This window comes from Gopherus evgoodei, chromosome 3 (genome assembly GCF_007399415.2).
Source record: "Gopherus evgoodei ecotype Sinaloan lineage chromosome 3, rGopEvg1_v1.p, whole genome shotgun sequence".
Taxonomy (NCBI): domain Eukaryota; kingdom Metazoa; phylum Chordata; order Testudines; family Testudinidae; genus Gopherus; species Gopherus evgoodei.
Window position 1 is genome coordinate 164755047 of NC_044324.1, and position 288358 is coordinate 165043404.

Consider the following 288358-nt stretch of genomic DNA (forward strand, 5'->3'; position numbering starts at 1 on the left):
TCTTTTAAAAGGCATCTAAGGCCTTGTCTACACTAAGAGGGTTTTGCTGGTATAGCAGCAAAGAATCCTGTGGCACCTTATAGACTAACAGATGTTTTGGAGCATGAGCTTTCGTGGGTGAATACCCACTTCGTCAGATGCATGTGAGGAAGTGGGTATTCACCCACGAAAGCTCATGCTCCAAAACGTCTGTTAGTCTATAAGGTGCCACAGGATTCTTTGCTGCTTTTACAGATCCAGACTAACACGGCTACCCCTCTGATACTTTGCTGGTACAGTTATACTGGTAATAACTGGCAAAAACCTCCAAGGGTGGATGAAGTTATACCAGTATAACTGTGTTGATATTGGTATAGCTTATGGGGAATGGTATAAGCTATACTGCTCTAAGTACAGTTATACCAGCATAACTGTGTATGAGTCTGTCTACACTGCAATCAGAAGGTGTGATTGCAGCATGTGTAGCTATACCTGAGCTAGCTAAATCAAAGCTAGTTCGAGCCACAATAGGAGGGAGCAGAGGTAGCAGCATGCCCAGGACCTGAGTACACACTCAAGAAGCTAACCTATACCACCCTTGGTGCTATTGCAGCTTCATGCCTATTGTTACTCAAGCTAGCTAGATCAAGGCGAGCTTGGGTACATCTAACCATGAAACCACACTTCCCACATGCAGTGTAGATACATCACACTTCTAACAGATATAGCCAAGTTTAGATCAGGTTCTGAGAGCATGATATTCATCCTTATGCAAAGGGCCTGTTCACCACTGAATACCTCTGATTTGAGATGAATTTCACCCAAAGAAAAATATCTTTCAGCACACGAAACAACAAAGAGAGAAAATGTCTCAAGGGTCTTTTTCTTTCTTTAAAAATATTAATGCTTCTTATTTAGGTTTCAAAGCAAAACACAAGACATTAAAACAAATGAAAGTGTTTTTTTCCCCCGGGAATGTTTTGTTTTTACTGTACATTTTGTAGCCAAAAAAAAAATTAAAAGGAAAATAATATTCTGATCACAGGGATGTCATTGTCTAAAACTCCAAGTAAGAAACATGATGAATACAAGATCAAGTACATAGCCATGTCACAATATATCTCTGAATCTTTTAAAAAAATACATAGAGGTTTTTTTGTGGTTTTCCTCTGTGCCTTACAACATTTCTCCATATGTCTGTTATAAAATAATGATGATGATGATGAGCAATTTCAAAATGCTTCCCAGCTGACAGATCACTGGGAACAAGGAAATTAAATAAAGACAGTTGCTGTAGCCACCAAAATATTGGAAATCACATTAAAGTCACTATGGACAATGGAGCCAGGTGGATGGACCATGTGCACCCACAGCATTCCCAGAACCACAGCAATACTTCCCCAAAAGGAACTTGAAAATCAGTTTACAAGTCATAAAGAACCATCACTGGTCTCAGGTAGCAAGTACCTTTGCAAGGGATGGGACAGAGGTCTGGGAATAGGTGAAGGGGCATGATGCAGGTGACACTTGGGAGACCATCTATTCTGAGACATCCAATTGAAACTTGTTTTCCATGGCTAAATAGGAACATCCCCATTACACTTATAATCCCCTTAAATGCTCAGAGACCTGCACTTCCTGCAATGCTACTGATGCCCTGTTGTGGCGACTGACTGGACAAAGAGCTTTCTGTTGCAAACAAGCTAAAGTCTGCATTTTCTTTATCAGTCGAACATAGTGACAGAATAACCTTGACCAGCAGCAATTTGTATTAATAATGTGTAGAGTTCACCGGAGCAGCTTTTGTTTTCGCCTCTCTCTTGCCTTTTATATGAAATCTTGAATTTTTCCCCCCTCCGGGATAGTAAACACCCCCCCCCCACTGATATGAATAGCTGTTGCAATCTGCCTTGACAAGCAGCGACCATGAAGGAGATGGAAGAAAGATGATTATTTTTAAAATTTATTAGCCCCCTAGATTTCATTTTCCTAGGACATAAAGGGTGGTGTTGAAGGCGGGTTATACAGTACACATCAAGAGTTTAATCTTTGTACAGATTCTTGGTTTCATCACAGGGATTTGATGAGAGAGTAAAAACAAAAAGGAAAAAAGAAACATCCCTTTTTCCTGCAAAAAAACACTCCAACCAAATAACCCTCAGCCCAACAACAGGGGGTGAGGGAGAAATCTCCATATGCTTTTGATAACATGAAGAGATTCAGCTGAAAAATTGATCTGTTCTGTCCCCACAGATGCCCTCAGTGTAGTTCTGTGATGACATGCGCAATTACAGCCAGTGACATACCTGCATCAGTCTTCTATCCATGGGAGTGTACTTCACAGGTTACCAAAAAGGGAAGGAAACCCCCCACAAACCCTTTGAATGAAATATGTGCTGCTAAACCCACTTTAATCCTTGTTTAAGCTTGTTTGTCGGGTCACCAGGCAGCCAGGAGACTTTTGAAAAGCAGTGTTAAATATGACTGGTAAATTCCTTGAAATGGTCACACTCAGTTTTGTTGGGACCGGACATTAATGGGGCCACACTTGCTTATTAGCATTTCATTACCTTTTTTCTCTTTTGTTATCTTACTTTTTATTTACCTCTCTCTCTCTCTTTTCTTTTCTCCAGCGTGGTTGAGCATGTTTCCTCCCCCCTTTTCATTTCCATGGCTTTTCAACAAAACCAAATTTTATTACATTTGATGTAATTAGGGAGAAGCGAGGAGGGAGAAGCTGTTATTTACACTGTGCTTTCCATTACCCATTCTGAACTCCCATACGTCCCTTTCGCCCCTGCAAAGTCATTGTCATCATACTGCAAGAGCATGCCGTTCACCGAGAGGCTGCGCTTTGTCCAAATGTTTGTTATCTTTTTTGGGTAGGTGCAACATTGAGATGTGGCAAAGTCCCCCATGTCAAAAGAATGGCTACGTTTAGTTTTCCCCTCCAGTGGTAACATGAGGAGACTACGGAATTTCGACTCCTGTTGGCCCAGAAGTGGCTCTTTGTCCGAGTGGCGGGCCACTGTGGAAGTTCTGGAGTCTACCGTGTCCTCCTTTTTCTGACATTTCAGTTCCAGGGAGGCAAAAGCTCCCATTAGCCGATCAATGTTATGTTTTGACCTAGAAGGAGGCCTACACTTACTGGACAATGTGCCTTGTTCGCTTTGGAGGCTATAATCATCACCGTCGCGGCTATTCACTGAACTAGAAGAGGAGGAGATGCTGCTCTGTACAGATTCACAGTTAAACTCCATGAGTTCATTTCTTACCACCACTTTGGGGTTGACTTGGGGCAGGACCCCGTTTTGAACGGGTTGAGCTCCATTAGTCTGTGAGTAGACATTGCTGACATTGGCCATCTTCCCCTGGGAATTGTTACAAACTTTATACCGGACCATGAGTATGACGATGAACACCAGTAGAGTCGCCACAATGATGCCTCCAATGACTAAGATCATCGTTCCACCCAGGAAGTGGCTGTGCATGGATTGGCACTGAGGATAGTCCTCTTTGGTGAAGAACTGGGCACACCCTACAACATTGGTGGCTGTGAGTGTCGTGGCAGTGTCATCCCACATGGCCAACACACAAAGGTCATAGCCCGTTCCAGCTACAAGGTTGTTCACCACAAAGGCTTTGTTTGTAGCAGGGATCATCCTTTAAGAAAAAGAGAAAATTAGGTTAGGGTTTAATGGGAAACAGATACACCATTTGTTAATTACCAGTGGAGATGGGCCTGATCTGTAAAGTTCAGACCTAGATCCAAACTTCCTCAAAGGTCAGGGGTGCTCAGACATAAGGTTTTTCTTCAGGTCCATCTCTCATGTAGTTACAGAAGGGAACAAGAGTAAATAAAACCAGTCTGGCCTGTTCTTCCCAAAGTATTTGTATCCAAACTCAGAGTGTACATGGTGTAACCAAGGCTGGGTGAACAGCTCCAGGAACATAAAGCTCAGCCTATATGAACCAACCCTGACTGAGTCTGCCAAATGATCCTCAACTTTGCTCTGCTCAGGATCAGCAGCTTTGACATTGTTTCATGAGGGTCAGGAAATTTGCATTGTGATATGATGATGATGATGATGTTGTTTACATTTCAATACCAACCTATAACAGACTGCTTTTGGTGCATACAGGTGGCAGACAGCCATCTTTCTCCTTCTCCCTACACTATGAAGGATGGATCCTTGAAGTGCAGAGAACTTATCTGCTGGAAATTTCTGCATGTGACCACCTTTCTCAGATAGGGTGGAAAAGAAGTATCTGCAATAAATGCAGAGGCAGGGTGGGAAGGTGTGAGATTGGATTAGAAGAGCAACTTTTTTTTGGTAAATCCAACCAAAACCAAACAGTTCCAACCTTGCAACAAATGAATAGGATATAAAAACCAAAAGATATGCCTGAGTTATGTTTGCAAAATATGGAGTTGTGAATGGAAAAAGACAATGGGCTTTGCAATATGGGTGGTTGCTAATGGGTCTAATCCTCTGTTGTCGTGCATCTTGGGCAGTAATTTACACTAATGACCCTGCAGCAAAGTAGATGTAAAAGCACCATTAAATCAGGATGGTAGTGTTCTAACTACAGCCACTCCGCATTCACCGTTACACTGGTGTACATGATGGCACAAAGTGCAGGTTAGTGGAGAACCAGGCTCATGCCCGGTTTACGTGTTCTACATGTAACTGAGAAGCAGCCTTTACATTTTTTATCACTGTCTTCAGACAGCATCCTGATGGTTTCGAATAGTGGGGGAAAAGGCAAATTAAATATAATAAGCTTGAGTCTCATTTATATCTCAGGCAACTTATTGTCATTCTAGCTTACTCCCACTCTAAGACCCATTTCCACTGCTAGAGTGTTTCTAAAGTGGCTTTAGACTTAAAGAGAATCAGATCCAGCCATTCAAATCTTACAGTCTTTGTACAAGCAAAATCCCTATTGACTTTTGCCTGAATAAGGCCTGAGTGGAAGTCTTTGCATACTGCATCCCTCTTCCCTTTGTTCTGCAGCTTCAGCAGATTTCCCATACTGGCAAACAACAGGAGCAATTATATGTAAGGTATTTACTTTGTAGCTGATATTCAACAGAGACAGCTGATGGCAGCAAGACACCTCATTACCTGCAGTAATAACTTTTGTGTGACCCTCCTCCCCCCAAATCTCTAGCATTTGGTCACAGAAGACAAGGTTAAAATACAAAACGACTGAGAAATTCACACACAGCTTTTTCCCTGGTGGCATTCCTTCACATGTGCTGTGCTGTCATACCTCACTAGCATTCTATGGATGACAATGGTATCTGTAGAGTATTCCTGGAACATTAAGTAATAATAGATTTGTTCAACCAGACATACATGTAATAATCACCAGGATGGCATGTGGATAATGCCTAAGCCTGGCTGTTTACATAGCAGTTCAAAAAGGTGTGTTCTTTCTGGACATGCTAGATCAGAATCTCAGGAGCAGTATGGCTGCTTTGCACTACACTGCCACTGTAACCTGTCTCTAAAGCCAGTGTAACCATCTCAGGGAGGATCATTTCCATGTACAAGTGATCTTCCAGCAGTAGAGCAGACACACAGACACTCAATCATCTGTTGCCAGGGTAGCAGGGAAAACAGCATGGCCAGAAGAAAGGTGGTGTAGTTGTCATGTGCCTAAACCATGCCAATCATTCAGGTGTATTTTGGGCTTGGGTAGCCATTGCAGTGAGCACAAAGTAGAGCCACCCACAGGCTGTTCTATCACAATGCAGGGGCACCAGCCTGCACAGAGATGGAGCAATAGCAGAGCAGTGTAAAGGTGAACATTAAGCCACCTTTGCATGCGTGTGCACGTGCATGCGCACGCACACACACATCACAACTTGGGTCTCTGCAGTTTGGCCACAGCTGAGGATCTGGCTCATTGCTTTTAGAACACTGTAGGCAAAGTAAGTATTGCCCAGAGATGCCTGGAAAATTGGGCCACCCAGCAGGTGCATTCTAATTTCTACCTAGACATACCTGATACATTTAGTATCAGAGCAGATGTGTTCTGCACAGACTCAGGCAGGATACTCAGGAGCACCTCAGGTACATTCAGTAGTACGTCAGGAGTGCTGTACCTGCCATCTCTAGAATGTTCAACCTAGAGCAGCTTCTGACTGCGCTTCCCCCCAATGGTTCTAGAGGCATTATACCTCCAGCCACCACAACTTGGGCAATGTTCCTCTTCAATGCATGTTCCACACCACTGCCTGGGATATCCATACTTTAGTCCTTAGAATACAATGCCACTGGGGCAGAGATCATAGCATCTTCTGTGTTTTGCAGATTAACAACCACCTATAAACAATAATAGTAAAAAAAACCCAGCAAGAAATGAGAGATCGCATTTGTTCAGATTTTACCACTGGAGCCCTCTGCTAAGTAACCCAGTTTGTACATTCATGTTGGCCAGCTACTCTTGCTGGCTAATACTGTATCTGTCCTTCTGGGGAGTCTGTATCAGTGATTAATGTGCTTCTCTAAAACATTCACACCCCTCACTCCCACACTTTCTGGTCTATGTGGAAGCAGGGACATAGTACAGGTCTCATAGACAAGCCTGGTCTCATGAGATTTCCTCCTGAGCTTGCAAAGACATTATGATAAGTCTAATTTCTGAATGCTGAGGGGGTGAGGCACAGAAATCAGTTAATGTTTGCAAAGTGCCTTCAGCTTCTCCAGTGATATCGACTATTGCTATTGCTGTCTGAACCAAACTGTAGCCCATTAGTAGCCTGAACATAGCCCTAGGGATTCTGCCCAGCTGTGGTTTTAAAGAGCCCTTTTGGGTCTGAGCTAACTCCCTACCATTGAGTGCTGTGTTCCCTGATTAACAGTGCTCAAAGTGCAGAGCAGCTGTGAAAGACTCCTCCATGTGATGGAGCAAAGTAAAGATTGAAGTGGCATCTCACAGCTACCCGTGTTGTGGATAATCAAAGAGTCATCAATATCCCAGAGTGAAAATGTGTCTACATTGATTTTAGGTATGGGGACTCTTAAGAGCTGCCATCAATCACAGCAGACTAGTAATAAGTTTGAGGGAGGGAGGATTATTTCAAACAGAGTATCATGAAATACTTTAAAGATTAGGTAACTTCATGAAAACAAGATCATCCTCTTCAGATGCAAGAGAACTGGTTCAGAGTTTAGTTGCTTAACCCCTACAGTGCTTGAACCTACTATTTATTTCCACGCTGAGCTCTTCTATTACAGGAATATTCATCTGACTGTCATGCAGAGTGGGGCATCTGAAGTACATTTATAGAACCTTACGTAATCCTTGGCTTTAGATGTATTATGGAAAGATGATCACCTTTCCTAAGTAAGGTTGCAACCAGATTCCATTATAAGCCTATTATTAGCCTTGATGCAGTTACAGCTGTGCCTGGCAAAATTGACTGAGCTTAAAAAATACTAAATTTCCCCTGAAGGCTATGATTTTTTTTCTGGAAAGTTTGAAGAAACTTAACCAAACTGCATTTGAGTTCCAGGTCATTAACAAATCGCCCTGCATTGACATTCTCATGTTTCTTTGTGCCCCTCTTGGTTAAATAGCTAATTGCGGCCTCTTCAAACATTCCGCACGGTTAAATCTCCAGGAAAATTCTTATCTGGTCCATATTTGAATAACATAGGTAATAAATGAGTAAAGCTGTTAATGTTTGTTATAGGTAACTATAATGATTATGGTCCCTTTAGATGAAATTCACCGATGTATGCACCTGACAAATACAAGACTTATATACCATTTAAATACCATTTTGCAGGTTTAAGTGGGACTTAAATGGTGGATAGGCCTTGGGATGACCCTGTTGATCAGCTACTCTCTGATGGTTTAGAGATAATTTAAATATCCACTTTGGCTATGAGTACTCTCACGACAGAGTTTAGAGTACAGATGCTGCATGCTCAGCTAGCATGGGTACAAGCAGCAACATAGATGGTGAGATATGGCTTACGCAAGTGTTCTTCATGCCCACGGTGTTTATCTTGGCCAAGGCAGCAAAGAGTCCTGTGGCACCTTATAGACTAAGGGATGTTTTGGAGCATGAGCTTTCGTGTCACCCAAAATGTCTGTTAGTCTATAAGGTGCCACAGGACTCTTAGCTGCTTTTACAGATCCAGACTAACACGGCTATCCCTCTGATACTATCCTGGCCAAGCAACTGCTGGAAATTTCCCCCCTGCCAGAGCCTTTCACTAGGACGTGTAAGTACACACATAGGGTGGCATGTAGCGAATAGCTACTAATGCAGACATCACTCTGCTTGGTAAGGAATAGTAGAGGGAGTCAGTGGAATTCTTCAGTACCACATGCAGTGGGGTCTGGGGATCGGGGGAAAAGCTGGGCATCTTTAAGTGCTCCTCAACTCTGCAGGACTGGGGGAGCTAGGAGGAGTTACGGATCTGGCAGAGCTCCTGAGATCCACTTCACAGAAGAGGAATGGAGGACCCTGTAGAGCTCCTGAACTCTGCATTGGCCCCGTTTCAGAAAAAGCCAACAACCGTACAAGGAAATAAACTGGCAAACAACTATTAATTTTAAGCTAAGGTTGCTACTATGCATTTCCTTTTACAGTTAAAGGAGTCGAAGTTTTTAAAAATCTGAAAATAAAAATTCTGGGAAAGGCAATAAATACTCAACTACACTAACAGTTCAAACAGTCTCTTTCACACTGAATAATCCAAAACCAACCTTATCTCATCCCTGGCTAAACAATCCATCTTATAGGGATCCACTGGCAACCTAGGTATAACAAGAACAGGTTTGGAAATAATTGCCATTAACCCATTCCCTGCCAACTCTTGGCTATGAGCCAGACACCACAAAACACCTCCTCTGACCAAAGCATTTCTATATTTCTTCCCTTGCCCTTTTCCCTCTGGATAGGAAGAGCAGACAAATAACTCCATCGCGTTAATGCAAGGATTCAGATAACTACTAAAGTCTCTCACTAGAGATTAAAAATGTCCCAGGAAATTAGGAGATTCTCCAACATAGGAGTCTGCGTGCTACACATTTGCAAATGTTGTCTTTCCAAAATGAAATGAGTTTGCAAGTCTCAACTTTGGGATTGTAAAAGACTGGAATCGCAGGAGGTTTTACAGGTCAAGACTGAGGCACATTGGAAGAGCTTTATGGGAGCCAGAAATGGAATAGCAGAGGTGCTATAGGAGAAGACTGAAGTGCATTGGTAGATCTTTGAGGGCAAGAGGAAAGTATGCATGGCTCCCGTATGGATTATGCCTGCCTTGGTCCAATGCTTTTAATCTCTTATTTTGCACGAGCACTAAAATGAATGGATCACAACAAAACAAAACTGCATCTCACTTCCCAGTGGTCTCAGCTCCCCTTTTCAAGTTCAGCCCTGACTTGCCCCCAGCACTCTTTCCCCGCTGAGTACATACCAGGCAATCTTGTAGCCACAGCATAGTGCAAACTGCTTTTGTGATATCCCGTGGCTTCATTTAAACAAATTAAGAAATAAAAGACTTTGAAAAGCCAGCAGCAACAGTTAATTCCCAGGGCTTCTGTGGACCTCACTTTCATTCCTGGCTAGCAGGGCCATGTGTGGAGGGGCATGTGGCCTTTTGGATGGAGCACTGAACTGGGACTCAGAAGACCTGTGTTCCAGGTCCTACTCTGTCAGTGACCTACTGGGTGACCTTGTTCAAATCTCTTCAGTTATATGTGCCTCATTTTTCCCATCTGTAAAATGGGGACAATGATACTGACCTTTGTAAAGTACTTTGAGATCTACTGATAAAAAACACTATATAGAATAGCTATGTATTATTATTATAACGTAATATACAAATGTGCCCATCCCTTCTTTTCAAGCATTAGGGAGTACCTGTGGGGAACTTACGGGTTAACATTACAGCTGATGTGTATGTGGAGCAGATGGATTAGGGGGAAGATAGATCAGACTTGTTGAGTAGGTTATTTCATTCCAACTTTCCGTCTTTCTAGGGACAAGATACCGACTATTCTTAGTCTGAAGTTGGCTGCAGTAATCAGAGATCTTGAGCTCCAACATCCAGCCCCTGAGTATGACTGAATGTTAAGAGGGAGAAGCATTTAATGACTAATCGGATCTTTGTCAAATGGAGGTGCAACATTTCCCAGGGCAAATGCTGAAGGAATGCAAGCTAACTTGTGTCAGGGCAAAAGACTAATGAATGCAAGAAGGCTAAAAGTTTGGCCAAACATACATTTGTCTTGAAGCTTTACCAGTTCTTGTTGTAAAGACATCTCTTTTTGAATAGCCCACCCCTTGAGTTTAGTGCCCTGTTGAGATCTCCCACGTGACTTTTGTGTGTGTTAGCCATAGAGGTACACTCCCTGCACTTCAGTAAGATTCCCTTTAAGATCTTATATTCTATCATTGAAACTGGAGAAGAAATGACACATTAGATCATTTAGTGTAATAGCACTAATAGCACCACACCTTCACCTTCCCCATCTTCACTGTTCTTACACACACACACACTCTCCCTATTCTTTCCCTCCACTTTTCCTTCTCCCCTTCCTAAGTGTGTGGAGGAGGTGGGTGAGAAAGAGAAAGGGAAGTTGGAGGAGAGAGATAAGGGAGAGAAAGGAGTGAGGGAGCCCAAAATGAAAAGTAGATTTTTTTCTGTTTTTGAGAAATGAAACAAAAATATATTTGAACTGAAATAACCATTTTCAGAAAGAAAGAAAGAAAGAAAAGCTTTGTTAAATGACAGTTTCACATAAAAAAATTCAGTTAGGAAAAACCCTATTTTTGGAAAAACAATTCAACAAACTCTACTTGGGAGCATTGATGAGGGTATAAGCAGGGTGGGGTGCTGCACTATAGATGGAGTTCCCAGGACGAATCTGGACAGCATTAAAGTTGGAATGAGCTAAAAGGGGAACGGTTCAAGAAGAAGATACGAGAGGAATAAAGTATTTGGGGTGGAAAAAGACTGGATTAATAGAAATTAGGCTGAGGTAGTGAGAGAGCAGAGAATGAAATTCACGCTTGCACAGAGGGCCAGTACAAGGCCTCTAAGCCCTATAGAACTTCAGTGGTGGACAGACCTCACGGTGGCAGACAGAGATAGGAAAAGGGTGAGAAAATGAGAACCGGTAGAGTAAGAAGAACCTGAAGAGGAATGGGTGAGGTGAGTGAAGATGAAAGAGGGGGAAGCAAAGAAGGTGATTAGAGTGGAGAACATAGTAGAGTCAATGCAGTGGGAAGCTGCAGAAAGACAAACAGACATAATATAGCAATCAGCGGGGTAAAAGCATGTAAACATGCACGTGAATAGCAGCACTCAAAATGATGGAAACAGATCAACGGGCAGCTGAATTATGATCAAGGTCACAGAACCTGATCAATACACAGGTGAACCAGCTTTGTGTACAAATATGAGACAATTAGGAAGGCAGAGGACTGAAACAATGCAGTGGAAAGGGCCTAGCTCAGAGCATGCCAGATATTATAAGGAGCATGGGGATAATGAAGATCAGAGGGGGACTGGAGAGATCTGGGCCCCAGTAGTAGCGGGTGAGTCAACTTTTCGCTGCACCTCCGGTGGGATGGTATTCCTCATTGTTGCCAGCTCTTGTGATTTTATTGAAAGTCTCATGATATTTGGGGTTGTTCTTCAAGCCTCAGCTCCTGGAGTCACGTGATAAGGTGAGAATTTCAGCTAGCCTTTAAACAAAAACTAAAGTGTGTTTCTAATTTTTGTGGATACACAGAAAACATGACCTGAGTTTATCCTAAAGGATCAAAGCCCAGCAGAAAAATAAAGAAAATACCAACTTTTTTTTCCCAGTTGCATTATTTTGGGGCCTGACTCATGATTTTTCAGTACTAGCAGTTGACAGTATTGATGAAGTGAGAGAGAAAGTTGCTTATAGGAAGATGCTAGGTCTTGGAGCTTCAGTAGTGAGTGGTACAAGAGGCACTGTACATAAGGGACGGGACAAAGGGGGAGCTGGGTCCATTTCCCTCTGGAACCCTGGGGAAGAGGTAGTTGATATTATTCATAGATTCATATTTATTGATGATGGACCCAATTCTTCTGCCATCTACAGCAATGTAAGGAAATATCTAGCTGAATGTTGTGTGGTGTACAGTGTTCCTAAACTGAACCCTGCGCCCAGAACCTCTCAGCAAACATTTGCCCAGCCACTCACCAATACACTCGTGAATTTTCTCCTTTTAATATTTTTCCTTATTTTACAGCAGCCTTAATTTTGCCTTGTGATGGAACAATCATCACAAGAGCCAAAACTCTCCCCACCTTTCTGAATCCTGTCTCCTCATCACTCACACATCCAGCCACTCTTCAGAGAATTCATCTTGTCAGATTAGCCCCACGGTACATGTCATCTCATTATTATTTCCTAATTTGATTATGCTCTCTTTTGCTCACTTGGTAGAAGGCGGGAGGAGGGGGTGATGGAAGGAAAAAGTCAAAGGCAAGTTATAAGCCTGGTGTGACATAATGAACCAGAATTATACACCCCCTGAGCTACAGGGAGGAAGAAAGGCACATCTGATACTGTATTTTAGGGAACATTAATTAATGGTTAAATCTATTAGGCGGTTGGATAGTGTTCTAACAGAAGGAGATAGAACAAACCACAGGAAGAACATAACCTAGGCCTGTAGGGAACAATCCTGCACTGGCTGGGAAAGAGTATATATAACCTGGTGAGTTCCTTCCATCTCCAGGTTCCTTTGTTCTATGATACATTTCTTCCACTAGAATTTTCTTCAGACTCTTGCCTAGAGCAAGGAGCCACAAGCCAGCTGTGCTGGAGAGCCACTTCTGACTGAATGGAGAGTCACAAAACTCACTGTGTAACAGCCTGAGTAAACGTAAGTCTGGGGAATGGTGTTCAGCTCCTTGATGTGACTCGTCCCCAAGTTTGGGTGTTTGGGTTCTGGGTTTTGGTTCAGGCCCATTATAGAAATGGGTCCAAGCTTCTACCACACAACCTAGTCATTCCGAGCTTCTCCAAACGTCCTGGTTTTGAATGAAAATCGAGCTTCTTGCCCTTTCCCCTGACACGCTTGGCGCTGGCAACTGTTAGAGACAGAATGCTAAGTTAGATGCAGCCCTGATCTTATCCAGTATAGCAATTCCAGTGTTCCTATGTGGAAGTATGAAAATACCAGAGCAGCCGCCCTTAGGGTCTGCCCTGTCCAACTGGAAGCAGAATTGCCAGAAGTATCACAGAACAGACTGACCTCAAGATCTCCTCCAGCCTCACTTAGCAAACCAAATTGCCTCAGAGACGCTTGAATAAATAGCTGACTATTTGTATACCTGTGTGAATTAACCTGTAATTCTGACCTTGTTAAGGTTCTCCTGTAATGCTCCCATGAAAAAATAAGCTTTCTGGAACAAGAAATGTAGCAAACTCATCCCTGCCTAGGAACTTCATGGCTGTTACTGTACTACAAACCTTACACACACACAGAACTTCAAAGCAGCATGAGGAAGACACCTTGGGCTCTCCCATTTTAATAGCACCATTTCATGCCACTTGAACTAAAGGAGAATCTCCATTAACTGTGAGCAGCATAGGTGCTGGGACACGGAATTGAGCAGTTCTGATTCCATCCACTAGAGGACAGTAGAGTACATACACACCAACCAGTTTATCTGAGAATGTTCCACTCAGGTAGGGAGGCTAGCTGAGTGGCTTGTAATGACCCAAAGTGTTTACATTAAAAATACTGGCAAAGCATTTAGGTTTTGTTGTCAGACGCAGGTAAGCTACAGGTATGAGAATGATTTCTGCATGAGTGCCCAAAACATGGTCTGGAAGATAAATTAGCCTGCAGAGTCCTAAAAGGAGGCCAGTAGCTGCTCCTTTTCCTGTAGCCACAGGGTGCGGATAAAACTGACCTGCTGCAGGTTTTTATTCATTGCTATTGAACTCAACAAATAGTTTTAATTGATCTTCTAAGTAAGATTTAAGGCTAGACAAATATTAAGGCTGTGCATGTTTTACTTCATATACAGCTGTATATACTGTCATATACACACATGGGGGACTTGTGCTGAAGCCCTCAACTCCCACTGTAGTCTATGAGTCATAGTCCATGGGCTAAACATGCATCCTGTGACATTAGGGAGTTTTTCCTGAGGCCAGCTGAATTCATTTTGGAAAGGATTCCTCTTGCACACTCAGACTAGCTGTCTCCCTTTAACTCATGAGTGAAATGGTTATTCATCAAAAAGGCAAGAGTAGACCACTGGAAGGAAGAGACCTGTAGGTATATAACCAATCGTTCAAATCAGCCACTGTGCCAGATGACTGGCAGATAGCTAATGTAACACCAATTTTTTTTAAAAAAAAGTTTCAAGTGGCAAACTAGGCAATTACAGGCCAGTATGCCTAACTCCACGACCTGGCAAATTGGTTGAAATGATCATAAAGTACAAAATTCTCAGGCACATAGATGAACATGATGTTTTGGGGAAGAGTCAAGAGGGCTTTAGTAAAGGGAAATCATCACTGACAAAGCTATTAGAATTCTTTGAGGATGTCAACGAACATGTGGCCATGGGTGATGTAGCTGATATAAATGTACATGGACTTTCAGAAATTCTTTGACAAGGCTCACCAAAGGCGCATAAGAAAAATAAGCAGTTATTGGTTAAGAGGGAAGCTCCTCTCATGGATCAGTAACTGGTTAAAAGAGATGAAACAAAGGATGGAAAGAAGTCAGAAGCAGGGCCCCCGAAGGATCTTTCTGGAGACCTGTGCTGCTCAGCATATTCATAAATGATCTGGAAAGTGGGTAAACAGTGAGGTGACAAAGTTTGCAGATGATACAAAATTACTCATATTAGCTAAGTCCAAGGCTGACTGCGTAGAGTTACGAAAGGATCTCACAAAACTGAGTGACAGGGCAACAAAATGGCAGATGAAAGTCAGTGTTGCCCATTGGAAAAAATAAGCCCAACTACAAAACGATGGAGTCTAAACTAGCTGTTACTGCACAAGGAAGAGATTTTTGAGCAATCCTGGATATTTCTCTGAAAACATGTGCTCAGTGGCAGTCAAAAAAGCTAAAAGAATGTTAGGAACCATTAGTTGAACACCATGTGCAATTTTAGTCACCCCATCTCAAAAATTGTATTAGAACTGGAAAGTGTACAGAGCAGGCAACAAAAATATTTGGAGTATGGAACATATGAAGAGAGATTAAAAAAAACCTGGGACTTTTCATCTTAAAAAAGAGATGACTAAGCGGGGACATGATAGAGATCTATAGTTATGAATGAGGCAGAAAAAGTGAAGAGGGAAGGTATTATTTATCCCTTCACACAGCACAAGAAATTAACAGGCAGCAGGTTTAAAACAAACATAAGGAAGTACTTCACACAACTCAGTCAACCTGTGGAACTTGTTGCCAGGGGATGCTGTGAAAGCCAAAAGTATAACTGGGTTAAAAAAATTAGATACATTTATGGCGGATAGGTCCATCAATGGCAACCAGCGAAGACGGTCAGGGACAACACCCCATTCTCCATGTGTCCCCATCTGACTGCCAGAAGCTGGGACTGTACAACTGGGGAATGGGTCACTTGACAATTGCCCTGTTCTATTCATTCCTTTTGAAGCATCTAGTACTGATCACTGCTGGAAGACAGAATACTTGGCTAGATCTGGGTTGGTCTGACCCAGTAGGGCTGTTCTTATATAGACATATCAAATTTGGGTATTCTCTGAGTAAGTGCCTGAATACAGTTTCATCTTTTTACTCTGAGGTCTAATAGTTAAATAAAGCATTTCACTGAAATCTGAGACGCTGTCCTTCTTTGAGAATATATTTTAAAGCACAGACTAGTTGGAAAACATAGCATGGGGGTGGGGACAGGTAATATATATTATTGAAGGGAAAACTGAAGCCCTGCTAGGTCAGAAAAGCAGCTTTGATTTACACATACTGTAGGGGGGAGATAAGGTGGATTAAACACCTAAGGCTAGTTTAATGGTCTTGTCCAGGAGTATGTTCTTTTATTCAAAAGTCTCAGACAGATTAACAGCTATTCTCACAAGGTTACAGTAAATTGACAAAGTCACACCAGTAGCCCAAAGACTGACATATTCCTTACCGCTGGCACTGGGACAGATATGGAGGCTAATGGGAGAGACAGGAATATAGCCCCCCTGAACCTCAGTTTGGTGTTTTATCACTAGGCCACAATACTGAATGCATTGCAGGAAAAAATAACATAGCCAGTGCTTGTCAAGTCCTCTACTTCCAGATACCGACTATATATATCTATACCTAAGTACTTACATGGTCCTCCTCTGACCCAACAGCAGAAGACAATGTGCAAAAGATAGTCTTGATGTGTACAGCAGATTTCTCAGCATTAATTGTGGACTGACTCTTGGCAGGATGAGCTCAAGTGAGCTTTGTCAAATTGTACAGATGGGAAAATGGCCAAATCAACAATGGACAAAAACTCATTCTATTTCAGAGTTTCCAATCAACTGGCTAGCCTGGATGACATTATATTAAGAGGAGACTGAATCATGGTTCCAATCTCTATGATGGAAGAGTACTGCTTCGTGAGATTCACCTTGGTGTTGTTCAATCTAAACACATTTTGCATAGTTAGTTTTGAGGCCTAATATGGATACAGGTATTGAACAGCTGATCAGAAATTATAAAGAATCACCCTGCACGTGATGAACAACCACTGCAAAATTTAGATATGCCTTGTAATCTGTGGATAAAATTAGACCCGACTCTGGTTGGTCTCTTGATTGACTTCTACTCTCAATACCTCGAGGCATTCAAAGTCACATCTATATCCTCATCCAACATTAGAAGGAAAGTCGAGGAAGTCATTTTGCACATTATGGATATCCTTTTGAAGTCCTTACAGATAATGGAGAAGTTTGTGAGTAATTTCATTGAAAGATTCTTTACAGACTGTGGAAGCAAACACATAAGAGCTTCCCCAAACTCTCCAAAGAGTATGTAAAGAGAGAGAGTTTTCACGGTACTTTAAACAAGCTTTCAAAGCCACTAATAGTGAGGGAAGGGACTGGAAAACAGTTGCCAAAGATACCAACGTGGGTGAGGTAATATCTTTCATTGGACCAACTTCTGTTGATGACGGAGACAAGCCTTTCGAACTACATGGAGTTCTTCAACCTGAAGAAGAGCTCTGCATAGCTCGAAAGCTTCTCTCTCTCACCAACAGAAGATGGTTCAATAAAGGTACTACCTCACCCACCTTGTCTCTCTAATATCCTGGGACTGATATGGCAACAACAACACTGCCTACAAATAGGGTTGCCAACTTTCTATTTGGAGAAAACCAAATCCCTTGCCCCACTCTGTGCCTACTCAGAGGCCCTGCTCCTGGTCACTCCATCCCCCCTCCCTCCATCGCTCGCTCTCCCCCACCGTCACTCCTCGCTCATTTTCACCGGGGTGGGCCAGGGGATTGGGGTGCAAGAGGAGGTGAGGGCTCTGGAGTGGGGCTGGAAATGAGGAGCTTGGAGTGCTGGGCTGAGGGTTTGTGCTAAGGGGTTTGGAGTGTGGGAGGGAGCTCCAAGATGGAGCAGAGGATTGGGGTATGGGAGAGGGTAAGGACTCCTCCTGGGGGTGCAGGCTCTGAGGTGGGGCTGGGAATGAGGGGTTTGGAGTGCAGGAGGAAGCTCCAGGCTGGGGCAGGGGGTTGGGGCATGGGAGGGAGTGTGGGGTGCAGGGTCTGGGTGGCACTTACATCAGGTGGCTCCCAGGAAGCTGCTGGTATCTCCCTTTGTCTCCTAGGCAGAGATGTGGCCTGGTGCCTCTGTGCTCTGTCCCTTCCTGCAGGTGTTGCCCCACAGCTCCCATTGGCTAAGCTTCCCAGCAAATGGGAGCTGCGGAGCCAGCGCTGGATAGCGGAGCAGTATGCAGAGCCCCCATGACCATTCCTAAGCCTAGGAGCCAGAGGAAGATGCCGGCAGTTTTTTGGGTGCCGTGCGGAGCCAGATAGGCACTCTGCCTGCTCCGCTGTGGGTGGCCAACTGGACATTTAACAGCCTGGTCAGCAGTGCTGACTGGAACTACCAGGGTCCCTTTTCAACTGGCCTTTTCCATATATACAAAGTTACTAAGGGTGTACTGCTCAACTATACATAGAGCTTCTGGTGAAATGCCTACAAAACTAATTCTCTTAAAGGAAATCTGCTGTAAGGTTCCCTTCCCTAGCTCCAGATTGCATAACTGAAACAAGGTGCAAAAACACCACAAAGAGTATAAACAGAAAATGAAACAAAATGCAGATCAAGTACACGATGATAGAAAGACCACATTTTTCCAAGTTGGAGGATCTTGGCTACGTTGCCAGCCCTAGAACCAGGGTTGGGACAGCTGGATGCATTCTATAAAAATGAGCACTATGTCATCCTTAGAAACTTGTCAAAAACCTCATTTATGCTGAGGAGCAAAGAGGGTGGGTTGTTCCTTGATTCGCAATACTAAGCAGCTAAGATACATACTGTCAGAACCTAGTTACGATGCCTCAGAAATTGCTTTGGACTTTAAGCTAGACTCTCCCATTTCTAAGGAGGAGAAAAGAATACCCAATCAGACTGAAATTCATTCTAGCTCTAGTTTGGATGCTAATTTGGAATTTTGAATAAAGAAGATGATCTTCATATTCATACTAATACTAAAAGTGGAAGAGTTGTGAAAGCTTGTTAGAGTTGACACGTTTTATGTTAAAAAAATAAAGTGAAGAATGGCGAAGAGTGTCATCTTGTTGGCATTGCATGGATCTGTCAGGAAAGGCAGAGGCAGGAGGATGAAAGCTAAAGAGGCACAGAGTTTAGGGAGTTTCTCAATAAGACACTGAATATGATTGTTGGTTATATCCATTTACATGCTGGTGTAATTGCTAAACAAAAGCATTTAATTGAAACCCAAGCCTCCCTGCTTCTTCATGAATACATCAAGCAGTGCACTTTAAGGTTCTGATGGTTTAATTCATGGTCTAGCTCTATGATCCAGGTTGCCATTGGGTCTTTTGCCAATAGGGGCATGTGATCCATATTAGGCCTTTGCTTCATCAGATCCAATAGCCAGTAACAATCCTTTAGGTGAAAGTGAAGAACATCCCTCCCTGCACATTGATGGGGGCTGAGGTGGAGCCTGTGTCTTGTAGTTGATGAAGCAAGAGTTTCTGCTACCTTTGCCAATGGTGAGAATGAGTTGGGAGGAGTGAAGCCCCATACCCCCAACCCAGCCTCCACACCAACTGGTGTTGGACAGGAACAGAGGGTTGCAGATGATGCATCTTCTTTAATGGTCACTCAGAAACCGTGCTCCCCCTGTAGTTCATGGCACTCTTGTGTCTGAGACATGATCAAAGTTAAGTGTCAAAGGTGACCACCTCTGCTCCCTGTATTGGGGGCCGTACAGGGCCTGCCCAGTTCCTGATGTAAATGAGAGCAGCCTGCTCTGATTTGCATTCTGCTTTCCATGGCATCTTATGAGCCCTGGGAAACAAATAGCTGCAGCTCCGTGCACTCTGGCTTTGCCCTCTCTTCACCCTTGGCCCCCTATGCCAGGCCAAGGAGGCCCTGGTGCAAGCAAGTATTTTCAGAGAGCCATTTTCACTCTTATTAAGGCCCATTTATGCTGCTGCAGTGGCACAGAGAGGCCTTAGGATAACCGAGAATCAGACCTACTATGTCTGCACCAGGGATCTCAGAGCTCCTGCTGGGGTGATATCGCCTTCATGCTACCCTTAAGACAGGACTGTCTTATAAAGGTACCATACAGCCCTCTGTGTTTAAAGAGAAAATGAGCGTTAGAGAGTTAAAATTTAGACAGAGCCTTTCATTCTACTTGATGGAGTAACCTTTCCCACTTCCTTACCAGGGATTTCCTTCAGGGTTTGGGGGTTTTTGTTTCTAAAAGTTTAATTAATCCTTTTCTGCTCTCATGCTTCATCAGTGTTACAAGGGAAGGCAGACAAACAATCAGCAGAAATGGAACCTGCAAAACTGCTGAATAGCAACATTTGCTGAACGGGGAGAGGAGAGTGGGGGCTGGGTCCAGGCCTCTAGGAATGGAACACCCGTGTTGTTGTATGGAGAGCACAGAAAGGGAGCAAAAGTGGGAATGGTTAAGTACAAGACTCCTGTTCTAATCACAAGTAGACCTGCTGCCTCCATGTAGAATCGACTGCTTGGTACCAGTCAGGAACTTCCCAGTCAGGAAGTGATTGGGCAACAAAATGGCAAATGAAATTTAATGTGGATAAATGTAAAGTAATGCACACTGGAAAAAATAACCCCAACTATACACACAATATGATAGGGGCTAATTAAGCTACAATGAGTCAGGAAAAAGATCTTGGCATCATCGTGGATAGTTCTCTGAAGATGTCCACGCAGTGCGCAGAGGCGGTCAAAAAAGCGAACAGGATGTTAGGAATCATTATGATAGAGATATATAAAATCATGAGTGATGTAGAGAAAGTGGATAAGGAAAAGTTATTGACTTATTCTCATAATACAAGAACTAGAGGTCACCAAGTGAAATTAATAGGTAGCAGGTTTAAAACAAATAAAAGGAAGTTCTTCTTCACACAGCGCACGGTCAACTTGTGGAACTCCTTACCTGAGGAGGTTGTGAAGGCTGGGACTATAACAATGTTTAAAAGGGAACTGGATAAATTCATGGTGGCTAAGTGCATAAATGGCTATTAGCCAGGAAGGGTAAAGAATGGTGTCCTTAGCCTCTGTTCATCAGAGGATGGAGATGGATGGCAGGAGAGAGATTGCTGGATCATTGTCTGTTAGCTTCACTCCCTCTGGGGCACCTGGTATTGGCCACTGTCGGTAGACAGATACTGGGCTAGATGGACCTTTGGTCTGACCCGGTACGGCCGTTCTTATGTTCTTATGTACCAGCCTTTGAAAGTGGCTGTATCTGTTTCGAGGTTAATTGGTGACACCATAAGCAAAATACGTTTTATACATGATGCCTTCACAAGCAGAATATATATGTGGATAAATCTGGTGTCCAAGCAGAGTGACGTCTGCTTCTTTAACAAACTGCGTACAACAGAGCATAAGTGTGTGTGTGGTCACACACACTGTATGTATGCATGTGTATTTGCACACTTTTGTGTGTATGTACAGTGATAATACTTTTCTCTACATAGCACCTTCTGTGACATTGCTACTTACCGTTACGCTGTACGCCTACAGCCACCATGTAACAGGCATAAAACAACCAGTTCAGGTATTGTGTAAGCCTATTATGGCTGCTGCCTTTCCCACAGATGTTACAGTTCAATGTACTTTGTGTGTTCATTGCAATTAATTAGTGTCAGGCAGAAGAAACTACACTTAATACAGACAAAGCCAGGCCCTGCCCAGAATGCCTCTATTCCTCTTTTATCAGTGCCAATAAACCACAAGCAAGTATCCAAGGACAGAATTTGGGCCTTAGTTTCACTTAGCTACACACTGAATGAAGGTATAATTCTGATTCACGGTGATTAAATACCAATGAAATATTAAAAGGATATGTAATTAGTGTTAGCACCTCCACAAGAGAAAAGGACTTGTTCTGTAATGGCTAAACTTCACAAGTATCTTTCAGAAATAGCAATTGCTTTTTAAGGAGCATGCTGGTAATTTTTTTGTGTGGTAACACTGAAGAAGGGAATGGACAGAAACACTCTTACCACCACAACTGCCAGTTTCCCAGACATGTGAAGATGTGCACAAATATTCAGAAATACGCTTAAACGTTCAGGGCTCCCCCACAAGACTTGCTGGTGAGTTGCTCAGTGAAACTATTGCCTATAAATTCTTCAGTCCTTATCCGTGGCACTTCCCTTTTATGTGCTCTTATGGTGTTGCAGACTGGGATTGTGGGCCTGATCCTGTCAGCTCCCGTGTGCCTCGAACAATGGGGTGAGTGCCCTGAATAGCATTGATTTCAATGGGAATGATTATGTCCAGAATGGCACTGCATTAATTAATTAATATTAGTCCCTTAATATTCTATTCTGTTTTTTAATACTTTGCCCATCACTGTGGTATGTGAACACCTTCTAAAAGTGCATTAAGTGACATGACTAGCATCTGTCACATAACCACATTAAAGACCACAGGATGCTCTGACACTATGCAAATAGACTGGAAGGATGTTCCAGTGGTTAGTGCACTAGCCAAAAAACTTGGGAGACCCGAGTTCCAGTGCCTGCTCTGCCACAGACTTCCTGAGGAAAGGAGTTGTTCTGTATGTAAATCATGACTGGAGGATGTCAGTAACTCAGCCAGAGGTGAGGGGTCTATTACTGGAGTGGTGGGTGAGGATCTGCAGCCTGCATTGTGCAGGAGGTCAGACTAGATGATCATGATGGTCTTCTGATCTTGAAGTCTATGAGTCTATGTCTGCTCCTGCTCTCTCTGAAGTTAGCGGGAGGTTTGCCATTTTCTCCAGTGGTAGAAGGATCAGCTCCCTAAATTTTTGGATGCAGTTCAGATTAGAACCTTTCAGGGTTTACGCAGTACTATTCAGCCTGCAGGGTAAACCTGAAAGCTCTATGAGCAAATCCTCTAAGTAGTGCCCAGCCCAAGAAGCCAGGCTGAGCAAATACACAGAGGCTGGATTGAGTAACTCTCTCCCACAGTTTGTGGAGCCGCTCTTTGGAGGCCATTACAGCCCAATAGCTGGTGTAGGAGCCCTTATGTGCCATTCCCCCCTCAACTCCCAGGGGGTGGAGGACATGAAAGCTTTGTAGCAAGCAGGGATTCTTCCCCTTGTCCAGCCTGCCAGCACTGGGCACCTTCCTGTCCCCTGCATTCCAACATGCATGTGATTTGTACAGAGCTCTCCCCCAACATGCAGCCTTTTAACCCTTGCTCAGCAGAACGACACTGATTCAATACCTTTGCAGCCACAGTGGAGGGGATGGACTCACAAGTAGCAAGAAAACAAGCAGTCTCTTTTTCCTGCCCATCATCCTGGATTTGTTCAGTCCCATCTCACATCAGAATTAGACTTAGAGAGATGGGTGCTGAAAATGCTTGTTTCTGAAGAGCTTTTGTTTTCGAAGTTAGGAAGTTCTGCGTGGCTGCTGGCTTGAGACATGACATGGACACTGGACCAGCTCCAGCTTTTTTGCTGCCCCAAGCGGCAAAGGAAAAAAAAAAGACAAACCTGATCGAGCTGCCGCCGAAGTGCCACCGAAGTGGAAAAGAGGGTTTGAAGGACCTGCCATCGAAGTACTGCCGCCAACTGAAGCACATCAGTTGAGTTGCTGCCAAAGTGCCACTGAAGAGGATGAGAGGGACTGAAAGATCAGCCGTAGATCTGGACGTGCTGCCCCACTAACAGACAGAATGCCGCCCCTTTCTACTGGCTGCCCGAGGCACCTGCTTCCTTCGCTGGTGCCTGGAGCCAGCCCTGAATGGACACAAACTATTTGATCCCCGAGCACATTTCTCAAACTGTAAGACTGGTCTCTCCAAAGAAGCTCCAATCTCTTTCTGGGAGTGCCTAAGTGGTCATAACTTCAGAAGAATTAGGAACAATCTTATAAGGTATTTTAGGAGGTCAAGTTGCTGTGCCCAACGAGTAGTGATCAAAAAATCAAAAGACTGTTAGCCCAATTCTGGGCTGTCCTCTGGCCACTCTGTTCCATTCCAGCGGTGCAAAGAAAGTCCTAAACCTGGTGGATTTGGCTCACAAAAGTTCTCCTCTGTGTAGGAGAATCATTGGCTGGCACAGTGTCCATGCTGCAGCTCTTACTCCAATATCCGTGTTACTGCTTGCATAAAGGGCATGGCTGGAGGAAAGGGTATAGCCAATGTTTCCTTGCACCCCACTGATCCCCAACTGCCATTGACTGGATAGCACAGAGAATCTCCAGGAGTGGGGGGGAGAATAAAGAGCACATTTATAACCCCTCCCCCTTAGCTGCACCAAAGACTCCTTGGCCTCAGCAAAGAATCTTGCCCTGTGTCTAAATTGCAAACACAACAAGAAATATTCTGTGCAAGTTGGGTCTTAGTTTGCTAGGATCCACTTAATGGGCCTCCTGAAAAAAAGCCTAAGGCCTGGCTTAATAGATTGCTACATGAATAGCTCTACCCAATTGATAAATGATCTTGCAAGGTGCTCTCTCCTCCCCATGGTATTTGGTACCCTGCTTGGTATTTTGCAGGAACTAACCCCCAGTCCTTGTAAATGCCAATGCCTGTTGTTGTCATCAGTCCCACTCAAAGCAGTTTTTGCCGTGGGTTGGGACATGAGGGTATAAGCTTATTGGCAATTTTCTATTATAATTGTGTCAGCTGTGATGATTTTGCTGTATCATCAAGTAAGGAAAGGTCACATGATACTGGTATTTGATCAGGACTAATACGACACATTAGCTGTACAATTGCTGTGGCATAAATGTCATTTAAACTAAGGCTACGTGTACACTATGAGTAGGGGTGTGATACCCAGCTTGTGTGCACACACTTGTGCTAGCTGGATGAGAGCTAGCACAAGTGTAAATAGTAGTGTAATCACAGTAGCATGGGCAGGGGCAGGGGCAGCAGCAGCATGGTTTAGCTGTACTGAGTACAAACCTGCCTGAACCTCATAGGTACCCCTAGTCAATCGTGTGGACATAGTAGCCTAATAGTCACTCCTATTCACACAAGATTAGGAAGGTGAAGTTTCAATACATAAGATTGTTCCATAAAAGTGCAACCTTGTATGAGATGTTCAGTTTCACTGAATCTGTTGACTTCAGGACATGTCATAGATTGACAAGCTGACTAATACTACGTTTTCACATTTCTGAATGGCTGATTCATAGATTTTAAAGCCAGAAGGGACCATTATGGTCATCCAGTCTGATCACCTGTATCTAAACACAGGCCAGAGTATTTCACCCAGTGATTCCTGCATTAAGCCTGTAACTTCTGGTTGAGGTACAGCACATACTTTAGAAAGACATCCAGCCTTGGTTTCAAGACATCAAGGAATGAAGAAACCACCACATCCCTTGGATATTTGTTCTAACAGTTACCCTCAATGTAAAAACAGTGGCATCTTATTCCAATCCTCATTGAATTTAAGTAGCTTATGTTATTGCCACTAGATCATTATGTTTATATCAATAAAAGTATTTTGAGAATAGGAATGGAACAAAATGGAGTTTAAATAAGGGGAGGGAAAAACTAGAGACAGTGAATTGAGCTAAACAACAGTAGTTCAGCTGATTTTTTAAAATTATTATTATTTTTTCTTCTGATTACTATAGCAATGGAGACCCCAGAAACACCTATCATGAATGGATAGCTAGATAGAGGGAGTTTAGCAGAGACCATGGAGACTCTCAAACTGCTGAGAGATAGCACTTAACATAGCTTGAGGAGGTCTTAGGCAGTCTGGAGGCAGACAAGAGGTACAGAAAAATGGGTGACCAGGCATAAGTGCCGTTAATTTGCAGATAGCACTCTTAAACCCAGGGATGGCTCTGTCTTCGGAGCTTATGCACTTAACTATTATATTATTAGTATATTTATTATTTGTTGTGTAATGCCTAGAACTCCAGTCATGGACCAGGACCCCAGTGGGTGAGGCATTGTACAAACACAGAACAAAAAGATAGTCTTTGGTGTTTTAACATATTCATTAAAATTAAGTAGATTGTGGGGCTAAGTTCTAAGGTGCTGTACCACAGTTCTGCATGCTGGGAAAGTCAGTATCACTCAGCACAAGAGTCAGTGCAGTAGACTCAAACGCCTTCAAAATAAGAAATGACATTTCAAAGATCTTGTTGCTTTGATGAAATAAAAGATGACCTTATTCTTCACTTTCCTTGAACCAAGGTCAGCAGCATAACTGTGATCTATTGACAATGGCCTAGGTTGCCCATTGAGCAAGGGATACCTCATAGTTGTCGATGATTAATATCTGTATTTCACTCACCTCAGAGCCATAACTCACTAATACTTCAGTGTTTGAGAATGATGGAGCATCACTGGAACAGATAAATCCATAAATAATCCCCAGCCACCAAAATACTGCTAGTTCTCTAGGGGGTTCTTTAAGATTCAGACAATAGCTTTCTGTTTAACATGTGCACATAGTGGGATAGGAGGATGGACACAAATCTCACACAGAAAATTAATAAGGGTGCATTAGCAGAAATGACTGATTAGTGTCACACACTTTCATTATTAGTCACTTTTAAGGAGAAGAAATGCTAGACAGAAGGACATCACATATATTCAGGTGCATCTGTGACTGGCAAGATACATTCTTTTGCAATTTTGCTGGAAATCATACTTTGAAGTGTGGTACTTCTCTGAAAAAAAAAATCTTTATAAAAAATATCACCTTCTTAGGCAATAGAACTGATTCCTGGGAGGCCTACTATCAATCACATCATTTAGAATCATATCTGCTGACTGTAGTGACTAAAATAAGTTTTCAGCTATTAGAGAGTGTTCTGGATTCTTGTTTGACTCAGGTGTCATCAAACAAATTGTTAACTATGTTGCAACTTCAGAATATTTATTGCAGTTGATGCATGAGCCAGGAAGAACCCAGCTTGACTCTCAGATTCCGGGCAATAAATTAGTAAGGCTGGCAGCTAGAAAAATAAATAACAAACAGAGCAGCTTTAATCTGGACTCAGAGAGATGATAACATGGAATCTTAACATTATATATTTAAAGTCCCTTTTCAGAGTAGAACTGCTTTTACTAGAAGATTCTCTTTTGGTTCTAGGTTCACTAGACACATCCCAATAATACTTATACATAGAGCTGACTGGGAAAAGTATTTCATTTTCCACAAAAAAATTTGAGGAAAACTTTTTTCTTTCCATTTAATTTTTGTGGTATTTTTCATGTTTTCTTTAAGAAACTCAAACCTGAAATATTTTCAGTTTTCAAAAACCAAAAATTAAAAAAAAAAGTGGTTTTCAAATTTTCTATTTTTAATGAAAATCTGAAAAACATTAATGAAAATTTAATCAAAAAGACTTTTTTCATTTAAATATTGTGATTTTTTTTTAACAAACTCTATCTAAATATTTTTAAAAATTAGTGGCGGATCAACCATGAAAAGTTTGATGATTTCAGCTGGGTAATTTCTCCAGAGTTTGGGTGCTTATCCAAATATCATTCTAGCTGCTCTCCAGATTTTCTGGGTCCGAAAAATAGGACAAGACATTCATAGATTCTATAGCCACAATGGACCATGATGATAACCTAGTCTGACCTCCTGTACATCATAGGCTATAGAACTTCCCCAAAATAATTTCTAGGGGAGATCTTCTAGGAAAAAACCCTCCAATCTTGATTTTAAAATTGTCAGTGATGGTGAATCCATTGTTCCAATGGTTAATTACTCTCTCTCTCAAAAATTTACTTTTTACTTCCAGTCTGAGTTTGTCTCATCTTAACAGGTTGTTTTGTGAGATTTCTAGTAATTCTTACTTCCAGAGTTGGCCAATTATACCAAAAGAAAAAAGTTGCTCTTATACTATTTCTGTACAGGAAAAGAGCAAATACTGACTTGTTAGAGAGCCATGTATATTGAAATTGCCCTTGGAGGCAGTAGGTGTTATTATTTATAGTACCATAGTGCCTAAGAGCCCTAGCCATGGGCCTGGATCCCACTATGCTAGGTGCTGTACGAAACCCTCCTGAGAGCTGGAGGCACTACACTGAGACCAGTATTGGGTACCTCAGTTGTAGTTGCCATTCAACAGGCAACAAATACATAGATAAAGTCACCATCATCCTGTGCAATGAACCCAGATCCCATATGCACATTCAGCTAGTACTGCCTAATGGAGACAGGGTGAGCATAAAACAGCATTCATAACATCCATAACTATTTGTCCCACAAGAATTTGGGTGCTCATTCAATCAGGTAAAAAATGACAGCTAGAGCCCTGCGCAGATACAAAAATATGTATCCGCATCCGATCCACAAACATTGTCTGTGGATGATATAGTGATACAGGGGTGTGCCAAGCCCCCGCACCCCATTTCTCCTCAGAGACCTCCTGCCCTGCCCCCATTGTACCACTTCGTGCCCCGCTCCAGGTAGGAAGCCTACAATCCTGGGTCCTTGTGTGCAGCGCTGCCCTTCCAGTGTCGGGAGGGAGGCTCAGACACCTCTATGCAGCAGCAGCGGCTGTAATACATGCAGACATAGCCTGGACAGAGAGCAGTAACAACTACTCTCTTCATAGAATGCACCCTTGCTGCCCACTAGTTTAAATTACAGCCACACCTCTTTCAAAGTGGCACTTGGTCAATCCCTTCTGGGCACTGAAGTTTACCTCCTCCATCCAAGCAATCGGGGGACTACAACTCTCAGAATACCCAGAGAGCTATCCACACTGATCCATGATTCAGTTGAGCTGGAGTCTGCATGTTGGGTGAGTGTGTGCTGCAGAGCCCTGCGCGGATACAAAATTTGTATCCGCATCCGAGCTGCGATCCACAAAAATAGTCCACGGGTATAAAGCGGATACTCGCAGATTTGCAGGGTTCTAATGATAGCACGTGATAGATCGAGCCAAATACAGCTAACACATCTTGAATAAAGACGATCTGTGCAGAACTGTCAACAGTCAATCCATAATTAAAATAATTAGCCAAAAAAAATCAGTCAGATAATTTTGAACAAATAATAAATCTGGCAAAATCAAAATCTGGCCATGGATATAAACACAAACAGAAAAAGAGGCTCAGTTTCAGATACATGATTTGCTGTGACTGATTAGTTCAGCTGTATCAGCATCTCTGCTGATAGCCAAAACCCAAAGGGGAATGAGATAAAAATAATAGGAAGAAAGTTAATCAAACTTAATTAGATTGGTTCACATTTTGTGAGAGAAATGTTTGTTTTTTTGTAATGCTCAAACCAGTGCTCCTACTTGTATGCATCCCTTTGTGTGTCCATATAAGCATCCTTTTTCTGAGCTTTCAATCTTTATTCCTCTTTCTTTAGGTACGTGCTGTGTAGTTGTGTTATCTTTTTTTTTAAATTAGCATTAGGACAACACAGAGCATACCGGATAAACAGCATGTGTGCCCGTCACTGCACTAGCTATATGGGATGGACACTGCAAGGAAAAAGGAGAGAACATTGGGCACTGAAAATAAAAAGACAGTCAAAGTACAAAGAGGCACTTCATGTTCTGCTCATATGCAACCCTCAATGGGAGGGGAGCAGCTGGGATGGAAGAGGCTGAAGATGTGTAACACCATCCTTCCCTGAGTTACTGCTGCAAATGGATAGTGCTGAGAATTGTGATGGCTCCCTGAATGTAAATCCTAGCAGGAGATCCTGGCAGCCAGGATTATAGCACTTCACCATATAGCTGAGCAGCTCTGATCATCTCCAGTAGAGGGTAATGTTACTCATTTCAGTTCATGGCTTAATTTTTGTATACTTGTGTAATACAGTATAAGAAAAGTATTTCACATTTATATAATGATCTTTTTCAGGGATTTCAAAGCACTTTGCAAGCATTAATACCAGACAGAGCCTCAGAATACCTATGTGTGATAGAGAAGTATACAGAGAATAGGGTTGCTGAAAATTTTGAATGAAATATTTTCTTAGCGGAAAATGGGGATTTTCTAAATCAAAATATTCTAAGGGAAAAGATCAATCTTAGTTTGATTTTCCTAACAGAAAATTCCATCACAACATTTAATTTTGGGTCAGCTTTAATTTCTGAACTCCATCAGAGACATCCTTTGGGGCCATCTGCCTATCCCAAGTCAGGATAAAGGAGGAAGGTTGGGCATGGGGCTAGCAACTCCACCCCGTAAAAAAATCAACCTGCTACAGAAACGCCAACAATAGAGGCAACAGAGACTTTTACCCTGCAAAAATAAAGGAGCTTCAATTCGAAGATGCATGACGCTGGATGGTAAAAGCCGTGAGGAAGCCACTAAGCCGATTACCCTTCTTGCAACCAGGAGGATTACCATAGGCACATGGAACGTGAAGACCATGTACGAGTCAGGAAAGATGGCGCAGGTTGCAGCAGAGATGAGGAGCAACAACCTGACTCTATTAGGCATTAGCGAGACAAGATGGACGCAAGCGGGGCCGAGACGACTGTTGACAGGAGAGTTGTTGCTATATTCAGGACATGAAGAGAGTGACGCACCCCACACACAGGGAGTAGGCTTCATGTTGTCCAAGCAGGCACAGAGAGCACTGATTGGTTGGGAGGCACATGGTCCCACGATCATTACAGCATCCTTCAGAACTAAAATGAAGAGGATTAAGATGAATGTTGTTCAGTGCTATGCTTCAATTAATGACAGTGATGAGGAGGACAAAGATTATTTTTACAAAAGACTCCAGAAAATGTTAGAGATTCTCCCAGACAAAGACATCATCATCCTTATGGGAGACTTTAATGCCAAAATTGGACCTGACAACACAGGATATGAACAAATCATGGGGACCCACGCTCTGGGAGAGATGAGTGAGAATGGAGAGAGATTTGTGGATTTGTGTGCTCTTAACAACCTGGTCATAGGAGGTAGCATCTTTCCTCACAAGCGGATCCACAAGAGTACCTGGGTATCACCAGCAAGCATGACAGAAAATCAGATCGATCATGTCTGCATTAGCAAGAAGTTTAGAAGATCTTTGCAGGACGTTAGAATTAGAAGAGGAGCAGACGCGGCGTCCAACCATCACTTTGTGGTGGCCAGATTGAAGCTGAAGCTGAAAAAGAACTGGATAGACACGTCAGACAGAAGAGTGAAGTACAACGTCAGCCTTCTGAAGGACCATAAGACCAAAGAAGATTTTGGACTGAGGCTGAAGAATAAGTTTTCAGTATTACAGGATCGGTCTGAGGAAGAGGAAGACAGTGTACTAAACAGATGGCAAAAAGTGAGAGAGACACTTAGGTCAGTATGCCAGGAAGTGCTTGGAATTAAGAAACACCAGCAGAAAGAGTGGATCACAGCAGAGACCTTGATCAAGATAGAAGATAGAAAGAAGAAGGCGGCAGCAGTCAACAACAGCAGGACTAGAGCAGCAAAGGCCAAAGCTCAAAAAGAGTATGCTGAAGCCCACAGAGCAGTGAAGAGGAATATCAGGAAGGACAAGAGAGAGTATGAGGATGAACTGGCAGCAGAAGCAGAGCAGGCAGCATACAGCGGTAATATGAAACAGCTGTATGATACTACTAAGCGACTGTCTGGAAAGTTCAGCAAGCCAGAATGTCCCGTTAAAGACAAGCAGGGAAAGTCTATAACAGGAATAGAACAACAGATGAACAGATGGGCGGAGCACTTTGAGGAACTCCTGAACAGACCAGCACCACCAAATCCACCAGATATCAACTCAGCTAATGAGGACCTCCCAATTAATTGCGATAAACCAACCAGAGACGAGATCAGAAAAGCCATCACCATGATGAAGAATAGGAAGGCGCTGGACCTGATGACATCCCAGCAGAGGCCTTGAAAGAAGACCTGGATGCTTCAGTGGAAATGCTGTACCCCCTCTTTGAGAAGATATGGGAAGAAGAAGTGATTCTGGTAGACTGGAAAGAGGGATATCTCATCAAAATCCCCAAGAAAGGAGACATTAGCAACTGTGCCAATTATAGAGGAATCACACTCCTGTCGGTGCCAGGGAAGGTCTTCACCGAGTTCTCTTAGAGAGAATGAAGGATGCCGTCGATCCACAGCTACGAGATGAACAGGCAGGTTTCCGGCAGAACAGATCATGCACGGACCAGATAGCAACGCTTCGCATCATAGTCAAGCAGTCTATAGAGTGGAACTCCTCGTTGTACATCAATTTTGTTGACTGTGAGAAAGTGTTCGACAGCGTGGATCGAGAGACCCTTTGGAAGCTCCTTTGGCACTACGGCATCCCAGCAAAGGTGGTCAACCTGATCAAGAACTCATATGATGGTATACACTGTAGAGTGATCCATGGAGGGCAGCTTACTAACAGCTTCCAGGTGCATACTGGAGTCAGGCAAGGATGCTTGTTGTCACCACTTCTCTTTCTCCTCATCATCGATTGGATTATGAAGACATCCACTTACGAGCGTAGGAATGGAATCCAGTGGACGTTGTGGACCCAGCTCGATGACCTGGACTTTGCTGACGACCTTGCACTCCTTTCACACAGTAAACAGCAGATGCAAGAGAAGATCAACGTAGTGGCAGCCACGTCATCACAGGTTGGCCTCAACATTCACAAGGACAAGACCAAGATCCTTAGGATTAACTCCACTAGCAATGACCCAGTCACACTGAATGGAAGCCCCCTGGAAGAAGTGCAGTCCTTCACCTACCTAGGTAGCATCATCGACCAGCAGGGTGGCACAGACGCAGACATCAAAGTAAGGATTGGTAAGGCAAGAGCAGCCTTCTTACAGCTCAAGAACATCTGGAGCTCTAGAGAGCTGTCTTTGGCAATAAAAATTCGACTGTTCAACTCCAATGTGAAATCAGTCCTACTGTATGGAGCTGAAACCTGGAGGACAACCAAAACAACCATCAGGAAGATCCAGACCTTCATAAATAGCTGCCTGAGAAGGATTCTTCAGATCCGCTGGCCAGACACCATCAGTAACATCCACCTCTTGGAGAGGACCTGTCAACTCCCAGCAGAGGAATAAATCAGAAGGAGAAGGTGGGGTTGGATAGGACATACACTATGCAAGCAGCCAACTAACATCACCAGACAGGCACTGTGGTGGAACCCTCAAGGCAAGCGGAAAAGAGGCCGTCCAAGAAACACCTGGTGACGTGACCTTCAGGCTGATAGCAAAAAAATGGGCTATACCTAGAACCAGTTAGAGTGAATGGCCCAGGATAGAGGACTCTGGAGATCTGTTGTTGGTGGTCCATACCCCGATTGGGGTGACGGGCATGAGTGAGTGAGTTTAATTTCTGTGTCCACCTGAATCTTCACAGGGGTAGTTGTATTTGCATGTCCCTCATGCCCCGATTCTGCACTATGATCCTTTCTCCATAGCTAGACAATATTTCTCATTACGTACTGTAGTCTCTTCCTCTCCCATAATGCACTATAACAGCTCAACCATGGCATGAGAGACACCCCCCCCACACACCCACACACCATGGTGCATTATGGGAGATGTAGTCCAGCTGGACAGAATGACCCATATGGGAGAATAGAGGCATGAAGAACGTGGTACTACAGCTCCCATGAGGCCCTGTACTGGCTCAGGGGCAAAGATTAATTCTAACCCAAAAGGACATTTTCAAAAAAACATAAAGTTTTGACATTTTCGTTACATGAAATGAAATGATATTTCAACTTTTTACCCTCATTCTGGACAAAAACAAATGTTGCAACATTGGAATTTCCCCTGGGACAAAAATTCCAATTTTTATCAATTCAAAAGAATTCTGAAACAAAAAGATTGTGATATATGTACTGTTTCTTTATAGTTATTACAGGAAGCCAGACAAGAGGTATCTGGCCGATGGTTCTTGGCAAATGCTCTATAATGAAGCTGAGGAAGCAAGACAGTAGCTTTAGGAATAAGACTATATTTTGTTTTGTTCCTTGTTCAGTGTTAGAAGAAACCAACTCCTGTGATTATTTACCATCACATGACAAATACCTCTTCTTTTGGTGGCTAAACTGAGGCTCCAAAGCCAGAATTTTCATATGGGCTCAGCACCTCCAGTCAGGACCAAATTTTCAAAAGAGGTGTTTAAGAACCAGAACAGGAGGCCTGATTTTTAAAAGGTCTCAAAATTTTGGGTGTGTGATGGGTGCTGTGGTATTTGAAAAACTAGCTCCACAGATCAACAGACTTACCCAACATCACACAGGAGTGAGTTTGTGGCCAAAATCAGGAAAAGAGGCTGGGGGGTTGATTTTAAGTCTCTTGCATTTGATGTCCCTCAGCCATGTCTTTAAATAGAAAAATAATATTGTCTTCTTTTGCTACCTTCAGATTCTCTTTCTTCCCTGAACATATTTAATCCTGAATTAGAGTAGTACAAGTAATAGTGAAAATTGGGCATGGTGCAGGCAGGTCCTGTGTAAGCTCTGTATCCCAGCTAGTCCAATCCTGACCAGAGAGTGTCAAAGAACTTCCACAAGAATGGCTCAGAATAAGATTCTCAGATGCAGAGGACAGAGCATCTTCAGTGGCAGGATGTGAAACATTACCAGAAGTGATCAGATGGAATTTGATACTGAACATGTTCAGGTCTAAATCCAATCCCAACTCCTCTCTGATAACTCCTTGGCATCTTGCCAGCACCAAGCCACAACTGATGAGATTGGGGGCAGGAAACAGAAGGAATAAGAAAAAAACAAAAAACAAAATCCCTCCTAAACATGCATACTGGGAACAAGGGAGACAGGAAGAATGCTACCATTAAGGTCATGCTCATTGTTGTCTTTAGTAGTAGCGTAGTGCTAAAATAGCATTTTGACAGGCACTTTAGAAAAAGCTAAGATAAACTGCTACATGGGCAGTAATGTACATGAATGGGGATCGTGATATACTAATAGAATTAATTTAATTTAGAGCTGGTCAGGAATGGTTTTCTGATGTAAAATTCACTTTCTGCAAAATTGAGATTTTCTGCAAAATTTTGGATTTTTCCATTGGAAGATCATTCCCAGTGTCACAGCTCCCCCACTCCTTGGCAGGTGCAGCTGACCTGACAGGCTGCTGGGGAGTCCCAGCTTCCAGGTTCCCTCGTTCTGGGGCAGCCCCCCAGGTGGACTGCCTCAGGGCTGGAACTATCAGAAGTTCCCCAATTTCCCCAGTGCTCTATCTGGAGGACTGCCAGGACTCTGGGAAGCACAAGGAGCCTGGGAAACATTTTGAAAAGTTTGAAGCAAAATGCCATTTTGACTTTTTCAAAGTGAAGTTTTGAAATTCCCATTTTATGGAAAACTTTTGATTTCTTTGTTCTATTTTTTTTTTAAATTTTGGACTTTCTCATGCAATGGGAATTCCAGTTTTTGGCCAGCTCTACCTGAATTATAACCTGATCTGGAATCTGAACTCAGGTTGCCAGAAATTAAGTGATGTAGCTACCACTTGAGACAGCTTATGTTGTGCCGCCATCTGCTACTGTGATGGGTAATTTAGAAATGCATGTAACAATCAGCCCAAAATAATTATGTTGAATGCATGGCTAATTCTCCATAGCTAGTTTCATGTGTTCTTTTCCTCTCACTCCTCTTATTCTTCAGGCTTTTGAAAGAAGACCAGGCAATAATGATGATACAGCTGTGATAACGTTTGCCTATAACCTCTAGTTCAGGTGCCTCAGTATTTGTCTGAATCTGTCTATGGTAGTAGTAGCAGGATTTATATAGTGATGGCCTAATGCACGTAAGGAAAATGTTAGCTCTTTTCATTTGAGAATACAGTGGAAAAGCTCTTATTTATTTAAATAAAACGTGTCCCTTAAAGTCATAAAAAGGTTAAAATCAAAATTATTTTTATTTTATTTATTAGAAGGAAAGCTGTATTGTTCTGCCTTGTAGCAAAAATATCTATCAGCTTTTGCACAGTGCCTCTTGTCACTTTTTCTTCAAAAATTACCCATACTTCTGACCTTTTAGGTGTTCTTCTATATGCACCACCCAGCTAATGAACACATTAATAAACACCAATTAAACTTGCTACAAATACCAGTAGCAGCTGTGACACAGAGATCCCTCAGCAAAAGTTCTCTTGTTCTTTACAAACTCTTGTCTCAGACTTGACAAACTCATTACACAAAACACATATCTTGCAGGGTATTAATCCATAAAAGGTAACATGCAAGGTGCATACAGGAAGTTTGTAACTTGTCACGGCTCATAAGCATTGCAAAATGTATGTAACAGTAATATTTAAGGAACAATGTAACTATACTGAAAGTTTTCCTTATGGTCTTGGAGTAAAAGTCACCAGGGATAATATGTCTTGGGATGGCCCATTCACGCGGAAAGAAGTTCTCTCTCTTCCCTGGTGAGCTGGTGATGTAATGAAAGGCTCAGTTGTCTAGCCTTGCTCCATCCCAAGATCATCAATGGAAAACTATCAGAAACAATCAAAACTACTTGGAGGTGAAACAAACAAACCAACCAACCCCACAACGAACATTACAACAGTCAGAGGATCTCCCTGACTATGAATAGAGACAAAAAAAACCCTATTTCGGTATAACGCAGAATGGGGAGAGGCACCGTGGATCCATTCAGTAAGGAAACATCTTGTGGAGCGGGGTGTTTTCATGAAAGTTTGCATCCTGGTTCCTTGGAAGCCAGTCAGCTCTGCAGCAGACTGAACTTTGCGAGGAGGAGTCTACTTTATTAGCTAGGGAAATTAATTATTAATATGTATAGATCTTAGTTCGCATTTTGCAATTTATTTTATACTGAAATCATTTGTGTCCATCACACTTTCTTGTTTCTAGTCTCTCTCTATTCTTTCTTAAATAAACCTAATTTTGTTTTATTATAAGGGCTCATACGTGCTACATGTCATACAGGAGCGGTGGTTTAATGTAAAACTAGTAAGCTGGGGTACACTACTATTTTGAGGGCAGCAAATCTTTGAGTAGACAGTGTCAGGGGCTGGATATCACAGGAGAACATTTCAAAGGGATTGAGATGCACCTGTTGCTAACCCATAAGGCAAAGGCAGGTCTGGCTTGGCCTGGAGGAGAGCGCTTGAGTGGCTGACAGGCTGGTAGTGGTAGGGAGCTAACACCCAGCCACCACAGGCAAGGCTACCTCTCACTAGAGGCAAGAGGTCACAAGAGAATTCGCAGTCCTGGGCACCCAAGAAGTCTCCCAGCACCACGCAATGCAGAAACCTCCAAGAGAAAATCCCAACAGAAAGCACTTAATGACGACTAAATAGAATGATTTACAGTCTGATAATACTCCAGAACTGGCCTAACTAGCTGATTAAACTACAGCCAATATAACTATACCAATACAAGAGGGACTGGATGGAGAAACAAAGCAAAAAGGTATGAACAAGGTGATTCCTCTTTGATCACTATAGCTTTGACTGGCCAGCGTCCATCTTGCCACATTCTCACCAAATCTTTGTTTTTTAATTGTGGAAGCAGTTGTGATACTGTATGATTTAAATATGGCCATTTATATAAATTATATTGCCACTGTTTGACAATTGCAACAAATCTTGTACAAAGTGTGTCAGGTAAGGTGTCAATGGAAAAGTTATGATTTGCTATGTATGATTATCCTGTTTATATGCATGTATCTTTTTTGTATCTGAAGTTATGAATATTGGCTATATACCTGTATCACCATTGTGTTTGTTCCTGGGGTAACACCGTCAAGGCAGTTTACATCCAGCCTAGCTAACACAAGCTGCAGGAACTTTTCAAGCTTCATTTTCCCATTAAGGACACTTAACTCTCACAATGGGCCACAGGAGAAACTCATCCCACTCAGCAAGTCTTCTTGTGGATGCCTGAGAACAGATATGGCCAATGGCTACGCCCCGTGAGTCAGCAAGACATGTAAGGATATGTGCTATGCTCATGTGACCCTGGACTCCATCTTGTGCCGGTACGTTTCCACAGACAGGGGCTGTAGGCTTTGTTGAGGACAGTAAAATTCCAAGCACATGGCAGAGGATATAGAAGACCCCTGAAGCATCTCCATGTTGCCTCTTTCCTGCTCTCATTCTCTGGATTATGGATTTACAACTAAAAGAAGAATTCTGAACTATGGACTGAGGCCCTTCCAATCTTTTGGAAATTACCAGAGAGACTTCACAAGCCAACAGTCTATAATATCACTGCTACAAACCTGATACAAGGACATTGCCAGTACTGTGTGTATATAATCTATTAACCATTTCTAACTCTCTTCTTCTTGTCTCTTATAAATCAACCTGTAGATTGTAGTTACTAAAGGAGCGGCAGCAGCATGATTATTGGCTAAGATCTGAGTTACATATTGACCTGACTATGTGGCTGATCTCTTGAGATCAGAAGAACCCTTCGTTTGATGAAACTGGTTTTCAGCTCATCATAAAGTCTAGTGTCTGGGTGGCGAAATAAGTGCTGGAATGCCATTTTTGACTTCTTGATAACCAATGTGGTGAGACAGAAGTTTACTTTTGTTACTGGCTGGTATATCAAATGGTAGAATAACCACCACTTTGGGGCGAGTCTGACTTATTTCTCAGCAGTTTGTCTTGAATCTGGTATTCTCAGCTGTGACACAGTGAGGCACAATGACAGAGCTCTTAGTGCTTTATTATAATATTCTGTCTGACTGCACATTCACATTCTTTTCTTCCCTATCCCAGACTCCTTTGTCATCCTATGATTTTGTCCCATACCTGGTAATTGAGTATTTATGTGTGTGTGTTAAAGCAGCAAAGAATCCTGTGGCACCTTATAGACTAACAGATGTTTTGGAGCATGAGCTTTCGTGGGTGAATACCCACTTCCTCAGATGCATGTAGTGGAAATTTCCAGGGGCAGGTATATATATGCTAGCAAGCAAGCTAGAGATAACGAGGTCAGTTCAATCAGGGAGGATGAGGCCCTGTTCTAGCAGTTGAGGTGTGAAAACCAAGAGAGGAGAAACTGGTTCTGTAGTTGGCAAGCCATTCACAGCCTTTGTTCAATCCTGAGCTGATGGTGTCAAATTTGCAGATGAACTGAAGCTCAGCAGTTTCTCTTTGAAGTCTGGTCCTGAAGTTTTTTTGCTGCAGGATGGCCACCTTAAGGTCTGCTATAGTGTGGCCAGGGAGGTTGAAGTGCTCTCCTACAGGTTTTTGTATATTGCCATTCCTAATGTCTGATTTGTGTCCATTTATCCTTTTCCGTAGAGACTGTCCAGTTTGGCCAATGTACATAGCAGAGGGGCATTGCTGGCATATGATGGCGTATATTACATTGGTGGATGTGCAGGTAAATGAACAGTGATGGTGTGGATGATCTGGTTAGGTCCTGTGATGGTGTCGCTGGTGTAGATATGTGGGCAGAGCTGGCATCGAGGTTTGTTGCATGGATTGGTTCCTGAGCTAGAGTTATTATGGTGCAGTGTGCAGTTACTGGTGAGAATATGTTTCAGGTTGGCAGGTTGTCTGTGGGCGAGGACTGGCCTGCCACCCAAGGCCTGTGAAAGTGTGGGATCATTGTCCAGGATGGGTTGTAGATCCTTGATGATGTGTTGGAGGGGTTTTAGCTGGGGGCTGTATGTGATGGCCAGTGGAGTCCTGTTGGTTTCTTTCTTGGGTTTGTCTTGCAGTAGGAGGCTTCTGGGTACACGTCTGGCCCTGTTGATCTGTTTCCTTATTTCCTCATGCGGGTATTGTAGTTTTGAGAATGCTTGGTGGAGATTTTGTAGGTGTTGGTCTCTGTCTGAGGGGTTAGAGCAGATGCGGTTGTGCCTCAGTGCTTGGCTGTAGACAATGGATCGTGTGATGTGTCCGGGATGGAAGCTGGAGGCATGAAGGTAGGCATAGCGGTTGGTAGGTTTTCGATATAGGGTGGTGTTAATGTGACCATCACTTATTTGCACCGTGGTGTCTAGAAAGTGGACCTCCCGTGTAGATTGGTCCAGGCTGAGGTTGATGGTGGGGTGGAAGCTGTTGAAATCATGGTGGAATTTTTCCAGAGTCTCCTTCCCATGGGTCCAGATGATGAAGATGTCATCAATGTGTGTGTTGTATAGGAGTTCAGTGGGTGACTTTCTGCAGCTGAATAGTGCTAAATACAGATCTTCTCTTGCATCCATTGCTTTTTTGAGTAAGTTCTTCTCTATACATACTCCATATTCAGCTAATCCATTACCTAGATGATATTTAGGACTTGATGTCTCATGATGAAAGTCAGACATTTTAGCAAAATCCAGGAACTCCCTATTTTTGAACTGTGGTCCCTTGCCAGCTATTACTGTCCGTGGAATTCCATGATGTGCACATACAGATTTAATGTGCCTGACAACTGCTGCTGCTGTGGTATCTTCAAGGGTAATTACTTCTAGGAAACTGGAAAAGCAGGTCCATTATAACCAGGTGGTAATGTCTTCTGAGGTTGAACACGTCAGTTCCAACATTGTCCCATGGAGCGGCAAGTTGTTTGTGCCGTATCATTGGTTCTTTCTGCTAGGAATCTTTCTACTTCTGATACATTCCACACCTGCTCAAAGACATTTCTTTGATGTCATTATTTATCTTTGGCCAAACCACAACTTCTCTAATTCTCCCATTTTATTTGGTCATTCCTAGGTGCCTTTGTGTATGCATTCCATTCTTTCCCTTCCAGTCACTGTGGGAACCACAATCTGTGTCCCCTTCAAGATCACTCCTGAGATCCCTGAAAGCTATTTTTATAGTGGGAATAGGCAGGTGGGAAATGTTATTTTTCCCTCCTTTACTTACCACTTGTACCACAGCTTGCATTTCATCTTTAGCTGTTTCTGTCTCCACTTCATCCCATATGCCTAGAAATACCACACATGGCACTTTTATCATGTTCACATGGATGTTTACTGCTTTTTCCAGATCATCAGGCTGCGTATTATCAGATGGAGGATATGCTTTTGAGCTTGTCTACCATTACTAAGTGGCATCCTCGTTGGAACTCCAGGGTCACATCATGCTTCTGCATTATCAGTAGTAGTCACTGTATCACGGGTGGTGCTTCTCCAAGTCCCATTTTGTTTATTTCAGTCAGTGGTTTGTGATCAGTTTCTGCTTTGAAGCTACGACCAGAGACAAAATTGTGAAATCTTGTACATCTGCAAGCCAGATCCCTTGTCTCTTTTTCAATTTGTGCATACATCATCTCTGCAGCTGTCATAGTCCTGGATGCATACAAGCCTGGCAGCCAATCAGTTCCATGATACCGTAATAGTACAGCTCCGAGCCATCCTTTTGAGGCTTTGTGGAGAGTTTGATGTCCTTCAATGGGTCAAAAACAGTGCAGCACTCGAGGTGACATCAGAATGTGCTTTAAATCACTGAACTTTCTTTCATGGTTTGGCATCCATGCCCATTCGGTGACTTTGTGGAGGAGATGTCTTAGTGAGCTGTGCAAGCTGTATAGTTAGGTATGAACTTGTTGATAAAAGGCAAGTAGGCATGTTGAATTACAATTGCCTTTTTATGTTCAATATTGTCTGAATCTTTGATTCATTGGGCAAGGTTCCCCTTGAGCTCAGTCTCTTTCCTAAATATGTTATTTCTGTTGTTTGAAATTGACATTTGGCCTTATTCAGTTTAAGGTTATTAGCTCATACACATTTCCAGTACTCTCTTTATGGTTCCTGATATTCAGTGACAGTGCTTCCCCAAATTATTATATCATCAGTGAACACTTTCATGCCTGCTAGACCCTTTAGCATCTGATTAAATACTTCTGAAATGGAATATATTTCAAAAAGCAATCTTAGAAAGCAGCATCTGCCAAATGGTGTGTTGAAGTGCAGATCTTGGAGCTTTCATTGTCCAAAGGGATCTGCCAAAATCCTGCTGATGCATCTAATTTGTTGAAGATTTTGGCTCCTGCCATCTCAGACAATAGTTCACTGCTTGTGGGCAAGTGGAACTTTTCCTTTTTATGTTGCTATTCAGCTCCTCAGCATCCACATACAGCCGTAAGTCCTCTCCTTTTTCTCTGTGATTACTAAGGTGTGAACCTAATCTGTTGGTTCTTCTAGTCTAAGTGCCATTTGTGCACATTTTATAATTTCCAATTTTTTGAGTTTTCAGTCCCCTCCATTATTGTACTTAAGAACAAAGACAAGGAATCCAATTTTGCCCTTCATATATACATTTTCCTGCTTTCTCTGCACATTTTACTATAATGGCTAGGCTTATTCCAATTTCTATATATTTGCCTGAATGCTGAGAATTTCCTATATTCATTCAGGTGACCACATCACTGGCATTATTTCCTGCTTTCTGTTTTAGTGTCACTAGACAATTTCCTTTCTGTGAACTTTTCCCATGCTGGTTTAGTTATGGTCCTCACAATCATACGCTCCGTGCCTTTTTCTAGGCTTTTTATTTATGTTTCTGTTCTGCTGTTTTGCATGTACATCTTGCCCTTTCTAGCATCACATCCATCTCTCTTAGTAACCACTCACAGACTCTTTTTTATTGTTACACCACAAGGACAATCTCGTTTTTAATGAGAGTCTTTTAATATACCATATTCACAGGATGGACTTTTTAGTTTTAAGTCTATGACAAACTCCTCTATACTCTCCCCTTCATTCTGCAGTCTCATCCTGAACATCTCTCACTCATAAGTAACATTTTTTCTCTGTTTCTATTTTTTCTGGGAAGGGGGGTTCTTTACTTTTTTGCACTGATCCACAAACATTTTCATTATTCCTGCAATTTTTTTCTCTATCTCCCCACCAACCTCACTATGGAATGCATAGTAGAGTGGAGTCACATCTTACGCAGGGGTTAGTTTTTAAGTCAGCACATAAGGCTAAAATCTCATATAGTCAAAATTACCCTTGAAAATCTCTTAAATCGCCCATAGAGTACAGTATACTGTACATGGTTTGGGTATACAACCCTGTACAGTAATATGTATAAATGTATAATTTATACGGTAATGTACAGTATATAATAAAGAATACGTATGCAAAATATAATTTTACAGTACTGTAATTTTAATTACAGTGGGTCATCAGGGTTTGATGCTGATCCAGGAAACGGAGGTGACGGAGAGCTTGGGTGACGGAGAGCGAGTCGTAGATGTAGTGGTTGGCTCTGGTTCAGCTCAAGAAGTTGATTGCGTAGGCTCATCTGCTGCTGGCTGTTTTTCCTTGAAAAACGTGGCGATCGGCAACTGTTGCTGTTGTCTCTTGAGTTGCTCAAACATTTCTTGATACGGTCTCAAAACGTCCATAATATGATGTGTGATTTTGAGGCTTCGTTCCATACAGGGATAGTATTCAGAAATTAAATCATTCAAGTGTTTCGCTGCTTGGAACACTTCAGCAAATTTATGAAGATTCCAACTTGCTGGCTCTTCCCGTTCGTCATGATCATCTTCATCTTCTGTAGATGATTTTATCAGTTCCTTTAACTCTTTGTTAGTCAATGTTTCTCTATGGCTCTCAATTAATTCTTCAATTTCTTCCTCAAGAATGTCAACGAAGCCATCATCACTCACTTGCCTGGCCACTTGAACAATGCATTTCACTTCTTTGTCAATGGTCGGGAAACCCTTAAAATCATTCACACATTGTTTCCATAGGTTTCGCCAACATGCATTGACTGTTTCAGGCTTGATTGCATCCATTGCCTGTTTAATATAAGTGATGCAATCGGCAATGTTTAAGGACTTCCGACAATCCATCACATTAAGACTGGGATCAGCATCCACAGCGCTACGTATCTGTGAGAACGTAAGTCTTTTGTATGTGGCCTTTAAACAGCGAATCATGCCTTGGTCAAGAGATTGGAAGATGGAGGTGGTATTCGGGGGGGAAGAAAGACGACTTTAACGTAGTTATGTGCAAACCAGAGTGCCGCAGGGTGGCCAGGAGCATTGTCTACAATCAGCAACATTTTAAAGTCAAGTCCTTTCTCTTAGAGGTACCGCTTGACCTCCGGAATGAAACACTTGTGGAACCAATCCAGAAATAATGCTACTGTCACCCAAGCCTTTTTATTTGATTGCCAGAACACAGGCAGGAGATTTTTGTTCTTGCCTTTTAGGGCATGGAGATTTGCAGCCCTGTAGAGCAAGCCCGGCTTTATTAAATGCCCAGCCGCATTGCCACAAAGCAACACAGTCACACGGTCTTTAGCTGCTTTGAAGCAAGGGGCTTGTCTTTCTGATTTCGAAATACAAGTGCGGTTGGGCATTTTTTTCCAGAAGAGCCCAGTCTTGTCTGCATTGAAAACTTGTTCCGGAAGATAGCCCTTTTCTTCTATGATTTTCTTTAATTGTTCAGGGTAGGCTTTTGCTGCCTCTTCATTGGCAGATGCAGCTTTACCAGTAGTCTGCACGTTTCTGAGGTTGAAGTGGTTCCTAAAACTATTAAGCCAACCATGGCTGGCTTTGAATTCCTTCTCATCAGAAGGCTGTCCCTCTTCGGCAGGAGGTTTGAACAGCACGTAGAGGCTAAGAGCCTTTTCTCACAACATGTTGCCATCGATAGGCACACCTTTACGATTCATGTCTTCCAGCCATACGTTTAATGCCTTTTCAATCTTCACTAAAGTCTTAACATGCACCTGGCTCATCACCTTAGCAGTTATTGGAACACTTGATGCCACAGCTTGACGAATTTCTCTCTCTCAAATCCTGATAGCATAGCTGCTAAATTCATTGCAACCATATTTATGCACCATGTTGGAGACCAACATACCATCTCTCAATAAGTCCAACACAGCCAGTTTTTCCTCCAGCGTTGGAACAGATCGCTGTTTCTTCGGTTGAGCACCAAATGAAGTAGTTGGCTTGTATTTAGGGACCATGTTTAATGAAAAATATGTATCTTTAAACACTAGAATCACACTCAGCACAGCAAGATGCTCACACTATGAAAGACACATGGGAACTGAGACCGACTGAGGGAGCAACAGATTCATGTCTCCCATCTCACACTCACTCTGGGGCATATGCTTATTGGGTGGAATTGCCCGCACTATTTACAGGTATCTTTTTTTTTTTTTTTTTTTGCTGAGTGCTTATCGTTGAATTTGCATAAGCTACATGCGCGTATGATGCAACTCACCTGTAGACACCTATCTGTGCCTATCACTGTTAAGAGAAGAGGAATCTTATGCTCGTTCTCAGTTTATTTGCCCCAGTAGGTTTCATATACTGCTAAAATCGCTGTATGAATCATTTCCAGGCACATTCAACATTTCCAGGGAGTCTCAGGTCTGGTGGGGGAGTTGCTTACAATTGCATGGGCTCTAGAGTAGCCATTGCAATGTTATCTGTCATGGATCTACCAGCACGCTGTGTTTTCCACTCCTGGAACCATGTAGTATCTTACTGATGAGTGAACCAGTGTCAAGATAAATCCTTTATTGGGAATGGAAAGCATGTGCCGAATAAGGTAATAAAACTCCCTACTGTTCTGTGTAGCTGTAGACTGTGACTGCCCCATCAAGAACTTCTTTGTTTCTGCACCAGCAGCAAGCATGTGACAGGAAACCAAGGACTGCATGAAGAGTGTACAAGAAGCTTGACATCACTACATGTTCTGGAGGACTTTTCTAGAGCACAGGCTCCTTTCCACTTGCGGAGCTCAGTGAATGATGCCACACAGATCCCTCTCCTTGGGTTAAACCATAGTATACTTTCCCCTATTAATACTGTGTACATTCTGCAAAGCACTTGTTCTAGCCAATGAAACTACCTCCATTTTCATTTTTAGTCACTGTCACTTTCTGAGGCTCTTACTCTAGCAGTGTGCTATGGGGCCACATCAATCCCTGCTGCAACTCTGCAATGTCAGTGGAGCCATTATACCAGGGCTGAATTTGAGCCATTTTATTTGGCTTTCCAAATATGCCAGAGAATGTTTCATTCCCTTCCCCCACACTTGCATGAAAATGGATTCATTTTATTGTAAATATGAAAATGTTTCTATAGTATTATTATTGTTCATTATTTGGATTACAGTAGCACCTAAATGCCCACAAATCAGGGACTGGGGTCCCTTTGTGCATTGTGCTTCCACGCTCACTAGGCTTACTAGGTTATTAGTAGATTGTAAGACAAGAGACGACAGAAGGATACAACAACTACATGAGAACAGGAATAATCTATATTGAGCTTTAGAACCTTCCAGCACCCTCACCTATTTTTTTCTTCACCATCTAAACTTTGGGCCACCTTTTGACTTTAGTACAATATAGAACAAATGTCGTCTTTGTCATAAAACCATTCACTGGACATTGAAGCATGCCCCCTATAACAGTATGTTTAGCATGAATCTTTACTGCTTCAAGATTTAAGCTTCTCATACTGGGTGAAATTCTCCCCTGTGCAGAGCATTAACACAAAGCCTATGCACCAGTAAAATCTCATTACACCCTCAAAATAGGGCTTAAGGCATACGTGGTGCACAGGCCTTATACTGGCCCCTCAGCAGAGGGGTAATTTTCACCCACTCTGAGCAAGCACACTTTGCCCTTGAAATCGGCATTCCCAATCTCAGCTTGATGTTTTTTTCTAGGGCTTTGCCCAGTCTAATTTTAAACCTTTCAAGTGATGAGGTTTCAACCATTTCACTTGGGAAATGAATTGCACTGTTGTTGTTATTTGTTAAGCTCCAGCAATGTGCTCAAGGCACAAAATAAAAACAGGTTCTGTGTCCAAGAACTTAGAAGTCTGACACACAGGATACACCAGGGAAGCCAGAATGGGGAGTTAAGGGCTGTGTGTTCTGATAGATGGGGCACTGGACTCAGAGTTAAGGTCTGGGTTAAGGTCTGGGTTCCGCTCCCAACTCTACCACTCAGCTGTTGTGTGACCTCTGGCTAATCACTTCCCCTCTGTTTCCCCGACTAGCCTTTATCTGTTTTGTCTATTTAAATTGTAAGCTCTTTGGGGAAGGGACTGCCTCTTAATATAGAATTGTCCAATGCCCAGAGTCACAGAGCTCTGATCATGGTAGGGGCCTGTAGGCATTACTATAGTACAAATGATTAATAATAACTTAAAGCCACTAATGCAGTATATGTAGCTTTTTTGCTACAAGGCAACCTGTCTGCATTTTGTGTTTTGTTTCAGAAGCAGAATGTTAGAGCTATTTGCTGTGCTCTCTCTCTAATGTTTGTTTTATGTGGAGACTTTATATTTGTTCATTCCTTATTTTCCTTCATCTGAAATAAAAGATATCTAGACTGAAAATGGTATTTTCTATTAATTATCCTATTCTTTTAAACATTCTATTTGTATCTCAAATATCACTACATTTTTTCTACATATGCAGACAAAATTTCCATTTGCCCCTCTATTTTAGACATAGGTTGCACCTCAACATAAATTGAAAGAAACATCCCTTTCCTTTACTTTGGAAACTTTTGTCACACTGTGGTTTAAGATTCTTCTCCCAAGGACAGTACCAAAGATGGCATCCCAAGATAAGGAATGTAAATTACAGATTTGCATGATCCCAGCTAATTCTCAGTTATTCTTTGGGGGGGGAGGGGGAACATATTTGTCATAATTCTGCCTCTTGGAGTCTGTTCTGATAAATATTTGGTCACAGATGTTCGACAAGTCTCTTAGAGACAAGTATTTCTTATTATCCCTCAAAATTATAATAAGGACATTCAGGCTACTTAACTTTCTCACTCTCCCAATGGCAGTGGAAGAAGTTTCTGATCTCATTTGTTTTCACTCTCTGATTTGACTCCTGCCCTTGTGTCATTCCTCCCCGTTTCAGGCAGACCGATATGACACTAGGCACCCTGTATTCACACCCTACACACTACTGTGGTAAATATTTGTGCACAGTCTGCCTCGTGAGGTCTTAGATGAAAGTTAATAACACACTGTTTATTAATATCATTGTAAAATGCATATGTTAATGTTATATGTGAAGTTATGAATTCCCTCTGTCTGATGTTACTAGAACATGTTTAAAACAAGATAGGGTAGCCTAGTTAAAGGCAAAAAAGAGATCTGTCCCAGACAAAAGACTGTGGGTTTACCTCAATTTACACATTAGCTATAAACAAAGCTATCAGGCTAAGTCAGTGGGTGTTATCCTGATCCTGAACTCAAGAGACAGAGAATTAACATGCTTCTGTACCCCAGAGAGACACAGAAAGCCTTCCTGACTTGACAAACAATAACTTTGGAGATATAAGGAACAGAGAGAGACCCCATCTTTATCCTTCACCTTAGGAGACAAACAGACCAAGCAATTTGACCTCTATGATGGGTCCAGGCCAGGCTAGCCAGTAAAAGGCTGGAAAGGAGACTGTGGGTGAGAGAAACCATCTTGAACAGAGACTGTAATTTGCTAGGTTAAGTTTAACACTTTTAGATATGTGTTTTCACTTTTACTTGCTTGTAACCATTGCTACCTCTCTCTCTTATTTGGTATCACTTAACACATGCTATGTTGTTAATAAACTTGCCTTAGTTTTACTGTAAACGAATTCAGTGCTGTATTTGAAGGGAAGAGTGTATTTACCCTAGTTAAATTAATAAACTGTGAGGTACAGGGCAATTTAATAGCTTCAGTGACTGCACAGTGATAGGGGCTGCGCATTTCAGAGAATCATCTCATAGGAGTTTGGGGACTGGAGTTCACAAATTGTTACCTCCTAGGCGAGGTTTGGGCCAGGAGGGCCTTGAGGAGTGTTCTAGTGAGGAAGACAGACTGGTGTGGCAGGGAGCTGACACTTAGCTTACTCACCAGCAAAACTTATGCTTGCTGAGGCAGAGAGGTAACACAGCGTGCTCAAGCTCTGCGTACCCTCAGCAGCATGTTACAATTGACTATGTGCACTTCGGCCTTCCCCGCAGCAGCGTAATTTTTTAAAATATTCTTTGTGCACCACCTAAAAACCCCAAGGGTGATGGGCTTATTGTTTTGAATTCGTCTGTTGCATCCCTGAGATAGAAGCTGTTTAGAACATGGAAATTATCTGTATTACTTTTTTATAAATGTTATATTATCTATAGCTCTATCTCAGTGGGTTTGGTGGCTAAGGTATTGCTGGTTAAAAGGTAGCTAAACCCTGCAGGAGTCTACTAATAATGGTTGTATACAGAATTCAATTCCCTGGCTCTCCAAGGATCAATACTAGGAATCCACTGTGTGAAGAGGAGAAACTCTCTGGAGAAACGCATAAACTAGTTTGGTTGCCCTGCTCAGAACACTAGAGGATCTTCTGGCATGAACTCTGAACAAAGGGATATTAGAATGGATAAAAAGACTATCTTAAGGTGGCTTCAGGGAAGAGAAATGCTGGCTGGGGACTGCTGAAACATGTTGCTGCAGTCAAAATGTGAGGTGAGCCACAGAGTCTCACTCTGAGAGGTGTATTTCAGTGTCATATAGGAGAGTTATAAAAGAATCACCCACTTACTGGGGACTCAGTTTACAGATACCTATAGTTCAACCTCAGAGATGGAATTACAATGATGGATCACTGCAGAAGGCAAAACTCAGACTTAGTCAGACATCTAGCAGAGCTCCTTGCATGTTTAAATATAAAATGTGAAAATCAAACACCTTGACTTTCATGGTAAGCTCTTTGGAGCAGTAGCCATTTTTTGTTATGTGTATGGACACAGTGCTTGGCACAATGGGGTCCCAATCCCTGACTAGGGCTGATAGGTGCTATCACAATTCAAATATAATAATTGTTTAGCACAGCATGCTGAATTACTCTCAAGCAGTCAAAAGTATGAGGAGAAATCGGTGTATTTGGAATTCATTGACAGCTATAAACTGGTACGCCTGGGTTCGCCTCCAAGCTCTGATTCTCCGGGTTCTGTTCCCAGCTTTGTGCCACTGACTCACTGAGTTACCTTGGGCAAATCACTTAACCACCCTGTGCCTCAGTTTCCTATCTGTAAAATAAGAATACCCACATCACGAAAGTTTAAGGCTGATTGAAAACCCATTAATTTCAATAGGCTTGGGATCAGGCCATTAGTAAGTAGTTAACATTTGTAAAGTATCAGAGGGGTAGCCATGTTAGTCTGGATCTGTAAAAGCAGCAAAGAATCCTGTGGCACCTTATAGACTAACAGATGTTTTGGAGCATGAGCTTTTGTGGGTGAATACCCGCTTCCTCAGATGCATGTAGTGGAAATTTCCAGGGGCAGGTATATATATGCTAGCAAGCAAGCTAGAGATAACGAGGTCAGTTCAATCAGGGAGCATGAGGCCCTGTTCTAGCAGTTGAGGTGTGAAAACCAAGAGAGGAGAAACTGGTTCTGTAGTTGGCAAGCCATTCACAGTCTTTGTTCAATCCTGAGCTGATGGTGTCAAATTTGCAGATGAACTGAAGCTCAGCAGTTTCTCTTTGAAGTCTGGTTCTGAAGTTTTTTTGCTGCAGGATGGCCACCTTAAGGTCTGCTATAGTGTGTCCAGGGAGGTTGAAGTGTTCTCCTACAGGTTTTTGTATATTTCCATTCCTAATGTCTGATTTGTGTCCATTTATCCTTTTCCGTAGAAACTGTCCAGTTTGGCCGATGTACATAGCAGAGGGGCATTGCTGGCTTATGATGGCGTATATTACATTGGTGGATGTGCAGGTGAATGAACCGGTGATGGTGTGGGTGATCTGGTTAGGTCCTGTGATGGTGTCGCTGGTGACATAATAATGCAGCATTTGCCATCTCTGAGGTATTTCCCCATCTTTTTTTCTCTTCCTTTCATATTTCTTTTTAGTACTGCAGAACAAGCCAGTCTACGTCCTTTTCTAGGCATGAGACAAAACTTGTGTGGAGAGGGGAAAAAAAATAACCCTAAGATCTAACAGATATGTCACTGTGAAGCACCATAATATGGCATTTAATACCCCAGAAGACCTTCAGCAAACCCTCAGCACACTAAAGCGCCACTGGAAATTAGCCCAAATCACTTTTTGAGTTGTTTTGAAGCAACCTCCAGAGGTCCCCGGCAGGCTTCCTCCTGGCCTGATTTATGGGGATCTCGTTTCACCTCAAGGATGAGATTCCAGGAGAGGCACATTATTATTATTTTATAAACTTACTACCTCCGCCTGTCAAGGTGAAATGATGAATACTGTGTCTTCATCTTGTTGGCTCTAGATTTTTAGACTATTTGTCCCTCACCAACTACTTTTGCCAGCAGTTCCTTTGCCTGATGCTTAGATGTTGGAAGCTGAATGGTTAAGGGGAAAATCTTCCGATGCAAATGAGGGCCACACAGTGCAATGGGATTGGTGCACATCAACTCTGGATGGAGGGGAAAAGTGAAAAGGTCCCTCCACACTAGCTATGGGTGCTAGAGGATAGCTTGGTGGCTAGGCACCATGGCAGGTCCTGGGGACCATGGGGACACACACTCAGGTGGGCTAGAAAAGGGAAGAGACACAGCCAATTGGTCCACAACTATACAGAGCCACTGTCCACGTCCGCCATGTATAGAGTGGTCTGGCCTTAAAGAAGGATTCCATCTCTCTATCACCTGTGGAACTCCTCTGTGCAAAGCCATTTGCTCATGATTTGCTTAGAAGAGAAAATAACATAGCTTGACTAACTATAGCCAGTGCACCTCGCCTGTGATCTTAGGTAAACAGAGTCAGGCATGCTCAGGCCTTGGATGAGAGCCCTCCATGGAGTAAGCATGTGTCACACAAAATGGTGTTAGTAATTTGGGTGCTGGCACTCTTTTCTGGGGCATTGCCACTCCCTGGTCCTGAGGATGCTATGCTGTTGGATGGTTGAAATGCACCATCAAGTTCCTACATATTTTCAGTATTCTAAAGCACCCATCATCCTAGTCTCTAAGTGCTTGTTATTAACAATCCATTAAATGCAAATATAGATGTATTAGTCTCATTGTGCTGTGGAAATTCTAACTCAGTTAATTACTTCCTGCCTAGCTACAAGTTTCCATAATTGCAATTGCTGAAGTTATTCTTTGCTTTTGAATTTTAAAACATTGGTGCATTGGGTTTCTGGTGCAGAGTTGCTGCGATGACCTAACAGAGATGTGGCTGGGTGTCAGTGATTGGTTTAGTGAGCTCTCTTCTCCTAGCCTGTAAAATGTTTGCAATGAAAGGAGCTGTTATAAAGCATTACCACATTGTTAAAGTAATCCAATCCACTCCACTATTGTTTAAACGGGAGAGAGATGTGGAGCCATTTATTCATATTTTACAGCTTAAACTGCCAGGTAGATAGGTAGGTAGGTAGCTAGCTAACTAGATAGATAGATAGAAAGAAAAAGTGTTCAGGACTGTATACAATAAATTTTTCAGTCCTGAATGTATAGGTTAGAGTGCAATGCTACAGAAATCCATAATTTGTATTGTTGTTTATATCACCCTTTATATTAAATACTGCAAAGTAAAACAGGCCTAAAATCTATCATAATTGTAATGGTTGTGGAGTGTTTTTAAAACGCATGTATTTTAAGCAGAAGTACTGTGTCAGTTTCAGGATAACTGCACCTTTATTCCCCTCCCGCAGTCCACCAAGGTCACCCACTATAACTACAGACTTCTGGCTTCCAGTCATCGCCTCCCTTAGATAGAGACCTGCATCTCTCTTCCTCCTGACTTGGGTTTTTCCAGGCTGCACTATACTGACTACACTGTGATATCCCCAGTAAACCAGACTGCCTAAACAGGCCAGTGTCTGTGCTTTGCTTTCTCCCCAGAGGCTAGGAACGGCGTAATAGCCCCCAATTATAAGTTACCACACAGCTCTTTCTAAGCACATTTATTCTTCAGGTGAAAGCATTACAGAGAAAACAAATTAAAACAACAAGTGCTCCTAAACCCATGCTAACAGATTACCAGAGATAACCCATCAGTCTTATGGGGCCCTGGTAGGTCAGGTTCTTTTAACCCTTCCGCAAGAGTTCCCTTCCCCCACCCCACCCCACCCACTTGGACAGAAGGTCCTGTATGTTTGCTGGATCAGAAGGAAGGCCCTGAGTCAGTTTAAACTCAGACTATTTATCCAGAAGTCCTTACTTTGTCAGCTGGTCTCTAGAGAATCTAATCTGAACTAGTATATGCAAGCCTCCCCAAGCAGTGATGCCTCTGTAGGGACACGGTTACAACCTGACTGATTTGCCTTAATACTCACCCACTGTTTTTGGTTCCTGGAGGAGCAGGCAGCCTTCCCCCCATGGAGTGGAACACAATCATACATAAATCATGGAACAGTGGACCACAAAGATACTGCAGGAGGATGCAATATCTGTCACCTCTCCCCACTCTAGAGGTTACATTACAATCCATAAATTATATGTAACTTAGTACATTAAGGGTTTTCAGGGATATTGCAGGAAGTTGCCATATCTGTCACATCATCATTGCTTTAATCCAAAATACATCCAACAAGCTAAATGAGGCCTGAGAAGTTCTACAGCAATACTTGCAAATATTTTCCTCTTTTGTAGTAGTGGTAATAGTTAATATATTACATTATGATGGTGCCCAAAGTCTCAAATCGGAATTGCGGTTCCCATTGTGCAGGGTGCTGCACTAACATAGAAAAGAACCTAGGTCTCCCAAGGTCTAGGCTAGTGCTTTAACTGCTGTGTCTGGGTAGGGCACTGCTCTGGAAACCTGGGTTCTAGTTCCAGCTCTGTCACTGCGCTGGGTAAATACTTTCCTTCTCTGTACTTTTATTTGCCCTCTCTCTCTCTGTTGGCTGATTGTAAGCTCTTCAGGACAGGGCCTTGTGCCTGATCTCGGCTCAGTGCACTAGATTCTACTGTAATACAAAACTGCATAATGGTTCCTCCGATCTAAGTTTGCTTTAGTAATGGAGCACATTTAATTGTGCTTCATGTTGTGTGCATGCATGTGGGGAAAGACCAGACTGCTGAACACAGAATCACATAGATTTTGAAATGTCCCCACATTCACCTGGCTTCTGCCCTTGTAATTCCCACTGGCTTTCTCTGATATGACAATTAGGAAAATTCCTGCCCACTTTTCAAATAATTAGCTGTCAGAACAGAAGCAAGCAGCGGTGCTAGCTGCTGCTACCTTAGCTCACCCCTGGCTGCTGCATGGAACACCGTCATGGGCACTGAAGCCCCAAAGCAATGATTATTTCCATCCCACTTTCAGCCAGCAGGTGCCATTCTGCTTGTTTATGGGGATATAGAGGAATTCCAGCAGAAGGGGATGCCAGTTTCACAGGAGGGAAGGAAGGAGGGGAAGTATAGAAAGCAAAGAGAACTAGAGCAATAATTACTCTTACAGTTAAAAACGTTAATTTGGGAGGAATTGGAAAAGGAATTGTGAGCAACCAATGTGGCTCTCCTAATCTATACAGCCTGTGTTCTTGGATGCTGTATGTGTCAAAGAGGTCTTTGCTAGTTTACATGCTATTGGGATACTTAGGTAGCACAGCTTCTCACAGCATTCCCTACTTTACTATTCTTAAGTATATAATGCAATAGGGGAGTGTTGCGCTTTGTGGACGTCAAGAAGAGCTCTGTATAAACACAAAAGCTCTGTATAAGCACTTCTCTCTCAAACACACAGCAATAGAAGTTGACCCAATAAAAGTATTACCTCACCCACCTTGTCTCTCTAACATCATGGGACTAACACGGCCACTGCATACAACACTTGGCAGATGTGAGACAAGGGGCCAGATCCTCAGCTGGGATAAATCAGTGCAGCTCCATTGGCTTCAGTGGAGTAACACCGATTTACACCAGCTGAGGATTGGGCCCAAAGTCTCTGCCCTTTTAAGATGTTGAGCAGCTTCAGAGGTGGGGGACAGAGGAAAGAAAAAAAGATAGAAAAGATGTGTCCTGAGACCATTTTATTTAATTTCTCTGGCATCCCGTATTTCTCTCCTCATTTGCTCTGCTTGGTAAAGACATTCAGGTGAAAACTTAGGTCTTTTCTTCTTAAGACTTCTGCCATTTCTACTGGCATATTCCCCACCTGACATCACAATTCCCCCTGCCCCCGGACAGGGCCGGCTCTACTGTTTTCGCCGCCCCAAGCAGCGCGCTCAAATGCCGCCACGGACGGCGGGGGCAGTCCGTATGCCGTTAGGGCGGCACATGCGTTTCCGCGGGGGCAGCAATTCAGCAGCAGCTTCTGTCTTCAGCCAGAAGACAGAAGCTGCCCCGGCACGGACACCTGAACATAGAAGCTGCCGCCTAATTGCCGCCGCCACAGAAATGCGAGTGTCGCCCTAATGGCACACAGATTGCCTCTGCTGTCCACAGTGGCAATTTGGCGCGCTGCTTGGGGGTAAAAACACACGGACTGCTGCCCCTTGCAGATTGCCATCCCAAGCATCTGCTTGGAGTGCTGGTGCCTGGAGCCAGCCCTGCCAAAGGAGTCTATCCCAAAGGGGAGACGCCTGAATAGTCCAGAGACAGAAGAAGGGAACCATGAGATAGCTATGTGATTATAGATCCATCCAGCCCCCAAACATCCCACTGCAAATGTGTCCTGCGACTGTGCATAAAGCAGCAAAGAACTCCTTGAAACCCCCCACCCCATCTTCCCTCCTTGTTTCTGTGCTGCTCCCTACAGTATCCAAGTGTGGGAAAACCCCAAGTGTATATGGGCTGCAGGCACAGGCAGCAACCTGCCAGGCCAAGCTTTGTTTCCCTGCTCCTGTGGCACCAGTTGCCCATGACAACACATGGCAGCCTCTTGGCTCCAACAATTAATGGCCTCCAAACAGCATGTATCTGAGTGTGGAAATGGAGAATTGGGGGGAGGGGGGTCTATAAGAGAAAGGGAACCAAAAAAGGAAAAACATTAAATGGAAAAAGAAAGCAGAAAGCGAGAGGAAGACAAAACAAAAACCAAGAACAGTGAGGCAGAAGCAGAAGAGGCCATGCAAGAGAGACAGAAAGCTTTTGTTCTAATCAAAATATATCAGAGTAACTCCACCAATTGACACCAACAGAACTAAGAGCAGTCAAGGTAAAAGGGGAAGACAGTGGTCACTGCACCCAGGCATGGAGTAATAAGCTAATGGTGCCCATCTGCCAATCTATCACAAAGCAGGGGCTACGACATACAACCCGTGGGTCACGGTCTCTTTAAATACTACCGCACTTGCAAGGTGGTAGGTAGCTGAGTGCAGAGCCAAAAAAGAGACTTTTTAGTTATTTACAAATGCCATTGACACAAAGGAGATTTGGCACAATGATCACACTGATGCAGAAAGGGTGGCATGTGATATCTTACATCAGGGAAAGCAGGTTGCTCTTTAAATGCCAGAGGTAATGCCCAGGATCATCACTGCAAATTAAGACTGATCAAGTCACTGTGTCTGTAAACACAAGCACTGTGCAATACCCTTACCTAGGTGCCAGTCCATTCTTTCAACCTTGTCCTTATCACTCCAAGGCAGTAGAACACAGTAATGTACTGTTGACCTAGACCTAAGTTGACTGCAGCTGTGCATCAGAATTTCGTTCATTGAAATCTATAGGATTTTTGCTGTTGATTTCAATGGGAGCAGAAATTACAGGAGCACGTACAGATTACTGGGCTGCCACTTCCATTAGTCCTAATAACGCCAGCACTAATGAATCAAGAGCTGAGATTCGGATTTTGATAACCTTTTGCTCCATTCAGTCAGGAGAGTTAATGGGAAACATTTCTCATTATTTCCCAGGTCATTTAATTTTTATGAGGTCATTGGAGCCCTGCTATCCCATTTGCACAGCCTGCAACATGTGCAGAGTGACCCTGAGAAGACAGCGGAGACCTACAGGCCAGAAGAAAGGCATATCGTAATCAGTGTTGTATGCAATTGTCATTGAGATCAATCAATAGTTTTAACTTACAATAAAAGGGTGGAGTCCTTCACTCTTTCTGTTTGAAAATGAATTTAATGTTAATGAAAAGGGCTGAGCGAACAACACAGCAAACTTGTCCTCAATGCATATAGCATTCACAGCAGCAGGGCAAGCTTCCTCCTTTCAGAGCCCTGCCAATGCGCGTCAACCCTGTCTATATCTCTTAGATGATTACAAAATGCCTATCGCTGTGTTATTTAAACACTGAAATATTGTTTAGCATTTACACAACACTTTATATAGTCCAAAAACTGTACAAAAATTATATTTTCTAGGCTTTACTACCATGCTCATGGCTATGACATGTGAGTACCTATTAAAGAACAGCTAACTAATATTAGCAAATTAACTATGAGAAGCAGAACGGGCCAAAAGACAGGTTACTGAACTGGAGTGCAGGAGGCCTGGGTTTGGTTCCTATCTCTTGCACTGACGTGTTGTATGACCTCAAGCAAGTCACTTCACCTTGCCATGCTTCAGTTCTCCTCTCTGTAAAGTGTGGATAATGACACTTACCTTCCTTTATTAAAGGCTTTGAAATCTATGGACAAAAAGTGCTAGGTACAATTAATTGCTCCTCACAGTGTCTTTGTCAGATAGAAAGCAAAGATCATTGTCTCCATTTTACAGATAGGGAAACTGAGGCACAGAGCAGCAAAGTGACTTGTCTAAAGCCACTCACCAGGTTGGCAGCAGAGCCATTATTAGAATTCAGGACTCTGACTTTTAGGCCTCTGATCATTCCTTCAGGCCATGCTGAAGGGACCATTTCTGACATCTTCCACTCCTTCTATTCTTACCACATCACCCAGTCCCCTCCAGTCTAACCATTAGATGGTATTTCTTGCACCATTTTTATTTTTTCTGGACAGTCTTTTCTTCATAATCATCATCAGACAGTTTACATAGCTAGCTCTTGCATTAAAAGACAATTTTCAGGCCCACCTGTTTTCACAGCTGCTGCCTCGGACCTCCAGGGAAATCAAGAACTCAAACACCACTAGGCCTTACCTCTAGAGTTGGTCCTCAGGGGAAATTGGGACTATCATATGCTGATCCCTTCTCTTCCTAATATTCTACCACTACTTAGTTTATTATTCCCCTTCCACTCTACCCAGCTTCACCTGGTAGTGAAACCCAAGGTGAACACTAGTTCTACAGTACGTTAGCCAGAGCAAAGCAAATAATGTCCATCTAGTAACTGATCTGATTAATTTAATATATTTTTGTTTGGATAAAATATATGATCAGATTGTGATTTCCTCAGATTTATTCAGTATTTGAATTTTTCCACATTTTTTACTCTATGGATTTGATTTCCAGTATTCAAATTCTGAGCTGTGTCACTGAGTTGTGAGCAGCCTGATACATCACATGGTAATGTTTCTGTTTCTTGATTGGCTGAGCACATAAGAACTTCTGGCTCAAGTACTTGCATGTGTTAATTTAAAATTCGGTTTCTACAAACATTGGCATTTGCCATTTGAAATCAAAGATGAATGCAAGAGGGACGTGAGCATGAACAGAGTGAAAAGGCCAAGTGAGCACTCACCAGATATTATAGTAGCTATCAGCAGGCAGGTGAGGATTCAGCTTAAAAGCAAACACCCTTTGCTTTTGGGGAGTGCCTCCTGTGACTCTATGGGTGCCCCAACTCCCACTGAAGTCAGGCCCAAAGATAATATTCACAACCATCATCACAGACAAAAAATGCATAGCCCCTGTGTTTTGACAAGGGATTTCCCATTAGGTACAATTTAGCCCACTACACCTGCTATTGCGGTCTTTGTAGCACAAGGCAGAAAGGAGTGGTTTCTGAAGATTATTTGTTTTCATCACTAGCGTAAACACACTACATCAATCTTACATTCTTTCTTCCCAGAGAAGAGAAAAGCAGTAACACACAGCTATTTTTCCTATTTTGTTAAGGCATTTCCTACTACTTTTTTAACACCTCAAATTTACAGCATCTTTCCTTTTCATGTGCTTGCTTCCCCCCTGATTTATTCCTGTTTTATAGTGATGGAATGCCACTGAAATCAAAACTGGTGTAAAGCTTGAGTAGCACTGTTGGTTTATCAGGCCTTACATTTTTGGTGTGACGTTATGAGTCTGGTTCTTCTTTCCATGAACATTGGTGTAAATTATAAAAAGCTCTAGTAACAACATCAGTGACAGAACTCTAAAACTGGTGTAAGTGAGAGGAGAATAAAGCCCCAATATGGTTAAAGGTGCCAGATTGAAGAACTCAACGGATATCACTTATTCCTTGGAATAAGTAGAACATGGGCTGCAGACAGACAGGACAAGCTTTAATCCACACCACTTCCCTCCATACCAGAATGCTTCAAACCTGATCCTGGTTGAAGGTGGCGGAGTGGCAGGTGGGCACCTCTACATGTGGGAAAGGAATTTAATTTTCAAGCAAAGTAATTTTTGCCTTCTTTTCCAAGAGTACCAACAAGGGTGTCAACTGCAATGGTGATTTTTTCCCCCAACAAGGATGCCAATTAACTATTAAATGGTCCAGCCAGAACCTAGATACAGTAGTGATCAGTACTGTATACAGGTCGATAGATTAGATAGACAGACTTACCAAATAGTAAGGAATTTTTGTCACCAGCATATTGGGTCAGATTCAAAGCAGTGACATAACAATGACAGGCTACATCATCCATTATTAACTCAATCTCCTTCCCCCCACATGCCCATCATCTCAAGTTTCAAAGGAAAAACTGGCAGTCACATTTACCTGTAAATTAGAACTTCATCATCTGAGCAGTTATATTGCAGCTGATACATTTTAACCCTGGGGGCTGACTTGCTCACCGTCCACTTGACCAAAGCTGAGGTAGTTGTCACCTCTGACACCAAGACAGTCCTTTCTGGTGGACCTTTCGTCTCCCCTCGATTGGACTTGCTGGAGCTCGTGATGTCAGAAAGCCTGGATTTGGGTGGGGCAGCTCGGCCCGTACCGTTGCTGAGGTGCGGAAGCTGCACGATCGAGAGCTCAATGGTCGCGGTCGATTCTCCAGCAGCATTGGCTGCGATGCATGTAAAAGTTCCATAATCCTTGGATGTCGTGACAACGATATCTAAAGTACCATTATCGTAGACTGCTGTCCTCGAAGAATTCCCAATGAGTCGGTCATCTGGAGCCACCCAGTGAATGACTGGGGATGGGTCCCCGATGGCTTTACATTTTAATGTGGCAGTTTGCCCTTCTAAAACCAGCAACTTGTGAGTATGCTGGGTAATGAGAGGTGGCTCACAAACAAATTCCTCTTCCCGTACGTACCAAAAGTATCTTCCCTTTAGATTTGGAGGGGAAGCACAAGTTTCCATATCATCATCTCTTTCAAGCCGCCTTAACCAGAGCAGCTCACAGTTACAATGTAGCGGGTTGCCTCCAAAGCTAAGAGACAGAGGTGGAGAAAATGGAGTTGCTTCTAATGGAGATATTTGGGACCTGGCAAATATGGGATCTGGGGGGAGCTTTTGAAGTCTGTTAGAGGTTAGATCCAGTCTGGCCAATTTCTGAAGATCTGCAAACGTCCCCTCTGTAATATAATCTATCAGGTTATGATCCAAGCTAATCTGGTGCAGGTTTACCATCTTCCTTATAGATTCCCAGGGGATGCCTTGGAGGTTATTGTAGGAAAGATCCAAGTCTTCCAGCGTCACCAGAAAATCCTCAAAGGCTTCATCTGAGATGCTGCTCAGCTGGTTGTTATTTATTATCAAGTGCTGAAGGTTAATTAAGCCTCTCAAAATATCCTCTCCAATGTTGGGCAGCCTATTGCTGTCCAAATGCAAAGACCGAAGGCTTTCTAGATCAGCAAAGGAGTAGGGCTGAATGTAACTAATCGTATTCCTGGACAAAGTGAGGTCAACAAGGCCAGACATGTTGGCAAAGTCCTGTCGGCTGATGTTAATAATGAAGTTACCCCCGAGTCGGAGTTCAACAGTCCTTCGGTCTATGTCTAATGGCACAAAAAGGAGGCCCTTGGAGGGACACAGAGTCCCCAGCGACTCTGAGAGGTTCTGACACACACAGTATTTGGGACAAGCATTGACCGCAACTGCCATTCCAAACACCAGGATGCTGCAGAGCAATTTTTCCATGGTAAATCACGCAGCAGTACCTGCAAGAAAGGAAGAATTACAACTGAGTCAGCAGCTTTTCCAGTCATGCTTTTTAGCTAATATCTTCTCGAAAGAACCAGCTCAAATGCAGCTTCTCCCAGTGATGTGGGAGAAGCTGGGATTGGACAATAGGGGATGGATCACTCGAAACTGCCCTGTTCTGTTCATTCCCTCTTAATCATCTGACAATGGTAACTGTCAGAAGACAGAATACTGGGCTAGATGGACTCTTAATTTGACCCAGTATGGGTCAATTTCTCCCCCATAAAACACTTTTTTTTCTTTTTCTTCCAGATTCTGATGGTGACGTTTCAAACTGGAGTGGAATAGAAGTTATCCAAAATGACCATTCATATTTATAGACATAATGGTTTATGTCTGCTCATGAGTTTTGATGACTAACTGCTCTTTAGCTATACGGTAACATAATAGGCTTTACAGTTAAATATTAGGTAGCTGGATGAGGACATAACCTATCGCTGGGCAGTGCTCTCACTTAAAATCAGCGTGACTTCAGTGGGAATTATGCATACTTCTCTGAGGGCAGAAGGTGCCCACTAGTAATTACACGTCCCTGTATAATAATGTGGAGTTAAACTTAGGGTCAAAAGTTACAATTTAGAGGATAAAAATAGCCACATATTTTCCCTTCAGTTATATAATAATTATAGTGTAATTATCTGGCCAGTCCATGGGGGAGGCTAGTTCATCCCCTTCCATGGCTAAACCCATTGGACGCAGCTCAGGGAGAGGAAGTCTCCTTTAAAACTCATTGCATGGAGATTCCCTTCAACCTCACCATGCCATCTCACCCAGACATCACCCCCATGGAAAAGGCTGCAGAGCCCAGTGTAGCAGATCTCCAGGGATCTGTAGGACATCTGTGCTGGCTCTGGCCTGTGGCAAACCTCCCATTACCCTGATTTCCTTGCAGTTCAGACCCTCTGGGGTTGGGATTGCCCACAGGGTCTGAATGGAATGATGTGCATCCTCCCTGACCTGCCCAGACCCCCTTGGCCAGCCAGTCTCTACTCTCTTCCCCTGTGCAGATTCTAGACCCACAGAATGGTCTTTGTGGGGACTTAAAGAAGGGGAGCGGTGCTGTGGAGACAGTTAAGTGCCCTTCCATGCAGGAAAGGAGAGAACCACATGCATAGATTCCCCTCTACATGCAGAACTTGTTGGGGGGGAAACTATCTGGATCTTGGTAATTAACATGGGCAAAGTTTATCATATAAGTAAAAACGGGATCTGAGACATCGGTGCCTTGAATTTAAAATGCTTCTAGAGTATCTAAATTATACAGTAGCTAGAACTTGATTTCTATTCTAAAACACTTCATAGACTCATTCCGACTTTCTACATAGACCTAATCTCTTTCTCTCTTCTCATGTCCCCTGCCCTCTTTTCACATTCATAGTCTAGAACCATCTTCCTCTCTATCCCTTTGGTCTGTTGATGTCAGTGCCTTCTCCCCTTCATCTTCTGTTTTCCCTAACATCTTTCTGGTCTCTCCTTGCCTCATTGCTTCCGTCTGTTTCTCAAATCTCATGTGCAAACATATCTGGCCATCTTGATCTGCTAGAAGCATTAATTCAAAGAACAAACAAAACACACTTAGAGGAGATTGATTCAGAGGGCTAGATCATGCCTGGAACCACACACCTCTGCAGGGGAGTAAAAACACGCCCAGATCCCTGAATGGACTATCTAATCCCTGGGTCTGGATGCGCAGGCTATATGCCTGCCTACTCCCTTCATTCCCCTCACCCCATAGCTAGGGAGGGATAAAGAATGGGCAATTCTCCCTCTACCCCAGGCCCAGAGGCAAGGGGGAAGATGGGAGGGAACTGTTTCTCTGAGAGGTGTCCATGAACTGTGAAGTCACCCAGGGTTAACTCCCAGGGAGGTGAAGTTTACACACTTGTCCCTTGCTCAGGGCTATGCCTTAAAGCACAAGCCAGCCCTAAATCACTGATGAGAGGAGTTCACCTCCATTTGACCTTCATCACCTCTACTACATAACCTCACACCACTATTTGTGACCGTAGGGGCATGTAGCACCCCTTCCTGATCACAAAGATGCCTCATGCTTTCAGTACTCTTTAGTAGCATCCTTTGATAAGGAAACCTTATAAAATAAGAAAGAAGACATACTCATGCTATATTGGTTCCTTTTACAGGCCCACGTTTCCAAGCTGGCTTCATCTCATTTAATGAGACATCTCAGAGGTTTGCTTTTGGTAAGTGATTGAAATATTTATCTCCACCGCTGCATCTCATCATCTTTTATACTGAGTAACATCAAGCCCTGTGTTACATTGTCTGCTCTGTACACAGTAGGGAATTTTGAGGGAGGTGTGAGGGGGAGGGGGCATTGGGATTTTTTTCTTTAATGACGGGGTTGATCAGCGATGTTAGGATACTAGCATTTATATAATATTATTTTATGGGGGGAAGGATTGAAGCATCAGTAATTGCTGAGCTTTACAAACAAACATGACTAAGGGTTTTTTAAAAAGGACTGAATTAGTGTCTTTTTGCCTTATATATTAAATAAGGAACTAATAGTTAAAAGAGGTTTGTTAAGACTTAGCAACTATGTTATTGATGCAAATCTATGGCATAGTTAGCAAAGCTCTATAAATATCCTTTATATTATCATCAATTGCTAGTTTTCTACAAACAATAGGCTTTTTGAACCTTAATTATAACTGTGCTGTGAGGTCTTAATTTTGTATATTGCCCTACCAGCTGAAACAATAAACAAAAAGCAGCTTACAAAACAATTTTGGGGAAAGATCAATACAATTAATTAATAATAAGCCCTTCCCCAGCTTTTCTCTTGCCCCACATCTCCAATCCCCAAACATATATTTGAAAATATAAACGCACACTTAGGAGCAAAGTTTCCTTTAAGTATCCCAATTACCTAACTGCCTTTTTTCCTTTCTGTTTTGGATGCTGCTAAATATCATAGCAATTTTGGGAGACAGTCGACTGAGAGCATCAGAGTGAAAAAGGTTTGCAAAAACAGGGGTAGGAACAAAACTTAATTATGGAAAACAGGCATTGATACACAGAGAGGAGGCTGTGAAACAGGAGCTTCTAAATGGCAATGCAAACCCCAATGGGGAAACCATCTGTGGAAGATTTGACAGCTCATCTGCTATGTGTCTATGTGTTTGAGAGAGAGACAGAGAGAGAGAACGCAAATGCTTTTACCAGCAGAAGGATCAATAGCATCTTTAGGAGTGGCATATCATGACAGCTGTCATTCTGACTGTAGTATGCTATTTGGAAGTATGACTGTATTAGTTATTTTCAGTAGAAAGCCCCAGCCATTGTGACATATCACAAGCACTGGTATTTTGGTACCATAGACTTCCTTGTGATGCTCTACCTTAGGGCCTATTTATGTAATTTTTACCAAATGGTACCTTACCCATATGAATAGCCTCAAAGACTTCAGTGGAGCTGCTTGTGAGAGAACAGTGAGTACTCATCAATGATAGTGGCAGATTGGGCTCTTAATGATAAGCCACTAAGCTGGAGCCCAGTGCATTAGCGTTCATTCAGTTGTGTGCTGGCTAATGGAGCTTAGACTGCTCTTGCAACAGCAAGGCCCAGCAACAAGCTTGTAGGGTTCCAGGACATGTGCATTTGCTCTCTGCTAAGCCCTAGGAATCCATGGTACATGCAAGCTTTTTTTTTCAGGTTCTGTATGAGGCTAGAAAGTTAGTCAGTTAAGGTATGGATGAGGCTTCTCAAGGACAGAACGTTGTGGTGTTTCCAGTGCAGTTTCTTCCACCATGCCTTAGATTTTTCCCGCAGGAGGAATGGAGACTTCCAACCCAATGTTTTGATAAAAATTCAAAATTATGAACAGTATCCAAAGCTTATTGAAGATCTCCCAAGATCTAGGCTCTCTCATGATGCCCTTGGTACTTCTTGATTTCAGATGGAATGAGTATAACAATGAGAACTCCCTTCTTCATGAGATATGGTGATTCCACTTCTGGTAAGAAATGGGCTTGGGTAAACTAATAACCACCCCAAATCAGGAGCAGCAGAAGGCCCCTAAAAGTGGGAGGCCACAGGTGCCCAAACCATGGCCCCGCCCCCCACGCTGCCCCTTCCCCTCAAGACCATGCCACCCCACCCGCTCCTCTCAGCCCCACTGCTCGCTCGCCCTTATGGACACTAAAAAGGGGAGGCATGGCCCCCTGGTTGCACATTCTGGCGCCCATGCCCCAAACTTTAAAACCTAGATTGACCTTCCCACACTATAAATAGATTTTGGGATTCCACTTCCAGTAACATTAGATTGATTGAATCTATCTAATCTTACTGGAAGTGGAATCCCAAAATCTATATATATTGGAGGTGTCAGTTTAGGCTTTGGGCAAAATTTGGCCTGGCTCTTATTTTACTCAAGCCTGTTTGCTTATCCAAAAGGTACAGACTCCAAATATCCTATAACCTCCAGCTCCACTCAAATCCAGCAGCAACCATTTCACAGAATGTTGATGGGATCCTGGTGATATCTCCCTCCACTGATTTACATGTAATAGATATCTGTCAGCCAGCCAAAAGGGCAGCCTCAACTGCAAGTCTGTAAATCTGGCAAAGTTCCTGTCTCAGCACAGGATGAAAAATAACCTCTTTAGTACTCTTATGACATGTCTCAGTATGAATTAATGTGAGCACAAGGCATATAAACCTTAGTGTTCTGTATTCAGAATTCCTTATAAAGACAACTCGAGATTGGGCATCTCATTTTAGGACTGTCTCCAAGGCACTTGTTAATTCTATATTCATTGAGTTTTGCATAGAAATTCCAATCACCTTTGCATACAGTGGCACCAATTCATTACAAGGTAACTGCCTATTCATAGCTGTGGCTATTGAATATATGTAAAAAGAGAGATGGAGGGAGAGCAAGTTCTAGCCTGCTACTTGCTAGTACTGTGGGACCCAAGGGTTAAGGAGTCTAAGGGCAAGATTGGGCCTACCTCTATGCAGTGACAGGGCTAGGGGGATGGGGAGGATGCAAGGAACCATCCCTTCACCATCTTTCAGCTCTGCACATGGGCAGGTGTAATCTCTGTCTTTGTGATGTGGGGATGTGATTTTCAATATAGCTTGGTATTGGCTCAGCTCAGTGTGATCAAAAGTACCCCTGTATTCACACCCTATGCACCATGGGCATTATCTTTGTACAAAATATGCCATGTGAGGCATCATTTGAAAACTAATAACTAGCTGGCCAATAATATGATGAAATGTATGTAGCACCATTTAGTTTTAAACACCCCCCCCATGTGATGTTATTAGTACATGTTCAAAACCACACAGCCTTGCCTAGGGAAAAGTTGATAAAACAGGTTTGTCCTAAACAAAGGAATGTGTGTTTACCTCAGTTTAAATATAAGTTGTAAACAGAGTCCTCAGACAGCGAGAGGGGAAGACAGGAGACAAGGAAAATCTGCATTTCAGAAAACAGAGGCGAGAAGAAAAAAACTCTTTCACCACCAGACACCAGGTTGCCTTCTCTACTATTTGAATGAATTTTAACTAGGGGTAACCCTCAGGAAAATGCATTTCAAATGGTGACAACTATAATAGTGAAGGGAAAAAACAGCAAGTTATGTCTCCCTGTGCATCTCTTTCTTTTCCACCTAAGATGACAAGTAAAACAGCCTATGGACTTTGGGAGCAGATCCTGATCTGAAATTTGGTCAGCAATGTTACTGGGAATTTGTGGTAAGAATTTCACCTTGAAACAAGTCTAGTTTTTTTTAAAGTTTAGAAAGTGTTTTCTTTTTATTTCTCTTGTAACCATTTCTGACTTTAAAGCCTTATACCTGTACGCACCTAAAATCTCCCTCTTTGTAATCAGATAAACTTGTTTTATTCTTTAATTTAAACTAATCCAGTATTGTGAACCATTTGAGTACCTATATTTAAGGTAGCTTACTGTTGTATATTGATCCCCTTAGAGGAGCAACAGACCTAATAGGTATGTACTGTCCAGGAGGGGTCTGGATAGTGCAGAACATGTTTTTTGGGGGGAAAATCTGGGTCTGGGAGTGTGTTGGGGAAGTGTGCAGGTAGTAACCAAGGCTGTGGGAAGCCAGAGTGTGACCGGTGTTTGATGACAGGCTGCTGGGGTCAGAGTTGCTGGACCAAAGCTGTGGCTATACACAGATGCTTAGGGTGCGACCTGCATGCTGTTTGCAAGGAGCCTAGAATACAGCAGCAAAGCAAGGTGAGGCACTCCAGGTTGCAGGGCAGGAGTGACACAGTTCCTCACTGGTCTGGATTGAACTTTGGAATGTCATACTCTGCTCCCAGTGACTTCAAGGAAGCATAGTTAGGCCAATGCTGAACCCTTTAGAAAATTCCACCCCACAATGCAAGGCCTGAGGGAATCTGGCACTGGAAGTGGTGTGAGGCACACCATATGATGCAGGATGGGTGGGACCCTGTTTAAAGGTGTAGAGCAGTGGTTCTCAAACTTTTGTACTGATGACCCCTTCCACACAGCAAACCGATGAGTGTGAAACCCCCTTTAATAAATTAAAAGCACTTTTTTATATTTAACACTATTATAAATGCTGGAGGCAAAGAGGGGTTTGGGGGTGGAGGCTGACAACTCATGACCCCCCAGCTCATAACTTTGCAACTGCCTGAGGGGTTATGACCCCCAGTTTGAGAACCTGTGGTGTAGAGGATGCTGCCACTTGCTGGATTCCCCTAGTGCTCAAAGAAGCATTTGCATGCTTCAGACACAATGGGCCAGATCCTTGGCTGCTTTACACCACTCTAGAATGGTTCATCTATGAGGAGATAAATCCTATTGCAAATTACTTCAAATAATGAATAAATATGAGAATTACATGAGCCACTCCAGAATGCTTTCAGAAAAGAAAAAAAGGGATAAAATCTGGCAGACGAGTTATTCATTATGTAATGACTGAGTGCCAGATGTCTGCAGCTTGTGTGGGTGCACAAAGGTGGGAAGGGGGCTGACAGGAGCCCCAGATACCTGTGCAGGCACCAGACTCAGTCCTAACTATTGTGTTCAAAGAGCACAAGGACTTCTGGAGGTTTGCACTGGTGTTTGGGGAGGACGGTGCCACTAAGGATGTGGTCATGGCTATGCCCTCCCTCTGCACTGAACTGCACAGCTGGCCCCATCTGGTATGTGTGTGTTGGGGGAAGTGTGGTCCGTACCTCCTCAAAGCATGCAGCAAATACCACTCTGGCTTGTGCTCCTCTAGAGTTTTCACAGAAATGATGTCTGAGTTAGGCACAATGCCTCAGAGAGCTCCCACTGGGGTGTGTGCAATTTCCCATCCCCGCATACCATAGCTTTATGTCTTAAAGGCACAATCTAGCCCCTATGTATACTAATAATTCTGTGTCCTAGGAAGCAGAGACTTTCTAAAGGACTTAGGGTTCATGGTAGATAACTGAGTTCCCAGTGTGATGTGGAAACTAAGAGAGTAAATGCAATTTTTGGACATATAAGCAAGGGAATACCAAGTAGGAGTAAGAGTTGGTGTTACCTCCTTATACAGCATTAGTGGGACCATAACCAGAATACTTTGTCTAGTTCTGGAGTCCGCACTTCAAACAAGACGTTAAAAGAGTTTAGAGAAAAGCTACAAGAATGACACAAGGTTCTGGAAAACCTGTCTTACACTGAGAGATGAAAGAAGCTCAGTCTATTCAGTTTGTCAAAGAAAAGGTTAAGAGGTGACTTCAGCATACCATATAAGTACCAGTCTATAAGTATCAACATAGGAAAAGTTTTCTGATAGTGCTCTTTCATCTAGCAGACAAAGGCATAAAAAGATGCAAAAGTTGAAAGCTGAAGCCAGACAAGTTCAGTCTAGCACTAAAAGAGAATAATTAGCCATTGGAACAAATTGCCTAGAGGTGTGGAGGATTCTCCAACACTTGTAGTCAAGACTGGATGTTTTTTTCTAAAAGAGATGCTATAACTCAAATGGAAGTTATGTTATTTGATGCCGAAATTACGGGGTGAGGTTCTTTAGTCTATGTTATACATGAGATCAGATGAAATGATTATGATGGTCTCTTCTGGCTTTAAAATCTATTATTCTAATTAACTAGATTTCCAACAAAATACCCAACATTTAGGAAAATGAAGTCCTTTATTTGTATATTTATTTATTTGGTCCTTTATTTGGACTGCTAAACTCAGGGTTGTGAGCTCAATCCTTGAGGGGGCCATTTGGGGAGTTGTCCTGCTTTGAGCAGGGGGTTGGACTAGATGACCTCTTGAGGTCCCTTCTAACCCTAATAATCTATCTAATCTTGGTTGTTGGGCTTAGTGCACAGGTGCTGGTGGCCTGTGATATACAGGAGGTCAGACTTTATGACCTTCTGGCCCTAAACTCTATGACTATGCCACCATGCCAAGAACATGACCACTTTTCCATGTGGGAAAGGAGGTCTTGTGATTAAGAACAAGAACTTGACACAAATCTTGGTTAGCGCCTGGCACTGCCACTGAATTTGCATGTGATCATGGCAAGTCACTTAGGCCCCGATCCTGCAAATACTTAAACACATGCTTTACTTTAAGCCTGTCAGTAGTTTCACGGACTTCAAGGGGACATCTTATGTACTTAACATTAAGCATGTATGTAAGCATATTTATGTAGCTGAGTTGCCTAGATGTAACTATTATCTCCATTTTACATTATCCCACTCATTGTCAGCCTTACTTATTTAGACTATAAGCTCATTGGGACAGGGCCATCTCTTACTATGTTTATGTGCAGCACAATGGAACTCTGATTTCAGTTGGGTCTTCTACGAGCTAGTATAACACAAACTAACTAACAGCATTAATTGCATGAACTTCAGTATTTCTCCAACCTCTGCATAATCTGCAAATCATGGAAAAAATATGTTCATGCACTTGTGGCAGTCGCGGCTATGTTCTGCCCTTACCAATGTGACTGATGTTTCCATAGTAACTGAAATGTGTCAAATAGAAATGGAAAAAAACCCAGGAAGGGTCTGGAAACCTCACAAAAACCTATGAAAAGAAGAGAAATCAGTAATGTTAAACTGCCTGGTGGTGCATGGGGAGGACTGCAAAGTTTATATTGTCACCTGCACGACTTGCTCATGAATAATGTAGCCATAGCATACTCGTGACCATAAAACTTTATAGTTGCCCACACTGTCATGGGACTCATTCATGCCATTTGCTTCATTTGAATTTTGTTCTCTTGTTCCCATCTTCCTACCACTGTCCCTCAGTGAAATACTTTAGGTACTACGGCCACAGCTGAAGACATTTGGGATTCTGCCTGAGTGCGGACTGGAAGCATCTGGGGATGCAATGATCAATCTGGGCAGAGTATAGTGAAGTGCACGCAGAATAATAAAGTTAATTCATGGGGTGGTTTGAAACGTAGGACAGTTTCTGTGTCAGTTATTATCAGGACTGTAAGCGGAGTGGTCAGGGCTGCTGGGGAGCATACCAGGGTACCTGAGGTGGAGCAGGGCTGGGGAAAGGTGAGAGGAGCTGGAGAACTCTTGCCTGGCAACTCCCCAGGCTGCTGGCCTTGTGCAAGGCCAAATAAGTTCTGGGGTTGCAGGGGGCAGCCCAAGGGTAGGCAGAGGCAGCAGGTCCAAACCCCCCTTGCCTGTGATGAGTGGCTTGTACACTGCAGTCTGCCCCAGTGAATGAAGGCTAGATGGTGGCTGGCAGTAGCCTTATACTGAGGTGAGGTGGGGGTAGTGGGTGGGGGTTCCCCTAGGTGGGGAGACCAAGAAACCATGGGGGTACTGCTAGGGGGCAGCCTGCAAGAGAAGAGGGCACCGGGGTCCGGGAAGGACACGGGGGCCAGTGAAAGGCGAGACACCAACTGACAGAGGGTGCTGTAGAGGCTGGGAAGCTCATTCCCAGGACGACCAGCAGGAGGCCCCACGCAGGGGTGAGTCATTACTTCGCTACAAGGACCTAAAATGAGTTTACTGGCAATAGAACCGAGTCATTTAGTTCAGAGCCAGAACCAAGTACGAACTTCGGCAAAGTCTGGGAGTTTAGAACAAGGGTTTGGTTCAATCCAGCACAAAGATAGGGGTCAGCTGCCAAGTTCAGGGGTGTTCAGATCTGGGAAGCCTGCTTTGAGTCCATAACAACACAACAAATTCTTAAGCACAGGTAACTTACAAAATAAGATACTGGTCTCCCCCAGCCAGCCAGCCTAATACTTGATGGAGCTCTGTGTATGTTGAGAGTATCTCCATCCCTGTCCCTAGCTATGATCACTGGCTTTTATACGCCCTAAACTCACCCCATTTCTACCACCACCACCAAAACCAGCGGAATACATTCAAAAAGCTCATAATCATGCGGTTAGTTGCAGGGATGGGTCAGATGTAATTCAGATACAGCTAGACAGTCCTAAAGCACCAGGCTATCAGCTTGGTGGAACAGACATTATTGTACACACCACAACGTCCTCGGTGCCACAGGCTTTCGGCTGGGGAAGCTGTGATCTGACAGTAGCTTTTCTACTGGAATATAGGAATGTAACACTGATAGTCTCTGGCAGGGGAGCCGCACAGTTTTAATGCAGACAAATGGTTTCAGCCTTCTGTGTCTCCCAGTCTATTGAGACATCACGTTCTCTCCATCTACTGCAGCATGTTCCATTCACCTTAAAAGAATGAATCCATTTACTAACGGGCCGGCACAGTTAACTCTTTCCAGTTAGGTGCCTTATCACATTTAAAATACAAATAGAAACCTAGGGCACTTCACCTATGGATGATGAAAGTGGACAACACTTGAAACACAGCCACAATACTGACTCACACAGCACAAGTTTGGTTCAGCTCAAACATCAGCACAGCATTTTAGTCACACACCTTCAAGCGCTGTATAAGTGACCTCTGGAAACGCACACTGGAAGCGTCCCTCATTTCTAGATGTTCCTCATTGTGATGCATGGGGATCTTATTCGAGGGGATATTTTTGGTAAAAGAGTGTGTGTGTGTGTGTGTATAACAGGGCACTGCAGAGAGAGGTCATTTAATTTAGTGGAGGATTTCAATAGCTCAAAGTTTTTTTTTTGTTACAATTCGGAATGAAAACCAACTATTTCTAAAGTTTCCATGAAAGGGATTGGAGCATTGGCTCCAGGACAGTGTACATGGCTAGCTGCCCCAGAGCCATCCAACACCAAGGCAGTTCAGCAGGAGGGCTGCTGAGAAGCCATGCGGGTGAGCTGAGAGGAAACCTGCTTTGCATCGGACCTCTGTCCAGTTTTCATTGGAATAGCATCAAAATTGAGCCATTGTCACAAAAATTTGTGATTTTTGACAAATCAGCTAGGGCTGTCAAGTGATTAAAAAAGTAACCACAATTAATGACAACTAAAAAAAATTAATTATGATTAATAATAGAATACCATTTATTTCAATATTTTTGATGTTTTCCACATTTTCAAATATATTAATTTCAGTTTCAACACAGAATACAAAGTGCACAATGCTCACTTCATATTTTTATTATTTTTTTATTTTTACATTGCAAATATTTATATTTTCAATTAACCTGATACAAGTACTGTAGTGCAATCTCTGTCATGAAAGTTGAATTTACAAATGTATAATTATGCGCAAAAAATAACTGCATTCAAAAATAAAAATGTTGAACTCTAGAGCCTAGAAGTCCACTCAGTCCTACTTCTTGTTCAGTCAATCGCTTAGATAAGCAAGTTTGTTTCCACAAGCAGGAGATAATATTGCCCACTTCTTGTTTACAGTGTCACCTGGAAGTGAGAACAGGCATTCGCATGGCACTGCTGTAGTCAGCGTTGCAAGATACTTACATGCCAGATACGCTATAGATTCATATATCCCTCATGCTTCAACCACCATTCCAGAGGACATGCGTACATGCTGATGATGGGTTCTGCTTGATAACGATTGAAAAAAGTGCCGACCAACACATATTCATTTTCAGCCTCTGAGTCAGATGCCATCAGTAGAAGCTTGAGTTTCTCTTTTGGTGGTTCAGATTCCGCAGTTTCTGTATCAGAGTGTTGCTCTTTTAAGATTTCTGAAAGCATGCTCCACACGTCATTCCTCTTAGATTTTGGAAGGCACTTCAGATTCTTAAACCTTTGGTCCTGTGCTGTAGTATCTTTAGGAATCTCATGTTGGGACTTTCTTCACGTTTTGTCAAATCTGCAGTGAAAGTATTCTTAAAATGAACAACATGCTGGGTCATTATCTGAGAATGCCATAACATGAAATATATGGCAGAATGCAGGTAAAACAGAACAGGAGATATATAATTCTTTCCCAAGGAGTTCAGTCACAGATTTAATTAACACATTTTTTAACGCGCGTCATCAGCATGGAAGCATGTCTTCTGCAACGATGGCTGAAGCATGAAGGGGCATACGAATGTGAAGCATATCTGGAACATAAATACCTTGAAATTCTGGCTACAATGGTGCCATGGGAACACCTATTCTCACTTTCAGGTGATATTGTAAATAAAAAGTGGGTAGCATTATCTCCCAAACTTATAAACAAACTTGTTTGTCTTAGCAATTCACTGAAATAGAAGTAGGACTCAGTGGAATTATAAGCTCTAAGGTTTTAGATTGTTTTGTTTTTGGGTGCAATTATGTAACAAAAAAATTCTACATTTATAAGTTGCACTTCACAACTAAGAGATTGCACTACAGGACTTCTATGAGGTGAATTGCAAACTACTATTTCTTTTATCATTTTTACAGTGCAAATATTTGTAATTAAAAATAATAATATAAAGTGAGCACTGTACACTTTATATTCTGTGTTGTAATTGAAATCAATATAGTCGAAAATGTAGAAAAATATCCAAAAATCTGTAATACATTTCAATAAGTATTCTATTGTTTAACAGTGTGATTAAAATTGTGATTAATCAATTAATTTTTAATCACTATTTTTTCAAGTTAATGGCATGAGTTAACTGTGATTAATTGACAGCCCTAAAATCAGCAAATTGCAACCACAACAACCAAGTGTTTCTTTGGAATTTTTTTCAACCACCTTTTATACACTAAAGTTTAGGCTGAACTTTTCAAAGCTAATTAAGGCATCTAGATGCTCAATTCATGTTAATGAGTATTAGGCATCCAAATCCCTTAGGACACTGAAAGCATCAGCCCTAAAGAGTAGCCAAGCTCTCTGTGTCCAAAGGGTTACCTTTGTTTGTGCACATGTGTATTTGCATTGTGAGAATGGGGGGCGGGGAATTGAATAGTTACACTAAGTTCAGGGGCAGCTCTAGCTTTTTTGCCATCCCAAGCACAGCAGGCAGGCTGCCTTTGGTGGCATGCCTGTGGGAGGTCCCTGGTCGGGTCCTGCGGATTCGGCGTGCCCGCTGCTGAATTGCCACCAAATCCGTGGGACAGGCGGACCTCCTACAGGCAAGCAGCTGAAGGCAGCCTGCCTGTTGCCCTCGCAGGGATTGGCAGGGTGCCCTCCATGGCTTGCCGCCCCAGGCACACGCTTGGAGCGCTGGTGCCTGGAGCTGCTGCTGACTAAGTTGCACCGTTTATTTACATTCAAACAAATGTCATGTTGCCCTTGGGTTTCCCTTTTAAATATATTAACTGCCAAGAGAGTTTGTTAATGCAGTTAAGGTTGCCAGGTGCTACTTCATGCCCTTCCTGAATGTTGAAAGTGGCTAAATTTAATCTTCTGTAAAACAGGTAATACCAAGTTATGATAATGCCAACGGCAGCTGCTCCATTCATCTCAAAGTGTGTTCTTTTCCATCCAAGGGTACTAGCACTTGTGGACCTGCACTACATACTGAGCATGCCCATTCTCAGCTCCTCCCCCTAGTCTCAGCACTGTGTCCTTAATGCATGCACGGAGCATGCCCACTCAGTCCCCCACCCCAGTCTCAGCAGTGTGTGTTGGGGCCACGCACCAAGCATGTCCAGCACAGATGTATGACCCCAAGTTTAGCCTCTACCCCCAAACCCAAGAGGCACAGCAGATTTCATGGTACTCGGAATATGCATGTGACTCGGAACATTTAGAAAAATCCGCTACAAGCCATTGCCCCACTATAATTAATGTTCACACCCTGTATTCTCTGCAATGATATCGCTTAGAACTTGGACTTTTGACTCCGGGAAACACAGAGGGCAGAACAAAAGAAATATGAGCTTAAAATTGTATTCAGCACCTTGCCTCTCTCTCTAACATTGCAAACGATGGAAAACTTTGTTAGAAAGATTTACCCTCAAAGTCAAAGGCTTACCAATCTCTCTCCCCAAGTTGTATAGTTTAGTGTTTAAATCATGGATGTTATTTATCGTTATGAAGTTAATTCAGCCTCACAGCGTGACTAAGCACATATACTGTTCCCCCAACAGAGGGTATTTTAAAATACAAACCAACCATAACTGGTTTCCCTCTGAATGACAGGACCCCTTCCTAGGTCTGAAGGAGCTGAGTTTTAAAGCTATGCATACAAGACTGCAGTGCTAAGCACACCACCAAAAATGTGGGTGAAAACCAGGGCCATCCTTAGGATTTATAGGGTTTATTTATTAAACTCGTGCCCCTATGCCCAACAGCAGCCCAGGCTCGCATGTGTATTTTAGATAAGGGTGTTCTTTTGAAGGATTTATTTAAAAAACTGTATGTCTGAAGATTCAAGCATTTCAGGCTAAAGATGAATACTCAGACTGTGCATCTAAAAATCTACGCAAGGATTTTTTAGAGATGTGAGTTTATCATCTTCAGCAACACACTAATGAAATATTTTAAAAGCAAATTTTAAAGCAAGCTCCTGTAGACTAACATGTTCTGAGTAATTACAGCAATGCACAACAGTTTTTAATCAGTAAATTCAGAAACTGACAGTATATACCTGCGGGTTGGCAAATGCCTGTTAAATACTTCAATGTTGTGTTAATAGGTCTGGCAGACTGGATGGCTCTCTTACTTTTAAGTACTAGATCCCTGTCGGAGGAAGGCTCACCAGGCTGCAGCATCCATTTGTGATGGAAGCCTGCAGGAAGGGTCAAAACAGGGATAGGAAGAGGAGGGAGAGTGGACACAAAGACCCAGAGGTGCCCCAAATTTTCAGGTGCCCTATGCAGCTGTGTATGCTGCATACGCCTAGGGACAGCTCTAGTGTAAACCTAGCCAGCAAGTTGGACCTCACAAGTGACACTTAAATATGGAAATGATAGGTGCGCTAAGGCCCTGATGATTAGAAACAGGCTGTTTCAACAGGCATGATTTTGCAGATAACGGTATTCACATTATTCCACCTTCCATGAGCAGAGAGCACAATCCTTAGCACTTAGGCCTCCAATTACCTGACTTGAGCATGCAACGAGGTGGTTAGCTGTCCAATGAGTAATATTTATGCCTGAAATTACATACAAGGACAGCTATTTGCAGATGTGCAGAGAGACAGCAAAGAAAGAGGCCTTTTCTAAAAATCTGGGTCCACGCACACATTTGTTGGGGGAGAAAGAGAGAAATTCAGAATTTAAGGCAAGAAGGGACCACCAGATCATCCAGTCTGACTGCCCATAAATCACAGGCCACCAACACCATTCAGCACTCCCACATTAAACCACTGAAATTAGAGCAAAGTATTTAAGTCCTCAGTAGGCTAACCTATTATATGCCAAAGGCAGATGAATGATAGGCAGCATCTCTAGACCCTTGCTTATACATCAGGCTTCCCATCAGATCTACCAATTACAAAATGCTTGTTCATGATACCAGGGAACTGATCACATCAATCTTCATTGTGGTTGCCTTTGCTAAACTGATTGGACAGCATAGACAGAGTAGGGCTGCTGGTAAGTCTCTGGCCTGGGGACAGAGGATTCCATTCCCCCAGCTAACGCAGAGAATCCCTCAGCAAGGTCTATCATTCAAGCTTAGCATAAGAGTAGGGTTGCCAACCCTGCAGGATTGTCCTGAGGTCTCCAGGAATTGAAGATTACTCTAATTAAAGATTGTGTCACCTGATGAAAAGTCCAGGAATACATCCAACCAACACTGGCAGGATTTGACAAGCACAGAAATCCTCCAGTGAAAGAAGTGCAAAGCCTCACTTTCAATAGTGTCAACTGCAAAAGAATTGATTTTGTTCCCAGACTATTTGCAGGTAAATTCTCTTTGTTACTCTCACTGCTTGGACCTCACCCCTAGCATATGTTGTTGGCACCTGTGTTTATTACTTCATGTGTATTACTGTGCATCTACTGTATCTTCATCAGATTTGTATCTGAGGTCTCATGAATCAGCTCATCTGAGCCATTTTAACTTTCATTTATCCATTTCATTTATTTATTTGGTTCTTTATCACTATCCTGGATCTTGCTTCATCAGCACAGTAGAAAAGTGGCCACTGTGGCCCTTATTCACTTATACAGATAAATAAATAGCCAAGGTATCAAGTGGATCCCTCAGAAACATCCCCCACCCAGTGCCATGATTACTTATCAGCCAGATCTTGTTTCCTCCCTTGTAGCCAATTCAGAGCCTGCTCTCATCATCTGAGCCCTAATTCCCTGCTGTTCTGAGCAGGAACAGCAACTCCACAGGCAGTCCTTTATCATAGGCTTGCTCTAATTCACATAAATGGCTCTATGTACTGCGATTTCCAAGCCACTTCAAAGAAGGAGAAGATTATTAAGGTTCTGATATCTGTGTTTGCTATTTTTTCTTAGCCCATGGCTAACTCCTGTGGAAAACTCCAACAGAGTTTCTCAAAGGCTGTATTTGTTCTTTTCCCACAAACTGCATTACGGTTTTCCTTTGCTAACATGTAAAAAATATTTTAAATAGGCACTGTCCAGAAAAATAAATCATACATTAGAGGAGTTTTCTTACTGGTATTGCTAATAAATAAACCTGCTTTATCATTCTATAGCTTCGTTTTATCCATAGCTCCCAAAAGCACCTTAGAAAGACAGGTTAGTATTATTATTCCCATTCTAGTGATGAGAAAAACAAGACACAGGGAGGTTAAGGGCAACATTTTCAGAAGTAGTTGCCTTAGGTTTTTGAATGCCAAATGTAAGACCCTTAAGTGTCTCACTAAGAGCACCCGAGAACCGAGGCACCTAAATAATTATTTGCTCAAGGTCACACAATATATCAGTGGGAGAGCTGGGAATAGAACACAAGTCTCCTGATTCTCAGCCCTGTGCCCCATCAGTGGACCAATGGTTTCTCAAGTCTTTATCCTGAAAAAAAACCTTTAAATACTCACAAAATCTTTTCTGATTCTTAGGCACTACCCTAATAACAAGACTCCTCTGGCTTTCTAGGGGAACTCTCATCTCCTATATTTCTAACACCTGAATAACTTATTTTTAACTCTGGTGACCATCTCACATCTGTTTATGCTGTTGCATTTTACACAGTGATGTGGAATCACATCGGAAGGGGAAATGAGGAGTTCTGAAAAATAATACCACCTAGCTGTTATCTAGTGCTTTTCATCCATAGATCTCAAAGCACTTTACGAAAGAGGCAAGTATAATTATCCCCAATTTACAAATGAGAAAAGAGAGGCACAGATTGCTTAACTGACTTGCCCACGGTCTCCTAGTAAGCTGATGGCAGAGCTGGGAAAAGAACCCAGCTGTCATGAGTCCTAATCTAGTGCCCTCTCCAGTAGTCTGCACAGCGTCCTTGCATCAGAAATGTCACTACAGTTGGAGTTGTCACCTAGACATCCAGCAGCACATACAGTTTTCCTTTAATTGCAGTAAAAAAAAAAAAAGAGAGAGAAAGAGAGAGAGAGAAACAGTATAGCCGAGGAACCTGAGCAAGGGCTTAGGAATTTAGACTCAGTCCTGACTCACTGTATGGCATTGGATAAGATGATTTAATTGCTTTGTGCCTTGGTTTCCCTATCTGTAAAACAGGGGTCCTCATACTTATTTACTTCAGAGGGATGTATTGAGGACTAATTAGTTAATGTTTGCACAGTGCTATATAACTTAACTATTATAGGACAGGAAGTATATTACACCACCAAGAACATGAAACTGGGGAGTCAGGACTCCTGGGTTCTCACTTTGGAGCTGCCATTGTCTTGAAGTGCAACCTTGGGCAAGACTTACTTACTTCTCTGTGTCTCATTTGCCCCATTGCCTCTCCTCTAAGACGGGGCTAAATATACTTACCTACTTCCATTAAATACAGCTTTGTCAAGTACTTGGAGATTTTATATGTAAGGTGCTGTACACTGTAAGTGCATAGTAAAACATAATTATATAGAAAGGAGGATTAAGTATAATTAATGGATTCTGGAGCCTTTCATCTGCTAAGTCATCAGTTCCAAATCAATGCAAGATTTGTGTGAACAAAGAAGACATAGTCTTCTGATGGCTATTACAGGGCTTAGGTAACATGAATTGCCGGTTTTCAGTCTAGCTGCTGTGTTATAGGTGCGTGCATCACAAAAGCTACCATCCTAATTACAATGTTGCCGACTCTCGTGATTTTATCTCAAGTCTCATGATATTTCAGTGTTTTTCTTAAAGCCCTATCTCCTAGAGTCATATGAATATGTGAGAATCTCATCTTACATTTTAAGAAAGGTAAGTTTCTGTCCCTCCTGGTTGCAGAGAAAAGATTGAAAACATGACCCGAGTGCACCTTGAATGCTCAGAAACCTGACTGCAAATAAAAAGATGAAATTAAATTATATAAAATCTCACAATTTTTGAATGCTCAACATTGGCAGTTCTGTAACTGGTACTAACAATCACCCTTGCTGGTCCATGGAGTTGCAACTATCCTCCTCCAGCAGAATGCCTTCAGGTGAAGGTAGAGGAACATTAGCAGCAGGCAGGATGAGGGAAGCTTGCACTACTGTTACAAATGCTGCACTACATACTTCACTCCCTAGAGGTCTCAACATGGCACAAAAGGCGGGGTGGGGGAACCACCCCTCTCTCTCAAAAAAGGAAGCGAAAACACATGCTAAAATAAAACACATAAAATCAACATATTCCAAGTATCAATTCTACTTCACTTCGCAGTTCCTGCCCACCAGCCACAGGATGACAGTTTGATCAGATAAGACTGGCCTGCCCCTGGACACTGTATTAAAATGTATATTACAAACAACAGGCTCCATTACCCAGGGATTTTCTTGCTGCATTCCTAATATTGTCTTTCTGCATGTTTTATCGCTCCTCATTTCTCCATGTGCTGTTTGCTTTCTAGTACATGCAAACACATCCCTCTACTTCTTTCAACCCTTCTCCGATTCTATCTACCTCCAGCTAAGTAGCCTGGTTTATACCTCTGTATATGCATCAGTCCCTGCTTCCCAGCTCTGGAGCTGCTTTCTGATTGCCTCTTACTGCCTTCCTCCTCCACACTTTTTGCATCTCACCACCAGCACCCGCCATCGCTTGATCACTGATATCTTTGAAATATGCCATCAAACTTAAGCCCAATTTAATTATGTTTAGATGATTGACCTCTGTGGTCCCAATTTATGAGAGATATTTCCTTAACTGATCCAGGGCCACATCCACATGCTGCCTGTTCCTAACAGGACACCTGACAAAACAGGCAGTCATGTATTATCTGTCCAGGCTGCTTCCCACATATCAGTGGTTAATTGCATTTATTTATTCACTTGTTTCAGTGTATAAAATGCATCCAAGCTGATCCCTGGATTTATGTACAGGATCAAAAAATGAAGACAACCCAAATGAAAAATCTAATTTCAGAAGAGCTGCCCAACTTACAACAATAACTCCCTTTCCACCACTCAAGCGTGGCCTCGAAGAACAGACTGCATCAGACAAATTGCAAGGTGCCCTGAAGATCAATACACTTGTGCTCTGTCAGACCAATTAGAGAAACAAATTCCAGAGCTATGGGACACTTAATATCTCCTGGCATCATCTCACAATCTGGGAACTTTCAGTAAAACTGTCCTGGCTGCTCTTATCTGTTTGGATGAGGCATAGAGAGATGGTCTGTAAGGTAACTAGGATCCAAACCATTTAAAACATTTATGGATCAAAGTGAGTACCTTCCACTGCACCTAAAACCAAACTGGAGGCCAGTGCAGTGTATGAAACATGGGTTTAATATGCTTGTGAGAGAAACTCCTGTAAGCAAGTGTGCAGCTGCATTCTGTGCTCATGGAAGTTGCCGAGTGTCCTTCAAGGGGAGTCCTACTTGGAGCAATCCAATATAGAAGACATCCCATCTGCAACTGGGAGCACCCCAGAAATCTGAGGTGGGAACCACAGCTCAGATAGGAAAGGCTGAAGCCTTCTAGGCAAGCAATGGTGGAAAAAAAGGTGCACTTGGTGACCAGTGAATTCTATGGTGTCTAAGAGCAGCCAAAGATCCAATAGGATACAGACTAGAGCTGTGTGTCAGCATATTGGTGACACTGTGTCACTTATATCCTTCTGTCTCACAGCAGCCTCCAGGGCCGGCTCTAGGTTTTTTGCCACCCCAGGCCAAAAAAAAAAACAACAACAAAAAACCTTCCATGAGCACAACTGCCAAAGCTAAAAAAAACGGTGGCGAGAGTGCTGCCCCTGGAATTGTGCCACCCCAAGCACGTACTTGGTCTGCTGGTGCCTAGAGCCGGTCCTCACATGTACAATGAATAGGAAAGGAGACACAGCAGATTCCTGTAGTGCTCCAAATAAGAGTCCTAGGGATCTCTTTGAGAGAACAGTGCAACTCCATCTTCCCCTGCCAGGATCTGCAGATGCATCAACAATGTATTATGGTCAGCTATATCCAGGGCAGATGTGTCCTTCCTGATGACTCACTCAGATTTAAGGCAAGATTTAAAGGGGACAAGAGAATCTAAGGATTCCAGATAAAGATCAGGAAAGAGATGGGAGGAATCAAATCATATTTAAGAAATGGAAAAATAACTCTTGGATTACCTACTGTATTCCTGGCTCCTATATTCTCCAGTGCTTTGTTCCATCTATTTGTAAATGACCACGCAATGGGGCTCCCATCTCTTCTCTTCGGGAGACAGTTCTAGAGCATAATACCTCTCAGAATCAGGAAGCATTTCATGACATTCAGCCTAGATGTTCTTTTGATCAGAGTCACCCCATTATACTCACCCTGGACCAACCTAAAGATTTCTCCCGCTTTTGAGTTCACACTCAAATACTACACTTGAGTTTATTCCTTTTAGCTGCCACTTAGCAAGTCAAGCTGGTGTGGGTGGGAGGGAAACTTTCACCCTGCAGTGAACAGCTGCTGCTTCTCCTGATCATCTTCGCCCACTCATAAAGCCTCTTGCCAATCGGCCTTTGGAGGATGTTACTCATTTGTTCTCTCTTCTCTGGGCCAAACCCCGAAATCCTGTTAATCTCAACCTGGGTGGGAGTTTTGCCTGAGTAAAATCCAAGCACAGTCTTCAAGGTTTGGCCCTCAGTCACTAGCCCCTTTTAAAGGTCACAAAACCCAAGAACAACTTCCAAGCTTCCCTATGCGGTTGTGTTAAACAGAATCCATGTAGCACAAGCCTCTCTGTTTTCCTGTACAGCAAGGCTTGGTCGTGCTCACAGACACTGAGAACGTGGTCAATGAACATAGCTTCTATGGCAGTAGCTGGTGTCACTGGGAGCACTCCAGTAAGGAATTTTCAGGTGCTTGCACAAACAATCTTCATAAATCTACGAGCCAGCTGCATGGCACTAAATGATCACAGAAATGAAGCCTTTTGTGAAGGTGAACTCTGCATTACTTGGCTTCAGGGATGATTTTCCTTCCCCCCCCCCCCACTGAATTGTTTGCTTTTCCTCCAGGATTTCTGGCACACACTGGAGCGTAATCCTGCTTCCTGACCTAGTCATCCTCAGCAAGGTGTTATTGCCAGAGTCTTTCACCTATATGGTGGTAGTGAATAGTTACTAAATTGGACTGAATGGAAGGCAAATATGGGTAAGTCATTGGGCTCAGAGTTAGGTGATCTGGACTCCATGCCTGGCTCTACCACTGACTTGTTGTGTGACTTCAGGTAAGTCATTTCCCCTCTCTGTGTTTTATTTCCCCTATCTGCTAACTGGGCATAATGTTACCCTTCTGTGTAAAGTACTTTGAGACCTACAGATAAAAAGTGCTATGTAAGACCTAATGCTCAGATTCTCAAAGGTATTTTAGATATATAACACCCATTGATTTCAATGGGAGTTAGATACCTAAATTCCTTTGAGATTCTGGGTCAAGTACATGACTATTATCAATTAATTATATTAATGCTTCTGCCTTCTATTCAACAAGAGCTGTATTTTCTCCATGTAATTCCATTCCTTCTCCCTTCAATCTCCCACTCCACTTTTAAAATCATGGACAGACAGGCTGATTTGGAGCCTGCAGGATCTTTCCTGGTTCAGCCCCTAGGGGCACTAGAGTGGGACACTGAAACCATTGCTTCTGTGATGGTCCCATCCCCGGCTAGCTGAAGAAGGAAGAGACAAAACGTGATGCCTGAACCTGGGTCTCCCAAGGCACAAGGGATAACGATATCCAGAGGTCATGGAATGAGCCACTTCCCCTAACACACGATTAACAGGAAGTTAATCTTAGTCTCAACATCAGTCCTGTCATAAAATACAACACAAATCTGGAAGCAGCAAGGGCCTTTGGTCAACTGTGATGGCATAGGCTATTTTGTGCATGCCATTCTAAAGGGGATCAGGTTTCTGTCTCTGAATGAGAAGTAAAGTTTGCATATATGGGTAAAATCACGGAAAAGCAGGAATGTCTCCTGTCGATACACACACACTTTTCTTGGCTTTGTAAATATTTCCAAGCCATTTAGCTTAGAGGATAGCTTATTTTACCAAAAATGTAGCTCAGATGGTAAAGGGTGTGGGTGAGGGTATAAACTAGTGTTAACATCCCAAGTTAACAGCATACAGACAAGGTGGCCATGACTGATTATGTAGGGTCTCAGATACCAGTGTGATGGTGCAGTACAAGAAGCTAGAAAGGAATGAGCAGAAGAGCAAATGCCAGGTTTCTGCCAAAGTTTACACTATTAATTAAATGAAGACTTTAAAAAAAAAACACAAAAAACCCCACAACTCTCACATTATGCAAACTGATTTAAAATCTTAGTTCCTTCCATTTAAGGGGAATTCTTGACCCCAGTGCAGAACCAGAGTATCTGGGCTGTATAGTGTTTCCTTGGACTTAGGCAGTTTATCACTTTCACAATAGACTTGGAAGGCAATGGAGATAACAGCTAGCCCAGTGCATCTGTAATAGCAATGAAACATATTACAAAAGCCATCCACTTCTAGTGAAGATTATTAAATCAAAACATCCCTCATTATTGCAAGCAGCCCTCCTAAGAAAGTAAGCTAGTTACTTTCCCCATCAGTCATATTTCACAGCTACAAGATTAGGTTCCAACAAAAGGTAAAGAAACAATCTCTATCTTCAATATTCCACAGATCAAGATGAGGTCCATTTGTGCTAGTTGGTGAATTATGGTAAAATTATTATCAGACATCAATCCTCTGTCAAGATGACAGCGTGACTGCAACCAAGCAACAGTTTGGAAAGCTAGGATCCCAGATTTGTGCTTATTGCCCACTTTGGAAATCAATTTAAATTGTGCAATTTGTTTGCAATTTAGGACAATAGTGGCAGTTAGTGAATTGCCATTGTCTCACTTCTCCACAAGCATGGCTTTTATGGGAGGGGTGCAGATTTCCTCTTGCTATTTTTAGCAGAGAAGGTGGGGTCAATGAGAAAACAAGCTTTTCTCCAGCTAGGAGATAAATAATGAGTGTCTAGTTCCACCAGGCTGGCTGGCCTGTCACAGGTCACTGTCTGTATTTCCAATGGTAGAAGTTCAGCCCTTCTCCTCATTGCAGAAATGTCCTATGCCTCAACCAGGTAACTTTCAATGGTGGTGGGTGGAGAATGAAGCTCTTTCCTGGGATGAACGGAGGATATTGCCCTCTTGGGAGAAGGTTTGGAACATATACTCCATTATGTACCATCTGATTTTTTTTTTATGTGAAGGAATTCAACAAAACAAAAACAAAACAAAACAAAACACTTCTCCAGAAGTACCTGTGAGACAGGGTTAAAAGCCAGTCATGGCAGGGACGATTAAATGATATCCAGACAACAGAATGAACCCAATCAGAGGTACAGGATGATTTCCCCTACACACAACCCCCTTCAGTTTGAGCACAGCCAACGTCAAAGCAGGTGCTCAGATAATACCCCGATGAGGCCCAGATTGATAGAAAGAATCATTTGAGAGAAAAAGAGAGACAGATACCAACAGAGTTAAAAACCAATATACTGTACAGTTGACATCTCTTGTAAGAGTACCCATTAACTGCTTCATTGCTGCCTAACGTATAAAGTCTATTGTAATAATTGAGCAACAACAGTTACCCTAATTGCACACTTAACTGTAAGAAGTGAGTGAAAGTTCATAAAGTGTCACAATAACCTATACTAAAATGTTGATGGGAAAAGGTGCAAAAGGGAGACTGAAAGACTGAATTAATCCAAACAAAAAAAAAAAGCCTACCAAAATAATTCAAGAACAGTGTTAAGATCATGCCTGCTAAACAGTAGAATTGTGGGACTGGAAATCAATGGACCAAAACTAATGCATCGGAAATGAGGCCTCATTGGTAAACAAACTAATGAGGGAATGGGCTCTTCCATGCACCCCTGTCTTTTGGGAGTCTTAAAAAAACACTGTAGGGGCAAGAGGGACTGCAAGCTGTCTAACTACAACTACTGTCTGGGAGACAGGTCAAACAGAATCACGCTTTACCATCATGGCTGTCACCCCCACCATAGCTTGGAACTCCAGGATCCACCGTAACGTCATTGAGCCTTCATCATCCTGATCCTGAGAGATGTCCTCACCAGACTGGGCCAGACAGAGGAACCCAGATGACAATGCCTTTAGCCACTGTCTTTGGCTAAATACCAAACACCATCTGGCATGGGAATCTTGGATTCCTACAGTTGGCCCCCCTGATCCTCCTGATGTGTCCTTTTTCTTTCCCATCTCTCCTTTTTCCTTCTAATGACAGTCTGGCTTAGCCAGAAAAGACGATATATTTTGCAAAACTGCTGTAAGCCTCTGAGCAAAGACCAAAAGCAATGCCCTAAACAGCCCAACTCTGGTACAAGTCTGTCTATCAGCTACACTGAGACCTGACACTGAGACCTGGCAATGTGTCTCCAGCAGTGAGGTTGCAAGTGAGAGTCAACGCCAGAGACAGAAGATGTATTTTCTATCTTTGCTGTTCTTTTCTCTCCCTCTTGTGTGTGTTTGTCTTGTTTTGTCTTCTAAGAATTTGAATTGGACTTTAAAAAAACAGTAGTAGCAGAATCAGCTCCAGCTTATCTCAGCTAACTTCTCTTTTCCCCAAAATGAACAATTATTACCATCTTTAATACCATCTAGAGACTATTAAATGGGGATGGGTTCCTTTTAAAAACTCTTTATAGCTAAAGAGAAAACAGACAAAGCCTATTGTTAAAATGAAAGCATTACTTAATACTTTACATGCTTTAATACTTTAATGCTTAAAATGTTTTTTCTTTTTTTCCTTTATTTTTAATGAAAGATTAAAGAGATTTTTAATGGAGTGTTTGCCATCATACTAAGCAAGCTAAGGTCTCTGTATATCAAATCTCAAACCATGTTTAAAGCTGGATAGTGAAAGGGTCATGTTAACACATTTGACTCTTTGGGTCTATTTATTCCATCAAAATTAATGCAATGGGTCCCTGGAGGCAAAACAGTGCTGCCTCATGAACTAGGTACCTCAATACTGAAGAGTCAAACAATCCCAGGGCATTCGCAACACATTTCATTTCATGAATGCAGTATGGGTAGGTCTGCATCTAGCTGTCTTGCAGCCAAAATATATGTGTTTTTCTACTTTCTTTTCTTTTAATTCAAAACCTAACTGCTTCAGGTGTTTTGTTGAAGAATAAAAGGAAATCAAAGTTCTCAGAACAAGTTGTCTATGCCTTAAGGCCAGGGATGTCCAGGAATATACAATCCTTAAAGAAAAATAAAAGGACCTACTTCTTTATCAGTACAAGTCAGATGGTTTCCAGAAACTGCTGCCCACAGCATCAAATATACTGAAACACTATGGGCTTCGCAGGGCTCAGGAACGCTCACAGTCTGGAGACTGGATTTATGTTTCAACATATCCTCTGTTGCTTATCAAGGGCATGCACAAGATTAGTCACAGGGCAAAGAGCTGGAAGGAACTGCAAAAGCTCTCTGCCATACTCCTCCTAGTTCTGCCAATGTGCCCAATTCACTGACTTCCAACACTCCCTGATCTTTCAGTGCTTGCTGCCTCCTTGTGAGAGGCAGCTAACTGTGCAGTGAATTGGTGGTGCAGAGTAAGAATTCACTAAGGACTGGACTGATTTGGCGAACTGTTTTTCTTTGGCTAAATCCTGAAATGAATGAGGGTTTTTGACTGAGTAAATATGGAGGAAATCTGTAAGGATTTGGGTGCCCCATTGATTTCAGTAAAAAGTGAGCCTTACTAAGGATGCAGCTAGGTCTTCAGGTTTCAATGCCTTGTTCATCAATCTACGTTTGAAGCCATGTCTCACAAAATAAAGTAAACAATCTCCTGGGCCAGCCTAACAAAGTTTGATATCTACAGTTATGCTTAGAACATGTGTCTCAGCCTTAAGGTCATAACGAGCCCGTCAGGCCATTGGACCACCATCAGAACAAATTTTCACTGAAAGGAAAACAACAAAACACCACCACCACCTTACGTTATTTAGTGATGATAATCCTTAATATCCCAAAGCACTTTTTAAACTATAAGTACATGGTAAAAGATACCTGCCTACAGAAGAATTACTTCACCCATCACTGACAGTGGACCACCTCTGTGGTTAACTGTGGCAGCTGTTCGGCAGTGCACAGCAACACTAACCAATGGTTTAGGGTAGGAAATGCTGAAGAATCTAATTGAAGCTACACAGGGAATTTTGGGTTGGTATGATGGAAATACCAAAATGGAACATAGATAGGAGACCCGAGTTAATTTTCCAGCACTTCTGGAAAGAGCCATGGTAATTGTTCAAGACTTCAGATTTACATCTCACAGCACCAGGCTGGGATACTGCTTTATTCTAACCCAATCATCTTCTACACAATTTGGTCTTGATCTATGCAGTGGTTTTCCATTAAGTGAGTTGTCCACCTTCGTCTAACTTGAAAAATATGAAACAACTCTCATAAGTCAGCTTATCTGTTGAAAGATAAAGTTTATTGAGAAGCCATAGCTGGTGTAACTTTTAAAAATTCGTTTTGGAGGCTTGCCTTTTGCAGTTTTAATTTTAACAAACACTGCTTCCTGTAGCAGCCTGAATAACCAACCAGTCACCCCAAGAACAGATTCATAGTTCAGAGATTACAGTCAGTAATATGGTAACTCCAAAAACGTATTCATCAGTAATTCCATGGCTTTACTGTCATTTTTCACACAGAGTTTGGATAATGCCTGATATTGTACATATCCCATGTTATTTAAATGTGTAATGCAATAGCCTATTTATTTAAGTATGCCATTACCTCCTGTAATGCGCTCATGGATTTCAACTAGTATTTGTGTGCTCCACGTACTCCAGATTTCACATCTTTCCTTTGCTGGTTTCATTACTCCCCTCTCCCTCCCTCTGTCCTTCAGCCCCGTAATCTAGCATATTCACTTCATTTCCTTCAACAGGTAGATCCATGCTACTGAATAACCAACAGAATTAATTCTAAAATTCAGCTTTATGTAAATTCCAAGGAGACTTTAATCAAATGAAGGGATTAGTATCTGAATATCAGTTAGGTGAGATGGAGAAAAAAGGATATTATTGTTATTCATCGTTAAAGCCAGTCACCATCAATTCTATCATGAAATAACAGAATACTTGACAAACCCTATCTGTTAGTGGAGCCACTTTAAGCCTGTAGCTCTCATTGTGTGCACTGGATGATAAAATGGACCCAAGAGACATGCTGCTGCCAGGTTTGGTTGTCTGCAGTTACATTGTTCAAGTTTATTTTCTATGGACTTCCATGAACCATCTAGCATTAAAGTACTTAATCTTGGACTGGACTTTTTTTTAAAAGGATGGATGCATTGTAAATTTAGATGTGCAAACCATAGTTAAATGCAACTGATCTTGAACCTATGGTTACTGTGATAACTCTCTCGTGTATCTTTGGTATATGCCAGTAATCTTAAGGAAGTGGCAGCTAGTAGTTAAGGCAGAGGACTCAGAATAAGGAACTAGGGTCCATTCTTCTGTTGATTACATGTGTGATCACAGAAAAGATAGGACTTGGGAGACCAGGGCATGGTTCCCTGCTCTGCCACAGACTGCCAATGTGACCTTGGGCGAGTCCCTTAGTCTCTCTGCCTTAAATCCCTCCTGTCTCATGGGGGTGTTGCGAGGACAAACACATTAAAGACTGTGAAACACTTTGAGATCTACTGATGAAAAGCTTTGCATAGGAGCCAGGTATTATTACTGTTATTTTGTTTCTATTCAAATTGTTTTGTTTGTTTCTATTCAATTTTTTCCCTCTCTTTCTCCCTCTCCCACACCTTTTCCAGTGGCAAGAAATTGGGGAGGGGTGAACCCTAAAGCTGAAATGAAGCAAAAAAAAACCCATTTAGAAACAAAACCATTTTTGCTTTGATTTATTAGTAAACATAAAAAAAAAAAAAAAAACCATCCACCCCACCCCATGAAAATTTATGAGCCAAACATTTTTTTCCACATATTTCCATGGAAAATACTTCCACCAGCCCAACTGAAAGGCAGTGGGGCCTCATGGAAAGAACGTTGGACTGGGATTCAGGAGACCTGGATTCTATTACTGTCCTGCTGGGTGACTTGAGGGAAGTCACTTCACCTCTCTGTGTCATCTGTAAAATAGAGGTCATGATTCTGACCTCCTTTGTATACTGCTTTGAGATGGACTGATGAAAAGCACTATCTAAGCGCTAGGGAGTGGTGTTGTTATTCCTTACACAGGCATATCTTCAACTGAAGTTAATATGAGTTTTTCCTGAGTAAGGGTGGAGTAAATGCTAGGTAGGAGCCCGAGGATTTGGACCACAGTGTGGATATGAAGGTATCACAGAAGTCAATACTACAGAAGTCACTCTAATACATGGTTCCAAGTTATTGCCACCTTTCCCTCTCCAAGGATGTGGTTTCATCTCTCAGCTCTGGTTTCGTAAATGGTAACAAGTCTTAGAATGGACAAGGTGGGCTCATCTTAAAGCCAACCTCAGCACTCACAAAACCATTGCGTGATATCAATGCAACCAGTGGTATGTTACAGGGAGGCCTAGAGGTGTACAGACAGGGCAGCTGCAGGCCAGATTGATGCTTATGTGATTGTATCTTGAATACCCATTGAATACAAGTCCATGACCTTCAGGAAAGGAGCAGGAGGAGTGAGTTCATTTGGCTGAAGCCTGGAGAAAAACAAGAACTGGTCAGTGAACTCCAGAGGATCCCACTGAAAAACAACAGAAACTCAACATAAAAGGAAAGTTCTGACCTTTATACCTAGCTCCCCTGGAGAAGTATTAGAGTAATTCTTGTTCCTCTACAGTGTCAGTCAACAGTTCCACCTGCTTTAGATGCAAGACAAGCCTGTATCCCTCATTGGGAGATAAAATAAGGAGGAAAAGGTCAAATGCTTTGTAAATGCTTCTGCTCTCCTGGAGAGGATAAACAAATATCAGGCTGACACACCTGACATGCAATCTTTATCCATTAAATAAATGTTAGTATATTATTACTTTGGTCAATTTAGGATGACACACAGAACTTGCTCCAGCTGGGAGGTTTTAGTCTTTGATCCAGATTCACTCTTCAAGGCTTAGAGGGCTCACATTACCCATACCTGCACCCACTGGAGCTGCTGTGCCTAAGGGGGGAATCCAGTTCACGTGCGGAAATAGCACTACCGTCCTCTGGCAGATGTTCCTCTAGGGAAGCAACTTTGAAATCCAAACAGAACCCATATGACTCTCACCACTGCAGGCTGCCCAGGATAAGTACTGGCTGAATCTCCATCATGGTTCTGCTGCTTTCTGGGCCACATTCTCCATTTTTGAGGCTGCACTGACTGGAATGGAGACTGCAGTTGCACTCTGCCAGCACATGCTGGTGGAACTCTAGGGGTAAAATGGGATTTGTCTGGTTTCATTGTTAAATGTGGAAGGTTTGCATCATATTAAAATTGTGTATAGAAGGATGCGGACATCCATAAGGCTGCACCTGAACAACCGGCAAGAGGCTTGTGGTTAACAACACAATTCAGGGCCTGACTTTGTGGACTAATGGTCCAGCAATGGGCAGCCATGTGACAATTCTGGATTCCAAGACAAGGACTCAGTCCCTTGCTCTTGGAAGAGCAGAGGTGAGGAACACACAGCAGACAATACTCCCAATCCATAGGGAAAACACAGTGTATGTTCCACTGCATTACTCTTCAGAAGATGACTCAGTTTCTACTCCCAAAAGTAGTAGTGGCCTGGAGTAGTCACACCTGACTGTGGGCAGGATGCGAGGATGCTCCTGCCAAGAGAGTATCCTGTCCAAGGTGCTTCACGTTGCCACTCAGTTCTTTGAAGAGAAGTCAAAGAATTTTCAAGTCCATGCAGTGTTAATATTTCGCATTAATAAAAAATATTGCATCCAAGGATCTCAAAGCAATCTACAGTCAGTCATTAACTAAGCCTCAGATTCAGTGTGTGGTAGGCAGGTTCTGTTGTACTGGTTGTACAGAAGGATGAACTGGGCTACCTCCTTGCAATTTCACTCTTAACTACTAAATGGTGCACAGGACTTGTTCTGGCCCTCCACACAAATGTCAATCTCACCCTCAGTGACCTGAACCACGACACACAGTAGGGATGGGTACATTTGGGAACAGAATCCTGAAAACTCCCTCTCCTTTACTCTACTCATCACACCACTCTGCCTCTTTGTGTAATAAGGAAAAAAATGGATCATTGTACATTTTCCTTTGCATTGTTTGGCACATTAAATGAAAGTTGCACAGCAGGACATAGTGGGTAAGAGTAAGAGTGTATTGCTACTTAGGTAGTCGGTGATCTCCTTAGGGAATGTCTTAAAAATTAGGCTGTCAGGTGAACAAAACCCTCCTAAGCTACTTAACTCTACTCTTGCTCTGTGAACATATTGTGAAGCCATGGACGACCTGTCAGATTTACTTTGGAGTGGCTGAAAGTCAGTGCTCTTTTGATGACATCTTTATATTAGAAGGTGGCATTAAATCTTTCAGAAAACACTTATTTGGAAAGATGTGAGGAAAATATCTATATATGTTCACTTTTCCATCTCTCCTTCTTTGTTTCTTACCATTATAGCAGGCTGAGCGTGCCCCAGCCATATGGAGAAACAGTGCTATTCATCAAGTTGCTAATTCACACACCCCGTGTACCTGAAACTTAAATTAAACCAAACCAATGTCAGGAAAAAGCATACGTAAGCATCAAAACATGTATGCAATGAAACTGGTTTCCTTGGCGAACTGGGTTCTTAGGAAGGTAACAAGTTTTTTGCTCCCCACACCCTCCACAGCTCTGCAAATTCATCACAATCTTCAGCTGCAGCATCCCCGTTACTGTAATGTTGCTCTCTACCCATATGAATCCGGGAATGTAACAGTCATGGTGACCTGCTGCCCAGCCTGCTATTCCAGAACACAGCTCTGCAAATACACCTGGACCTGAGCTGCAAAGTTCCTACATCTGCACTCCCAGTGTACACTATTTTGACCATAAACTATATTAAATTACGTGGTGATTTGGGGAATGAGGAAATAGTTTCTAGGAGGATGTCAATGCTAAATTTTAGCTACAACTCAAAGCATGATTTGCCTTCTCTAGAGATAACTCGCTCAGTTTCACAAACCACCTTACAAATAAAAGACATCATAAAAGAGACATAGTGAGTCAAAATAATCAAATCCATTGGCTTCATGGGAATTACAGCAGTGATCAATTTGACTTAATGTGTTTGTTTAATGTTTGACAAAGGAGATAGATGACAACCATCGACAACCATATAGTCCATAAATGGCTATTAGCCAGGAAGGGTAAAGAATGGTGTCCCTAGCCTCTGTTCACCAGAGGATGGAGATGGATGGCAGGAGAGAGATCACTTGATCATTGCCTGTTAGCTTCACTCCCTCTGGGGCACCTGGCATTGGCTACTGTCAGTAGACAGATACTGAGCTAGATGGACCTTTGGTCTGACCCGGTATGGCCGTTCTTATGTACAAGTATTTGAAGAGTGAGGGAAAGACGTCTTGTGTAGGATGGTCCAATAAGGAATAACTAGGAGTGAGGAGGAGAAAACGGAACAGGAATCATATAGGATGAATTTCAGGAAGAAATTTCCAATGGTAAGATTGATCAGGCTGTGAAAGTTTCATAAGGATGGGGTAGAAGTACAGCTGCTTGGAAATTTTTCAACAAATTTTTTTTTTGGGGGGGGGGGGGGGGATGGGACAAAAATGCAGTTCATGAAACAGTTCAACAAAATTTCCTAGCTTGAAAAAAAAGTAAGGAAAAAAGTTTCACAATTATTTAAACTTTTCATTTTGACTTGTTTGAAATATTTCAGTAGACCCAAAAACACACAAACAAACCTGGTTTTTGGTTTGTGAATATTTAAGTTTGTTTACTTTTTGTCCAAATTACAGATGAGAAAAAAAAATTCAAACTTTTGAAAATACTTGCAGGATGAGAAAAACATCCTTGACCTGAAAGGATCACTTTTATAAATAATTAGTGAGTTCTGTCTCTTTAGAAGGCCTGGGTGGGGGACAGATTTTCTCAACGAGAATTTGAGAGATTTCAAAATTGTCTCCCATCCCAAATTAGGATGAAAAGTAAAATTCACAACATTTTCAGAAATTGGCAAAACCAAAAAAAGTTAGATTCCCGTAAATTGAAATATTTGGTTTGATCATTTCAAAATATTTCATTTTGATTTCAACCTTAATTTTTAGTATAAATTAAGTTAAATTTCAAAATGAAAAAAGAATTTCAAAACAATCAAAAGAAGCTTTTTAATTTGAAAATGTTGAACAAATGTTTTTACACTTTCAAAACTTTTTCACTTAATTTTTTTCCAAGTCAGGAAATTTGGTGAAACTGAAGTTTCTGTTTTGACAACTTGGTATTTTTTAGTGGAAAACATTTGTGTCAAAAAAGCCCCAACTATCTCTACTCTATATGTCATTAAAAGTTTGACCTCTTTATTGAGGCTACCAACAAGTGTTCCACTTAGTTCATGGAACTTTCACAGTTTGTGGAGGAAGGATGTTGTTGTGGTTAAAACACTTGTCCTAGAACTAGGAGATTCAGATTCTATTATTGGCTCTGTCACTGATGTCATTTGTGACCTTGCCTAAGTCACATTATTCTTTTTCTGCCTCATTTTTCCCATCAGTAAAACACAGACAATACCATATAACATAGCAGGGTGCTTGGAGGATTAGCTCTCTAATGCTTATATTGTGCATTGGATATCAGACAGAATGCACTATATGAAAAGAGCAAGTAGCATTAGATTGTATTTTTTGTTTTGAGACATCTCTTCATTTCACGTAGACCACTGTATTTCATCTAGATGCATAACTGGTTGGAAAATGTTCTTCCACAAAAAATTGAAAAACTGGGGAATTGTAGTTTAGTAACCTCATGTTCCCATTCTCCTCTAGAGCAGGACTTCCTAGTTGGACTACATTTTCCATGATTCACCTTGGTGTGTCCTCTTGGGGAAGGGATGGGAGGCAGTGTAGCATGGGAATCCCATGGCTGTGGTACATGATGAGAGATTAAATTTGGCTGTGGAGCTTGGCCCATCGAAGGAACAGTGACATGAGACAACCATACTACAATTCCAATAAGGCAGCTCAATTTCAGAATTGAAATACTTTGGTTTTCATTCAAAAGATTGTTGTTTTTGGTCAAAAACTGAAAAAGGCACTCAACACATTGAAATTTTCCATGGAAAGCAGACACTTTTTTAGACAAAATTATTATTTTTGTAAACTTATTTTTCCTTTGAAATACAGTTGTTTCAACAGAATTTTTTTACCAGCTCAAGTCAGATGGCAGTTGTGGTGTACATGGCTATGAAAATATGATGTCTTTGCTTTCTGTGAATTCTGTCTTTGAATTTCTACAAAGTCTGCCTTTCTGCTGAGGCTGCAGTCATTTTGTTCTCAGAGTCACTGCAATCTGTCACAGAAGACACACACACACAAACACACACACTCTCTGTGCTCTCTCTCTCTCTCTCTCTCTCTCTCAAAGACACTACATTTGTTTTCTTGTTGTTCCTTTTCTCAAGCTATAACAGAAGAAGGCTTAGCCTAGAACACACTCACACCATTTATATATGTATGTATGTATGGAAGAAACATGACAGTAATAAATTTTGGCCACTAATACCCCTGGCCTGAGTTGAAGTGATTATCTAACCCTGAAAGCTTCCATACCTCATTACCACCAACTCCTTTGTTCTGGCTATAAGTCATCCATTCCGTCTACATCTTTCCATTGATGTAGAGGAAACAAGTCATGTACTTCTCATTTCCTAGACAAAGTGCCCATATTGTACTGCCTGGTGGCACCACACTCCCTCTGCCGGGCCCACCGACACCAAATTCCGGGGCCCAGGGCAGAATAGTCAGTGGGCCCCCACACATGCACAAGCTGTGCCCACATGGAAGTGTCCCCCTGACATTTGGGCAGTGCTGTGCCTGTGCTGGCTGGTGCCCGGCGTTGCTGCCGGCTGTGCTGCTGGGCATCCAAGGATAACAGGAGAGGTCCCAGAAGACTGTAGAAGGGCTAATGAAGCACCGATCTTTAGAAAGGGGGAAAGGAGGAGCAGGGAAACTATCGACCAGTCAGCCTTATTTCAATACCAAGGACCACTGATATGTCGGTTTCACTCAATAAAATTCTCTTTAAGGAGAGAAAGAGCTAATGAATTCTAGCTTCGATTGTCAATTATCTACCTTTAATGGCATGTCATCAATGGAGAAAATCTGATCCACAGCCAGTTCTCTCCTCCCCACAGCACACCGGCATCACTTGGCGGCCCATTCAAGCTGTCTGTTTCCTGTCCAGAGCCATAAACTTCATCATGACATAAAATACCAGGATCATCATTGGCCACAAAGCTGCAGCTCACTCATCATGCCAGCTGCCTCTTCAAGGCCGTCCACAAAAGTCACCCACCTGCTGCTACTGCTGACCTTGATTTTGATTGATATGTATGTTGGTTGATTCTAGTCAACATACTTCCAGAGGGAGGCGGTAGAGCCCTTGAACAGAACACTCAAGGAGGGTTATTGCACTGGACATATTATTTCTCTCTCATCTGAGAGAAAGGAGTGACTAGGGTTACAGCAGAGAATTAAGAGTCAGGACTAGAGCCGGTCGGAACACTTCTACGAAACAGGATTTTTCATCATAGCCAAAAACATTGCAGCAACATATCAGTGTCAATGACATTTTTGATGGTTTCTGAGATCCATGGCTCTCTGGTAACTTCTGATGAAAGAGAGAGGGGAATGAAAATCTGAGCTTTCTGCTCCATAAATAAATGTTTCAGAGATGTTCTGCAAAAAAAGCCTTTCAAGAGGGTTGGATTTTGTTCTTCATCAGAACAAAAACAAATTTAGAAACAATGAAAGCCTTCACGAAATTGAATTGTCAGTCTTCAGCCAGCTCTAGTTAAGACTCCTGCATTCACTCCTGTCTCAGCTGCTCACTTAGTATATGATACTGGGTGAGTCACTTACCTTCTCTATGCCTCAATTTCCCCCATACATGAAATGAGGATAATAATGCATCGTGCTTCCCTCCAAGTATTGTTGTGAGATTTAATGAAGTCAGTGTTTGCAAAGTCGTTTCAGATCTTTCATACCAGTTCTTAGCATTTTTCATCTTTTTAGCTTTTCAAGATGAGACAGCAGATAAAAAAGCACAGAAGTTGCAGCAGCTTTTCCTTTGCTTAAACTTTCTGGCTTTTACACACAAAAAGTCCTTTCCAGCCAGCATTTAGCAGTAACTATTTGGACCATTCTCATTGCATTTTCACAAAGGAACCCGAAAGCTGACATGAGGCTCTCCTGTGAACAGGCTCATGGATTTCTGAACACCGCTTGCTTTTCATAGTGCCCACGAGAACAGCCTCTCTTCTGGTGTTTTGGTTTTCGATGCAACAGGAAGCGCAGTGGTGCAGAGATGAGGGAAGACAATAGGCAGGGCTGGGGGACTTAATACATTGTTCTGAATCTCAAACAATGGTCATCTCAAATTCAGTTCAGATGTTACGGCAAGGATACACCAGCATGGAGTAGTGAATGTGAGGGGTTTAACTTTACCAAATTTGGGTCATGCATCCCTCATCATGTCACATTCTAGACAGGGAGCTGAGTTTTCCGTCAGGCCCAGGGAGCGCCACATTTTGCAGTACATCCATGGCCATGCCTCTAATTGGATCACAGACCCAGCCCCACTGAGCAAAAAATGTGTGTGGAAAGGGTCCAGGGTGGGAGAGCATCTCTCAGAAAGATTAGTATTCCCCGAGTTGTCATTCCCTACTGCCTGCAGCCTCCTCCCTCACAATTCGGCCTCTGCTCTGCTCCCTGCATTCCTGCTGTGCTGCTCCACTCTTGGGTGCAGGAGGCAGCTGAGTGAAATAGATGAAGGATCTTCATTTCTGCAGCATCTCACAGGGTACTTCAGGGAATAGGATTCCAATCAATTTCACCTGGCTGTTAGAACACATACACTGGAGAAGCTCTAAGTCAATTATTCCAGAGAAGAAATGGGGAAAGCACGTAGACCCTGGTCTTCTGATAGCCCATGTAAGTAGATGCTAGGGCTGCAGATGACCTCATGGCTCATTTAGAGAAGGGGTTCTCAAACATCATTGCATCATGACTGCCTTTCGACAATCAAAATTACTACATGACACCAGGAGGGGGGACCGAAACCTGAGCCCCAGGTCGGGGATGGGGAGGCAAAGCCGAACCCCAAGGACTTTAGCCTTGGGTGTCGGGACTCAGATTACAGGCCCCTGCCTAGGACTAAAGTCTTCAGGCTTCAGCCCCGGGTGGTGGTGCTCAGGCTTCAGCTTTGGCCCCAGGCCCCAGCAAACCTAAGTCAGCCCTGGAGACTCCATTAACATGGAGTTGCGACCCACTTTGGGGTCTCGAATGACTGTTTGAGAGCACACATCCAATCTAGCTGTTAGTAGGGAGCCTGTAAACACTCTTTCCCAGTACAGGGGAACCTCCAGCAGTACAGTAACCACTAACACTAGGCTGTTCAGTATGGACTCTGGATAGCTGAATGTCATGCACTAAATCACCTAAACCACTTGCAAACAATCCCTAGCACCACTCTTTCAAGGAACTGCAAGTCAGAACCAGCTGAAGTCCTAATTAATGTGTCAAGCCAAGATCCTTACAATATGATAAAAAGAATCAGTTCCCTGGGTTTTCCTCCCCTCCCCCCAACTTGGCTATGGTATCTCTCTGTTCATTTAGAATTTGATATTTTAAAACCTCAAGATATGGGTGCTGACTAAAAAGTCATTGACACTGCGAGACATTTTCCTTAGGAGGGGAACCACATGAGTCTTCCCATTACAGAGCTAGGCTTCCGCATCTGACCTCTTAGAGTAAACATTGTATATTATTGATAGCATCCAATTTAGAAGAATAATCAGCTGCCTGCAAAACACATATGTAACATGGTTTTACAGTCATTATTTCTTCCAAAAGACATTTGCTAAAGAGGCCTGACAAGAGAATATTAAACATCAAGGCAGCTTGTTCCCCATCTTTGGGGACAGAAATCGTTCATCTCAACCCTAGGGAAAAAAAGAATGTTTAATTTATCAGACAACACTGCAAGATGTTATTTACTAGTATACAGGATGTACAATTTATTCAACAAACCGTGAACATTTTAAACCTATTCACGCTCTTCCGCAGCATAATAATTAAAAAGACAGCTTGGATCATATGTACAAGGCAACAGAGCATCTCAAGAAGAAGCACAGGGGCCAGTTTGGTGGGCTTTCAATTTATCGTCTCCTTTTCTCTGCGTGCAGATGGAAAACATAACTCTGGACCGGCTTTCTTCTCAACACACCAGAGCATCTGGGTGTGGGCGGGCAGCATATTACCCAGGAGGGATGGAATGGGAGGAAGTACTAACTTCCACTGGTGTGGAAGAGGAGGATATTATCTTAGAGAAGATAGAATTGTCTCACAGGCCTAGGACTCAGAAGATATGGGTTCTGTTCCTGGCTCTGCCACTGACCTGTTGTGTGACCTTGTGTACCCTGTTTTCTGCTCTGCTCCTTCCTCCCACCATTAGTCCCTGTCTGTTTAAATTGTATCTGTGCACAATGGAGTCTTGGTCCCAGTAGGGACCTCTTGACCTTACCTTAATATACACAAATAAATAAAGGCTCGTGGGGGCATATCAGCAGTGCAGATTCAAATAGAGTAAGAGTGGTGAGAGTGAGATTTGGAAATATGTCCTCTATAAACAACAATACCACAACAGACTACGAGATGTGCCTTATTCACTAAGTTGTGCTAGACAAACACCCACAACTAAACCCCATGCCACCAGAGAAAATATATCCAGTGTATTTGCTTCCTGTGTTATTAATACAAATTACAAGGCATAGCCAAGTATGTTTAGTTTGACACTAAAAGAGGTTGAACTAAGGCTGTCTCTAAGGGTGCAGCAATTTTCTGAGGTATAGCTCTTCTCATGTTATCCCTTTAAACATGTGGGGTTCAAACGATCTCTCCCCTCTGCTAATTATCAAGTAGCTGACTGATTGATTGCTTATAACTGGCAGGTGTCTAACTGATGACAGGAAATGAGACTGGCACTGCAGGAGTTTGATGGGTTAAGAGGATTGAAGCAGGAAAAACAGAGCTATTATGCTTTCCCTTCATTTAGAGGTGTGTGTTTGCTAATTGAGGAGTGCCAGCTTTATGGTGTCTGCAAGGAATCAGATGTCTGGACTGAAGCAGAATGAGCCTGATTCACAGCAGGCCCTCAGTGCCTTTGCATAGAGGAAAGTAGCTGGACAGCTCTCCCCAGGAAATACCCCAGGTAGAAGACACACTCTGTAGAAGTCTCAGAACCAACCCTGCTGGCTCTGTGTCCTCCCTCCATTACAGGCAGACCCAGTAAAGGGGATGTTGCATGGTTGGCCAGTAGCAAGAGAGGGAGTATCTGGTGTGTTTGTGTGGCTTGGTGCTTCTGTGTCCTTAAGGTTACCTAATCTGAGGTGGGGGCTAAATTGCCTTCTAGCAGCCCTGGAACTGGAGAGATGCAAGCTGCTTCCCATCTGTCCTTACACAGGTGTCAGTGCAGCAATGAATCAGGGCCCAGAGCATGATGTTTAAAGGATTTTCATCCAAAAATTAGGTTCTGTTTAAAATAAGAAGTCACCTGGTGGAATTTTGCCAGTGCAAAAAGGAGTCACGAAAACAATTGGTTTGGATTTGAAATACTCCAGCATTGTTCTGGGAACCAGAAAGTGAAAATGACTAGAAACACAAAGGGCTAGGTTCTCAAGGAGAACTGAGGCACCTAACTGTCCCTTTCAGGGTCTAAATCCAACATTTAGGCATCCCTGACATTCAAAGAAACCCTGCCCAGCTGCTGCCTAACTCTGTAGGCACCTAAACTCAATATGTGCTTAAGCTTTTATCAGTTACAGTCCCTTAGGTGCCAGTATTTATTTCTGCCACTGGGCACATGCACAGCCACCTAAGTCCTGACAGCACTGAGCAGCTTGGCATGTACTTCACACCTACGCTCTGGCAGGATTCCCAGTGTAGACATTCCCCAACCTATTTCATGTACAGGGCCCAAGCGGTAGGTGTGTTGTGTTAATTGGCCACCGAAAATTCAACCTATTGGATTGGATCCTGCACAAAACTCAGGGGTTAGTGCACTTGGGATGTTGGAGACGAGGGTTCAAATCCCCAATCTGCCTAATTTAGAACTGGGATTTGAAGCCAGGTCTTCTACCTCCTATGTGCATGCTTGCCCCATTGGACTATGGGATTAGTAGGGTGGATCCTTCATCTTGAAGCCTTTTCACTTTGCATAAAATACTTAAATATTCATTGGAGCACAGACTGGAATCTGGGTCTCCCAAGTGAGTGCCTTAAGTACTAGGCTACAGAGTCACACTCACTCTCTGGACCAATTAATATTTTGTTATTTATCCGAAGTGCAACAACGTCAGAGAGATAGAGTGAGACCCGTAATAGAATATACCATTGGTAAGGGAACTTACCCAAGATGTGGGAGACTTCAGTTTGAATTCCTGCTCCCCATCAAGCAGAGGTAGGATGTGAACTGTGATGAACTGGATATATGCAAGGGTGAGGTCACCATGTCATCCTGGATTTTTCTTGAGAAAGGGCTGACCTGGTTTAGGTACTTAAATCCAAGAGAGGATTCACAGCTGTGAATCTGGGCCAGAGATAGGCACCTAACTTCCTTTGACGCGTGGGGTTTCTTAAACCCCACACCTTTCTCTTCAGTATTTCCTACCAGCTAACAGGGGCGGCTTCAGGCACCAGCACGCCAAGTGCGTGCCAAGTGCGTGCCTGAGGCGGCAAGCAACAGGGGGCACTCTGCCGGTCGCCGCGAGGGCAGCAGGCAGGTCGCCTTTGGTGGCATGCCTGCGGAGGGTCTGCTGGTCCCATGGCTTCAGCAGACCTCCCGCAGGCGTGCCGCTGAATCCGCGGGACCGGGAAGCTCCTGCAGGCAAGCCGCCAAAGGCAGCCTGCCTGCCGTGCTTGGGGCAGCAAAATACCTAGAGCCGCCCCTGCCAGCTAGTTTAAGTGACTTCTCACCTGCAGTGCTGACTTCTGTGAATTTCATTCTTAGGCACCTAACTCTCCCCATGAGTTGTACAGGGAATCTGTGGACATAACTCAATGCTATGAATGGAATAGGTTGCAAGGCATCCAAACTTTAGATGTACAACACTCAGTTTTGTCAGGCCTAAGTCCCTCTTGTGACTAGAGCTGTACGAAGTTTTTCAGACAAAAATAGTTTAGTCTCAAAAAGAAATGTAGTTTTGGGTTGACCAAAACTGTTTGTGAATTTGAGTTAAATTCAGTGAATAATTTCATACAGAAAAATGTAATTTTTGAAAAAGCCAAATGTTTCATTGACAATTTCAAGAAACGTTTCAACTTTACATTTCAAAATGATTTTTATTTTGAAATGTAGCTAGATTTTTTTTTAAATGGGTAAACATGAAATCTAAATGAAATAAAATGAAAAAAAAGTATTTGGGCCACACAAAACATTTTGTTCAATCCAAATTTTTTTTTTGTTTTGAGTTTTTTTGTTTCAGCATAAAAAGAAAATTGTTCTGGATTGACCTGGCACAGATTTATTTATTTATTTGGGTTTGGCCACTGAACCAACAAAATCAATTATTTGCTCAGTTACTTGTGAATCTAGCCCAAAATGAAAATGACCCATCTAGTTTCACTGTTCAGGCTGAGTGAAGTGCAAAGAAAGAAAAAAAAACAGCATCAAAGGTAAAAAAAAAAAATCAATTGGATTTTATAATGCCCACTAATTAATAGTCTCAAGTGTCATCAGGAGCACAGGTAAACAATTTTAATTTTCTATACAGTGGTATTGTGAAGATCTTGTATCAAAGTCTGCTCAAGTTATTCATGCATATCACCCAACTGAAGCCCACAGGATTACACATCTGAGTAATGTATCACAGGGTAGCCGTGTTAGTCTGGATCTGTAAAAGCAGCAAAGAACCCTGTGGCACCTTATAGACTAACAGACGTTTTGGAGCATGAGCTTTCGTGGGTGAATACCCACTTCCTCAGATGCATGTAATGGAAATATCCAGGGGCAGGTATATATATGTGTGCTAGCAAGCAAGCTAGAGATAACGAGGTCAGTTCAATCAGGGAGGATGAGGCCCTGTTCTAGCAGTTGAGGTGTGAAAACCAAGAGAGGAGAAACTGGTTCTGTAATTGGCAAGCCAGGCTTGCCAGTTACAGAACCAGTTTCTCCTCTCTTGGTTTTCACACCTCAACTGCTAGAACAGGGCCTCATCCTCCCTGATTGAACTGACCTCGTTATCTCTAGCTTGCTTGCTAGCACACATATATATACCTGCCCCTGGATATTTCCATTACATGCATCTGAGGAAGTGGGTATTCACCCACGAAAGCTCATGCTCCAAAACGTCTGTTAGTCTATAAGGTGCCACAGGGTTCTTTGCTGCTTTTACATCTGAGTAATGACAGCAGGAAGTGGCCCTTTATTGCCATGACTTTCGGATGGCTGCATTACTCAGATGTGCCAGTAAAACCCACATACCACAACATCAGGTATTCTATTTACCTCACATTTTAGAGAGAGAAAAAGTTATTTTGGAAATATTTTAGAGTTGTAAAAACTTGATTACTACTATTTTTCGTGTCTTCTCTGCCTATAAAACCCAGTGTTTTAGTTACTGTCCACAGCTCTTGGAGTGATAGAAAGTCAGTACTTATGCATTTTGTATTCCCATAAAAATTATTTACACTAGAGTGTCTACAAATCAGGATGTTGCAATTTTAAGGTCAGATAGCTCTCATAACCTGCTAGAGCTAAAACACACATGCTGGGCATTTCACAGCCTCACATCCCTTCTCTCCAATGGGACACAGCAGGTGTTTCTAGCCCTGACAAGGGACCACTCAGACCTGAAAAGCTGTCACTGGTACAGAATTGAAACCTGTCAGTTTTCTATCTTAACGCCAGTGAATTTTTGGTAAAGAAATTACACTTAGAGAAAGAAAAAGTGGGCAGTGCTCTGGGCAGGTTTTACATATATACACACACATGGGTATCACAGTGATATGGGGCCTGCGTATGAGACCAGAGATGCTCTCTCAAGACTTGACATTGTCACGATACAGATTTACTGCTGGATTATCTGAAATTGTTATAGTTCCAAAGCAGCAACTTCTTTCTTAAAATTCAATATATACAGTAATGAATGAATTGCCCAAGTGGCCTATGTGCACCCCAGACACCAAACCATATAAATATCTCCTGGATTTTTGTTCATTAAAGCATTACAGAGCATCATTGGGAATAGCACTTATTTACTCTATATATCTACTCCCTGCAAGGCTTTCACTCCTATTTGCTGCATTTGCTCACACACACACACACACACACACACACACACACACACACACACACACACACACACACACACACCAGATTTTACTCCTATTAGCCCTGCAGATATCATTAAAGGAAAGTGAGCAAGATTCTATTTTGCTTCGTGCATCAATGAAACTGTCAACTAAATTCTGACTGCAGAGTCTTCACTGGTGGTCATGTAAGGGAGGTAGAAAGATACCGGTGTGATTTTCCAATCCAAGGCTAAGTTTGCAGAGCTGACAGGTAGAAAAATCATCTTTTGACTTATAAACTGAACACTAATGTCTCTGACAATTGCATTCCCATCTATAACCACCCATTACAAATTAAGCCAACAACGTTTGGAATAAGATAGCTGCTTTAGCAGCCAACAGCAGTTAACCAAGCAGTAAAATGACAAGACTCTGTGGTTATTTAATTATTTAGGACATGATATGCTATTTTATTTGACAATCTGTTTGCTATGTGGATAAACTGTAAGGCTGAGTAATTTTTCCTGATGAAAGAACCAGATCATCTCCTCATTAAACAACCTCACCGGCATAACAGCGGCATGATGCAACAAACAGAAATGATCCATTGAAAAGAATGGTGTAGATGAGTGGAAGTTACAGAAAATACAGTGGAAGATGAGCCTTTCCTTAGATGAGCACGAAAGGCGAGAGGGAGAGTATTAGGGAACAGCCATAACACTGTAGTCTGAATGGCCAGAGCAAATTAGATTGATGGAGAATAACCGAGTGGTGGCAGTGCATGTTCTGACTGGTTGAGACAATCTGCTTGTGGACACCAAATGGAGACCAAGAAAATCAATACCGACACTGGCTGAATTACTCTGGTTTCAAGTTCGGTCAACATCAGCCAGTGATTTTCTGGTATGGCCTGGAGCAACTATGCCAATTGTTTGTAGAGCTGACCATTTCCTCCCCCTTCCCCCACCCAAATAGTAAATTCACACAAAAAAAATAATAAATCAATTTTCAGGGCATCAAAACTATTTGGGTCAAATTTGGCCAAAAATTTCAGCTTGAAAAAAAAAAGACCCTGAATACAAAATATCAGAAACGTTGAAATGGAAAACCTGTCAAAATGCAGCAGTGAGCTATTTAGTTTGGAAGGTTGATTCAAAAACACAGAATCATTCAATTTGTCTGAATGATTTTTTTTAGATTTTCATGTTGGCAAAAAAAAAAAAAAAGAAATCTGTTTTGGCTCAAAATGAACTGGCTGTTTCTCTGAATTTTTCAGTTCAGCCACCAAACCAAAAAAAGTTATTATTTGCTTAGCTCAAATAGCTGGCCACCCATTGCTAAATCCCAGTTATAGACAAGGGGGTAGGTTTCCATAGTGTGTTCTTTCCCTTTGTAAAGTGCTTTGAGATCTTCAGACAGAAAGTGCTACAGGAGTGAAAAGTATTATATTTATATATATAAATGACAGCAGACATTTCATGTCTCTCTGGTTTGCCATGGCTACATTGTACATAGAGACAGTAACACACAATAATATTTAGCTATATTATAGTGCCTTTCATTTGAACATTTCCAAGTGTGTTACAAAGCTGGGTCATTATTATTATCCTCATTTTACTGTGGAGAAACTGAAGCACAGAGAATTAAGTTGTCCATGGTCACATTATGAGCCAATGGCAGATTTGTGATTAAGAGCTAAGTCTTTTGCTTCCTTGTCCTGTGTTCTAACCACACATCCAAACAATATACATGCAGTGTTACATTGCAGTGTAATATTGCATCGTTCTCTTCACTTATGCAGGTGCAGCAGTAACAATAATGTGAGTTTTTATTAGCTCACATTTAGAAGTGGCCTGAGGCTTTGTCTATGAATAATAAATTGTGTGACCAAACTACTCTCTGGGGTAACTCCCCGGTAACCAATGGAGGCACACCAAGGATGAAGCAGGCCCATTATATCATTGCTGGGGAAAGTACCACACTGAGAGGCCCTGGAAAATTAGGTCTACTGTTTATCCACAGAACTGGGACAGCATGGCGAGCAGCAGTGTGAGCCTTCCACACACTGACCAGTGTGGTGTGTTGTGTTATGGATGGGACTCCATTAGGGATGTCTATTTTAGGTACAGTATTTCTTAAGCACTTATTACTGTAGTATTTAAGCAGGTAAAAGGATAGCTCAGCTTCTGAACCCATTTAATCTTTGCCTTTGAGTGACCAGATGTCCTAATATTATTGGGACCATCCCAATATTAAGGGCTGTCTCTTATATATGACTATCTCCTCCACAGGACCCTATTATATCACCCCTTCTCAATGTTTTACACTTGCTATGTGGCCACCCTAGCCTTATCTGAGACTGCCAACAAGGCTTTCACTTGGTATCAATTCTGACATGGACACCTGTTTGTTAGAACTTGACCAAGACCTCACCGACTCAACGCACGTATACCAGGCCATAGCACTGACCCAGGCACCTACATGTATAATGCTGTTGGTCCCATTCTCAAGCTAAGTCACCCAGTCAACCATTATACACATCTTAAAAGGTCAGATCCATCTGCTTCAGCACAATTCTCTAGGTCTCCTCCAGCACTCTCACCCTGGGGCTTCGTTAAGCCTCATGAACGCAGCCAGACAATCAGTCCGAATGAGCAACATACAAAGAGTGCCTGGGGTCCTGCTGCAAACTGTGATCCCTGTAGCTAGTTTATGTCCCATGTCACGGCAATTAAAGATGTCTCTTCTTCATGCCGCGCCAGGAGTGCACCTATATTATGTGGCCAACTGCATAATATTCCTTGTGAAGACGTGGCTATTCTTTGGGACCTCAAATTTCCTATTTCTCTCTGCTCATGGGAGAGCCCAGTATACAGTCTTCATTCTGCTTCCTCCAGCTGAGAGCATCTGATGTTAACCCTGCCCCTCCCCACCTCCCGCCACACACACCACATTATTAGGCAGGGCTTTGATACTGATGCTAAGATTAAACAGTCAGGCACATGGGAAGGATCAGAATTTTGTGTAAATTTGGAGGCTTTTTTACAAAAAAAAATTTGTGTAGAAAGGCAACTTGCAAATTTAGGTAGATAATGTTGCCTAATGGCTGAGGGGGTGTGGTGTCTGGGAGTGAGGACTTGTTGGTCCTATTCCCAGCTCTGACACTGACTCACTATGTGGCTTTGAGCAGTTCATTTCATCAAGGCTTGAGCCTGAGCTCACTAAAGTCACTGGTGAAACTTCCATTGACTTCTCTAGAGCAGGGTCAACCCCTGTGACTCAATTTACCCATTTGCAAGATGGATATGTTAATATTTATGTTTCTTCCAGGGATGATGTGAACCTTAATATTGATTGGAGTGCTTTGCTGTCCAAAGATGGAAGAAGTTTAAGTGCAAAGCAGTGTTTATTGTTATTAGTAATATAATTAATAATAAAATTAATCAAGGGTTGTCCAAGAACTAGCCAATCATCTTCCAGAGCTCTCCTTAATGCAAAAGTAAGAGGACAATAATTCTATACTGCAGAACGTTAGGCATGTTTGGCTTAAATGTAATCAGCTGATTAGCAATCATCCAAGGAAAACCTCCCCTTTTAAAGAGAGTGACAAAAACCCACCTACAGTTGGTTTGTACAAGAGGCAAGAATATCAGGCATAGGAAATTTGTACAGTACATGATGTCCTCTGACCACGTTCAAGGAAAATACAGTATACTTTAACGATGATACCTGAGCCATCATCCCTTGGGCACTGAGCCGCCAACGGGATGAAGGCCATATAAAAACCTAGAGAGAGACTCTTTTAAAATAAAACCACACAGATGTTGCCTATAAATCACCACAGGATTATTTGCATTGTGATATGGTGTTTTGACTGTGGCAGGCAAACAGTTAATAGGAGCCTGGGTCTAATGTCTACTGCTCCTATTTTAAGTTGTTCTAAGGTGCTTATATCACCATGGCGTCTGCATCTCCTATCTTCCCTTATGTGAATTTTCAGATGAAAAAGCTGAGACAAAATTCCCTATTTGTAAGTGTCATGGTATAATTCCTCACTCTGGACCTTAGCGTCCAAAAGTTGGGGTACCAGCATGAATTTCTCTAAGCTCAATTACAAGCTTAGTACTTGTAGCGCTGCCACCAACCAGGAATTCCAGTGCCTGGTACACTCTGGTCCCCCCAAAACCTCGCCTGGGGACCCCCAAGACCCAGTCCCTCTGGATCTTAACACAAGGAAAGTAAACCCTTTCCCCTCATTGCCTCTCCCAGGCTTCCCCTCCCTGGGTTACCCTGGAAGATCACTGTGATTCAAACTCCTTGAATCTTAAAACAGAGAGGAAAATTCACCTTCTCCCCTCCTTTACTCTCCCCCTCCCAGACTCTCCCTGAGAGAGAAAGTAATCCTAACACAGAGAGAAAATAACCTCTCTCTCCCACTTCCCTCCTTTCTCCACACCAATTCCCTGGTGGCTCCAGACCCAGTCCCCTGGGGTCTCACCAGAATAAAAAAAAATCAGGTTCTTAAACAAGAAAAGCTCTTAATTAAAGAGGCAAAAACAATAAAAATTATCTTTGTAAATTTAAGATGGAATATGTTACAGGGTCTTTCAGCTATAGACACTGGGAATACCCTCCCAGCCTAAGTATATAAGTACAAATTAAAATCCTTTCAGCAAAATACACATTTGAACTCCTCCCAGCCAAATACACATTTGCAAATAAAGAAAACAAACATAAGCCTAACTTGCTTAATCTACCTAGTACTTACTATTATGGACATATAAGAGACTGTATCAGAGAGATTGGAGAGAAACCTGGTTGCACGTCTGGTCACTCTCAGAACCCAGAGAGAACAACCACCAAATTCTAACAGCACACACACAAACTTCCCTCCCTCAAGATTTGAAAGTATCCTGTCCCCTCATTGGTCCTCTGTCAGGTGACAGCCAGGCTCACAGATCTTGTTAACCCTTTACAGGCAAAAGAGATCGGAAGTACTTCTGTTCTATTAACTCTTACTTATCTGTTTATGACAGGCATAATAAGATCTATCAGCTGGAAGCTGAAGCTAGACAATTTTGGACAAGAAAAGAGGTGCAGCTTTTAATAAAGAGGGCAATCCACCACTGGAACTATTTACCTAGGATAGTGGTGGATTCTCCATCCTTTGTAAGCTCTAAGTCAAGACTGGACATTTTTCTAAAAGATAAACTATAGCTCAGATGGAAGCCATGGTCTTTATGCAGAAATTACTGGGCAAGGTTCTATGATCTGTGTCAAGCAAGTCAAACTGGATGATCACAATGGTCCATTCTAGTCTTAAAATCCATGAATCTGTGTTCCCCCAACTGGGCACCACACTAATTGAACTGATATGCCTCTGCAAAAATATCCTGGGAATAGTCAGATGAACAGTTAAAAATGTGATAACATACAATAATTGCTAATTAGTAAAACAATCAATACAACCCACATCTCTTTCACCTAAGCTTTTATACAGAGCTCCCGTCGGTAATAGCTGAGTGCCAAATACTTGCTGAAACAAATTTTGACCTTCTCAATCCAAGGGAATATTCTAGGCGCGTTCTCTGTTTGGGACTCCTAGCGATGCGAAACCATACAGGTATTAGCTCTAGCTGCAATAACTCATTAAATTCTATATACTGTGCTACCTAGAGCCATGCGGATCAAGGGGGATTATGGCCATAAGTGCCAGACATTCTTCATCAGATTTAACATTCTACTGTGCGAGAGTTATTCTGGGCCTTGTCAGCACATCTCTCCTTATGTAACTCCTGTTTCCTCCTCCAGCTCTCTCCCTTCTCACTTAATCTTAGAAAAATTAATTTAATGGCCAAACTCTGCCTGCATCACCCCAGTTAACACCCCATTTCAATCCCCTACACCAGCTGCCAAATCTTTCCCTAGGTTTCCCCTGGCTTTCAGTGACACCATCACAACTGGCAACGCCTGCCTGCAACTCTGATGATAAGTGCTTCCAACCTGCCTCCCTGCCACAACAGTCTGTATTCTCCAAACAGTATGCAGGGTACTGGACCCTGTCTGGGTACTCACATCTATCACCTTACACAGGAACCTGCTCAATCTAGAGGTGTCTCCAGTCTTCACATTCATCAAGTGTTATAATGAATCTCTGAATCCACACCGCAATGGATGATAATACATACTTATTACACTTCATGCAACACATTACCTCCACTGCTCACAGTAATTTACACAGATGGAAGTGGATAGATTATCTGTTTCTCCGAACATACCTATGGGCATTGGTTATAAGGGAGTTTCTTGGTATTAGGCCTCTTCTGGATGCACATGAGGAGACAGTCCCTGGAGCTACCCAGCCAGGGACAGATTTCTTGAACTGACACCAGATGACAAAACAGAAGGGTGCCTTATTTGGCAGAGTAAATCCCTTCTGGCTGCAAAGTAGGTGACAGCAGGAACTAGGGTGAGGAAGGGGATTAATTGGTGTGTGTAACTGCAAAAAATGAGAAGACATCCAGCTTTGCAGACAGGAACTGGGGGTGGGGAAGAGATAAAAGGAGAGAAGAAGAGTTCAAAGCAAGGACTTAGTGCTAGACTTATGCTGCTGCATGATAGAAACTTTAGTGCACCAGAGCTACACAGAAATACTTAGCTCTAACACAGATGATTAAAGTGAGGCTCAGAGGTGAAATGCATTGCCCAAGGTCACCCAACAAGGAAATGTCCAAGCTAGGCATAAACTAATTTATTTGGGACAAAAACACTCTTGGATTTAGGGCTCACACCTATAAGATGGCAAAAATCTCTGTGAGGTACTGAGCATCCTCAATGCCTTTCCGCTCCAACAGATTAAGTTACAGGAGTGATCCCTTAGTGTCTTGGACATCTAGTGAGGATGGAACCACTGGTGCTATCCAGACAGCAAGGAACAGTGGAAAACCCAACAAGCCTTCCTAAGATGCTCTCCAAGAGGGGGATTTTCTGTTCTGGAGCCTCCTTATGGCTTCTTGAATACTAAATTACTGTCTCCTTTCACTCTCACAGAGCCCTCCATGTAGATCCAGGCCTCATCCCATTTCCTTCCACACACATATATTGCCAGAAAGTTGTTTTGGGGCTTTGTTGCCCACTTTCCTTCACTCTACTGTCTCAAACTTAGGACTTCCCACTTTGAATCCATCTGTCTAGGTCATTATATATCTTGCTCTGATCCCTAGTGTTGCCTGGTCCACTGTTCACTAAAAGCTTCCTATTCAGTAATATGGTCTGTTATCTTAAGAACTATATATACTGCAAGTAGTGATGCCCAGAGTCAAGTCTGCCCAATGCTTTCCACTGCCCAAGACAAAAAATTGTTTCAGTTCCCTACAACTTCAACAAAAGCCGACTGTTCAGATTGAAGTTTCTCAACCTGGGATTCTGTCTCAGGCTGAATTTTTTGGGGGGGAAACAGTTCAGCTGTGCCAGAGAACAAAATGCAGGGAAAATATGATGTTTTGCTCATGTGCATATAGATTTAAAACAGTTTCATTGGGAAGCTCTTGCATCTCCATGCTTTTGGGAAAGGGCTTGAAATCGGCAGGGAGGTTGTCCTGCTATCAGAGATGGGCCTTTTGTCGTGTATGTGGAAAGCATGAAGGGGCATATGAATGTTTAGCATATCTGGCACATAAACATCTTGCAATGCCGGCTACAGAAGTGCCATGTGAACGCCTGTTCTCACTTTCTGGCGATATTGTAAATCAGAAGAGAGCTGCATTATCTCTTGTAAATGTAAACAAACTTGTTTGTCTTAGCAATTTGCTGAACAAGAAGTAGAACTGAGTGAACTTGTAAGCTCTGAAGTTTTACATTGTTTTGTTTTTGAGTGCAGTTATGTAACAAAAAAAAATCTACATTTGTAAATTGCACTTTCAGGATAAAGAGATTGCACTACACTCTTGTATGAGGTGAACTGAAAAATACTATTTCTTTTGTTTATTATTTTTACAGTGCAAATATTTGTAATAAAATAATATACACTGATTCAAATTTCAACACAGAATATAATATAGATGAAAATGTAGAAAAAACATCCAAATATTTACTACCTTTCAATGGGTATTCTGTTGTTTAACAGTGTGATTAAAATTGCGATTAACCATGATTAATTTTTGAGTTAACTGCGATTAACCTACAGTCCTAAAAAATTTCAAAAATTCCATATGCACTAATTGTGCTCCAGTCCCTTACAGAGCTCCTACATGCAGAATAGACTCCGTATGCAAAATCCCCACGGAGGGACTGAGCATACTACAGCCCACAGCTGCAAGGGCTGAACGGGGCCTTCCATGCAATTGCTACTCCAGGCTATCAGGGCTGCTGTGGTGTCAGGCACCATAACTGAGAGCAGGCTGACTGTCAGTGACCTCACGGAGGCAGTGAGGAGGAGGAAAGTACAGAGGGGTGAGGAGCAGTGGAGATAGATTTGGGTGAGATTCAGGTTGGGTGCACGGTCAGGGCCATTAGGTGACCCTAGGCGATCGCCTACAGCGCCAAGATTCGAGGGGCGGCATTTTGCACATTCCTCACGGGGTGCACGGGAGCTTCAGGTTCCGCTCCCGTAGCGCCGCCAAAGAAGGACCCTCCGACAACGTGCCGCGGAAAACAGCAGCAGGCAATTGAGCTACCGCTGACATTTCGGCAATGACTGCCGCTGTCACCTGCGGCATTTCGGCGGAGGGTCCTTCTTCGATGGTGTGACAGGAGCAGAACTGGAAGCTCCCGTGCCCCATGGGGTGCATGCAAAATGCCACCCTCCACCCCCGAATTCTGTCTAGGATGCCAGAAACCCTGGCGCCGCTTCTGGGCAGAGTGGCAGGTGCTGAGGTGAGAGGGAATTGGGGCATGAGCAGAGGGGAAAGAGGGGTGTGTTGACAAGAGTGGGATGGGAGCAGAGGGAGGGTAAGAGAGGCATGGGGGTTGTGGCTGAGAGACATTGGCAAGAGCTGGGGATGGGGCAAAAGCCCGGGGTGGGGGGAATATCACCAGGGTAGGAGATGGGGAAGGTGGAATAGGAGCAGGAGGAGACAGCAACAGAATGGAGGGGGGAACAAGGGCAAAAGATTCTGTAACCACTGGAGAACACTCTCCTACTGAACCTGGAAGTGGACCTATTATTCCTAAACCTCACCATTCCTTTGCTGTCAGCAAATAGTTGTGAAACCCACTAGCAAAATTTGTCCCTCCATCCCCCCTGCGTGGTAGACCCATGCAGAATATAACAGGCTACCATTACTTCCAGTAATTCCATAAGCTCAAGTAGTAGAAGACTGTGCTGTGGATTTAGAGATCCCATCTGATGGCCCAGGGCGGGGTGGGGGAAGGGGAGGTTCAAGAGGATTCCACAGGGTGAAATTTGTTTCGTTTTTACGTCTTATGAAATTACATTAAAAAACCAACACTATTAAGGTTGCATAAGCAAGCATTTAAAAGTTAGGAAATGCCAGAAGATTGCTTGTGCAACCTCAATTTCACCCCCTTGTGCCTATGCATCATGATCCAGAATTCAATTACTTAATCCCAGACTGTATTTCCATAAGACCCCTGCCTCATTCAGTGCACAGAAAAACTTGCTCTGGGCATAAATCAGAGCTATGAAGGAGGCTGTTTTCTGTAGCCACCTCATTCGGAGCAGAAGTTGGATGGTGTGCAGTGAATGAGACAAGAAAGTGCAGAAAGAAAAAGGATAGTTTCATGGTTAAGGCAGTTGAATGGTCCCGTAGAGAATTGGATTCTATCCCTGCCTCCACCACAGCTTTCCTTGGTCATGTAAACCAAAATGTTTTATTCATGGTTACTGTGTTCCTTAGTTTCTGGGTGCCCCACTTGAAGCCTTGGGGGTCTGCTCTGCAGAAAAGCTGAGTGCTCTAACTGCAACTGAAGTCAATGGGAGCTATGCTTTGAACATACAAAGTGCTCTAAAATGCCGATTACTCAGAAAAACAGTCTCAAATTGGGCACTTTATATTAGTGGATACTTTTGACAACTTTGCCTTAATCTCTGTTCCCCCGTTCCCTAGGTGTAAAATGGGAAGAATAAAGAATTTCACCTCTGACTGTGCTTGTGGCAAATATTCCTCCTTAGTTATGATAATCTACATCGGAGACTATGTGCATGCCTCAGTTATCCCCTCTCTTATATTGTGCATTGCTCATTGAAGTCAGTAAGGGTTGTGCCATATAGTTGGGGGCAAGAGAGAGCCTTGCTTTAAATGGCATACTAATTTACTCTCAGAAAGCTGAATGAATGGAGGGGAGGGGAGGAATATCTGCAAATGTACATTATTACATTTGTGAGAAATTATTCCTCGTGAATTATTTACTTGACTTTGGTCATAAACCAGATGTCCCCAACCTCAAGAGATTCTACTCAATTCATGAAGAAAGGAGGACGACGACAAAAGAAATACCCTCTCTACAGCCATCGCTGACTGACAATGTTAGGCCAAGAGGAGCAGCATCCCAACCTCTCTGGACAGCCTATAAAAATCAGTAGAGGCAGTGGTGGTGGTGGTGGTGAAAAATATATCAGGGCTTGCTCTAGAATCCAGTGAAACCCGTGGGAGTCTCTCTGTTTATTTCAGTGGGCTCCGGATCAGACCCTAGCTGTGCTGATCATTACTGAAAGCTTATTATCTGCTTGGTAAGTGCATTTTATAAGCGGTTGCTGAAGTTTATCTTCCTTGATAATTGCCAAATGAGGGCTTTGCGCATTACTGTCACTTGCTGCAGATGGTCTGGATTAATGTGTCTCCACTGATATCTGTGTCTCCCTTCCAAACCAAAGACAAAGATTTCTTTTAAAAACATTTTGAGGTTCAACTGTTGCTATGGCAACAGATGCTTATTTTTGTCATGTGGGAAACGGAACAATTTTCATGGTGGCCTTAACAATCTGCTCCAGTCTCCTTCATGCTGCAGTGGCTGCTCCGTGGCCATTGTGAAATCGGTTGGTGGATCTCGGTCCCTTTCATAGGAGAGAAACATCCAAGATGCAAAAAGTATCAGAATTTTTGCACAGACTGGCCAGTGTCCCAGCAGAGGAGTCAGTGACTGCATAGGATTGTGGCAATTAAGACATCCTTGACCTGAAGGGATTAATCCTAGTAGGGAAGAGTTGAGGCAAATGGATGGGTAGGCATTGTCCCTTCCAGTGCTGTTCCACATACTGTAGATAAACAAAGAATTTCTGCTTCCAGGGCTGTCAAGCTCGCTCACCTTTCGTGATCACTATTGGGAAATCAGTTGAGATTTGCATGACCTCAGTATCACCAGTACATTTCTTTAATAGTAAGACCTAACTTTTATATAGCATTTTTCATTATTAGACCTCAAAGTGCTTTACAAAGGAGCTCAGTATAATTCTCCTCATTTTACACATGGGGAAACTGAGACAGAGGCAAAATGATTTGCCCAAGGTCACCCAGCAGGTCAGTGGCAGATAGGGGAATGGAAACCAGGTCTCCTGAGTCTCAGTCCACTGTTCTATCAACAGTGCCTAGATACAGATTTAGGGGTGAAGTTCATCCCTGGGCAGAAGGCCCCCACTTGGATCATAAATAAAGCCTATTTTGTGGCCTTCAATGGGACATAAATGGTGCATGGGGCAGGTGTTGCCCCTCTGCACAGGGGTGAATTTCAACTCTAAGGGTGAAATCTTACTCCACTGAAGTTAAGGGGAGTTTTGGCATGAACTTCAATAGGCCAAGCACTTCTCCCTCCGCACCTAACTTTAGACAAGTGTGTTTGAAAATCCTGGCCTAAATTTACTAGAAAATAAACAAACCTGTGCTAAAATTAGAAGCACAAAATATACTTCCATAGGTTAATTTTGGAAAAATTCTGCATTTTACTCTTTGTTTGTGCAACGAATCCCCTCTAAAACCAAGATGCCCATGCCAAGATTTAAAAATCAAATTTTAAAAAAAACCTCACCATTTTTTTTTTATGATTTTTTGTCTTTGATTAAATCCCTGGGTTAATTTTAAAGAGTGACACTATAAGCCCAGAAGCCATAATCCCTTTAGTAGTTCAATATGGTTATGAGGGGAGAGGATGTTAAATGTGGCAGCTAAAATGCTAAGCTGAGTAATCAGTTCATTAGGAATTTGGTCAATATGTTTGCTGTCTGCAGCTGAAGCATGCAAAACCAGACTTGGATAAGTCAGCAGGTAGTATAGTGCACGGACAAGATAAACTCCTCAAACACTGATTGACGACCCTAGGATTTCAGAGGCACAGATGAATATACACACACAAATGTATATATTTTATCTGCTTCCAGCACAGAAGACCCCATAATAGAAATACTTTTAGCAGACAGGCTGTTGGGGTGCAGGGATTCTGTCCTCAGACAATCTCAACAGTGGCAGAGAAGCATGCAAAGGTTTGGCAACATTGGGAGAAATTCAGAGAATTGCTGAACTGGATTTCAGACCTGGGCAAATAATGCATTTTCCAGGTCACTGGCAATTCCAAAAAAAATGTGTAAAGTTTTGGTTTTGGTGCAACCCAAAACTATTTTTAAAAAAAAATTTTCAGTGAATCAAAAAAGTAAAAAAATTTTTCAAGCCAGACTGATATGAAATGTTTCATTTTGACATTTCTGAAACATTTTGAAGTTTTTTGGTTCAGTTTCAAAACTATTCCCTGAACTCAACTAATTTGTGAATAGTTTCGCATTGACTGAAACTGCATTTTTGGGGGGAAATAAACTGTTTGCCCAAAAATGTGTGCACCCAGCTCTGCTGCATAGCCCTTGAGGCCTGATCCACAGCGCCGTGAAATCAATGCAAGTCTTTCCACTGACTTCAATGGATTCTGGATCAGCTGAACACCTGTTGTCAATCGCAGTTGCAGGTGCTCAGGTCCTCTGAGGAACTGCCTCTCTTTGGAGGAACCTCCCCCTTTGCAAACAAAGAAATGGTTGCTTCTCTGAAGCCTATTCCATGCCTTTTGAGATCACCCACGTTCCTCCTTCTCAATCCAGCAGATGTATCTCTTCCTGACACCCTGCGTACCTTCCTTCTTTCCTCTGACTCAAGCTCTCTCTCTCTGGCCTTCATCTCCCTGACTCCAAGAGGTCACTATCTTTGCTAATATCACATTGTTGATATTCACATGCAGGGCTAGGAATTCTGTGCTCTCATCCTGCTGGGCTCTTGTTACTTGCTCTGTCTAGGGGCAGGTCTACATTTTGAGCTGGAGGTATAATTCCCAAATGGAGGAATACCTGTGGCTAGCTCTGACTGAGAGAGAGCATGCTAAAAATAGAAGTGTATCCATGGCAGCACAATGGGCTCATCTCCCCAAGTACGTACCCCATCCAAGATACTACATATGTACTCGGTGTGGCTAGCCCCTTCTGCTACACCTCCAGCTCAAAGTGTAGACACACACTAAATGTGCAGACTACACCCAATAAGAGCCACTCCTCTGTTTTGATCCTTAGGGAAGCCCTGGAAATAGTGAAATATAAAGACAACAGTCAGACCAGCAGGAGTGGCTGGACCTCTTGGGCCCTGATGAAGGAACAAGGCTGGGTGGGAAACGGAGAATGGGACTGCAACCGGGAGTTGTAGATCTATGGGCCAGAAAAAGGGTTTTGTTTGAGATTTGGGGTAAGGTTCAAGACAGTTCTTCCTTGTTCCCAATCCCATATCTCTTTGCCCATTTTTAAGGGCTTGTCTACACTGCAAGTTCGTGAGTAGCCAGCTAGTGCATTTAGATTCACACCCTGGCTTGCCACACATTAAAGTTGTCATGTAGCCAAGCCCTTAATCTCAGTACTCTCTATAGTTTTCCACTTCACCATTGCAGAAGTCCATCACTGTAGTATCTGGGAGATGCCCCTCCCCCCCAGCTCACACATGCATGAGTTCTGCACACTGCGCTAGCTCCATCTCCCATACCAGCATCACCTAAGGTTGTGATTCTGATCATCCTGGCCCTTGGGGGGGTCAGGCCCTGGCTTTCTCAGAGATCACCTCTCGCTCCAAGACCTTGCCCTACTACCACAATTAAATTCATTAGCTACGCTGCGTGCAGTGTAAGAGTTGCATGAGCAGGGAATCAGGTATTCTCAGCAGGAATGGAACTCAGCTTCCTATAGCAGCTGTACCAAAATGATCATAGACCTTCTCCCACTCCATGCAAGAGGCATCCTGCCCATTAGCCAAGCCACCACCCTGTCTTCAAGTCCCTTTTTTAAACCTCCATTGAGGCCCACAAGGAGTGATCTTACAATTAAAGTGAAGTGACTTGCCAGTAGTAGACACAGGAATAGAACCCACATCTCCTAGCCCTAGCCACTAAACCATGCAGTCTCCATTTCTGTTTCAGAGTAGCAGCCGTGTTACTCTGTATCCTCAAAAAGAACAGGAGTATTTGTAGCACCTTAGAGACTAACAAATTTATTTGAGCATAAGTTTTCGTGGGCTACAGCCCACTTCATCGGATGACATGTATCTGATGAAGTGGGCTGTAGCCCACAAAAGCTTATGCTCAAATAAATTTGTTAGTCTCCAAGGTGCCACAAGTACTCCTGTTCCATTTTCTGTGTCCCCCTTCACTGACTTCCTATTGGAGATGTGACAGCATTGGCCACCAGTAATTAGTCTAGAAAGTCTTATGATGTGCAATCCACCATCTCTGTGTCTATAATCTTTGTCAACATGAAAATGAGCCAGCAGCAGAGCTTCTTTGTATAGCACACACGCTCCTCCATTAGCATTCATCTAATTCTTTGCTCGTCCCACTGTGTGGAGTTCATTTAGACTCATAATAGCTGGAAAGGTCAATCCATAAAACTCCCCAGGTGTTTCAGTGATCAAACCCCTCTGGAGGCTTTGTTTTTGTAACAAAGATTAATGAAAGAAGCTATGAAGGGGAAATCGGAATGAAATATAAAACTCAACGTCATTGCTTAGCATGATATACAAGTGTCATAAAGAAAAGATGGATGGGTTGTGGGGAGAGAGAGGAAAATGGTGATTATGTGGCAGCAGCACCGCACTCCTTAGGGCAATGCCTCTGGGGAGGAAGAAAAGAAACATGACATTATGGTCTCACCAGGACACAATGCCCCTTCAGATCACCGGAGGGAATCTCATTGATGAAGATAATTCCTCTGAGGTCTCTGACAACTTGACATTTCCAAATCCCATTTGCCTCTCTAATCACTCACAGTTAGTCACATGGACAAATTCTGCTCTTAGTTACATCAGTATAAATCTGGAGTAACTCTGCTGAAACTAGTCTGCACTGGTGCAAATGACAGCAGAATCTGACCCTCTGGTTTATAATTTAAATAGTATTAAAAAAAAGAAGAAGATGATATTCAGTTTGTTTAAAGTGTGACCACAGAAAGCTAAATTGGCCCCTCAGGCGGCTAAAAACGTACTTGTGGAGGTAACTATGTAACAAGTCATTTTCACGGGTATGGTTATATCGGTTTGTAAGACTCAGGCCTGAAAAGGAGGCAGCACACAGCTATGTCACCCCAGGAGGAGCCCTTGGAAGAAGCTGTTATTCAGAGATACAGTTCTTTCCCTGCTCTCTCATTGCTCATGGGGGAGGGGGAGGTAATGTACTGCCCATCACACTCACCCAGCACGTTAGGGGTCAGAGCGATAGCTCTACCTCTTCCCCTCTCAAAGTTTCTCCATCACTTTCTCGTCATTGATCCTGAGAGACAGCCTCTGCTCTCCCCCAGCAACCAAACTTAGGATCCTTGTGTGATGTTGTGTGTGACGTTGCACCCCATAATGCTTCATGGAAATGTGCTTATGAATGTATATATGATATAACTGGAATATGTGTTGGGCTACATATGCCATGTAACATATCTGTGTAAAGGTTAGGATCCACTGAACATATTCATCTTATTTGTATGCATGTGTCATTGTTGTATTGGAAGTTATGAATATTGGCTGTGTACTTGCTTGACTTCTAAGTAGCCTTAGTAAAGCATTTAGTCAGCTTCTTGAGAAAGGAATGTGCAAATTAAGTGCCCAATCAAGAAACACTTAAAGGACAATGAATCTTGGAAGGCTCCCATCCACATAAGAAGTCTACCTGAGGACGTTCAGGGTAGCATGTAAATAATGGCTGCTGCCTCTAAAGACTGAGGCATGCATGGATATGTGACTTGCCCACGTGACTCCAAAATGCCATCCTGGAGCTGTACTTGGCATAGGAGGGAGGAGGGAGTCTGCACATACAACAGAAAGTCTATTTAAACCCCTGGGAGACCTCTCCGTTTTGTCTTCGGTTGGCTCAAGAGATAGCCTCTCCACCCCCAAGGATACTTGAAAGAACCTGGAACAAGGGACAGTAACTACAAGGGGTGTGAGTGATTGCTAGAAGGAAACTAGTCTGTAAAAGGAAGCTTACTGGAACACTACTGAGGGTGAGATTTTGTCTGTATTCAGTTTTCTTACTGTATTAGACTGCTACTTGAGTGTTTTATTTTATTTTACTTGGTAATTCACTGTCTGTTACTACTTGGAGCCACTTAAATCCTACTTTCGGTATTTAATAAAAAATTTTTACTTATTAATTAACCCAGAGTATGTATTAATACCTGGTTGAGCCAAACAGCTGTGCATACCTCTCTATCAGTGTTCTAGAGGGTGAACAATTTATGAGTTTACTTTATCCAGGGTAAAACAGATTTATATGGGGTTTGGACCCCATTGGAAGTTGCGCATCTGAGTGTTATAGACAAGAACACTTCTTAAGTTGCTTTCAGATAAGTCTGCAGCTTTGGGGCATGTGGTTCAGAGCGTGGGTCTGTGCTGGAGCAGACTGGCATGTCTGGCTCAACAAGACAGGGTGCTGGAGTCCTAAGCTGGCAGGGAAAGCAGGGGCAGAAGTTGTCTTGGTACATCAGTTGGCAGTTCGCAAGGGGGGTTCTGTGATCCAACCCGTCACCCTTTGAAGCTCCTACATGCAAGGGAGAGATGGGAGAATTTGTTATCCATTACTTCCCTATGCAAACATGTAGCATCAGGACACAAATCTACCCGTAATTAAATAGCATGTGCCATTCCTAATTAGTCTAGTAGTCCATCAAGTCCTGCCTCTGATAGTGGTCAGTAATCAGTGTTACAAAAGAAAACATAAAACCTTCCTCATTTACCCAGTAAATTGTGCAGTGTCCCTACCTGTGTGGAAAAATTGCTTCATGACCTCTCAGCCCCCGGGCAATCAACTTACACCCTGAAGCACAAGATTTTATTACATTTGGCGTGCATAACTACAGCTGATTTTACTGGGAAGAACAACCGTTATTACAGTTCAACAAATGTGTCTCAGTCAATTTGTGTTTATGGAACACACTGTATTCAAGAATTAGGGCAACTAAACAGAGCCTAGGTTTAAAAGGAGAGTGGAGTATTTTGGGTTTCACACTTTTTTATTCCATCATAATGTTCATCAAAATCTGAGAGTTTTGTGTGAGAAAAGACTCAATACAAACTAAGATTTTGGTGTATGAGCTGCATTTTATTTTTCATGTAATATCACTGGGTTGTTAACAGTTGTTAAACTGAGGGCTAACCCTGTGAAAGTAGAGCATCTTGTATGTAATGGAGAAGTTTGTGATCCCAGCTGCACCAAGTGCATCTGGAGTAACTCCACGCGCAGGTACTTGTACTGTTTTAACAGAGATCAAAATGAAGACCCTAGTCACTGGAGTGGTGGTGTACTCTGAAAAATAGCTCCGTATAAATCAGGAAGTTCTGTGTTTCTCTCTTTCGATGTATGCATATCAAATTTGCTTAATTTATAATAGTTCTGATCACAGGTGCCAACTTTCCTTGGCACCAGTGAGTGCTCATGCCCCCCCTGCCCCGACTCCACCCCGTCCCTGCCCCTATTGGCCCCCTCCCCAAATCCCTGCCCTGGCCCTGCCTCTTCCCCAAGCATGCCACATTCCTCTTCCTCCCCCTCCCTCCTGCTGCTTTGCAGCACAAGCGCGGGCGGGGGGGAGAAGCAGGACTCGGCTGCGCGCTCAGGGGAGGAGGCAGAGTGGAGGCGAGCTGGGGCTCAGGGTGGGGCAGGGAGCTGCTGGTGGGTGCAGAACATCCACCAATTTTTCCCTGGAGCACCCACGGAGTCGGTGTCTATAGTTCTGATGAGGAATCACTAGAAATATGGAAACAAGATCATGGTCTTTAAAAAAACAAAACAAAACATCTACTTCCCAGCTAGAGTTAGGTAACTTAATGGGGAATTTCCCCTATGCTACCCCAGTAGCTCCACCCTGACCTGCAGGAAACATTTTTTTAGGCAGTGAGAAATAGTTAATCCCCTGTCAGTCAGAAGGAGACTGGTTCAGATCAGAGGAGAACCAGCACCCAAACTGCTACCCAAAACCCAAACCAAATCCAAATTGAACTTTACATGTTTAGGTTAACCTTGCCCTCTCACAGTATTTTTCTTCAGACTTCCAGGTGCACGTGAAATAGAGGTACTGTTAATATCAGGAGTAAACTTCTTTACAAGATTTCCAGCCCAGTTTTGTACACTCCAAGTTTGGATAGTTCAAATAAGATTTACAGAGTCACTCAAACTTCCAGATGCCTATCCAAACCAAAACTCCGAACCACTGAGTTTTACCCATTGCTGGTCTCCATAGTTACTCACCTCTAGGTCTCTCCTGAGTAAAACAAGCCAGGTATGCTTAGTTGTGAGGTATTTATGATGTGAACTCTTGAGCAACGGGGATTGAGAGAATACCACCAACCTATTTCACTTGAGATATTCCAAATGGATCTGAAGTCAGCTCTTAAGTGTGAAAGACCGATGCAGTCACCCACCGTGCAGCCCACCTGCTGTGCCTCTTAAAAAATCCACAGTCCTAAGCAAAACACATGGCATTTTTCATTATTAAGCTGCAATGGACTAGGAGCTAGATTGTGTAGTTTTATTTGGCTGAAGGGGGAAGTAAAGATACCACTACCCCTGGTTCAGCATTCCCAGATCTTAGATCCAGGCCTGATCTGAAGAATAGGCCTTCCTCTCTGACAACAACCTATTGTGAGCAAGTGGTAAAGGGGCAGAGGGAGTGGTGAGACGACCTTCTATTCACTGGCCCGGATGACTGACCAGCCATGAGGGAAGCAGCTTGCACTCCTTCAAAGACTGCAGTAATTTACTCTACCATCCCCAAGCAATAGGGGAACAGGGAAGGAAGTGTGCTGCACAAGAGCACCTCCCTCTCAGGACTATTTCTGAGGTAGCTACACATTATTCCTCATCTGGCCTAGTGGTGCTGGTGTATAGCTTCTGCTTGTGTTTGTGGGTTCAAATCGCCCTGTGGCTATGGTAGGGGGAATGATGATTGATCCATCTTTAAGGGTTTTTGTGTGTGGTTTTTTTGCCTGTGTTATGCAAGAGGGCAGAGTAGATGATCGCAATGGTCCATTCTGGCGTTTGAATCTATGAATCTATAAATCCTTGCTTAGGGCTAAGGGTACAATCTCCTCTAAAGACACTGTGAAGTGTCTGTCTTTCCCCACTGCAATAGTAAGACAAATGCATCTCTGTCAGTCCATTGAAGTCAATGTGGATACAGCAGGGATGAATTTAGGCCACCACTGCTCAGGCAGAAAAGACAAGACTAATTTCCCCACATTTTGGATTGCATCTATTTTCTTTATGATGGAGTGTTTCTGAAAGTCTCTGTGCCCTGGTGAATCAGGTCATGAGAAGAAGTGCATCTCTCTTGTCTCAGTTGGGTACTGGGAGCATTTAGACTGCAGCTACGGGCACGTGCAGTGTCCTTGGCAACTTGTTTTGTTTACTGCCTAGAAGGATGGTCCCTAGGACTTTCAGATGATCTTCTTTGACAGAACGACAAATGATTTGATTTTCATCCATTGGGATCATGCAGCCAGCTCAAGCAAAGTTACTGGTGGCATATCAATACATCCAAACAAATTAGATGAAGATAAGGGAGACATTAATATGAAGAATATCATCACCTTGGATGTGTTCAGCAACAGAATGGCCTCGTCATGGAAAGTTAGATAATAAGCTATGAGCTTCCAAGAATATATTCTCCCTTAACAGTAGGAACACAATGGCTTCACATAAAAATAATGCTATTGACAAATATCAGCAATATGTGAGCATCTAAAGTCACATTTCCCACAGTGCAGGATATGCAAGACTATTTGGGGAGACTGACAAGAAGGCCTTTAACAATATGTCTGGATACAAGGGTGGGTGTGATTGATTTATTTTCCTGAAGGGGGCTCAACTTTCAAAAGTTTGGAAAATGATGATCTAAAGGTTTGGATAATGGAAGATACCTTAAATTTAAGAGTTACCTAGATTAATCCCAAGCTATATAGATGAATAAATCTTGCCTACTCAAGAAATGCAGCCCTGTACTTTTAACAATGCATAAGAGCACCACATAACATTACAGCAAGTGACATAGAATACAATACCCAGTGGAAAATCATGAGGGGATTTTAGATACAGCTAGGCTGAATGCAATAATTACTCAGCTTGGACTTGGACCAGGACACAAGAGTTAATGCTCCAAGTCTTGCAAAAAGTTATGACAATTGTGGACAATAATTTGAAGACCTTCGTTTTGATGAGTGACCTGACAGTTCAAGGCAAGGCAGTTTAGTACCCCCTGGAAACACTGGTTTTCAGGAGGGAAAGTGCCATGCAAAGAATCAACAGAACCTTGGTTTTCCCTGGAGGGCACGCCTCCCAGTAGTGGTATAGATGGACTCTGCTTAGTTTATAAAATCTGATAAGCTCCAACATCTCAATGAGGTAGGACTGCTTAATGAGAGCTTATCTGGATGTATCAGGTTCTCTTATCTGGAAGCTATGCTACACATGTAGCAAGAACACATTGTGATATTTCTAGGACTTTGTGGTCAACTGCAGAAACAATTTCTCTTACAAGACTTCCAACTGAAATTAGGAAAAACAAGTGTATAGAAAAAAAGTGTATGGAAAATAAGGGGGGGGGGGAGAGAAAGAGAGAGAAATAAATAACGAAAGACCCATCACTTGAATAATCAAAGCTAAACTAAACAAAATACTGAACAAACTAGTCCAGAAAAGCACTGATCAAGCACTGCCGGGAATGATAACCCTGGCTTGGCCAATAGTGATGGACTTGATGATCTAATATGGCCTTATCATCTCTAGTTTCTACTCTTAACCCAATTGCTCTATAATTAACCTAAAATACATGATGCAGGATTATCTCCTGAGCCCATGAACCTTAGCACAGTGAACTGAACCAAGAACCAAACCAAGAACTCCTGAGGAATAGTCCCAGTTTTTCCATTGACCTGTTCTGTGACCTCAAGCAAATCAATTACATCTCCTGATGCCTGTTTTCCCACCTGTAAAATGATTTTAATCTTACTTGCCTAAAACATCTAGGTGTTGTGAGGAGTTAGTCGGGGACAGATTGTGAACCCCTCGTGCATCCTGGTCAGCAACTTTTCAGATGGCTAATCTTATTGATCTTTATGACCTGTGCATTTAACTATCCACCAGTGTGGGCAAGGGGTTCACATCTGGCCCCTTATGCTTATTCAAAATGCTTCCAAAAAACTGTACAACAATTCCTAGGACTGGACTCTTTTTCAAAACTCTTGTATTTATGAGAAAGAAGAAGTATGGGATTAAGTAATGCCATTCTAGCATAACATGCGTTACTGGACTCTCTTCCCCAATCCTGTGGGCTGTACTCAAGCAAGCTGGATGACGGAGAAAGATTCTCCCTGCAAGGTTGTGATTACAGCTGTTTGGAAGTCAACAATTATCAAACAATTTAATGGAGTGATGAGCTCCAAAAACATTTTCCTTTGGAAATGATGAAATTATAAAGGTTGACATTTTCAACCAGAGAAAGATGTCCAGTTTTGAAATATCAGCATTTTTAACCTTTCAAAATGTCAATCTGAAATGACATTACTTTTCAAATGTTCCCATGGTCTGAAAATTTCATTTCAAACCCTCTGTCTGTTGGGCAAATTTTTCAGACTCTTTTAAAATAACTCCAGTTGTGAGTTTGGGATCTGTGGCACATGGCTGGCCTTACAGCAGCATGGAGGAGAAAAGCACATCAGAATGATGGTTTACTGTATCATAATTGTGCCCACAGGCCTCACCTGTGATCAAGACTTCATTGTGCTAGGTGCTGTACAAATACATATTACAAGACATTTGCTACCCCAAAAAGCTCCCACCACTAAATAAACAGAGCAGGAGAAAAGATGCAGTATTATCACCATTTTACTGACAAAAGAACACAGACAGAGATTACACAGTGTAGACATGGTCACATAGGAAGTTTGTGGCAAAGCCAGGAATTGCACTCAGATCAAGCAAGTCTCCATCCAGTACCTTAAAAAAAAGACTACCCTTCATCTCTTGAAAGCTAAGATTCTTTTGAGCAACGTAATGGGAGGGGAAAATAAAAGGAGCCCCGTATTTCAGAGGTAACTGTGTCTGTGTGATATTAGAGATCCAAAATGAGATTACATCAGCAATTAGGCACCTAACTAGTTCCATAGACCTACACTGATAGGACAGAGTAGAACCCCTATTGCCCAACCATTAGTGAACACAATGTCAACCCTTTAAGTAGCCAAAGACCAAGTGAATCATGTGATGAGTACTTCACCTCTGCCTATAGTTGACCCAATTCTTCCCACAGTCTGCCCTGGATTGCTATGCAGTCCAGGCAGCACTGGCATTCATAACCTTTCTGGTAAGAGGATACTGATGCCGCCACAGTGTTCATGCTCTTGGAATACCCAGCCTACCAGCTGTTGCTTCATTCATATTACATGAAGAGTCACAGGCAGCAGGAAACAGTGCAATTAATCCTGACAGAGGCATGAATAAAATGTAAATCTCTCTCTAGAAGGAAACATTTACAGGAGAATAGGACAAAAAAAAATCGAAGACAGGGAAGGGAGGGGATTAGGGAGCAGACTGCAGAAGGCACACCTGGCTCTGCTAGCTTCCTTTCCTCCTCTTGCGAATCAGGCTCTGCAACAGCTGCCAACACACACAGCAAGACACCACAGCTGGGAGAGAGCAGAAAGACGTGAGAACAGCTCAGGGAGTGAAGAAGCCGGGCACTCCAAGCAGAGAAGAACTGAATACTAGCATTGCCGAGCGCAGCACGCTGGCTTGCTCTGTTTGTGGATTGACGGGAGGGAACATAATCTAGTGGCCAGAGCAGTGGCCCTCCAGGGATTTTATTCCTGGCTCTACCATTCACTCACTCTGTGATGATGGGTAAGCCACTTACGCACTCTGTGCCTCAGTCTACCCATCCCTAAAACAGATGATAATATTTTATATACTTCACAGGGACTGAGGCAAAATTAAGTGATCTGGTTCAGGATCCTTGGATAAAAAAGTGGTTCTATATTTGCGAAGAATGATTATTAATTGATAATAATGAATTAAATGTATACAGTCCCTTTGAATCTCAAGAATCATCACACTTCTTGGAACATGGGCCAGATTCTGCTCTCAATTGTACCCATACAACCCCAGTTGACTTTAGTATAGACGAGAGCACAAACTGATCTTATAATTTACAGGGGTCAATCATCCCCCTCTGAAATGTGCAGGGATGGCCATTCTGTGACAGCCATACTGCCTACTAAGCTGAATGCAGGAGAGGGAAGTGAAGAATTGCTTTTGCAGTGGAAACTACAGGGGGGAATTTTAAGTAGGCAGAATGTAATTACCTGAAATAGAATCATACATTATATACATCACACCGTTCCCCATTAAAGTTTAAAACCTGACTTGCAACTGGGGAAGCTAGAATGAATTTCTGTGTGCAATTAATTTTGCCCTTCTCTTTAACAGAATAAGGGGAAGATTCACCTTCCTGGAGCTGTGGAACAAATTGGTCCATAATCACCTCTCCCCCTGCCATGTCCAGAGCTGGCCAATGCATCCACAGCCTGGGTGGGGGAAGCCTAGATAGGGTCAGAGCCAAGCTGGCTGGGAAATATGCGGAGTCAGAACCTTTCCTGTTGGCAGGTCATCCCAGGGCTTATCTAGAGAAACAGTTAGAGCACAGCAGGCCAGTGCCAGGGGGAGTTACATCCCAGCTTGCCACACATTAATTATCTGTATGGACACTGCTGTCACACACTGAAGTTCCTTAATGCACTGTTTTTCTAGACAAGCCCCTAGTGAACTAAGTCACAGGCCTTCACTCATCCCATACTGACTTTTTTCCACACCTCCACCTCCATAACTGTATTATTTTAGGTTTCCTGGTGCTATCAAAGATACTTATTATTTGAGAACTTCTGTAGCTCAAACATAGGTTAGGGGTTTGATACAGGAGTGGGTGGGTGAGATTCTGTGGCCTGCATTGTGTAGGAGGTCAGACTAGATGATCATAATAATGGTCCCTTCTGACCTTAAAGTCTATGATTCTATACTCCTGGGGGAATTTTGCACCACTGCGCATGTGCAGAATTTATGTCCCCCACATATTTATTTGCTTCCCCACAGAAAAATGACTGACAGGGAAGCAAAGGAAAGCCACAAGAGTGGTCATGTGACCCTCTCCAGCAGTATGTTTTGGGTGCCCAAGGCAGCCAGCAGAGAGGTAAATCACTGTGGGGCAGGAAGCAGGACTGGGGAAGACCTGGCTGGTGGCTCCTACCCTGCACCTGACTCAGCTGCTAGTCCTGGCTGGGCTGGGGAGGAGGGGATTTCCTCTTCCCCTGCACGGCATCTGGGTCCAGGTCAGACCCATGCCCAGATTTCTCCCCCATCTGCAGGAAGCTCTGCAAACTCCTCCCTCCCACCACCCCCAGCTAGCTGCACCCATCGCTGCAGGGGGAGGGATCCCTGTGCAGGGAGCTTCTCCCCCATGTCCCAAAGGCCTGTGTATCCAGACCCCCTCATACCGAGACCCTCCCACTGAGCCTCACCCCATCACTCAGAATCCCCCCAATGAGCCCCACTCCACCTGCACCTAGACCACCCCCATGAGCCATCTGCACCTGGATCCTCACTCCACGAGCCCCAATCAGTTGCATTTGGGTCCCCCCACTCCTCCAAGCATCTAGATCCCCCCAGTGAGCCCCCCACACCCAGACCTTCCTGTCGAGTTCTATCCTTCCCAAACCCAGATGACATCCCCCCTGCACTGAGCCCCAACCACCTTCACCTGGACCCTCCTGCAGAGTCCTATTACCATTGCACCTAGAAATCCCAACAAGCAAGCTCCTGTGCATCAAGATCCCCTCTGCACCCAGATTGCCCCCCACAGAACCCTCTCAACCCACACCTGGTTCTCCCCACACTAAACTCCTCCACGCTTGATCCTGTGCTGAGCCTGCCTGCCTAGACCTGGTGCACCTGACACAGTGGAGCAGGGCCCTGGGGTGTTTGTGGCAGGCCTGATCCTTGCACTGTGTCAGGGTTGGGTGCAGCCTCACCACTGAGTCCATGTCCTGGGGTGCGGAGGGGGAGCTGCACAGTGATCTCCCACCTCTGGGCAGCCAGTGGTCTGTGCTCCGCAATGCCACGCTGGAGACTCCACATTTGTCAAATTTGAAGAATGTTAAAATTCTGCACACAATATTTGAATTTTTTTGGTGCAGAATGACCTCAAGAGTAACTTATATTGCCCCTTATTACCCAGTGTCTAAGACCCTCACAATCTTTAATGCATTTATCCTCACAATGCCCCTTTGAGGCAGGACAGTGCTATTATCCTCATTTTACAGATGGGGAACTGAGGCACGAAGAGGCTGTGCAGGAGTATCTTAAATTGTAGGATACTACCCTGATCACTGGATGGTCCATCCCTTATTCCTGGATAAGGACATAAAGCTATAGCTCTACGTATATCAGGGACCCTGCATTCAGCCACTCTCAAACATCCCTCATCAGAGGTGCCCCACAGTCACAAAAATGTAAGGCTAGCAAGGAATTCGAGAGATCATCAAGTCCAGCCACCTGGGCTGTGGCAGGACCAAGTAAACCTAAACTATCTGTGACAGGAGTTTGTCCAACTTCTTTTTAAAAACTTCAAATGTCAGGGACTCCACAATGCTTCAAAGGAGACAGTGGACCCTACAGTGTTTCATAAGAGGCAAAGAGCATCCTCTACAATGGGTTATAAGGCAAAACTGGCATACAAAGTGGATGGGACTGAAACAATAGAAATCAGGAACCGACCTGACAGGAAAATGGGATCAGGCTTGTGAATCCCTACAGTTGGTGGCTACCTTTCCCCAGCCTAAGATTTGATGCTCTAGAAAGTCAGCAAGAAAGAGATCAAACAGGGGAAGCAGATAAGAAAACAACTCATCTTGCTTGTACTTTATACACTGCAGCAAAAACAGGGATTAGTAGTTGGAAGAGGAGAAATCTCCTACGTGCCACATCAAAATGGATCCTGATACTTGCTCTAGCAGTGCAGAACAGCCAGAAAGCCAATGAACAAGGTCTCTTTACAACTGTTCTGGGGAGGGGGGGTGGAGGGCAAAGGGAACCTCAAGTCCCGTAAAGCGGCCACAGCAGTTACTAAACCATGCCTCGCCCAACTTCATGAATAAGGGGTGGGACTAGGAGAAAGGGAACATGGATGGGCCAACTCTATGCCCACCAATCCCTGACTCCTGGAGTAGCTCTTTGGAGCTTTGGGCAGCCAGTGTCAAGAAGAGTAGCCTCAGTCCCCTCTACTTTACATCAGAGACCAAACTGCTTTCTGGCTAGTCCCATGATAGGGGAGGTCCTAGAAGTAACTTAACGCCACTTTTCTCCTTATCCTTCCAAGCTGCAGTGAACATTTTTGGGTTGCTGCTCAGGAATAGGTCTGAGTGTCTGCAGGGAATGCGGACACTTCTGTTTTCTGAACCGGTTCAAAACCTGCCCTACAAAATACTATCCTTATATAAAAGGATTGTTACTTTAGAGTGAGATATTTTCCCCCAACTATTGATACATACTGAACAATCACAGTTCAACCCCTAAAGAGCCAGAGGTTTGTTTCATTGATAAGTACCAAAAAAAAAGTTTGAAAGCTCGTCTGAAATTTAACCAGCAATACCATATGTTCTAGAAGTTGGGCAGACCCTCTTCCAGCCACAGAGAGTCCATTCTAATATTGCTCACACAACCTGCTTCCAAAGGAGTCAGAAATCCAAATGTTTTAATACTATTTCAACGTTTTCTGAATGAAACTTTTTGATTTTTCAATTCAAAATGGCTTTTCCTTGTGAAACTTACCTCACATTTATTGAAAACAAAAAAAAAAAAAGGTTAAACTCAAAAATGAAACAAAAAAATGTTCACTCGACTCAAAATGAATTTTCTTCAACTTTATTGGTTCACTGAAAAAAAAATTTTTTTTTTGTTTCAGGACCACTCAAATTGAACACTGTTTCCAATTTTGAGTTATATTGAGTGAATAAAAAGTTATTCACACAGCTCTAATCAGAAATGGTCCAATAAAAGCTGTTATTTCAGTATACTGGCACAAACCATGTAGCTGAGGTGCATAATGGGTGAAAAAGTAAAGCAAATAGATCTGTCTTCATATGAAACAGTTTTACTCATCCACAGTATAACTGGCCTGATTCTCTAGCGCCCTATACCTTGAAGTCATTTGCACCTACCAAATGCTACCACATCAGAATGGTAGTGTTTGCACCCAATGTTACACAGATGTAAATTACTGATCCAGTGTTTTCTGCAGCTCCTATTACATTTTGGATGTGGAAGACAAGGCAGAAAAGGTGTCCTATTCTTCACCATTTTCTACTTCATCAGGGCATTAAGTGAAGATGGAAACACTTGCACAGCCCTACAGAAGGGTTCGAGAGATGCAGGACTCCTCCACACCTTTGGCCTGGTTTAATCTGAAGAAAGATCTACATTGGACTTTATTCGCACGTTGTGGCTTTGAGCTGAATAGGAGAAGAACTCCTCTAGCAGGGAAAACAGAGCAAAACTGAAGGACAAGTCATAAAGTCATTGAGATGGAAAATTGGAAAGCAGTATAAATAGGCTCTTCAGAGGAAAATAAGTCTTCCCTGCTATAGAGAGAATGAACAAACAATAGAAACTCATGTCACTAAGGAAAACACTTGTGGAAGAGAGGTCTCTTTCCTTTTCAGTTGCAAAGGTCTCATTGGGAGGCAGTGGTGCACAGACAATTAACCATACTAGGCTCTTCAAATGTTTTAATCTCTTACCAGATTTGTCGTCTTTTTTAACTCCACTACAAACTAGTGTGGCATCATTTTTAGTGGTGAACACTCAACATTTGCAACCTTATTCACATTTTTTTTTTGGTTTAAATGTAGTGGGGTTTCATGTGTAATTTATTCTTGTACAGCACCTTGCACCTAAGGGTCTCAAAGCACTCACTGCATCAGCTAGTGCAAGTATTTTTCCCCCTATTTTTGGGTAGGGTAGGCAAGGCAATAATAGAAAGGGGCAAAGTGACTTTCCCGGGGTCACACAATGAGTGAGTGGCAGCACTGGGAATACAACTTATAGGTGGTTGAAAAGTTTCAAAATTCAATTTTTTTTTCCAGAAATGTTCACAAAAGTCCCCATTTTTAAGCCAGCTTTCTCGACTCCCACTTTCATGCTCTAATCACAGATGGGAAATCTGAGGCACAGCAAGATTTCCATCTTAGGCCTAGTTCACAGTGTGTGATATATTTCCTAACAACACTTACGGCTAGAGTCAATGCTATTGTTCTGCTACTCTTGTCATTGTTATTGATACTATTCAACTTTTTTATCAGTGAGCTGGAAGTAAATACAAGATCGCTGCTGATAAAATTTGCAGATGAGACACAGATTGGAGTAGTGGTAAATAATGAGGAGGAGGAGGAGGAGAAGGAAGTCATACAGAGCAATTTGGATCACTCGATAAGGTAGGCCCATTCAAACAAAGTGTGTTTTAATGCAGCCAAATGCATTTAGGAATAAGGAATGCAGGCCATACCTACAGAATCGGGGACTGTAATCGGGAAAGTCGGTACTCTGAAAAGCATTTAGGGGTCATAGTGGACAAGCTAGAGAACAAACACTCAGTGCAATGATGCAGAAAAAAGGTCTAATCAGATCTTTGGATGTAAAAACAGGAGTAGGGAGGTGATTTTACCTCTGTATGCAGCATTGTTGAGACCAATACTGGAATGCAGCATCCAGTTCTGGTGTCCCCATTTTTAAAAAGATATTGAACAACTGAAGAGTTGAAAGAGAGACAAAAATTATTTCAAGAGCTGGAGCAAATGTATTCCAGTGGGAGACAAACAAAACAAACTGAGCTCTTTATCACAAAGATTGAGAGGAAACCTACTTACAGTGTATTAGTACCTTTACGATGAGAAAATACAAGCATTAGAGCACTCTTTAATTTAGAAGAGAAAGGCAAAACCAGGACCAATGGCTGGAAGCTGAAGCCAGAAAAACTCAAATTAGAAATGAGGCACAAACATTTAACATAGGGTTACCAACTTTCTACTCCAACAAAACCGAACATCTTTGCCTCGCCCCTCCTCTAAAGCCCTGCCTGTGCCCCACCCCTTCTCCAAGGCCTTGTGCCCTGCTCACTTCATCCCCTCTTCCTCTGTCACTGGGGCCCAGGAGGGAGTCAGGGGTGCAGGCTCTGGGTGGTGGTAACTTCAAGCAGCTCCTGGAAGCGGCAACAGCATGTCTCCCTCTAGCCTCTATACGGTGCTGCCCGGTCCACAGGTGCCACTCCTGCAATGCCCATTGGCCACAGTTATCAGCCAGTAGGAGCTGTGGAGGGTGGCACTTTGGGCAGGGGCAGTGTGCGGAGCTCCCTAGCCACCCCTATATGTAGGAGCCAGAGTGGGGGCATGCTGGCTGCACAGCATGGAGGCTAGCAGGGAGTCTGCCAGCCTTACTGTGCAGCATTGCCACCCAGTCAACGGCCCGGTCAATGGTTCTGACTGGAGCCACCAGGATCCCTTTTTGACTGGGTGTTCTGGTCAAAAACTGGACACCTGGTCACCCTAAGTGATTAGTCACTGGAACAAACTACCAGGAAAGTGATGGATTCTCCCTCTTTTGGAGTCTTCAGATCAAGACTGAATGCCCTTCCAGAAGATATGCTTTGTCCAAAGAAGTTACTGGACTCAATAAAGGAATAACTGGGTGAAATGTAATGGTCTGTGTTATACAGGAGGTCACACATGATCTAATGGTCCCTTTTGGCCTTAACTCTATGAATCTATGATTCAGGGATAAATAATATATCCACCTCCCTTTTTAAAGTGAATTTAGGACCTGTTATACACCCAGGTCAGCAGATAGGCCATGAAACTGAAGGGGCAAAGATATATCCAACATAAATATTAAAATGAAACCCCGGCCTTTTCCTATGAGCTATAGGTGGCTGGCACATGCTGCTGTTCATACAATTCTGGTAACACTGAAGCAGAATACCAACAAAGATTATCTGACTTACTTGAATAGTCTTGTCTATTTTTTTAGTCAAGTTACCCACAAGCATAAGCAGGATCAGGTCCTGAGAAAATACTTCAAGATTTAGTCCACTGTTATTACTTAAAATTGAAAGTTTTAAAAGAAAATCTGATGCATTTTTCAAAATATCCTCTGGGTTTACTGCTTGCATTTCACCCAGTTTGGACAGGGAAACTAGACTCATGCTAGTTTCACTGTTTTTTTTCTAGGCAGTTTCACATTCTAGGTCCCACTTATCAGATCTGACTCCTCACTGTTGCTTTTGGGTTTCAGCTACTTAGGGAATTTCATCCCTCAAAATCTCCCATTTTCACTGAAATTTTAAAAACACTCATGAAAGTATTTCCATTTAAAAATACATCTATCACTCTGTCTCTTTCCTCCCTTTCTTTTCTATTAATAAAGTTAGTAGGATCGTACCCGATCTGACAGCACCTATATAACAAGGCAGAGACATTCTACCCTGTGCAACATCAGGGGACAGTAAGAAGCGATTAACCGAGTACAAATACTAAGAGAGGCACTTTTAGAAGAAAAGGTTTTCCAAGGAGGGTGAGAGGGTGAACAGCCCCCACAGGTTTAATATCTAGGGAACAGAAACCATCATCATCTTCATCTTGTGAATTTCTTTTATAAGAAGAAAAACAGGTGGAATATAAAACATTTCCATGGATGATAATGAGAAGTACAGCTTATAAGATGGGGCATCAGGTCAACCTTAAGGCAATTTAGCTGAAAAGAGACCATTTTCTCTTCTCCTCACATCACTTTTAATGAAAAGGGCTTTATTCTACAGTCCCATTTTCAGTTTGGGGCTCCTCTTTGAATGATTTTTTTGGCGCACACACACAAAAATATACAAAAGTTTAAATTGCAAGAAGTCCTCTGGAGTCTAGTAATGGACTCTGACATTTTGACCCTTCCAGGACTGAGCTGGTTTGACTGGCTGTATATTTCATCCCCTACAGCAGATTTATTGCATAACCAGTCACCATCTATGCCCATTCCTTACAGAGGAAGTTAGTTCTGAGAAGTAATTTAGGTGCTATTGTGCCCCCCATCTCCTTCACCCTTATGACAGAAAGGCTCAATAGTTAGCTAACCCAAAACACTATGCAGATAAAGAAGAATAAAGGTGAAATTCTTTCCTGCGCAGAGGACCGACATAAAGCCTATACATCCCTTCCATTCCAGTGAAGCCCCATTTTGAACATTTAAATGATACAGAGGCCTTGTGTTAGCCCACTTCACAAGCATGAATTTCGCCCGTTACTCAATAGTTGGGAATGGATATCAGCCACAACATTTGGATCCAGATTTCAAACACTCCAAAATTCAGGTTTAATTTTGATCCAGACTTTGTTTCCAGCCCATTGTAAAGGCAAGGACAAGTGGTCCCTTAAGTCATTGTTTGGATTTTTAGGACCCTGTAGCAGGGTGACCACCCACTCCAGCCTGGAAGGGGTTGGAAAAGCCCTGCAGAGGGCAAGGTAAAACCCTGGCTCATTGGGGGAAAGTGGCTGCAGCTGGGGCCATGCCCCAAACTGAGCAACAGGGACTTATAAGGCAGCCAAGGAAGCCAGGAGCAAGCAGTCTCCCTCTGCCTGTAGAGGGAGAAGGGCCTGGCTGCAGGGAGCCAAAGACAGAGTACCTAAGTGAAACAGGGCTGGGGAAAGGCTGAGGAGCTGGGGAGCTCTAGCCTGGAAAGCCCCAGGCTGTAGTCTAGCAGAAAGCCAAGAGGTACTAGGGGTTACAGAGGGCAGCCCAGGGGTAGGCCAAGGCAGCAGGCCCAAACCCAACCTTGCCAGCGATGAGTAGGCTGATACTGCAGTCTGCCTCAGGGTGTGGGGCTAGACGATGACTGGCAGTAGCTTATACTAAGGTGAGGTGGGAATAGTGGGTGGGGGTTCCCCTGGAAGGAGGAGACCCAGAGAGAAAGAGGTTACTGCCAGGGGGGCAGCACCTCAGGTAAAAGGGCACAGGGGTCCAGGGAGGGACACAGAGGCCAGAGGACAGGCGGATCACCGGCCTGCAGAGGGAGCTCCGGAGCTGGAATGAGCTAATTCCCAGAAGTGACCAGCAGGAAGCGCCGCAGGGGTGAGGCCACATGTCTATAGACTCCCTTGCACCCAGTTTAGGGGTGATCGGATGTAGAGTTTTGGTTCAGACCCAACCATTAATAATTTTGGTAACATGCACTCATCATACCAAAAAATAAAAAAAAAAATCAAACGATAAATCTCATGACAAAGACTTTAGCAAGGTTGAACAAATAATCCACTTTTGCTTTTCAGAAGGTAGTAAGAATCAAATGGATAAAGAATGAATGTGATGAAAGTGCAGATCCTTGGATTCTTTGAGTAAGAGCTGGAAACTTCCTGTTAAATCAGCATGTTATTTATTAATAGAGCATCTTTTGCAAATGTGAAACTGCTTTAAGAATTACAAATCATCAGCTAAATTATTTCCTTTGATCTGATCAAGATCTACCCTACATTCCAGAGAGGATAATGTAACGCTATATACGCAACAGGGATTGTTCACTCAGTGCTGAAATTCTGTCACCTCCAGGCTGGCACATAGCGGCCATTATGACATCAGCAACACTACAAAATGTTTAGGGACAGATTCCTTTCTGCACTGAGATCCAGTTGGCACAAAAGATTGGAAGAAAGGGGTCTTAGGGAGCTATTAATGGTGCACTGATTCTGTGGGCCAATTTGTGTGACCCCTAAAGTGATTGACAACCATCTTGGGCCTGACTTCATGTCAGTTGTGTATGGTCCCTAAGAGAGACTGAGCAGATCAGATATGTTGCACTCCATCTCCATAACATCCCCTGCACGAAGCTGAAAGTGGAGCAGTTGAGTGAGAAGCAGTCTGTACCGAGTGAGAATCTCCCTACACCAGAGAAGTTCTCAGTTGGCCAGCTATGGCCAGATTCCAGCTCCTTTCCACTACCTGAGAAATGCAAAGGAGCTAGATGGGAGAAGAAAATCCAGCCTTCAAGGGACAAAAAGTCTCTGATATCCAGCTGAAACTGATCAGCTTCACAGTGTTTGCACTAGAAAAAGTAAGGGAGAGAGTTTCAAAAGTGACAGAAATATTAGAAGCACAAGTCAATGGGATTTATGCTCCTAAATACCATAGGTACTTTTGAAAATCTCCCCCTAAATCACTGATTATGCCAAAACTCAGCCCAATTTGACATGAAGGGCTTCAAGCTGCACAGCAGAGGTGTGTTGGGTGCATAAGCACAAGGTCAAAGGTGATGAGCAGGAAAGGGAACTTGATCCAGGTTACTTCAGTTGAGTAAGGATCACATAACTCATCTACTTGTTCTTTTCTCCATGGATGACCCTGCACACACACACACACACACACACACACACACACACACACACACACACACACACACACACACACACACACACACTTACTCAAGCAAAACAAAAGTCTTAATCCTTAACTAATATCCTATCCTAAAGCAGCCAGCTCTGACATTAAAATGTGGGACAGATGCTAATCTTAGTTCCACTGGTGTAAATCCACTAAAGTCCATGAACTTACTCCAGATTTACAACTGTTTGACCAATGTAAGACTGTGTTCCATTGTCTGGTTTAAAAAGAAAGATGTCTCTTTGTGTAGAGTGGTACATACAAACTGGTAAGTGATCCAAGCATCCCTCAGGGAATTTATTCTAAATCATATGCTTTCTAGATCTAAGATGGGCAACAGCTACCTAATAATATATCTGTATTCTAATACCATCTGCTTAGACTGAATCCCTCTAACAAACCCAGGCTGCCCATGTGCTATACATTTCTGAAGTTTCAGCCTCTTTGGGTGAACATGACGGGGATTTATTCTTTCAACCTGGAGAAGGAATCGCAAAGCATTAAGCCTTTGACCAGCTGTTTATTTGTCAGCTTATCTTATCTCTGCCAAGTCTCTGCGTTCCAGCACATGGCATAACTCAGCCCCCTTCCATTTCTCGCCTTTCCCATTACAGGACATTAAAAGTTGTCCTGTTAAATCAGATCAACCCAAATAAATACCTTTAAGAGAAAAGATGAATCTCAAATGCACTTTTAAAATAGATTCAACAAGACATTTCGCTCTGAGTTGAACAGTAATTGATTATTTTAAAATATACCGTACTTATTGAGATTTAATGACTCTGAAAGGAACTAGCCTCTCAATTTTCAAAAAGCAGAGTGACTATTGTATTCACCGCTCATATACACAGCATGCTGAACTGTTTAGTACTTCCACTTTCCAGAAAGAGATTGTTTATTCCTCAAAGAGGGCTAGATCATGGCATTTGGACACAGCCCTGCTTTAGAGGCCAATAAAAAGCTGCACCAGTCCAGGAGCAGCATCAGGAGATATTCTGCCTCAAAAAGGCAAACTGCCTTCTAGAGCACTCCTGGGGCACTGGAGAAGAGCAATCTGCAACCCCCCTTTTAAGCAGTGTAGCATGCTTCCACCCTACCTACCTGTACTGTTGGCCAGCTCAGGTCAGCCACTGGCTCAGCCTTCGCCATACTCCTTGCAGCCCTCTTTCAGGGAAGTTGATCCTAGGGTTAAGAAACCCAGCAGCAATTCTAGCTGGCCTTTACACGGGCTGTGTAATGGGGGAGGCACCTTACTCTCTGCATAGGATTATTGCCCATAACGCGAGTCATTCTGCTATTTTATAACTAGTAAGCTGGGCTTGGATAGCCAGAAAAAGGTAGCTACACAAATCCTTACAGGAAGATTGCAGTGATTCATTTTAAAATGTAACAGTGGTTCCTCAGCCCCCATTGATCAAAATGGACAAATTCCCTGGGAGTACCATTACATTTCATAAACACATAACTGAATGCACGGTATCATCAACCAAGCAATTCTTTCTAATGGTGCTAGAAATGGTTCGGCACAGACTTGAAGGGAGACCCAAAGAATTCCCAGTCTTATAGCTTCTTGGAGATTCACTTTGTTAACAGCACTGTTTTCTCAAAGTCAAGAGGGAGATGCTCCTTTCACTGGGCCAGTTCATCAGCTGGTGTAATTGGCACAGATCTGTTGAAGTCAATGGAGCTAGCTGAATTTATGCCAGCTGAGATTCTGATCCAAGTGAGTTTTCTTTTTCTCTCACTCCCTTCTGAATGGTCTAGTTCCCATAAGGCAGCTGAGACGAGTAGTCTGCAAAGGAGACTGGCACACTAACGTGTTGTCTACATTGGAGCTAGAGGGCTAATTTCCAGCTCAGGCAGACCCATGCTAGCTTTGATTGAGCTAGCACAATAAAAATAGCAGTCTAGCTCTGGCTGCATGGGCAGGAGATGGGCTACTGTCCCGTATGTACGTGGTTGGCCAGCCTATCCTGCTGCCCATGTAGCCACAGCTACACTGCTATTTTTAGTGAGCTAGCTCAATCAGAGCTCACACAGGTACGTCTACTACAGCCGGACAGAACACCTCCAGCTCCAGTGTGGATGTACCCTGAGAGCTGCAGCGCTCCTGCGCCCCCAGTCATAATCTGCATCATCAGAGACAGTCAGGTCAGCAGGTTTCCATTCTAGCCTATTGTTAGTCATTCCTTTTTTAAACTGTTAAGTGCTGGGATTGTGTGATAAGGGACTAACATGAGGAACTCCTGCTTTGAGTGTTGTAGCCAAATAGTCAGTATATCCTGAGCCACAAAACAATTAGCGCACCAAATCAGGCAACAAGAATAGAGTCGAGATCTCCATCTGGCAAGGACACAGCAATTTTCTCCATCTTGTCCACTCTGTGTATGTTGCTTGTCTTCTTCAGGCCTGAACTGAAGCCCATTGAGTTCAAAGGAATTCAGATAATGCCCTTAAATTACAAGTTCTTTGGGGAGCATCACGTCTTCCTATGCACTCCAGTCTTGACTAGGGTGTTTGATACAATTAGGGCCCAATTTTCAGAAGAGCTGAGACAAACTACTGAATCTTCAGGGCTTCAGTCCCCCACTGACCTGGAGAAAGACCTTTGCTCTGATATTACCACATGCATCTTCCTCAGCAGTAGGTTGCTACCGCTCCCATTCTTTTGTCTGTGCCCTGTCATGGTCCAAGAGAACTCCTGGCTCCACTTGGCATTCATGGCGGGCTGTCACTCTGGCAGGCTTTGCTCAGGCACTCCCAATGTCAGCTGGAGGATGAGGCCATTCTAACAGAACTGCACACAATAGAAGACAGCCTGTGAAGTGTGCAAAGTGGAGGTAGCTCTTGCAGGGGGGATTCAAAAGTCCTACAACTGCCCCAATGGTGGAAACCAGGGGTTGTCTGTGGCCATACTAGCACAGCAAGCCAAGTCTTGTCTGCCCAAATTGAGTACAAAACTAAACTCTTAACACATCAGGGTCTCGGGATCTCTCTCACCTATGCTGGGGTTCACAATGCCACACACTATAGGCTTGTCTACACAGGGAAATTCATTATAATTAAGATGAGTGTGAATTTAAAGTAGAATAACTGTTCCTGATCAACGACCTGTGTGGACACTCATACCAGAGTAAAAATGCCTTATTCTGAATTATCTTCAGATACTCTTATTCCAGAATAGCTATCCTGATTAACTCCTTGTGTGGATGCTTTCATTCTGGAATAACTCTAGATGTAGACATGCCCCTCTCCAATTCTACGATTCTACACACACATCAGATGCCTGTAATAAAAACCTCTTCATTTGGGCCAAATTTTGAACTTGAGTTACTAGGAACAGATTTGGATCCATTTACATTTTCAATGTTTAAACTATCCCCTACTAGGTATACTCCAGGCACATAAGTGGATTGTTAAATCCACATAAAGTACTTCTTCAGGCCCTTTCATAAAGCATTATTAACCAGCACACTGACACAACCTTGTTTCCCAAAAGGTACCCTGTAGGAGCAGCTTCCTTTCCCCCTTGCTTTTTGCTGCTACACGTTAAACAGCTAGATAATAAGGCTGGTTGGTTTTGTTTTTAATTATTTCATTTCTCTCCCTGCAGGGGATAAGAGAGGCTATGAGCTGTACTGACACCCTTACAAGAATGAGTAGCACTCTACTTGCTTGGGAGCTTAGCATTTGCACTGTGTGCTCTGATGCACACATCACAATGTTGTGACACTTCAGATTTCTTCCCTTTCCTCAGACACACACTTTCATTGTGGAGAGACTGGGAGACAAAAGGTGAAGTGAGCATGGCTGGGGATCTTTGAAATCGCTGAGGAAAGGGAGGAGCAGAAAAGAAAAAGCAGAGCATCACCAAGACCAAAAAGAAATGGAAACGGTAATGACAACTGACCCCAACATAATATCAATTGTTATTGCCCTGTAAGGAAACTGAGCACTAGAATGTAGTGAGAATTAATTCTAGAAGGTAGCTCGTAGTAAACAGACAGCACCGCACCGTAGGTCAAGGTTATTTTAACTGAAAGTTGAAATAAGTGACCCAAGATTTTTGCCTTATTTCTTATTTTATCCAAGAAAGTTTAATAATATATCCCTAAATGTGAGTATCTGAGGAGTCTGGGTAACTCAGGTGGCAATAACTCAAAAAACTTTCATGGTTGCAGGTTATTTTAGCATCCTGGAAAGATAAGAAAAAAATAAAATAATATAAATCGTTTGTCCTGAAAGAAAACTAGGTGCAAAAATGTGAAAGCGAGAAATCTTCTCTTAAACACTTCAATTCTCCTTTCAGTGCTTCATGCTATGCAGAACCCAGAGCACTGTTACATTATTCACGAAAATTGTTACAAATTTCTTGTGTGTCTGCACAATTTCGCTTTTTTGCAAAATTTGACAAAATTGGGGTTATCACACTGAATTCAGGCAAAGCACAGGGAATGTGCACATCTTTGTAGCAAATCCATTACCCTGCTGACATTACACCATTTTCTGATTTTTAAAAAAGCAAATAGTTTGTACAATTTGCAGAAAAATAGGCAATTTTAGCTTTTTCAGCAGAAGGTATAGATACATGGAGTCAGAGTGTTTCTTAGAAATCTAATCAGTGATTAGTAATGTTCCTTCCTTACTTATCCATATGATAGTGAGAAGACTGCAAGGCTGTCAAAGTTTGAGGGTACAAACCAGTAAATAGCCTCAGACCTTGTCTAGACCAGAATTTATAGGTATGGTATCAGAGTGCTAATTAACACATTTTAAAGGTCTACTGTAGACAAGGCATGCTGCCTTTAACATGTGCTAAATCATCAAGTTCCCAAGCTTTATTAACTCACTGTGAATTCCAGGAACAGGAGAAAATTAAGACAATACAAGTGTACATTTTACAATTTACAATACAATTGTCAATCCAGACTTGTTTCACTGAAGTCAGTGAAGTCACTCCAGATTTACACGACTGCAACTGAGATCAGAACCTGGCCCATCGTGGTTTAAATATAAGGCATGTCCTTCGTTTTTCTGATTCTAGGTGAAGTGGAAGGAGGCTTTCAGGGAAGAGAATATATGGAGAGAAAAGATGAATGCATGGACTTTGCAAAAACCAGCAAATGACAGGGCATTTTGTAGCATATTCCCACTTATTTTTAAACTCTCAGGTGATGCTGGATCATGCACAAGTCAGATATTTGTAAATGCTTTTGTGAATGCATTCTAAATAGCATGGTGTTCTAGTACTACACCCCCCCTTTTCTTAATTATTATTAGAGTTAGATTATTAATGACGAGAATATATTTGTGCATCTCCTTTCATCCCAGTACACTTCTCAGCTTTACAAACTAATGTAACCAAATTCTAGCAAAGCTCAGCGGTGTGCTTCTGTGGATCCAAAGGCTTGCACTGCACAGCTCAGAATTAAAAAACATGGGCTGCATCTGGCTCATAGGATGAATCCATCCAGCCCCTAAATGCACACGGCAGAACACAATGACATCTTCCGCACAGCATGACCTTGCACATACAGTATGCGCGAGGTCACAGCCTGTGGAGGATGGATCCCATTTTGGACCACCTAAGGCACGCAAGTGTAGAATTGAATGCCTTACTAAAAACACCATGGCACGCCACTAAGGAGACACCAAGAAACAAATGCACCACTTTGCTGCTGCCTAAGCCAGGGATAGACCCAAGGATCTTCAGCACAAAACCACAAGACTTGAGCTCAAGGAGCAACACCACTAGCTGAGAGTGAAGTCACAGCCTGCAAAGCTAACTAGGGCAGGCCTCTAAGAGGGAGACATGTTAACATGCACAAACCTAGAATTACACATAGAGGCACATAAATGCTACAAACCTAGCACTCATTTGTGCCCATTTTCTTGCTATAAACAGTCCTATGTACAGCTCCTTGCACTATTTACTCCTTTTGCATGTGAAATTATTTCTGCTGGGAAGTGTGTGACAGATTAGAAGTGTACAAATATGTGGATTTACAGCCCCTCAGCATTTAGTTATGCCCCACAAAGCCCCTAAAGATCATTCAGTGGTGCTGGAATACATGCAGCCAGTTCCTTGCCTACTCTTCTACCACTTGCTGTGATTTTGCAGATAGGTGATGATGTGAATTTCCTGCTAGAATTTGGCCCAGCGTGTATCCAGGAATAAATTCACCCAACTCTAAATGCAGCCAGCTCTGGGGTGGAATGAAGCATCTATTTACCAGTGAACAGCAACACTACAAAAAAGAGGTTAGCCTTGGAAGTGAAGAATATCACATATTACAGATTCCAATTCAAATAATAAGTATAGCTGAACAAAAAGTGGTTCAAATACATTGGCATAACTTTATTTTTATATATTAATTTTCATGCATCGCTGCAGTTCATGTGGTTGGATGGGACCAGAAACAAAAGTTGGAAAATAACATGGGAAAAGATGGTCTCATGGACTCTAACAGGGGCAAGGAGGTACTGGAAACCTCGTGAGAAAGCCTGATCTTACAGTATTTCCAGTCCAAAGAGAGAGAGGAAAAGTTGCGATATGCTTCAGGAAAAGCAGCCAAGCTCATCAGAATCACACCAAGGTTTTCCCGCTGAGATACTGTCTAAAGAGAGGGTTACAAGAAATGAAATGGACTTGTACTGTGGTTGGAAAGTGACAGCTAAAGATGATCTGTGTCACCACTATCCTTCATGCATGAAGCATTCTTAGTCCTCTGCTGACAATCCATCACATGCTGTAGCTGGCTGGTCTAAGAGAACGATGTGATGTGAAATCACTATTTCCTCGAACTCTTGCATAGAAGGGAGAGATGAGTAGGAAATGGACCATTAAAGACCTATAGGAAAAAAGTTCTCCTCCTCCCCATTCTTCATTCACTAGCAGCACAGCATTTAGGGTATGTTTACCCTGCAATGTATGTGCAGGGTTAATGGGACCTGTGTTAAGGAACCCTGGGCTTGAGCATCTACATTGTATTTTAACCCTGTTAAGACTTTTCTAACCCATACTCAGACCTAGGGCTCTGGAGTCCACACTGCAGCGCACAGACCCGAGGCAAAGTAACAATATGCCAGAGATCCTGGCAACCCCCACTCCCCTAAATGTGGCCACTGTAGACGCAGGACCATGGTACACTCTGGGAAAAGTTCACTGCCCACCTTGCAAGTTACCAGGAAGCAGCTTGAAGGGAGCTCCATTTGCGCTCCATTTGCGTTTGCGCTCCATTGCAAATCCAGGAGGCTCTCAGTCTATGGCAGTGTGAGCACAATATTCCAGTTCAAGAACAAAGGACTGCAGAGTTGGGAGGATAAGAGTTGGCTGCTGGAAGTAGGGAGCACTCTCACCTGGGATCTGACTAGGGCTTGTCTACACTTAAAATGCAACATCATAGCAGCGCTTCAGCGTAGACACCAGCTATGGCAACGGTAGGGATTCTTGTATGTAATCCACCTCCTCGAGAAGCAGTAGCTCGGTTGATGGAAGAATTCTTCCATCAACCTAGTGTTGTCCATACAGAGACTAAGGTCAGCTTAACTACACTGCCCAGGAGTGTTAATTTTTCATAGCCCTGAGCAACGTAGTTAGGCTAACCTAATTTTCTAGTGTAGACCAGGCTTAGGGAGGTTAGACGGCCAGAGACACAAAGCCTAAACAATGAGGTTCACTACAGTTTAGCTGGGCTCTGGGCTAACCAGAATAGAATTAGGTTAGCATAGAGAAATGAAGGTTAAACCATAGTCTAAGGACTTCTTATGCTGTCTTCCAGGTGACTAATAAACCCTGTTTTAACAATGCTCTTGGAGTGTCCCTGCAAATACTGGGTCAGGTGCATTAATCCCTGGAGAGTGTACAAGTGTCTTCCAGGAATCTGGTTAATTTGGACTTGCTGAACATAGCTCATGGGATGAAGCTGGAATCCCAGAGGTTCAGTCTGAAGAGGCAGTACAGGTGCAGGGACTACCCATTAGGAAGAGTGTGACCCTGTGGGAGTCTGGCACATTGAAGGGATTCCTCTTAGAGACCGTTCCAAAGCTGGGAGCATAGCAGCAATCCTGTGGATCCAGAACTGTATGGTATCCTGGGTCTTGGCAATCTCTACACTATTCAGACAATAGAGGGTAGCAGTGAAAATATTCAGATTGCTGAAAGTTTCATGAACGTAAACCCAAATATTGACTGGCCTGCAGATTCACTATTCATCCTCCTCCTATTTAAACAGATTCAGTCCAGAGGAAGAAACCATGTGACTTGAGTGACCAGCTGCACAACTTGAGTAACAAATTACAAATACATAGAAGAGAACAGTTCACAAACAGCCTACAGGGTGTAAAGCATTCCTCCAAGCTTTTCAGTGATTATCCAGGAGTAACAAATGCTTTCAAAAGAGCATCAGGATTGGGTCAGAAACAACTTGCAAAGGATGAAATTCATCCCTCTGCAGAGGGGGCAGCACAAGCCTTGAGCCCTACTTTAACATAAAGTGGTATACGAGTGTGACAAAGTAGAACTGTGGCTGGCCCTCTGCACATGGGTGGATTCCACCCTAACAGGGAAAAAAAAAAGGCCAACTTCACAACAAATATAACTCAATGAACACTTGCACTGACTCTAATGTTGCTTGCATAAGGTCTTTCAAGACATTGTCCTACTATAAATGGGCATTTATGCTCCCACGTGTGACTCTGGCACCCTGCTGCAAATGTATGATTTACCCTAATGGTGAGTTCTGTGAGAGTTATTTATAGGAAGAGCTAGTGAAGCTGTGTCCTTTGATTCCACACCATGGGCTCTTTAATTCATGGGCTGCAGCCAAACCGCAGCAAAGAGTTTACATTGCCTTATCTCAACCTGCTGCCATGCAAAGTGTGCAAATGACGCATGTCACCATCATGGAGATACAGAGCCAGCAAGCTAATCCTTGGCTTCTACAGAACTTGCACAATGCAACTGTGAACTAAGCAAGAGGGCATTTGACTGACAAATGAAACCATGGAAACCATTTACCAAGAACAAAAAGCCCACACAGAGTTATGTAGTACATTATAGTCAACAGAACCCAATTTAACAAAGGTCTAAGAGGACATCCAAAAGTTTTCTGAAATAGTGGGTTGGTTAAATTTGAGGAATGGGAAGAATAACCCACACTTAGGCTGGGGTATATAAAGGCATTTCAGATTCCTACAGTGAGAGAGAGGTAGGTAAAACTGAAGTTCTACTGCATCCACACGTATACAGTCCATAAAACATACAGAGGCTGATTCAAAGCCCTTTGAAGTCAATGGAAAAAGTCTTCCACTGAGTTCAGTGGGATTTGGCTCAAGGTCTTAGTTACTATGGAGCTAAATCAAGTGCGTTTAATAGCAAGGAAATTACTAACATCAAGGAAATCACCCGTGAGGGCAACATTATCATCGCCACCAAGCTCAGTTCATTAGCCTTACCGCCCACACAACACAACACACAAGTGCTCTCAGATTATTTGGCTTCACAAGAGCCTTCCTTTAGTTCCAGCAAAGAACCACTCCACACCTCCAGCTCCTCACAATCACACCCAAGCACAACAACCAGACCCGCCCCCCATTCCCCATATTGCAGAGGTCAGAGTGAAACGTGTGCATTTGAGAGAGACCTTGCAGTACAGGGCAAATGGAAAGCAATGAAGTGCAGATGTGATGGTGCTGGGAGTCTGCAGGGGCTGAAAGGCATTGCAAGGCACTGTTGCAGGGCTTGCTCACCCTGCCAGTAGGCCTTTGCACATCCCTAAAGGGGTTTGTCTGTGTGGAATTATAGCCATGTGGATAGGTGGCAAGGGGAGTGGAGGGAAGGTCTCTTATGCTGCAAATGTTAAGAAATGTTAAACATTTAGAACTGAACCTGTAGAAGACTCCCCCTTTCCCTGATCCCCACCCCACCACCTCACCGCCTTCCATGCTTCTCTTTGTCCTTGGCAGCCACTCCCTCCCTGTACAGCTTTTGGACCTGAGCACCTTCCCCCAACTCCTGGTCCTCAGAACCATCCCTCCAGGCCCTTCACATCTTTCAATTTCATTTACATCCTGCCCCTCTCCCTCCATCCTCCCCTCTTGTCTACTGCATCCATCCTCCAAGGACCTCACGGGCCACTGTACTAGCTTTCTGGCCTTCTTGTCCCCTCCATGCCATTTTCCTTGACCCTTTTAATCTCTTCCATTCTCCAGTCTCCTGAACATATTCCCAGTTCCCTGTCCTGTACCAGGGAGGGGTCTTGTTCCCCAGCCCTTATGTGTCCTGCCTCAATGGCTCCACAGCTTTGCTCCTGAAACAGATCACTAATCCAAGCAAATTCTGTTTCTACTTCTTGCTGCCCCTCAACCCCCAGCTTCCCACAGATTTACTAAGCATCAACAGTGGGAATCCCAATCTAATGGACCTGCTAGGGATCTTCACCAAATAGAGAAGGCACCTCTGTAGCAAAGCTATTAGCACTGATGAACAGGAAATGTCACCTGCAAGTGTCTTCCCCTCCATGCCCTTTATTGCTGTTGGGGACTGTGACAATGACATGTGGAAAAAAAAAGATGAGAAGGAATATTTAGAGTCAAGAGTTTAAGGACAGAAGGGACATCACATAATCTGAGCCAACCTCCAGTATATTACAACCATCAGCAACATCTAGCACCTTACACACTAAAGCCAATAACCAGAATGAGATCAAAGTATTACAGCCCTCAAAAACTCAACTGTTGTGTACCTCAGGCAGAGAACAGGATGGACTAAGGTGCCCCAACCTAAACTTCCCGGATCAGAGAGCTAATGGCTCTGCTAGGGAGAAGATTTCTCAGAATGATGAGTATCCTGTGCTTTGCCTGAGAGGATCCCCATTCTGATCAATGTTATCAAGTCTATCAGACTGTAGCACCCCACTGAAAAACCTAATTGGTCCACTGGAGAGCGGGGGAAGGGTGAGGATTGAAACAGGCTGAGGGCTGGCTAATTCTCTGAATAGGCTGCAATCCGAATATCTGGCCACTCGGAGAAACACAGACTGCAGCTCAGGCACTGAGCTGGTGAGGGGTAGAGATTATGGCTGGACAGACAGGAAACAGATTACTTCAGTTTCAGGCAAAACTATTGCACTCGCTGGCCTATTTCCCACCTCCACCCCCTCGGGTAATACTTTCCTGATGCTGCCATGGCTCCCTCAAAGCAAGTCATTATTTGTGTTTTATTATCTCCGCCATGTTTTAAGTATAAATAAGTTACAAATGACTAATTCCTAAACCTTGCAACTAGAGTGCTTGAAATCAACACAATACAAAGTCTAAACTGCTCCTTTCTGCCCTCTGTTCATCTTTTAATATCACATTATGGATTGTTACTCCCCTCCCTCCTCCTCTCCCACCCCTCCTACTGCAATGTCATATCATGAAAATAATTAAAATGCTCCTGGCTGTTTTTAATCCTCCATGCTAGACACTTTTAGGGGAAACTCAGACTTTCAGATACTGTTGATGAAGCCAAATGTGAACCCAAAGGGCTGTTATACCAATTATATTAGACCAGTAAAAACCAGCAGGATCTTATTAAAGGGGATAAGACATTTGTCACATTTATTGTCAATACCATAATAAAATAAAAGATAACAGCAAACAATGTTGTTTGGCTACTTATTCCTATGATTACTTATATATATAATCCATTCACACAATCATTCATACAGGTTCTATATAGATATTATAGTTACCAGCCTAAAGTTGCTTGTGACAGAATACTGGCCAGGTGCCCTGTACACAAGAGTGGAGCCGAGCCTGGGTCAGGTGCACCTGATGCTCCTGGAGGCTGGCAGCAGAACCATAGACTCAAAGTCCTCAGTCTTTAGAATCCCGTTAACAAATTCTCACAAACAAATGGAAATAATAAAACAAGCGTTACAGGAAAGTAAAAGTAAAGAACGATTCCTGACGGACCGAATGACAGCCTTCACAGAATTAGAAAAAGAAAATCAGGCTTTGATCAAAGAAAACCAAATCCTACAAGGCATGGTTAAGAAATTAACATTAGAACAGGGCAAAGCCTCGGGAAACCATACCCACTGCGATTCTATTATCAAACAGTTGAAACACAAATTAGGTTTTGCGACCCGCCAAGTAGTGGCTGTCACATCAGGAGAATGGAACCCAACCAAATGTAAAATACAATCGGATTGGGATATAGATATTTGGGACCCCTTGGAAATTGAACAGAGAGATATCTGGCATGACCCACAAGAGGGTCTTGTGGCTCCGGTAGCAGCCATAGAACGGCGCATTGTGACCACCCCGGTAGACGGTGGGGGAAATGAACAGGTCACTATCGTTCCAGCATCAGCCTCTGACTTAAAAGCAATGGCTGATCATTTGGGAACACTAAATAGAGAAACCTTTTCCCGATGGTGTACCAATGCCATCCTGTTGGCAGGAAGAGAAGCACTCACCACTATGGAAATTTATCGCCTTATGGGCATATGTGCGGCACCAGAAATACGAGCAGCCCTGGACCACATAAGAATTGGTGCTGGTGATAGTGAGCTGGCCCTAATGGCCACCTTTGGAGAACAGATAGGCAGGCGAAATTTTATTGCCCAAGCCGTGGCTTCTACTCAGGATATAAGTAATCATAGGAATAAGTAGCCAAACAACATTGTTTGCTGTTATCTTTTATTTTATTATGGTATTGACAATAAATGTGACAAATGTTTTATCCCCTTTAATAAGATCCTGCTGGTTTTTACTGGTCTAATATAATTGGTATAACAGGGCTGCTTTCTTGCTGACATACAGGAACAGATCAGCCCAAACCAAAATACAATACACAGTTGGAAAAATTGTGCTCCAGGCTGAAATTTGGCACAGAAAGGTCTGAGCCCAGGAGAAAGTCTCTGCTGTGTGCTTTCAGAAAGCGAATGGGGTTCAGCCATTTCTATTCTGGTCCATAGAAGTGTAAAATGAACAAATCCACATTTACCAGGTTTGGACTGTTTTCTCATTTGCCACCCGTAAAAATCATAAATTGATTTGGCTAAAAAAAAAAATCAGTTGAGTGAAAGATTCACCACAAGGTAGATTCAATTCCAGGCAGAGGACCTACACAACCCTTGTGTGGGCTCTACACTGCCCTCCATTCTGTGCCACAGATGGGAGCACAGAGGCAGAAATTCCAGCCAAATGTTACCTTGGGGATTAAGTGGATTTAAATGGTGCCTAAGCCTTGTGTTGGCTCGACAGCTGTACACCTGGCCAACACACCAGGATTGAACTGGGGACTTGAGAGCTAGAAGCCAAGGTTCTGTAGCTGGGGACTGTAACAGACCTATATCTTCAGTGGATCGGCACAGAGACGCACCTGTATCACATGTCCCCAGTGGCTCATGCCAGCCCTCTGCCCGCTCATGCCAGCCCTCTGCCCAGAGGTGTATTTCACCTCATAATGGCTAAGGGGAAAAGGTAAAGAAGAGGAATGGAGGCTAAGAGAATTGTCTACAAGTATCTGAGGCCATGGCTACACTGGAGAGTTGCAGCGCTGGTGGTGGGTTTACAGCACTGCAACTTAGTAACTGTCCACACCTGCAAGGCACATCCAGCGCTGCAACGCCCTGGCTGCAGCGCTGGCTGCACCCCTGGTCTGCTTGGAGTATAATGATTGCAGCGCCGGTGATGCAGCGCTGCTCCACAGGTGTGGCCACGAAAAGCGCTGTAATTGGCCTCCAGGGTATTAGGAGGTATCCCAGAATGCCTGCTCAGAACAAACCGGAAGACCAGGCTCCCGGGAGCTGCTTATCTAAAAAACAAACACAGCTCCTGTTTGCTCGAGAAGAGGCAGGGGAATTGCTTTGGAATGTTCACAGCTGTTTGCTTGAGTAGAGAAGCCACAGGGTGGAGGTGGGGGGGGAGTCCGTGTTAGAGCTCGGAGTGCATACTTTGCATTTAGTGAATAAGAGAGGGGTGGGGGAAGGGCTCGAAACTTTTAAAATGATTGCAGGTTGGTGATGTGTATGTTCCCGTCCTTAGAACTTGCAAGGCAGGGAGCTGACAGCTCCAAAAATCCATTCTCTCTCTCCCCCCAAGGATCCCCCTCACCCTCCTCTTTTGAAAAGCACGTTGCAGCCACTTGAATGCTGGGGTAGCTGCCCACAATGCACCACTCCCAACAGCGCTGCAAATGCTGCAAATGTGGCCACACTGCAGGGCTGGTAGCTGTCAGTATGGCCACACTGTAGCGCTGTCCCTACACAGCTGCACAAAGACAGATGTAACTCCCAGCGCTGCACACCTCCAAGTGTAGCCATACCCTGACATTTTAAATCACAAGAAGGGAGAGCACTAGTTTAGAGTGGCCAAAAGGAGGGCATGGGGTGAATTTGAACAAAGGGAAATGTAGGACAAATATCAGGGAAGATAGCCTAACACTGAAGTTTACGAGACTGTAGAATAGTCTCTCATGAGAAGCGATGCTGGTAGCCCCCTTTGCTTGAGTCACTTAAAACTGCTCTAGATAAAAGACTGGAGAATGTAATTCATACATTCACAGATTCAAAAGCCAGAAGGTATCATTATGATCATCTAGTCTGTCCTCCTGTACAACACGGATCATAGACCCTCACTCAGTAATTTCTGCATCAAGCCCATCATTTCTGTTTGATCTAGAGCATGTCTTTTAGAAAGGCATGGGGAGTAGAGGGGAGGCAAGGGGGCTAAGACAGCCAAAGCCTTTTCAAATGCTAATTTCTTTGATTAGCCATGCAAAAAGTTGAAATCATTTTCAGCACTTTGGAGGAACAGAAGGGATATTACTGCTAAGTTATTTAATGTTGGCTACTCTGCATGTGTAACAGCTTCCTGGGAGCATGTTTACCATTGATACTAGAATTTCTTTTAATCATTTTCTAAATTGGCATTTATATGCTATGCCTTAGTGGCTCAGGGAAATGTCATTAGCAACTACTGGGGACATAATCCATGGTACCAAAAAGTCCCTAACCACATACTTCCCCTACATGATGCACAATTTTAAAAGTGATAAATGATAAAGGCACTAGGCTGAGAGAATATAGACCACAATCCTACAATCAGAGCTACCTGGATGACCTTGTGTGCCCACATGGTGCTGCACAGAAATCAAGGGTCTACCTACAAGGATTTGATTGCAGAATTGGGGTCTTATCAGCTTACTTCTCTATAAACATACTATTATCCTCCAAAGAAGAGGCCACTCTCTAATTCAGATCAGTATCCAAATGTTCAGTTACATCAAACCTTTGGACGGTCACCTATCTCCAACAAACACTGAGAAAAATATTGCAACGTTAGGGGTAACTGAAGGACTGAGGTGACACCCCATTTAAAAATCCAACACACTAGTGCAGCCACAGCCCTCACACAGAAGTGTCTTCCTCAATAGGCAACCCACCACCAGCAGCAGCCCCCAAAGAACAAGCTGGCAGAGTTACAGCATTTTGGGTGTTTCCATTCCCATCACGCCTTCCCCAACTGCTCTCTCAGACACCACCCAACTGCAATTCAGCTAGTGGCAGGGGGGAAGCCCATTACAGTATCCATTAACTTCATTATAGCGGTGCTGATTTAAAACATTTAGATACCTTTGGAAATGAATATATATTTAGACTGAATTGATATAAGGGCTCAATCCCCTAGAAAAATCCACACAACTGGGATTGAAGGAGGAATTGATAATTATTAGATCGCAATTGTATCTCAGAAATTATGGGAGTAGAGACTTAATTATGGTCATTCTTGTCCCTGTGGCACAGGGTTAAACTGATTCCCACATCTGAGGCCAAGAAAGATTCTCTTCCACCTCAGATGACACTGGGAGGCAGAAATGGCCCTCCCTTGGAGCAGGGATCAGCCACAGATATTTCCCCACTGATCAGTTTCCTGCCGTGGAGAGTGTAAGAGGTGCATTAGTGCTGTCTGTTCCTTCAGTGCTTAGGATTCTGGGGCTTTACAAAGCCATGCTGAGAAATGATGGAGATCACACAACAGCTGGTGCCTTCTGACCTATGCTGGCTTTCTTCATGAATCCAGCTGTAAGTACACAAGTTCATCACTTCCCAGATGCTTCGGGATTTAACAGAAAACATTTAATCTGAAATCGCTTATTTAAAATAAATAAAAGTTTCCATAGTGCTTCTGCTTCTCTGAGTGCTTCCAACTGGTTTTCTTTTCTCCTCAATAGTCCATCTATTTTTTTTTCAGTTCTTTGGAGCAGTTACCCTGAAAATAGTATCAGGTGAGCTTAAAATGGTTCTTAGACTTGGTGTGCACAAAACACTCAACACTCACATTAGCTGTACTGATGATTTCATGTGAGGAGCCTTCACTATGGGTTTTTTGGCACCTTCATTTCCAGTCCTGGCCAAAACCCAGAAAAGGAGAGATGTCAAAAAGATTAAAAACAATAGCTGAACTTTTGCAAACCTTAAAAAGTTTCAAGTTATGGCTGAAGTTCAGGGTCTAATTTAATATAAACTGGTTCAGCCTGGCCTTCTTTGACGCTTTGGCCAGAAACTAAACATGATGGGCCATGTTCTGATTTATACCACAGCCCTATTACACTGCAGTGGAAGTGTAAAGGGGGTTTAAAGTAGGTGCCAGTGTAATTTGCTCTCACTTTAAGGCTCTTTTCCATTGCCAGAGTGGTATAAAGGGTAAATGAGAATTAGGATAAATGAGTATCTGGCTCCATGTATCTAAGGTTCCTCCTGCTCATGATATTTGTTCTGCCAGAAAAGCTGATCACCTAGCAAGATGCAATTTTTATAGACAATGTTAGCATCTTTATGCCGTGATGCGTCACTACATGATGACCTCAACTCTGAGTTTGGGCACACCACACATATACTATCCTAATACAGCAACATGAGGACACAATATTATCACATTGTGATGCTTCATTCGGATGCTCAAGAGAAGTAACTCTCTAGAATAGCCCTGCAAGCTGGGTGTGATGTGTCTACAGGACAGATCTGTAAAAATAAAAAATGATTTTCCTACAAAATTTGAGGGCTGCTGGAAACCATAAATGAAGCTTTCAGAAGCCAACAGTTGTGATGTTACTTCCCATGACTTGTTACATCAACTGCAGAATATGGTAAGAACCTGCTTATATGTGATTATTATTGGTGAGTGTTCATGGCAAAAAAAGGTAGAATAGACTTACAAGGGAAGATTAAGAGAGCTCAACTATCACTAAGACAGGATCATTGTCTGTGTTTGAAGATTAAAAACAAGGAGGGAGAGTAATTATTTAGGGTGATCCAAAGGAAGAAGGATAACTCATTGGGGAGGGGGGGTTATAATGGGGGAAAAGGAGATGGAATCGCACAAAGGAAAATCTAGATTGAAATCAGTGGAAAAGCTTCTTAAAGTTGAGCTATGAAATACCCTCCCAATGGAAGTGGATGGAGTCTTATAACTTCAGGTATGTAAAACAGAATTAAGTGCAGCGCTGGAGAATGTAATGTAGGGAACAGTCTTCACTGGCTGAAGGAGAAGGTGGGGAGAGACTAGACTGAGGCTATGTCTACACTATGCATCTTTTAGCGACAGCTGTGCCCCGACGGCCGTGCCACAAAAAGGTGCTCAGTGCAGCCGCTCTTTGTCAGCAGGAGAGAGCTCTCCCACCGACAAAATAAATCTGCCCTTGAGAGGCACCCTTTCACACCCCTGAATGACAAAAGTTTTACTGACAAAAGTGCAATGTCTTTTTTATGGTTTTCTATAGTACCCAATACTGTGATATCTCAGCATGTTCATGGCTCTTTCATCTCTGCTTTGCATGATTCTATTCTTTCATGTTTAGTGATTAATTGATCAGTGGATCTGTTTTGTGTGGCAAAAAATGGCAACATTCCAGCCCCTTGGATGGTATTGGGAATTGCCCTCAGGCTCTGGGAAGGTTGTGATGTTTCTGAGTTAAACTATGCCACTTATGCAGGAGGGTTTTTTTTCCTGTGAAATTCCTTTCTACTTTCTCAAAACATAGTTCAAGGCTGGAATGAGAAGTGCTTTGTGCGGGGGGACGGGAGGGTGGCGGCGGTTGTATCCCTGTAAAAATCCAAGAGCTCTCTATACGGTTAAAAGCATTCCAATATCTCAGACCAGGAAAAAATACACCATTTCATTACTCTGGGCCTTTACGATTGCTGCTCATTCAGATTCAAGCACAGAGAAAGTGGCACTAAATTAACAGCCTCCACGCACACAAGGAGAAAGATGTCTCTATTCTCTAGTAGTCAGCTATGGGTGAACTGGTTTTGAAGGAATAGGAACTGTAGGGCTAAGAGGAAAATGGCAAAGAACGAGAAAGGAAAGCAAACAAAAAGCTTGTTCTCTGGCCTCTTGCTGTTTCCATCGTCCGTAGGATGTTTACTAGAGACCTGGGCCTCAAGGTGCTGAATGCCCTTAGCACTCACCAAGTGCACAGGCATTGAGGGCACTCAGCACCTAGCAGAACTGAAGCCTTTCACAGTAAACTTCCTGGGACTGTTTTATTAAGGATCAGAGTGTGCCACAGGCCTGCATTGGAAGGTGATAAATAGAATTGCACGACTCCCAGGAAAGCTCTGAAAATGGTTGCTCCTCAGGAAGCACAGGCCTCTCCACTACCAGAGTTACCGCAAACATGGCACCTTCCTTTTGGATGCTGAAGTTTGTTCCCCTTGACATAGTTGCTGTCATAGTATAATTCCCAAATCTGGACCTTAGCGTCCAGGATATGGGTACTAGCATAAAGTCCTCTAAGCTTAATTACCAGCTTAGATTCTGTAGCGCTGCCACCAATCAGGAATTTTTAGGGCCTGATACCCTCTGGTTCCCCCAAAACCTTCCCAGGGGACCCCAAGACCCTGATTCCTTGAGTCTCACAACAAAGGGAAATAAACCATTCCCTCCCACCTCTTTACCTCCTCCCAGATCTTTCCTGCCTGGGTACACTAGGAGATACCGTGAATCAATTCCTTGAAACACAACACAGAGAGATCAAGTTTCTCTCCCCCCCTCACCCAGAGGCAATACAGATTCAAGCTGCGTGAATCTAACACAAAGAGGAAATTTACCTTTCCCTCCTCCCCACCAATTCCCTGGTATATACAGACTCAATTTCTTTGAGCCTTAATTAGGAGAGAAAAATCAACAGGTCTTACAAGCAAAACTTTTAATAAAAAAGAAAGAAAAAAAGTAAAAGGTTTATCTGTGCACTTTAGATGGTAAACAGTTACAGGGTCTTTCAACTTATAAACAATAGAAAGAAGCTTTCTCCAGCAGAAACACAATTTAAGCTACTTCCAGCAAGTACACATATGCAAATGGAAAAAAACAAATTAAAAGACTATGACCACCTTTTTTTTTACTTACAATTCTGAATAGATAAGAAACTGTAGCAGGGAGATTGGCAGAAACCTGGTTACACCTCTAGCCCCGTCCAGGACTCAGAGAGAAAAAAGCCAAACCCAAAACCCACAAACAAAGGCTTCCCTCCACAAGATTTGAAAGTATCTTGTCTCCTGATTTGTCCTCTGGTCAGGTGTTTGCAGGTCACTGTTTGTTAACCCTTTATAGGTGAAAGAGACATTAACCCTTAGCTATCTGTTTATGACAGTTGCCCAGGTCCTTGAATGCAGTACGAGAGTTAGACCACAGCGCTGTTGCATCCTGTTGCTCCATTTGACTCTTGGTGGCGCAGGGAGAGGGCAGTTGCTGTACTCCCCCAAGCTCAACAGCTGTGATAGCATCTTCCTCTTGTTGAATGCTGTGGAGGAAGAGGGACAAGGCTCTTTGCTTCCCCCCACTTCTCCGTGCACAAGAGCCAGATGCAGTAAAAGGCCTTATGTATCTAAAGAGCTGAGCAAACTTTTGGACGATGTAAAAAATGATGAATAAAAATCACTCCTTTGGCAAAAGCCAAAGGAAAGCTGGAAAATGGGTTGAGGAACAAAACAGTGACAGTTGGACACTTCATTTACTTATTTACATTTAAGGTTGGCACCCAGCTCTGATGAAAGGAGGGACAATTGTACTCAGGCCCTGAGCTCAGAGGGGTCCCCAAAATATCTGTGTAGATAAAGTGAAATGGGAGGGGGTGGGGCCCCAGAAAACATGAAGTACCAGGCCCCCACGGGCTCGTTGGCACTGTTGAACATCCTGATAACAGCTGGACGTGTAAGCCCCAAAACACCCCACAAAATGATGCCCTCTGGTATTTCTGATGCAGCTTGACTAGGAAGTGTTCAGAACTCTTGAGAACACACTCGCCTTACGATTTCTCAACCAAGGAAATTGGAAGAGCTGATAACCCTCTGATCTTCCAGGCACTTATCTGAACTGGACACCCAAAGCACTCGGAGGTTCGCTAATGGCTATTCTATTCCATCACTCTTCTGCCGAAATGTTAGCCACCAAAAGCAGCCTGTATCCCAGATGTGGCAGTGCCTAGACAGATGGTGCAGTGCGATTTTCCTTTGGGGCATTTGATAAAGATATCTCCTTTACTCGGTTTGGGAGGAGACATGGACTAGTGGCTAGAGGAGTGGGAATCAGGACTCTTGGGTTCTATTCCCAGTTCTGCTGCTGAGTCACTGGGTGACCTTCAGCAAAATCAGAGAAGCCAAAATGTTCAAAAGTAGACACTGATTTAGGGCATTTAAGACATTAAAGAGGCCCAATATTCATAGGTACAGAGTGCCCTCAACACCTATTGAAAACATTGGGATCTGGAGGTGCTCACTTCCTCTGAAAAAGAAGGCCATAAATATTTCAGTTTGGGCACCCAAAAATAAAGTACCCAAAAATCTTGGTCTATTTTTGACAATTTTGCCCTTAAACCCTCTGTTTCCCTATCTGCATAACTGCACTGTTAACACTTCCTTGCCTCACAGTGTTGTTGTGGGGCCTGACTGACAGATGTTTCAGAATGCTTGGCTATCTCCAGGTTAAAGGCACTATAGGAGGTGAAAAGCATCACCATCACTGTGCCCTAGTCAAAAGACTCAAAGTCTACCCACCAGCCTTGCTGTCTTCAGGAACTAGGTAACCTGCGTTTCAGGGGGCCTGGTTATTTCAGTTCAGCTAGAGGCAGCTAAAAGCCTCTGCGTAAAGTGAGAAAGCTGGTTTTATGCTGACGCTGGATTAGTCGGAGATGAACCGCTGAGAGCAGCACAGCAGAGGATAAAGCTCTTACATATGCAGCTCTAGATTAGGCCCTGTAGGATAGTACAGCTCAGGGAGATGGGCAGCCTGTGCAAAACAGGTGCATTGAGGGTCTGTGCCACACAGAGAATGCTCTTCTCCTTCACATCCAGGTCAACCACCACAGTTGGCAGAAGGGGATGCTGCAGGTTCACTCGTGGCCATAGAATTGATTTGATCATTGAATTTATTGAACAGATATACAGCAGAAAAAAAGTCTAGGGGTCCATATGTCAGATCCATAGCATAACTGCCTATATGCAGAGGTGCCACTCACTTAACTCTGAAACATAAGTGCCAGAAGAGACCAAGTCACACTTGCTGATTCAGTAACAGCCTGGTGGGGGCTGTATCATCTTTTCTGATGAACCGCCTTCTACCACCCCCATGATCTTAGGGACAGCCACAGCTGGGGGGAAGGAGGGGGTCTGGCTATCTTATATACTTGGGAATAATGCAACCATTTCAAGCTCATGTTGATAAACTCTTAAAATTCCTTCTAATATACAGAACTTCCTGCCCTACAGGCTAAACTCAGATTTAGAGAGAGTTTCTAGACCAGATTATAATCATGTAGTCTGACCTAGTGGATAAAACTGAGTTCCTATAAAAAAAGATACTCTCTTCTTACTAGCAAAACTCTAAGACTATGGAGATGGGCAACTAGGTCAGATTACAAAGGATGAATATAGGCAAATAACACAGGAATGCAGAGGCAAGATTAGAAAGGCAAAGGCACAAAATGAGCTCAAACTAGCTATGAGAATAAAGGGAAAACAAGAAGACTTTTTATCAATACATTAGAAGCATGAGGAAGACCAAGGACAAGGTAGGCCCACTGCTCAGTAAGGAGGGAGAAACAGTAACAGGAACCTTGGAAATGGCAGAGATGCTTAATGACTTCTTTGTTTCGGTCTTCACTGAGAAGTCTGAAGGAATGTCTAACATAGTGAATGCTTATGGGAAGGGGGTAGGTTTAGAAGATAAAATAAAAAAAGAGCAAGTAAAAAATCACTTAGAAAAGTTAGATGCCTGCAAGTCACCAGGGCCTGATGAAATGCATCCTAGAATACTCAAGGAGTTAATAGAGGAGGTATCTGAGCCTCTAGCTATTATCTTTGGAAAGTCATGGGAGACGGGAGAGATTCCAGAAGACTGGAAAAGGGCAAATATAGTGCCCATCTATAAAAAGGGAAATAAAAACAACCCAGGAAACTACAGACCAGTTAGTTTAACTTCTGTGCCAGGGAAGATAATAGAGCAAGTAATTAAAGAAATCATCTGCAAACACTTGGAAGGTGGTAAGGTGATAGGAATAGCCAGCATGGATTTGTAAAGAATAAATCATGTCAAACCAATCCGATCGCTTTCTTTGATAGGATAACGAGTCTTGTGGATAAGGGAGAAGCAGTGGATGTGGTATACCTAGACTTTAGTAAGGCATTTGATATGGTCTCACATGATATCCTTATCGATAAACTAGCAAATACAATTTAGATGGGGCTACTATAAGGTGGGTGCAGAACTGGCTGGATAACCGTATTCAGAGAGTAATTATTAATGGCTCCCAATCCTGGTGGAAAGGTATAACAAGTGGGGTTCCACAGGGGTCTGTTTTGGGACCGGCTCTGTTCAATATCTTCATCAACGACTTAGATGTTGGTATAGAAAGTACGCTTATTAAGTTTGCAGACGATACCAAACTGGGAGGGATTGCAACTGCTTTGGAGGACAGGGTCAACATTCAAAATGATCTGGACAAATTGAAGAAATGGTCTGAGGTAAACTGGATGAAGTTCAATAAAGACAAATGCAAAGTGCTCCACTTAGGAAGGAACAATCAGTTTCACACATACAGAATGGGAAGAGACTGTCTAGGAAGGAGTATGGCAGAAAGAGATCTAGGGGTCATAGTGGACCACAAGCTTAATATGAGTCAACAGTGTGATACTGTTGCAAAAAAAGCAAACGTGATTCTGGGATGCATTAACAGGTGTGTTGTAAACAAGACATGAGAAGTCGTTCTTCCGCTCTACTCTGCGCTGGTTAAACCTCAACTGGAGTACTGTGTCCAGTTCTGGGCACCGCATCTCAAGAAAGATGTGGAGAAATTGGAGAGGGTCCAGAGAAGAGCAACAAGAATGATTAAAGGTCTTGAGAACATGACCTATGAAGGAAGGCTGAAAGAACTGGGTTTATTTAGTTTGGAAAAAAGAAGACTGAGAGGGGACATGATAGCAGTTTTCAGGTACCTAAAAGGTGTCATCAGGAGGAGGGAGAAAACTTGTTCACCTTAGCCTCTAATGATAGAACAAGAAGCAATGGGCTTAAACTGCAGCAAAGGAGATTTAGGTTGGACATTAGGAAAAATTTCCTAACTGTCAGGGTAGTTAAACACTGGAATAAATTGCCTAGGGAGGTTGTGGAATCTCCATCTCTGGAGATATTTAAGAGTAGGTTAGATAAATGTCTATCAGGAATGGTCTAGACAGTATTTGGTCCTGCCATAAGGGCAGGGGACTGGACTCCATGACCTCTCGAGGTCCCTTCCAGTCCTAGAGTCTATGAATCTATGAATATCCATTCTGTCCCAAGGGTCTTTCACATCCAACATAGCATTGAAAGAGGGTCCTATATAACAGCACTTGTGTGCACATAAACATACATACACTTACTGTAATATATAGTGCTGAAATACTGTAGGATATTGGGACCTGAAAGGACTCTGGAGACAAAATGGAGACAGAGAGAGAACAAAATAGAAACAAAGAGGTAACACTTCCATTTTTAGATGTCACAGTGAGATAGGTGGAGATCAAAGCTATTATTTTGATATGAGCTTGGCTCAGCAAGTGTCTAGTATTCTGCTTCCTGATGGCATTCCTGTTATCTCATAGGCAACATTTTCAGGATTGCAGTCAAAAGCAGTTTCCCGTGTTTACTTTCCTATTGGTTTCAAACCTATTATTTTCCCCTTTTCTCCCCCCTGTTTTCTTCAGAGATACAAGAAACATCCACAAATGCTTGCCTGCTTCAGTCCCATAGAGCTGAATTTCAGCCTGGTAGATTTGGGGATTTCTGCAAGTGTGAAGGCAACAGGCCCTCAACCTGCCCAACTGCAGTCTGACCCTGTGTATTAACCAGCTGAACAAAACAGTGAGGCTTGGATAATCAGGAGACAGCAAATCAGTATTTTGATGGGTTCTGACTAGGCATGGGTAAAATGGAGGTTCAGTTGAGCTAAGCACTCCAACAGTCAATATTTTTTCCAAAACTCACGGGAATGCAAAAATGCAGCTGGAAATCTCACAACGGGCTTCCTCATATGATGTCTGATCTTTATTTCTTCTCAGCAGGCTGCTAACACTGAAAAAACTATCATTCTGATAGCACCCCCATGATCTGGCTCTGGCTGGAACCCAGAAGTGCAGAGACATTACAAAAATAATTAAAAAAACAAAGCTCGGCACATGACCTGGGTTTTGATTTTAAACACCCTGAAAGTTTGGGGAAGTTTAGAGCTGGGCTTTGGGTTTCTCCCCATCTCGTTTTTATTTCATTAGAATCGCTGTTCTTCCCTAGCTGTGACCTAGCGCAGATAACACTCTTAACGGCGAGTCTTACTCACAAGATGTTTCTGCACCTCAAAGCTCTTTGAATTTTACCTTTTAATATTCTAAATGATAATGTACCCATATTGCAAGGCAACAGAAACAGAGGGAACAACAGTACATCGATTCCCAAATGCCAACATTATCATCATGTAAATGAACCCGGGAGAACTCTATTGCTGCACACATCCTGAACTTCTAGCTGTGTCCATGCACAAAACAGCAGAGTTTATTTCCATGATCACTTCAATCATATGCGTACAACAGGATTATTCCTTTTTCCAGTGGACCATGCAAAAAATCTAGATCAAAGGAACACTGGAAAAGTTGATGGGCCCAAAATTCAAACTGATTTTTCCCTACTACCTGTGTGTTAGTTTCATGTAAATCTTTTCATATTTTTCTTTCAAAACAAAAGCTTCAGGACACCACCTTTATTTTCCTGAGTACATAAATACCAGGAGCTCAGTTTTTACACATAAACCTCAGCTATTGTGCTGATGAGCATGCTAAAGGACCAAAATAGTCAGACAGTTCTGACAGGCTAGTATACTTAATCAGCACTCATAATTAGTAGCAGTAGTGATACTTAGCTTTTGAATGGGCATTTTTGTCCATCAGTTTTGAAGCAATTTCCAAAAGAAGCAAAGTGTCATTACTACGGTGATCAAAAATTTTCCACTGCAACTATTTAAAAAACTGGGTTTTTGACTAAATACGTTTAGAGATCAGCATCTGTTTTCCACAAAAATTTCAACTTTTTGTCAAAAAACAAACACCCAATAGCCAAAACCAAAAATAGTTGATCAGAAATTCTGCCACGGATCTTAATGTAGTAAAGGTGCCACATATCCTCATTCTTTTCTATCGTCTGGGTTCCCTAGCTGTACTACATCTCCTGTGAGGCACTGCAGTAGCTCAGCAAGATAGGAGATCACAGTGTATTATGGGAGATATAGTACGGCAAGGGAGCCTGGCCTACCAAGCAAACTGGCAGCATGAATCACCTATACAGCTCGCATGAGACACACTGGAGACATTTCTGAATCTTTTTTTTGTTTGTTTTTTTGTTTTCAGCCAGAAGTTCTCAGGTAAAATTTTTCAATTTTTTTTTTGTTGCTGAAAATGCAAAGTTTTCCATAAAAAAGGTTCATGTTTTGTGATACCCTTGTTCACTCATGGGGAACTGAAGCACAAGGGGGTGAAATGACCTGCTCATGGTTATATGCTGTTTTGGTGTCGAGGCAGGAAGAGCGTTCAGGTCTCTTGATTCCCACAGCAATGTTGTATAACATGTAATCAACAGTAAGAAGTTAGAGTGTGCAGCCCAGCAATCCCACAACAGTCCAGTCCAATGTACACACCTCGAGCGCTCATGAGCTCTGGGAACCGAAGCCTGGTTTATAATTAAGTTTTTACCACTTAACTCCTTCAGCATTAAGGAATGTGATTTTTTGCAGACATAGTTATGTGGGTAAAAGTCCTAGTATAGATGCAGTCACACCAGTAGAGATACAGCTACGCAGTAACTGCTGGCAAATGATCACTGTTGGAGGGCTACCACTGTGCGAAGGTGCAGAACCGCTGGTGGTGTTAGCCCTTGGAGGAGAGAAACAGAACTGCTGCACAAGTGGAATCTAATAATTCCATTGCTCTATTAGACAACCATGGGGTTTTGGCCTTCATTTCCCCTGTCAGTAAAATAGCTTTTAAACATCCCAGGCTGCATATGAAGTATTGCTACTGTTGCTTTAGCCTATAGTCTTTGCATGACTATGATCTCTCTTGCAAGACTGTAAAGCAGAAGCAATTCTAATGAAGTTATTTGAGTTACACTAGAAAAACCCAGTGTAAGAGGCAACAAAACTGGACCCCAGCTGGCATATAACTTAGTGATTTGCTAAATGCTTTGGGGGATCCCTTCAGTGTAAAGAATATCATGTAAAACTAAATTCTATTCCATTCTGTAATTTAGTCTAATGAATATTCTACATTCCAAAGCCAGGGGCATTTTCCTTGTGACACAAGGTCCATTACATCAAGCAGAATGTGGTAAATAATTTGCAAGACTTAAAACAGACCCAACATTTAACAGCAGTTTAGCTTCAGAAACTCAGATGCTCTACAATGGTGGTTCTCAACCATGGGTACACGTTCCCCTGGGGGTATGCAGAGGTCTTCCAGGGGGTCAGGGGTGGCTCCAGGCACCAGCACACCAAGCACGTGCCTGAAGCGGCAAGCCGCGGGGGGAGGAGGGAGGAGGGGAGGGCGGCCTGCTGGTCGCCGTGAGGGCGGCAGTCAGGCTGTCTTCGGCAGCATGCCTGCCGGAGGTCCGCCAATCCCGCAGTTTTGGCGGCAATTCAGCAGCGGGTACATCGAAGGTGCGGGACCGGCGGACCTCCCGCAGGCATGCTGCCAAAGGCAGCCTGACTACCATGCTTGGGGCGGCAAAATACCTAGAGCCACCCCTGCAGGGGGTACATCAACTCATCTAGATATTTACCTAGTTTTATAACAAGCTACCGAAAAAGAACTAGCAAAGTCAGTACGAACTAAAATATCATACGACTTGTTTACACTGCAATATATACACCATACACTGAAATGTAAGTATTTTATATTCAAATTGATTTTTTATAATTATATGGTAAAATGAGAAAGTAAGCAATAGTTCAGTAAGTGTGCTGTGACACTTTTGTATTTTTATGTCTAATTTTGAAAACAAGTGATTTTTAAGTGTAGTATTTAAGTGAGGTGAAACTTGGGGGTATGCAAGACAAATCAGACTCCTGAAAGGGATACAATAGTCTGGAAAGATTGAGATCCACTGCTCTACAGAGCATAATGCTGGATCTGTGCTGTTAGATGACCACTGAGGACTAAGCACTAATATAATCAACTCCAAGACTCCATTCTATTAGTATTTATTGTCTTAGGGTAAAATTTCAAATCTAGATTTCTAGTTCTGAGCCCTACACTATGCCCAATAGATGTGACACATTTGCAGCAATGGTAGAAATATATAATTGGACTGCTAAGGAATTGCAGAAACAAGCCATTAATTTACCTGGCCTACCTGCCTGCCCACTTTGGCAGGACAAGCATGAATACGGTGGGCAGCAAGGGGTAAGATGAGGAATTTGTTTTAAATCAAGTTATGTAGAACCTGCCAGCAGAACACTGCAGTAAAACCAGAGAATTTATATTTCTAATGGCTCCTGCGGCCCATCTTTCTTTGCTGGTGGGATGTATTTACTAGCCTCTGTTATGTAGTTCAGGTTCAAAAACATTCCATAAAGGCATGTTTTAGCTGATAAATCTCTTCTAGGAAAGCAAAGCATCTTTCACAGAGTAATTTAAAATACATTAGCAGAGTTATTTGTTGCTTACTCAAGACATTGAGCGAGGGCTGGGGTGGGTTTTTTGTCCTCCTCCCGTGTTTTCTGCAGAAATATGTTCTGCTGGGGAATATTGTATTTACTCCCAGTACGTTTCACTGGGAAATATAGAAGTTTCTCCTACAAACAGAAGCGCCCACATAATACCAGAAAAGACTATCATGTGGGATTTATGATTCACCTGAAATAAAGTACCAGGGTGGGAATCTCTTCTCTCCAAAGATTTGTGGCTCAGATATTAGACTACAGAAATTTAAACCTTGGATCAAGTGTTCAGTTTATTTAATCTTAACTGAACGGAGTCCCCCCAGGCTTCTGAGGTTTGTCTAGTACTAAATGTGCAACAAAATGAACAATCCCTTCCATGCAGTATTCATTCACCAAGGAGCTTGTTATGGCTGGAATTCAGCCTCTTAAATCACCCAGACTAGTTATTTCTTCTTATTTATTTCTACTGTGATAGTTGCTAAAGACCCCGGTCAGGGATCAAGGCCCCACTCCACTAGGTAGAGCTGTGTGAGTAACTGATGGTTTAATTTGCTGGCAATTTTGAAGAAAGAAATAAAACAAAATGAATTTTTTGGCAAATCAAAAAGTATTGCCAACCCTAACCTAATGTAAAGACAGAACCTGGCAAAAACAGTGGGCCAAGCAATGCGCAATAGAAGTTATACTAAAACAAACATCCTTGAAAGGCAGATGTAAAGCAGTAACACCGTACTATAAGGGCAAAAGTATTAAGAAAATAGAATAGTTCACCTACCTGGGCAGCACCATATTGGCCAACAGAGGCCTCAAAGGAGGAAGTGACATCAAAGGTGGGACAAGCATACAGTGTGTTTACTAACACAATGTATGGAGATCAAAGCTATGTAGCATAAGAACAAAACAGAGAATTTTCATCTCAAATGTAAATCAGCGCTAGCATACAGCAGCAAGAGTGGGAAAGCTACCAAAAAATGTTTGACAGAAAAGGACACACCTTCAAAAACAAGTGCCTTTAAAAGATTTTGGGCATTGGATGGAAAAAGACTCCCTCACCAATAAAGAGATCCATGAAACTACCAATCAGCAGCTCATTTCCACCAGAATCAGAAAGGATGTATTTGAGCAGGTACTTCACAGGCCAACACACAGACTTGCATAGGAAGCTATTAAGAGGAAACCAACTGGTGTGAGGAAATAAGGGTGCCCAAAAGAAACTTTCAGAAGAACTCTTAGTAGAGAGGACAGAATAGTCAATCTCAACACCGTAGAGAAGATGGAAGTGCAGTTAATGACAGAGGGATGGAAAAGACTAGTTTCTGCCCTCTCCACCAACATTGGCATGAGAAGGATGTAATGAAACACCCTCACCAATGAAAAATCATGAGAACGGCTTAAAATGCATGAGATTTTAAAAGATTGTAAACTTGGGGTTCTTCTCATTTGCCTTCTCATTTTTGAGACCTTTAGAGATCAAGTCTTCAAACTTCCAACTGTAACTATAAGGGCTAGAAACTTTTTTATTTGTGATGAAAACTGTAATTCTCACATCAGCTCATGACTCTAGGAACTGGAGCTTGAAATAAAATAATGAAGGTCATGAGAGTTGGCAGCCCTGGGATTTGATTTGTAGCGAACTCAACCACCTTCATAACTATAGGTCAAAAACCATCCTAACCATTAAAGTATTGCAAACATTAAAAAGTAAATAGTATGGACCAAGTTTTGCTCTGTGTTGCACCAAACTTGGCCCACATACTTTTAGATCTGTGCATGTGCTGGACTGAGCAACAAAGGCACAAGAGAGAGAGAGTGCATGTGTGTCTGGGGAGGTGCTAAATAAGTGCTGAGAAAGAAACTGGAACAAAGCACTGATGCAGATAGTAACCCAAAGCTGCTAATCCATTGTACCAATCCTCCCCTTCCCCCAAGGTAACATGCCATGAAAAGATGGCTTCTGTGGGAGGAAGGGGGAGAAATGAGTGTGATTGAGAAAGAAGTAGGCATTGAGCAGTGTGTTAATAAAAGTCCTAATAAACCCTACTTCCCCTTCAGCAAAGCCACCAGTATTCATAAGAACCCATTCTCAGGAATGGAACAAAGTACTACATTGTGCATGACCTCTTTTACACCCACTGGTCAGATTTTCTCTCACCATAGTTCAGAACACTAAGGGAAACCTACGATTAAGTGCATACGACCAATTATAAGGTGGCTTTAAGGCTCTCTCTATTGGAGAAAACATAAGCGTACACCTTTGTAAACCCAGTGGTCAAACCGGATGATGGAAAAATGAATCAAACAGAGGAGGAATCTGTCCATGCTTATTCATCTTCAGCACTGGCTATTTTTAGAACAAGAAGCCCAAATCTGCCAAAGTGAAACCCAAAAAGGAAAAAAAAACCCTTCAGTGTGAATTGAATAACTTCTCAGTTTTGATTCATAGAGCTCTAATCCAGAGCAATTTTTAATTTTAATGTGAGGCCCATTTCTCATGTACACTCAGACCTCTAGACTGTCAAAATGGTGTAAAGGGGGGCTTTAGTGTAAATGAGAATCAGTCCCATGTGTCTCAGTTTCTAAAGAGCCTGCAATCACCCTAGTACATGGGCACATAACCAATCAAGTATGGCTACAAGGAAACAGTAAATATGGAAAAAGTAGCATCTTCTAGAATTCCTGAGCCAGGGAAACATTTGATAACCCGGCACAGGATTATTATTGTATTTCTTTCCTTTGAGTATGAGTGTATTACTGAAGATCTAAAATACACAAGATGCCTGACTCTTCTGTCATGCTAGCACCTGTCTTTGTGGCATAGGAATGCACGCTAGGGGGCTGGGATTTCCAAAACGCATCAATGTGCTGCACACTAACTGACCTAGGTAGCCTCTGCTGGTGTGAATAAAAATAAGTTTAATTTGCACCAGCAGGGTCTATGGGCCAGTCAGTGCACAACACATTGGGGCACCTTAGAAATCCCACCCTTCTATGCACATTGCTGCATCACATAGACAGACCCTAACACTCACATCACTCCGCTGAAGTTACTCCTGATTCACACCAGCAGGACAGTGGAATAAACCATGATCTGACACCTCTGCACTGTGTGCGGGATGAGGGAAGGGGAGTTTGCAATCCAGACACAGTTCTCAATGCATCACTCAGGTTCATTTCTATTTTCCCTGCAGCCACAACCTGTTTCCTAACTGATCCACTTTAGAATTGGAAGCCCTGATTTTCCTCTCCCTTGCACCTTGATAGCATTTACACCTATGTAAAGTCAGTGTAAAGTTAGTGTTACCAGATCAGAATTATAGTATTTACACCCTGATTTGCAGAGATGTAAATGATGACATGAGGAGCAAGGTACTAGAGACTCAGAGACATTATATATATATATAGGCAGAAGTCTGAGTTTTAACTAGTAAATTACATATATTTCTGGAGGAAGCATTTATTTTGGGACTGATATGCTAAGACATTTCATTAGTCAACATTCACTTTTCCCTTCACCAATCCAACACACGCACACACACATACACACACACACCCCACAATGAACTTTTACTAACCTCTGATGATGAAAAATTAAAGTAATCCTATTTGCCTGAATTTTAATAAGATCAGCCATACCTAACAGATAATTGTCTATTTATTAACAGCCAGTGCAATATAAATCTATTTTTTCATTTAAGCTTAAAAAATTTAATTTTTGTTTGCTTAATAATCAAATGCACTCCTAGTCATGGTCTTATAAAATTAGCAGTTACAGTGCTTCTCTCTCATTAGTGCAATATATTTGTTCTGGCCCAAATCCTTATTCAAGTAAAGCTTAGTGAAATCAACAGCAGGGGCACATGAGTGAGGCCTGAGGGTGACAATTATACCCCTCCATGGGTTATTCCTCTGGCAGGGCCGCCCAGGGGAGCGGGGGGGGGGGGGGAAAGTGGGGCAATTTGCCCCAGGCCCCAGACTCCAGGGGCCCCCATGAGAATGGCTGAGGCTCCCTCCCCGGACCCACCCAACCCCATCTCCGCCCCTCTCCCGGAGCCTCAGCGCATCCAGCAGCTTCTCGGACAGCTGCAGCAGTGCCCCTGAGCTCTGCCCCGCTCAGAGCCATGTAGTCAGGGGGTGGGGCTGAAGGAAAGCAGACATTGTCCGTGATTTTTTTCTGCTTTTTAAAAAACCCTAGTTTTCGATCCAGAAAAAGTTTTGATGGAAAATATTTGTCCAACCCTTTTAATGAGCTTTAGTGCCTTTTCGCATTAGCTGATGCTGAGAACCAGTGATATCTTGTAAAGAAGTTTTCTCAAAACTGGATTTGTGCCAAGATGCAGACAGTTTATTTTTCCCAGGGCCGCCTGTGGGGGGGGCGGGGAGCAAGTGGGGCAATTTGCACTGGGCCCCACAGGGGCCCCCACGAGAATACAGTATTGTATAGTATTGCAATTTTTTTTATGGAAGGGGCCCCCAAAATTGCTTTGCCCCAGGCCCCCTGAATCCTCTGGACGGCCCTGTCCTGTGGAAGGGAGCAGAAACTCCATGAGCTTCAACTCTGAGGGCTCTTAGAATTCTCCTGCAGGGGGAAGAATGGCTGCCCACGCTCCCTCCAGTGGAAGAACCTAGGGGTTCCAACCCCCAAAGTCATCAGCATGGAGGTCACTTGCTCTGCCTAAGCTGATGTACCTTGACAGCACTCTTCCTGCGGGAGTCATACTGTCAAGAGCCTCACTCTGCTGCCCCCATGTGGTTTTCACAACACCAAGGGTAAAGCTGCACAACTTACTGCAGACTGTCTTTAAGGGGTAAAGAATTTCATGCAGCTTGGATGCTCCCCACTTCTGCCCTGTCCAACCCTATAAAAGCTACCAGCCCGGTCCCAGTCCTGTCTCTGACTTTAGTAGTCAAGCCACCATCTTGAGCAGCCCATCATGTTACAGTTCTGATCCCTGATTCACTTTTCAGTTCTTTGCTCTGAAGGAGACACAAAATACTTCCAGGATCCAGAAGTAGGAAGTGTCAGCATCACTTGATGATGCTGAGTAATATTTTACTCCAGGAGTAGCCCCATTGATTCCACGGCTCAGCATGAGCCTGAGTATCAGAATCTACTTCTAAAACAAGGTTAGCGTGAGAATGTAGACAACAACAATCTAAAAGTATACACAAGTTAAACCTCAGCAAGGCTCTCTCAGAGAAATCTATATATTCATTCACTCTTGCTTCAGATACAGCAGCAACATGTTGCTGCTGAGGTCACTGTGCAGAAAATCTCATGGGAAAACTTTGCTCTCAGGAATCTCAATCCAAGAGCCCAGACCTTGAGAACAGAAGCTGAACGTTGGATGTTTCTCCACAATAAATCTGAAAATCTTTAGAAAGCCGCTTGCAAACTGTGCTGATTAGTTTTGGAGACTTGGCTTCCAAGCCACAACTCCCACTTCCAGAAACAAAGCCAGATGCACAAATGCCCAGCAACTTCAGGCCACCTTTTACAAACACAATCATCATTTTGGGAAGGACAAATGGCACACCTGTCTTCTTGGGAGGCTTGCCTCCCCAAACACCACAGTTGACAACAACAAAAACCAGGGCTGCGCGTGTGTTTCCCTTCTTTGGAATTCTGATGGCAATGGGATTGCAGTGCCTGCCCCCAGGAAAGTAGGAGGAAAGAACAAAATAGCCTGGAGGGGTTGACAGCTGCTTATGAAGCTTCTGTATTGTTGGAAATATAAAATATAATGGTATTTTCATTATAAAAAGGAAATTCAGAGCAATATCAAATCATTTGCAAAGTATTAGGTCTTACCACCTTCTAGCTTAGAGGGACAGCTAACTCCTGTCATAGCAATGAATGTACTACACAGTATCCACGCTGATTTTTCCCCACACTCCTCAGTGGCAGCAGTATGTGGATTTTGACGTAATGCATGGTTTTAATAAATAAAGCTTATTGGGGAGGAATAAAGAAAAAGCAAATTCAGGCCTCTCTCTGGTCTCAGATGTTTTTGCCCATTGCTTATTTCAAAGGGCGTGCCCCTTATTAGACCCAGAGTCTACATGGGAAGCAGCAAGTCTGTCGAGGAAGAGTCTTGTGTGGTAGAAAGTGGGTATAATCTCCCCTCTGGAAGGTTGCCCATGTAAGTTCAGCACTGCCCCTAAAATGAGCACTGCCAGTTGAGGAGGGGGCATAGTCAGGCAGACTAGGGTGATGTGCTGAAACCACGTGGCAGAATTACCAGAGGATGGTGACAATGGTATCCATGCCTGCCCAGATTAATCTGTTTTGGGCCCATGGAGTTATAATTTCCACCTCCCGACACCTTTATCAGGTCCATTGCATATATCTGTGATGAGGAAGCAGTGATGAATGAGGAATTCTCTTTATCAGCCCACACATGGTCCATCCACTATTAAGCCAGCATAGAGCCAGAGATGGAGGCAGGCTCTTCATCCCAAATGTTGCCAACTCCTCAGCTGGGTGAATCTCTTCACTTTGCAAAACCAGAGCGGAAATCTCATGAGAAGACTGTCTAATAAGGTTTCCAGTATTTCCTGCTTCTTTCTGAGCCACAAATACCCCCAGAGCAGCCTCCCTTATGGTAGTTCAGCTCTTCTGTTTCCAGTTCCACGCTGACTCACTGTGCGAGCTTTGGCAAGTCACATAGGTTACAGATTTCAGGAATAGCTTGTAATTTTGGGTGCCACAATATTGAAATTTGATCACCAGCCTCTCTTTGCCTCAGGTCCTGATTCTTTTCTCACTTACACCAAAATTACATATTAGTGTGAGTACCATGATTTCAAAATTATTTAAACTTGATTTAGACAGAACCAGGTCTTGAGTTTTCTTATCTGCATAACAGCAATAATAATACTGACCTATCCCACAGAAGCAATTATGAACCCTAATCCACCAAATGCTTATGATATGTATTTAAATCCTTGCAAGAAAGGTGTTGTAGATGTGCACATTTTTATCTTTCCAATATTATACAGTGGAATGGGCATAGATACTTGCACACTGAGAAACAAGGAACTGGGGCCTTTCTGCCCTAGAAAGAACACTGCATTGTGTTATATTCTATTTCAGGTGATTATTCCGTCACATAAACCAACCACAGTCCTAAAAACAGAGTTAGAGCATAGATCAGAAACAGAGATGGAACGGACTTATTATATCAAGTCCATTTTTCTGCCCAGCAGAGTGTGTCCCTTGACAGGGAATGTACCAAATTTTGCATTTGACTTTAGCCAAACAAACTAGGTTAACAGTTTACAATAAAAGGTATGATTTTCACAGATGCTGGTCATCCAAAGCTCCCACTGTGTTAGCTGAGAATTGGAGGGGACCAGCACTTCTGAAGATTAGGCCATAAGTGTGTCTATTCCCCCTCCCCCACCCCCAAAGCATTCACTCCCTCCCCACTTTGGATTGCCTCATTTCTAAAAAGATTTGCATATTGCATTTTAAAATAGATCAGAAACACTTGAGAACAGAGCAAGTAGTAAGGTTGGTCAGAGATGAGACACTGGCTTCTGTAACTTTTAGTTGAAAGATAAGGGAAGAAGAATCTCAGAGAAAATACAATGTAACATTTGGAAAGGAGGAATCAGACACCTCAAGGATCTCTGAGTGATCACAAGCTTCTGTCCTGCTCGCCTGAGAACTTTGGCAGATCCCAGGCAGCCAGGAGGCCGTTCTTCCCTTAAAATTTATTTTTCCCAGATCATAGGGATGCAGTAGCAAGAGATGTTGTAGGTTTAAACTGAAGAACACAGAGTGAACAGCAGGGGGGAACCCAGGACTGGAACTGCAGTGTGTGGGAGGGGGCGGAAAGATCAGCAAGGAAGAGGGGCTGTGGATCACAAATGCAGTGCACTGGCAGAACACTAAGATTGGGGTATCCAGACAGGGGACAAGCAGAGCAGAAATACCAAGCTGTTCTGCAGTTTAGAACTGAAGTTCATTAACAGTGCAGGGAGTCCAGGACTAGAGCAAGAGGAACTGAGGTTCAGGATTAATGTGTGTAGTGAGGTGGCCAACCCGCTCCGGCTCTGAAACGGTTAAAAGCCAGTCCGCGGAGAGAGCTGGGGATGAGAGCCAATCAGGAAGAGGCAGGAGGCAGCCAATCAGAGCTAGCCAAGCTGGTATAAAAAAAGAGGACAGACAGAAAGGGTAGTCAGTCTCTTTCCAGCCTTGGAGAGAGATGGACCTGGCTGCTTGAAAGAGCAAAGAGTACCTTAGACAAAGCAGTGCTGAGGAAGGGCTGGAGGAGCTCTGGGAGCTCCAGCCTGGCAAACTCTGAGGCAGAGGCCTTGCTGTCAGGGCTGGAAGAGGTATTAGGGCTATGGGGATGCAGCCAGGGGAGGAAGAGGCAACGGGTCCAACCCCCTGGCTGATGAGGTATGGGCACTTCAGGCTGCAGTTTGCCCCTGAGGGAAGGGGCTAGATGAAGACTGGCAGTGGGTCACTGAGGCGAGGTGAGTTTAAGGGACTGGGGTTCCCCAGAGAGGGGAGGACCCTGGAGAGGGTCTGGGGGCATTGCTATGGGGCAGTACCCCAGAGAAGGGCACCACAGGCCAGGAGGGATGTGGGGCCTAAAGTGGAGAACGAAAGCAAGCAGGTACTGGTAGAGAGACACTAGCCAGCAGGAGGTGCTCCGGAGCTGAAAGAGCTAATTCCCGAGGTAACCAGAGAGAGGTGCTGCAGCAATGAGTGTCCACTGTGTTACAACGTGCAACAACAGAACACTGGAGGCGAGTTTGCAGGGATAGCCATCAGGGATGGAACAGCAAGGGCGCTGCAGGTATGGTCAGAACAGTCAGAGTGAGGGAGGCAAGGGCAGCGGGCAGAGCTGTGCATTGGCAGAGCACTGTGCAGGCACAGCAAACCTCTTATCGTCCTCCACCCCTGCCCCCCTCCCCATGCATGACCTTAGGTCAGGGTTCTTATTAGAGACACACTTTCACAACCAACACATTCACACCCAAAAAGCCCCATTGCAGAAAAAAACTCTTTGGCATTCTCTCTTCATGTTGCGCCCTGATAACACTTTAAACCGATAATGCCTGGCTTTGTCTTTGCCTTGTGGCATCAAGCATAGTTAATGAGATGAAAACCTCTGAGAGCAAGACATGCTCTGCTTCACTAGCCATGTCTGGAGGAGTGTTTTAAACTTGATCTGCAGCACACACCAACTCTCTCACTCACACACACACACACACACACCCACCCACCCACCCCTTTCTGGTGCAAATCCAGCTGACCCTGCCAGAGAACTCCTTGCACTGCTATTGAAGATTTCAGCTATTTTCTTCAGGCAGAAGCTAACCTGATCCTTTAATCCGTCCGGCTGACTTTCCAATATGACAAGTCAACTCACCAGAGCTCATCTGAAGAAAGTTTTCCATGAAGCTCAGTTAACTCAGCTCCAGAAGCTTCCTCCTTCTGTACTCCCCGAAAAACAACTCCTCCTTCTTACATTTGAACTGTAACATTCGTGCCAAAGGATTTCTAAATGCTTCACACACTATGGGCTATATTAGGGCAGCAGGAGCTGCAGCCCAGGGCATGCCTCTGGCAGTTCCTAGAGCCATTCTGTCTTCCAATCCTTGGAGCAGGCAAAGTGCTTCTGGGTGCACCTGGGGAAACATTCTTCCTTTCAGGAAGTGCAGTATGCACTCCTACTGACAGGCCTGTTGTGTCAGCCAGCGGCCAGTATGGTGGGGCTATGGCTACACACCCACACTGTCCAGGCATGCTTCCATTGAGGCATGAAGTCACCAGCAGTTCTGTGACAGAGCTAAGAGGGCCCTAAATCAACGATGGGAGAATTTCAGAAACCCAGCAGTAGAGACACAGCTAAGGTGAGACAGTCACAGAGAGAGGTTGTGCGTTGCCATCCTCTGCTCTAACCACTAGGTCACAATGCTTCCATGGAACAGGCCCTTCACTCAACTAAGAAGCAGCAGTATTCCTCTAATGATGCGGATATGAACTCTAAAATCCAGTGGAAAGAAGCAGCTATTAAAATTCTGTTGCATGATGGAGGAGAGCTAGAAATACAGCATCTCTACAGATGAGCAGTCAGCCCAGAGATGGCAGCAGCAGATGGAAAAAGGGAGATTTAAAGGGGGGGGGGAGGGAATGGGGATTTTATTTCCCAGCAATAAACACTCTGACCTCTTTGAAATGAAATAGTCTCAGGGCCCACAATCTGCTAACCAAGCAAGTTGCTACTCCTTGGAGAGATAAAAGATCAAAAGAAAGGGTTTTGATTAAACTCAAAATGGCCTGGAATGTTAATTAGTTTTCATTTCTGTCCAGTGGACGCAAACTAAAATAAAGACATTAACAAGTGTTTTATTCTGTGAGCTACTGCTAATATAAAATCCTGCTGAGCAGGCGCTCACTGCTACAGAGACTGAAAGATGCCCAGACCCCAATTTAAGCTTTTCACAGATGAGTGGCACCTGTCACTCACCAATGGACAAGATGATTGAATAAACAGAACCCCTCGGTTTGAATAATAGGAGAAAGACACTGCCTCAAACTGTTCTGCAGGACAGAGGGACCTTTCCCTTACTGAGAGCATGAGCTAGTTTCCCCAGGCTCCACACAGCAAAAGTATAATGACATGAAGAACAGACATATTGGGTTAGACCACAGGCCCATCTAACCTAGTATCCTGTCTTCCAACAGTGGCCAATGCCAGGTGCCCCAGAGGGAATGAACAGAACAAAGTAATCATCAAGTGATCCATCCCTTCTCGCCCATTCCCAGCTTCTGGCAAACAAAGGCTACAGACACCATCCATGCCCATCCTGGTTAATAGCCATTGATGGACCTATCCTCCACGACTATCTAGTTCTTTTCTGACCCAGTTATAGTCTTGGCCTTCATCACATCCTCTGGCAAAGAGTTCCACAGGTTGACTGTGTTTTGTGAAGAAATACTTTTTTTGTTTTAAACCCGATGCCTATTAATTTCATTTGGTGACCGCTAGTTCTTGTGTTATGATGAGTAAATACTTCCTTATTTACTTTCTCCACACCAGTCATGATTTTAAAGACCTCTATCATATCCCCCTTAGTTGTCTCTTTTCAAAGCTGAAAAGTCCCAGTCTTATTAATCTCTCCTCATATGGAAGCCGTTCCATACCCCTAATCATTTTTGTTGTCCTTTTCTGAACCTTTTCCAATATCTTTTTTGAGATGGGGCAACCACATCTGCACACAGGATTCAAGATGTGGGCATACCAGGGATTTATATAGAGGTACTATGATATTTTCTGTCTTATCTCTTTCTTAATGATTCCCAACATTGTTAGCTTTTTGACTACTGCTGCACATTGAGTGGATGTTTTCAGAGAACTATCCACAATGACTCCAAGATCTTTCTTGAACTGTAGCGGCTAATTTAAACCCCATCTTTTTATATTTGTATTGGAGATTATGTTTTCCAATGTGCATTACTTTGCATTTATCAACATTGAATTTCATCTGCCATTTTGTTGCCCAGTCATGCAGTTTTGAGAAATCCTTTTGTGGCTCTTCACAGTCTACTTGGGACTTAAATATCCTGAGTAGTTTTGTATCATCTGCAAATTTTCCCAACTCATTGGTTTACCCCTTTTTCCAGATCATTTATGAATATGTTCAATAGGACTGGTCCCCGTACAGACCCTTGCGGGACATCACTATTTACACCTTTCTTCATTCTGAAAACTGTCCATTTATTCCTACCCTTTGTTTCCTATCTTTTAACCAGTTACCAATCCATGAGAGGACCTTCCCTCTTATCCCATGACAGCTTACTTTGCTTAAGAGCCTTTGGTGAGGGACCTTGTCAAAGGCTTTCTGAAAATCTAAGAACACTATATGCACTGAATCCCCCTTGTCCAAATGCTTATTGACCCCCTCCAAGAGAGAAACCCTCCCTGACCACTTCAGGATGATGTGCACAGAATATCTCCTTTGCTCTTGCAGTTTCATTTAGACCTTGGAATTTTTGAAAAATAAATTGTAGAAAAGTTTTTAAGTAAATTAATTGCTGGTAAAGGTACCAGACTGAGACCTTGGTCCTGGAGACCAAGGTTCTCTGTGTAATCTCAGAATAGTGACAATACAGGCTATGGTGCAGCAAACTTCCCTCACACTACACCACCAATGTGCTTCAATCCTGATGTGGAAGGACTATTTGTAGGGTGAAAGTTGTCATGGTGCTTAGATCCAATTATGATAGGCATTCCAGGAGTGCCCTATACCCGAGTGCTATCTGTGTATATATGTCAATACTTACTAGATAAAGTGTCAGGAGCTCAAGTATATACAGCATTGTTCTTGCTCTCACATGCAGGACCAATAAAATGGCCTGCAAATGGCTTATCTGCAACAGGCACCTTCTCAAAAACATGACAGACAGACTGTCTGTGAAGAGGGCCAGCTTATATTTTTAAATCAGTTTTGTGGACCTGATTTGCAAAGATGCTGAGTGATCTCAGCTTATATGATCTTCACCTGGAGTTGTCGGTGATCAGCAATTCTGATAACCAGCTCCTAGACCTACTAAGACCAACATATTCCCCTCATTCCACAGTAGAGCTCCCATGGATAATAATGGGAAGCCTATACATCAACTACACCAGGGGTAGACAACCTATGGCACACGTGCCAAAGGCAGCAGGCAGGCTGATTTTCAATGGCACTCACACTGCCCGGGCCCTGGCCGCCAGTCCAGGGGGCTCTACATTTTAAAAGAAGCTTCTTAAACATTTTTATAACCTTATTTACTTTACACACAACAATAGTTTAGTTATATATTATAGACTTATAGAAAGAGACCTTCTAAAAACATTAAAATGTATTACTGGCACGTAAAACCTTAAACTAGAGTGAATAAATGAAGACTCGGCACACCACTTCTGAAAGGTTGCCGAACGCTGAACTAGACTTACATGCCCTGATCATGAGCTAGTGAATATCAGTTCATGACTGGGCCCTACCAGTTAGGACTGTGTTCAGTATCCCCCATTGGGGGGTGGGGGGGAAATGATGCAGGAAATTTTTAGAACCATCACCACAAGTCCCTTTTTGTTAGGCAATCTGCATAGGCAGCTACATTCAGACAAAGTTGCAGCAAACTGCAAATTAGATGAATAATAGCATCCCTGAGGCCTGAGTCACTACTGTTTTACTCAACTTCTTTTGCATGTAAAAAGGTTTTTCTTGCAATAACATGGGTAAGAACTTACTCTTCGCAAATAAAAAGAAAAAAAGAAAAAGAAAAAGAAAAAGAAAAAGCTAGATTAGCGCAGACTCAGTCTTTCCTGGGGACCATATAAATATCCTAAGCAGTCCAGAAGACTAGAGTCTGACACCACAGAGTTAGCTAGATACTTTCTCTAAGGCCAATTTTCTCTCTCTGACCTTGCTGCTGAAACAGCCAAAGAGATGCCAATCTGTACCAGCTGTGACAGTAGGTTGTGTTATGTGGACACTCTTTCATTAGAGACTAAATTGGAACAACCCACGCATTTAATGTAGCTTAATGGTCATTGACCAGTCTATAGATTTCAGATTCAAGCATGTTACTTAGTACTGAAAGTCTCAGTATTGCATTACTGTGGCCCTCAGCCATCCAGTCCCTCTGTTTAAGTAGTTAGTTAAAGAGAGATCCTCTTACTAGATCCACACAGGCATCGAGGCAGGCTGACCTGGCAGATGCACCAGTGACTGCAGCATGAGAACTGCTGAGTGATTGTAACGCCAGAAGTACAAGGCTGAAAGGTTGCCCTTGCCTGTGAATTGCACTCATGGCTCATAGCACAGAGTCAGCATCTGTGTGACCCACATCCAGGTTAGTATGGAGAGGCAAGTGATCCTGCTGACTGAGTAGCTGTGTCACAGTCAGCACTGAACAAATGCTCCAGCGTAGCATTGGGAGGTGCTCAGTTACGGATGATGCCGCCCTCTTTGGTAAGAGACATACAACCAGCAACCTGACCACTTTGTGGTCATTAGAAGTCCCATGGCCCTTTTCATAACTGTTGAAATGCTGACCCCCGAATCCCAGCCAGATTGCCTTAGCGGCTGCAGTGCAATGCAGTGTTGCTGTTGCATTGTTAAACAGCTGTTCTGTTCCACCTCAGTGGAACCTGCAGTTCAGGGGTAAGAGCTTTCTATACAGTTTGTAAATCCATTGCTGCAGTGTTTTGGGTTCTTTCTGGGCATCTCCCCCCTGCTGCTCAGATGCTCTGGGACACTCATATAGTTCCACAGGTGACCAAGGGTGCTGGAACTAGGAATGTGGTAGCACCCCCTGGCTTGAAGTGGTTTCCATCATATACAGTTTTACAGGGTTTACAGTTTTGTTCAGTGGCTTTCAGCACCCCCACTATACAAATTGTTCCAGCGCCACTGCAGGTGTCTGATTGCACAGGGTTGGTAATATACCTTACCATGTGCTACAACAAACCATTTCATTTAGGGGCAAATCTTTCCCACTACTCTGTGGACCTCAAGGCTCCTCAGACACTACAGGACTGCACTGTTTCACTGTGGATGTGAGGGGCAGGATTTGTGGATCGCTACAAAGGTTGTCCCCCTCCTGCATGCTATGGAACCCACCTCTGCATCCCATGCAGCAAGGTTTGCAGGGTGAGGCATGGACAGAGATAACGGATCTGATGCTATATGTATCCGCTCGCCGTTACCTGTTGTAGAACAGGGACAAAAATGCTACAGGAGCAGCTCTGTCGTCACTCCACACCCTGAGGAGGAGGATTCTTTCCCCCACACTGTTGGAGAGAACTCCCGGAAAAGCACAGCTACTAACAGTTCACTGGAGTCCACAAAGTCTCTACTGCCTTTTGGTTTAGAGTGGTGTTCATGATATGTCAAAGCTCTATATACAATGATGAGTCACACTGGCATCATGAGAACTTGGCAGGCAAATGCAGCAGCCGTTCTGTACTCAGAACAGCTCTCACACAGCCTCAGGCTCTACTCAGCCATTTTACTCAGAAAGGGAATTGCTGCCAGAAACTTGGGGTTATTCTCAGCACTTTACGAAGTGTCATTTTCCACCTAGACAGGTAGCAGTGAAAGACAGAAGGGGGACCTTGATTTAATGCCTCAGATGAAGAATGCTAGCACTCTGCCATTGCAGTATATCCTACCGCTTACAACATAACATTAGCTAGGAGCTGCTGCCTTATGTCCTGCCATGAGGCTGGTTCTGGAACTCCCCATGGCTATGGGGCTCAGACACAAGTGTTATGATTCACTACAGCCATACAAATCACACCAGTGCCTACTGTAGTAAAAGTAGTATCGAGAAACATATTCCTATCTGCAGGTGGGCCACACTGAAATGTACTGACATGTTCACCAGTCCGCCTGTGCTCAACCAGAAGTGATACAATGCAGACACTCAAAAGCAAAACAACCCCATTAAAAACAAGCACATCCATCTGTTAAATCACAATAAAAGCCCTTGTAGCTGAAAGTTTGTGTGGTATTTGCTTTAGTTAATGGCAAAATGGTTCTTTAAAACAAGAGCAAAGTAACACACATTTTTTAAGCAGTACTTCTTCCCATACAGACACACAGCAGCCAAAATGTATTACCCCAATATGATGCCTCCACTTCTGAAAACGGGCATCTTCAAGCACATTAGAGTAAGATGTGTGTTTTAAAACATTGAAAATAATTGTCAGCCTGTCGTGCTCCCCTCCGCCCCAGTTCTCTCTTCAGAAAAGGGAGAAAAGTCAGGGACCCCATTAAATCCATTGGTAAGTTTGCTCCGTCCAGCTAATCAGCCTTGGGAATGCTCAATCATCAACAGGCTAGGTCCCAACAACTAGATTTAAAAGTGAACCAATACTGTTAACAATGAACAAACGTTCACATCACAAAAAGTACCCTCTCTCCCCCAAGTGGCACCCTTGTTATCATCACAGCAGAAAGGCCAATCACTGAAGGCTAAATAAACTCCTCTCTCACCCAGGGGAATAGCCCCTCCAGGTCAGGGTTGTGGTTCTACAGATACACTTAGTTTCCATCTCTGTCAACCCTACAACTATCAGCAGTGCTGACTCCATTTTTAGAAAAATAGATAGAAAGATGCGCCAGTTTCTTCCTGCAAACTGGGAGGAGAGGAAGTGGTGGGAGAGACAACAAAACATACCATACACCAGAAAACAGGTCAGAGTAACCGATGATTCCATGTTCTGCAAGGGTGCCTCTTTAGGTATTAGAGCCATTCAAATTTGCTTTGCTGTTTTCTCAGCCACACCACTCATGAGCTGACCTTCTTGCCCCATAAACACATATCTTGTATTCAAGTAATTTATAGTGATAGCCCTCAAAACATTCAGAAACAGTCTGAAATGTGAAGGTCTTTATCCAAAGTTTTCAAGGTCGCTGTCCTAGCACCTTCTCCCAAGTTGTGTATGAAACCTCTACCCTCAGTTCCTTTTCTTACCCCCAACCTCCACACCTTCATTTTCTTGATGTCCATTTCCCTTTCTCTGGGTGAAACTCACCTCTTTTAAGACTTCAGTAGGACTTAAGCAGTTCACAGGCCTAACACGGTATGACAACTAGGTTCCAGACACTCTAGCAGGAGAACAGGTTTAAACCTCAAAAATGAGCAGTTGAATTGCAACTGATTGCATACAGTTTTATCATACTATAAAAGTATATTGACTAGGGTCTTTTATGAAAACTTGTAACGTTCTGAATCTGATGGTCATTAGGAAATATGTATATAAACTGTGGTGATCTATCTACGTACTGATGTATAGAGAAAACTGTTTTTATAATCTGTAGTACAACTTCAACTACATCTCATAGCAGGGAAGGGTACCTCCCAAGCCAGATGTCTACATGAAATCAGCTACAGGTAACCATCCATTGTCCAGCCCAGGAAGAGAAAATGATGGGCCATTAGAATGAATAAGGCGGCATTGACATTTCCTGTCTATCAAATCAAGAGAGAATTTCTCCAATCTGAATAATCATGAGTTTCTGTGGACATGGGAGCAAGGGGGAGTAAAAAGACTTTTTTTAAATCAGGCTTGGGACTGAGAACTTGAGAGTCTTGAGGCAGGAAGCAGTCTGTGAATGCTGGGTTCCCCCCGCCTCCCCCTTAGCTAGCTGATGCACTAAGAAACTTGTAAGGCAAAAAGGTGACACGTACTAGAAAAATGATTTTATCTAATACAGAAGTGTAATGCCTTAGGTTGCATCCTTTGTTTATTTTCTGTGTAACTTGTATAGGTCAGCCCTCCCTCACTATTTCATCTTTGAATCTGTGGTGTTTCTATTCAATAAACTTTGGTTTATTTTTTGTCCCAAGCAGCTCTCTGTTCCACAAATTGTGTGGCATGCAGGGGTGAGGCCTCTTCCAGAAGGTGCAGGGCTAGGGGTCAGCATCCCCCAGCCAGCCCATCTGCGCTCCTTGGCCCACACCACCTGGGGCTCTATGGTGATTTAAAGGGCCTGGGTCTCCAGCCACTGCCACAGTAGCGGCGGCAGCAGCCAGAGCCTGGGCCCTTTTAAATTGCCAACCCCAGGGCAGCTGCTCCATTTGTCCCCCCGCCCTCGGTTGGTGGCTGGGGCAAAAGGGGCAACAACGTTAAAGTGCTGCAGGGTCCTTTGCCACAGCAGTGCTTTAAAGTCAGCTGTACGGGCCAGTACCAGCAGCCACCTTTTACCGGTACACCGTACCAGCCCGCACCGCCTCACTTTCACCTTTGGTGGAGTGTATGCACCAAAGTTAATTGAAAACTGGCAGACTGGTTTCAGAACTACCAGGGTAACAAATCAAGGGAGAACAGTCCATATGTCTGGTAGTTAGACACTCAGGAGACACATGAGACTGGAAAGGCTGTTGGTGTCACCCTGTAACAAGTAACTAAGCTGGTGAGCACCAGGGTGAGGCCTTATGCTTGTGGGCTGGCACAGAAACCTCATGTGGGCCCTCTGAAAGGTGTTGAATTTCACCCTGTGTGAAATCACACTTCTGATTCCTCAGGTCTTTCAGTCCCCAACAAGTCCCCTGAAGCTCAACTCAGTCCCTTCTCTCTGGCCCCATGTGCATCTCTTACCTATAGTGAGATCACATTGTGTGCGTGGCAGGGAGAGGAAAAAGGGTTAAATGGCAGAAATTTCCTCTTTGTTGGACTCTGCCTAGCTTCTCCAAATCAATTCTCTCACCTTCTGGAGCTTCCATTTCTCAGATACCGCACACCGTAAACTCTCGTCTCCTCCCAATCTTCTGATCATGAGATTAGGTGACAAACATTTTAGCTCAGATTGCCAGCTCTGCTGAGGTCCAGGGATGATTTTCAGCAGAGGTAGGATGTCCATTGGAAGTCAGGGAAGGAGAATTGAAGTATTTATCCAACCACTGTCAACCCATAATTGAAGGTTTGGGTTCACTTCAATGAGATTTAAGATGAGGGTCAGGCCATTTTATCTCTTCCGAGTAAGTCTTCCCCTTTCTCGTTCATTTATAAAACAAAACTAACTTGTTGTATGGCTTATCAAGCTGAAACAACATGAATCATTAGCAAACAGAGTAAGTTACCTTAGTCGAAAAAGACATTGATTTAACAATTTGTATTCTAGATCTCATGCATTAAAGCTCTCAGAAAAATGTTCTACACATGTGTAAGTGCAGGTTTTCTATGCTTACAGAAAAGTCTTACAAGGCTGTGGCTGATAGGAAAGAGCATACTGTGTTGAATAGAGATTTTCTACTCTAGAGCATGTGTATTACTTTAAAATGGTCCTTGTCTGTGCAGCCACACTAAGTATTTTAAAAATTCAATAAATCTTTATAGCAACTTTTGTCAGTAGATCCCAAAGCGCTCTGCAGTCTTTAATATATTTGTCTTCACAACACCCAGGCGATGCACTGCTATTGGCCCCATTTTGCAGATGGGAACTGCGACACAAAGAGGCTAAGTGATTTGCCCAAGGTCACTCAGGAAGTCTGTGACAGAGCAGAGAATTGAACCCTCATCTCCCAACTCCTAGGAACATGCCCTAAATGCTGGACCATCCTTCCTCCTGTTACTGATGGAAGGCATTCAACTGGCAGCCTTGGATGTTATAACCTGATCCTGATTTCATTTACCCTGATGTACTTGACCATTGGACTTGAGTGGATGCTTTATTTTATCCACAGAAAATGTACAGCAATGCAAGCTTCCCAGGCATTCTCCTGCCATAATCCGACAGTTCATCAGAAGGTCCCAGGCTGTAAGCATGTACAGTAAAGTTATGACACAATCACAGTTAAAAGACTGGTCTTTCTTTCTTGTCCCTATCCATATAACATGCAGAGTGACAAAAGATTATACCCCACAGAAATGGACAGAGGCAGAATCCAGTATCTTCAGCTAAAAATAATGCAAATCCAAACACTTGTATCAAGTCTTGCCTTGCATGTCATACAGAGCTCCAATCCCACAATAAACACAGTCACAAAAATATAATAGGCCCAAGACTCATCTTATTTATACCAGTTTTCAACCTCAATTCATTTAAACAGATTCACTCCAGTCACATGAGAGGAGAATAAGGCAATATAAATTAGAACATCCATCACAGAAACCAAACACAGACTTCAAACAACTTCTTCAAATGCAGCCTTAAGTTATGATGCTCCCTGCAATGCAGAAGATAAGGATCAAATGCTCACAAAGAGGAGACAGGAAGAAGAGGTTACATATTGTTAGGTTCTGGCCAATCCAATTTGCCATGTCAGGCTAATATGCTATGGGCCATATCTCTGACTCTCCTTTCCCCCAGGGAATCAATGGTAATACCACCAGTTTGTTGCTAGAGCTAGCTTTCTGGTGAGGAAGATGTTAAAGGTGAGAATGCATAAATTCATCTGCTTTTCTCAGGACACTTTTTTCTTTCCTTTTCAGTCAGTGAGCATAAAGTGCTGCGGGGAGATGGAAAGCGGCTCTTATTTTGTTGACTGTGCTCTTTTGGGTAAGTTGTGGGGTCTCACTGCTGTGTCTTAGAGGCAGGCAACTGAGACTGGATGCTTGCCAGCACATGTATCTGAATCTGTACAATTCCTCCACCTACCCCAAAAGGGGAAGTTGGAAGGCTTTCCCTTTCATAATGAGCCAGTCATTTACAACTCCAGATTTCTTCCCATTTACAAATAGTGCAGAAACAGAAGACACTGAAGTCAGAGGGCTAATCTACACTACCGTGCTGCACCGATGCTGCTGCACCGCTGTTGCAGACACGCTACGTCCACAGGAGAGAGCTCTCCCATCGGCATAATTATGCCACCTCAACGAGAGGCAGAGCTATTTCAGCAGGAGAGCGTCCCCTGCTAATATAGCACAGCGTGGACACCGCTTTAAGTCAATGTAACGTATGTCACTCAGGGGTGTGGCCTTTCACACCCCTGAGTAACATAATTTACATCAACTTAACCCAATGTTTATAAAAGTTTGGGTCATGACCAAGCACTGGGTAATGGCGTGCAAGGCACTGGGTCGCCTTGCTCAGCAACCCAGTGGCTCTGGTCAGCATCGCCAACTAGGACATTAGTCCCGTCAGCAGTGCTGCCCAGCTAAGGCAGGCTAGTGCCTATCTGCTCCGACACTGAGTTGTGCCCCAGAAGCAGCCAGCAGCAGGTCTGGCTTCTAGGCAGGGGTGACAGGGCTCCACGCGCTGCCCCCTGCCCCAAGAACTGACTCCACACTCCCATTGGCCGGTTCCCAGCCAATGGGAGCTGGGGGGCGTGCCTGCAGGCACCTCCACCTAGGAGCCAGACCTACTGCTGGCCGCTTCTGGGGTGCAGCGCAGTCCACGGTGACTGGACAGGTGCGAAGCCTGTCTCTGCACCCTGGCTGCGCTGCTGACAGGGAGCAGTGGGAGGTATGTCCGCACCCCAACATCCTGCCCCAGCCCAGAGCCCCCTCCCATACCCCAAACACCTCATCCCCAGCTCCATTGGGTCGCAGGCATCAACAATTTTATTCAACTGGGTCCCCAGAAAAGAAGTTTGAAAACCACTGACTTAAGCCATAACATAGACAAGCCCTTAGGTAAACCAGTCCCATGGCTCTTAACCTCTCATGCTATAATATACAATAGTGTATGTATGGGTATGGACCTGCCACTCAACTGCATGCACCTTAGCGGAGTTTCAAAACTGTATTGACTTATAGAGCAGAGAGTAAACAAGCTATTAGGGCCCCATTTATCAGTATCATAATTTGAGTGTTTCTAATATTGCATAAAGTCACTGAACCCTCTTATGGAAGACAGAGAGAGAGAGAGAGAGAGAAAAAAAAAATGACAAGCATGGAGTGAAAGGTATGGCAAACCTCATGCAGATTAATATTAATTGTGCATTCATAATACCACCTTACCTTTCATCTTGAAGTATTTTTAACAGCTTTGTACATACTATAATCCACCTACTGGTTAGAGACATTAGATACCGGAAAAAACTAGTTAGTATGTGTGTGTGTCACCACTATCCTCTACTGGATGGAATCAAAACCACTCAAGCAGATTTCATAGGCATTATACTGCTAACAGCTAATGGTGATTCTCCTTTAGCTCAAATGGTGAAGGTCTCTGTTTTTTTAGGCAGGAAGACCTACGTTTTTTCCTTGCTGTTGCCCTGAAGCTCTGAGCCACCATGGCATTCAGCATGGGGACCACTATGGAATCCCATGTGGTCACAGTTTTATTATAATATACATGTCATCTTCTGTTCCTACATAAGAAAAGATAATGACTTTTGCCACAATTATTATAAAAATGCTTTGGATTATAAAAATTGTTTATCATCAAGTTCTAGAGATCCAGATGGCTCAAAGGATTGGAACCTTGATAGAGACTACATAACTGGCCTGAATCTTTCCCAGATCAATAATTATCAGAGGATTGCTGCACTCTGTTCCCTGGTCTATGAGAAAAGAGCGGATGGTCTCACTTCAGTATCTAGGAGACATGTATGCACTGCACAAAAAACACTGTCACAAAAGTAGCGCAACAACAAATCTGTGGCCTCATACCTACTCAGACAGCATGAGCATCTGGTAAACCCATACAGTACGATCATAAAGAATAGCACACCTGACTCTGAAGAATTAGGGTCTCTGGGATAAAAGGGGACAAGGGCTACCTGGGCAGTTCTGAACCTAGTCAGCAGAGGCAGTAGTGTGATGCAGGCACACACATCCCCACCCCTACTGGCAATAGGATGGTTCACTTTAAGTGTCCATCTACAATTTTGATTGCTTATCTGAACCACTTAGGACTTCAACAGAGTTCGAGCCTTCACAGGAACAGGCCTTCTTCATGTAATCACCACATTATGAGACAAAACAGAAGAGTTTTTTCCAGGGAACATGCCAATTTTACCTAAAATGTTTTGACCCAAAGCAGGAAAGCTCTCCCAGGCTAACCAACTCCCCACATAGCCAGCTCCCTAGCTGGCCAGAGGATGGGCTGCCTGGATCAGCTGGCTGGATCCCTATTCTGAATTTTTAAAAAAAGCAAGCTTTTGTTTTGGTTCTTCCCAAATCAAATTTTCCTAACATTTCTGTTCCATGGAAAATTTCACATTTTTGACATATTGTTCCAATTCTGAATGGAAATTTGCAGGATGCAAACTCCAGTTACAATGTCATTTTTGGTATTTGCTTCTAGTTTTGCTTAAGATACCCAGAGAAGAACCCACTTCATGATATGTCAGTACCTGCCTTTTGGGTCTGATCTGCAAGCAGGATGTGTAGCAGCTTTTGAAAACTAGAGATAATGAAGAAAATACTTGTGAAATATTTGAAGTTCAGAAAAGGCTCATTTCAGACATAGGCTCTAACTCTGGATGTAGATTAGGGTCAACTCTTACACTATCAAGGGGCATCCCTCCATCCATTTCCTGATGGCAGTCACATCAAAGAGGGCAGGGACTGAATATGTCAAATAGGCTAACCTGTCCTCTTGCTCCTAGAGATGGTCGCTCCAAATCAGGTTGGAGGCACACTGGATGGTAGTGTTTGGAAGTGGGCGGATTGTATACTGCTGCTGGCAGTGCTGTACCTCCTCTGACTAAACAGAAGGCTCCATTCTCTAGGCCTATCAATCTAGTACCTTTCTCAAGTTTTCGGATACTGGAGCTGGGAAATTTTTTTTTTTTTTTTGGTTCAGCCAGCAAATGAAAGTCAGGAAAAATAATATTTGGTTCAGTTTTGAAAATGGTGTCAATATGTCAGCCAGTCTATTTTGGTGCACATAAAATGATTCATTCCAGTCAAGTTCAGCAAAATGTGTTTAAGTGTGCGTCTCCGCTTATACCCTTTAGTCCAGTGGTTAGGATACTTGACTGGGAGTGGTAAACCCACATTTAAACCCCCATTCTGGAGCAAGGATTTCAACTCTGATTCCCCCCTTCAGGTGAGCATCCTGACTGCCAGGCTGTAGGTTATGCTGGGCGTGGGTTGTTCAGAGTGTCTCCTATTGAAGCTGCTCCATTTTGCATCAATACATAAATATTCATTGGGTCAGAGAAACTGAGAATGACAGTTTTCTGAAGCTGGCCCTAAATTTTTTTCCCCCTAGCCTAAACAAATTGAGTCAAATTCATTAATAGTTTCAAGTGCATTTTTAAGCAAATACACTAATTGTCTGATTCTCCCCCCCACCCCAGCTTTAACATTTACCATCCTTTGAGAAACAGTTTGAGATCAACAGATGAAAGGTGCTACATGAGAGCTTGGTGTTTAATTTTTGGTTGGGTTAATTGTAATAGTAATAAACAAAGAAAAATAAATTATTCAGTTTCAAATTCATAGCAGGTGAAATCACCTCTGTGCAAAGGGGGAACTTGAGGTCTGAGCACAAATTAAACCCCATTTAAGCTCTAGTTTGAGAGGTTATATGGAACTGAAGTGGTCCATAAGCCTCACGTCCCTTTGCACCAGGGTGAATTTCACCTACAGTGAGGATGTGTCTAGATTGGGTGGGAGGGGAGTCAAAAGCCCTAACTTGAACTCAACCTCTTTTCCTAATCTAGACAACATCTAAATAGGAATCACTGATAGCCAGAAAGTTTGATGGCCTTGGATATGAGAACTGAGACAGAATAAAAGGCGATTTCATCCTATGGACAGAACAATAATTCAGAAAGTCTGCTTGTGGGAGGAGTTTGTAAATTACTGTGAATAGTTCAATACTTCTAACTGTGTTAGAGTCAGGTAATGTTCTTTCCTGTAGAGTGGATGCTTTCCTAAAGCTACTACTAATCATGAATCTGAAAGCTTTCCTGGCCTCTTCTTGACTTTCTGAAATGAATCTGTAGGTTTCTTAATCATTAGAAGGGGCATCATGTAAAGAACCTGGCGTTGGGAGCAGACTACAAACATTGCCACAAGGAATCATCATGTTCTGTGATGAATGAAGTGAAGACTAAAGGAAACCAACAAGGACTGACCACAGGAGAACCTAGCAAGTTTGCATGCGAAAAGGAACCTGTATCCATTTTCTCTTGTTTAGGAGAAGAGGACTTCATACCTCCAGATGGATATGGACCAAGGTGGAGATCTCTCTTTTCACTTGAAACCTTCAGAGGAATAAACAAAATCCACTTTTAATAGTAGTATATACCAAGCAATACAGAGGGAGGAGGGGTGCATCACCATTATTTTATATAACATCTCTTGTAGTTGAAATACCATCAAGTACAGGGCTACTTAGTGAAACAACAAATCAGGCCTCATAAGTCAAGCGATTATATTTCAGTACAGTTTAGTAGATTGCCAACCACTATAATTTGAGATTTTTTTCTGCTACTTTGGTTTACTCCTTAGCTGTAAACCCTTTTTAAATATTCCTGGAAGGATTGATGCCAAGAACATCAGAAACGCAAGGAATTCCAGACCAAATTAACTTGCGTGCAGGAGGGTCACAAGCTCCTTGAGTTATGTACCAACAGCCTCTCATATTAAACCGATCAGGTAGTGCTTTCATTGCACTTAACCACTCATTTCATGGAGATTTATTAAGATGGTGAACAACAAGTGAATAAATACCAATTAATTACCAAGGGTGTATTTATTGAATGTTAGGAACTCTGTAGCAGACATGTACCAGTTTGTGTCATTATCAGAATCCATTCGATAGCTAAGGAAACCCAAATCCATATTTTATTAATTAAAATGAAGAAAAACATAGAATTCTGTATTAGTCTATTTACCACAGGAGTCAATCTCTACATACCCTCTAGAAGGACCTGAGGGTGGTGAGGGGGACCCAAACCAAATAAACAAACATGAAGAGATTCTTAATGGTGTGTTATAGTTAAACACACAGATATTCAGTTTACAGTAACAGAACCAGATAACATCTGACATGTGAGGAGCTGGTCTCTAGGCTCATCAGAAAACTCCTTCATAGCATCTGAAGGGGAAAAAAAAACCCAAACCAAACCAAACAAAAAAACCCAAACCAACCTCTGTCTGTTCATGGTCTCTGATGACAATGACAAAAAACTGCCTGCTGGAAAATAAATTAAAAAAAAAAAGGCATTAAGCAAAGGAAACTTTTAAACTGGCATACAGAAAAGCCGAGGAACTTAATCAAATTGGGAAGAGGTAGTGTCATACTACAGATGGATACAATACAAAATGCTGTCTGGCCTAGGGAGTGAATCAGTTAGGCACCAATCTATTTCTAGGTCTCAAACAATAAAACCGTCCTAAGGACCAACTGTTTTGTGAGGGGGCGGAGGAGGCGGGAAGAGAGAGAGAGGAAAAAAAAAAAAGAGAGAGAGAGACAGACACAAGGGGAAAATGCATACAATCAGCCAAAATACTCCCAGTTGAAGTGTCAAATGGGACTATTTACCACTGACTTCAATTGGAACAGAATTAGACCCCTTTTGAAAGTCTCACTTTAAGAATGCCTTCTCAGAAGGACAACTGGTCATTAGGAGCTCAGCTCCCACAGATTTTAAGTACCAAAATAGAGGCTTATTTGAAAATCTGACTCTAAATTATCACCACCTATGGTCACAAAATTAGTGGTATCTGAACATTTGTATGAATTAAACATTGCTTGCTCTTGTGCATGTGAAAAATGCAGACAAAAGGAATGCGATCACAGTCGTTTGAAATTTGGTTTCTAGTGTACCAAAATATCTCTGAATAGGTTTCCCCATCACCACACAATATTTATCAACTCTTCTCGTGATGTTGGCAGTGTTAATGCCAACTAAGTCCCTCTTTGAAACATCCGAGTCTCAGGGAAGCCAGATTTTAAAAATTAAAGAATGTTTTAATTTTTTACCATCCATCATTGCTGGGCATTGAAAGACTTGGGAACTTGAAAAGAATAAGAAATACTGTTTAATCTGAAAAGCTGGCTTCTCCAAAATAGCCAGATTTTTATAAGCAACTTGGAAGAGGACTGCTGATAAGAATCAGAGCAACCAGAGGTTCCAAGGACAACTCCTGAGAGACTTATGGGTTTTGGACTCTTGCATGTTTCTGAAGCCTTTACTACTAATGTTATTTTCAAAAACTTGAGGGAATAGGGGTGGGGGAGAAAGGAGCCTCTTAGGTTCCCTCCTTCCACCCCAAACATTTTTCTTAGAAGAAAAATATAGAAACAGGATCATTTAATGGAAAAGGGCCAAGATAAATCACCTGTCCCCAAATTTAGACCTGTGTTAGTAAAAGCAACATTTTAAATGATGAAAAGCGAAAGGATTTTAACATTTTGTACTTTTCACTATTTATGCTGCTTATTTACATTTGGTCAGCAGAACTACACTGGTCAGTTTCACTTCCGGGTTCTATCACACACACTGTTAATGGATAGTGAGAGACAAGGAACCATCCTGAGGCTAGTCCCACAGGGAAGGAGAAGACTCCACAGAGAGACAGGACTTGCTAGACTTGGAGATAGGTCACTCATGGTGTAGTTGCCTGTTAAGACCAAAGTACCCTAAAGACTGGAGGAGTCTATGGTAAAGATGGGACTCCAACTCAGCTGTATGCTAGAAACCTCTGGCCCAAGGGACACGGGGTCAAGGCATTACATTGTGTGTTTTTAATATATTTATTAAAACAGGGAAGATGTAGCATGATGAGTGGAACTGGAATCAGAGAGCCCATGCTCCCTGAAGGGGCTGTTATTGACATGAAAGCAGGGAAACACAAGCAGTGGAATTAGGCTGGAAGTAACTCCACCACATAGAGTTAGAGCAGTGCCCAGGGTTTAATAAAGTTTCACTTATTCAACTTAACCTGCATTTCGATTTGCTCTGCGCTAATAAAACACAGAAAATGTTTATCTGATTTTTAAATAGAGCAAAAATTTAGAAATGGCAATATTTTCTGGCTTGTTTCCAATTACCACCAGCATGGGTGCAGAGGGACTGGAGGCAACAAAGATTCATTGTTGTCAACTCATGTTTTTATTGTGAGTCTCATGATATTTAGTTTTTTTCCTTAAAGCCACAGTTCCTGGATTCATGCAATAGGAGAGAATCTCAGATATATTTTTTTAAGTAAGCCTTTAGCCTTCATGGTTCAGGGGATGTCATATTCTTCTTTACCAGACATGGACTGGTCACAGAGCTTGCTTATACCAGATGTGATCATCTTAAGATCCTTTAAATGCTCTGCCAGCTACGACTAAGGTTCATTTAACTAGGGTATGTTACACACAGCACCACCTAGTAACTGAGCAGTATTATACAGGTTAGTATTTCATTACAGGAGAAAAAAAATAAAAAACATGATCCATGTGCACCTTAAAGTCTCAGAAACCTAATAAAATGAGCCTAAAATGTATTATTTTGCAAAAAAAAGCTTATGCTTTTAAAGCCAAACTCATGATTTTATAAGGCCTGAGTATAAGGTCTTGTGTTCTAGAAGTAGAGCAGGGGCTACATGACTGATGTGCCACCCACAAGGAAGAAAGTGGGCAAAGAGTAGGTTGGGGAGTAGCTCCATCCCTCTTATCCCCATGTGCTAGCCAGCAGAGCTGGCTGGACACACATACGGGAGCATGCTGCACCCTACAAAGAGCTGTAGCAGTTTGCCTCTCCTCAGTGCAGCAGGGTAGCCCAGTGAAGTTGTGCTTTGGAGGGGTACACAGTCTTGCTGAAAGTAATTGATAATTATTCAGGTATGAATTGTTCAAAAAAACTTAGTCTTAGGGATGAGATGCATCTTCTTCCCCTCTCTCCATTTAGCGAGACAGAAATCTCAGAGACAGGTCTCATCAGTGCTGGCTCTCTAGAAAGAGCCCACACAAAAGGCATAAGGCTGCTCTTTTGCATCTCCTAATCATTCATGACAGACAACGATGGAAAACAAGAGCCAAGCAATGCAAGTCAGGTGAATTAAGCTAGCCTGATTTGCATATTACGAGATGAAGCTCTTCATATTGCTCCCATGAAGGAAGCTATCATTGCAAGGAGCAGCCACTCCCAGCGGTTATTTGCCAAGCCAATGCCACTGAGATGGGATGATTTCACTTAAAGACAAAGGGAGGGCGGCTACTTTTAAAATGATTGCTATAATTTTAAAACTGAATGACAGTTAACGTCTCCTTCTTCTCCTACAGCACATAATTGAAGCAATATCACCACCACCTCATTAGCAGACGTTGTAAGCTTTGAAAATATTCCTTAAAGCACCACTGATACTGCTTGGAGAACTTTGGGAAAAAAACATGGTATTTAGGAGCAAATTTAGTTGTGTCACATTTCCTGACTCAAACAGAAAGATCTTTGCATTATAATCGATAGTAAGAACAGCAACAGCATTCTGCAGCTAAAAAAAAGTCTTTTGATTACAGGAATTGCCCACAAACTGGGCCTTATTTTCAGCCATGCTGCTCCTGTAGCTTCCATGGACTTTAAATGGAGGTCAAGATGCTCTACAGCTCTGGGAAAAAATGCATGCCTCAGAATTGCTCTCCAAGCATTTCCATTAGTCCAGCAGCATACACGTATGCTCTAGGGCCTTCTAGCTATCCCCCAAAGCAACTCCCATTGGCACACTTTCTTGCTTTGGAGCTCACTTGCTCTTGAAATCATAATCCTTTACTTGTGATCTCAGAACTTGCTTTGAATCTGTTATTTCTAAACCCCTTTGTCTATTCCTATTATGATACTGATGATGACTTCTACTAACAATAAAGCTGATCAAACCTTGCAGCCAAAGACAATGCTGTATCTAAGTAATATAGGTAAAATCTTGGCCCCTACTGAAGTCCCTGGCACAGCTCCCATCAGCTTCCATGGGGCCAGGATATCACCCCATGGGTACAAGGACACCACTACCCATAAGGTCATCATGTGTGTCACGACGTGGAACATCACACAGTGCGCTGAATGATATTTGGGTTAAGATACAAGTGCCTTGAAACCAGGCCAGAAATGCTCATGGGTGTAGCAAAGGGATAGCCGCTTTCTGAGTCTTCTGTGTCTCTCAGACTTTTCCTGTTGCATCCCTGTAATGCCTCCTTTCTTCAGCAGGTGGCATAACGCAATAACTGGGATTTCCCAATTCCTAATATGGTATAAGCATAGGAAGCTGGTGAACTGCTAATTAACAATGCTCCTATTTCTATGCAAATATCTGTAGAGGCTAGATACAAAAAGAGAGCCCTATCAGGCCATCTAGTCCATTTCCCCAGCCTCTACTAATGCAATTTTTTCCCCCTGAAGTACATTTTCTAATGATTTCTTCACTAATCTGCTTTGAAAGTCCAAAGCATTGGGATTTCCACCAGCTCCCTTGGGAGACTATCCTCAGCCTAATAAATCTCAGTGAGAAAAACCTTTCCTGATGTTCAGCCTAAACCTTGTGGTTTTGTCCCCTGGATTTTTCAGGAAAACCAAGAGAAAACCATGCCAGGTGCCCCAGTACATTCGTCTCTAAGTAGAACTCTGTCTCTGCTTTTCTGGGAGGCATCAACACTTCTTCAAATAGCCCTATTAATAAGAGAATTGACACAAGCTGCTCCTTGGGGGCAGCTTGGGGTTTTTGACACCTGATTACAAAGGAATCTAAAACAAGCCCCCATTCTTGCTTGGAGATACATCAGGAGCGTAGAGGTGACACTCAATGCCCCAAGGAAAGAAAGGGCAGCAGAGCCAATCCTTCTAACATGCACATGCTCAAGGTCAAGATGTGATGGTTAACACCATGTCTCTAATAGCAGGCAGGCTTCCCTGTGTGCATGCTTCATTTATTTCAGAGACCTTCAAGTCAGCCAGAAGACATTACAGAATACAGGCTAAGAAATTCCCTCTTGGACCCTGGGAGTGCATATAGCATGACCCAGTCTTTCCTTGGTTTTGTACAATAGATAAACAGCTGAAGAGCTATGAAAACCTAACAAGAGAGAGACTTATCCATGGAATTCCTGGGAAAAGAAGCAGCCTAATGAAACGGCATTTTCATATCAGAGTACATCAGAACCATTCTGGATCATGGGTAAATATATATCTACTATTATTTTCATCTCTTATTTACATGTGAGTCTCATAACAGGAAGGGAAAAGGAAGGAAGGTTATAGTTAAGGCACAAGGCTGGAGGTCAGGAAACCTATTATCCATTCACAACTTTGCCAGATTTTGAGTGACCTGAGGCAAGTCACTTTGCCACTCATCTTAATTAGTGGTACTACCCCCTGCCCTGGAAGTTGAAAGGCTGACTTCATTAATGTTTGTAAAGTACTTTGAGGTCCTTGGGTGGAAGTTGCTAAAGAAACAAAGTACTTTGACCCAGATTTGTAAAGGTAATTTAGCCATTGCAGTGCTCAGTGTCGCAATGTGTAACCAATTTACAAGCCTAAGCCTCTTTTTCCAAAGGGATTTAGGTACTTAGAAGCAGGCCCAGGCTGGTAAGTAAATTAGGATTTTATAGAGAAACAGTAACTAACAGCAGCTATGGAGTATATCTTCCATCTAAAAAGAAGTTAAGCCACATAAGGGCTAATTATCCACTCCAGTTGGAGAGCATGTTAATGCCAATAACCCCTCATGATCAATGATGCTGACAGAGCTAGTCAAATTAGCATTGGTATTGCACTCTTAGCCACTGTCAGGAGATTATTGACCAGTGCCACTGAAAGCGGTTTCTGCTTCATGCCCAGAAACAAGTAGTGACCATTGCTTCCCCAATGCAGCCCCATTCTAAACACCAGATGCAGAATGTGTCCAGCTCTGAGTGGAGCCAAAAACCACCTGGGGCAGTCCCCATGATATTCTGAGTCAAACCAGCAGAGTCAGCATCAACATGGGCACTGAAGTCAAGCCTTGGCGCCTTCAGTGCCCCAGTGGGCTGCCCGGGACAAACTGGAAAAAGTATAGGACAGTCACCCAGCGCAACTAGTCATTTTGCTGTCACTAGTCAACAGTCTGCTCCATCTGTGTGGTATTACTTGCATATCACAATTCAAAAGGTGTGCATGGCACTTCGCAGGCTAATGAAATATCCCTGCCCTAAAACGTTTACAACCTCAAGTACAGAACACAGCAGAGAATGCCAACAAAGAAAGATGGTGGCATGCACAGTGTGGGTGTTCATGTGTGACTGTTAAAGAGTTAAATAAATAACACTATCTCACTCTTGTCAGTCAGTCAGTTTCAAAGCACTTTCAAAGAACAGTATCATTATCCTCATTCTGCACATAAGGAAACTAACTGAGGCACAGGGAGAGGAAACCATTTGCCCATGGTCAATGAGTAGGCCAGTGGCAGAGCCAGGAATAGAAGTCAGTCTGAGTCCCAGTGCTCTTTCTACTAAGTGACACTGGATAGATATCGTAACTTTAACCCCCCCTCCTCCCCAAAATCCTTACTGGAAAGATTTTTAAAACTAGACTGGAAAGAAAACCAGAAAGCATGCTGCCAGTTTCACTCCTGTATTGGCCCAGGGAAATAGACCTGATAACACAATGGGACTTTTCCATCTCTAGTTTGTATGACTAATTACAGCACTAATGATTACACTGTGAATTGCCAATTACTCACCAAAACTACTCCCCTTCCACCAGTCTTGTTAAGCCACACAGGAAACTAAATAAAGTCATGAATGAATGATGTAACAGACCCAGGGATTCACAAATCACTGGCTTTTATGGATGGCATCAAGGATAAACCTTCTATATTTTATGACCACTACTGTACTTGTTTCTCTTATGGACTGCATATACTAATCACAATCGTTGTCTTAGAAGATTTATAGTTGCTTCTCATCTTTACTATAGTTATTAGCAGCTTTAAAAAAAATATCAAGAAAATAAGTTAATATGAGACCAGGAAATTCAGAGCAGAGAGGTCAGAAATAGGAATTTTTCCATGGGCTGCAACTTTGTTTACCTGAATGTCAGAGGAGGACACACTCAATATATTTGTATAATTAAGTGAATTATTAATGCAACTAATAGACATTAAGGGACAAGACCCTGTTTTGGGTAACTGAGGCTGTTATGCACTCCACATCACTAGATGTTGGATTCTAATCCTCACAATACAGATGAATGCTTGAAAATCTGAACTGGCCACTAATGCCTGCGATTTGGAAATTGGATTGTGTTGCTGCTGCAGTTAAGGGAAGTTGTGCACTTGAATCAGAAGGTGGAATTTAGCTCAGAGACTTAAACTTTTTTCCTTTGTATAGAAAGTGTACGTGTGAGCATGTATGCAAGAAAGAGATAATCAACTAATTTGTAGCATGTAATTAGATGAACTTCACCTGTTTTCCTGATTGCAAGTTGTCCCTAAAAATTTCCTGTTTTCCCTCAAGTTAATTTAATGAACAATTTTGACAAATAATTTTTGCCCTGGCTGTACCCAGAATTCTCTCTCCTTTGACCTTCCAAATTTGGCCATTGAGCTGGTCTGCCAAACAGGAGAATGTATGTTATACCCCTGACACAGGAGTGTAACACTGAACAGGTTTCAGAGTGGTAGCCGTGTTAGTCTGTATCAGCAAAAACAATGAGTCCTTGTGGCACCTTACAGACTAACAAATTTATTTGGGCATAAGCTTTCATGGGCTAGAACCCATCAGATGCATGGAGTGGAAAATACAGGAGCAGATATAAGTACATGAAAAGATGGGAGTTGCCTTATTAAGTGTGAGGTCAGTCTAATGAGACAATTCAATTAAGACTAGGATTCCAAAGGAGGAAAATAACTTCTGTAGTGGTAATGAGAGTGGCCTATTTCAAACAGTTGACAAGGTGGTGAGAGTAACGGTAGGGGGAAAATTAGGTTTACGTTTTGTAATGACCCAACCACTCTCAGTCTTTTATTCTGGTCTAATTTGATGGCATCCAGCTTGCAAATTAATTCCAGTTCTGCAGTTTCACATTGGAGTCTGTTTTTTGAAGTTTTTTTTGTTGAAGAATTGCCACCTTTAGGTCTGTTATTGAGTGACCAGGGAGATTGAAGTATCCTGGAGAACACTTCAGTCTCCCTGGTCACTTAAAACACTTGCTCTGAAGCTAGTTTCAATTCTAAAGTACCTCTTTAACAGCATAGCTTTTTCAAATTGACCAGTTAATCACAGCACTGGCCACCTTTTCCAATTTGAGGAAATGTTAAAATGCAAATTTTCCTCCTTACTGCTGGTAAAATTTTGCTCTTCAGCAAAGCTGGGTGAAATGTTTGGTTAAATAATAAATTCACCATAAAATGCAATTTCAGACCAAAGCTGTTTGTGAATTTGAGTTGAATTTTGTGTCTGAATTTTAAAAAAACGGAAAGTCAAAATGGATTTGTTTCATCGAGATGATTTTTTTGGTTTAAAAAATAAATAAATCTAGCTAAATTTCTAAAAAGGTAAAAAAATCAAACACTCAGCCATAATGAAGTTAAAACCAAAAAAAAGGTTTGGCATTAGCGTAAACATTTTGTAGAATTCCAAATCCCTTTATAGGAGAGATTTTTTTTTTCATTTTGGCAAGAATCCCAACTGACACTTTTTTAAAACGAAACTTCCTCCACCCCACATTTCCATTTGATCACCAAACTGAAAAAAATCAATTAGTTATTCACTCAGTTCTACTGATGAGTCAATTTAGCAAGAGATCCACTCAAATATCCTGGTCCCCCTATCTGCGCTGAATTCCCAGCACCTTACAAGCAATGGCAGACAACCTGCAAAGACTGAATACAGCAATTTTAGCGGAGTCTTAAGCAAGAGGATTGAGGTAACATAACCTAACCAAACTATGGCTTTGGACTGACATATCACCTCTCTGCCAGTGCAAGAGGGTGTCCTATAATATGTTGTCAAGTACAATATGTAATGATGTTTTAAAGGGATTCAGATGATGGGGCTCCCACCACTTTCCTTTAGGCTATTCCACAGCCTAATAGACTTTGATCTGGGAAGGGTTTTCTTCTGATTTTCAGCTTAAAAATGTATCTTGCTGATTTTCACCACCTCCCCTTCCGCCTTAGAGACCGTGGAAGTTAGAAAAAAAAAACACTACTGGATGGTCAGACAGAGGTATAAGGTTGGGCTGGAAAGAATAAAATAGCAGCCCAAAACTCTATGATATTTGGGTTTCAGAACAGTGTGGGTTATTGTTTTAACATACTAGTTTCTTTCCTGTCCAGCTTGCTTTGGTCACAGCTTGTTTCACACAGGTAGTCTCTGAAAACTGATACTTCACTGAGTGTCACAGTATAGGAATATCAGGTGGGGAAAGTGAGACATAAAATGTATCACTAATACTAATCACAATATTCCAAAAGTGAAGTACTGGCATAGTCAGAGATGCACTACAAAGAGCATGAGGGTGGGGACAAGAAGAGTTGGCAATTGCCTACCCTTGGATGTCAGACCATCAAATAGCATTCCATACTGAAGAGGAAGATAGCTAAAAACCAACAGCTGCTCATAGACCTGAACAAGATCATTAGCACTACAGTCACTTAACTTTCTTTGGTGCCTGAATGCTCCATCTCTCTCCACTTTATGCTTTTTTCACCCTTCGCTCCCCTTGTCTGTAGTGAGCCCACTTGCTGTCTTTAGACTGAAGTTAAACAGCTGTGGCAAAATTCATTTAGGGAAAATGACACTCAAACCACCATTTTCTACCCCTCTCTCTGTGTGCGCGCTTTTTTACCATGCTCATCACCTTAGCACCCCATGCCAAATGATCTCTCCACTTCCCCGCCCAGGTTCATTCATATGTGGTGAGCAAGGAGTTACAGCAAACAATCTGATTTTCATCCAAATGCTGAAGGGAATCTGCAGTCACGAGCCAAAGCACATCTAGCACTCTGGAACTTTATTCAGAGATGCACCCAAAAGTCTAAATTCCTAATCAATGCTTATCTGAACTCTAAGCATCTTTGGCCAAATCCATTCCTGGTGTAACCCACTGATGTCAGTGGCATTGCACCAGAAATGAAATTTGACCCCCTTTTTGTCTGCAATACAGGCTACAGAGGGTCTTGAAAAAACTGGGGTGGAATCTCTTTTGCAAGATTTCTGGTACTGCTAGTTAGAAAAACTGGGAGTAGCCATTAGTGTACTGTTTGAGCATTTCCAGCTCTTATCTTGGCTGAATCCCACAGACAGATGCACATACACACACACAAAAATAGGATATTGATTAAAAAAAGGTAAAGATTATTAACACAACATGGTTTAATGGGTCTTATTTTATCTAAAACAGCTTGCTCATCACCATGTGTAATATTTTTTATAATATGACTGCACTGAGAGGATCAGTCTAAATAAAGCTATTTCATCCCCATTCTTCTGTATCACCTCATGAAATACTAATATATTGGCTTTGTTTGCATCAATCAGTGAATGACATTGCCCCCTAGTGATTGGCCCACAGAAACAAAGAAAGGATACTGTTGCTACTGATGGAACCCTGTGTTCTGGAAGTTGAGGGACAAGGATTTTAGCTGTGGTTCCCCACAAATGTGTACTATTTATATAGCATTGATATTTGTGGGCTGTAACTCATGACTGTTGCGGTAAATCTCAGACATTTGCACTACAGCATAGAGCCAAACTCTGCCAGTGCTTCATGAGCAGAGTTCCAGCTGACTTCATTGTGACTTCCTAGATGATCTGGTGGTTCCTTCTTGCCATAAAACTCTATGGCTATGTGGAGTGCTTATAGATTCAGGCCCAATGTGACTGAAATACAGCTCTTGGGGGTTAGAAATGGCAGGCACTGGGGGTCATTTCTAATTACCAGTTTGGAAAAAAGTGTGCCCTGATCATCCAAAGAAGCCCCAAGTTTGCCACCCTGAAACAAAAGCATCGAGTGTTAAGGTTCAGCCGTGAGAAGGAAGCATGGCTAAACCCAAACTTCTGTCAGGTGACCTAATTACCAGCTCCCCCATACATACGGTATGGGAAGGTACTTAACTTCTGGGCCTCCATTTCCCCACCCCTAAAATAGGAACAGTGATCTCATCCTCTCCCCCCACTCCCTCCCTCAAAAGGATAACTGAGGATTAATTCATTAATATTTGCTAAGCACTTTGAGAGCCTTGATTAGCAGATGTACTAGGAGCGTGAAGCGTTATTGCTGCAATATGGTACTGGTGTCATGTCTCAACATTAGTCTAGAAAAGCCCGGCATGCTAAGATGATTTTGGCTTGGGCAGTATAGTTTACAGCCCAAGTCATTGCTCTCCTTTTCCTTGGCTGAGAGTGATGAAATCACCTCTTTTGGTTAATAAAAAAAATGGTCCCTAGCACATTTAAAATGGGATTGCTTTGGGATTTATATTCCCATTTCAAGCGCAGGATAATGCGCACCATGCACCAGACAACCTTTTTAATACAGAGGCTGCTGAATTGCCATATGCAGTTCTTCCTGCACCTCAAGAATTTTCTACACCTGTCATCCCTTGTTTGCGTTTTCTGTATGTATCCATTCACACAGCGGCACCAACTGTTAAGCCTTGAATCTGGTCTTTGAAGTTCCTTGTTGATCATTCTCTCCACCTCAGTACTGCTAGATTTCAAAAGGCAGCACTCTCCAGGGGTTAGAAATGACCATCATCAGCCTCACTTACTTTGACAGATGGGACCCAAACTCACAGCTAGGGTATAAAGCTTTCATTACCATTTCCCCTCATACCAGCAGCCCTATGAGCCGTAAAGCAACCTCAGCAGTATTTTTACAACTTGGAGAACTGGTTAAACTTTATATCTCCTCTGTGCATAACCATCCACAGGGAACAGACTCACTAGGGCAAGATGAATAACAGAGGAAAAAAAATACACATTCAAAGAAAGAATGAATCTCTTTGTATGACTATGATATGCCCAAAACCAGCATGGAGACTGTTCAGATCATGGTTGAATTTCATCAGGAGTTCGGGGAAACGTTTTGGCTTCATTAGATTATTAGTAGTGCTGTTCCAAAATAGAATTTCAATCCTGTGGGATATTCCAGTATTTCAACATTTGTTCCAAAACTGAAATAGTGAAAATCATCAAAGAACATAAATTGAAGAACATTTAAATATGGAAACATTTTTCAGTCAAAACAAAAAAAACCCATTGTTTCAAACTTTTCCAATTAAAAAAAAAAAAGTTAGGTATAATTGGCACTCTTAAAAAGACACACACACACACACACACAAAACCACCACCCTACTTCATCAGGAAAATTATTTGGTTGAAAAAATGTTTTACCAGCTCCATTAGGTAGTTATGTCCATCCAAATGCCAGCACACAATAGTTCCTTATAATACATTCTATTTATTTCTATACACCTCTTCATTAATATCCAAGCACCTTACAGACATTGACATGTTAATTCTTTACCTCACTGTAGTGTTGTAAGAATTATTATCCCCAGTTACAGATGGGAAAATCGAGACACACAGCAATTAAGCAACTTGCCCAAAGCTACACAGGAAGCATTTTGCAACACCAGAATGTGAACCCAGGTGTGGTGTTTCAGGAAACCCAGACAAATGCCTTAGCCACAAAACCATCCTTATCTCTCAAGTGTTTTGTCCACCTGAAAATATCCCACAAGATTATTCCACAGTCTAACAGATCTCACTGTTAAGATACATATCCTGATGTACAGCCCTTTACTTAATGTTTAATACCAGTCAAAGCCATTGAACTCAATCAATATTTATTATTAATTTAGCCTTTACTGTATTTGTATAGCAAAATGATTAGTGATTCTATTCTGATTCAGTCATACATAACTGGTCATAATTATTTCTCAAATAGTTTAGAGAGAATTTTCAGCATGATTCAAACATGGGGTAATGGTATGGACAACCTTTGTTAAATGTTTTGAGAGCTACTAATGAAAAGTGTTATACAAGAGCTGGGTATTAATATCACTAGTCATGATTTGCTTTTCATTGTATGGAGTGATTGGTCACCTAAGTCAGAAGGTATATTGTTTCCGCTTCCTGACTGGATGGTTGACGCCTCTGAAAAAGGGAAAAAAAAAAAATACAAAAACAAGGAAGTGATCGGCCAAAAATCACTGGGAACGAGTTCTTAAAGCTTTTAGGATTCACAAATATTTTTTGTGAATGGAGTTCAGTCATCTGGATGAAAAAACAAGATAAGGCTATGAATCATAGTGAAACAAACATGCTGCTTTTATTCACAAAATTACTAATGAATTTTTGTTTATTTGTAGGGCTGTTGATTAATCGCAGTTAATTCACGCAATTAACTCAAAAAAATCACTATTACATTAATCACGATTAATCGCAGTTTTAATCGCACTGTTAAACAATACCAAATGAAATTTATTAAATATTTTTGGATATTTTTCTACATTTCCAAATATATAATGATCTCAATTACAACACAGAATACAAAGTGTAAAGTGCTCACTTTATATTATTTTTATTACAAATGTTTGCACTGTAAAATGATAAGAAATTAGTTTTCAATTCATCTCATACAAATACTGTAGTGCAATCTCTATTGTGAAAGTACAATTAACAAATGTCGATTTTGTTATATAACTGCTCTGAAAAAAATTTAAAACTTTAGAGCCTACAAGTCCACTCAGTCCTACTTCCTGTTCAGCCAATTGCTAAGACAAACAAATTTGTTTACATTTACAAGAGATAATGCTGCCCACTTCTTTATTACAATGTCACCTAAAATCCAGATGCTTACATGCCAGATACCCTAAACATCCATATGCCCCTTCATGCTTCAGCCACCATTCCAGAGCACATGCTTCCATGCTGATGATGCTCGTTAAAAAAATAATGCATTAAACTTGTGACTGAACTCCTTGCGGGAGAATTGTATGTCCTCTACTGTTTTACCCACATTCTGCCATATATTTCATGTTATAGCAGTCTTGGATGATGACCCAGCATATGTTGTTCATTTTAAGAACACTTTCACTGCCAATTTGACAAAACATAAAAGGTACCTATGAGGCTTCTAAAGGTAGCTACAGCACTTGACCCAAGGTTTAAGAATCTGAAGTGCCTTCCAAAATCTGAGAGGGATGAGGTGTGGAACATGCTGTCATAAGTCTTTAAAGAGCCACACTCAGATTTGGAAACTACAGAACCTGAACCACCAAAAATAAAAAATAAAATAAATTAACCGTCTGCTGGTAGCATCTGATTCAGATGATTAAAATGAACATAAAACAACAAGGAGTCTGGTGGCACCTTAAAGACTAAACAGATTTATTTGGGCATAAGCTTTCATGGGGGGAAAAAAAAGAAAAAAACTCACTTCTTCACTCTTTGTTGTTTTTGTGGATATAGACTAACACGGCTACCCCCTGATACTTAAAATGAACATGGGTTGATCTGCACTGCTTTGGATCATTATCAAGTAGAACCCGTCATCAGAGTGGATGTATGTCCTCTAGAATGGTGCTTGACACATGAATGGGAATACATCAGATGACATTGTAAACAAGAAATGGGCAGTATTATCTCCTGCAAACATAAACAAACATTTGTCTGAGTGATTGGCTGAACAAGAAGTAGGACTGAGTGGACTTGTAGGCACTAAAGTTTTACAGTGTTTTATTTTTGAATGCAGTTATTTTTTGTACATAATTCTGAATTTGTAAGTTCAACTTTCATGTTAAAGAGATTGCACTACAGTACTTGTATTACTATTTTTAATTCACCTATCTTATTTTTACAGTGCAAATATTTCAAATAAAAAATATAAAGAGAGCACCAAATACTTTGTATTCTGTGTTGTAGTTGAAATCAATATATTTGAAAATGGAGAAAAACATCCAAAAATATTTATATAAATGGTATTCTATTATTGTTTAACAGGGTAATTAACTGCACAATTAATCGTGATCAATTTTTTTAAAATCACTTGGCAGTCCTATTTATTTGTTCTAATATGGGCCTGATCCAAAGGAAAAACTTCCATTGACTTCAGTGGGATTTAGATCAGGTCTTATATGACCAGCAGTAAAAAATTTTACACTTTCACCCTAGTTGTACCACCTTTGGTCTGTGCTAAACAAGTAGTTGTATTTTTGCTGTTCACAGACTTCAAATACTTATATGTAACTTTTGTCTCTCCCAGCTTAACCAATACATCAACAGTGATGCTAATATGACTTTGCAGCTTGATACTTACTATACATGCACTCGTGTTTGTTTTCGCGTTAGATGGTTATCACATCAGGAGTGCTGCTGAGTCCAAAGAACCCTGTGAAGAAAAGGTGAACAATTCTCTCTTGCTCCAACTGAGAATATGGCAACACTCAGACACCAGAAGCATACCCCTAGAATATTGATATAGGTGCTGGAACTAGGGGTGCTGCAGCACCCTCTGTCTTAAAGTGGTTTCCATTATACACAGAGTTTACAGTTTGGTTCAATGGCTCTCAGCACCCCTACTATACAAATTGTTCCAGCGCCCCTGTATATTGATATATTATTATGCAGTTAAGGAATGTTAAACATGTTTCATTTAAAAAAAATGAAAGTGCGTGATTACAGTCAGAGAAGTGATTCGGAAGGGGTGTTGTGTGATGCTGTATTTACTCTTCCAGAGCAGCTCTCCCCTTCTCCCCCCCATTTCTTGGCTTGACTAGATTGCATACACCAAATAAATAAAAGCAGCACTCAATTTAAAAGTCAAAAGCTATTTTACCAAACTGCCAGTTCTGCAAACTCAGAATCTAGAAGATAAGATGACAAAAAAAATAAATAAATTCTGCAAACAAAACAGTGCAACTTTGGACTTCCACACTTAGGAGTCCCTTCTGGAAGCAATGTAACTCAGGAAAGAGATTCTGGAGATGATTCTAAGTTTCCAGGATTTTTAATTTGCTGCAGAAACATGGCAATCAAACAGCTTTTTAAGGCCACAAGTTCACTGTTCCCTAAGCAGGCAATGCAAGTCATGTTTGGGAAGAACAGCTTGGCAGAAGAGTTCACTGGTTTTTAATATTACAGGTCAATAAAAGCAGATAGGCAGACCTACTACACATACTAAAATTGGGTTTTTTAAAGAATAAGCCTCATGATTTATATAACAACTTATGAAATAACTTCATTTTTAGACCAGCAACATGCCCATTGCAGTCCTATGGTAGTGCAGCATATGGCATTAAGAAAGCAATGAAAAAATATTTTCCCCAAAGTTAGATTAAAAGCATCAATTAAAATCTCAGTCCATAAGGGCAAGAGAAATAGTGAGGTCTAGACAAAAGTGGACTGGAACTCAGGAGATCTGAATTCTGTTCTCAGCTCTGCCACCAACCCAGCTCAGGCTGAATCTCTAATGGTGTTTATACAGTGCCTAGCACAATTGCCACCCCCTCCACCCCAGTATCAGCTAGACCGCTAAAGGTGCAAACTGCAATACAAAAAATCATCATGTTACACTACCAGAATGTGTCATGTGATAGGATCTGACCACTGAGCACCATTGGGATGACTGCAGCAGACATTTTGACTAGGGTGACAATGGTTTGGGGGTTATTTATTTAAGTCTTAGAATTGAGCTAGTAATTGTTATCTTAGCTGTTTCATTTTGCAGTAGGGAACTGAGGGAGGGTAAAATTGACCATTGTGCAGAAAGCCATAACGAGGCCTATGCACCACTTTAGCTCTGTTTTCTACCTGTCCTGTGCCTTCAACTCATGCTGGCCCTCTGCACTGTTGTGAATTTCATCCTTTTGAGATCCTGGGATATTAGTGGAAGGGCATCGTATGGCAGTTCCATGGTCAGACTCATAGGTCCTTGTTATGCCATTTGCGGAATTAGACAGGAGAAGGATTATCTGTATATATTTTTAAAAGTGCAGTGTGCACATATTCAAGGTATTTGATTGCTAGCACTTATAAGACTATCAATGCCACTCCGTTAGGAAAAGCATAGACACAAGATACTGTATATAGATGGGCCTCATGTTTAACCTGACAATAGGGTTCCAGGTTTTACTGGGATTGAGGGGTTGTTTTATTTAAATCATTATTAACTGGGGACTAATCTGAGTCCTGATGATAAAAACCCTTTATGTTCAGAGAAGGGAAAATAAATAAATAAGCCCATTTGTTCCACTTACTGATTAAGAAAGGTGAAGGAAAGATGGAAAGGCTGGAAATAAAAGAGAGCACACAAAGGGCTCGAATACATTTGTCATATTTGTAAACAAACTCAAACCCTTAGAAGTGACAAATAAAACAACCCACAACAGCTCAGGCAGGGATGGGCTACACACAAAACAGTGCACTTGAAAAAAAGTGAGGTCCTAAACCCTTTTTTATTTTCAGGGCTGGCTCGAGGTTTTTTGCTGCGCCAAGCAAAAAAATTTTTGGCTGCCCCCATCCCAGCCCTGGGCTCTCGCCACCCGCCACCCCAGCCCTGGGCTTCCCCCTTTCCCCCCCCCCACCAGTGCCCCCCCACCCACACACACCCTGCTGCCCTAGCCCTGGGCTCTGCCCCCCTCCCCCCTGCACCCTCCTTCCACCACAGCCTTGGGTCACTGGTAACTTGCTCCCAGGGCAGGTCATTCAGCAGGAATTTTGGATGTGCAAGAACACAGACAGGATTGGTTCCCATATGGTTACAGAACTGCAGTGAAGTGGAACAATTTTCAGCTTGTGTGATTGGAGGATATCTGGATGATATTATAAGACTGTCCTCCATAAATGAGGAAAAGTTGAGGTGCCTTTATTATGCTTTTGTTCCACTCTTTGTTTCTATGGGGAATTTGCCAATGCAATATCACTGTCTTCCTTTTAAACAAATAAAACTTAGGAAAAAAAAGGCCATGGCTGTTGAAAAAGCAATTCCAGTCCTAAAAACCACTGGGATGCATTTCTTGCTCAATTTTATCCTACTTTTTCTACAGCAAATTACAGTGGATCAGTATATTTGATTTGGGAGAAATGAAGTAACAGTTACTCAAACTGAGGGTATGGCTACACTTGAAATTTCAGAGCGCTGCTGCGGCGGCGCTTTGAAGTGTGAGTGGGTCAGAGCACCAGCGCTGGGAGAGAGCTCTCCCAGCGCTGCATGTAAACCACATCCCTTACGGGTGTAGATTGCAGCACTGATTACACTGAGGCTTTACAGCGCTGTATCTTGCAGTGCTCAGGCAGGTGTTTTTTCACACCCCTGAGCGCGAAAGTTGCAGCGCTGTAAAGTGCCAGTGTAGCCAAACTCTGAGCTTGAGCACTCTTGAATTTTGAGGTGTTCAAATCAGGAAGGCAGGTGCTAGATTCGCTTTCTGAATATTAGCTAAATCTGGAAAGGAAAAGTCAATTTCTGCTTCCATGACTCAGAAGTGGAAATCCTCCTACATGCCTGGTACTGTATCTAAAGCCGCCCAGGTCCAGTAGAGCCTCCTCTCCCTTACTTTTCCATTTTAAATTCTAGTGGGATCCACATACCTCCCTTGCTAGGCTTCAGACAGAGAGGGGCACTGTCCATTTAGTCCACCCAATTCCTTCTTTGGGGGCTGCAAGGTGAGCCTGGGGATGTCTTCTGAAGGGGATATCTGGGCCAAAGCCTTTTACTCCTTAGGCACACTTGTTCCCCATTCACAGTGCCACCCCACCCTAGCAGTGAGCTCTCCATTCATTGCAAGCTGCAGCATGAGGTTTTAGCTACCACACTCCCTCCCCCTCCCTTTCCTGTTGATGGGGCCAAGGGAATGCTGGGAAATATAGTTCTTTCCCTGATCCAGGGCTGGCTCTATAGGCAGGGAGCTAACCAAGGAACTACAGCTCCCAGGATGGATCTCTGCCAGCTGCTGCCCCTGCAAATGGGCTGCCCCAAGTAGCTGCTTGCTTTGCTGGTGCCTAGAGTAGCCCCTGTTTATTTTAGCCAGGTGTTCAGACTAAGGTGATAAGGGCCATATAACTAACTTTCTTCCCCCAACCTATGAAAATTTCCTTCTTGGTCCCTCCCCCAATCCCTTTCACATCTCTAACCTGTGACTGATCCTCCTGCTTTTCTGACCAGCTACCAATCTGGTCTTCTCTTCACCAGAGCATTAATGTTGTCCCAGCTCCACTGTGCCTACTGGCCCATTCGTAGATCATTACAAAGGTCATGTATCTCCTGAGACATACTAGCACCTTCAACTCCCACTGACTTGAAGGCAATCAACACCTTGCAGGATGGGATCCAAGAGATTACAGAGCACAGGTGTAATCTGGTCTTGGGGGTGGGGGGAAGAGAGGAGGAATCACCTCTGAGAGAGCACCATGTCCCCATTCTGCAGTAGCTGAAGCTTCTGAGTGGTCATCAGGCTCATCCTGAAGATGGAACACTGGAGTAATCTAACCTAAAGGTGAGACACAACAGATCTGACTGCTGTGGCAAGGCCCCCCACATTCAAAAGAAAAGGTTGCATTGTTCCTGACAAGTCTAGATGATCACAAGTGCTCGTGGTTCCTGCTGCTACTTGGTCATGTGAGATTATAAAATACCTACATACATCACAGTGGTTTTCCCTTGAGCACTGAAATTTTTGGAACAATAAGTGAAGGATATTTGGGTCAGAGGGAGCCTGCAAAACCCAACTATTCTAAGGAGGATTTCACTTCCACAAGAGATGCTGGATTTTTTTTTCAACTGAACACTTCTTGCACAGGTAAGTCACCTGACCTGACTGGCGGGAGAAAGTGCAGGCCAAACTTTCAGAGCAAGGAATCAATGTTGTACTGTAATTTAAAAACCAATATACAGTAAATATCAGGCAGCAGCAATGTTCACTTATATCTGAGTTAACTCAAACAAAATGCCAGTCAGCAATCAGTTTAGGAAACTGATCAAATTGTCTCCACCCAAGTAACTTATGCTCTGTCAATATGTTTTTTTTCCTGTGTGTCTTTTTGATACATGGTGTTTAAAGTATAGAATGTGCAGAACTGTCTGATCATCAGGCATATAAATGTACTCCCAGTAATATGCATGGAGGGAATGGGATCAAATGTTTATTGAAATGATTGGGAAGGATCTGTTTTTTTTAATTTCTGAGGAGGCAGATGTTTGTTATGGGTTGTTTTCAAACCAGATAGAGCACATTGAAAGAACCATGACACAGGATTTCTCACAGTTTCTCCGTTTGCCACTTAATTCCTCCTTGTTTTCATTCAGCGCCAGAAGGTCTTTTACTGGATCCCTTATTAAAATCTCCATGTTGACAGCTAAAATCACTTATGGTGCAATGAGTATCTCCTCCCCAACACACGCAGATGCCATCCACTCACTTATACCAGAGCCCACCTCTTTCTTGACCACAGATGATTATGTTTGAAGTTATCACCCTATTTCCCTTTCCTCATTCCCATCAGCAGGCAGCCACAAAGGAAGGATTGTTATTTCTGCTTGGTATGTTGTTTACTTAATCTCATCTGATGCATGGCTAGAGAACAGCTACGGAATTTTCATATCTGATGCCATTTTGGACTCTCCCCCATCAGAGGTGATGAATGCAAGTTATGATACAAGGAGTGAAAGATCACTTTCTCACCTACTTCCTATACTTCCTACTTCCTATAGCCTGGCCATTTCTCAGATGGCTACTTCTCCAATACCGCTCACACCAGTCCACATGTGTGATCTTATTGCTGCTTTTAGAAGTTTATCGTTTACTCAACAGTGTGAAAATCAAAAGGACTCAGACCTAAGTTCTTTAGAATCATCCAAATGAAGCATTGCAGGATTTCATCACAGCTTTGTACATAAAGGGACCATGTTCATCTCTGATATAACTCCACTGATTTCAAGGGAAAGATTTGGCCCAATATTATCCTTCAATGAGCTTTCACATACTTTTTTTTTTTAAGTGGCTTTTCAGAACAACCCAAAACAACTAAAATGCAGAAGCAGCTCTTAGTCATCATTTACTTTAAGACAGACCTCATCCTTAATCCTGCTTTTCCTTCTTGTTAGACACTATATTGACATGGCCTGGGATGCACCGGTCCAGCCTCTTATGTTGTAACCAATCAGAATCCAAGCCTTTGGATTTGACTGCTATTCCAGCGTCTCTCTCCTTATCTTACCCCTGCCCATCACAGCTACTGTGATATCACAACACCTGCCGGTAGGATTAGAGGCCAGCTCAGAGGAGTCATGCCCAGACGCCTTTTAAACAACATATTATAGACCTTATTGTACCCATAATTACCACATTTCAGAATCCCAGCATCCATACCAGCTACCCCTTTAGCAGGCCTATTGGCTCTTAGCAGGCACATCCAGTTACACCATAAGCTTTTGTGACCTGAAGCAAGAATTCTGAAGGAAGACTTCCAGAGACACTGACACCTCACAGAAAACTTTGGCAAGACAATTCTGCTTTAAATGCCTGATCCTGTGTCGTGTCAAGCATCCTCACTCACCTCCTTCTAAAGTCAATGGCAGCAGACTGAGCATTGTATCAGACTCTTTTCTGTAGATCTCTTCTCTTCTGTTTTTAGTAGACATTTTGTATGGGGAGATGCTGTTTGGTTGGCACAGGTTCATTTGTTGCAACTACTACCTGACCTGAAGACAAAACCCTCTGTTTCTGATAGTTTGTTGCAGTGGCGATGAAAGTGTTGTCATAAACATTCAGGTGGGAAATAAGGCAGCAGGAAGAGATTGGATTCCAAAGTAGTGTTTTTAAAATCCCATTTCCATGCAGACAGAGAGGGGAAAAAAAGAAAGATGCGCCTGGAGAAGTAAAGATGTCTCTAAAGGACATATTTTTCAGTTTTCTGTGCAGCCTCATTGTGAGCCTTTTAATGACATGTTTACATCTGCTAGTTTCACACAGGGCTCTGGCAGCCTCCCAGACAGAAGGTAATTTGGGTTATTAGAATCAGAAGAACCTACTACAATCCCCCTCCACCCAGTGTGGAGGCGGGCTATATGGGAAAGTGACAGCTGGTGCCAGAATAAGTGTTTTGTCACACTGAAGTTGACATGATTTTTGTTTTTTTAATTATTATTATTACAGCCCTGTGCTGGTAGCCCACCCTGTTTCAGAGGAAGCTAGCATTGTACAGTAAAAGTGGATCAGCACCTTGTCATGATTTATATATCTGGGCCATGAAGATATAAATCCAGACATTTTAGTGGGAAACTTGGTCATGAATCATAGGACTGGAAGGGGCCTCAAGAGGTCATGTAGTCCAGTCCGCTGCACTCATGGCAGGACTAAGTATTATCTGACCATCCCTGACAGGTGGTTGGAGGTTTTCCAAGAGCAGGTTAGACAATGGAGGAGATTCCACAAGCTCCCTGGGCCATTTATTCCAGTGCTTATTCCAGTTAGGAAGTTTTTCCTAATGCCCAACCTTAATCGCCCTTGATACAATTTAAGCCCATTGCTTCTTGTCCTATTCTCAGAGGTTAAGGAGAACAATTTTCTCCCTCCTCCTCACAAACTTTCATGAACTTGAAAACTGTTATGTCCCCTCTGTCTTCTCTTTTCCAGACTAAACATCCCCATTTTTTTTCCCAATCTTCCTTCATAGGTCACATTTTCTAGACCTTTTAAATCATTTTTGTTGCTCTTCTCTGGACTTTTTCCAATTTCCCCACATCTTTCTTGAAAGGTGGTGCCCAGAACTGAACACAATACTCCAGTCGAGTTTAAATGATAAGTCAAACCTTAGAAGGCTCAGGGAAAAGGTAATGGGATACAGTAATCGGCCCATTGGTTTTAGGTCACTGATTCAAGTTGATAGGCATGGCTAGAAGTTATTTGGTGGCCTTCATGAGAGGTGTTGTTGCTTCTCAGTCTAGCTCCTAATGGACAGGTGTCCACAACACATTAAAAAAACCCAACCCTACTGAAACTAACCTAAGTGAGTGATATCCTTGGAGTCTCAGTAGAGATCCCAAAATGTGGGCTGAATAAGGAATGAATCATCTTTCTAACCCTCTATGTGATCTTTGTAGGTCAGGTCTGACATAGTAAGGGAGGAAATTGCACTGCCATTGCCCATATTGTACCTTTTGGGTCAATAAATGGCAGAATTTAGTCTCCAGGGCTGTCGATCTGGTACTTTTCTCAACCTTAATTCACTTTAAAAATATATTTAAAAAATACCCACCTACGCCTATTAAAACTTGATTATTCGAGTCAGCTTCTCCACACACGGAGGCATATGGTCTTTGTATAAATACAAAATCCATTGTGAAGCACATCATCTTTTTTGGCACACTCCCCAAAATGGACCTGCCCCTGCAGCATTTCAAACTTCAGCCAGACAGACAGACGGCTCTTTGCAAAAGGACAGAACGACATGATTTATAAGGAATTGTCAAAGAGTTGTCAGCTCTGATCCCATCTCTGAAGAGCAGGGAAAACAGACGCTGCTGCAGCAATGCTAAGTGCGTTGTTTATATTTCCCATATGGGGGAAACTAAATCCATATTTGAATTTAAACAAGAATCACTAACGCTCTGAACAGTGGGAGAGGGTGAGGGCAAAGCAGCCAATAGTGGCTTGGAGGGTTGACTCTGTTGCTCTCTGCACCAGATACATTGGCATATTAAGCAGCACAAACTGTACAGCATTAAGATGCAACAGAAAATAGTTGCATCTAGAGAGGAGAGAACAACACAGCGTACGTGAGCAAGAATCTGCATAGTCTGTATTATAGAATTCATCTGAAGCTTTTTATATTAAGCCAGCCTACAGAGATTCCTCCCCCACTTCCACCCCTCAGCTCCACCACCATTGCAATACTTTTCTTCCCAAAAACTGCTGGCTAATTTGGATGAGATCTGGAGTCTCCTTTACTTTACACAATTGTGATGAAGCTGGCTAAAAACAGAGTGTGTCAAATGGCACAGACCACATACGTGGCAATTTGTAAGCACTGCAAACTAATCACCCAAACAGTGATAATAGTGAAACTATCAGAGGAGTAGCCGTGTTAGTCTGGATCTGTAAAAGCAGCAAAGAATCCTGTGGCACCTTATAGACTAAGATGTTTGGAGCATGAGCTTTCGTGGGTGAATACCCACTTCGTCAGATGCATCTGACGAAGTGGGTATTCACCCACGAAAGCTCATGCTCCAAAACGTCTGTTAGTCTATAAGGTGCCACAGGATTCTTTGCTGCTTTTACAGTGAAACTATAACAAGCCTGAGACACAATGAGAGTAAGAGTAATTACCAGCCTCTCCCTCCTTCACCGTCCCCTCAAGTCTTCATTATAGTGTTCTCTCCAGCGGAGACCGTTCTATGCAAAGTCAACACCTACTGCACAGAGGTATTTGAAATGACATGGTTTCCCCCTAGGGATAGGAAATAACTGTGGTAATTGTGTGGTACCTGCTGGCAAGTGTTGACTTTGCAGTGGTGACTACAAAGAATTGACTTTATAATACAGTAGACTAATCAATGCATTTGTTTGGAACTGCACCAAATTTTAAGCTACTAATATCATGTCTTCCAGAGCTTGTTTCTTCTTTGAGTATAGTGCAAAGTTACCTTCTCTATTAATATCCGCAATAAAGTATGGAAAATAACTCCACCGGTCCTGGTGTCTCCATGGCACCTCCCTAGAAAAGGGGTGAGATGAGCCCCTGCCCAAAGTGATGCTTGCTGCAAAACCAATGTTCTTTGTTTTGGGTGTGGATTAGTTGAGATTGTCACTGAGTTCCAGAATGCTACAGTATACTAGCTGCCCAGTTCACATTTAGAAAAGAGAAAAAAGTATTTCAGTGTGTCCAGTCATTCTATTTGAACTTGCCGGCTACATGGCTGATCTCCACTTTTTTGTTTTTAAATTCTAGCAAGACAGTTTGTTGTGCAGGTATTACATACATGTGTGCTTGATATTACTCCACCATATCACTTACATGCCCTCACCCCCCAAATGCCCAGCTTATCAGATATTTGACTCCCTGCAAGAACTGGCAACATCGGACCGACATGACATGGTATACACCTGCCAAAGTACCCATCCCCCACCTGTCCACCTTGCCACTCTTGGAAGCCCGGCAACAGCAGCATCGCCCTTACCACCAACCATCGTGAGACAAGACACTGATGAACCTGGTTCCAGCTTCCCTCTTCCGCCCCTCCTCTTCTCCCCCATCTGTTCCTTTACCTTCCATTTCTTCCTGTGTCATCTGCCAAGGTCTCTGTTCTTGTACTATATGTTTTTATACGCAGAGTTGATCTGTCCAGCAAAGTTCTTCCTTAGCTTTACAGGATTTATTATTCCTCCAGGAAGCGTAAGTGAGTCACATCTTACTCTATTTTTCAGTTTTGCCTCTAATCCAAACCAAATTATTCTTCTTCCCTCCAAACCCCTTTCAATCTGATCACATTGGTGATTTTTTTTAAAAAAAATTGCCATCAACACTAAAAAAAAATTCCTTTGAACTCCTTTTCATAGGGAGAGGGAAGCAGAAACCAAACTAAGGTTCATTTTGCCACAGAAACATTATCTAGGCTAAACAATAAAGTTATACATTTATCTAATGCCTTTAAAATCCATCACAAAAGGGTTCCCTAACATCGAAGAGGTGAGTACGTCTATAAAAAGATATGAAATGTGTATCTATATAGATGTATAAACAAACTAGCACTTACCTTTGAAAGGTAACATTTATCCCTGGTTCACAATAATTTCAGACAGGCACTTAGACCCTCTTTCTATGCCACGCATCGTTTTTCAAAAGGAGATAATATCAGACAAAATCCTAGGTTGATCTCCAGCTTCCCAAATCGCAGACTAACATTGCTGGCAGATGGAAGCTGATTTAGTGAAGTCCAAGTGAGTGAATCCCTGAGACTCCTTATTCAGTAAAATCCAAAGCACACTTACGCACACACCAAAAAAAAAAAATAGTGAATAACTTGCTCTTTTTCTTGCTTGATTTAAAAACCCCAGTCTTGGAAGGCTAAGCAGCCTGCAGGCTTTTCAAAGATTTTGATCCCAGTGCATCCAGAAGTACCACATGTATTTTGGCATTGCAAGTCTTCACATTCATATTAGCAAGCTCATCGTGTGTGTGTGTGTGTGTGTGTGTGTGTGTGTGTGTGTGTGTGTGTGTGTGTGTGTGTGTGTGTAGGCAGTGGGATGGGGGGATGACGACGCGGACAGGGGTGAGCGAGAGGGATACACATACATGCAGAGCTGGAAAACGGAAAAAAAGCAAACTGGAGTGATCTCTCAAAGTGCTCTAGATGGCAGAGCCTGCACAGCTTGTAAAACAAGCAGTGTGTGTGTGTGGGGGGGGGGGGAAATCCACACACACCACCCTAGCAAGCCGCTCCAGGAATAATTCTTATTTCTTCTGCTGATACAACATACAGCAAGCGCTTTATGCTGCATAGGAACCCTGGCAGACAAGTCAATATGCTCTCACCACTTCTGAAATAACAAAACGTCCAACGGGAGGGGAAAAAAAAGGGGAAAAATAGATGCTAAAAATAAAGGTACTCAAAAATAAGTGTCTTAGATGGCAGAGAGGAAGAATACTTGGTGCCATAGGAGCATGCAAACCCCTGCTCCTAACACAGATTGGCTCTGTAATTATGTGGCAAAGCACTGCCTTCCTAAGCCATTGCATAATAATAGAATCCTAAGCTGGGCAGACACTGCCTGACATGCTAAATCCTCAGAAGCAACATTCAACATTTGTTGGCAGAAAGCATGTCAATTCCCCGGGGGGCAGGGAGGGAGAGAGGGAGGGAGGGAGGGAAGGAAGGGAGCACTTGGGGAGAGGTGAAATTTTAGAAGGAAACACACAGGCTGTAAAGGGCTGTTGAATGGCAACTGTGCCAAAAATGTTACTACCAAGGTAGTTATAAAACAATCTAATAGCAATGTCAGTTCCATTCATATTGTTTAATACTAGAGGAAGAATCTTTCCTGGATATATTTCAGTAGCTTCAGTGCCAGCAAGAGGAGAGTGCAAAGGGATTATTTTATTTTGCATGCTGCTGACTGCAAATAGATCTGCCTTTGTACTGAAAGGCATATGAATGTTTAAATATCATCATCAGCCATGGGGGTTGATAGCCCTTTCAGCTAACAGCCCGCCAAACCTCAACCGTGTATCACCTTTCTTCTGCTTCCGCTGCCTGGTGAAGTCTCTTGTATGCATCTGGGGAAAAGCAGAATGCTGGATTAGAAAAGGGGCTTGGGAGAAGAGGGTTGGTTTATAATGTACTTGCAGGAAAGAAACACAAGTACAGCTTTGCAGTGGCATCTTAAATAAGAATCACTTTGCCAGATCAGATCCAGAGCACCCCCCTCCCTCCACTATCCCCACTATCCTGTCTCCAATAGTGGCCAGCACCACATGCTTCACAGGAAGTGCAAAAAACTCTCTCTAACTTCCATGAAAGCGGCAGCAGCTTATGCCCTGGAGAATGACCACCTTCCCTCATTCCAATGACACACACAATCTGAATCCACTCTCACACTGGTATAACTTCACTGAAGCCCGTGGAGATTCACCAGCGTGAAACTGGTGTGAGATCGGAAACTGGTCCAAATCATGAAAAGTGTGGTTTTCCACACTCACCCATGGTAGTGGCCAGTCTGTCCATTGCCCTCTGTATGCATATGAGAAGCAACCATGCAATGGGACCAGCAGAATCAGTTGCATAATAGAAATGGGTCTTTAAAATGCGTCCCCAAGGTTTCCAATACAATCTTGTTCGCCTTCTAAAGTGATCGCAAAAGTCAAGGCTGCGCATCTGAGATGCTCATAGTGATGTGTCACTGTAGACAGCTCTGGACCCCGTCAAATAGCCTCTTCTCCTGACTCCCTGGGGTGCCCTCAATACAGAGAGGTGATCATAGCAGACACCAGGCAGAGTTTCCATACAGAGATGTTCCCTGTATACTATGCTGTGGGATCAGCGTAGGTACTTACACTGGTACAGTGAATACAGGGGAAACAACTGTATGTGGGATACATTTCACTTGTGAGCCCATGCTACACATGGTATCAGTAATAGTGAGGCCAGTCCTGAAGTTCCTTAATCTATCTTCACTCAGACAAAACTCCCATTGAAGTCAGGGAGTAGGGAAGGCTTTAGGATTTGGCCAGATCTTTTCATTTATAGACCTCAAAGTATTTTATAAGGATGGGTATATTAAGTAAGTATCTGCAAAGAGACGTTCCCCTCTCCCATATCTTTTGCTTCAAATATAAACGATGGTTGAAACTCAATTTTCATTTGCTAGGAAATGCCAACATTTCAAAATTTTCTTTAGTCCCAAATCAGAAGGAAGAGTCAGTTTCCTGCAAAAATGAAAATTCTGAATATTTCATTTCAGAAGCATCAGTACAACCTTATCAAAATGCTTTGGATCACTTCAAAGTCAAAACAATGAAGTTAAAATGATGTCAGTATAAGAAAATATATTTACTATTAATACAATATTCAAGTCAAAATGATAAATCAGTCATCAAAAATATACACAAGTTTAATCTTATCCTGAAAAACATATGGATTTAATCTAATTAGTATTTTCTGATGGAAAATGCTTCTGTCAGAAATTTTTGACCTAATCTAGATAGCAGTAGCAACATGGCAGCATGCTGAGACCATGGACAGAACCATCTTCTATCTGTTGTATGGCTATCCCCGTTCCCCCTGCCCCCAAACACACACTTCTAAGAGCAACACTGAGGGGCCCTGCAGGGAAAACACCACCAAGATTTTCAATAATAGGTACCATACCTAGAAGTATCTACCTAAGTAAGTGACCTGATATTTTAAGGGTGCTGAGAAGCTGACTGACATCAATGCTCAGTTCTTAGTCAGGTCACTTATTTAGATTCCTGTAACATGGATTTAGGAGCCTGAGAGACACCAACTTCTGAAAAATCTCAGTTCATGTGTTTCAAACGGAAAAAGTTAAACCAAAGGCATAATCACATACGGTTCTTACAAAAGATGTGGCAGGGCAGCACAGACAGAAAACGGGTCTCTTGATGCTATCAGGGACTAATAATAGGACTATGCTTCCAAATCAGACACCAAAGCACTAACCACAAAGTGTCACTGTAGTGCCAGAAATTAATGAAGTCCATAAATCTCTCTCACCAACAACCAACTGTGGACACTGAACTTTAATAATAGAGAGGTTTCTTGTAATACCAGGTCTGTGGTCAACACCCAATGAAGGTTTGAATGAGATTACATCAGGGCAAAACAAACATACTTTTGTAGCCACCAAGATGATTCCACATGCTGCAAACTTCACTCGTCTTCATGAACATGCAGCTAACATGCTGAATCTTTTGCCACTGTGATTGACAATGCAATTTGTCATGGGCATTTGGAGATCATGTGGTTCCATTTCTCCCATCCTGGAAAACACACACACACACACACCCCATAGAATTGGTCTGCACGGACTTGAAGTGGATGTTTAATCAATGGCTGCCAAACAACTTCATTTATTGGAGGATTGGTCCAAAAAACAGATCATCACTGGCTGTCTTGATAGAAATAGCTACCTGGCTGGTATGAAATAAACCTGTCTACTGTCAGAACACTAGAAATGCTAGTAGAGATTACAAATTTCTTGGACATCAGGCAGTTAAGCAATGTATGAGTCTCCGAGAGTTGTGCATACATGAACACACTAGCATAACATTTTCCCCTATGGGTTTAAGCAACAGCTCTAGCCAGGGCACAAAACTGACCATGCCATTCTGTAACAGGGTGACTGTTCCCTTCAAAGTGCCTGAGGATATGGCTACACTCGAAACTTCAAAGCGCTGCCGAGGGAGCGCTCACGGCAGCGCTTTGAAGTGTGAGTGTGGTCCCAGAGCCAGCATTGGGAAAGAGCTCTCCCAGCGCTGCACGTACTCCACCTCCTCATGGAGATTAGCTTGCAGCGCTGGGAGCCATGCTCCCAGCGCTGCGGCACTATTTACACTGGCGCTTTACAGCGCTGTATCTTGCAGTGCTCAGGGGGGTGTTTTTTTCACACCTCTGAGCAAGACAGTTGCAGCGCTGTAAAGCGCCAGTGTAGCCAAGGCCTGAGACTTCTGGAGCAGATGAAGGCCAAGGGAAAGGCAGAGGCAGGTGGTGGGAGAAAGAAAGATAGTCCTGGGGGAACAGTTAGTGCTTCTGGGGGTGGGAGAAGAGAACCTCTCTACTGTTCCTGTAAGGACCCAGGATCAGGATCCTTGTAGTGCAGCATGAGGGGCTAAGGCACTACCTCAGTCCAGAAGGGAGTGCTTTGGGATGGCATCCACTTACACCTCTTTTCTCTGCAACTCATTAAGAGGAAAATCCAGTTCAATTCTGCAGCCACAATGATTCAATGCAAAACAAGTATAGTTCCACCATGCAATGGAAAGGATTGGATTCCAAGGAACTGGGCAGATGGTGCAAGGAGCTCAGCTCCAGAAGGAAAGTGGTGGTGAGGCACAGGCAGTGCAGGGCCAGAGCCAGAAGAACCAATGTTGTATGCATCTTCCAGTACTCTGCCTCCTCCATACAGTGGGGCCAGGATCAGATCACATTTTTGCTCTTTTGGGCAAGATTATTTGGGTTCCTACCAGGCTGAAAAGGACGTGTCCAAAGTTTTATAAGAAGATTTCTTGCAAGATTTCCAGCCCAACCCTACAGAACCAAGGCATTCTGCTAAACATCTGGGACAGATCATCTGTTGACATAGAATGTTATAGCTCCACTGAATTCAACTGAGTTGCGATGATGCAAACAAATTGAGAATCTGGCCCCAGATCATCTGGTTGCTTAGATGGATTGATCCCAAATTTTAAACCTTTGCAGAAATTCACCCATCACTATTCCTTTCTTCCTCTTGCTTAGGATCAGCCATGGTATATTTAAAGATGCACGCACATTCACAGTCAATATCATAGACACAGACTCGTGCTACAAGGAGTCATGTTCTGCTGGTGGAGTTTTTCCCATTATAAATGGTGTCCTTAAATGGGGCTCAGCTTTTCCATATTTTTATTATTGTAACACCTAGGTATCTAGGTCATAAATCAGGACCCCATTGTGCTAGGGACAGTACAAACACACACACAAAAATATGTTGACATGGTATTTTTAATCATTAGAATGTACCCTGGTCGATTGTGATAAAGGATCACAACTGTCAGTGTTCTCCTTTAACTCAGTTGGTAGGAGTTTGCATCACATGGTTCCATGTTCAATCTCCAGTTATGACCCTGGTATGTTGTTGCCATGATTTGTTACTTAAAAGAAACATATTGCAGGTTGCCTCTGCCAGACACATGGTTCACAAAATCAGAAAAGGCTACATCACTATTTAGAAGTATGGACAGTTTGACACGCGGTGGACTTGCTCTGTTGGTTTAAGTACTTTTAATCCAGGATGGCGCAGATGAAAGAATAATGTGAAGTTGAATACTAAAAAGTTTTCAAGTACAGTTTGTAGATCCAAACAATCATTTTGAAACATTAACTAAACATTAACAGCCTAAGGGTTCATTTAATTTCAAATGACTAAGATGATTATGGTCAAATTAGAAGGCTCCAAAAGATGTTCTCAGATTCTCTGCAAGAAACATATAGAGTATTGTTTTTATCCTGAAGGTATTCCCTCCAGGTTCTCTCTCTTCAGCCAGACCTTACAAACAGGAGGAAATGTGTGTTTCCATTCACACAGCCACATGTCCAGATCACTGGGTGAAAATTAATGCTATTTGAGTAATAGGCTTAAAGACCAATAGGGATCATTACAACCATCTAAATCTGACCCCCTGCATAACACACATCATATAAATTTCATCCAGTGATTCCTGCATCAAGTGCATCCAGTCTTGATTTCAAGATTTCGAGTGATGGAGAATTCACCCCCTTCTCTTGGTAAATTGTGCCAATGGCTCATTACCCTCGCTGTTAAAAATCCACACCATATTTTGTTAGAGAAGTGGTTCTGGTAAATTGCCAAGAGAAGCTCAGAGTGGTAACAGTTACTGTCTTTGGATTTCTCTGTCCAGCAAACGTGGGGAGAAGAAAAGTAGGTGTTTCTCTAAAACAAGTGGAGTTGTTTTACTTTGGAGTAAGAGTGCACTTGGACACCAATACAATTTATTTGCTTGAAAGGCTTTTGTAATGGCCACCTGTTTCTGCACAGCATGTTAATCAAAGTGGAAAGAATCTTTGGCAATACTTCAATTCCTGTAATTTCTTGGAGAAACAACTACTTTTCTTTGCAGCTGGAGGCAACGACAACTTACATTCTGCCTGACAGGGAACAAGACCTTGCCCTCATCTTGTTTACAACATAAGACTTGGATTGCCCTCAACTGCTGTTGCCATTAGGTGCTCCTCGTACTCAGCGCCTCATGCACAGGCACTCATTGGCATAAAGGCATAACACAGGAGTGTTGATAAGAGACTGATCTTTATTTCCTGGCCCTACTCACTCCAAATAAGTCAATGTTGCAAAAAGGGTATGTATGCCTGTGTCTGAAATAGCTCCTATTTACACTCATGTCACAGAACGGGATCTGTTGCAAACAAATCGCTAGCAGTTAGGACAGTGAAATTTTACTGGCAAATTCTGCAACTACTTCTTGTTTATGATCTGCTTCACTTTTCAATACTCAGGCACTATTCCAAATACAGCTGCATTTGTATTTTCAGCACTAAAAGGGAATGGCTAAGTTTTCCACTTAAAAAAAATCCCTAGCTGTTAAACCAAAACCACAGCAGCCATGACTGAAAAGTCAACATTTTCCAGTAGTTACCATACCACAGTATCTGATCATGACAGATCAGAATTAATCTGTCAATTTATATTTATACGAGATTAATTTTAAACGTTATACTAACTTAATATAAACCCTGTCTAGGACACTTGACCAAGATTTTGCATGTTATTAGGCTCAAACAAAAGAGCCAGCAGTCTTGGAGCGGGGGAAGTTTAGATGGGCCAGGAAATAATTATTGTGTGGTAACACCTTCCAAAGGATTTTAAATTTCAAAAGGGAGAGATACAAACTAGGTATTGGTGCTTTAAAATGAGTATAGTGAAAACAAAATCAAAAACATGTTCCGAGTGTTAGGTTTTGAGAAAGTGTTTTTTGGGAAATAACACTAGATCTAAATGAAGAGGTCCTAGCAGATAGTGGGAGAAATGGTTATTGTGCAGAAGACAGGGCCTATCCCACCAGCTACACCAGATGCTACATCTGATCAAACATCCCATTGCTAAAAACTGATGTAACCTATACCTGCGTGCCCAAGTCACTAATAAATTCTGTCACACCTCTAACATCAAAAAGGGTAACAGATTATGAGGCATTTGGAGGAAAGCGAGAGATGACATGACACTAGAGACAGTCCATGATATGCTGCCTGTTAGCAAACAGTAAGGGACAAAAGGGACAAGCTGGAGAAAAACGATACATGTGCCAGAAAGATAAAGGATGGCTTATTCCCCTGGAAACCACATGAATAGGGTCTATCTAGCGTAGCTTTGGCAGAGTTTAAGGCTCGATTTGTCATCCGTGACTTTCTTTTGTTTTAATCTGTTTTTCCCAATATATTAATAAACCTTGCTTTTTGTGAGATCAGAGTCTCAGATTTTTTTCAAGATAAAGTTATTGCAATACATCCTTGAAAAGAAGACAAGCATTTGCAGAGATGCAACATTGAAAGGAATACCAAGAAGAAGCAGGGAGATATTATTGCTTCTGTATATGGCATTATTGAGACCTCACTAGAACGCTGTCCAGTTCTGGTGTCCACCTCCTTTTAGAGTTCAGAAAAGAGCCTACACAAATGATTTGACATTTTAGGGGGTGGAGGGGATCTACCTTCATTGAAAGTAGCTTTTAGTGTAGCGGACTAAGGGCATAACAAATTCAAGAGGCTGGAAGCTAAAGCAAGACCAAGTCAGAGTAAAAAAATTATTAATACAGCACCTTAGTCATACGCCATTGTGCATAAAATTCAGATTAGAAATAAGGCTCATTTGTTACTATTAGGGTAATTAAACACTGGAAAAACTTACCTAGTGATGTGATGGATTCTCTAGAGCTCAGTGGAGAAACTTTGACAGCTATATTCCATCAGAATATGCATTTCCACTGAAATCTAAACATCTAGTGAAATCAGCTAGATTTATCTGGAATGTTATTTAGGAAAACCCCCAAAATAAGGAGTTCCAACAATGTTGAAATGGACTGTTCAAGAACATTGGAATGAAACCGATTTTCTGTTTGGAAACAACTTTGTTTCTTAATATTGCATATTACACACTAGTACAAAATAGAAGTCTCAATCAAATATTAAGTTTGTCAAAACAAAATGTTTTTAATGACAAAACAATTTAGGGAGGAGGGGCAATTTTTTTTTTGAAAGATTTCAGAATTTTTAGTTTTCACTGCTGTTCAAAACAAAACTAGATTTTAAAATCTTAAAGTCTTTTGTCAAATGGACTTTCTGTCTTCCACCCTGTTTTGGTATTCTCCATCACTTGCTGTCTTTAATTTAAGACTGGATACCTTTCTAAAGTATATGCTCTATTGCTGGGTGTGGTTCTGTGGCCTGCATTATGCAGAAGTTCAGACTAAGTGACCATAATGATTTTATAGTATTTTTGTCAGAGATTATAAAAAGGTGGGTTGGGTGGGTGAAGAGAAAAGGGGGCTATTCCCCTACCACCACCACTGCATTAGGTCCAATCTCCCCAGCAGAGAGTGTTTGCTACCCTCTCAGCAGTTGTGTCCTCTAAAAAGCTGGTAGGAGTCCTCTGCTTCAGCTATGTGCTCTTAGTCTGTATGAAAATGGAATTTTCCTCCCTACTTCTTGAGACTTCAGACAGCAGGAGGGAAGCTGCACTCTTTCCTCTGACTCCTCTGCTGGAAGAGTCTAAGGGCTGGTCCACACTACGGGGGGGAAAATCGATCTTAGATATGCAACTTCAGCTACATGAATAACGTAGCTGAAGTCGAATATCTAAGATCGGATTACTCACCCGTCCACACAGCACGGGATCGATGTTCGTGGCTCTCCCTGTCGATTCCGGAACTCCGTTGGGGTTGGAGGAGTTCCGGAATCAATATAAGCGCGCTCGGGGATCGATATATCACGTCTAGATTAGACGCGATATATTGATCCCCGAGCAATTGATTTTAACCCACCGATACGGCAGGTAGTCTGGACGTGGCCTAATACTGCTTCCACTTATCAGCGCTCTGCTCAGCAGCTCTCAACTCAAACCAGGCTGTCCTGTAAGGAAAGAGGTTGGAGTGCTGAGCCTGCTGCACACAGCAGCACTTTTGGGACTAGAACGGGCCTCCCCTTTCCTCATCTCTACCCCAGGCTCAAGAGTGACGTAGAAATGTGCCTACATTTTCTTACCTCTTGTGAGAGGCATGAGAGAGAAAATGGTACCTATTATGGAAACTTCAGTTGACGTGAGCCCTTAGGAAATGCTATGTAAATCCAGGCTGTTGTCAGCAGTGTCATGAGGAAAGCCACTGGACCAGGACGATTGGGAGGAGAGACCAAAATCTACTGTTACATGACAATTCATTTCTAGTCTGGGAAATAATATGGCACCTCAGATTATCATTAGTAATGAGATCTAATTGAAATCAGGGCCCCAATGTGTTAGGCCCTGTACAAACATAGTAAGAGATACACTTGGTCCCAAAGAGCCTACAGTCTTAACAGACAAGACCAATGGGTGAAGGAAAGAAAGGATTATATTATATCCATTTTACAGACAGTGAACAGTGACACTGAGAAGTTAAGTGGCTTGTGCAGGGTCACAGTGGTAGCCATTGATAGAACCAGGAATTAAACCCAGATCTCCAGGCCACTGCCTAAACCATGAGTCCATCATTCTTCTCAAGAACACAGTAAAGTAGTATGTTGGTATTTTAAGGATGTTCACGGTACATTTATAGAGCTGATCCTTAGAGGTGCTGCATGCCTCCTTCAGTGCCCTCAGTTTTCAGTTGACCTCGGAGGAGTATGTCTATCTGCATTGTAAACCCAGGTTTACAATTGCTGGATCCAGGTCTCAAAACCATGTGGCCACAGCCATACTGAAAACAGATTTTCTGCTTCGGGGAACCCAGGTGTACACTGCATCAGACCTCAGGCACAGTTGGACTCTGGCTCAGACCTACCCTGCTACGTAGGCCCAAGGGCTCAGGTTCTGAGGGATTACTAACCCAAGTGAAAAAGATTTGTATGTGGACGGTGTGTGGGGGAGTTGGGCTCAACCCTGAGTCTGAGCTGGATGTACAATGCAGTGCAGACATACCCAGTGGGACTTATGGTTAGTCAGCCCCTTTCAGTATCAAGCTTGATGCTTCTAGTTAGTATGTCGTTTTGCTCACAAGTACTGAAGAAGCTCTCTACAGCCACAGCACTTAAACAACAAATGCATAACAGAGAATTTTTTTCTCTTCTCCTGTTTTAAGGCATCCTTATTGCAAAGGATGAGTGGTTGCTGAGTAATGGGTCCAGTTTCAATACCTCAGAACTGTAGTATCCAGTATGAAGACACTAGAGATTCAGCTTTTAAAAGAAGTTGTTGAAGGTGTTAGCATGTTATTTTGATTCTCTGCTTCCCTCCCACTACACCCCTTTTCACCCCACATTAAGTTTATTCATGAGAGGCTGGAAGCTGTGGGGATGAGCCTGACAATACTTGGACAATCACTACTCCCTAGAGTGCAGGACTGAATAAAGTTGATTGACACAGCTATGAATATTTAACATCTTATAAAGAAATACTGGAAGGCAAATTAAATGAGCTGCTTGTGCTATCATTCTGTTCATCTTACTGAGCCCTCCCTTGTGCTACCTTTCCTGCTGCTATTTGAAGTATCTCTGGAGATTTCACATTTATCTAATATTGTTCCCTGCAAGTTCACTCCCCGGATCAGCTTAAAGAAACAAAATGTTTTTTAAAAGGATTTGATACTGATTGGCCATGGTCTCCACAGCACAGTGACATTGTGGAGAGGCAGCTTACAAGAAAGCTCTGGGACTCGAGGAAAAACAAAGGTGATGAAGGATCTGGAGGCCTGTAATAGTAGGGAAAAAGAGAACACTCTGGGTTTGAAGCAACAGCACAGATAAATATTAGCCAGATGTGAACCAAGAATATTATGAAGCAGCTACAACAGTTGCAAAGGGCCTGGAGGGATTAATTTATTTGAAAAAGTGAGTAGAAATAATGATGTATTTTGATGACCATCATTTTATGTATGACTGAAGATTGAACAAGGGGCCTCCAGAGCTTCAAGCATGAAAAGTTTCTGCACTTTGAGCAAGCTAAAGAATTAAATCCCATATCTGTAACAAACTCATATTCTCTGTGTGTCTTATTGTTCAACATGTGTCACCTGATACATATTGAACAATGGATTACCATATGGCTTTCCCCCAAATGATGGGGATAACTGTGTACACAAGCATCTGAAGGGTGTCAACATCAAGGATGGAGAGGAACTGTTCGAGGGATTGAAGGAAGTACAGCTAGGAATTATGGGACAAAATTAAAGCCAAATGTAATGTTTACTCTCGATAATAGGAAAGATGTTCAAAAATATGACATCTATTAAGACCATGGAATGATCTCCAAAGGAGATTTGGAAAGCCCTATTGCTAGAGTAATTTGAAACTGGAGTGGACAAAGCCAGCTCACAATAGGGACCAATTAATTCTATAGTGTCCATTGATGAAAGTGATTATAAGTCTTTTTCATCAATATGGTAACTCTGGAAGGAAAGAGATACAAGCACCAGGGATGGACGGAGACCTCTAGAAACTGAAGTTAAAGCAGCGTGTCTCTCTGCCAAATAGGTCCTGATCCAATGCCTATTGAAGTCAATGGGAGTCTATCCATTAAGTTCAAAGCAAGATGGATCAAGCCTTTAGTAAGCAGTGCTTTGCTCAAATTAATGCATTACATTGGCTCTCTGTGGTTTAGGCACTAGCTTCCACCCAGGGTATATCTATATTGCAATGACAGCTTGAGTAGACATACCTAATTTAGCTTGTATCTAGCTAGCTCAGGTCCTGGAGCAATGAAGCTGTGTCAATGTGGGCTAGCCCTGCAAGTAGTTAGCCAGGCTTCCTGGCAGGTTTGTACAGCTTGCATTGAAGCACATGCTGCCATGGCATCACTAGATTAAATATGTCTACTTGAGTTGCAATCACACCCCGTGACTGCAGTGCAGACCCATACCCCTAGTATTCAGTTTGAGGTTTGGGTATTATTCTAATTATTTAACAGCTGGCTACTAAAAAGAGACACTCAAACAAACCGCACCCTCTTTTAAAAAGGAGAAAACTGGTGGTAGGGCACCTTCCACAAAGCATCTTTGACTCTGGATCACACATCCACCCCTTGGCATGGCAATCTCAGTGCAAAGACATGCCTTTCCCCTCTCTGCCGTGCCCAACTTTCAGCCCAATAGAGGAATCAGAGGGGCGGTGGCATTTAGGAGAAGCAAGGCCAGCAGTGCCCAGAGGCGTGTTCTCCCTCCGCCTTCCCCCTGCAGTCACTCAACAGCAATGAAACAGCAAACTCTGCAGGCAGTCACCACCAGGCAGAGAAAAGAGAGAGAGAGAGAGAATGAATCTGACTTCAGGTCTGAAGTGCATGGGAAACTGCAAGGAGGAGACCCCAAAACACATCCCAGAGCTCACTGCAAGTCCCTGGGGTGGGGGAAGATGGTAAATGAAAAAAGGAAAGAGAAAGCAGAGAGAGAGAGAGAGAGAGAGACACACACACACACACACACACACACACACACGAAGGGAACTATGGGGGATCAGACTGAGTGGAGGGGAAATACCAGTGGAGCTGGGAATTTCAGGGGGAGGTGGGAGGACTCAGGGTTGAGGAATGGGAGAGGAGGCAGGAGAAATTTATAGTGGACGGAGGGAGTCAGAGTGAGGGAAACAGAATAAGGAAGTCATGGAGAACTCAAAAGGGGAGCCAGGAAAAGGAGGCAGCAAGGACCAAAAAGCACTTCTTGTCTCCCTCAACTTTGGGGCCAGCTTGGAGAGCTCACAGGCACACCTCAAGTCTGGGTTATTTTCCAGGCCTGCATGCCTGAGGCTGAGCTGATTGCTGTGGGGAGGTCAGACAAGACAGGCCATTTGTGAGATGGGATTGAGCAAGCCATCAGTTTGGATTCTTTCCTTCAGTTTTTTATTTTGGCACAGGTGTCTAGAACCCAGCATAGGCACTTCTGAACAAATAAATATAACAAAGCCAGTCTGTGCTACAGGAGCTAACCAGAGGAAATAGATTCAATTGGGAGAGCTGGGAAACTGAAATTTTATTTTAATTTGTTTTCCATGCCACAGCATTCAAAACAGTCTCTTTAGTGAGAAATTATATTTAATGGAATTCAACACTGTTCCCCTTACAAAACAAAAGTAAAGACAAAAGTCCTCCCTTGGTAGTAAATCCAGAATGTTTCCTATATGTCAGATAAGAACATACATTAGGAGGCCTGATGCATCACCAAGCTCAAAATTATTTCTGTTTGCACTGTGTGTGTGTGTGTGTGTGTGTGTGAGAGAGAGAGAGAGAGAGAGATGCATGCAGACAGAGATTTTAAGTGTTTTTTGGGGGGTGCAATGTGTTTCTTTTGATCATACATTCATTCCTAAATATGCCTGAGGAAAACAAATAAAAGCAAATGCTAAAATTGGAAAGGCAAATTCTAATTCTGGATTCCCTCAAGTAGCCCTATCACTCCTATTAGTGTAATAATTAAGCTTTCCCACTTCTGCCCTCCGTTTCTATGCATGGATCCTGGCACTGCACCAATGCCAAACACTGGCTGAAGAGCATGGCATTTTTGTTCAGCAAACATTGGCACTAAAAAGGATCTGCAACGCTCTACAGGAATTTTGCAGGGACAAGACATACTAGTGTATGAAGGAGCTCTGACTCTTACAGAAACTCCATCCAAAAATTGTCGTTCAGAGAACTTGAAGGACTACTCTGTGATTTGGCCTAGATGGACACACAGGGGCATTAGAGCTGATCACACATTGCTGTGTTGGTTACTTAGACCTTGTTTCCAGGTGTGAAGTAGTTCATGGGTGCACATAAAGACAACAGGGAGTGGGTGGAGCCGTGTGTCCAGCACAAGTCAGCTGCCATGGGGAATACCATTATCTGTTGCTGAATTAGGCCAGCAGCAAAAATCACTACAAAAGGTACACAGGGAGGGAAATGTTTGAGGCAAAATACTTCTTGGGGTTACTCAATAGATGATTTCAGCTTATGAATTACTCCATGGCTAAAAAGTACAATCTAGTCCTAAAGTTGCACAACTGAATGCTCTAGAGTCAAGTAGGGTTGGCAACAGTCTAACTGCACAAACCCAAATACCCTTGCCCTACCCTATCCCTTCTTTGAGGCCCAGCCCCCCTCACACCAGTCCCCCTCTCTTGTTGCTTGCTCTCCCCAACCCTCGCTCACTTTCACCGGGCTTGGGCAGAGGGTTGGGGTATGGGAGGGTATGAGGAATTTGGGCTGGGGTATATGGCTGAGGATTTGGAAGTGTGGGAGGGGGCTCTGGGCTGAGCCTGGGGAAGGGTGTTGGGGTGCAGGTTCTGAGGGAGTTTGGTTGCAAGAGGGGGCTCAGGGCTGGGGTGCAGAAGGGGGGCTAAGGTACAGGCTTTGGCCAGGCAGTGACCAGCATGTCCCTGCAGCTCCAAGGCTCAGGGGTGGCCAAGTGGTTCTGCATACTGCCCCTTCCTGCAGGCAGCTCCCATTGGCCACAGTTCCCTGTTCCCAGCCAATGGGAGCTGCAGATTCAGCACTCGGAGACCTTCCAGAGCAGCATGGAGCCAGGGCAGATAGGAAGCCTGCTTTAGCCCCACTGCGACATTGGACTTTCATCAGCCTAAAATCTCCCAGATTGGCTTCAGTAGCCTCTGGAAGACAGAGCCCGATTCTGGGAGATTTCCAGCCAAACTGGGATGGTTGGCAACCCTAGAGTCAGACCAGGACAAAGTGAAGTGGCAAATCTGCCCCTTTGCTGTATTGTAATGCCTACATACCTTTAGTTACAAGATGACATGCTATTTTTCTTCTGATACAAATATATTTTAAAATACTTCGCAGAACCTTAGATATTTATAACTATAGTATCTTGTAATTTCCCACATTCCCTTCTTGTATATTGTACTTACACTATTTTCATTTCCACTACAGGCTAGCTTATTCTCATTGACTACGGCAAACATTTTCAGAAATAGGCACTAGATCTGCATGCCTGAATTTCTGAGTGGCCAACTTGACACTCCATGTGCTTCATTTTCTCTAAGGGTCCTTGGCACCTCTGAAAAATTAGGCACAACAGGCCACATTTTCAAAGATCTTTAGGCACCTAAAGATGCAGGTAGATGGCTTTCTAAATCCCTACAAGTGTCTAAGCAATTTCAATGGCACTTGAGCACTAACCTGCTTAGGCACTTTTGAAATCCCATTAGGTGCTTATCTGCATTTTAAGGTATCTAAATACCTTTAATAATCTGACCCAAGTTGTCCAGAAACCCAAATTTAAGCCCTGATCCAAAGCTCATTGAATTTAAAGGAAAGATTTACCATGAACTTTGATGAATTTTTGGATCAAGCCCAAAGCCAAGTATCCTATTAATTTTGGCCTTAGACTTTTTATGTGGTAAGTTCTCTCCTCTCCAAGCTATGTATTTTAATAATTTAGTAAGCAACTATGTGCACTACTATGTATTCTCTCTTCAAGGAGCAGCACAGCCTTCTTTGGCTGCAATTCAGGTAATGAGCCAATTAACTATGAATCTAGTTTACCTGCATATTCACACAGGCCATAGCTTTCCTCTGGTTCAGTTCAGGGGCTATAAGTAGCTACAAAGCTAACACAGCTGAAGATGTAGGAAACATACAAAGAAGAACATCCCTCCTCCCCCTTGAAATTCAGGTAAGTATCTTTTTTGCCTCTAGTTTCCATCCAGAAGTAGAAACAGAGATGAAACATTTGGGCAAGAGTTTTCCTTGCCTCTTCCAGAACAGACTGAAAGCCAGTCACGCTGATGATAAATGAGTACAGATTGGTTCTACTGACTGGCTGATCACTTAGAGATATTGAGGCTGAAAGAAGGGGCTGTGTACTTGTGCCCCTTCTGCCCAGTTACCTGATGGAGCTAGCTGGCCACAAAGCACATCCTAACCCAAGAAGGCTTGCCATCAGAAGTGTACATGTGAGGTGAGCAGTGGCCTGTTGCAGGGAGGAAAACATGATGAAGGCTCAGAATGTAAGGATAGGTGTTTTAAGTAGAATCTCCTCAGAAGTTCATCTTATTCGGGTAAACATCCAAACATTCAGCCACTTAGCTGAAACTCAGCCCCAAACATCCAGCTACTTAGCCTATCTTAGGTGCACTAGAGGAAACAAACTTAACTTCAGCTGTGGTGTTGCTCTCAAAAATCTGCTCAGATTTTTAAATTAACCATTTTAAATTAGTCATATGAAAATACAGATCCAGACTGGTTCCTTCAGGCTGAATTGTCTGCAGCTTAAATCTTGGGATGTGGATTTATTTTTTTACTGTCCATATGCAGACAACAGTGATGTTTTTTTGAAAGTCAGCACATCCAAAGAACATGTCTATGTGCACAGAACAAGAGTTAGTTTGGAATGTTCTATCAGTTCCTTGGGCTTTTGGGGGGAAATGAAGAGTGTCTGAATAGTGTAAAAAGCAACAGCTGATCCTAATAAGCATAAATCATGAAGTGTTCTAATCCAGATTTGCCCCAAAGTCAACAATCTAGCCGGTGTCAATACCTCCCTTCAGACCCCATGGACTCAGCCTCTAATAGTATGTGTAGCATTGGTGGAGGGAGGAGGTCACACATTGAAGCTAGGGTTTTTTGAGGGGAGGATTGTGGGGGGGGTTTCAAATGCATGACTTTGTGGGGGGGTGTCTAGATTTGTTTAAACAAATTTGAACACTGACCTCCCAGCTCTCAGGAGAGAGCTCTAATCACTGAGCTATGAAATATTCTGATGTGGGACTCTCAGCGTCTCCTGTTGAAGCTGTTCCCCTGAGGATAAACAACACATGAATGACTAAATATTAATCCACAGTGGAAGAATCACTGAGCCAGAGAGTGGGCAAGAGAGAATGACTCAGTAGTCCAGTGGCTAGGGTACTCATCTGGGAGGTGGGAGACCCTGGGTTCAGTCCCCTTGCTCCAATCACTCTCATTATTTAACCACAGGGAAACAACTTCAACAGGAGAGACGGAGGTAGCCCCCACATGAGCCTATCCCAAAGCTCAGTGGTTGGAATACCCCCCTTTGGCAGAGAGAGGGTACTTGAGCCTCTGTCTCCCACATCCCAGATGAGTGCTTTAACTACGGAGGTAAAATGTATAAGGCGAATGATAGCACCACCTCTCCCCACCCCCCATTTTGTATGGAGCAAGGCAGGTGCTGAACTCAGTCCCACAAGAAACACTTTAATCATCTAAGCTGCCTGACACCAAGCAGCTGGTTCCCATTCATAGATCCCTAGCAGAGAGAAGCTCCTAGGGTGGGTGGGGCATAAATCTAAAGTTACATAACTTCAGCTACTTGAATAACGTAGCTGAAGTCAACGTACTTAGATCTACTTACCACGGTTTTGTCACTGCAGTGTGTCAACAGGAGATGCTCTCCCATTGATTCCCCTTGTGCAGGGTTTCTCAAACAGGGGTCGCCACTTGTGTAGGGAAAGCCCCTGGTGGGCTGGGACGATGTGTTCACCTGCCCCGTCCTCAAGTCCGGCTGATCGCAGCTCCCACTGGTCATGGATTGCTGCTCCGGGCCAATGGGAGCTGCTGGAAGCAGCGCAGGCCGAGGGACTTACTGGGAACCCTGCCCTTGTGCTTTTGGTTGAGGTGGAATACTGGAGTCAACGCTAGAGCTGTCAGTGGTCAATTTATTGCATCTCTACTAGACACTATAAATTGACCCCCGCTGGATCGACTGCTGCCCGTCGATCCGGCCAGTAGCGTAGACAAGCCCTAAATCTGAGCTGCAGGGAGGCACCTATCTCAAGAGAAAGGTGGGCTCTATAACACATCCCTCTCACCAGCAACTCCCTGGCTAGTGTGCAGGCTTTTGTGACTCACCTTCTAAGCTGTCTCTCTCACCCCATTCATTGTACAGGGAACCTCGGCACCTAACTCAGTGTTGATCCTGTGATTTTCTAGGCGCTTAGAAGTGAGGCACTGTGATAGACTTTGGGATGCTGGTTAAGTCCCATATTTATTACTAAATAATTCATGCATATAGCAAATTCGTAGCTACATGGTAAGATCTTGTCCAAATTAGAACCACCTAATGTGTCAGACAATTCAGAGTGGGGTGAGGGGGACATACTAAGGTTTGAGAGAACAATGCTTACTTTTTTTTTGACAGAGTTGGGGAAAGCTATTTGGTTGTTTCTGTGCATTTTCTGATTTCAGCTAAAAGTGAAGTAACATGAGCAATGCTTTCCTTATAAATTCTACCTAGGTCAGAAATATTACAAGTATTAATCTATTTTTCTTGTGTCCAGTGTGAAATATTTGCAAAGAAATTTAAAAAGGCTCAAAATGTGTTAATTTGGCATTTCATTGAAAATTCACAGTGGTCCCATTTTTACTTCCTAGCAGAACTGCTTTCATTGTGAAAAGGAAGCCCAGAGTTTTGTATATTTTTGCTGCCAAATTACAGTTCTCAAATTTTCACATTAATGGGAAACTTCAACGTGTGTAAAAGCAAAATAGCGAAAAATTTCACAAAACTAATTTCTTCTTGTTGCACAGGTTGATTTTTAGATCAGAGGTTAATTAAGCTTCCTATTAGCATCTAAAACAAAATTGGACCTCCCCGCCCCACCAAAAAACCTTCTTCAGGTTCATCAAGTGCTATTGATAATTGCACAGGGCTTATTGAATAGCTCCCATCACAGATACAGCCAATCTTGCTAATCACACAGAAATCTAATACTGCAAATTATATTATAAAATCAGTGCCTCACGTGTTCTTTATTAATCAGAAGTGTGAGCAAGGAAGACCCTTTGCTGGGAAGTAATTAAATTGAAATTGAGGTCAAAGATGACCTGTAGGAATAGCATTTGGTGAGAGGGCATTAAGCAAACAGGGTGAAAAAAAAACTTCAAAAAGGCCAATAACCACATTATGATTGAAATTCAACCTCCATAGTCTCATCCTTTCTGCTATTAACTTGTGCCAGATCTTGAATCCTGCTCAGGAATATCATATCAACCACCAATATAAACGGATGTGAGAACATATTTTTCCCCTTTATTGCTCCCTGAGCTCTGAGGGAACCTAGAATGACTACTGGCAACAGGACAAGGAACTGGAGGAAGAGGGATGCTTCATTTTTATATTCTATAAGCACTAGCATAATACACCCATGATCTTTTAAAATAAAAAAAAAAAAATACCAACAGCCCTTTGTTGTGTCTGTTTCCATACTAAAAATCGATTGGCTCTGTGTTCCTGTCACAGATCTTCTGCTGTAATAGTATTCTTTCACAAAGCCGACATAGCAGCCATCAGAATGAAAAAGGTAATTTGGAGGAACACACGATTGTGTTTGGGTAGACTTTTAAAATTAGAAAGGGAGTCCAAAGGGAAATCTAGTCAAATGGATGGGGCTGGATGCCAAGAGTGAGCTTTGGAGGGAGAAGTTTGTAAATTCAGCAGGCAATCACAAGTACAAACTTTCTGATAAAACTGACAGCAAAGTCCTTGTCATAGGCAGGAAAAAAGAGGATGTTCAGCTCACAGTCCACCTTAGAAAGGTACAGTCTCTTACCACCTCCATTTTCTAAATGTCACACAGGGAAATGGCACATATGGAAAAACTACTTTCACGGCCACCAAACTCAATGAATAGGCCCAGTATGCATGTGTATAGTAGGTCTGTAAAGAGACCCCACGGGAAGTGGTGGAAACATCATTGCTTCAGTCATTTAAAACTCCACTAGACAACACACTGGGAAACATGCTGTAAAGAACAAACCTGCATTGACAGAGGGAGGGAGAAGATTGAGCTGGCAGCCTGTTCCATCTCCACTTTCTGCGTACAGTCCAATATAAGCCACAGGTTTAGAATGACTAGAATTCAGCCTTTTCAGATAGCAGGACTGGTGTGGTTCTCCTGTACAAGCAGCATGTGAGGGCTTGCCTATGGAGTGTGCACTCATGCATAGTGGAGAACCCAACTCCATTTGAACCACCTATGGGGCAACATAAGGGAGGCAGGAAGGGGCAGGTGGGGACCACCACCACTGCATACACCCCTCTCATCTTTTCCCTACTAAGGGGGCTGTATTGCCTACCACAGCTCTTGAGCTGGAGGAGGCTCTGTGCAGCAGCTCAGCACCCATTCTTCATGGGTCAGGCAGAGGGGATTTTTCACCACTGTCTCCTTGCACATGTACTCAAAAGGCAGTGCAGGTACTTGGGCCAACCACTGGTTGGAGGATTTTAGCAAGTGTATATATGCATTTTACATACAATGATATATGGGGACTGAGTACTATATGTAGATAGCTTCCCTGCATATACTGTGTGTGAGGGCATGCACACCTGTGCACATATACTGAGAATTCCAGCAGTGTGTATGTCAAAGAACACAGCTATTTACTCTCCATGGGTGAAATTCACCCTTTTGCACAGGCTCAGCACAAGGCCTATCCATTACTTGAGCCTTGTTTTGAGGGTGTGCACTCTTCAGGTCCATGACAAACTACAGAGCAGGCTCAGGTAGGGGGCAAAAGTCTACACAGAGTTTACTGAGGCAGTTCCCCCCACCTCCTTGAACAAGGGATCCCTCCAACAGTCTCATTAGGCCCTTCAGGCCTGTCCAAGGCCTCACAGACTTCCCTATAGTCTCTTTATAATAAAGCAAAGAAAAAGTCCTACGAAGAAAATAAACTCAGTAGCCCTGAGCCAGCCTACCTTCTTCCTTCAGGGAGCTCTAGAAGTCAGCAATCTCTGCAAAAGGGCTGGGCTGATCCTTTTCTCAGAGAAAAAGGAACAAGAGGCTTGCTCCCTAGTCAGCTAGCTAGTGAGCTATCCTCTTCCCTTGTTAACTTCCCCTTCGTTATCTCACTGTCAGCACAGGTGTAGCAAGGCAGGACTAAGCAGGCCCATAGCACTCGTTAACCCTTGTGTGGAGTTAGCATACTCCAACACAGAGGGCTTATGTGGTCATAGGCTCTCTGCATAGCAGGGGAATTTCATCCTATAAGGATGAACTTGACAGGGACGTTGGCATATTGCCAACATCTACTGCAGTTGGATCATGAGCCAAGTGAGTCATTCGATCAACATGTATTACAATTATTTTTGTGTGTCCTATTTATGGAGCAACTGGTAACCAAAATGTAATAAACAAACAAAAAAAATGTTCTCTTTCTTCTCACACATTGTTGAAGGAGAAAAAGCAAGCCATATGTTAAGTCTGATTTTCATGACATTTTCTGTGCTTGTTGATTTTAGTAGGATCTAGGGAACACGTTTGATTTGAACTTTATTAGACCTTATATTCAATTTTTGTTGTTACTTCCAATATACTTCTATTACACTCATGGAAAAATGTCATATTTTTCACTCTATTTGCAAAACTAATGCCAAATGTTGTGCAGTAGATAAAGTGCCTGCTTTATATGCAGAACTAACTGGGACTTCTTACAAAACAAAGATTGTTACCATCAGACTAGCTTGAAATCAGAGTGAGGCAGGAAAATGACTTTCAGCCCTTCTTCCCCTCAAGAATCTATACTACAATAAGCCACAGCTTAATCCTTCATTAACTAAACATTTCCTGCACACTCAACACCATGGGACAGTGGAAAGAACACTGTACGAATTTGTATTAAAAAAAAATTAATTGCTTGTTTGGCCCTTTTTGCAATTTGTTGCCTTTGCTTTGATGGAACAATGTGGGCTCCCTCTGATGTCCAGTGTAATGATTACACATTGCTTTCAGCTCTTCATTTAGAAACCATGCAGCCAAAGTGCCTGAAGTATGTTTCAGAGGTAGATTGGGTTCAAAAGCTGTGCTGTGTGTTCATTTAATTTATAGTTTCCAGTACTCCTTTCTCCCCCCCGCCCCACACCCACTACCTACACACTGGCAAATAGATCACCATATTTTCAACACTAAATTATGTACATGAGCTGTGTTTATTGGCCACGTCAGACATTCCACGAGAACAGCCTTTTTCATAACACAGAAACAAACCATAGCCCCTCAGGACTTTACGGTTCTTGCTCTGCTGCTTGCAGTAGTAACCCAGACCTTTGTGGCAACAGCAGGGATAGGACTCAGAACTCTCTGCTACCACAAACACAGGGTTCCATCACCCATGGGAAAACAGAATCCTACTATAGCTCAGATTCTACCCATAGAGAGCAGTAGAACACAGCCAGCCTGTGAGTTCTACTTCCTGCTCCATCTGAAAGCAGGGAGTGCAGCACCATTCCAAAATTAAAAATACCTTCCCCCAACAAACATATTAAATTGTTCCATCTGTAGCAGGAGCTCTTCAGGGCAGCAGAAAGGCTGGGCAATGCCTAGGTACAATGAAGGGCAAAAGATCATGTGCAACTAAGGGACAGCAAATGAGCTGCCATGGTGAGGAAAAGGGCACAAACAAATGTTCTCTTAGAGTTTGTCATTGAGACGAGGGCCCAGGATCATATAGTTCATGGCCAAGTTATACTCAGCTCCTCCATGGCTGTGTAATGGATGGAGGATCCTTGCACCCTAAGTAGGTACCGGGCACAGCCTCCACAATCACTTGAGTCTAGCAGCATCAGCCAGCCTGAAACAGTCATGGAGAAAGTAGAGTCATGACCCCTGCCCTTAAGGGTGGCATCAGCAGGTACCTACCCTACTGCATGCTAGGGAGCTCCAGGAGGCATATCACTGCCACAACAGACTCCCCAGGGAAGTATGATAAAAGCCGCAAAATAGCAGTGACCTTTACATGTTTTGTGAAAACATTCAACTAAGAAGCTTTATGTATTTGTGGGGGAGGGAGGTTAGAGCTAAAGACAGCACCTGGCTGCCACTCAAAGCACAAATCATTTCCAATTATAAAACATTGTACATTTATGCCTCCTATCAAGAGAACTGCCCACAGCCAATGTATTTACATATCTGCCTGGCCTCAAAGTAAACAGACCCCTCTAGAGAAAATATAAGAGAGTAGGAGAGAGGCCTTCAAACTGCTATCCATCAAGGACTAAATGCCCAGTGAGCTCCTGCTGGTGTCTTTAAGAGCTGCCTAGTCATGTGGTGCTGGCTCCACCAGCTTGTTTTCAGTAGCTACATTACATTAAGCATGTGCCTTTGCTGCACAGTGAACAATATAGCACAGGGCACTCCATCCACCTAAAATAGCAGACTTCAGCATGGAATAATTGCAATTCATTTTATACTAGCATGGCTTCCTAAGATAAAAGATCAAAACCTTCTTAAATCCAGACACCATGGATGCAGGTAGCTCTCAACAACTGTACAGGGCTGTAGACTCCAATGAGAGACTCCTGCAAGTTAAAATTAAGACTGAGGGCTTGGCTACACTGGACAGTTGCAGCGCTGGTGCTGGGTTTACAGTGCTGCAACTTACTCACCGTCTATACTTGCACGGCACATACAGCGTTGCATATCCCTGGCTGCAGTGCTGGCTGTACTCCTGCTCTGCCTGGGGTATAACTATTGCAGCGCTGGTGATGCAGTGCTGCTCCGCCAGTGTGGCCACCAAAAGCGCCGTAATTGGCCTCCAGAGGTATCCCGGAATGCCAGTTCAGCCACTCTGCTCATCAGTTCGCACTCTACTGCCCTGGCCTCAGGTGACCCGCCCTTTAAATGCCCCAGGAATTTTAAAAATCCCCTTCCTGTTTGCTCAGCCAGGTGTGGAGTGCAGTCAGTGAATCTTTTCAGGTGACCATGCCTCCACGCGCCAAACGATCCCCAGCATGGAGCAATGGCGAGTTGCTGGACCTCATCCGTGTTTGGGGGGAGGAAGCTATGCAGTCACAGCTGCACTCCAGCCGTAGGAATTATGAAACCTATGGGCAGATATCAAGGGCCATGCTGGAAAGGGGCCATGACCGGGACGCAGTTCAGTGCAGGGTTAAAGTGAAGGAGCTGCGGAGTGCCTATTGCAAAGCCCGCGAGGGAAACCGCTGCTCTGGTGCTGCCCCCACAACCTGCTGTTTTTACAAGAAGCCGGACGTGATACTTGGGGGTGACTCCACTGCCAATCCGATGACCATGATGGACACTTCAGAGTGGGGGGGGGGGAGGAAACCGAGACTGAGGGTATGGGGTAGGGGGAGGCACCCAGGAGTCCCAGGAGGCATGCAACCAGGAGCTCTTCTCAAGCCAGGAGGAAGGTAGCCAGTCGCAACAGCCGGTACTTGGTGAAGGACAAGCAGAGGAGCAAGTTACCGACAAGCGGCTTTTATTTTCAGGATGGAAATGTTTCGGGAGAGGATGGAGGGTTAAGGCTGCATGCATGCATGCCTAGATGTGGAATAGCCCATTGATGTGGTCTATCACGTCGCGGTAATCGGCCTTGGTAATCTCTTCAAAAGTTTCAGCCAGAGCGTGGGCAATGCGCTTGAGCAAGTTTATAGGGAGAACCACTGTGGTCCTTGTCCCAGTCAGGCTAACGCATCCACGCCACTGTGCCGCGAGGGGTGGGGGACCATTGCTGCACACAGGCAAGCTGCATAGGGGCCAGGGTGGAATCCGCATTGCTGTAGAAGACCCTCCCGCTCTTCCCAGGTGACCTGCAGCAGTGAGATTGCTTCCAGGATTAATTCCTGTGGAAAATGTTGGGAGACTGTTCACTGTAGGTGTTCCCTGCAGCACTTTGCTTTCCCCAATGCACAGTCCCCCTTACTCACCATTTCGTGGCTCCTGTGGGTTATGTGCGCTCTGTTTGGTATGGGAAAAGTATGCTAAATAGAAGACTGTAAACTCCTGTGTGGAAATAACTGTTTGGGTGAGATTATAAACAATGCTTCCTCTGTCAACTGTTGCCATTTTTGCCTTTTGAAAAGTGTCCTTGACTACTTGACTGCCAGTATCATCAACTGCTCAGAGGCTACAAAACCTCAGGAAGAAGGCGTGAAAAAGCAAAGAAGACATGCTGAAAGCAGTTATGGATCACTCTGCCAGAGAGAGTAAAAAACTGCAGGACTGGAGGAAAAAACTGCAGGACTGGAGGGAAAGGGAAAGCAGGATCCGCCAGAGAAACGTAGCGGCTAAGAAGAAAAGCACACAGCAGCTGATAAGCATCCTGGCGCTCCAAGCGGACTCTATCCAGTCACTCGTAGCCAGGCAGGCAGAGCACTACCGTGCCGGTCCCACCCTGTCCCAAAGCTCTTTCCCTTGTGCCCCAATGTCAGCTCCAAACCCCCTTCCCCAGCATCCAGGTTCTTACCACCACCAGCTGCCCCCAACACTTGTACGTTCACCAACCAGCCCTGAGAACTACGACCCTTACCCTCTGCACTCAACCCCCATCACCATACAGTATTTTCATCTGAAGTGCAGCAGTCATTGCACAGCACTCCAGATAGGACATATTCAAACCTTTGACTGTACAGTTCACCACCCCACCCCCCTGCCCTTTTAGGTTCCCAAAATGTTGTGTGTCTGTCAAGAAAGTTATTTTCTTTTCAATAAATGAAATCTTGGCTTTGAAAACAGCCTTTATTATTACAGAAAGTGAAAGATACCGTAGCCCAGGAAAGAAACAGGCACTGCAAATCATTTTAGAAAAAACAGATTCCTAACATTGTAACCACTGCACTTCACTCCTATGCAAGGCACCAAACATTACTGTTGGTTTTCATCCTCAAATTCCTCCCTCAAGGCATCCCTAATCCTTGTAGCCCTGTGCTGGGCCTCTCTAGTAGCCCTGCTCTCTGGCTGTGCAAATTAGCCTCCAGGCGTTGAACCTCGGAGGTCCATTCCTGACTGAATGTTTCACCCTTCCCTTCACAAATATTATGGAAGGTACAGCACGCGGATATAACCACAGGGATGCTGCTTTCCCCCAAGTCTAGCTTCCCATACAGAGATCTCCAGCACCCTTTTAAAAGGCCAAAAGCACACTCCATAGTCATTCAGCACTGGCTCAGCCTGTAGTTGAACCATTCCTTGCTGCTGTCAAGCTTCCCTGTATACGGTTTCATGAGCCAAGGCATTAACGGGTAAGCGGGGTCTCCAAGGATCACAATGGGCATTTCGACATCCCCTACTGTGATCTGCTGGTCTGGGAAAAAAGTCCCGGCCTGCATCTTCCTGAACAGGCCACTGTTCCGAAAGATGCATGCATCATGCACCTTTCCAGGCCAGCCTGTGTTAATGTCAATGAAACGCGCACGGTGATCCACAAGCGCCTGAAGAACCACAGAGAAATACCCCTTCCAATTAATGTACTCGGATGCTAGGTGGGGTGGTGCTAGAATAGGAATATGCATCCCATCTATTGCCCCTTCACAGTTAGGGAAACCCATTTGTGCAAAGCCATCCACAATGTCCTGCACATTCCCCGGAGTCACGGTTCTTCTTAGCAGGATGTGATTAATGGCCCTGTAAACTTGCATCAACATGATTCCAACGGTCGACTTTCCCACTCCAAACTGGTTCATGACTGATCGGTAGCTGTCTGGAGTTGCCAGCTTCCAGATTGCAATAGCCACCCGCTTCTCCACTGGCAGGGCAGCTCTCAATCTCATGTCCTTGGCCGCAGGGTGGGGGTGAGCTCAGCACACAGTCCCATGAAAGTGGCTTTTCTCATTCGAAAGTTCTGCAGCCACTGCTTGTCATCCCAGACTTCCATGACGATGTGATCCCACCACTCAGTGCTTGTTTCCAGAGCCCAAAAGCAGCATTCCACTGTGCTGATCATTTCCGTGAATGCCACAAGCAATTTAGTGTCATACGCGTCAGGTGACTCGATATCAGCGTCGGACTCCTCACTGTCACTTTGGAGCTCACTTGGAGCTCAATTGCCAAACGTGATGTGCTGGCGAGACTCATCAGCATACTCCTCAGCAGTTCAGGCTCCATTTCCCGTAGAAATCGCGCTGCACAGAAACTGTTGGGAAAGTCACAATGGCGCCAAACGTGGACGGAAAAACACTGACTGCTGGGATGTGAAGCGATGCATCACGGGGCATTGGGACAGGAAGCGGAATGACCCACACCCTTCCGTCCCCTTCCCACAACCCACGGCGCCAAAATGGGATGAAGTGCTTTGTGGGATAGCTGCCCACAATGCACCACTCCCAACAATGCTGCAAATGCTGCAAATGTGGCCACACTGCAGCGCTGTCCCTACACAGCTGTACGAAGACAGCTGTAACTCCCAGCGCTGTACAGCTGCAAGTGTAGCCATACCCTGAGTTCAAGCTTGCTCCCAAGTTCATTCAAACTCACATATTAAACTGTTCATCCAGAAACTGACTTCCTGGAATAAAAAGGCACCACAAGCTCTCTGCCCTGTTCCTTCTGCTGTTAACATATTGTTATCTGCAGTTCAACATCTCTTCAGTTCAAAAGGCAAAATTTTCAGAGACAAGTGCTAATAATGGCCTATACCATGCATGCTCTTCGGATGCAATTTCGGTCAATATCTGAGCCCTTTCTCTTCCACAGAAAATACTGATTTTTAATCAGAGAGGGAAAATACTCAATATCATTCTGGTAAGACTGGAAAAGATCATTTATTTTATAGTAGATGTCTCTTTGCTAAGGTAGATTTGTTCCCAACAGAAATATCTACATACTAAGATGGTATGGTTAGATGGTGAAAGGCCAGGTTTAGGAGTCAGAAGATCTGGATTCTAACCACAGCTCTGTTTTTTACCTGCTGTCTAAGTTTGAATTACTTAAGCACCCCATGCCTCAATTTCCCCATCTGTAAGAGATAATAAAACATCCCTCCTCCACAGGATTGCTGTGAAGCCTAATTAGTTAGTCTGAGGAAAGCAGTCTGATGTCTTCAGCCAGAAAGTGCAATAGAAATGTATTTAAGAGTTTTCTTATATAGAAGGTAACTTAAAGAAAGTAAGGCACTTTGGGTTCAAACATTCATTATAACTAATGATGACCAAAAATGTTGGGCAAAACAACACAGAGCAGAGTTTACCCACATTTGAAATAAGATTTTCCCTAATTCCTGAGGTTCAAGGAAGTTACCTATTGTCTTTCATTGTTTTTCATATTTTATACACCCTCAACAGAAAACTGGGTGCATCAGATTACTGAGAGGAAGCCTGCTTTGGGAACATTTTCGTGACAAGCCAGCAGGCTCAAGGGGTAAAATTGTTAGCTGGTGTAAGTTGGTATTGCTACATAGAAATCAATGGAATAATGCCAGCTTACAGCAGCTGAGAATCTGAAGTTCAGAAAAGGTTAAGTACCTGAACTTTTGGGTGCTTATCTCACCTGAGTCTGACCTCTGAACCTTTTGAAGATCCTCCTTCACAGCTCACAGTACTTAAGAATGAATAAAACAGGGCTTAATTGTTATGCAGCTGCAACCGAAATAGAAGACACTCAAGATGGAGAAGAAGACGCAAAAAATTTCCCAGAAAACAAAACCTATTGGAAATTAGAACTTCACAGATGAAAGAGACCACAACATTGCTACAATATCATGACAGGTGGGGCAGCTTAGTAAGTAAGGCTGCACTGCTATGCATTGTGATTCCACTTCAGTCAACTGAGTTGCTCATTAAATCAATTGAATTAACTTAGAGCAGTGGGTTCCTCTACTGTAAATTATTTCAAGTGGTGAAGATATTGGTGTGATGCTGAATCATGCTGTGCCATTTCCCCTGCCTTCCTATATTTTATTTTAAGATTTTATATGCAAACTGTGTAAATATGCATTGATTGTTTCCACCATGCTGGCTGTGTGCAGAATATACATTCAATTCACATGCATATAATTAAGAGGCCCTCAACCCTCAGAAGTCTAAAACTGAATTACATGCCTTTAGTATTCAAAGAGCATGAATGGAGGCCAATAGTTCTCTTCCTTTCCCTCTCCACTGCAGGATATAAAGGCTGGTGAAGCACAGAATTCATTACAGTCCAAATATTCAATATCAGGGTGGTCCAGATGGAACTGGGAATCTCAGTTGTATGACTCATACTTCCCCTGAATAAAGCTTAAGCAGATTTAAGATGAAAGGATCAGGTCCCAAGAGTTTTTGAAGACTTTTTTTTTCTCCAGCTTGTTGACAGCTCTAGTCCTTGGATGAAGAATAAGCTTTTAAAGTAACCGTCTATTTCCTAAACATCACCAGTAATTAGCTACATGGATTAACATAAAGCAATTGCCTATCTCCCACCATTTGCAGGTGTTCTGCTATATACTACAAAGAAAAATTGAGACAGTGTTATCACTGTATTTACAGTTCATTTGAATGTTAATATCCTCTTCTGAGCTCTAATGAACAGAATAGAGTGATAGACAGGAACTATCTGATTACATTCTAACAATAGATATGCAAAAACACAAATATTATCTATCAATATGTCTCTAAAGGTTGAATCTGGGTCAATTAGCCTGCAAGTTGCTTAGCCCTTTCTGGCCCCATGTCACATATCAAAAGACAGAATTTCCACCCCATGAGCAATTCAGATATTTTGACATTTGTTATCCTGAATCTGAATAAGAAGTTGTTTGGTTTGGTTTGGTTTTTAAACAGAATGCTGTTTTCTTGGGAGGCCCAAGATACTTGCTGATGACTCAGACACAAGGAGACACCATGGTGCAGCATGGAAGATGTAGTTTGACTGGGGAAGACGGCCCATAATGGATAGTAAGGACACAAGAGGCCAAGAACAACAATTCCCATCAGCCACTGCAGCAGCTCAGGCAGCCATTAATGTTGACCTGAACTGAAACATTTTGTTCAGATTTTCCTGATGGAAAATTGTCAACATTGATCTTTTCAGATGGTAAATTTTCAATTTTAATGAATCTGCATTTTCCTACAGGAAAAAGTTTCATTTTAAGGTGATAGTAGGTTTAAGCCCTACTATATACATAAAAATAAGGATGACTTGGAGTTATCAAGTTAAAATAAGTTGTGCAAGATGTAATCTTTGTCATCATCATTCGCCTCCTTCCCTCCTTTTTTCATGGTCATGTGTTTCATCTCAGTTTGGATTCTGAGCTCTTTTAAGGCTTGGAGGGACCATTCTGATAATCTAATCAGACCTCCCGCATAACAGACCATAGTATCTCACTCAGTAATTTCTAGGTAAAACCCATCACATCTGTTAGAGCTGGATCATATTTTTTGAAAGACATCCATTCCTTATTTAAATACTGAAAGTGATGGAGAATCCATTGGAGCAGGGACTATATATACACATATGTATTCGTACAGTCCCTTACACAATGGAGACTGATCCTATTAGGACCTCTAGGTGCTGCTGCAAAAAACAATACTATAAAAAGGGGATTTTTTTTTAGAAATATGATACGTTAGAGAGTAATTCCTTTGTGAAATGCTTTGATATATACAGATGAAAAGCACTATGTAAGAGCAAAGTATTGTTATGGGCTAGGTGAAATCTTGTTATGGATTGATTGAGTTAAGACACCATTGAAATTGGTAGGTGTGAACTCATATTTCAAATCAACATAACTGTAAACGTAAGCCCCTATCTAAGACAAAAGGCATATTTGAAACTACCCAGGAGCTTTTGCTGAGTGTTGTTTCAAGTAGGTCTGGGGGGAAGGAAGAAGAAATAAAAACAGAGATAGAGGGACAGGCTGAAAGAGCAACTGAAAGAACAGTGGTGTCTGACCCTGGAAGAAACCTGGGAAGAGGTTTTTAGATCAGGGTTGTAGGCTAAAAGCTGCACCTGGTCCTGTGAGCAAAAGAAGATGTTTCCTGCTAACTGATTCCTTCTGCATTCAGAGACACAGGACTTTGATGTGGCTTTGTTTATTTACAAAGAACATATCAGCCTCCACCAATTTCTACTCTGAACTGGAACACCGACAAGGCTGCACACTTTGACTAGCCATTTGGGTTGAAAAGGGGCAACAGTATTATTATTATTATTTCAGGAGCACCTAGGTACTACTGCAGTATAAACAATTAATAACAATGTAATCATCTAATTATCTAGAAATATACTTAGATGGAATTGAAGCATAAACAAACTTAGAGGCCTAAGTTTTCCAAAGTGACTAGTGATTTTGGACGTCCATCTTGAGATGCCTTAAAGGGGACGGATTTACAGAGTGCTGAATAATCAGGCATCTTGAAAGCATCTCAAGTTGGTCATCCAAATGTACAGGCACCCAAAGATCACCAGTCCCTTTGAAAAATTGAGGCTGCAATACCCTGTTTACATTTGCTTTTTTTTTTTTTTTTTTTTTAAAGCTATTGACCACATTTTTGCTTTAGGGCTTGTCTACATCAGAAAGTTGCAGCGCTGGTGAGGGAGTTACAGCGCTGCAACTTTGAAGGTGTACACATCTGCAGGGCATCACCAGCGCTGCAACTCCCTGTTTGCAGCGCTGGCCGTACTCCCGTTTTGTCTCGGGTGTAGAGGATCCAGCGCTGGTGATCCAGCGCTGGTAATCCAATGTAGACACTTACCAGAGCTTTTCTTGACCTCCGTGGAAGGAGGAAGCCTCTGGTAATCAAGCTGGTCTCCTTTCCCGGTTTGCTCTCTCGTTCCCGGAACCCCGAGCAAGCAGGTCTCCTTCCCTGCGGTTTGCAGGGGGGTTCGGGGAACGCGAGAGCAAACCGCGGCGAAGCTGGTCTCCTTTCCCGGTTTGCTCTCTCATTCCCGGAACCCCGAGCAAGCAGGTCTCCTTCCCTGCGGTTTGCAGGGTGGCTCCGGGAACGCGAGAGCAAACCGCGGCGAAGCTGGTCTCCTTTCCCGGTTTGCTCTCTCGTTCCCGGAACCCCGAGCAAGCAGGTCTCCTTCCCTGCGGTTTGCAGGGTGGCTCCGGGAACGCGAGAGCAAACCGCGGCGAAGCTGGTCTCCTTTCCCGGTTTGCTCTCGCGTTCCCGGAACCCCCCTTGAAGCCGCCCAACAGCGCTGCAGTGTGGCCACATCTAACACCACTTGCAGCGCTGGTTGCTGTAAGTGTGGCCACTCTGCAGCGCTGGCCCTATACAGCTGTACTAATACAGCTGTAACAACCAGCGCTGCAAAATTTTAGATGTAGACATGGCCTTAGATGTGCCCATTCAGCATTCTCTTTTGTTCACTTAGAAGCCTACATGCTTTTCAGGGCAGGATTTGCCTTCAAAATCACAATTGCTGATATGCAAGAAATTCACGTTCCGAATAGTGAGGTTTTTTATATTGGTCCTGATTTGACACATGCATTTTGCCCATTTCCCATGTTCAGTTATGGCTATCTCTGTTTGTAAATTATGTAAGTCATGGGCTGTACAACAAAATCTTAATAAATGTGATTGATGCAGGTGGTAAAGAGCAAAACCTTTTTTTGACAGGTCCTGCATTACCGCGCGCGCGCGCACACACACGCACACACACGTCAGGGGAATTCTATGCCTCCAGGTGAGTTGTTTGCAGAGGCAGGCAAAAATGCTATTTCCAATCCCTAGTTATCACTGCTATGTAACAAAGGAATTTTACCTTCTCAGATTCTTCACTTTGCTCAGCAAAACCTGATCGATAAAATCTCATTCTCATTTTTGACATCTAAACTTCATCTAAACTCTTAGGCAAATTTGTTTGTTTTGTTTACAGTTGAGGAGGTTTTAGAATAAAGATAAGTTCTGCCCACCTCTTTTGCAGTGACTGCAGTTCCCATTTATGACTCTCTGTCAACAAAACAGACATTAATTTCTGGCAGTTAGAGTCAATATCTGATGTCATTCTCCCTATTTTATGTAGCTGTGTGACTGTCCCTCATTTTATTCGTAATAAAAGTGACTTTTATGTGGCCTGCACAGCATTCAATTCAGAGAAGCACTAAATCAAACAAAATATTAAAGGATAAAAAAATGTTATTTTATAAACCCCAAATGAGGAAAGAGGAATTCTAGTATCTGAAAACTAGGATACTTCTGGCTGTAGCCTGCAATTGCAGCCAGATGCTTGGATGGTGTCAACCAGCATAGTCCTAGTGAACTTTGCAGATTGCTGATTCATGCAAATTAAAGATCTGGCCCTAAGCATCTGCCCCACTGTCCCTAATTTTAGATGGATTTCCATCATTCCTTACAAGCTCCTTCCTCAGAAAGACTTAGGGGCTGCAGAAACACCTGTCCAAGGAGATGCACGTGCTAACCAATAGGGTATTTCCAATTCATTCCTCCAATAGAAGACCTTTTTTGAACATTTTCAGTGCAACAACTCCAAACCCCAGAAAGACATTCTAACTGCTTGAGGAGTCAAGTATTCTATCTATGTCTGCTGAGCAGTGGCAAGCAAGAAATCCTGAAGCAGGGACAGGTCCAGGGAATGAATATTCAGAAAATCTGAAGCAAGAGGACTAGGTTCTAATGAGTTCTTCTGCTGTCATATTGCCCCAACATGTCTCCTCAACATTTGCCTATTGCCCAAGGGAGCAGAGAAATATGCACAACCACAGTACGCTCCGCCTGAGATTTTCAAAGCCATTTGAGGATTTTAATGGAGAATATGTCCCCCTAGATGGCTTTGAAATTCTCAGCCTCACTAGGGATGCTCCCATAAACCAGATCCTTCAGAGTTCTCTCTGTTACAATGAACAAGAGATATATAATAGGGCAGAAGGATCCTGTGTGAACAAAGGGTATGCACCATTTCTGGGCCTTCGTGTTTCCTTACCTCTGATCCATGCTGAGAATCTGAAAGCCATGATTGTTATAATTCCAGGGGCAGCTCAGATGATGGAAAGGTGGACATAGAAAGAACAAAGAAAGTCATGTGAGGGCGCCAAGAATTCCACCATCTTTTGGGTGAGGGCTGCCTGCCAGGAATGCAAAGGGATGGGCTGACTCATTGAGTTTGGATTAGTACACTGGATGATAAGCTTCCACAGGAAAAGAATCAATCACTTGGCATGGCACTTAGATTTCAGAATAGATGTAACCCTGCAGGATTTATAAAGGTAAGACAGACTTTTTGAATTACAGATAAACTATTAAATATGTAGTTGGCCTCAAAGCTCAAGCACTTCCAGTCTCTAACTTTTACATATTAATCTTTAAGACAAAACCAGACAGCCTTGACTTATATTCTGTGACATAATTCATGACATGGCTAAGGGGTCTATTAAATAAATATGAAGTGGTCACAAGTGATAAGAAGCTGGACTTTCAGCAAGCACAACCGACAACAGATTATAAACATTAATTAAGATAGAAAAAGGCCACTGGGCTTTTTAAAGTATAAACATAATTCTCTTTGCACTTGAAAAGCTTCACTTATCTGGAAGTTGTTCTTTCTAGATCATCTAGATCCCCTGGACTAGGGATAGGGATCCATTGGGTGGGGCTCTCCAGGCTAGGTTTAGTGTTCAAAGGGGCAGAGCTCCCTAGGCTAGGGAAGGGTTTCCCAGACTAGAGCGATGGTTCCAAAGAATAATCCTCAGGGTAGAAATAGGGTTCAAAAGGTTGGGGATCGCTGGGCTAGAGTTAAGGGATCCGTATGATGGGAGTCATCGTGGACAGTTCTCTGAAGATGTCCACGTAGTGTGCAGAGGTGGTCAAAAAAGCAAACAGGATGTTAGGAATCATTAAAAAGGGGATAGAGAATAAGACTGAGAATATATTACTGCCCTTATATAAATCCATGGTATGCCCACATCTCGAATACTGTGTACAGATGTGGTCTCCTGACCTCAAAAAAGATATACAGGCACTAGAAAAGGTTCAGAAAAGGGCAACTAAAATGATTAGGGGTTTGGAGAGGGTCCCATATAAGGAAAGATTAAAGAGGCTAGGACTCTTCAGCTTGGAAAGGAGGAGACTAAGGGGGGATATGATAGAGGTATATAAAATCATGAGTGATGTGGATAAAATGGATGAGGAAAAGTTATTTACTTATTCCCATAGTACAAGAACTAGGGGTCACCAAATGAAATTAATAGACAGCAGGCTTAAAACAAATAAAAGGAAGTTCTTCTTCACGCAGCGCACAGTCAACTTGTGGAACTCCTTACCTGAGGAGGTTGTGAAGGCTAGAACTATAATAGCATTTAAAAAAGAACTGGATAAATTCACGGTGGTTAAGTCCATAAATGGCTATTAGCCAGTATGGGTAAGGAATGGTGTCCCTAGCCTCTATTTGCCAGAGGGTGGAGATGGATGGCAGGAGAGAGATCGCTTGATCATTGCCTATTAGGTTCACTCCCTCTGGGACACCTGGCATTGGCCACTGTCGGTAGACGGATACTGGGCTAGATGGACCTTTGGTCTGACATGGTACGGCCGTTCTTATGTTCTTATCCCCAGGCCAAGATGAGGGACTGGCAGACTAAGGTTAGGGATCCATCAGTTAAGGTTTCCCAGGCTACAATTCTGGTTCCAAAGGGGAGGACTTCCCAAGGTAGAGAGACACTTATAGTTGATAGGGCTCCCTGGGCTAAGGTTAGGGTTCCTAAGCATACAAATGATAGCTCTTCTCTGGACAGAATTAGGGTTTCAAAGGCTAAAGCTCCCTGGGCTAATCTTTAGTATTTATAGAATGCAGCTCCTTGAGCTAGGGATGGAGTCCAGAGGCTATCATTCCAAAAGCTAAGGTAACGGTGCCAAGGGGTAGAGCTCCATGGACAAGGGTTAAGGTTCTAAAGAGAAAGATCCCTGGGTTAGCTAGTGATCCCAAATGTAGGACTACTCTGGATAGAGTTAGGATTTCATAGGTAAAGGATCCACATGCTAGGGTTGGAGTTCCTATAGTAGGATACATGGAGCTAGAGTAAGGGTTCCTAGGATTAGGGCTCACAGCCCTAGGATTACCATTGCTATGACTTGGGCTTCCTGCCCTAAGATTACGGTTCCTATAAATATGGGTACTTGAAGCTAGGGGTGGGTTCCTGTGGGTAGAGTACTTGAAGTTTGGATTAGGGATCCAATAGATAGGGCTCTGCACCCTAGGGATAGGATTCCTATGGGTAGATTATTAGGAACTCGAGTAAGAATTCCTTTAGGTAGTACTTGAAGCTAGGGTTAGGATTCCTTTACGTACAACTTCCTGCCCTAGGGTTAGAGTTCCTATCTGTAGGGTTCTTCGATTTAGCGTTTGGATTGCTATAGGTAGGGTACTTGGAGCTAGTGTTAAGTTTCCTATGGTTAGGATACTTGGAGCTGCAATTAGTGTTCCTACAAATAAGGTTAACCACACAGTAGGTACGGCTACCTGACCTAGGATTGAGGTCTTCAGGGTTAACGGACAGGAAAAAAGAATTAGGGCTTTTATGATTAGGGTGCTTGTGTGATGTTATTGACATGAACTGTGACCGCATAGATCACTGTTGCAATCCAGGTCCTATAGTTGCACCAAATCTTGTACAATGGAGGTCAAGTAAGGTGTCTATGAAAAGGTTATGATTTGCTGATTATGATGATGCTATCTGTCTACATGTATAATTTTTGTATTTAAAATAATAAGTATTGGCTCTATACATGGATTTCAAATGTTGGCTCCTGGGGTAATGCCCACAAAGTAATCAGCCAGATATGCCATGTAAGATATCTGCAAAAATTTTATAATTTGCCAGATATGATCATCTTTAGATGTTTGTATAGCCTTTGTATTATGAGTTACAGATACGTATATATGTCTGTATTTTAATCTTGTGCTATGCTTCTGGGTGACACCACACACAGTTTCGCATTAGCACTGCCTAGCCTGCTTGATGACCCTTTAAGGACCATCAGCTATACAACTGACCCATTGAAAGAAGGAAGATACACCTTATGACTCAGCAAGACATGCAGGGACATGCCTATGGAGAGAATTCTAAGTCTTCCAAGCCATGTGCTGGGCAGCTTCTGTTTGAAACAAAGGAAGCACAGGCCACATGTCAAGAGGCAGCTGCATCTTCTCCATTTTGTCTCCAATCCTGCTTCTTACCTCTGGAGGAACTTTGCTACAAACTGAAACTCTGAACAATGGACTGAATGACCCATCCAAGCTGTGGATATACTTAACTTAAGCCAGCAGTTTTTTCCATCACTGCTACAAGCCTGAACCAAGAACTTTGCCATTACTGAGCGTAATTAATTCCATTTAACCAATTTTATCTCTCATCTTTATTTCTTTCTTTTTATGAATACACCTTTAGATTCTAAAGGATTGGCAACAGCATGATTTGTGGGTAAGATCTGACTAGTATATTGATGTGGGTCTGGGGCCTGGTCCTTTTGGATCGGGAGAACCTTTTTTCTTTTACTGGGGTATTGGTTTTCATAACCATTCATCCCCACAGGGAGTGGCGCTGGCAGTGATACAAGGAAGCTGGAGTGTCTGAGGGAATTGCTTGTAAGCCTTCTGATTAGCCAGTGGGGTAAAGTGAAGTCCTCTCCATTTAGCTGGTTTGCTGTACCTTAGTAGTGAAGGACCCCCAGCTTTGGGCTGTAACTGCCCTACTCTAAGTAATTTGTCCTGAATTGATACTCTCAGTTGTGTCCCACCAAAGGCTGCTTGCATGGGTTTTATGGGTTGGGAACTTGGAGTGAAGGTTAGTGTACCTATTTATAGGGCTCTCTGCTCTAAGGTTAGCATTCCTATAGCTAGTGTACTTGGAGCTAGGGTTGGGTTCCTATGGGTAGGGCTCCATAACCTATTCTATCCTATTCCTATGGCTAGGGCTCCCTGAACAAGGGTTGGTGTTCCTATGGGTAGGTGACTCGGAGCTAGGTTTAGAATTCCCATGGGTAAGACTCCCCAACCTAGGGTAAGGTTCCCTAGGGTAGGGCTCCCCAAACAAGGGTTGGGGTTCCTGTAGCTAGAGATCTCTGACATAAGGTTAGGAATCCTATGGCTAGGGCTCACTGGCCTAGGGTTAGGGATACTATGGAACAGTGCCCACCCTGCCCAAGCATTATCTACCTCCCCCAAACAGCGGCGCATCCCTTGCCCCCTGCCCAAACTGGACCCATCTCGCCCTCCTCCCCAGACAACAGTGCTCCCTCCGCCCCCTGCCCAAACTGGACTGGTCCCACCCGTTCCCCAGACAACAGTGCCCCCCGCCTGATCTGGAGTCATCCTGCCCCCCTCCGCAGATGATGGTGCACCCCACTCAACCTGGTCCCCTCCTGCCCCCTCCCCAGACAACGACATCCCCTATGCTCCCCATCCAACATGGACCATCCTGTCCCCCTCCTCAAATGACCAAGCCCCCTCCATACTCCACCCAAACTGGACCTGTCCCAACCCCTCCCCAGACTATGGCATCTCTCCACCGCCCATCCAAACTGGACAACTCCAAACCCCCTCACCAGATGATGGCATCCCATATGACCCCTGGCCCAAACAGGACCCATCCTGTCCACCTCCCTAGATGATGGAGCCCCTTCCTCCCAAACTGGACCTGTCTGACACCCCTCCGTAGATGATAGCACCCCCCAACCCAAATTGGACCCATCCCACCCTCTTTCCCAGATGACATCACCCCCGACACCCAAACTGGACCAATTCCACTCCCTTCCACAGACGACAGCTCCCCCTGCCCAAACTGGACCCATCCCACCTCTCCCCACATGACAATGCCCTCTCCACCCCTACACACAAAATGGACCCATCCTGTCCCCCTCCCCAAACAACCACATCCCATCCATAACCCACCCAAACTGGACCCATCCCGACCCCTCCCAGACAACAGCATCCCCTCCACCCAAACTAGACCCATTCTGCCACCCTCCCCAAATGATAGCATCCGTCCACTACCCACCAAAACTGATCCAGTCTGAAGCCCCTCTCCAGATGATGGTTCCCCATACACCCCCTGGCCGAAACTGGACCTGTCCTGCCCCTTCCCCAGACATCAGCAACTCCTTGCCCTCCACCCAAACTGAAGCTGTCCTGTCCACCTCTCAAGACAATGGGCTCCCCCAACCCAAATTGGACCCATCCCACACCCCTCCAGAGATGAAGGTGCTCCCCACCCAAACTAGTCCCATCCTGCCACCCTCCTCTGACAACAGCACCCCCATGCCACATGCCCAAACTAGACCCGTTCTGCTCCTTGCCCAGACAACAATGCCCCCCCACCCAAAGTGGACCCATCCCGTCCCCCTCCACACCCTGCCCAAACTGGACCCTTCCCAACCCCTCCCCAGACAACAGCACCCCCTTCATCCAAACTGGACCCATTCCACCAACCTCCCCAGATGAAGGCATCCCTCCCCCATCCACCCTAACTGGTCCAGTCCGAAATCCCTCCGCAGACGACGGTGCTCCATACAGCCCCTCGTCCAAACTGGACCCTTCCTGCCCCCTCCCCAGAGAACAGCTTTCCCCCTGAACCCCACCCAAACTGCACCCATCTGTCCACCTCCCCAAATGATGGTGCCCCTCCACTCAAATTGGACTAATCCCGCCCCCATCCCCAGCCAAAGGCACTCTCCCACCCTCCACCCAAACTGGACCCATCCCATCCCCTTCCCCAGACAATGGTGCTGACCCTGCCCAAGCTTTATCTGTCCCCACTGCCCACACAGCAGAGTCCCCCCTGCCAAAACTGGACCCATCCCAACCCCCTCCCCAAATGACAGCATCCCCTCCGCTCACACTGGATCCATCCTGCCCCTGTCCCATAAGACAGTGTCCCCAGCCCAAACAGGACGTGTCCCGTCCCCCTCTGGAGATGACAGTGCCCCCCCCAAATTTGTCCAGTCCCCCCACCGTCCCCTGACAACAGAATCCCCACACCCAAACAGGACCTTTCCTGCTCATTTTCCCAGATGTTAGCACCCCCCAACCCAAATTGGACCCCTCCCATCCCCCTCCCCAGACAATGGTGCCCACTCTGTCCAGATACTATCTGTCTCCCACACATACACAGCAGCGCCCCCTCTGCCACCTGCCCAAACTGGACCCATCCCACACTCCTCCCCAGATGATAGTCCTCCCTCCTCCAAAACTGGATCTGTCCCAGCCCAACCCCAGATGACAGTGCCCCCCTGCTCGAATTGGACCCTTCCCACCCCCCTCCTGCCTCCCTCCACCTGAACTTGTCCAGTCCCCCCACCCTCCCCAGACGATGGCGCCCCCTCTGCCCCCCATCCAAAGTGGACCCATCCCACTCCCCTACCCAAATGAACATGCCTCCTCCATACCCCACCCAAACTAGATCAGTCCTGACCCTTTCCCTGACAATAGCACCCCCTTCTCCCAAACTGGACTCATTCCGCCCCCCTCCCCAGACAACGGTGCCCACCTCACCCAAACTGGACCCATCCTACCCCCATCCACAGACAACAGCGCCCCCTTGACCTCCTACCCAAACTGGACTGGTCCCATCCCCAGAGAACAGCACCCCTGCCTAAACTGAACCTGTCCTGCCCCACTCTGCAGATGAAAGTGCCCCCCACACAACTGTTTCCTTCCCGCTCCCCCCCAGATGATGGTGCACTCTGCCCAAACTGGTCCCATCCCGCCACCCTCCCCTGATGACAGTGCCCCCATACCCAAACTGTACCTGTCCTGCCCCCTCTCCAGACAATGGCGCCCCTCCGCCCAAACTGGACCCGTCCTGCCCCTCTCCAGAAGACAACACCCTGTACACTCCCCGCCCAAAGTGGACCCATCCCCCTCCCAAAACAACCAAGCCACCTCTGTACCCCATCTAAACTGGACCCATCCCAACTCCTCCCTAGACGATGGCATCCCTCTGCCACCCACCCAAAATGGACCAGCCCCAGACTACCCAAAACTGTCTCAGCCATGCTGTGTCTCACCTTTGGGTCCAGCCTAACAGAGGTGTCTGTCCCCAGCCTCTCAATAGTAACTTCTCCCCCCATGCACACAGGAAAGGGAGCTGGCTGGTGCCCTTCTATAAAGGACTGCTCTGTGCAATGGAAACGAGCCTATTCACAGACTGCAGGCTGGGAGCTTGCTGCTTCATTCAATGCATCACAAATTACAACAGGGGGCAGGGACAAAATTCTCACTGACTAAATAGGATGGAAGGGAGGGGGCAGAGGTGAAAGTAAGCCATACTGGACTGGCTTCCCAAGGTGGCAATTTAAAGGGCCTGGGGCTCCCGGCAGTGGCTGGATCCCTGGGCCCTTTAAATTGCTGCCAGAGCTTCACTGTCGGAGCCCCTGGGTAGCGGAGGTGGCCGGGATCAGCGGTGATTTAAAGCGTCTGGGGCAGCAGCAGCGGCCAGAGCCCCGGGCCCTTTAAATTGCCACCAGAGCTTTGCTGACGGAGTCCTGGGGTAGTGGTGGCAGCCGGGAGCCCCTGGGGCTCTGTCAGCAATTTAAAGGGCTTGGGGCTTCGCTGCAGTAGTGGCAGCTGGTGAGCCCCTGGACCTTTAAATCACCACCACAGCCCCCGGCAGCCGCTGTTACCGCAGGGCTCCGGCAGCAGGGCTCAGGTGGCAATTTAAAGGGCCCAGGGCTCCGCTGTGGTAGCGGCAGTCAGAGCTCTGGGCCCTGAGTCCTGGGGCACCCAGCCACCTCCACAGCTGGTAGCTTCGGCAATAATTTAAAGGGCCTGGGGCTCCTAGCCACCACTACCACAGCTGGAGCTATGGGCCCTTTAAATCTCAATCTCTCTACAATCCAGCCTCTCCTGGCTGAGACCACACCGCTTCCGGTTGAGGCCCCGCCCCCTGCTCAGGACTCTGACATACCGGTAAGTCCTTTAAGTTACTTTCACCCCTGGGAGGGTGTGGAACATGTCACCATGCCATAATATCCCTCCCTATAGGTAGGTTTCTCCGCCCTAGGGCTAGGGTTCCTATCGGTGGGGGACTTCTGGCTAAGGTTAAGGTTCCTATGGGTGAGCTTCCCCACCCTAGGGTTAGGGTTCCTAAAGGTGGGGGACTTTGGGGCTAGTATTTTGATCCCAGCCCTAGGGTTAGGGTTCCTGCAGATAGCGGACTTGGGGCTAGGCTTAGGGAGCCTATGGGTAGGGGACTTGGGGCCAGAGTTAGGTTTTCCATGAGTAGAGGTCTCCACTGTAGAGCTAGGGACTTTATGGGTAAAGAACATGGGTTTAGGGTTTCTATGGGTGAGGTTCTTGCCCTAGGGTTAAGCTTTTTATGGGCAGGGGTTCCCTCCCTAGATGTAAGGTTCCTGTGAGTAGGGGACTTGGGATTAGGGCTAGTGTTTCTATGGCTTGGGGTCCCTGCCCTAAGGATAGGATTCCTATGGGTAGGGGACTTGGGGCTAGGCTTAGACTTCCTATGTGTAGGGTCAGGAATTCTATGGGTAGAGGGTCCCCATCCTAGAGTTAGAAGAGTGAGGGGGGATTTGATAGCAGCCTTCAGCTACCTGAAGGGGGGGTTCCAAAGAGGATGGAACTCAGCTGTTCTCAGTGGTGGCAGATGATAGAATAAGGAGCAATGGTCTCAAGTTGCAGTGGGGGAAGTCTAGGTTGGCTATGAGGAAAAACTATTTCTCTAGGAGGGTGGTGAAGCACTGGAAGGGGTTACCTAGGGAGGTGGTGGAATCTCCATCCTTAGAGGTTTTTAAGGCCCAGTTTGACAAAGCCCTGTCTGGAATGATTTAGCTGGTGTTGGTCCTGTTTTGAGCAGGAGACTGGACTAGATGACCTCCTGAGATCTCTTTAAACCCTAATCTTCTAGGATTCCTATGGGTAGGGGACTTGGGGATAAGTTTAGGGTACCTATGAGTGGGGTCCCCACCCTGGCATTAGGGTGTCTATGGGTAGGGGACTTGGGCTTATGGTTAGGGTTCATATGGGTGGTGTTCCCACCATAGGGTTAAAGTTCCTATTAGTAGGGGACCTGGGGCTAGGGTTGAGGTTTCTGTGGGTAGGGAACTAGGGTCAAAGGTTAGGGTTCCTATGGTAGGGTCCCCAACCTAGGGTTAGGATAGGGGACTTGGTGCTAGGATTACGGTTCCTATGAGTAGGGCTTGCCTTCCTAGTTTTGGGGTTTCTGTGAGTAGGAGTCCGTGACCCAGGGCTATCTATTGTATGGGTAGGGTAGTTGGCGGTAGGTTTAGAGTTGCTATGGTTAGGGCTCCCCAAGCTAACGCTTGGGTTCCTATGGGTAGAACTCTTCATTTCAGGGTTGGGGTTCCAATGGGCATTGTATTTGGCACTAAAATTACAGTTCCTATGGGTAGGGCTCCCTACCCAAGTGGTGGAGTTGCTATGCATAGGGCAGTTGGGGCTGCACTAAGGTTTACTATGGGTAGGGTTCCTCACCTTCAGTTACTATTTCTATATTTAGGTCTCCCCTTCCCAAGATAGGGGTTCCAATGGTTAGGGTACTTGTTGCTAGGAGTTACCATTTCTATGTGTAGTGTTAAGTACCATTTCTATATGTAGTGTTGTAAGCTTGGGTTTCCAATGGGTAGCGCTCTCCTGGTACGGTTAGCGTTCCTACAGGTAGGGCTCCCCAGGCTACTGTTAGTATTCCTGTGGCTATGGTACTTGGATCGAGGGTGAGGGGTCCTACGGACCCAGCATTACAGTTTTAGTTTGTCAGGTAGTTGTAGGTAGGTTTAGGGTTCCTATTTGTAGGGTATTTGGAGGTATGGTTAGGGTTTCCATGGGTAAGGGACTTGGATCTTAGGGTAATGTTCTTTTGGGTAGGGTATCTGGAGCTGGGTTAGGATTACTACGGGTTAGCGCTTTTGTTGGTAGGGCACTGGGAGCTCTGGTTTGGGTTGCTATGGGGAAAGCTCACCGTGCTAGGGTTCCCAAGTGTTGGGCTCTCAGGACTGGCACTGAGGTTCCAAACGGTAGGGCTTCCTCTGCTTGGTTGGGGTTCCTAAGTGTTGGTCTCTACAACACTACCCTACCCCATACCCATAGAAACCCTCTAGGTTTCTAAAGTGTAGGCCTCCCAGGCTATGGGGTAGGGTTTCAAAGGGCTTTTGAGGATAGGTATAGGGTTTCATCTGGTAGAGTTCATCTGGCAGAGTTTACATAGTGCAGATGTCCCCTAGCTAAGCATAGTCATTGGGCTCTCCCAGCTAACATTGCAGTTTTAACATGTAGGGCTCCCTGGGTCAGGGTTAGGCTTACCAAGATTACAGTTCCCAGTGATTTGTACACTTTGTAACCCAACCACAGCCTAATTTTCCTTGGGCCAGTACCTTAATCCTCCTCTGGGACTGACTATTGGCCTCCGGCCTAAATCTAATTCTACTCACCCTACCCTTTGTACTCGAAACTCTGGTCCATTACCTGCACCTTTTGTAATCCTAAACCTAGTTGAGGGAACAAAACCCTCTGTATCCCTAACCATACACAGGGGAGTCCTACTGCCCTCTGAGCTAACCTTAGCACAGGGACATTATCTTGTCCAGGGAGCCCTAAGCCTCACCATACCTAGGGAGCTCTACTGGCCTCAGATCTGACTCCAGCCTGGGGAGCCACTCTCTTGGTAACCCTAACACCAACCTATTGAGACCTACAGCCCTAAGGCCTAAGCATAGCCCAGGCATCCTTTCCTTTGTAACCCTAAGCCTAGCCCAGGGTGCCCTACCTGAGTCAGGCCTAACACTATTTGCGGAAACCCAGGGAGCAATCCTGTTCCAAGCACCAATTCAAGAGCAAGGAGAACTTCCCTCCTTGGAATAATATATTTTTTAAAAGTGTCAGACTTTCCTATGGGATGGAAATGTCATTTTCTGACCAGCTTTATTCAGCACATCCCTCTGAGTGCAACCGTTCAATCCCCTTGTATTTGACTGGCATATTCTTAACGGCTACATGCATCACCAGCGTCTGTACAGTGCTGCGTAACATATGAGCCTTCAGTATCTGAGCTTCCTGTGAATGACATTCAAGAAATGGGAAGGACAGTTGGTAAAGGAACTAAAGAAAGAGCATGTGGAATGAGTACAGTCTGCCTCCCTCCCTTCAGCACACTGCTCACCTCCTTTGTGGTGAATTGAGGAACATAAGGTTACTCAGAAGGCTGGTAAAAGACACTGAAAGATTCAGAATTTTCAGCTGATGAGGCTTAATGCATAAATCATTAGGAGGCAGAAAAACATTTGTCTGTTTGTCCCTGCCCAGCATCCCCAACACATTAGTTTCACCCAACAACCCCCAGCAACAATAGCCCAAACCTATTGCACACCCAGACAGCACTAAGAAAGAATACATTATGCACAGCTGAGCCTACTCCTGGGTTTACTTCCTACCTCCATGCCTACTGTGCTTCTAGCTTTGGTGTAACCCAGTGTTCTGCATGTGTTACATGTTCCCCTCTAGTGCCTGATCCACAGCGGTTTGAGTACATGACTGCTTCTAGCTAGATAACTGGGTCCTTTTGTTCAAGTTATGCTTTTAATGCTGACGATCCTGGGTTCAAAACCCAGTGTTGGCTTAGCAGGGGTAGACTCATAGGGCTAGATTCTCAAGAGGCCATAGTATGGGCACAAATGGCCAGTAGAGAATTCCTCCTATCAGAGGGGAACTCTTTGCTTGCAGAATTGCGCAGCCAAGATGAACCATCACCACACTATTCCCAGTGTAGGGAGTACAATTTGGGCATACTGAAGGCCAGGGCCGGCTCCAGGGGTTTTGCCACCCAAGCAGCCAAAAAAAAAAAAAAAAGGCGCCATCGAGATCTGTAGCATTTCAGCGGGAGGTCCTTCGCTCCGAGCAGGCGTGAGGGACCCTCCGCCGAATTGCCACTGAATACCTGAAAGTGCCGCCTGCTCCGGCGTTCCCACCCCAAGCACCTGCTTGATAAGCTGTTGCCTGGAGCTGGCCCTCCTGGAGGCCAGTAAGAGGGTAGGAAGAAGGTCTGACAGAGCAGAGCTCTGCTACCCTAATCATCTGCTGATATAAGGCCCACTAAATCTCTTCTATGCTAGTGGCGCAATTTAGAGCAGCCCAGCAGCTTCAACAAGTATAGCAAGGTCTGGGCCAGTGCAGGCTCCCTAATAATCTCCAGTCTCTTGCACTGAGCAACACTGTACTGCAGGAAAGTCGGGAAGATAAATATCTACTAGAGAGGGGATGCACAACACATACAAGGTTACATTAAGAACAGGAAATAGAAGCTCTGCCTCAATTCTTCCCTCCCCACCCCTGCATCCAGAGGGATATGGTAAGCAATATAAAAACTACAAGTGGCAAAGAGGCCTATGGCATCACACCAAAAGAGTAGACAGCCACAACAGATGTTGAGAGAGCACATTTCACCCTAAGCAACCATAGGAGGCTTTACAAAGAAAGTGCGTACAGCAGCAGGGAAATGCAGCCAGCTCTGGGATGAGTGAAGAACAACCAACCAGTCCACAGCACACTGAAAAAGAGTGAGGATTGGGAAGACTGGATTTTTGGACAAAGACACCACAGTAAAACACCTGCTTTTATACCTAGTGTCACAGAACTTAAGTGTCTACAAAGAATGGTCAAGAGTTCCGTTTCTCAGGTCAGAACTGAATGACCCCACCCACAATCAACTGAACATCACTCAGAGCACCTACCTCTAGAAGCACACTAAAATATTCTGAAGGCAGGGGCCGTAGCAGTAGCAACTGGAAATCTTGACCCCTTGCCATGTGACAACGATTGTGGTGGATTCTCCATCGCTGTCCACTTTTAAATCAATACCGGATGTTATTCTAAAAGAAATGCTCTAGTTCCAATAGAAATTAATTTGGAAGAGTCTTAGGAGCTGTGTTATGCAGGAGGTCAGAGTAGATGACCACAGTGGTGCCTTCTGACTTTATAAATGTAATCTATGACCCAGCCACATGACCAGGGCAAGGAAATAAACATCAGATTGGCCCCAGCATTCCTGGAGGCGCCACATTCCTGCGTAGTGCTAGTTGAGAATTTTCATTCAAAATGCCTTTTAGGAGAAAGTGGCCTTTCAAAAAAAATAAAAATTCAAATTTTCCAACAAAGGAAATAAAACCTTTTGATTGTTCAGTTATTCTTCTCTCCCCCACCCCCACCCATCCTCCTCCTCTTTTCCTCCCCCACCCCCCTTCAGTGGCAATGTGTAGCAAAGGGAAAAGGATGGGAAACCAAAAACTGAACTCCCCAAATGCTTGGTTTTCATTTTTCATAAATACATTTTTTTAAAAATCTGGAAATTTTTAATAAAGGCAGGAATTTCTGGACTTTGGGGGGGGAAGGGGTGTGAAATATAGCATTTACTACCAGTTCTACTCTTATTACAGGGGTGGCACTAGATGTAGAAAAAAAAAAGCTTGACTTGTCTAGCTGCACTGAAGGGAGAGAGCAAGAGGAAAGTAAAAATCTGAGGTATGAGAGAGGAAGGCGTGCCCTATCACCCTCTCTGTTATGCTTTCCATATACCGAGAGCAAAACATGTTCTTTCATAGACTCATAGACTCTAGGACTGGAAGGGACCTCGAGAGGTCATCGAGTCCAGTCCCCTGCCCTCATGGCAGGACCAAATACTGTCTAGACCATCCCTAATAGACATTTATCTAACCTACTCTTAAATATCTCCAGAGATGGAGATTCCACAACTTCCCTAGGCAATCTATGTCCAACTTAAATCTCCCTTGCTGCAGTTTAAGCCCATTGCTTCTTGTTCTATCATTGGAGGCTAAGGTGAACAAGTTTTCTCCCTCCTCCTGATGACACCCTTTTAGATACCTGAAAACTGCTATCATGTCCCCTCTCAGTCTTCTCTTTTCCAAACTAAACAAACCCAATTCCTTCAGCCTTCCTTCATAGGTCATGTTCTCAAGACCTTTAATCATTCTTGTTGCTCTTCTCTGGACCCTCTCCAATTTCTCCACATCTTTCTTGAAATGCGGTGCCCAGAACTGGACACAATACTCCAGTTGAGGCCTAACCAGCGCAGAGTAAAGCAGAAGAATGACTTCTCGTGTCTTGTTTACAACACACCTGTTAATGCATCCCACAATCACGTTTGCTGTTTTTGCAACAGTATCACACTGTTGACTCATATTTAGCTTGTGGTCCACTATGTCCCCTAGATCTCTTTCTGCCATATTCCTTCCTAGACAGTCTCTTCCCATTCTGTATGTGTGAAACTGATTGTTCCTTCCTAGGTGGAGCACTTTGCATTTATCTTTATTGAACTTCATCCTGTTTACCTCAGACCATTTCTCCAATTTGTCCAGATCATTTTGAATTTTGACCTTGTCCTCCAAAGCAGTTGCAATCCCTCCCAGTTTGGTATCATCTGCAAACTTAATAAGCGTACTTTCTATGCCAACATCTAAATCGTTGATGAAGATATTGAACAGAACCGGTCCCAAAACAGATCCCTGCGGAACCCCACTTGTTATACCTTTCCAGCAGGATTGGGAGCCATTAACAACTACTCTCTGAGTACGGTTATCCAGCCAGTTATGCACCCACCTTATAGTAGCCCCATCTAAATTGTACTTTCCTAGTTTATCTATAAGAATATCATGCGAGACCGTATCAAATGCCTTACTAAAGTCTTGGTATATCACAGCCACCACTTCTCCCTTATCCACAAGGCTCGTTATCCTATCAAAGAATGCAATCAGATTAGTTTGACACGATTTGTTCTTTACAAATCCATGCTGGCTATTCCCTATCACCTTACCACCTTCCAAGTGTTTGCAGATAATTTCTTTGATTATCTGCTCCATTATCTTCCCTGGCACAGAAGTTAAACTAACTGGTCTGTAGTTTCCTGGGTTGTTTTTATTTCCCTTTTTATAGATGGGCACTATATTTGCCCCCTTCCAGTCTTCTGGAATCTCCCCCGTCTCCCATGATTTCCCAAAGATAATAGCTAGAGGCTCAGATACCTCTTCTATTAACTCCTTGAGTATTCTAGGATGCATTTCATCAGGCCCTGGTGACTTGCAGGCATCTAACTTTTCTAAGTGATTTTTTACTTGCTCTTTTTTTATTTTCTCTTCTAAACCTACCCTCTTCCCGTAAGCATTCACTATACTAGACATTCCTTCAGACTTCTCAGTGAAGACTGAAACAAAGAAGTTATTAAGCATCTCTGCCATTTCCAAGTCTCCTGTTACTGTTTCCCCCTCCTCATTGAGCAGTGGGCCTACCCTGTCCTTGGTCTTCCTCTTGCTTCTAATGTATTGATAAAAAGTCTTCTTGTTTCCCTTTATTCCCATAGCTAGTTTGAGTTCATTTTGTGCCTTTGCTTTTCTAATCTTGCCTCTGCATTCCTGTGTTATTTGCCTATATTCATCCTTTGTAATCTGACCTAGTTTCCATTTTTTATATGACGCCTTTTTATTTTGTAGGTCACGCAAGATCTCGTGGTTAAGCCAAGGTGGTCTTTTGCCACATTTTCTATCTTTCCTAACCATCGGAATAGCTTGCTTCTGGGCCCTTAATAGTGTCCCTTTGAAAAACTGCCAACTTTCTTCAGTTGTTTTTCCCCTCAGTCTTAATTCTCATGGGACCTTACCTATCAGCTCTCTGAGCTTACCAAAATCCGCCTTCCTGAAATCCATTGTCTCTATTCTGCTGTACTCCCTTCTACCCTTCCTTAGAATTGCAAATTCTATGATTTCATGATCACTTTCACCCAAGCTTCCTTCTACTTCCAAATTCTCAACAAGTTCCTCCCTATTTGTTAAAATCAAGTCTAGAACAGCTTCCCCCCAGTAGCTTTTTCAACTTTCTGAAATAAAAAGTTGTCTGCAATGCAGTCCAGGAACTTATTAGATAGTCTGTGCCCCGCAGTGTTATTTTCCCAACATATATCTGGATAGTTGAAGTCCCCCATCACCACCAAATCTTGGGCTTTGGATGATTTTGTTAGTTGTTTGAAAAAAGCCTCATCCACCTCTTCCACCTGATTAGGTGGCCTGTAGTAGACTCCCAGCACGACATCACCCGTGTTTTTTACCCCTTTTAGCCTAACCCAGAGACTCTCCACACTTCCGTCTCCTATGTCCATCTCCACCTCAGTCCAAGTGTGTACATTTTTAATACATAAGGCAACACCTCCTCCCTTTTTCCCCTGTCTATCCTTCCTGAGCAAACTATACCCATCCACACCAACATTCCAGTTGTGTGTATTATCTCACTAAGTTTCAGTAATGCCAATAATGTCATAGTTGTATTTAGTTATTAGCACTTCCAGTTCTTCCTGCTTATTACCCATACTTCTTGCATTTGTATATAGGCATCTAAGATACTGGTTTGATCTTGCCTCCCAGCTTTGCCCTGACCCTCCTTTCTCTCTGCCATTATAGCCCGTGCTCCCTCCTGTTTCCAACCCATCTCCCAAGTCTTGTTCCCCACTCACCCTGTGGGCTTTGCTCACCTGTCCCCGTCGAACTTAGTTTAAAGCCCTCCTTACTAGGTTAGCCAGTCTGTGTGCAAATAAGGCCTTTCCCCTCTTCGAAAGGTGAACGCCATCTGTTCCTAGCAGTCCTTCCTCGAATAGCATCCCGTGGTCGAGGAAGCCAAAGCCCTCCTGGCTTCGCAGCCAGGCATTCACCTCCACGATGCATCTGTCTCTGCCCGGACCCTTACCTTCAACAGGAAGAATCGAAGAGAATACCACCTGCGCTCCAAACTCCTTAACCCGTACTCCCAGAGCCCTGTAGTCACTCTTGATCTGCTCAGTGTCACACCTCGCAGTATCATTTGTGCCCACATGGATGAGTAGCATGGGGTAGTAGTCAGAAGGCCAGATAATCCTCGACAATGCCTCTGTAATATCTCGGATACGGGCCCCTGGCAGGCAGCATACCTCCCGGGTGAACGGTCAGGGCGACAGATGGGTGTCTCTGTCCCCCTCAGCAGAGAGTCTCCAACCACCACTACCCTACGTTTCTTATCAGTGGTGGCAGCAGACCTCCCAGCCTTAGGGGTACGAGGCTTCACCCCCTTAACTGTTGGGGGTGATTCCTTCGCTCCCCACAGATGCTGTTTCATTTCAATGACTTACTGTAGAATGAGGAAAACAAACGCATAAGGCCTCAAGGAAAGCGAGCAGAGTTTTTTTCCTTTCTGTAAAATCTTCCATCTTGAATTCCCTCCCACCACTTTCTGCTAGCAAACTTACATTTAGGGGTCTGCTACCCAGAGCCACCATACACTCAAGTGTTTGAATCTACACTAGGAAGATGAAGAGATAAGTAGACTACGCCAGAATTTCACCCTGCATCTTCTAGGACATCTAAGGACTTTTCTACATGGGGACACTCAGAAAAGCAAAGACAAATCAACTAAGTGTATGAAATCACTGTGCACACGTTAAAATGTGTTAAATCTACATGTGGTGTTTTCACTCAGGAGCAAAGTAGCCCTAGTTTGCTGTAACTTAATCCTAAATTGCCTTAAATTTCTTGAGTGTTCCCACGTGTAGGCGTGCCCTAAGTGTTTCGAGCTTAATTTTTTTCTCACTAAGCCAACCCCTTGCTTGATTTTCAAGGAAGTATCGGTGTGGAATTGTTTAGCCCACTGACAGATCCGCTCCTCCTCCCTCCATTGTGTGGAAAGGTCACTGTCATGTGGGATTTTTTCCATTTCCTTTTAAAAGTCTGCTTATTCAGAGTTTGAGAGGAGAAAATGAAACCAAGTCTTCCAACCTCTTCCATTTTGCAAAGTCTCCTTCTTTTTGTCAAGCTGCAAAGAAGCAGCAAAGAGTTTCTACTTTCCCAGTGATGGATTTTGCTTTCTAATCATGCTCTTTATGTTTAAAATTAGGAAACAAAATATTTTATATGCTGGGAATTAAAGAACACAGGATGGCTGGGATTTATAGGCCAGTTTTTGTACTCCTGTAGCTCAGCAGTAATTGTAGAGAATTCTCATATACTGTGACAAACTGACATACCTCTAGGGGGTTCATCTGTCAAGCAAGTTCATCCACATCTCATCTGCTTTCTGAATGAGATATGAAAATGAGTCTGCTACATTACTTCTGCTGTCAAAGGAAGGGACAGCTTCCATCCCTTTAAGTTGCAGTGAAAATTTTGCTTTCTGTCTGTGAAGAAAGAGTACACAGGGTCTGCCTGTATCCACACGGGATTCACTCTGTCCCACATGCAGAGAACAGGGAGATATGTTAAAAGACTGAGGGAAAACTTTTCAGTACTTTGGACCTGAACGAATAACCCATTTAACTTTCACTGGTGTTTTCCCTTTTGAAGTGCTGTGAGTTCCTAACTGTCAGGGTAGTTAAACACTGGAATAGATTGCCTAGGGAAGTTGTGGAATCTCCATCTCTGGAGATATTTAAGAGTAGGTTAGATAAATGTCTATCAGGAATGGTCTAGACAGTATTTGGTCCTGCCATGAGGGCAGGGGACTGGACTCGATGACCTCTCGAGGTCCCTTCCAGTCCTAGAGTCTATGAGTCTATGAGTTAGTTTAGTGCTTATAAAAGGTGCCTGACAGCTTGGGAAGCCATAGTTCTCTCTAACCACAGAACAGCAGCAGTGCAGGCTACGTAGTTCCCACCATCATACCATATAGTGTGATCTAATTGGGGTAGGAGAGTTCTGTCTTTGCTGGGGGGGGCAGTTGGAGCAGTGGTTTTAGGAAGGATGAAAAAGATTTCCATTAAAAACTAAACCAAGAGAAACATCAGCTCGTTTCACAGACAGCATTGACCAGGCATCAGTTTGGGCTTGTGGCCATTGAGCTGGAGAGCAGTTCAACTAGTGGCCTACAGATGGAAAAGACTTCATACTCCATTTCCTAGTCCTCCATGTAGCTTTCACTTGGTTTTCATGTTTGATCTTGCCAGGTTTGTTAACTATTGAAGCTCCTTCCCAGCCTATCATCTCCCTCTCTCACAACTATTATCACCCCAAATTTTACACCACCAATCAGCAATAAGAAACAAGCAGGTACACAACATATCTATCATAGCCTTCCCTGGCATTGCCATCACTCCAACATGTCCTCACCTAACCCTTAGTTCTTTGCATCTCTTGCAAGTTCTAGCTGATTTAGGGTTTGATCCTGCAACATACTGAGCATCCTTATGCTTTGAGCTGTGAGCTCCTCAGAGCAGGGATCCATCATTCTTATTGCCCCTAAGATGTCACGCTCATCCATTGTGCTGAATAGATACTACATAAGAACGATCCCCCTAGCTGTACAATCACAATGGTGACTTTGACAACAACATGAGATTATTCTGTCGGTAGCTCCCCCTCTTTCATACCCTTGTCTGATCACAGCAGTGGCAGTATCCCATGGGGAGAAAGGTGGGTCTTGCAGATAACTACAGACTCCAATGGGAACACAGTTAGGTCAGTGCTGAGCACTTCTGAAAATCCTGCCTATTATTATTCTCAAACTTGAATTTATACAAGTCATCAGGGTTAACATTTGTCCATATACAAAAAGTTCCATAGGATCTTCTGTTTTCACAAATGGTCAGGACCTGGGTTTTTATCTCTCTTTGAAAAGAAGGTGTTTCCAGCAACACAGTGCCACTTATCACGATGTTGAGCACTGGTTCAGAATGGACAGGAAAGGGCTGGTTGGAAGGTACTTGCTTATCGATGACCTCACACCCCCAGAATCACACACACGCACACTTATCAGTAATGCAGTGTTATTGTAACATTTTATTATTACAGTACCATGTACATGGTATTTTATGGACCAAATGACAGGACCTTGCCCAGAGGTGCTTACCCCCTAAAAAAACTCAAACACTAAATCTTAGTTAAAGCTGAACTGGACCATTGCACATTTAAGCCTGGTACCCAGCATAAAATTCCCTGGCTGTAGTGGTTTCACTTTGCACATGCTCAGCAAATACACCTGTACACCATAAACAGACACGCCCACATTTTAAAAAGTGCTCATCAGTTACAAACAAAAATTGAAATGGCAATATCATTACAGGAAATGAAAGCACCAAAAACACATTTAGACCCTTGGGCACTGAAATGTTTAATTTAAAAAACTAAGCGGATTCTCTCTGCAATAATGTTATATTATTATGTTTATTACTCTCTTGCTCCTGCAGCAACTTTTTTCCTATAACCATAGATCTCAAACTACTCACATTACCATGATGATATAATTTGTAATGCTTAGCCATCGGGTAAGCATAATTTCCTTTACAAATTGCATACTTATGCTCATATGGTATATTCTCTCTCTGAAAGACTTTTTGGTTTTATCTACGTACTTGCAGTTCACATGGACTTTTTGAAATGATAAGCCACATTGTGTATACTTCAGTTATTTAAGCCTTTTTTTTAAAAAAGTGTCTCTGTACATGGAAATTATGCCACCCAATTGCTAAGCAGTAACAGTTATTTTACTTTAAATATAGAGAAGGAGAACACTGAGAACTATGGCCCTCTGTTGTGCAATCCTGCAGCCCTAGGATTTAAGGAACTATCCATCCCTTGCCTAAAAAATGTGTTGAAAAAAAAATCTAACTTTTCATTCAAAAACACATTTATTATTCTGTTAATTTCACAGCTGTGAAGAAAACCTTGACAGCATGAACTGAGTGTAACCAAATACAGTACCATCCACATGTTTCATGCCATCCTCAGACTTAATAATGCTTAGGAAGCATGAACTACCTGATTCAATTCAATGGGTGTTAACCCTGAAACATTGTGATGCTGAATTTAAATATCACTATTATTAATGCTCTCTTTTTTAGCAGAATCATCAGCAAATGCCATTATGGAGCAAACCCAAACTGCCTTCCCAGATGCCAGAAGTTCTCCCAGGTAGGTCCTCGAAACTCCAGCTTCTCTCCTGACAACACATAAACTCATTGTAGAAGTTCTCAGTATAAAAATCAGTTGAACAACAGAAAACATGGACATACCCCTGAAAAATTGAAGTCAATATGAACAAAACTCTGGCCACTCTCCTGAATGTATTGTTCATTTTTATAACTATTAATTCCTGTTTATAACTACCATTTAAAAAAAATACAAATTCTGTGGCTGCTTCATTTAAATTATCTGCCACAGCAGAATTCCAAAATATCCACATACCTTGCACAGAATTAAAGGTCATCTCACACTAGAGGACAGGGCCCTGGATTATTGCAAAGGAGCCTGATTATGGTGTGCTCGCCAACACATATGCGAACATATGGACTTAGTGCCCAGTGGTGGCTTAATGCACAGGCCCCATGCCCAGTGCCAATTTGAGTGTCTCTGTGGAAGTGCCCCCACCAGCACTGGAACTGTGGCCCTGCACCCTGCTCTTCCTCTTCCCCCAAAGCCCTGCCCCCTGGCCAGGCCAGAAGCTGGACATGAGCCATGGTAAGAACTACCCAGGGAGTCCGGGTTGCTGTGGGGAGCCCCAGACTCTCCACCTGCCCTGAGCAGCAGGCTGGAGTGCCCAAGAGCAGCCCATGTCCCTGCCTCCCAGGGCAGGCAGAAGGTCCAGGGCTTCTCACAGTGGCCTAGGCTCTGTGGGTAGCTCTTACTACTGCCTGGATCTCGCTTCTGGCCTGGCCAGGGCCTTTGGGGTGGGGTTGGGAGGTAGAGAAGTAGCAGGGGGCAAGAGCCCTTATCAGTTTCCCCGCCATGAAGCACAGCCCCTACACCACTCTGCACCTGCCTGAGGCTACTACATTCATGTCAAAAAGTGGGCAGGCCATGGCCCCCTGCTCCTTCTTGTTCCAGTGCCCCTGGGGTCTGGGGGGTCCAAATGTTCTTTGTGCCCAGGGCCCCAATAAATCTTAATCCACTTCTGAGAGCACCACAAGTGACTATAATACAAAAAGCAGTGAATTGGTAGGGCTTTGTCTTGTCTTCAGAAGGAAGGAATAGTATCATCTACCAAGCCTACTTTGTGCAGAACCTGGACTCTGATAGGCTGTCTCCCATCCAAGTATAGCTTGTAAAATCATACACAGTCATCATAACCTATGGGCAATGGCTGCAGGATGGAGTTCTTAATGCGTAAAGTGCTGCTCTAGCGCCTGGCCATAAGTTGACAAACATTACTCTGTGCAAACACAGCAGTTACTTTTCTAAGGTCACGATTTGTCACAGCAGACAACTCTAACTTATATGGAACTAATGAACTGCAAAGTTTCCCTATTAAATATAAAACCAAAGCTGTTTGTTGATTGTTATCATTTAAAAAGCATGCAGAATGAGCCAGTAAACTATTTTTCTGGCCTTTCTCTAATTTAAAACTAAACCAGCATAAATGTTTTGAAGTTCTACCAAAAATATGTATCCATATAGGCACGGTATGTTAGATGACTTCAAGCTATAGCAAATGTTATTATGTAAGGACTATAACCTGCTTCTCTCCTGTACCTAAAATTCATAAGGAATGAAGGCTCAGATTTTAAAAACATTAGAACTATACAGTTTTTTTTAATTTCTAACTAAGAATAGACAGGCTAAAGTTTTCAGACCTTTCAATGAGATTTGGGTAATTGGTTTTATGATTGGAGATCAAAATCATCTACCCTTTGGATGGTGTAGCATGGTTTCTGAATGCATAAAAATGTATTTCTTTTCCAATTATTAGTAGTATCCCATGGACAACTAAAGACCCCAACCAACATCAGGGTTCCATTGTTCTAGGCACTGAACAAACATATAGTAAGAATCAGTCCCTGCCCAGAGGAGCTTGAAATCTAAATAGACAAGACAGAACAACAGAGGGGAAAAGAATACACAAGCAGAAGAATGAGAATCCAGGCCAAAGATAAAGAGATTTGGCCAAGGTCACAAAGGAAGCCTATGACAAAGTCAAGAAATAAACTCCAATCTCTTGAGTCCCAGTCCAATGTTTTAAACCACAAGTCCAACAAAGACTATAATTTGTTAGGCAACCCAAACATAGAAGTCGGGGGGATGATATAACCTGTAGTCTGTGATGCTGGTAGACAAGGTTCCAGCTCTTGCTAAGACTATAGGTAGGGTGACCAGATAGCTTGTGTAAAAAATTGGGACACTTTTTTCCCAGGGGTAAGGTGGGGAATATAGCTGTGTATATACAACAAAGCCCCTAATATCAGACTGTCCCAATAAAATCTGAATGTCTGGTCACCCTAGATGTAGGTGTCGGCTGAGTAATGACAAATTCATAGCTGGAAACCAGATGAGCTCACTTGTATGTTAATATTGTTCAAGATAGGTGCTAGACTTGTAAAGATGCATTTAGTGTTTAGACTCTATAAAATTCTTGCAAGTTGCTGCATTTATTAATCTTACTTGCAATGTCTGTATCCCATGCTATAAAGTAACACATACATTTTTCTTTATAACTGTAAAAATGCCTGCTCTGAATTTGTGAACCCAGGCAGGAGGCAGGTTCCCCTGCCTATCAAGAAACACTATCAAAACTCAGTGGGCCATATTGAAGCATCATGATACAAAGACTGGTCTAACAGCCCTTTCAGAGCCATGAAGATACTACCTACAAGGAAGTTCAACCCATCAGCTTGAATTCTGGAAGAAGAAAATAAAGATAGCCGACATGAACATTCTTCATCTCCTTGCTGTTCGGACTCTCACAGAGCTAGAGGTAGGAAACAGAAAGAGAGATCCCAGAGTCAGTCTGAGTTAGCTCTAAAAGACATCCAGTGCGGGCAGATTACTATATCTGTCACCTTTTAGTACCATACACTAACTCATTTGTGACTATATGTTGCCTGTTTTAACCTGTACATTACTCATTTCTTTTTTCTAGTTAATAAATCCTTAGTTAGTTTACTATGGTATTGGCTACAAGCATTGTCTTCGGTGTGAGATCTAAAGTACAAATTGATCTGAGGTAAGTGACTGGTCCTTTGGGACTGGGAGCAACCTGAAGATTTTGTGATCTTTGGTGTGACTCTTTATCACTAAGTTCCACTCACCTGAGTGGAAAGACTGAAATGCCCAAGGAGACAGTCTCTGATTCCATGGAGAGACTTGTATAGTACTTCAGGAGTTCACATTTGTTACTGGCTTGGTGAAATCTAATGATAGAACCTACCACCAGTTTGGGGTGTCTGCCCTCATTTTTGACAATCTGCCCTGAGGTTGGCACCTCTGGTTGTGAACCACTCCAGACAGGATAACCACTCATCTCCTGAGTTCCAGTCCAGTGGCAAAGTATCACTGATTATAAATTGTTATCCAATATATAAACATACAAGTCAAGGGAAAACTAATATAATATGTAGACCATTTACTAATCAAGGAAAATGAAGATAACTATGACGTAATGGTGGCAAACCAGCCAGGTGCAAATCCATAAAATAGAGTTTATATGTCTTATCAGTACAGATCCATTGTCAGATCCTTTACTTTGATCTTGTCATGTCTGGGAGTTATTTCATACTAATAAGTCCAATTCAGGCTCCCTCAAATTTTTGTTCCCCCCACCCTTTTCTTCTCTATAGGCACCAATACCACACTCTAGACAACTATTGTCTAAGAAGAAATACACACATAACAATGATACAAAGGTCTGCTCATGAACACCACCTCTAGTAAACATGATAAAATAAACCCAAACTCCTTCAGCCCTCAGCCCATCCCTGTTAAGAGCTATGTAATCCAGAAATCATTTGCAGAGCACAAAAGCAAGTTTTTGGCTCTAGGAAGTTAAATAATCTTGCATAAAAGCAGATGGCACTATTTATATTAGCTATATGTAGTCACATATACACAGTTATACCTCTTCTATTAAAAAAAGATCTGTGACAATCCTCTTCCCAAAAGACTGGGGGTGCTTTTCAGGATGCCTAAAAGGTTAACAAAATTGGGCTCTGGCAGACCAAGATGGGGAGAAAATTCCAAATTCTAGGACCTCTCAGAGAATACTGTGAGAGCAGTATCCTTCCATGTATATTGAGGGAGCCCCACTGAAAGTGCCTCTGCTGATTTTAACTGACCAGTGCTTCAATCAAACCTTGGAGGACATATCTGAGTTTTTGGGAACCAAGAATTTTGGTTACCTGGGGTTTGGATATTAAAGGTGTAACTGTGACAAAGTTAGTCAAATCCACAGTGGTAGGGCAAATCTCAACTCAGTTGAGATAGTTTTTTGAATACTTATAATAAGGTTTGTCCAGAATCTGTATACATTTTAGGGTAACGAGCCAAATTCTGCCTTTGCTTCAGATTTAACTCAACATAACAAAAGTTTTTAGACTTATATATTTTGTCCCAATATTAGTTAGGGGAAAGGATGCGTAACATGTAATTTTATGTATATTCTGCAAGTTCCTATGTAAGAGGAAAAGCGAGGTTTGGATAGACATGCTGGACCAAAAAAAAAAAATCACTGCTACACTGCTCTCTCTGAGGCACATCAAGGTGTTTTGTACTTTGCAGCTATTTCTAGCTTCACCCCAGGACCCACCAAGCAGATGAAATGGATCAGTAATTAACACAAAAGAAGGGATCTCGATCAGGTTTTGGAGTTAGGAGAACTGTAACAGACTGCCATCTTGTAGACCCTGCTCCCGTTTAAACAAGAAGTAGGCTAGAGAGAGAAACATGGAGACAGAGTTTAGGGATTTTCCCTGGTAAGATGCTGAATTAGGTTTCATTCATTGATGCAATTGTTAAATAAAAGCATTTTGCTGCAACCTGAGATTCCCTACTTCCTCATAAATGCTACAAAAATGTCCCTGGAGATGAGATTTTGTACAACAGTTTAAATGTAGGTGCTAAAATCTCTTGGATATGTTTATGTTACTGTACTGTGAAGACATCAGACCCAGAGGTCATTCTTCATTTTAAGAGTTAAACCATTTCTTTTAAATTTTCCTGCTGAAAGTGGGATAGTGACAATGGCTATAGGGAATGATCAGCTTCACATTTAAGTACTCAATGGGTATGTCTACACTGCAATTAAAAAGCCATGGGCTGGCCCATGCCAGCTGACTGGGGCTCAGGCTAAGGGACGATTTAATTTTGGGGTCGACACTCAGGCCTGGAGCCTGATCTCTAGGATCCTGCAAGGTGGGAGGGTCCCAGAGCTCAGGCTGAGCCCTAATGTGTACACCACAATTAAACTGTCCCTTAGCCTGAGCCTGAGACAGCTAGTCTCTAATTTCAGTGTAGGCATACCCTAGGGGGTCTATAAAAATGGTCTCTCTGACTCGTTTTCAACAGCTGTGAACAGCATTTTGAAACGACTACTAGGATTTTTTTGGCTTCAACTCAAAAGCACAAACCTTGGTGATGGCTGCTAAATTTCATTCTGACTTTTACAGAGTATAGTCAGAAACTAAACTCATGGGGTTGAAGGCACCTGTGAATCAGAAGTGTCTATTTACCTAGAACACTTGTTACAAGGAGCCTCTGGAAGAAATAGTGCCTACTCAGTTAGAAAAGCAGCTAGAGTGTTGCTAGAATATATGTTGCAGCCTAAAAAAAACACAACAAGGTGAAACAGTTTATTAGCGTTATGTCCAGCTCCACAGGGCAATAGTTGAGTTGAATCATCTTTTGACCTGTGATATTCTACTAATGCTTTATGACCTGAAAGCTGTTTCTCTCTATATAAGTTTATACTGTGGCCATACAGTGTATTTTATGTCAAACTGGCTAGGGTGTTATACTGTGGACCTTATGTGCACCTGCACAAAAGTGGAGAAAAATAGGACAGGGAACAAAGAAAGAATTTTAAAAATCCACAGATCCTCATACTTACAGCATCTATAAATGTTTATGATAGTGAAAAAACAGCTTTTAATCAGACTTACCCCACATTCATCTGTTTTGTCCTTAGTTGCTGGTTCTTTCTTTCAGTGAATTTAGTGTTGGTGAAAAGTGCCACATTAACCGGGCAAGGAAGCGAAGACTTATGTTTAGCCACAGGAGTGATAAATGTAGTACGGAGAGCTGCAATGCAAGCTTCCCCATGCTGCTCTGCCCTACCTTTCAGTGTTTAAAATCCACACACGCTGAGTGCTTGGGGAGAGAAAGACACCCACAGGACGACATCCTCAGCTGATGAGAGTTGCTACAGAAGTGTAGAATGGCTGTGTTAAACTCTTCAGGGTTTGGGATGTGCTTTTTAAGCACACGCAACTCAAACGTAGATAATTCTCCTTAACTTGTTCCTTTGGCTTCTGCTATTGGGACAATTCAAGCGAGAAAGCAAGCTGACCCTCTGGGTACGTCTTCACTACCGGCCTTATCGGCAGGTAGCAATCGATCCCCGAACGAGCTCCTGTCGACTCCGGAACTCCACCAACGCGAACAGCAGTAGTGGAATTGACAGGGGGAGCCGCGGACATCGATCCCGCGCCGTGAGGACATTAGGTAACTCGATCTAAGATACTTCGACTTCAGCTATGCTACTCACGTAGCTGAAGTTGTGTATCTTAGATCAATTTCCCCCCCTAGTGTAGACCAGCCCTCTGAATGCCTACGCTTATCACACTCCAGCTCCCCTGTGACAGCATCTAATGAGTAAATGCACACCTATGGGAATTATTTACACCTTCTCTTCTACTGGCGTGGATACAAGACAAGGATTCATTAGACACAACGCTGAATATAAAATTATTGCACCACAGAAGATAAGTCTTATACTGGGACTTTAATCCTAGGAATTAGAGATTTAAAAGGCCTAACAGGGAATCAGTTCCATTTCCTTGCCAAAGCAGGAGTTGTCCCCTACCAGTGAAAGAGGAACAATAGGAAAACAACAACAAATGAATACCTCTGGAGCCTTACTACCTTCACCCCTCCAGAAGGTGCGGTGCAGGAGGCACAGGTGATAAATAAATACCGAGAGCTTGGATGTGTTGGGTTTGCCTATGTATTACTTTCAGATGTCATTCACATTCAAGAAACTACCCTTAATATTTGTACCGCAGGAGCACCTGGATGCCCCAGAACAAGATCCACTATGCTAAGCACTGTGCAAACACAAAAGGAAGAGACTGTGTTTGCCTGAATTAGTTTACAATAATAACCTTATAAAAATATACCCAGAACACTCCTGCAACACGCACACACACAAAAAAATGATTATTGCACTGAGGCAAGTGGGGTCGCCATTCAGAACTACTCTAGCTATATGCCACCAGAGGATTCCTCAACACTGGTGTGACCTTCTCATAGCTGTTATGCCAGAGTTAGGGGCAGCTGGCACTGGGAATGCAGCATAAAGAAAACACAGCACAAAAGACAATCTGGGAAATAAATACTTATGACTCAGATTGTTATAGCTTTGTATTATATAGTATCTTGTACCATGCTAGTCCTACTGAAGTCAGTGGTGTCTGTTCCCCATACTCCATTTTTGTTCTCCTCCTGTGGCCACCCTTCTCTGGCTGTTAAGTTGTTCACCAGGGCCACTGCCCTTCTCAAAGGGAGGACCCCTTAAGTTGTTTAACAAGAGCCATTGCCTTTCTCAAAGGGATGGCCACTTGTGCTGCATGCTAAGTGGGACCACTGCCCTGTTCAAAGGGTTAATCCTGTTATCACCTTGTTGAACCTGGGCTTGGTGTAGGGCAGGCAATGTCCAGAGCTGCAAGACCTATTGTGTTTTTAAGATCCTGGGCATGAGTCATACACCTCATGTGCTTTTGAGTCACCTATTGCACAGGACTCTGCCCAGGCATGTCTCTGTGCTCACCTGCAGTTTTTTCCCTGTGCCTCCTCCCCTGTGACAGAGGGAGCCTATCAGGATTACTGTCAGGAAACTGCCTAAGTTTGCCTTTGAAAACAGACATTTTTTAAACAAACATCAGAAAGGTTCCTGCATTGCTGTCTGGTCTGATCAGCCAGGGGTTTTGGGGGGTCCTTTCTCCGGTCTCATTTTATTTTTGAGCGTACCCCCGGTTTTTAAACCCCCCCCCCAAAAGAACGAATTGCTGCCTGAGAGATCTCCTGATTATCGAGACCGTACAGAGCCCTCCTTGCTTCTTCTGATGTTGCTGCTGCTTCAGCCTTTGCTGCTGCCTTGGGGACTGGTAAGAATCCCTCTGTGAAACTTTCCATACTGTTATTTTATTACTTTAGCTGCTGGCTCTGTTTCCCTAGCACACAGACTCAAGCTAAACTTGGTCTGTGTCTTAAAACCTCTCTTAAACTCAGCGGGGCTTTGCTGCTAGAAATAAACTTGTGCCACTGCTAAGCTCTGCTCCCTGCTTTCAGCTGTATCCACTGCTGCAGCCACCATCCCTTGGCTTCCTTGGGGGCTGCCTTGGGAGCTGTATCCTGGGCACATACTACTCTGCCCTCTGTAACTTCCTCATAGCATAAGATGCACCGTAGGTTTTGCTTTTTAGTTTAATAAGTCATAGTTTGCTAAGATTGTAGAGCTTGTAAGTTTCACCTGCCTTGTTATAGTTTGCTGTTTTGTTGCTTTGTATAGTTGCTTGTTATAGTTTGCTTAGAATTGTGATATTTGTTGTTTTGCCTAGTCATTGATTAAGATAGATTTAAAAAAGCCATTGCCTGGTTGTATTCTGTACCTGTTTTATTACTTTGTATAAGCTGCTTGTAATTTATATAAGTTTGATTAAGTTAGAGGATAGATAAGGTTTTTACTGCTTGAATTCATCTTCCCACTGTCCCAACCTCTCCCTGAACTTTCCCCCGTGTCTGCTTTTCCCGAGCTCCAATCTCCCCCACTGTGTACTTCTTCGTGTCGCCCTGTTGTAATCCCTTGCTGCTTTCCCTCATCTCCCCCATGTAACTTCCCAAACCCTTTGCCGCTTCTTTCTTTTTTTTTTTTTGGGTGTCCCTCTAGCCCTTCTTTACACCTCTCTGCTGCCTCTCCCTGTATCCCTTGTGTTCGTGCCCCCACTCCTCCGCTGCCCCTCCCCTACCGAAGATCACCATCACACTGCTCCGTTTGTCTTCACCCCGCTGCTCCGCAACTTCCCTGAAGTGCTCTCCGCTGCTGCAGCCTGTTTCTTCCCTCAGCCATCTCCCCCATTCTCTACGTGCCTTCCCATCGCTTACATGTTCAACGCCCTCCCCTCTTGCTGCTCCCAGTCTCCCCTTAAGTGCGCTCCAGCTGCTCTTGTCTCCCGTACCTCCAGCCCGCAGGCTCCGGAAGACTGCTGCTCTGGGCTTCAGAGTCTCTCGCTGCTTGCAGCTGCACTCTCCTCTCGTCAGATACCACTAATCACTCACTCCCCTCCCCCCTCCTGTTTCTTGACCCAGCTTTTAGGTACACTCTTGCTATCACAGCCTCACAAATTGTCAGTAATTTTCTACATTGCATAATTTCACTTATCGTCCATATTGTATTATTGCACTGTGACTCACATTTTACTTGTGGTGATAACACCCCATTAGTTGCTTCCATTTTTCCAATATACTTTGTATACCATTTTTATATAGAAGCTACCATTTTATTTTGCATTTTCTTTTGGGTATGTTTTGCATTCCACACTGTATCTAGAGTTGTTCCTATATAAAGTTAAGTTGCTTATTGACTGTACTGTATCCCATTGTGTTGAACCCCACTTACTGTACCCCACTGTTAAAACTCCCTACACTGTTCAATAAGAACCACCCCCCCCATCATTGTCTATTGTAAACACCTTATACACCTCATCCCATCGCATTTCATTGTTAAAATTCCCACCACTTCCTTTTCCCTTTAACAAAGAAATTAATTGGCACCACACCTGTGTGGTAATTGCTCCCCAAGATCCCATATACTTGCAGGCAGGGACAAGTGGGATAACTTGCAGAATAAGGGATTCTCCACCAGGAATAAAGGAATCACAATCTGGCCCCAAATGTGATGTACGTCTATGTCATGCTGTCTGGAACGGCTCGCAACCATGAGTGCCTGCTTCAGGGCAGACTGTCAGAAACAGGAAGGACCCCTCAAACTGGTGGTGTGTTTTATAATTAGATTTCACCAAGCTAGTACCAAATATGAACTCCTGGATCACTATACCTGTCTCACCATAGACTTACCGACAGTCCCTTTAGACTCTCCAGTCTAACTTGCTACCCAGACAAACAGGACTTAGTGATAAATGGTCCCTTACACACCAAGAAGCACACCACATTCAGATCGTTTCCAGTCCCAAGAGACCAGTCACTTACCCCAGATCAACAGTACCCTAGATCTTACATCAAAGACAAAGCCTGAAGCCAATCCTGTAATTAAGTTTATTACCTATGAAAAAGAAAAGTTATTTATCGATTAAAGCAAGCAAATACAAACACAAATGAGTTACCACCTAAATCCTAAGAGTGACAGAGCTGTAGTGATCTGTCAATTCAAAGTGTCATTCAGGGCGGACCCAAGGGGCAGCCTCTGGGGATCTCTGGCTTCAGTTTGATGTCTCTAGCCCTGTCAGAGTTCCAACAACCAAAAAGATGAAAAATTTTCCTGTGATTTTGTTTTATTTCCTTCATTCAGCTTCCAAGTCCATAGGGCAAGCTTCCTTGTATATAGTTAGTATTTCCAAGGTAGGATAGGGCCATTAACCAAGCCTTTGTATTATAATGTTCCTTGGTCTATCTATTTTTGATATCTCTTCTGGATTGGGGGAGGAGGTTCCCATGTCTGGATTCACAGGTTCATAGCAAACATTTTCAAAGTTATAAAGCAATATAAGTACATATTTTCTTATAGCATGGAATACCAACATTACAAGTGAGATTAATGCATGCAGCAATTTACAAGCATTTCACAGATTCTAAACATTAAATACACTCTTATAAGACTAATACCTGTGTTCAGTAAACTAACACAGGTGACCTAGGTCTCCAGCTATGAGTATGTTAGCTCTCAGCTAATGCCTGCAGCTTGGGCAAGAGTTGGCATCTGGTTTGCCAGCATCATGGTCTGCATGTTGCCACGCACACTTATGCTTTTGGCTCCTATCATGACTGCAGAAGCAGAAGGAACTTCGCTGAGAGTCTCTCAGATGTGTGCTTTATGGCTCTAATCATTATATGGACTTTCTTTATATATAACAGAACAATCTGTGAACCTGTACACAGTGTTGTAAATATAGAGCAACTGCTTATTAATGCTGGAGGGGAGAGACTTAGATTTAGAGTTTGAAAACCAAATGAAAGTTGTAAACCTAATAGGCCCAGGGAGCTGTCAGCTTGTTTTTAAATCAGACCTCAACCTTACTGTTGGGCTAATCATCCATGGCCGATTGATCAGGGTAGAAAGTTACCGTGTCTCTGTCACATTAGACAGGCGTAGCAGTTCTCTACTTAACCTCCTGCATTTTGCCAGCTGCTTCCTGGGGAGAACCAACTTACTGGAAGGTGGCATTTGGGAAGGGGGAACTAGGGTGACCAGACAGCAAATGTGAAAAATTGGGACGGGGGTGGGGGGCAATAGGAACCTATATAAGAAAAAGACCCAAAAATCAGGACTGTCCCTATAAAATAGGGACATTTGGTCACCTTAGGGGGAACAGCAGCAGACAATCTCAGGTGTTCTTACAGTTAGGGGCCAGCATGCAGGTATGAAAACAAAGTACCAGGAAGCTGAGGGGCCAGCTGAATTTTGCATTGACCACACTGGATTTTTCCATGTATGTGCATCTCCTACATTGTGGTGTACATGTGAGAGTATGTGTGCAGACATCTAGTCATTTATTATTACATATATGCAGGGTGTCAAATTGTGACTTATGCAATAAAACCCTGTAAAGTTAGTAAATTTACAGCAAAGGAGTGGCTGAAGAAGAATTTCTATATTCAAGGCTCACCTCTAAAGAGTTTCTCATTAATTCACTTATGAAATACAAATACATTAACTATGTTTCACAAACAAATCAGTGATACTTTGCCACTGGACATAACTGTCCTCAGATAGAATCAGATCATCATGGCATTACAGAAATTAAGGAAGGAAAGAACCTATTAAATCACCTTGCTCATCTTTCCTCCTTTAAAGTAGGATGATTCCTCATAGTACATCTTCTCTAAAGTGGAGAATGTATCTTAGGCTTTGTCTATTCTGGCAAGTGAAAGACAAAATTTTGTCGTTCAGAGGTGTTACCCCCATCCCCCAACACACTCCTCCAAGACAAAAGTTTTGTCAATGACAAGCGCTGGTGTGAACAGCGCACTTCTGCCGACAATGCTAATGCCGTTCATTGGGGACAGGGGCAGCTCCAGGCCCCAGCACACCAAGTGCATGCTTGGGGCGGCATGCCGCGGGGGGCGCTCTGCCGGTTGCCAGGAGGGCAGTGGGCAGCTCTGGTGGACCTCCCGCAGGCGTGCCTGCGGAGGGTCCGCTGGTCTGGCAGCTCCTATGGACCTCCCACAGGCATGCCTGCGGGAGGTCCCCCAAAGCCGTGGGACGAGTGGACTGCGGAACCAGTGGACCATCCACAGGCACGCCTGCAGGAGGTCCACCGGAGCCGTCTGCCGCCCTCCCGGCAACCGGCAGAGCACCCCCCGGTACACCGGAGCCACCTGCTGCCTTCCCGCCGTGCTTGGGGCAGCAAAATGTCCAGAGCTGCCCCTGATTGGGGATGGAAGTTTTTTGTCAGCAGGAGCACTCTTTCCTGCCAACAAACAGTGACTACACTGCGTACCTTTTAGCAGCATGGCTGTAGCAGCACAGCAGGTTTAAAACAAACGCAAAATATTTTTTCATGCAATGCACTGTCAACCTCTGGAACTCCTTGCCAATACTATAATGGTGTTCAAAAGGGAGCTAGATAGATTCATGGAAGATAGGTCCATCAATGGCTATTAGCCAGGATGGGCAGGAATGGTGTCCCTAGCCTCTGTTTGCCAGAAGTTGGGAATGAGTGACGGGGATGGGATCACTTGATGATAACCTGTCAGGTCATTCCCTTTAGGGCACCTGCCATTGGCCACTGTCAGAGAATAGGATACTGGGCTTGATGGATCTTTGGTCTGACCCAGTATGGCCATTCTTACATGTCACTTAAAGCTGCGTAGTGTAGACATAACCTTAGAAATTGAGTTCCTTTCAATAAGTGACAAACTTCAGGGTGAATTTTCAAAGGCCCCAGTGGCAGTTGGATACTCAATGACTATTGGAAGCCAATGAGAGTTAAGCACCAAATTTCCATTTGTGCCTTTAAAAATCTTCCGCTTATTCAGTTTCAGCCCATGGATAGATGGAAATCTTTCAAGATTTTTCATAAGTGGAAAATAAGTAGGACTTGGAAGTATCTTCAGATTTAGGAATATATATCAGTTGCCAACATAGATTCTGTCTAGGCTAGCGCCAGAACACATGGGTTAGATAGCCACTGATTATTTCTAGCGAAGCTTAGGAACTGGCTAGGTGTCTCTGAGTATGTATTATATACAAATGCTCATTACCTGCATGGAGCTCATTTGGGAGAAAAGATGGTCTTAGGGCTAAGACATTGGAGTGTGAGTTAGGAAACAAAGAGATCAATTTATGGGGCCAACACAAGATTTGATCATCCTGTGGTAGTTCTCCATACTGTGAGATCTCCCGTTGCTTTGTCTCCATAGATCACTAAGGCATTAAAAAAAAAAAAAGAGTTAGTGAAAAATCCACATATACGTACTATGACCCTAAGAGCCCCTCAGCGCCAACTGAGTTCTGTAAACTCCTACCAGGAGTGAGACACTCATTAGAGCCAACACATTGCTGTCGTAGTGTTTATCTGTAAAGAGCATTGTGCGTAGTATCAAATGAAAGCTGGTGACATACTGGTCATTCACATCATTGTGTGACATATATATGGCTGGGTGTAATAAAGTATGTGTGTGTGTGCTGGAAATATGTTTCTTAGAATAAGTTTTGGGGCAGAGTGGATAAACAAGTTTGTCCTAGACAAAATAATGTTGCTTTGCCTATGTCTATGGCTACATGTACACTACACGTGCTACAGTGGTACAGCTGTAGCGCTTTGGGTGAAGACACTCTAAACCGACAGCTTAATTATTCCACCTCCCACAAAAGGCGATAGCACTTTGTCAGTGAGAGAGTTTCTCCTGCCCACATAGCTGTCTACACTGGTGCTTAGGTCAGTATAATTTACATCACACAGGGGTGTAAATTATTCACACCCCCAAGCAACATAAAAATTACACCGAAATAAGTTCTAGTGTAGATAAGGTCTATAATGTAAATTGAGCAGGATGATGCCAGAGACAATGGACAGTTCATTTGCACCCAAGGTAAACACCATTTATCAGGACAATGAGGAAACAGCCTGGCATCAGCCCACTGGAGGACACCTTGCAGTCTGAACCCTAGAGGGTCATTCTGATTCTTGAAACAAAGCCAATTAACTTTGGGGAATATAAGCAACAGGACATCTTGTTATCCATCACTGAGGGAACAAAGATTAGTGCTTTTTGCATCTAGGAATGGGGAAACGCCAGCTAGGAGGGCTGATGGTGCTGAGAAGCGGCTTTGGATAAGAAATGTTTTTTAGACAAGGATTGTAACCTGGTACAGTTTAGCCAATAGAAAGCATAAATCATTCTTTTGTTTTTATTTGTCTCAGGATCATTTAAATTTTCTGTTCTTTATTTAAAAAACCTATTATTGTTTTACTATAAATTCAGCTCAGTGCTGTTATAATAAAGTGAGGTGTGCATCCTCAGCAGAGCCAGCAGGCTGGGGTGTATTTGTCTTGTTGGCAACAGCAGATTTGGTCATTTCTGCAAACATCCACTGCTAGGGGCTGGATGCTCCCGGGAGGCGCTCTTCTCAGGGGTTCAGGAACTGGGACACCACAGTTACCGGCCAGGCAAGGAAAGGATTGGCAGGGTTCGGAGGCATTTGATGGGCTGGCTAACAGACAGGAGTTTCAGGGAGTTGACTCTCAGGCCACGTCCAGACTAGATATTAAAATCGATTTTAGATACGCAACTTCAGCTACGGGAATAACGTAGCTGAAGTCGAATTTCTAAAATCGAGGTACTCACCAGTCTGGACGGCGCTGCATCGATGTCCGCGGCTCTCCGTGTCGATTCCGGAACTCCGTTCGGGTTGATGGAGTTCCGGAATCGATGTAAGCGCGCTCGGGGATCGATACATCGCGTCCAGACTAGACGCGATATATCGATCCCCGAGCAATCGATTTTAACCCGCCGATGCCGCGGGTTAGTCTGGACGAGGGCTCAGTTTAGCAGCCACTCTCCTTCACTGAGGCAGAAGAGTAAACAAGGTGACTTACAGTTCTGGGTGCCCCAAGAAAGTGTCACATACAAACTGCAAATGACAGACATCTTCTGATCACTACTTTGAGCTAATTTCTTAATGTTCATAAAATGCCTTTGACACAATAGAAAGTTTGCCATTTTTTAACAGCACTACGCAAACAGAATGCAGAAATAAGCAAACACCATTGTTACTAGCTTTGCTTGTTATTTTGGGGTATGCTCATTTATTAGGTGTATTTGTGGCACCTTAGAAAACAGAAAAGCTTCAAAAATAGACTCCAAGGAGAAACTGCTGAGCTGGAATTGATATGCAAACTAGATACAATCAACTTAGGTTTGAATAGAGACTGGCAATGGCTGAGCCATTACAAACATTGAATCTATCTCCCCTTGTAAGTATTCTCACACTTCTTATCAAACTGTCTGTACTGGGCTATCTTGATTATCACTT

At 43.2% G+C, this 288358-nt stretch overlaps 1 protein-coding gene across 3 annotated transcripts; it reads right to left on the reverse strand.

Annotated features, from left to right (window-relative positions):
* Window positions 1–958: 958 nt before the first annotated feature.
* Window positions 959–217744, reverse strand: LRFN2 (leucine rich repeat and fibronectin type III domain containing 2). Of its 3 annotated transcripts, XM_030557298.1 has the most exons (4): window positions 217319–217744; window positions 206888–206959; window positions 59265–60657; window positions 959–3642 (listed from the first exon to the last, which is right to left on the reverse strand). In XM_030557298.1, the coding sequence occupies exons 3-4, from the start codon at window positions 60635–60637 to the stop codon at window positions 2724–2726; spliced, it is 2292 nt and encodes a 763-aa protein (XP_030413158.1). In that variant the 5' UTR covers window positions 60638–60657; window positions 206888–206959; window positions 217319–217744; the 3' UTR covers window positions 959–2723. The 3 variants fall into 3 exon arrangements, with proteins under 3 accessions (XP_030413158.1, XP_030413157.1, XP_030413159.1); XM_030557297.1 differs by lacking the exon at window positions 206888–206959; XM_030557299.1 differs by lacking the exons at window positions 206888–206959; window positions 217319–217744 and adding an exon at window positions 190816–190847.
* Between the last annotated feature and the right edge of the window lie 70614 nt (window positions 217745–288358).

Coding starts and splice junctions, on each gene's coding strand:
- LRFN2 (XM_030557297.1), bottom strand. CDS start 60,637: ATGGAAAAATTGCTCTGCAGCATCCTGGTGTTTGGAATGGCAGTTGCG. Junction 3,643..59,264: donor GATGAAGTTCTAATTTACAG/GTAAATGTGACT, acceptor TTTTTCTTAAAG/GATGATCCCTGCTACAAACA.